At 47.4% G+C, this 263,641-nt stretch overlaps 1 protein-coding gene across 1 annotated transcript; it reads left to right on the forward strand.

Moving 5' to 3' along the window:
• Positions 1-10,981: 10,981 nt before the first annotated feature.
• Positions 10,982-169,191, forward strand: LOC147672112 (E3 ubiquitin-protein ligase TRIM39-like). The gene is made up of 6 exons (XM_086948025.1): positions 10,982-11,402; positions 54,495-54,590; positions 79,299-79,529; positions 92,799-92,821; positions 120,573-120,625; positions 158,175-169,191. The coding sequence occupies exons 1-6, from the start codon at positions 10,995-10,997 to the stop codon at positions 158,681-158,683; spliced, it is 1,320 nt and encodes a 439-aa protein (XP_086804151.1). The 5' UTR covers positions 10,982-10,994; the 3' UTR covers positions 158,684-169,191.
• Positions 169,192-263,641: the final 94,450 nt, after the last annotated feature.

Consider the following 263,641-nt stretch of genomic DNA (forward strand, 5'->3'; position numbering starts at 1 on the left):
AAATGTGGCACATGCCTATGCTGTGCTTCCACTCAGGAGGGGGATCTATTCCAGCATACAGGAATATCCTGGAAGCATGAACAGTTTACTAATTGTAAATCAAAAAATGTGGTGTACGGGATCCTATGTCCATGCGGCAAGCTGTACATAGGGAAAACATCAGGAAATAAGACAAAGGTTGTCCCAACATAAATCACTGGATAAAGAGGAAAGTGGTCACTGCCCCACTAGTCCAACATTGGATTGACCAGCTCTCACGGCGAACACGATCTAAAATGGACTGTTATTTCGAAAATTGATCCTGATCCGAGAGGCGGAGACGTAGAGGCCAAATTGCGACAACGTGAAGCCATGCTAATCTTGAAATTCAATACAACCACACAAGGCTTAAACGAAATGTCGGAATTGTATAGCTTATAAAAAGAGTTAGACTAAAATGTACTCAGGAAAGTGCCACCACTGTTTTTAACCATGGCACCCTAATCTCGTGTCTCACATACGACCGCAACGAAGAGCCGGAGGGCTCTCCGGCAGACCTAAACTACAAATCCCATGAGTCCCCCTTTTTGCAAACCGGAAATGATCTGAAGTAAATAGAGGCATTTCCGCCCCATTGGTATCGCGTTTTCAAAGTTGACCGCGACCCAGACTGGAGGAGAAAGACGCAGCCTCAGGTAAACAGCGCCCGCGATTTAGCTAGTTTCCCCGAGCGGAGTTGCACGCCATGCCGGTGCTCTCTGGCTCGCTTTGTAGGTCGCTCAAATCTTACAACGGAACAATCTCATCCGTTGTTTTTTTACCATACGTTGTTTTTTTACCATAGATTGACTTCACGAGGCGAGTCCGCCCCTGCTTTGGAACCGGAAAAAGCTAACCATTTGGATACTTATTAAAAGGGGTTGATTCACCTTATTACTCTGTAAGTACTAATACGATCTCTACGGAGTCTCTAAGAAACGTTCAATTTGTGTGCCCAATATCTGAAACATATTGTCTCACTTCCTTTCAGTATTTCTCCACGCAAAAAAACACAGTCAAAAGAGTGACAGGTAATACACTGAGAGTGGATGGATGTAGAATGTGAGCTGAGAGTCTTTCTTTGGTTTCCACTGACAGAGCTTTTATTCATTTGTTTTTCACAGATTGAGTTTGTTTGGTCCTGAAGAGAATCCTACACATCAATGTAGGATTTGAAACGCGTCGACCTATGACCTATTGAGGTGGTAGTTGAATGTTGGCGCCACTATAGTGGCTGTTTTGTACAAAATTAAGGCCAATTGTAGGCGCTAAATGATCTGAATTTTGTCAAGCTTTATTACAATATGGCTCATTTCATTGAATGACAAAAAGATAGCTATAGTTTTTCGTTTGTTTTGACAAAAAAACCCCGAAATAACTTGTATTTAGGATTAAAAAAACACTGTTGCTTTGTTGTAAATAGCTGTAAATAACGCCAGCAACCTCTACCAACCCCAACTCATGTGTACTACCTAAGGTTTTTGTTGTCTAGTGTCTAATTGTACGTCTAGTGTCTAAATGTTGTCCAAAATGTTTCATTGACCTTCCCCTGGCCCATTCACTTGTTTCTCCTCCCAACTGATTGTATATTGTTGTATATATTGTATGATCTTTTGAACAAATATATTTGATAAAACAAAAAAACAAAAAAACAAAGTCTGAATAAATAGCCAAAATTGCAAGTTAAATTTAATAAACAACCATCTTTTGGAAGTCTTCTTGTTTCTAATTTTCATTGACTGAAAAAGTGGTCAGCTTGAGAGAGCAATTGAGAGCTCTTCAAATGTAATTTGTAGCCATTCGTTTCACAGTACTGGCAAATTGTTTTGTTTATTTCTAGGCTGAATGACTGCATTTGCAACTTGAGTGGTGGGAGGAGTTAGCACCTGGGCCTGAATAGGGCTGTGCCTGCCTGCCACAATGCTGGCTCCACCTCCTGCTGGGCGGCTGATGACCCTGCCCCTCACTCTGAAAAGGAAAGGAGAACACAGGAAAACAAAGTACTCAAGAAACACCCAGAACTGGTTCAGACCGGGCTCAGCGCCCACTTGCACAAAGAGAACAAAGACTTTTAGGGGTATAAGTACAAGACCCCTGACAACAGAAAATTAGATCATCCTGGAATCAAGAAGGAACCTCTGCCAAGGAGAAAGCTGAATCTGAAGAAGGAAGGCTGTCCTGCTGTTGCTCTGCTCGACTGACCTGTTGCTTTGCTGCCAAGGAGAGGGGAAGGACTTTGCTGTGGTGCTGTGTCCCCTGTCTTGAAGGAATCTCCAAGGGCCTGAGAAGAGCTGGCTCCCTGTTCTGAAGTCCCAGGAACAAAAGGACTTCACCCCCAACTTCCCTGAACTCTGCTGAGAGAGTTCTGTCCTTCCTAGAGTGCTTGATCCAGTTGTGGGGCCTCTGGAAGTTCTACCTGTGCTGGGAAGCATGAAACTAAGCTTGAGAGACTTTTGCAATTGAAAAGTATTGCATCGCTCGCTGCGGAGCGCATCCCCGACAGTGCAAGAAGTTTCCTGCCGCTACGAAGGTGGAGATCGTCGCAGCGCCTGTAGCCGCTGTCAGAGCCGTTGCATCCTTCGTTTGCGGGACGCACCCGATCGGTGCGGGAAGCCTAACATCGCTGCGAGTGTCGTCGCAGAGCCTGTCATCGCTGGGTGAGATCGCCGCACTGCTTGCTTGCGGGCCGCATCACGTCGCTGCGAACATCGTCGCAGATCATCGCATTGAGGAGCTGCGAGAGAGAGATCGCCGCTGGATCGTGCATCGTCGCCCCGGAGATCGTCGCAGCCCCTACGAGATCGTCGCATCGTGCCTTTGCGAGAACAAACTTCCTTCGGAAACTATGCACCGGAATCCATACAAGTGACCTTCCTCCCCATACAGACCGGATTCATCGCAACACTCCCGCTGCTGCAGCGGGGCTGTCGCAAATGCCTCCCCAGGGTCTCAGGAACAACGCACGCTTGTTTTCCACCGCACCAGCTTCTGCTTTTGGAACTTTGTCGCAACTAAAAGGTACTGTGAGTAAACGTGACGCAACTGTGAACTTTTCACGCAACTGTGGATTATTTTATCGCAACCTAAAGAACTTACATTACAACCTTAAGAACTCTTTTTGAAACCATATTCTTGAACTGTGTACGTTGGATTTTTGTCGTTTTGGTCTTGTGTAGTTTAGATTAAATACCTTTATTTTTCTAAACTGTTGTGGAGTCAGTTTGTGGTGTTTTCACTGTGTTACTGTGAGTGTTGGTACAAATATTTTACCCATTGCCTCCTGAATAGCCGTGACTGCTCGTGCCAAGCTACCTAGAGGGTGAGCAGGGGTTATCTCAAAGGGTTTCCTCCTTACCCTGACTAGAAGCAAGGGTCCCTATTTGGACAGTGGTACCTACCTCTGCCAACTAGAGACCCCCAGTTCTAACACAAACAATGATGAGTTCTCAAATGTGTTTTTAGATGTTCCAAATGTTCCAAAGGTAAGCCCGTCTACGCCCGTCCGCGCCTGGCCCGCGCCCAGCGCCAGACCCCCCGCCCCTCGCGCCACCTACGATGCCGCCTCCCTCCTAGCCCTTAACCCCGGTCGCGCCCCCAACTGCGTCCAAGCCGCACCTGGACGCATTCATGGACCGTTCTCCTGCCTCTCCTGCAAATTTAGCGGCACCGACAACATCTCCGCTGCGACCACAACACAGATTACCGACCCCAACCACCTAGAATGCATCCTTCTCAACACTCGCTCGGTCCACAGGCACGCCATTGACCTTTGGAACCTACTAGACACCATCTCTCCTGACGTCGCCTTCCTAACGGAAACATGGATGAACGCTTCCTCCGCCCCTGACATCGCCATCGCTATCCCTGATGAATATAAGATCACACGCAAGGACCGCACCGACCATACAGGAGGTGGAATCGCTATCGTCCATAAGAAATCAATCCGCATCTCAACCAGCTCTGACGACAACCTCGCTAACTCCGAACACCTTCACTTCCAGATCCACATCGACCCCAAAACCACACTCAGAGGCACCCTCCTCTACAGACCACCAGGACCCCGCGCAAAATTCAGTGAAGACATCACGGACTTCATCACCCCACACGCGCTCCCCTCCAAAGACTACATCCTTCTGGGAGACCTCAACTTTCACCTTGAAAAGATCAACGACCGCAACACCGCCACCCTCTTGGACAACCTCGCCAACCTCGGACTTAAACAACTAGTCACCTCACCCACCCACATCGCAGGTCACACACTCGACCCCATTTTCACCTCTAGCAACCATGTCTCCTTCAGACACACTACGAATCTCCTCTGGACTGACCACAGCTGCGTTCACTTCACCTACAACAAGCCGAAACCCACCATCCACCTCCAACCAACTCTACAAAGAAACTGGAACAAGATCACCACCGACCAAATCTCCACATCACTCCTCCAAACCTCCCCAGCCCTCTCTTCTAACGCCAACGAAGCCGCCTCCAACCTCACCCTCTGGCTATCCAACACCGCCGACACCTTAGCACCACTGAAAAAACGTCAACACAAACCTGGCATCAAGAAGGCCTCATGGTTCAACGATGACCTCAAGAATTCCAAGAAACTGTGCCGCTCCCTTGAAAAGGCCTGGAAAAAAGACCCATCCACCAACACCAAAGACGCCTTCAAAAGCGCCATCCGTACCCACCACCAACTGATCCGAAAAGCCAAGAAAACAGCATTCAAGGATCGACTTGACAACAACGCCCACAACAGCAAGGAACTTTTCAACATCGTCAAGGAATTTTCCAACCCCTCGGCCAACTCCAACGACATCACCCCCTCTCAAACCCTCTGCGATTCCCTAGCCTCTTTTTTCCACAACAAGATTGCTGACATCCACAACAGCTTTGACAACCAACCCGGAAGCCAACCCACCCTACCATCAGCCGACCATCTTCCCCTCGTTAACACCCTTAACGCCTGGAACCCAATCTCCACTGAGGACACCATCCGCCTGATGAATTCCATCCACTCTGGATCCCCCACAGACCCATGCCCTCACCACATCTTCAACAAAGCAGACTCCGTCATAGCTCCGCACCTCCGAGACATCATCAACTGTTCCTTCAACTCCGCTACCTTCCCAGAAGACTGGAAACACGCTGAACTCACCGCCCTTCTGAAAAAACCAACAGCAGACCCCACCGAACTCAAAAACTACCGCCCCATCTCGCTTCTTCCATTCCCGGCCAAAGTCATCGAGAAAGCTGTCAACAACCAGCTCGCCGCCTTCCTCGAAGCCAACAAATCACTCGACCCCTCACAATCTGGCTTCCGAGCCAAACACAGCACTGAGACCGCCCTCATCGCAGCGACAGACGACATTCGAACCCTACTGGACAATGGAGACACAGTCGCCCTCATCCTCCTCGACCTCTCTGCAGCCTTCGACACAGTCTGCCACAGCACCCTTTTACAACGCCTCAGAAACATCGGAATACAAGGAAAAGCACTTGAATGGATCACCTCGTTCCTCACCGGAAGAACCCAGAGAGTCCGCCTCCCACCATTCAAGTCCGAAGCCTCTGAAATCATCTGCGGCGTACCACAAGGATCTTCACTCAGCCCCACCCTCTTCAACGTATACATGAGCCCCCTCGCGACCATCGCCCGCCAACACAACCTCAACATCATCTCTTACGCGGATGACACTCAACTGATCCTATCTCTCACCAAGGACCCCAGCACCGCCAAAACTAACCTACACGAAGGAATGAAAGAAGTCGCCGAATGGATGAAACAAAGCCGTCTGAAACTGAACTCAGACAAAACAGAAGTCCTCATCTTAGGTAAATCCCCCTCTGCATGGGACGACTCCTGGTGGCCGGAAGCCCTCGGAAATGCACCCATCCCGACAGACCACGCACGGAACCTTGGCGTCATCCTGGATTCTTCACTCTCTATGAACAGACAAGTCAGCGCCGTATCCTCTTCCTGCTTTAACATTCTTCGCATGCTCAGAAAAACTTTTCGCTGGATCCCCACCGAAACAAGGAAAACAGTCACCCATGCCCTGGTCACGAGCCGACTGGACTACGGAAACACCCTCTACGCAGGTACCACCGCTAAACTCCAGAAGAAACTACAACGTATCCAAAACGCCTCAGCCAGGCTCATATTAGACATCCCACGCAACGAACACATCTCTGGTCACCTCAAGGACCTCCACTGGCTACCCGTCAATAAGAGGATTACTTTCCGTCTGCTTACCCACGCACACAAATCACTCTACGACATCGGACCAGATTGCCTCAACTCTCGACTGTCCTTCTACACCCCCTCCCGCCAACTTCGCTCTTCCAGCCAAGCCCTCGCCACTGTACCTCGCATCAACAGGACCACCATGGGAGGCAGATCCTTTTCATACCTGGCTGCCAGAACATGGAACTCACTCCCCGCTTACCTTCGCCTCACCCAGAATCACCTAGCGTTCAGAAAACAGCTTAAAACGTGGATTTTTGACAAATAATCATCCTCCCCTTCCCAAGCGCCTTGAAACCCTCTGGGTATGTAGTGCGCTATATAAATTTTATGACTTGACTTGACTTGACTTTAGATAAATGTTCCAATTCTTTTAATGAATCTGGTACTCCAAGCCATGCTGGCTTGGTGAGGAATTCAAGGATCCATAGGTTACCAATCAGATTTAAAGATTTTGTGCTAGAGTAAAAATATATATATAAAAGGAGGGAGGTGTGTGGTATGATGTTATTATTTGAAGTTGGCATGGGCGCTCACTCGCACATGTCAACTTGGAATGATATGAGTGGTATTTGTTCTTGAATGAGTCGCGTGTGAGTTGAGTGTTTGCCGCGTGCGAGCTGTATGTATTTGAATGTGCCGCGTGTGTGTGTAGTGCGAGCTGTATGTATTTGAATGTGCCGCGTGTGTGTGTAGAGAGGGAGCTGGCAGCCGCGAGAGATGTATGGATTTGAATGGACAGGCAGAGATATATGGAGCGAGGGAGAACAGTTGAGGCATTCGTTGGATACCTGTATTCCTGACTTGATGTAAAATAAACGTGTCTTCGGATCAACTGCTGTTTCCTCTTCATTCCTGCATAATTATTAGAAGAAGTATCTTTTTAACACAACGAGGACAACCTGCCCAAGATCAAACGCCTGACTCATCACAAGACATCCTACTCAAAGGTTTCTGCAGAAAACAACATTCTGCACATTGGCCACTACGAGCCACGAAGAGGGAAACAGGCAGCTACTTGGTGAGAGCCCTTAATTGCATTTCAAAGAACCGTCACGTAGTTTATGATTAAGAAGTGCTGTTTCTCATAAATTAAAGCATCTGTGAGTGGTTAGGCCTGCATATTTGTCATACTAATCAGTTCAACAGTAATCAGTCATTCAGAATGAGGTGACTGCGAAGTGTTCCCTGTCATTAGTGAGGTGTTCAGATATACAAGCAAGGATTCAACCGTATGAATATAGTCAATTTCATAGTGCACGTGGGAATCATTCATGGAAACTAACTGCATTACAATGTCCTGTTTAGTTTTATTGCCACAGTGTGTCCTAATATTCTAAAAGCATTCTTGCTTTTCATCTTTCTAGTTCAGTTTCAATGGACTGAAGCAGCACAGGCACACATAAAGAAAACAAGCACTGGCATAGCCAATAGGTCTCGGCTTTGGGACCTTATACGTGCTTAGCCATGCAACAGTTGATGTTTTTGCAGCAAGGATATTGTGCGGCATAACTAAACACTTATAAGATCCCAAAGGTGAGACCTATTGGCTATGCCAATGCTTGTTAACTCAAGCTGACAGTTGGGTCAAAAGTAAGGATAGGTGTGCCAGAAACCCTGCCTGTGCAACATTCAGCACATGCACACACTTCCCATTAATACTTCAATGTCATCCAACCTCCCTTCCACAAACACATAGCGCCCCTGCGGGTCTGTCTCGACTGCTGTGCTCTGAAAAGGTACTGACTGCCGTTTCTATATTAATGTCCATCGTTTATGGAATCTAAGGGGCAGATTTACAAGCCCCTTACGACACTTTTATGGGAATGATGCATCACTTTTGTGACGCAGCAGTGGTGTAAACCATGCCTTATTTTACAGCATGACGCATCTAGGGAGATGCGTCCCGTTGTAAAGCCCTGTGCCACATGAAACCTGCGTCAGGTTTCATGTGGGCGTTCCGGCGCAGGGGGGGGTGTTCCGGCGACGGAACGCCTCGGAAAAGTGATGCAGTGAAATCTACAAGATTTAACTGAGTCACTTTTACGGTCATGTTGCGTCAAAACCCTGTGCCTGCTTGAAGCAGGCGTAAGGAGTGACACAGCATGTTAGGCATAGGCCAGGTTAGAACAGTGCTGGAGTTGCGTTGTGCCAGGGGCACAACTCCAGCATTGCGCCAACCTTACGCCGGTAGATGCGACTCGCATCTGTTTATCCTTGCACCATGATGGCGCATCTGTGGCGGCGCAAGTGTAAACTTGAGTGCCGCATCTTTCCTGGCGCATCCCTGCTGATTTGCAGGGATGCGCCCGGAAATGTAAATCTGCCCCATAGCTCGTACCCCTTACCTATGTGAGTTTCTTGCAAGAGGCCTGCTGTGCCCACATCTTTTGATGTATTGAGGGACAGAGAGCTGACTTTAAAAGTGCCCATCTCTGACAGAACAGGTTAGAATCATTATCTTGGCCGGGAGTACCGGCAGTTGTTATAGTTATTACTTTAGGTACTGCACTTCCCTACTGTGAGAAGAGTGCTGGTACACATGAAAGGTAGGCATAGCTGGCCCTTAGCCCCGCCCCTTGCCACGCCCCTATCTTGATGAGCACCTGCACTGATTGCTTCCCATGTAGCGGCCCCCCTCCCTGGAATGATGACCGGGGGCTCTACAGCCGTCAGTGACACCAAATATACTTCTATTCATCCGCCAGAGCCACTGGCGCGGCCAGTCCTCGCTGAAAAGAGAGAAGGCCAGAGCCATCAGCTCTTCTGTGTCCCCATGGAGCCGTCAGATCTGCAGCCAATCAGAACATGCCTCGCGCATCGAAAGCTTGCCCGAGCTGCGTCCAATCGGAGCAGAGAAAGGGGGATTCAGGCGTTCAGGGCGTTGTAGTAAGGCAATCCAGACTCGAGGTGGTTGTAGGATAAGTATTTATTAAAGTTAAAGTGACAACAGGTGAGGGCCAAGGGAAACGGTCTCATCTCCTCAGCAGCTCAACCTACAATGGTAAAACACTAGAACACAAGTGCACTCCACACTCTACATTCTTAACACGAGGCATGGAGAGAATACACATTAAAGAAATACACAACATAACACATCCCCCCCCCTTATACAATAGAAGGAAAGAAAGGTGAAGAGGAAGAGGAAAAAATAAAAGAAGGGAAAAACACAAAGTCAAAGGTAAAATCCTTAAGTAGGAACAACCAACTATACAACGAAGTCTTTAAGCCAACCGGGGGCAACTCTTGTTCTTTTGTCAGGCAAAACACTGACCTTATCTTGAGTACCAGATGTGCCCAGACTCGAGGAGGAAGATGCACTGGTTTCATGAGTGCAACCCACACCCACTCCCCCCTCAATATGCGGAGGAAGATTGGATAGTCTAGGCACATCAACAGAAACAAAATCATTACCAAGCTGAGATTGAACCTGACTATTTTCAAATTGATCCTCCACCCAATCAAAATTGTTGACACAGGAATCAGGAAGAATCTCAATAAAATTCTGATCAGGATTTAAAGCAATGTTCTTAAGATTCCACACTCTTCCGTCATCAAGTCTCACAGAATTCCTCAAAATCTCCGCGACTTTGCATGGTGGTTCAAAGCGACTTTCCCCCTTGGGTACCTTGAAAGGTTTCTTAACTCTTACCCAATCGCCAACCTTGACCAAGACCTCTTTGGTGTTGTGATGAGAGTCATAAAACTCTCTGCTCTTTTCATGATTAGACAGCAATTTATCCTTGACCTCAACAGGAGACCAAGAAGCTATTTTCCCATCAAAAAGCCATGCAGGATTAAATTTACATCTCGCTGTCCTGCCTCTCAACATGGTGAACGGGGAAGTGCCAGTGCTGTTTTGCACAGTGACTCTGTATGACCAGACAGCCTTTTGAACCTGTACTTTCCAGTCAAGTTTACTATGCACTGAGGCCTGAATGACACCCTTAATTACTCTGTTAAATCTTTCGACAGTGCCGTTCCCACTAGGGTTGTACAGTGCGGTAGTTTTGTGTTTGATACCACACTTGACAAAATACTCCTTAGCCTGCTTGGAAGTAAATTGGACACCATTGTCAGATAGCACACAAGCTGGCAACCCTTCCGTCATGAATATCTTATCAAGAAAATTAAGCACAGTGAGAGTGTCTACTTTGTCTACAAATTTTACAATAGGCCATTTTGAAAAAAGGTCAATGGCAACTAACCCATACTCTTTAGAATCCCCAATGGGTCCAATAATGTCAACTGCGATAGTGTCCCAAGGGAAGTCAGGAATTAGACCATCACTCATCTTGGGCTTAAGCGTTCTAAGGGTCTTGTCAGCGAGTTAAAGTGACAACAGGTGAGGGCCAAGGGAAACGGTCTCATCTCCTCAGCAGCTCAACCTACAATGGTAAAACACTAGAACACAAGTGCACTCCACACTCTACATTCTTAACACGAGGCATGGAGAGAATACACATTAAAGAAATACACAACATAACAGGCGTACTCCAGAACGTTAGAATAGCAGCCAATCAGAGCCTGCGGCCTCAATTTAATGACAGTTCAAGCTGTGTACGAATAGGAACTGAGAAAATGTGAGCCTATCAGAGCATCAGTACTACAGACCATAGAATGACTGAGGATCGTCCATTGGCAGTAGGGAAAGGATGGGCCAATAGGAGGCCACGCAGAGGGTGAACGGCAAGAGTTTGGAAGTGGGACCCGGAAGTGACTTGCCATCATGGCGTCTGGCCAAACTATGCGAAATCTGCTGGAGGAGGTGACCTGCCCGGTCTGTCTCGAGTACTTCACGGACCCGGTGATCACCGAGTGCGGCCACGTCTTCTGCCGGGCATGCATCGCCCGCTGCTCGGAGGGGGTCCGGGGGTCCCAGCTCCTCTGCCCGGAGTGCAGGAGGGCCTGCACCGAGGGCAGCCTGCGGCCCGTGCGGCGGCTGCAGAGCATCGTGCCCCTGCTGAGAGAGCTCCCCCTGCAGCCGCTGCTGGTGCGGGACGTCTGCGAGGAGCACAACGAGCGGCTGCGGCTCTTCTGCCGGGGCGAGGAGGGGCTGATCTGTCCCATATGTGCCATCTCCGCCCACAGGCCCCACGAGGTGCTGCCCCTGGCTGAGGCCTACGAGGAGTACAAGGTGAGGACTGCTGAGGGCCAGGAGGGGTCCCAGGGTCTGTGTGAGGGGTCCCATGAGATGCTCCTGTGCGAGGTGTGCAGACCCTAGGGTCCAGGGTCTGTGTGAGGGGTCCCTTGTGAGGCTGGTGTGCAGCCCCTAGGGAACAATGTGTGTGAGGGGTCTCATGAGAGGCTCCTGTGCATGGTGTGCATCCCCTGGTGCCAAGGGTCTGTGTGAGGGGTCCCACGAGAGGCTCCTGTGCGATGTGTGCAGACCCTAGGGCCCAGGGTGTGTGTGAGGGCTCCCATGGTCTGTGTGAGGGGTCCCGTGTGAGGCTGGTGTGCAGCCCCCATGGCCCAGGTCCTGTGTGAGGGGTCCCTAGAGGCTGTTGTGCAGCCCCTAGGGAACAATGTGTATGAGGGGTCTCATGAGAGGCTGCTGTGCATGGTGTGCAACCCCTGGTGCCAAGGGTCTGTGTGAGGGGTCCCACAAGAGGCGTTTGTGCATGGTGTGCAGCCCCTAGGGCACAAGGTCTGTGTGAAGGGTCCCATGAGAGGCTGCTGTGCATGGTGTGCAGCCCCTATGGCCCAGGTTCTGTGTGAGGGGTCCCAAGAGAGGGTATTGTGGACCCTAGGGTCTGTGTGAGGGGTCCCAGGGTCTGTGTGAGGGGTCCCAGGGTCTGTGTGAGGGGGCCCTTGAGAGGCTCCTGTGCGAGGTGTGCAGACCCTAGGGCCCGGGTGTGTGTGAGGGGTCTCATGAGAGGCTACTGTGCATGGTGTGCATCCCCTGGTGTCAAGGGTATGTGTGAGGGGTCCCACGAGAGGCTCCTGTGCGAGGTGTGCAGACCCTAGGGCCCAGGGTGTGTGTGAGGGGTCCTACGAAAGGCTGTTGTGCAGCCCCTAGGGCACAAGGTCTGTGTGTGGGGGTCCCAGGGTCTGTGTGTGGGGGTCCCAGGGTCTGTGTGTGGGGGTCCCAGGGTCTGTGTGTGGGGGTCCCAGGGTCTGTGTGTGGGGGGTCCCAGGGTCTGTGTGTGTGTGTGTGGGGTCCCAGGGTCTATGTGTGTGGGGTCCCAGGGTCTGTGTGTGGGGGGGTCCCAGGGTCTGGGGGGGGGGGGGGGTGGTCCCAGGGTCTGTGGGGGGGGGTCCCAGGGTCTGTGTGTGTGGGGGGGGGGGGGGGTCCCAGGGTCTCTGTGTGTGTGTGGGGGTCCCAGGGTCTGTCTGTGTGGGGGTCCCAGGGTCTGTGTGTGTGGGGGTCCCAGGGTCTGTGTGTGTGGGGGTCCCAGGGTCTGTGTGTGTGGGGGTCCCAGGGTCTGTGTGTGTGGGGGTCCCAGGGTCTGTGTGTGTGGGGGTCCCAGGGTCTGTGTGTGTGGGGGTCCCAGGGTCTGTGTGTGGGGGTCCCAGGGTCTGTGTGTGGGGGTCCCAGGGTCTGTGTGTGGGGGGGTCCCAGGGTCTGTGTGTGTGTGTGTGGGGGGGGGGGGGGGTCCCAGGGTCTGTGTGTGTGTGTGTGGGGGGGGGGGTCCCAGGGTCTCTGTGAGTGTGGGGGGGGGGGGGTCCCAGGGTCTGTGAGTGTGGGGGGGGGGGGGTCCCAGGGTCTGTGTGTGTGTGGGGGGGGGTCCCAGGGTCTGTGTGTGTGTGGGGGGGGGGGTCCCAGGGTCTGTGTGTGTGTGGGGGGGGGGGTCCCAGGGTCTGTGTGTGTGGGGTCCCAGGGTCTGTGTGTGTGGGGTCCCAGGGTCTGTGTGTGGGGGGGGGGTCCCAGGGTCTGTGTGTGTGTGGGGGGGGGTCCCAGGGTCTGTGTGTGGGGGGGGGGGGTCCCAGGGTCTGTGTGTGTGGGGGGGTCCCAGGGTCTGTGTGTGTGGGGGGGGGGGTCCCAGGGTCTGTGTGTGTGTGGGGGGGGGGGGGGGTCCCAGGGTCTGTGTGTGTGGGGGGGGGGGGGGGGGTCCCCAGGGTCTGTGTGTGGGGGGGGTCCCAGGGTCTGGGGGGGGGGGGTGGTCCCAGGGTCTGTGGGGGGGGTCCCAGGGTCTGTGTGTGTGTGGGGGGGGGGTCCCAGGGTCTGTGTGTGTGTGGGGGGTCCCAGGGTCTGTGTGTGTGTGGGGGGGGGGGGGTCCCAGGGTCTGTGTGTGGGGGGGGGGGTCCCAGGGTCTGTGTGTGGGGGGGGTCCCAGGGTCTGTGTGTGTGTGGGGGGGGGTCCCAGGGTCTGTGTGTGTGTGGGGGGTCCCAGGGTCTGTGTGTGTGGGGGGGGGTCCCAGGGTCTGTGTGTGTGTGGGGGGTCCCAGGGTCTGTGTGTGTGGGGGGGGGGGGGTCCCAGGGTCTGTGTGTGTGTGGGGGGGGGGGGTCCCAGGGTCTGTGTGTGTGTGGGGGGGGTTCCAGGGTCTGTGTGTGTGGGGGGGGGGGGGTTCCAGGGTCTGTGTGTGTGTGTGTGGGGGGGTCCAGGGTCTGTGTGTGTGGGGGGGTCCCAGGGTCTGTGTGTGTGTGTGTGGGGGGGGGGTCCCAGGGTCTCTGTGTGTGTGGGGGGGGGGGTCCCAGGGTCTGTGTGGGGGGGGGTCCCAGGGTCTGTGTGTGTGTGGGGGGGGGGGTCCCAGGGTCTGTGTGGGGGGGGTCCCAGGGTCTGTGTGTGGGGGGGGTCCCAGGGTCTGTGTGTGGGGGGGTCCCAGGGTCTGTGTGTGTGTGGGGGGGGTCCCAGGGTCTGTGTGTGTGTGGGGGGGGGGTCCCAGCGTCTGTGTGTGTGGGGGGTCCCAGGGTCTGTGTGTGTGTGGGGGGGTCCCAGGGTCTGTGTGTGTGTGGGGGGGTCCCAGGGTCTGTGTGTGTGTGTGGGGGGTCCCAGGGTCTGTGTGTGTGTGTGGGGGGTCCCAGGGTCTGTGTGTGTGTGGGGGGGTCCCAGGGTCTGTGTGTGTGGGGGGGTCCCAGGGTCTGTGTGTGTGGGGGGGGTCCCAGGGTCTGTGTGTGTGTGGGGGGTCCCAGGGTCTGTGTGTGTGGGGGGTCCCAGGGTCTGTGTGTGTGGGGGGGTCCCAGGGTCTGTGTGTGGGGGGTCCCAGGGTCTGTGTGTGTGTGTGGGGTCCCAGGGTCTGTGTGTGGTGTGGGGTCCCAGGGTCTGTGTGTGTGGGGGGGGTCCCAGGGTCTGTGTGTGTGTGGGGGGGTCCCAGGGTCTGTGTGTGTGGGGGGGTCCCAGGGTCTGTGTGTGTGGGGGGGTCCCAGGGTCTGTGTGTGGGGGGGTCCCAGGGTCTGTGTGTGTGTGGGGGGGGGGGGGTCCCAGGGTCTCTGTGTGTGTGTGTGGGGGGGGGTCCCAGGGTCTGTGTGTGTGGGGGGGGTCCCAGGGTCTGTGTGTGTGGGGGGGGTCCCAGGGTCTGTGTGTGTGGGGGGGGGTCCCAGGGTCTGTGTGTGCGTGGGGGGGTCCCAGGGTCTGTGTGTGGGGGGTCCCAGGGTCTGTGTGTGGGGGGTCCCAGGGTCTGTGTGTGGGGGGTCCCAGGGTCTGTGTGTGTGGGAGGGGGGGGCCCAGGGTCTGTGTGTGTGTGGGGGGGGGTCCCAGGGTCTCTGTGTGTGGGGTCCCAGGGTCTGTGTGTGGGGGGGGGGGGGGTCCCAGGGTCTGTGTGTGGGGGGGGGTCCCAGGGTCTGTGTGTGTGGGGGGGGGGGGTCCCAGGGTCTGTGTGTGTGTGGGGGGGGGGGGGTCCCAGGGTCTGTGTGTGTGGGGGGGGGGGGTCCCAGGGTCTGTGTGTGTGTGGGGGGGGGGGTCCCAGGGTCTGTGTGTGGGGGGGGTCCCAGGGTCTGGGGGGGGGGGTGGTCCCAGAGTCTGTGGGGGGGGTCCCAGGGTCTGTGTGTGTGTGTGGGGGGGGTCCCAGGGTCTGTGTGTGTGGGGGGGGGGGGGGTCCCAGGGTCTGTGTGTGTTGGGGGGGTCCCAGGGTCTGTGTGTGGGGGGGGGGTCCCAGGGTCTGTGTGTGGGTTGGGGGGGGTCCCAGGGTCTGTGTGTGTGTGGGGGGGGGGTCCCAGGGTCTGTGTGTGTGTGGGGGGGTCCCAGGGTCTGTGTGTGTGTGGGGGGGTCCCAGGGTCTGTGTGTGTGGGGGGTCCCAGGGTCTGTGTGTGTGTGGGGGGTCCCAGGGTCTGTGTGTGTGGGGGGTCCCAGGGTCTGTGTGTGTGTGGGGGGTCCCAGGGTCTGTGTGTGTCTGTGTGGGGGGTCCCAGGGTCTGTGTGTGTGGGGGGGGGGGGGGTCCCAGGGTCTGTGTGTGTCTGTGTGGGGGGTCCCAGGGTCTGTGTGGGGGGTCCCAGGGTCTGTGTGTGGGGTCCCAGGGTCTGTGTGGGGGGGTCCCAGGGTCTGTGTGGGGGGGTCCCAGGGTCTGTGTGTGTGTGGGGGGGTCCCAGGCTCTGTGTGGGGGGTCCCAGGCTCTGTGTGTGTGGGGGGGGGGGGGTCCCAGGCTCTGTGTGTGTGGGGGGGGGGGGGGGTCCCAGGGTCTGTGTGTGTGTGTGTGGGGGGGGGGTCCCAGGGTCTGTGTGTGTGTGTGTGGGGTCCCAGGGTCTGTGTGTGGGGGCCCCAGGGTCTGTGTGTGTGTGTGGGGGGGGGCCCCAGGGTCTGTGTGTGTGTGGGGGGGTCCCAGGGTCTGTGTGTGTGGGAGGGGGGTCCCAGGGTCTGTGTGTGTGGGGGGGGGTCCCAGGGTCTGTGTGTGTGTGTGTGTGGGGGGGGGGGGCCCAGGGTCTGTGTGTGTGTGGGGGGGGTAGGGGGGGGGGTCCCAGGGTCTGTGTGTGGGGGGTCCCAGGGTCTGTGTGTGGGGGGTCCCAGGGTCTGTGTGTGGGGGGTCCCAGGGTCTGTGTGTGGGGGGTCCCAGGGTCTGTGTGAGGGGGGTCCCAGGGTCTGTGTGAGGGGTCCCTTGAGAGGCTGATGTGCATGGTGTGCAGCCCCTATGACCCAGGTTCTGTGTGAGTGGTCCCATGAGAGGCTGTTGTGCAGCCCCTAGGGCACAAGGTCTGTGTGAGGGGTCCCACGAGAGGCTCCTGTGCGAGGTGGGCACAATCTTGACTCTCACCTGGCACGGCGAATTCCGTAGCGTCAGAAGACTCGACTGGAACCGCCTATAAGTTCCAGGTAAGAAGACACACACAAGCGGTATTGTAAAGGGGAGAAGGGAAAGCCTTGACTATTTGTCTGAACCCACGTATGTGCCGGAGTAATACAGGGGCCAGGACGGTTCTCCTGCGGCGAAATAAGGAAAGATACTGATTAATAATGTCTGCTACAGAAATGAGAGAGAGAGAGGCAGCTGCTTTGGCGATCTTTGATGACGGTGTGACTTCCTACAGTAAAGCAGTGGGGAGGCCAGGAAATGCGCCGATATCTGATGTCACAGCACGCTTAAAAAGATTAGAAAAATTGCAACGATCAAAACTATTCAAATGGTGGGAGTCAAGATCATTACAAAGATATCTGGAAGTAAAGCGTGTCCCAAGGGGTTTGAGGATCTTAGTGGCACCAACGTATGAAGATCCCAACCCAAACCTGCTCAAAGAATGGGCTGCTAATAATCATGAATCATCAAACAGAATGCTGCACATATTGATTAAATATGCGATATCGACCGTAAAATAATCCTGAAGGAGATAGAACAAATTCTGTCTGTTAGATAAGGAGGCAGACCAGGAAATGATTGGGAAATTTAAAAATGAAAGAGCACCTCAGGAAATTAGAAGAATCCATAAAAGAAAGGAAAGCACAAAAATTCTTGAGGGATAAGGTAGATTACGATCAAGGACAGATTTTCACATTCGCAAACATTTTTTAAAATCTACGACGTCGGCGCATGAATGGCCAAGGGAAAATGACACCGGAGCAGTCGGAGGCCAGCAGCATCCAAAGCTCAGAATTGGACACGGAACCAGAAGAACGATTAAGCGGGGGTAGAGGAACCCCTGTACCATCAGTGATAGATGAATTTGATTTTTTTACACGAGGAGAGGCACTTCAACCTCCGCCCGAGGGTGCCAACATCATATGCAAAGCCTCCAAGAGGAAGAGGCAGAGGAAACAGAGGCGGAAGGGGTCAAGGCAATACTGGCGTAGAATATGCTGTGAAGAGCAAGAAAATCAGGAAATGGGAGATGAAAACAAACAAGCAATAATTAATTTGACCAATGTTCAGTTATCAGAAGGAGAAATGAAAACGCTTCTATTGGGTCTATCGTATTGTCCAATGGCAGATTTTGATTATGTGGCAACTCGCATTGACATTTTTAAATTTGTCAGGCCATTGAAACTAAAGAAGTACTTTGCCGTCAAACAAAAAATCGGCAATTCAGATGCACAGAGAATTGATGAATTGCAGTCCGACAATCTTGTTGTGGACGATATGAATCTAATGATTGACATAGAGACCAGGAAGAAACAACAGAGGTGGAAGATGTACAAACCGAAATTGGTATGATAGCTGCAGCTAGATCAATTGCAGAAGAAGGAATCAAAATCTCTGGGGATGCACCTACCATGTTACGACCAGCATCCAAGTTTACTCCGATGACACCTAAGGATAATGTGGATGCTTACAATGAACTGGTAGTAAATGAACTGAAAAAATGTAAATGAAAAGTAATGTCACAAAGAGATAAATATTATTATGCTTTGGCCAATAAATTATCTGCAGATGAAAATTGCATTGTGCTTATTGCCGATAAAGGCAGCAATGTGGTGCTTTGGGGCAGACAGCAATATTTGACTGAAGCCTCTATCGCCTGAACTATACTTGAGTAAAGATTGAAGTAATGCTAGAAAGTCATCATGTCACTCACAATGCACTTGCGCTGTTCACCCGATACCTCACCCTGCAGTCACACAAGTTCACTACTCATCCTGCAGTCATTTATTTTAAGTCTATTTTTATTGAGAGTTCATAGATATTACAATCTTACAATATTATCAAATATAAATACATGTTCCAGAAATCGCTTTAAGTTAGAGTGTAAAATACTAACTACTATTAGTTATATAAACCTGTTTCTGAATATTCAACAATGGAATCAGAATAACGTAAGACGTCCATACGAAACAGAAAAAGATCACAAAAAAGGGAGATCCCTTTAAATTAAAGTGCAAGGTGCTAGATACTATCAAATATAAATACATGTTTCAGAATATTCAACAGTAAAATCAGCGTCCATATATGACCGATAAAAATCACGTTAAGTTAGTGAAGAGTGCTAAATCATAAATAATCACTTATGATCTATCATTCTATACCATGTATAGCATAGCTTAAAATTCGTAAATAATGCAAACACCTTGTTTAATCTGAAGATTATGGACAGAACCATTTCTATATCTATCTTTTACGATCATATCGATTTATTGAAATTCATGATAAAGTGAAAGTGCAGAGTGCGTGTAAGCAAATGAGCAAAAACCTCTTCTTTCTATTACAAATCCAGTTTCTGCATGTTCTCTTCATGCCTTCTCCTTAATAACTTTGAATAACCGATAGGTCTAAATCTCTATCCTGTATCTTGAATATACTCCAATATTTCTCATACTTTCTTATTGCGCCTGATCTTAATGCAATTTTGTTTTCTAATTCATGTATTTTACGCAATTTCGCTCTCCATACATGAAAGGTAGGTACCTTCTCTGTTCTCCAGTGTTGTAGGATTAAGGATCTTGCTATTAATGCTGCAATAAATAAACATTCTTTGTGTGCAGAGGTAACAGGTGAACAACCCAAAACTGCAATAGATTCATCAATTGCTATAAGGGGGTCCAATGTGGATCTAAGATATCTCGATTTCCTCCCACAGACTGCGAATGTTTGGACACTCCCAGATGATATGCATCCAAGTGCCTCCGCCCTCCTTTGCACAGCAGAAACATCTGTTTTCAATTTGTGGGTATATCTTATGGAGAAAGCCAGGTGTCCTGTGAATCAACCATTTTGTATAATATTGCATGTGTTCAAAGTTAACACCTTTAAATATAACTGCATTGCATTTATTAATTGTATTCCAGGTTGATTTAGAGACTTGTATATCTTCCCTTTTCTTCCATCTATCCCTAGCTTTTTCATATAACGAAAGATGTTTGTTCTCATCAAATATCTTAACACATGTGCTAATCTTCTGTTGTATCGAGGAGTTCAGAGCTTCACTAATAGTGGTTTTGTAGGCAAGGTTTTCCTTATCTAATTTCTCCAACATAGGTTTTAATCTAATAAATGACCATTTCAGAATTGTGTTAGTGTTGAAGCCTCCTTTCTATCTCTGCCCAAGATTTTCAGCAGTTACCTCTGGCAAAATCCTGGATCTGAACATACCCATTTTCTTCCCACAGCCTTAGAATGCTGGTCTCTAAAATGCATCTTTCCCCGGTGTATATATTTGAAAGCCTAATCGAATTAGTAACTCTTGGGATGCAGTAATATGATAGAAGTAGAGATTTTTGCTTAAGTGCCCATTTAAGGATCTTATAACATACTTTCTTGGGGTACTTGGTAACTCTTGTAGGATCAGTGATGTTATATTCCCTTAGGATCTTTTTCATAAAAAAATTATCTGCCTCTTTAGGATCTAAAAAGAAGAATCTAAAACTATAATGTGCAAATGTCGCATAATAATTTCTAATATTTGGAAGAGAGAGTCCTTCTTCTACCACAGGACAACTTAAAGGGCTGAGTGCTAATCTTTGAATCTTATTTGCCCCTAAAAAAGAGGAGAACATGCGGTCTATCTCTTTAAAAAAAAAACAGGTCTGTATTACACATGGAGCTGCGCAAAAAAGGTAGTTGAATAATGGAAGAATAGGCATTTGGATTAATGCAACTCGACCTATTATTGAAAGTAGGAGATGGTTCCATTGTGCTAGTTTAGATTTCACCTTTTTCAACAGCGGGGTATAATTTAAGGAAAAAAGATCTATACTCTCTCTGTCATGTAGATCCCTAAATATCTCTTTGGGTGAGTATTGTATACCGGTCTAAATTCTGTCAATAAAGAATTAACACCGTAATTGCATAATGATTTCTGTTTTAGACTTATTCATTTTATAGCCTCCTATCTCTTGGAAGTCTGAAAATATCCTCATGATTTCCACCTGAGAGTCTGTTTTTTTTAATCCAAAAAGAGAACAATGTCGTCTGCATAAAGCTTTGTTTGTCATCCCTTGAACAGGGACCGTATGAGCTTTTAATTGCGCTGTTCACCCGATACCTCACCCTGCAGTCACACAAGTTCACTACTCATCCTGCACTCATGTGACACTTCACTCACCTGTCCCCCTCACTGCTCAATATGCAACGTACTCAAAGAAGCCCATCCGTAATCATATGTTCATTCGTTCCATTCTGAACTTGCATCCGCACCCAAATTCATACACCACCTCACTCACCCTGCAGTCACTCCTTTTACCCTAATCTCACACTGTTGCATCGCCCACCGTGCACTCACACAGGCACTCTTGTCACCCACACAGTGCAGAGGGTTAATGTGCCTGCTACAAAGAACGTGTACCATGCAGATCACAGAACTGAGTGTGAGTAAACTATGAGTAGCGCTACTAAATAAAATGTTTCTCAGAAAGGTGCTATAGAAAGATAAGGTGCATTGTTGGTGAGTGGCAGTGAAGGAATTCATGGAGGAGAAGGAAACCGGGGTGGAGCACCAAAAAAGACTATTGCACCAGTGCGACCAGTGTTTGGACCAGCCCTGGCTGCGAGTGTTCGCTCCCCTCCAAAGTTCTGGTCTAGTGAATCCCCTGCTTCTGCCTATTATTATTATTTACATTTGTAGTGCGCTACTGTTACCAAAAGATGACCTGGGGCTAATAACCATCTGCTGCCTGAAGGTAAATAAGAAACACACAGAAGGAGAAGGAGAACCAGCCAAATGGTGTAACCTACAGAGCATAGAGAGAGGTTTTTATATCTTCCTAAAGGATAATAGATTGTTGGTGGAGCAAAGGAAGGTGCAAGTTCTATAACTGCGCGGCCTGCACCAAAACAGAGAGACAGACAACTCATGCCTTCTTGAATCAATCAATCAAAGACATTTATAGAGCGCACTACTTACCCGTAGGGTCTCAAGGCGCTGGGGGGAGGGGGGTGCCGTTACTGCTCGAACAGCCAGGTCTTCAGCTTCTTCCTGAAGGAGAGGTGGTCTTGGGTCAGGCGCAGGTCGGTCGGGAGGGAGTTCCAGGTCTTGGCGGCCAGGTAGGAGAAGGACCTTACTCCTGTTGTCGCTCTTCGGATGCGGGGGACGGCGGCGAGGGCGTGGTTGGCTGATCGGAGGTGGCGTTTGGGAGCGTAGAAGTTGATTCGGTTGTTGAGGTAGCTCGGGCCTTGGTCGTGTAGGGCTTTGTGTGCGTGGGTGAGGAGGCGGAAGGTGATTCTTTTGTTGACGGGGAGCCAATGCAGGTCTCTCAGATGTCCGGAGATGTGGCTGGTTCGTGGGATGTCGAGGATGAGTCTGGCTGAGGCGTTCTGGATCCGCTGGAGTCTCTTCTGGAGCTTGGCGGTGGTACCGGCGTAGAGGGCGTTGCCGTAGTCCAGTCGGCTGGTGACGAGGGCCTGGGTGACGGTCTTCCTGGTCTCGGTGGGGATCCACCAGAAGATCTTCCGTAGCATGCGTAGGATGTTGAAGCATGCCGAGGAGACGTTGTTGACTTGCCTGGTCATGGAGAGGGAGGAGTCCAGGATGAAGCCCAAGTTGCGTGCGTGGTCTGTCGGTTTGGGTGCGGTGCCCAGGGCTGGAGGCCACCAGGAGTCGTCCCAGGCGGAGGGGGAAGAGCCCAGGATGAGGACCTCCGTCTTGTCTGAGTTCAGTTTCAGGCGGCTGGTCGTCATCCACTCGGCTACCTCTTTCATCCCTTCGTGCAGGTTGGCTCTGGCGGCGGCGGGGTCGTTGGTCAGGGAGAGGATCAGCTGGGTGTCGTCGGCGTAGGAGATTATGTTCAGGTTGTGTTGGCGTGCGATGGCCGCGAGGGGGCTCATGTAGACGTTGAAGAGGGTGGGGCTCAGCGAGGATCCTTGAGGGACGCCGCAGATGACTTCGGTGGCCTCTGACTTGTACGGTGGTAGGCGGACTCTCTGTGTTCTTCCGTCGAGGAAGGAGATGATCCATTCCAGAGCCTTCTCCTGGATTCCGACGTTGCTGAGGCGCTGTACTAGGGTGCGGTGGCAGACAGTGTCGAATGCCGCGGAGAGGTCTAGGAGGATGAGGGCCGCTGTTTCTCCGTTGTCCATCAGGGCTCGGATGTCATCGGTGGCGGCGATGAGGGCGGTCTCGGTGCTGTGGTTGGCTCGGAAGCCAGACTGTGAGGGGTCGAGGGATCCATTCGTTTCAAGGAAGGCGGCCAGCTGCTTGTTGACGGTCTTCTCGATGACTTTGTCTGGAAACGGGAGGAGCGAGATGGGGCGGTAATTCTTGAGTTCAGTGGGGTCCGCTGTGGGTTTCTTGAGTAGAGCGCTGAGTTCGGCGTGCTTCCAGCTCTCCGGGAAGGTGGCGGTGTCGAAGGAGGTGTTGATGATGTCTCGCAGGTGGGGTGCGATGACAGCGTCGGCCTTGTTGAAGACGTGGTGCGGGCAGGGGTCGGTCGGAGATCCGGAGTGGACGGAGTTCATCGTGCGGATGGTGTCTTCGGTGCTGATCGGAGTCCAGGCGCGGAGGGTGGTGGTGGGGGGTGGTGGTACGGTCGTGGTGTGCGTTGGTTGGTTGTTGAAGCTGTTGTGTATGTCTGCGATCTTGTTGTGGAAGTATGAGGCGAGGGAGTTGCAGAGGTCTTGCGATGGGGTGATGTCGTTGGTTCCTGCGCTGGGGTTGGATAGCTCTTTCACGATGTTGAAGAGTTCCTTGCATTTGTGTGCGTTGTTGTCCAGCCGGTTCTTGAATGCAGTTTTCTTGGCGGCGCGGATCAGCTGGTGGTGCTTCAGGGTGGCAAGCTTGAGGGTGGTCATGTTGTCCGGTGTTGGTTCCCTTCTCCAGACTTTCTCGAGGGCTCGGCAGTTCTTCTTGGAGCTCTTGAGTTCGTCGGTGAACCATGGGGCTTTCTTGCTGCCGGGTCTGCTGGGCGGGGTCCTCAGCGGGGCGAGCTCGTCCGCGCAGTTGCTGATCCACTTCGTGAGGTTGTCGGCGGCCTGGCTGGGGTTCGCTGAGTTGGCAGGAGGGTGCTGGCTCAGGGAGGTGGCGAGCTGGTCGGCTGAGATTTTGTTCCAGCTCCTGCGGGCAGCCTGTTGCTGGTGGTGGTGGGTCGTCGTTCTTTTGAGGGTGAAGTGGACGCAGCTGTGGTCCGTCCATTGAAGCTCTGTGGCGTGGCTGAAGGTGATGTCTGTGCTGGATGAGAAGACTGCATCGAGTGTGTGTCCGGCGAGGTGGGTGGGGGTGTTCACCAGTTGCTTGAGTCCAAGGTTGGCGAGGTTGTCGAGCAGGGTGCTGGTGTTGCGGTCGTTGTTGTTCTCCAGGTGGAAGTTGAGGTCTCCCAGGAGGATGTAGTCAGCGGAGGGGAGGGAATGCGGGCTGACGAAGTCGGCGATGTCCTCGCTGAATTGGGTGCGTGGTCCCGGAGGTCGGTAGATCAGAGTGCCTCTGAGGGTGGTCTTCGGGTCGGTGTGGATCTGGAAGTGCAGGTGTTCGGCGGTGGTAAGGGTGTTGTCGGTGCTGGTCGTGATACGGATGGTGTTGAATTAGGGAAAAATAAGCAGAGTAGCACAGACGGAGTGTAGCATGCGGGGCGACCCGTATGCTTGGTGAGAAGAGATGAGCGAGGACAGCAAGGGAGTGAGAGAATTCGACTGAAGAGGTCAGGGATGAGGAGAAATGTGAATTGCCGAAAAGAAGTGCAGACATGCAAGAAGTGAGTGTGAGCCAAAGGTGAGGGCTTCTGTTTGAACAAAGGGGAGATGTGAAAGATTATGGTGGGACTAAAGAGGTGTAAGAGTGAGAAGTGCTGAGGGGCACGGGAGGTAACTGGGCCAGAGAGGCCATGAGATAAATGCGAGAGGAGGGCAATGAAGAGACAGAATGGCAATAGGTGATTAAAGTTGAAGTGAGAGGTTGAATGGGCAGAGTTCAGAAGTTGTAAAAAGGGGTAAAAGAAAATCGCCTGCAAAGTGAGAGGGATCCGGGGTTAGGAGAGGAGACCGGAATGGAAGGGAGGGGGTGAGAGGAAAACGGCATGGGTAAACTGCCTAACTCTGCACAAAACCACCATGTATTTTGGTTATAATGATGGGGTGAAATCTTTCCTCCGTTTTACTGTGTGTTAAAAATGTCTAAATAATGAAGCAATGCTATCCTAAAATACGCAAAAACAACAGTTGACGGACAGAATGCAGAACAATGTCATACATTCACCCCTGTACAGAGATCTGGGCCTAAATCCATAGTTTTTTTGCTCACCATGTCATTCCAGTTTGAACCCAGCCATATGCAAATCAGTCTTGACTCCGTGCCCCATGGTAACAGTCCAGCCTGAACTGCCAAGCCAGGTACTCACTGGATTGGAACCAAGCATCCTAGGACCGGTTTCGGGCTCACATAACATAATTTACATTTTCTTCCCACACAATTTAGTCAAGCCTGTTGTGTAATTGGGTCCTCACGCCTCATAATTACAGTAGACCTGTCTACAAGTTTAGAAATTTTTGTCAGGAGGGGGTCTTTATGACTCAAAATGTTGACAGGGGGGGGGTCTCTGCCTCCAAAAGTTTGAAGATCTCTCGTGTAGAGGGTGTCACACCACCTCGGACACGATGACCTGCTTATTAGCCTTCCTAAGTCGTAAAGCCTCAAATGGCTGCCTTTGAAATGTGAATCTGGCTCCCCCGTCCAGTCAAGGAATCCAACCACCTTGTCCAGAGCTCACTTTGGCACCTGGATAGGTGGGGAAAATTAGCTAGTCATTTAGGTGTGCTGCCCTCCTGCTAGTGCCACCCCTAAGGTGGGCTAAGTTGAGGTGGACACAATTTCAGAAGTAGCCATCACAGATGGTGTCCTTAGGAATTTTGAGACGGGACAATGCCACTTCCAACAGCAAGTTGTTGTATGGGGGAGCTTAGTGACCCAAAGGGTCATTAGCTCATTGGCTACTACCTTACTCTCCCCTAACACCCATAAATTCAGTATTTAGAGGATCCAGTGTACAAGAGAAGCAGATCACAATAACCTAAGAAGTGTTATGACACCAAAGAGCCGCAAAAGCAGAGAGGAGAGAAGAAGCAGCTGACTTGGTACCAACCCCCCTCCCCCGGCCTGTCTGCATCCCTTGTCGAAAACTGTTCCAACGTCGACTTGTCCTGCAGCTGTTGACTGCAGAAACTTGGGAGGACTGCCTGCCTTCGATAAAGAACCAAGACCTCATGTGGGACAGCAGACCTGTTCCCTATATCCTGCAGCAGCTTCAAATGAAAGGACTCTGAGCCCTTCGGAATTGCCAAACCCAACACCTGAAGCCACCACTGCACCCGTTACTTCAAGCCAGAGTCTAGGTGGGACAATGATGCCAACAATGTCCCCCAGTCCTCCAGAGCCATGGTCCATCGTAGTTTCACCCTTTTTGGACCTATCCAACTTTGCCTGCATTCTCTGCATGCTGGCCCCCTATACCGCGACTGCTCCAGTAAGGAAAACTCTGATGCCTATGGACACCTCTGCACCGGCCGCCCCTGGGCTGTGGGGAAGAGGACCATTGATGTCCCCCTATACCCTAGTATCGTGAGGCCCGAGTCCCCCTGTTCATTCAGCTCGACTAACTTCTAGCCAGAGCCAGCAGCCTCTTTACGCTGTGACCGATCTTCATTGAAATATATTGGGGTCCCGGTGCTGTTTTGCATCCGGCAGCTGTCGTGCTGCTGGTGGTGGACTGCTGGTGCTGTCTTGAACCTTGCCCACCACTCACCTTAACTCCTGGAGATTGGTTCCGTAAGTTGCTGTCTTGTACCGGTTTGCAGAACTTGTTCTTGCTTCCATAGGATGACACTGAAGAACTAAAAAATTGCCCTGAGTGTCCACTTTTGTAACTGAAAAGAATTTATGTTTGAAAACGTACTTCCCTGAACGATTTTTATAAATTCTTGTAGATCTTCTTGTTGTCATTTATTGATTAGTCTGTGTCATTACGGATGTCTTGCTGTCCTCTCGGTTTGGCCTATGGCTGCTACAGGACACTATACCCTAAAAGGGCACCTTGGGATTGCTTGAGTAAGCCCCTTTCCACCTCTATGTGAAGCCCTGGACTCTTTGCAAAGTCTATCAGATTATTGATATAAAGCTAGCTTCCTATAACTGATCTCACTGGAACTCAAGGTGCGTCACACTCCCATCCGCCAGTCCCTATTACAGTCACTGGCTCGTACAAAGAAAACTAGCCTCAGCACCAGTGTAATAGTGCAGGTGGGGGTTCTGTGCAGCAGCAATCCCATTTTCCAAGGGCACAAACTCACCCAGAGACCACTGTTGCCAACTACTACAGTGCTTTCACTTCGCTTTAGTGACCTAAACAACTGCAGAATAATATTGGTAATTGAGCCAAGTCTGTTTCAATGTTGGTGACCAAGTCAGTATTTTAGTGAACGCTACCTACTTAATAAGGTGGTAGCGGAACAAGATAAGGTCAAAACTGAGCGAAAGCAGCGGCAAAGGTATCCAGGAGCTTGGCATTCATTTCACTGTTGCAGACTCCTCTTGCGGCATGGGTGAGAGCAAAACTGGAGATAAAACAGTGGGACCGTGGAATTAGGGTATGACGGCTGCTGGTGCTCAAATTAATGTTGGGGGGTAGTATTGATGATTGTCCTTCCAGCACAGCAGACTCTGCTCCTCCTCCTTGGTAGTCGGGAGCCGATTGTGGCCCTCCCAAAGGCGTGTACCCTAAATATCAGTCACCATATTCATGGTACTAAATAACGAAGTCTGAATACATTAAGCACACTGATATTCAGGTATGAAATATCATTTCTAAGTATATCTCTTTTTAGTAAGTATAACAATATTTAAGTATAAACTGTCATTTGTTTTAACATATTTTATGGCTCTTTAATTTTTATGTTCAGTGTAATATTTTTTTTTTTTTAATTGCCTTTTTCCAAGTGTTATAATACACTTTTGTATATATTTTTTGTTTTATATACTATATTGGGGTGGAGGTAATATTTAAAAATGAGTTTACATTAAAATAAATAAGATTTACATATTTTTCATTTTCTTAAAATACATTTTTGGGGGGGAGTGAAATATAGGGGCTTAAGTAGGGCGTCTGGGATTTTGCCAGTGGTTCCCAAACTTTTTTGACCCGTGGCTCCCTTGACCTAATTGGCAGTTGGCCGTGGCTCCCCACCATTTTTTTTTTACCATTCTGTGAGTCTGTTGCACAGCAGCAGGGCCGACTTAAGCACTGGTGGCGCCCAGTGCGGCAATGTTTTTTGGCGCCCCCCCTCCCAATGACCACCTCCGCTGCGGATTCCCTTCCTACTACCCTTTAACAGTCTCCCTAACCACTCTCTATAAGATGCATTTAATACATTTTATAACGTCACTCATAAAAGTGAAGGCAGGGCCGGCTCTAGTGCGGTGCGACCGGTGCTACAGCAGCAGGTTATGACTTCGCACAGGGGCGTAAAAATACCTGCTGCCCCGTTCCTGGCCTCTAGCAGTGTTCAGGCAGCAATTAAAATGTCAATAAAGCTCCGGTGATTAATGTTCTCCTAGGCGAGATCAGAGTTTTGTCTATTATAGAAGTTTTGACTCTAGGAAGTTGTTATTATTGGTTAGGTAGTGCAGAGGGTTGATATGCCTGCTGCACAGAACATGAACCTTGCAAATCACAAAGTGAATGTAACGTAAACAGGTCCGTGAGTTACTGCGTTTGTCAGAGACTTCCTTTTGTTAGTTGCAGTTTACAGTGAGCTAATATCTGTCATCAAAGAACTGCTGATAGACTTCAAGGTATAGATAGCACAAGAGACTGGGGTTCTTCTCTATGCTTTTCTGTCTTTGTAAAAAATCATGTTCTTGAAACTGAAATATATCAAGTGGGAACATTCCAGGTACGCGCCTGAGAGCAAGGAACGTAAATCAAAAGCTTTGTCTATTGTCACTTTCATTATGTTAACTGTAAAAACAGAGCACGTTAGAAATCAGACATAAAACATAAGCAAAGTCAAGGCCTTCCTCTCGCTGAGAGAAGGCCTTGGCTTGGCTTATATTTTATATCTGATTTCTAACGTGCTCTGTTTTTTCGCATAATTATTTGTTTGCCCCACAATCTGCCGATTTTTAATTAAAAAAAGTTTGTAGTTCAAATGGTTCGAAGTTACTAAAAATGCAGCAAACTGTTCCTATGCATTGGAAGGCCCTTTATAAATGCTGAGTGGTCACCTTTCTGTTCCTTTTTGCTATATTTGGGTGTTAAACTTGTACTAATGAGGTGCAGGCAATTCCCACACCGTGTTAACAAGTTAGAAATGCAATAGGTCTCGCATTTTTGGGAGGTGGAACTATTGGCATTGTAAATGGCAATGCATTCTACTTATGTGTTTAGGTTTACCGGACAGGTAGAAAAAACAGTAACTGGGTTGAGAAAGTTGGTAATGCACAGGTTAATGTGCAATTACATGCAAAGAGAAGCTTGTACATAAACTTTGTAACGTGCAGTATTTCGTCATGTGTGTTAGGAATTAGGCAGTCTTTTCTCGCTCAGTTGTTTGTTTGTTTGCATGAATGCTCCAGTGTCCTCTTTCTGTGTTTACCCTTTGGTAGCCTCCGCCCCCTTCTTCTCACTCCATAACTAGGTGCCCGTGCCATTGATCGGGGCTTGGTTTCTTTCCGAGTTGGAGTTTCTTCGGTGTACAGAGAGCCAGTTGTGGGGATTAAGTATCAGTCCCGTGGGGTGCGTTCTTACCTTCCTGGCGTTTCTTCGTGGAGAGCTGAGCAGAGCGGAACGAGGCTTCGTTTCCGCGGTCCGGATACCTGGTGCCTGCATTCCCCATTCCGCGTCTGGATTGCAACGAGAGAATATCGCTGCACTTCGGAGCTTGGACTACTTGGGACGTTTCGTTTTTAAGTATTTGGGCAATTTTGGAGCTCTTCCGTTGTTTCGTGAGAGCTAAGGCGGTATGGATTTCCGGGTTCTTGAGTACCCGTTCCACATCGTTTAGCTAAAGCTGGGATTTTTTCACGAAGCATTTGCTTCTAGCGTTTTTGAGAACGCGATATAGTTTTGTGGCCACATTTAGAATTGATTTCCTGCAATATCGGCAGAAATGCTGGCATTACGTAATCTAGGAGTTTTTTAAGTCAGAGTTATGACTTTTTCCCCGAGGTTGATTTAAAAGCTCGCTACTGGGAGTTTGTTTTCATATTCCTGTGGAACTCCGCTTCACACATCTCCCTTTTGGACGTGCCGTCTATGTCACACAGGTAAGGGGAAGAAGGGGATGTGTTGGGCAGTATTAAGGGTAGTGGAGGGGGATACAGGTAGGAGGACACTGGGATTGTGAGTAACCTCATGTACTTTTTTCTGTGTCTTTTCTTGTTTATGCTGCAGGTTAGAAGACTTGTCCTAGACTCCAGTGCTGGGTGCATCTAGCTGTGACATAGAAAGAGCTTGGGCTTTTCTCTTTCTTTGTTTTGTTTTTCCTACCTTCTTCCTTTGTTCGGTCCGCTGCCTCGCTGTTTATCAAGGGCGTGTGGCGTTCCGAATAGGGGTAGAGGCGTGGGGCCATCCTCGCTTCCGTGGTGTGGGTCCAGTTGGGGAGAAATCCAACAATTTGATCTTTTGTGGGGGATAGACTGACTGCTGCTTCTCATGGACTTTCTACTGTTTGGTTTTTCCCTCTGTATGTTGTCCATTTTCTTTGTGTAGATGGGAATGTGCAGCGGTGCGGAGCCGTAAGAGACCCCTGCACATGGTACCCCTGGTGAGCTGGCATGTGCCCCAACACACTTCCAGCAATGGCGCTCCGACGCCCGCGAAATTGAGACTGTCCATCGGAAATAAATACAATTAAAACCAAGGACTCACTGTGAAAATTATGGGTTGTTAGTGACGTTCTGAGGCGCAAGGGCCACTTATGCACAAATATAATTCTTTCTGTCTTTTTTAAATATAAGACGCTAGCAAACGTAAAACAAAAGTAACATTGTAAAAGTTTGTTTCCTACTAAAACAACGGGGAAAAAAATTGATACTGACATTTATCAAAGGTACGGGTGCAGGGCAAATGTTATTGAATGTTCGTCTCATCGTGTTAGCTTCGACCTTCCGAGAGTTAATATTCCAGCAGCAAAATGAAGGCTTACAGAGCGCCAAAGTGCCAGAGTGTGGGAGCCAGTGAAAGGAACACCAGACTTTACTCACAGGAAGACATTTGCAACAAAAGTATTTTAAATGGTCGGTCTGGCTTTACAATCTATATCCGTAGGATGAGATCCACAGTTATGTAAAAAAAAAGTGTTAAATTAAATTACTCTCTCAACGGACTGCTGGCTTAGTAGGGTAGTTCTTCAGAACGTATCTATGTTTTGTTTTTTTGGGGGGGTGCGCATAAAAGGCTGACAACAAAAAAATAACACGGTTGGAAATTGCTTTTTGTGCTGGGATGAGTTCTCAAACGTCTGCTTGTTTTAAAACACCCCCCTCCCCTCCCACATGGTCAGTGACTGGCTGCTGCCCCCTCCCTATGACCACACCAACCCCCGGACACATGAACATGAAACATGGTTATCTTTGGAAGGCGGGAGGTCGCAAGACCCCCCCCGGCCGTATTTATTAAGATATAAAACAATAAATTTTTAATTGCACGATAATCGGTTTATACAAAAATCAGCAGGACATTAGATACAATATTGTCAACAGGTGTGAGAGACTATCCTTAACAAAACTCTAATGCAGATTGTTTCCTAACCGAATCTAACATCCTCATCTGAATTTTTGTATACTAACATTTCTGGCCATATGGCAAGGTCGCTAACCGGTGTCAGGTCCTACTAGCTGTGCCTCACCTAAAGATGTGCGCATGCGCAGCCGGGCCCGGTAATTACCCGGTCCACGCCGTGATCTTCATTTACCCACTAAAGGAGGGCCCTTACTCTGCGCCATCCGCTGCGTCCTGAGTATGCGCGCGCGGGGTGGCTACCAGCCTAAGGAAAGTGTGACTCCCCAACTGCGCCCCTTTGAAGTACCAGTTACCTTGCCCCTGAAGTTCTAGGAGGGGCCAATGGCCCCTCCCCCTGGGCGGGAACCTCCATAGGATGATGCCCGCCCCCTCAGACCTTAAAATAGCTGCTCACAGGTCATTACCTTACCGCATGCCCCATTCCTAATAAATACGACGACATATGGGAAAAAATTCTAAAGGACAACTACACTGACTAAGTCCTACATCACGCATAACACCGTAGAGCTACAAAGGGAAAAAAGGCCTAAACACAATTGCAACACCAATAACATATTTCAGTACCATTCACTAAAAGGGGAGAAAAGTTCTAAGAGAAAGCATCATCAGCAAAATACACAATCCAAATACAGTTTACTATGCATGGAAAATTAGGCTAACAGACATCCTAGCAAATTACACTCTAAATCGGACTAGTAAAGCATCAACCGCGTTGTTCCAGGGATGCTGGGTGGGAAAACAAGAAGCCCCGAGCGCGGGGCACGACCGGTGTGGGGGAGCGTCCAGGCAACAAGGGGGTCACCTGGGCGCTCCCCGCTTCTTTATCCTCAAGGGGCTGGGGGGGGGGGGGAGGCGGTGGCTATGCCCCCCCCAGCCCCTCCTGCTGCCCGCCCCCCTGACCTGTATGTCATTTAATGCCATCCGGGTCAGGGTGGGCGCCAACCAATCGGTGGTAGGGCGCGCCCCAGAGGACACGCCCCACCAACGAGAGGTACAGGGGAGGGGGCGGTCGCCGCACCGCCATGCGGGCGGGGGGACCAAGAGCCCCCCCATTTCACATGGTCAGTGACTGGCTGCCGCCCCCTCCCTATGACCACACCAACCCCCGGACACATGAACATGAAACATGGTTATCTTTGGAAGGCGGGAGGTCGCAAGACCCCCCCGGCCAAATTTATTAAGATATAAAACAATAAATTTTAAATTGCACGATAATCGGTTTATACAAAAATCAGCAGGACATTAGATACAATATTGTCAACAGGTGTGAGAGACTATCCTTAACAAAACTCTAATGCAGATTGTTTCCTAACCGAATCTAACATCCTCATCTGAATTTTTGTATACTAACATTTCTGGCCATATGGCAAGGTCACTAACCGGTGTCAGGTCCTACTAGCTGTGCCTCACCTAAAGATATGCGCAGCCGGGCCCGGTAATTACCCGGTCCACGCCGTGATCTTCATTTACCCACTAAAGGAGGGCCCTTACTCTGCGCCATCCGCTGCGTCCTGAGTATGCGCGCGCGGGGTGGCTACCAGCCTAAGGAAAGTGTGACTCCCCAACCGCGCCCCTTTGAAGTACCAGTTACCTTGACCCTGAAGTTCTAGGAGGGGCCAATGGCCCCTCCCCCTGGGCGGGAACCTCCATAGGATGATGCCCGCCCCCTCAGACCTTAAAATAGCTGCTCACCGGTCATGACCTTACCGCATGCCCCATTCCTAATAAATACGACGACCTATGGGAAAAAATTCTAAAGGACAACTACACTGACTAAGTCCTACATCACGCATAACACCGTAGAGCTACAAAGGGAAAAAAGGCCTAAACACAATTGCAACACCAATAACATATTTCAGTACCATTCACTAAAAGGGGAGAAAAGTTCTAAGAGAAAGCATCATCAGCAAAATACACAATCCAAATACAGTTTACTATGCATGGAAAATTAGGCTAACAGACATCCTAGCAAATTACACTCTAAATCGGACTAGTAAAGCATCAACCGCGTTGTTCCAGGGATGCTGGGTGGGAAAACAAGAAGCCCCGAGTGCGGGGCACGACCGGTGTGGGGGAGCGTCCAGGCAACAAGGGGGTCAACTGGGCGCTCCCCGCTTCTTTATCCTCAAGGGGCTTGGGGGGAGGGGGTGGCTATGCCCCCCCCCCCCAGCCCCTCCTGCAGCCCGCCCCCCTGACCTGGATGTCATTTAATGCCATCCGGGTCAGGGTGGGCGCCAACCAATCGGTGGTAGGGCGCGCCCCAGAGGACACGCCCCACCAACGAGAGGTACAGGGGAGGGGGCGGTCGCCGCACCGCCATGCGGGCGGGAGGACCAAGAGCCCCCCCTTTTCACATGGTCAGTGACTGGCTGCCGCCCCCTCCCTATGACCACACCAACCCCCGGACACATGAACATGAAACATGGTTATCTTTGGAAGGCGGGAGGTCGCAAGACCCCCCGGCCGTATTTATTAAGATATAAAACAATAAATTTTTAATTGCACGATAATCCGTTTATACAAAAATCAGCAGGACATTAGATACAATATTGTCAACAGGTGTGAGAGACTATCCTTAACAAAACTCTAATACAGATTGTTTCCTAACCGAATCTAACATCCTCATCTGAATTTTTGTATACTAACATTTCTGGCCATATGGCAAGGTCGCTAACCGGTGTCAGGTCCTACTAGCTGTGCCTCACCTAAAGATATGCGCAGCCGGGCCCGGTAATTACCCGGTCCACGCCGTGATCTTCATTTACCCACTAAAGGAGGGCCCTTACTCTGCGCCGTCCGCTGACGTCCTGAGTATGCGCGCGCGGGGTGGCTACCAGCCTAAGGAAAGCGTGACCCCCCAACCGCGCCCCTTTGAAGTACCAGTTACCTTGCCCCTGAAGTTCTAGGAGGGGCCAATGGCCCCTCCCCCTGGGCGGGAACCTCCATCGGATGATGTCCGCCCCCTCAGACCTTAAAATAGCTGCTCACCGGTCATGACCTTACCGCCACAGGCCAGCATTGTTAACCGACGATCTGGCCTCCCCCATCCTAGACCTAAACCAGGAGCGTGCTTACTTTGCAAATCCCTCCAACCAGGCCCAGAGATTATTAGACCACCGGACGTTCCCTGCCTCAGTGAAGTGTACCCCGCCCCCCAGGTAGAACTGCTCGCCCCAGATACACCCATGTGGAATCGTCTGCAACCGGGGGGCTCGAAATAGTTTGTCCAACTGTGTGTTGATCCTCTTTACCGAGTGATTCAACGCCCTGACCGAGTCCCCCCCTCGCCACTGCCACCGAGGGATAAGTTGCGACCATACTACTGTGCAACCTGGGCAAGTCCTGGCCACCCACCCTGCAGTGGAGATGATCTCCTCGATAAGGATGCGCCTCCCCAGTTTGGCCAAATCATTCTTCCCCAGGTGAAGTATCACCACTGACGGGGGGCGGGCTGCTGAGCTAAGAGTCCCTGGAAGAAGTTCCTAAACTGGCTGAGGCATAAACCCGCTCACCCGAAGAATGAGATATCAAACCCCTTTTGCGCCGCCCTTTTCTTACGGTCTCCTGAAAGAAAAACATGTTCAGCACGCCTCACATAAGAGTGGCCCACAATCCAAGTCACCAATGTCCTGTCTTCTTCATGTCGCTTGTGCTGCGATGGTGTAGATCGTTGACGCCCGGTGGCGAGTTCCACCCCTCCGTCACAGGTTTGAGAAACTGCAAAAAACCAGAAACATACCAGGCGTGAGCACCATCCTGTCACAACATGTCAATTCGTACATATCGTTTGAAACATTCAGACGACCATCTCCCAATTCTCTTCACGTTCTCAACTGAGAGACCACTTAACGCTGCTTCAGTTGCTGCCCCAATCCTAAAGGAGTGAGTGCCAAATTCCTTGGGATCAAAACCTGGCTGTCTGACCGTCAGCTCCTTGAACAGAAGTACCTCCCACTCTGAGCTACAGACATTGTGAAGTGCCACCAATAAGGCTGTCAGCCGTGCTAGCCCTATGGGCCTTCTTGTATCCGCAGAGTGACCCTGTAAACGGCGCCAACCCCTCAAAGCCTTGCGCACCATAAAGGTGTTAGTGGGATCTCGCATGCCCTTAGCCTGCGCAAAGGAGGAGACCGCCGCCCTATGACTGCTCGCAGCCGCCACTGAGCGCCCTTCCCTGTGCATCAATTCTAAGTAGGCCGCAAAGCTGTCCTCCTGTGCCCACCTAACCTCCCATTCCTACCCCAAGAAAGCATGGTAAGACAAAAACGTCCCTTCGTAAGCTGTCTTGGTCCTGTTGGCTAAGCTAGCAACCACGAGGTCCTGTAATCTGGGGCACCAATCTGCCAAAGTACTGCCGGGAAGTGTGCTGGCGAGGGGTCTGCTGTCGTAAGATGTTCCCTGAAAACCTGCATTTTAAAGTGAGAAAGGGAGTCATGCTTGGCTCTGAAAACCACATTCCATTTTAAGCACTGCAACACAATCTCCTTTATCAGGCGCAGTATGAACGGACAGCCTGCCCCCTGCTGGTTTATACATTCCACTAATGTCATGTTATCCGACCAGAACACCACTGATTGATTACGTAGGTGTTCCGGCCAGACCTTCAATGCCACCCATACTGGGAAGAGTTCCAGGAAGCCAATGTTGGCTCTCCATTCTTCCGGCCACCGCTGGGCGACCCACTTAGTCCCCAGGATGGCGCCAAAGCCCACACTACCAGCAGCGTCTGTCCATAAACCCAACTCTGCTGATGTGGCGGGAGGACAAAGTTCAGTTGCCCCACCACTTCCTGCAGCTGCTGCAAGGAAACCTTGTCTTTGCGTAGGCATTGACGTAGAGCTGCCCTAAACCTAGACACTTTGTCCTTGGGCAACCTGAAGCATCCCTCCACTGACTCAATTTCGATACCAAGGAATTCCAAGCAGGTGGACGGGCCGACCATCTTCCCCGGCGCCAGCGGGACCCAAAAGCCCGCATGAGCACGCAAAATTCCTGCAATGCCCAAGCACACTCCTGAGAGCCCGCCACACCTAAGCTAAGAAAATCGTCCAGGTAATGAATGACTGCTGGTGGCCCGTCGCCTGTCTCATGACCCATTCTAGAAATGAGCTAAACGTCTCAAAGTAAGCACATGATATGGAACAGCCCATGGGCATGCATTTATCCATGTAAAACTTGCCTTCGAAAGTGAAACCTAGGAGGTGGTGATCCAAAGGATGGACTGGGAGGAGACGGAACGCCGATTCAATATCTGATTTCGCCATCAGTGCCCCTGGCCCCCAGAGCACGCAAAAAGTCAACAGCCTTGTCAAATGAGGCATACTTTACACTACAAATCCCCTCATCAATTGCATTGTTCAAGGACGCTCCTCTTGGGGCTGACAGGTTGTGGATCAGTCTAAACTCGCCTTTCTCTTTCTTGGGTACTACTCCTAGCGGTGAACACACAAAATTGGGGACAGGCACATTCTGAAAAGGGCCAGCTATCCTGCCCAGAGACAGTTCCTTGCAATCTTAGCAGCCACCACTGCAGGATATGTTTTACTGACAATTGGTTCCTACAATGTGCGCTACCTGTGTACCCCTCCGCCGGGATCCCAAAACCCTGGGAGAAACCTTCCTGAAGTAGTGGCCGCTGTGTGGTCCGGGTATCTGTTCACCATGGGATCATTGCTAAGACGTCTATTGGTGTGGGACCACCCAAATTATGCCCACTACTCTGGTTTCCCCCTCCCCCTCTGACCGTGATTTCCGTTCTTGGACCTGCAAGTTGACTCGGGTGGGAGGGGTGACCACAGAATGTACAGGCATGTCGAAATCTGCAGGTGCCAGGCACCCTTGTGCAGGAGCGCTTATTGAAGTCCCAGCATACCCCCTTTCCCTCTGACCCCCCACCCCCCTATTCTTCCCCGGGACCTCACTCCTCTGGGCTGACCGAAAAGGCTGTTGGGGCCTGGCGGAGAACACCCTGACTGCACTGGTGGACTGGGAAGGGGCTGTGTTCCCTGAGAACTGCTTATGCCAAGATATAGAGTCAACCCTGTCCCATGCCAGTGATGTGTCAAACTCCTTGGCTTTCCTGAAGTTGACATCATACTCCTTCCATGCATCCCCAGGGTACTGTTTGCTCCATCCCACAATCCTGCTCTGGTAGCAAGCCATTGGTGCCTGCACATTAGGGGCGTGTTCGGCCGTGATAGCCGTAAGAACGGAAAAGGCCCTGACCCAATTATTTAATGTCTCCTCTACCCTGAACTTGGAGCACTGTGCCCTCCATTCACTCGGATGCATCCATTCCTTCAGTAGCTTGGTATACTCCATTTCCCTATTGTCCAGTAACAAGGAAAACATGTAGACATACTTTCCCGCCCAAATCAGCTCTTTCACTGCCTGGGACACATGTTGTGCTAAATTTTCACTCCTGGATGGCACTGAGCCGTCCCCCAAGAGAGGCAGCGCCACCTCCTTACCATTTCCGGGCACCTGGACCGGTAGACCACATTCTCTGTTCGGTTGGGCGGGACTGGAACCTGTAAGTGAAGAAGATGAGGGCACTGCAGCACTGTCGGCCACCGTTGCGGGTTTAATTTTTTCTACCAACTTTGCCGCTTCTGCAGCATGATCTGATGAAGCAGGTAACACACCCCCTTTTGCAGCTAAGGCAATAAGGCTGCTATCTGAGATACCAACTCGACAGGGACCGGGTCCAGGTTACCAGCTGGCACCACAGGCACCCCTGGGGGCCCCGGTGGCACTGGTGTGGTAGGCAAGGGAGCGGCCGGCGGCGGCAGACCCGGGACCGGTATCGGTACCACGGGCGGGGGGGGCAGTCCCCGCAGGAGGGGGCGCTGCTGGCATGGCAGGAACCGGTGCAGCGGGTGCCGGAACTACAGGCACAGGTGTAAGAGGGACCGGCACCGCAGGTACGGGTGTAAGAGGGACCGGAACTACCGGCACAGGGGCTGGGGCACTGTACCTGGGCTTCTTGGCCTTAGACCTCTTTGGTGGGGTAGCGAAATCCCCCCTTGGCAAGGGTGCAGTCCTCTGCCGGGTGGGCCTACCTGATGGGCCTGGGGGATCCACAAACCTATCATTCATGCGGGCCTCTAATTCATCAACTTTCCCCAACCTCTTATTAATGTTGCTCATCTCACGCATCATGGCCTGCATCATAACCTCCATCCTGGACCCTCCTTTACCACCCTTTGGCCCCGGCATGTTTGCAGACCACTGCCCTACACTCCTAGTGTTACAACTCAGGTGACCGTGTCCTTTGTACCTTCACCAGATGGAGGATGCACAGGGGGCTATAAGCACCATGCAACCGTAACCGCAACGCCCCGGCTTCTCCGGTTTGTCAGGGGTGAGTAAACTCTAACGTAGACCCACCCGGCGGCTACCAGAAGCAATAAAATGCAAGCCCCCCGCTTTCCTCTTACCGATCCAATCCTGCGCCTTTCCACAGCCGGTATCAGGTTTGTGACAACGTCCGCCGTTCACCACTCTGGGCTCACCGTGCACAATATGCTGAGACACTGTAGTGTATTGCCTGCAATAGATAAATTATTAATGTCTGGGAGTGGCAAGCTCAAGCAGCTCCACAAAAAACTGGAAATAAAATTCCCCCTGATAATGTGCTGGAAGGAAAACACAGTCTCAGATGCAGTAGAGGATTGGCAATAAAGCACCACACAATGCTATTTCATTTAAATTCTATCCTCCACAGACCCCCTCAGCCTCCCAGGCCCAGTGCAGAACCCCAAGAAAATCCCAGCAGCTAAACTCAGCACAACTTGCAATTAAAAACAAATTGCTAGAACAATGTATTCCCAATCAGGTCTCCCATCCAGGCCCTGCCCTAGTCGACCCTGCTTCGCCCCCCACAAGAACACCGATCCCAAGCGCTGCCTGGACCGATCGGTTAGCCCGCCCGTTTATGGAGCGGGGAAGGCGGGGATTAATCGCGCAATCCTCCTAAGGCCCAGAAAGTGCCCGATTGCCGCCTAGGACCTTCTGGGGAGCTGCTGTGCAGCGGGTCCTTATTTACTCACTATTTGCAATTTTCTGGCCTGCCGACTGGCTTAAACTCGAGCGGCAGCAGCAGGCAAATCAATTCAGTGCTGCTCGTCACCGCCCGCATCTGCCCCGATAAATACCTTGTCTCCCTCAAGAAACTCCAGCCACCGGGAAACGCACTCAGGCGGCGCTTTTAAGAAACCCCCTTCTCCTTTGGCGAATGCTCCACGTGGCAGATGCCGACTCCAGGGAAGATCGCCTAGAGGGTCCGGACATCGCCGCAGTACACCGCCTTGCTCGCGCCTGCTCCTGAACAGCACCTAGAAAATAAAACAGAAACGGTAAATTAAACAAGAAGCCCCGAGCGCGGGGCACGACCGGTGTGGGGGAGCGTCCAGGCAACAAGGGGGTCACCTGGGCGCTCCCCGCTTCTTTATCCTCGAAGGGCTGGGGAGGGGGATGGTGTTGTTGATGTTTACGTTGGTCCAGGAGAGCAGGGGATCAGTGCGGACGGTGGCCGAGGAGACGTGGGGGGGGAGGGGGTCTCAGTGGCTTTCGGGGCGGTCATGATGTTGAAGCTGTTGTGGATGTCTGCGATCTTGCAATGGAAGAAGGTGGCCAGGGAGACGCACAGGTCTTGCAAAAGTGGGATGTCGTTGGTGTTGGAGCTGGGGTTGGCGAGTTCCTTCACGATGTTGAAGAGCTCTTTGCTGTTGTGTGCATTGACTAAGCGGTCTTTGAAGGAGGTCCTTTTGGCGGATCTGATGAGGTGATGGTGTCTGCGGGTGGCATTCTTGTGGGCCGCGTAGCTGTCTGGTGTCTGTTCACGCTGCCATTTCTTCTCTAGTTTTCGGCAGGTTTGTTTGGAGGCCTGAAGGTCCTCGGTGAACCAGCTGGCTTTCTTGCTGGTGTGTCTGGAGGGTTTCTTGATCGGGGCGAGAGTGTTGGCGCAGTCATCGATCCATTGTCTGAGGTTGCGGTCCGCGGTGTCGGGGTCGGCGGGTTGACTCCGGTTGAGGGTGGTGGTTAGCTGGCCTTCGGTGACTTTGCTCCAGCAGCGGCAAGGGATCTGTTGGGTGCAGTGGTGGGTTTCTGGAAAGTGAAGTGAATGCAGCGGTGGTCGGTCCAGTTGATTTCGGTGGTGTGGCTGAAGGAGATGTGGGAGCTAAATGAAAAGATAACAGCCAGCAGCGTAAGTTAACTGTAGTTGGTTGATGCTGCTTCCTCCAGAAACAGATGAAATAGGAAGTGATGTATCGGACCATAAGCCAACAATGAGCAAGATAAAGAACAGAAATGCCAGAGTCCACCAATAGCAAGTAACAAAACAAAGACAAATACAATGGGTGGAGTTTTAGTAGTAATACTGATTACTTGATGCCTCGTAAAGGCAGCATGCGCTGCCTATGCAAGACCTAAAAATGACAAAATAATGAAGTAATACTTTCACAAAATGTTCTGCCTTATACCATAATCTGACTTTCTTGCCATATATAATTTCCTAAACCATGCTGCATAATTTGCCCCTCCCAAGCGCCAGGACACGCTTTGAGTTACAGTGTGCTTTATAAATACTCTCACATAGACATGGACATAGTTCCAGTGGCTCTGGGTTTAAGGTGGGGAAGTAGTTTAAATTAAAATCAAATTATTCTATTCTTTTTTGGCTGTAGGGAAATATAGGGGTTTTGGGTGGTTAGTAATTTTAAAATGGTAATTGTACAGCAAAGCATATTTTATATAAATGAGTAAATATTTTTGAAATGTAAATTATCTCAATAAAAATAAATTATAAAATTAGACTTTTTTTATTTAAAAGTGTTTATTTGGATGTTGTGTGGGTATTTACTTTTTGTTTTTAATTTCATTTGTTGTAATTTAGAAACTGCAAACGAATGTTTAAAAATCAATTATATGTCCAACTAATTGAAAATTAAGTTTTAAATGAAATGAAATACTGTAATTCATAAATTAAATACACCTAAATATTTACAATATATATATTTTATTTGTTTATTGATCTTTTTTTATAGATGTTTTAACAATTGTTTTTTTACTATAATTTTTCTATATTTAGTTGGATTTGTCAAGTGTAACCCCTCAATATCCAACATGTTACCTAACTTAAGTTAGGTTGGAGTGGAAATAGTAAATCTTTACCCATTAATTTCAAAGAATTTCCCCAATACTGCTTACCTTGGAGTGTGAATAGTACAATTTACCCCTTAATGTCTGACATTTTTTCAATGTAGTTAATATTCCGGCTCCAATATAAAGGTTTTATTGTCCAATATTTTCAAAAGTGTAGCTAAGGTTGCTTTTATATTTATTTCTGTGGTAATATACCGAATAAATGCAATGTATACTTTATATTTTAGTAAAGCTTTTTTGCTTGATTGCAGGTACTGTTTTAAAACAGTTTGTATGTATTATTACTTTTTTACATCTTGAAATGTTTGAGGTGTTAAACCTAGTTAATTATTGTAAATGATCTAGAAAAAAATTGTATTTTTAGTAATGGCAAATGCACATTTTTATTAAACCTAGTTTTCCATTTGCTTAAAACATTTTAAGGTTTGTATTTTTAAATGATTTAATTCCGATTTTACGTTCCTTCTTTCTGCCTGCGCACAATTTTTTTTGTCATAGAATATGAAATTGCATACATATAAACCGCAAGATCACCGGCATCCACAACAGCTTCAACTCCTACACCCCCACATCAGCCCCCGAGACCACATGCTCACAGACCCCCACACGCACCAGTCGCCTGACCTCCTGGACCAACGTCAGCATCGAAGAAACCATCAAGACCATGAGCTCGATCCATTCCGGAGCACCTTCTGACCCATGTCCTCACCACATCTTCAGCACAGCCATCGCACCCCACCTCTGGAAGACAATAAACATCTCCTTCAAGACCGCAACCTTCCCGAAGAGCTGGAAGCACGCCGAGATCAACGCCCTTCTGAAGAAACCCAAGGTGGACCCCAAGGAACTCCAAAAACTTCCGGCCCTTCTCCCTACTCCCCTTCCCGGCGAAAGTCACAGAAAAGATTGTCAACAGACAGCTGACCCGCTACCTCGAGGAGAACAACATCCTGGACCCTTACCAGTCCGGCTTCCGGAGCAACCACAGCACCGAGACCGCCTTCTTCGCTGCCACCGACGACATCAGGACCCTGATGGACAAAGGAGAAACAGCCGCCCTCATCCTCCTGGACCTATCCGCAGCCTTTGACACGGTCTGCCACCGCACCCTAGCAACACGCCTCCACGATGCCGGAATCCAGGACATGGCCCTGGCCTGGACCACATCCTTCCTCTCTGGCAGAACCCAGAGTGTCCGCCTCCCTGCCTTCCGATCCCAGACCACCGAGATCATCTGCGGCGTCCCTCAGGGTTCCTCCTTAAGCCCAACGCTGTTCAACATCTACATGGCACCGCTCGCCCGCGTCGCCCCAACAACACAGCCTCAACATCATCTCCTACTCTGACGACACCCAGTTGATCATATCCCTCACCAAAGACCCCCACACCGCCAAAGCCAACCTCCACAAAGGAATGAGGGCCGTCGCCGAATGGATGAAGGACATCAGGCTGAAGCTGAACTCAGGCAAAACGGAGGTCCTCATCCTCGGCCCAACCCCATCAGCCTGGGACAACTCCTGGTGGCCCACTTCGCTAGGAACAGCCCCAGGACCCACCAACCACGCACGCAACCTGGGGGTCATCCTCTACCCCGCCCTCTCCATGACCAAGCAAGTCAACGCCATCTCCGCATCCTGCTTCAACACCCTCAGGATGCTCAGCGAATCTTCAAATTTATCCCCACCAACATGAGAAAAACTGTCACCCCATGCCCTCGTCACCAGCAGACTGGACTACGGGAACGCCCTCTACGCAGGAACAACCAAGCTCCTGATACTGCTACAACGCATCCAGAGCACCTCGGCACGACTGATCCTCGACGTCTCCCGACGCAGCCACATCACCTCCCCACCTGAGAGGCCTGCACTGGCTCCCCGTCAGCAAGAGGATCACCTTTAAACTCCTCATCCACGCACACAAAGCCCTACACAACACCGGACCAGCATATCTCAACAACCGACTCAGCTTCTACACCCCCGCCCGCAACCTCCGCTCTGCCGACCTCGCCACAGTCCCAAGCATCCGGAAAGTCACCGCCAGAGGCAGATCCTTCTCCTACCTCGCCGCCAAGACCTGGAACACCCTCCCTACAAACCTACGTCAGACCCAGAACCTGCTAGCCTTCAGACGGCTTATCAAGACCTGGCTCTTCGACCAGTAGCAGCAGCAGCAGCACCCCCCGCCCAGCGCCTTGAAACCCTCACGGGTGTAGAGCGCTTTATAAATGTTGATTGATTGATTGTTACATTTGTATTATATTCAAAAGAACACATTTATAGGTCCCGCCTAGTGTTGCATCGCGAATGCGCTGCCATTGCTTTGCGAGGCCTGCAGTATACACTATAGTGTGGAAGCTTTGTGGGAGCTCCGCCCACTCTCCGGACCATCTTCTTCATTTGCTTAGGGTAAAAATGCTGCTTTCCGATTGGTTTTAATCTTGTTAGTCCCTCCCCATGACAGCCATGTCAGTCATTTGTATCCTTCCATGACTACTGGGCCCTTTACTGCACAGACTACTTTTTCCCGTCCCTCCCTACCCCCTCCCCTCCTCCTGCAGTCCTTGACTTCGTGGGTCCCCCCTCCTACACACTCCCAGTCATGCGCATGCCTTCTCGCCCGCTTGCACTCCTGTTTTCAATGCAATAGGTCTTGCGTAAATGCAAGTCCTATTGCATTGGTCTTGTTTCCCCCCACTTCGACCACTGGATGTATGGCGAAAGATGCATACGGGTAAAGATGAAATAATCAGTGAACGGAGCGTGAGCATGCTCTCTGACTTGTTCCACGTCTGCGGCGGTCTGGACCCCTCGCAGTCACTGGGCCCGGGAGGAGTGAAGTCACGTGGAAGCCTTCCCTGCCTGCCGCCGGTATCCTGCTGGCCCATGGAGCCTGGCGTGGCGGAGGGCTGCTGCTCTACTCTGGGATCAAACGCAGAAAGGTGTCAACTGGCTTTGCCTGCCCCATCCACCTCATTCCCTGTCCAGAGTGCAATAATTCTCCACTGGTGCTGGCTGCGTGCACCGTGATTCATTTGCAGGCAAGCAAACGAAAAAAGATCGGATGGCCAATCATCTGAGTTAAATATTGGCTAATGCTTCCAGCTACTTTGGGGGCCACCCTACGCATGTTTTGTTTTTGTGCATGCATGTACATTGCAGTTTGCGAAGGCCGGACGAGGGAGGAGGGTGCTTGCTCTTTACATGGGAGTGGATGGAGCGCTGTCCTTTCCAGAAGTCAGAAAATTGTTTGTATGTAACAGCATCGTTTATTTTTCTCTTTTGAAACCCGGTACACTGTTAGACAAAGGTCTCGGACACAGATAACTTGCTACACTGGATAACTGCCTCTTAGGCCCCCGCCCCATGGAGTTGGAGGTGACACTACTTCGCTGCACAAACCACAACTCTGCACCGCACAACACCCGAACAATGTATTATTTATTCAGTGCGAACATAGTATGCCTGCATTGTTTTAAATCTTCAGTCATGCCAGATAACTCATATGTTTCAAGTTCAGTTTATCTCTCCTTTCTCAATTTACTTTATTCGATTGTTTAAAATCATAAAAGTACAATGTACATTTTACAAAAATCTAATTCCAATAAAAACATTTGAGCGATATACATAAAACAACAGCTTATATCTGTTTCAGACGAACCAGATAACTCAGGGTTTAAGATATTCCATACAATGTTAACCAAAATATTTAAACACTGTTTAACCTAGAGCATCTTTTTTTCTTCATTCATACAGCAGCAACAAGAAAACAAGCATTGTTAAAAATATCCTAAGGGTTACTCAGCATTTGGAGATAAAGTAACGCAGGTCTGACTTGAAAAAATCCCTTTCCAGATAATATAGGGATTAAAAACTTCCTACGAATATCATTATAAAAATCGCAGAACATCATAAAATGTAAAGTGTCTTGTGCAGAATGATTATCGCATTGGCCAGCATCCACAGATTTACACCACCCCGGAAGACCACCCAGTGAGAAGTGGATGAAGTTAAAACGGAACCTGGTCAAGAAGCAGCGATGGAAATGCTTAGTCACGATTTTCACGTAGGGTTCAATTAACAAGGTAGTTGTAGTCAAAAAATTAGCCCTGGCTAAAGGTTTCTGTAGCTCCTGTTCTTCCCGTTCTCCTTTCATTTATTGAACGTCTGTCAATTTAATGAAATGCCTCTTGCATCTCTCAGTGCTTTTATTCATCCATCCACCTGTTCACCAGCCGATCCTTTATCCACCCGCCCACCCCTACCATCCATCCATGCGGTACACAGACAAAATATCGATTTTTAAATATCGATATACAAAAATATCGAAGTTTAAATATCGATGGGACTAAATATCGAAGGTAAGTAATATCGACAGTCTTAATATCGATATTGGTATGATATCAGTAATATCAAAGTTGTAAATATCGATGTCAATAATATCGAAATTAATAACTTCGATGTTACTAATATCAATTTTTAAATAAATTTAGTGTATATTATATTGTATTTATTATGTTTTATTATTTATTTTTAATGTAATTTAATTAAATATTGTCTTTTACTACTGTAGCGGGTTGTGGGTTTATAGGGGAATAGGGTGGGAAGTAATTTAATTATGTTAAATTAATTATTAATTAGTAAGAATTATTAATTAATTAATTGAGAAATAATTTTTAATTATTTTTATTAATTGATTAATTGATAAATATGTTCTGTAGCGGGTTATGGGTTTATAGGGGAATAGGGTGGGAAGTAATTTAATAATAATTAATTAATTGATATATGTTTGTGCATATTTTAATTAATAATTAATTGGTAATTAATTTCTATTAATTCGTTAATTAATTAATATAATTTTTTACATATGTATAATTATTAATTAGTTGGTAATTAATTAATATTAATTATTTAATTACATTAATTATAGTAATTTTTTATATATAATTTATTGTTATTCTTAATTAATTAATTGGGAAAAATAATATTAATTATTAAATTAAATTAATTACAGCAAATGTGCTAATATATTTACTTTATTGTTATTGTTAATTAATAATTAATTGGTAATTAAATAATATTAATTAATTTTGGGTAAAGGAGTATTTTTAGGGTTCAGGGTCAGTTTTCAGTTTTTGGGTAATGGGGTATTTTTAGGGTTCTGGGTCAGTTTTCAGTTTTTGGGTAAAGGGGTATTTTTAGGGTTCAGGGTCAGTTTTCAGTTCGTGGGTAAAGGGGTATTTTTAGGGTTCAGGGTCAGTTTTCAGTTTTTGGGTAAAGGGGTATTTTTAGGGTTCTGGGTCAGTTTTCAGTTTTTGGGTAAAGGGGTATTTTTAGGGTTCTGGGTCAGTTTTCAGTTTTTGGGTAAAGGGGTATTTTTAGGGTTCTGGGTCAGTTTTCAGTTCATGGGTAAAGGGGTATTTTTAGGGTTCAGGGTCAGTTTTCAGTTTTTGGGTAAAGGGGTATTTTTAGGGTTTAGGGTCAGTTTTCAGTTTTTGGGTAAAGGGGTATTTTTAGGGCTCAGGGTCAGTTTTCAGTTTTTGGGTAAAGGGGTATTTTTAGGGATAAGGGTCAGTTTTCAGTTTTTGGGTAAAGGGGTATTTTTAGGTTTCAGGGTCAGTTTTGGGTTTTTGGGGTACAGGCGTACAGGGTAAAAACCAAAAAATATTACATTAAATCAAATAAATTACATGAAAAAAATTAAAATTACATTAAATTATTAAGTGTTTTATTTATTTTAAATGTATATGTATTAGTTTTAATTTTGTTTTAATATTTTTATTTAATAGTTGTAAAATTATATGTATTTTAAAATTATTTTTACATTATTATTAATACATTTAAAAAAACGATATTTTTGATTCCGATATTTTTGTACTACGATATAATTTTTTCGATATTTTTGTACTTACCTTAATGAAGATAGGAGTCCGATATTTTTGCTGTCGATATTTTTGCTCCGATATTTTTGCATTTCAATATTCTGTCTGTCGATATTATGTCAGACATTCCATCCATGCATGCATCAATCCATACATCCATCTGTTCATCTATCCCTGGGATCATCCATCCATGCATCAATCTATGCATTCATCCATGTATCCATGGGACCATCAATCCATCCATCCATCGAACCCTGGGAGCAACCATCCATTGTTCCTGTCAGACACTTTTAAAACATCTTTCTCCTGCCCACCCCTCAGTCTGTCCATTGGCTTCTCTTCAATTCCACTGAGTATGCCATTCCACCTCTTCCCCCATCCTCTGTTTCTGTGCGTCCGAATTCATACTACCTTTCCTCTTCATCCTCCACTCATCCACAAACGAGCTCATTCCTCTCCCTGCTTCTCCTTCTCTGGCCCACCAAACTCGCCCATCTATCCACCAACCAGCCTCTCTCGCCTTCGTCTATCTCGGTCTCTTCCAAGTTCATGACATCCACTTCGATTCTTCCGAATTCTTTCACTCATCTGTCCTTCCTCAGTGTGTTCGGCCACCCAGGCCCATCGTCCCGTCCACCTGCTCTTACAGCCCACCCAAGCAAAGGTCTATGGAAGAATCCAGGCGTTCATCGTTTCACACCTTCCACCCACTAAGCCAAACATAACTATCCAACCACTCATCCATTCTTCCGTCTAGCCCTCCCTTGGGTCCCTCTGCATCTTCTGGTACTCTTGCGCCCTCCTCTATCACCTCATGGGTCGTATGTCACTCCACAGCACCCCAGCTCTCCTCCCTCTCTGCTGCTGAAATGATCCTCACAGGTGGCGCCATTACGGCTCCAATTGCCCAGATTATTTTGTTTAAATGACAGCTCCAAGACACTAAGGGGAAGGCATTATTGTGAACACAGCGAGTAGAGGGGGCGGATAATTCAATAAAATGTTGCTGCACGCAGGAAAGTTAAAACACATTGCTGTTGTGTGTGTATGGAGAGGCCGTTTAATGTGTGGTAGTCATGTGAGTGAGAGCATGTCTGAGTCCATGTGTGTCCCCACTGGGGCCAGTATGTTTATTTATGTGGATAAGGGAGAGCGTGTGATGGTGTCTGTCACCCCCCACAGGGCAGTATCCCCCACCAGTGACCCCCAGCATGTTGAGCCAACTTGGTACCAGCAGGTTTGTGTGTGTGGGTAAGGGGGGGAGAGTGTATGATTGAGTCTGTCCCCCTTCACATATCTGTACCTCTCACCAGTGACCCTGGCATCTTGCGTGAGCTAGGTGCCAGCATGTTTGTGTATGCGGGTAAGGGAGAGTGTGTGGGTGTGTCGGTCACCCTCCACATGGCAGTATCTCCCGCCAGTGGCCCTGGCATCTTGAGCCAGCTTGGTATAAGGAAGTTTATGTATGTGGGTAATGGAGAGTGTGTAAATGTCTGTCACCCCCACCTGCCAGTATCTCCCACCAGTGACCCTGACATCTTGAGCCAGCTTATTGCCAGTATATTTATGTGGGTAGGGGAGGCTGTGTGATTGTGGCTGTTACCCCCACTTGCCAGTATCTCTCGCCAGAGTCCCTGGCATCTTGATCCAGCTCCTTTTAAAAATGTAAGACTTGCTAACAGTCTGAATGTTTTGCATTCTGGGACTTGTAGTTCTTTTTTATACTATTAAAAAAAACAAGCAAAGAAAGCACATGAAAGAAGCATTTGCAATGCAATAGGTCTCGCATTTTCGGAAGTTTGAGCTATTGGCATTGTAAATGAGAAAGCCTTTTGTTTATGTTTTAAAAACTAAAACATAAATAAAAGTCATTTACAATGCCACTAGCTCAAACTCGCGTAAATGCGAGACCTATTGCATTGCATGCTAGAATGTGGAGAGCCGCATCAGCTTTTTATATGTATAAACCCGGCTTCCAGGTTTGCTTCCTTGAGAGAAAACGTTAAACCTTCCTCTGCTTTCAACATCACAACACAAATCCCAAATAATAAAGTATGTTCATCCTAAACAACATCATAGTTAAGAACTCTCGTGAGTACAGCGCAGACTCTTAAGGCCAAGTGCTCCAGAGTTTATATTGCCGACTTTGGAAATGAACCATGGTCTTAGGAATAATGTCCTCTGTTTATTCCTGTAACGAGTTTCCCTTTTCTGCCACATAAAAATAGATTAAATGTCACTCCCATTATTACGAACGACACACGTTTAATCAAAATAATTCAGTAGCAACTCAAGATTTAAATTGTGTGTGCCTTATTAAAGCAAACGTCCAACAATTATTTTTTTATAATGAGGCCTTGCAGTTTACAGGCCGATGAAGAGACGGTCAGGTTGCAAAACATTTTTACTCGGCTTCCTGAGAAACAGAATATGATGTCTATAATGTGGCTTAAAACGAACATGTGCCAAACGACCGGGATTTTTAGACAGCCTCTAGACCAACCCTGCCAAAGGACAAGAACTCAATAGCCTAGGGGTGATAAAAAAATGCACGCATTCAGTCTAATGTAGTAGCCCGCAGATGTCAAGGCTTCAAGAAAAGAAAAAAACAAGCATTGGCATAGCCCATAGGTTTCGCTTTTGGGACCTTATAAGTATTTAGTTATGCAGCACAATATCCTTGGTGCAACAACATCAACTGTTGCATGGCTAAACACTTATAAGGTCCCAAAGGCGAGACCTATTGGCTATGCCAATGCTTGTTTACCTTTGTGTACTACTCCCCATCCACTCTGTTGCTCTCACTCGTGTGCTGCTTTTCCTGTCCAAACTCCTTTGTTTCCCCCAACCACCACCATCATTTAGAAACATTTGCTGCAGCCCCATTTATGCCTGCACAAAGCATGCTGCCTTAAAATACGTTTTTTGTTTATATACTTTTAATTCGTTTTTTTTAATTTACCAAAATAAAAAAATGTAATCTGCGTCACTTTGTAGATGCACATGTATAATGACACGTGCGTGCCTGCGAAATAAAACATTGTCACCGTATCACTTTTCACTGTGCCATCAATCGATAGGAAGGAGCACCTTTATACAATAATTGATATTACTTGATTCTGAGATAATAACTTGCTGCAATAAAATAAAATGAATTACATTTATAAAAAATCCCTACTTGTAAGAAGGGTCCTTCAAGAAATGAATGCCGTGCTAGTCAAGGGCTACACTTCTCCCATGGGGACCATTTGTGCCTTCAATTAGCAAAATCATGGAACCTTTTTTTTTTTTATCTAAGCAATGCTGCAAATGATCTTTCCGGTGCTGCACTCCATCACCAAATGGCAATGGCAAACCAGTAGGAGCAAAAGGCGAGATCTATTGGCTTTGCTAATGCTTGTACTTAAATACCCTTGGCAAGTAGGAATTCGCTCTATAAGAACTCTGGTCCTCTCAATAAGCAAGAAATACCCCCCATATCACCGATAACAGAGAATTCATACCTTGCATTTGTGACAAGAGGAGTCACATGTCTTAAAATGACCTCTGAGGTACCTTATAAAAGAACTAAGGCAAACTGCAAAGGACCGCAGAAATTGAGATTCTTTTACTTTATAGACACAAATGGTGCCCCTCATATTAATAGCTAATATGGGTTCATGCCCTGCTGCCACCAGCCTAACTGTTTCTAATATCAAACGATCACAGAAAGAGGCAGCTTAAAAAGACACCGAAAGGCAACTACTCTTCAGTCAAATTGTGAAAATGTATTAGGGATTAATCATTCCAACAGCAGATTCGCATTGCCATCTTTGACCATAGTTCCTGTTAAAGCCCACATTAATGTTCCCGCCCAGAAAGTTTCCAGCTCACAGTGTAATGACTGGATGAGTTGTATCTTTCCAAAGCTTACTTCCACTCGCTCTAAAGCCCATGCTTATTTGAAACATAGTCACGTTTGCCCCTAGCGAACTTCAAAAAGAGTTGATTGCCATTACAAGTCGTAATTTCGCACAGCCTCAGTTATTACAACTATACACATTTTTATAAAACTAAAGTGGAACATTTTCTAGAAGAACAATTTCGGTGGCAGACTAATGCAAAATGGAACGGGCTGGCAAATGCCAATTACTTGTTCAATAGTCAAGTACTGAAAAAGAAAATACTGGAGAAAGCTATCATCTAATAATCAAAGGTTTCATTACAACTGCCTAAAAAACCTTAAACGTTTACAGCTCCATACGGTTCAATGTGCTCCTGTGCAAATCAGCAGCGGTCAGGAGAATTCCTATGGATAAAAGAGAACGGATGTAAGATAATATCTACAAAATGGGAAAGGATATCTCTGTATGAAATAAGAAGAGTACAGCAAATGTCTGTATGGAATTAGGACATCTGTACAGGTTAATACTGGAACATTTGCATGGCATAGCAAGATGTGTCTATACTGAATAACAAAGGGTGTTGCTGTAAGAATAATAGAGGGGACAGCTGTACAGACTACCAGGGCGCATGCAGAATTTAAAAGAACACACCTATATCTAAGAACATCCGTGGGGTAAAAGAAAACACCCGTGTACAAACAGTTGTGTGCATCAATACAGACTAAAGGAGAACATCCGTGCTGGGACAGATAAAGAGAATCTGAACACAATAACGCGCTTAGAGAAAATATATAGAATATGAAGGGGCAAACATTAATGAGATAACGTGCAACAACCAGGGATCCTTGAATGTACAAAAGGCAGTGCACGATTATGGGAAGTTTAAAATTATACAAGGTATATCCATAATGAAAGGGGAACAACTGTTCAGAGCACTGGCCGCTTTAGTAGAGACTGACAGCGGCCGTAAAAGCGAAAGTGATCGCGATCAAGTGAAAGTGATCGTGATCGCGGGGACGTGCTCTGTGGTGGGGGAGGGGCGGAGCGAGGCGCATGGGAGAGCAAGGAAAGGGTGCTGCGAGGAATGCGTGCAACGGCAAAAGCAGGCTGGCGAGTGGTGTGCGATGAGCGCGCATCATGACGAGAGAGGAAAGCCATATAGCACCTCTGCTTGTAATTGTGCGCGTATCACATGCTCTATGCCTGCCAAAAGCGTGTGGTAGCACTTTGAAAACCCACACACTGAGAGCCCAATTCACAGAACTAACTTAAGACAAAATCCTAAACTTACTACTTTTGGTATTCACAGAAGTTAGGATTTTGTATTAAGTTTGTCTTAAGACAGACTTAAGACAGATTTTAGTTAGGATTTTGTCTTAAGTCTGTTTTAAGACAAACTTAAGACAAAATCCCAACTTCTGTGAATACCAAAAGTAGCACGCACGTTTAGGATTTTGTCTTAAGTTAGTTCTGTGAATCGGGACCTAAATGTCTCGCCGAGCAGCGCATGCTCTGCCTCAGGCGAGACCTAAAAATCACTGAAAAATGCAAGCGTGAACAAGCTGAATGAAAAACTAATACAAAAGCTGCCAGTTGAATTGCGTTCCCTTTCCTTTGTATAATATAGTAGATGCCAGGAAATATTCAGAGTGCTACTATGAGAAACAATAGCAACTGTTGGCCCCAGCCCTACCAGCTCATTGGAGTTGCTATACAACTAAAACATCTCTATGGTGCCTTCTTTGCTAGCTGAGCTCAAACAGTTTAAAAACATCTGGGAAAGTAGAGGCAGTGGGCACTTATGTCAATCCTCTGTTATTTATTAACTCTTTCTTGACTGGGACTCTCATCCTTGTAAGTTTAAGCAGCAAAAGCTTTTGAATGTATCAGTTGCAGCGCTTATTAAAAGCTTATTGACTACTTCGATATTCGTTTAACCTGCTGCCCCATCATTACCGAGCAATCTTTCCCACCTCCCATATGTCAGACCTGTGATTATCCCAAGTATTTTATCAATGTGCCTTCCAGTTTAGTGCTTTTACACGTGCTTCTATAATCAAAAAATATATACGTATGGTCATCACCGGAAATCGTTGGGTCTTCCATGTGTTTGGTGATTACGTCACATAGGGATGTCATTGTGCTGAAAATATATGTGACCGAGGCTATGTTACAGTAGTGTATGATAATGTGTTGCATCGCTAAACACTTACAAGGTCTCGAAGGCAAGACCCATTGCATTGCAATGCTTGTTTACATTTATTTTCAACTTTTTTTTTTCTTTACACTTTTTGTATTGAACAACTTTTAAATATTTTGTATACTTTTATTATTCTACTGAGGTCTATGGCTGGTTAGTCTATTTTTTTCCCACCGTATCGATAGGAGTGGTTTTTTCATTAGTTAGAATTTGGAGCCGTCCCAGTCCGATTTTTAAGACTTTTTAAAATGCGTTTTCTTACATCTATGGGCTCTGGTTTGAAATGTATTCTACTGTAGGAAGGGTTATTTCATGTACTGTATAGAATAGTTATTTGTTTAGTGTGACGTTCTGTTAGCACACTCTTAAAACACAGCTATCACCCCTGAGGGTGTCCCGATGATGTAGCAGGTTTGAAGCTGGCTTCAGGAGGGTTTACTTTTGAATTCGAGAAGGGAGGAGGAGGCTTTGTTGTGTTGTGTTTGGTCTTTTCAGGCTTTAGGAGCAATGATGAGAAGGCCCATCCAGCAGATCTGCATTTGTGTGTGCGTGGAGTGTGTGCAAGTGAGTCCACAGAATGGGAGAGCCTGCAAGGGTGGTGGGATCGGGGGTGGCTGTTCAAGTAGGCAGTGCCTCTGTTAAGTACTGCAGATGTTGGGTGAGGCAGTTGTGTATCTGGCAGTGGTATTCCCTTAGGTGAGGTGTGATGTGGGCCAAGCATGGAAGATCGAGGATTGGTCTGGCTGGAGCGTTCTGGGCAGTCTGGAGTCTTTTAGACAGCTGCTTGGTTATTCCGGTGTATATAGTGTGTGTATTGCATGTTAGTGCGTTTTGACATAACATTGGTGGGAAGTGAGTTTGTAGCAATGAATGCAATTGCAGGGATGTATTGATACTTTACATTACTTCTATAAGGATTTAAATGACGCACAGGAGCTTTCCAGAAGGTGTAGTTCAGGCACCAGTGCTTGGGGAATCTCAGCTCTCCCACTGATCATTGAGTCAATTGATAATCATTTTTCTGCTTCTTGTCTTCAGATGTAGGAGACAGTTTATGTTCCTTAGGTGCCGTTCTGGTGCGTGTTTGGTGATGTGTGTAACGCGCTTCTTGCACACGTCTAATTCAGGTGCCTCTCTCCTTGCAGGCTGATCTCCAAGACTGGTTGGAAATTTTGAAGAAAGAGGTGGAAGACCTCCAAGAACCCAAAAAGAGAGAGGAGGAACAATTTAGGAAAATGAGGGTGAGTGGGAGCCTTTAGCGGGATTTGAAACTATGAAAGACCTCTACAGCAAAGGTACATTCAACATTGCTCATTCACCAATTAGTGGCGCATAGAAACATTTCAACATCTAAAATTAATGGCTTGATCAAAAATCGACTTCATTATAGTTATTCACTTTTCTTTCTCAAAAGTTTAGCCCTATAATTTCGATACATCGATGCATCGTTTTCTTCCCATTACTCCTGTTCCAAAAGCTGCCCCCTCCCGTTTCATGAATGTATCCAGTAGTCCCACCCATATCTCAATGTGTGCATGGGCCTTATCCTTATTGTCATGCCTGGTCTCTTCAAGTGGGCCTCCTTGGCTACAGCCCGTTCAGCCATGGCTGCCGCTCCTCATTCTGGCCACACTGAAGCATCCATGTTTTTGACAACCATAAATAACATCCAGCGCAGGAATTTAAAGGCCGTTGTTGGTCTTTGGGCCTCCAGCTGGACTCCGACAGACTGCAGGGTTTATATCCCCAGGGATCTGCACCACAGTCCTCATTTAAGTTGACCCTTTACCCCAAATATTCATTCACCTCGGGGCACTCCCAGGCCAGATGCAAAAAAAGAGGCGCCTGTGGCTTGAGGCAGTCTTACCAGGGTCTATTTTATGTAGTAACACGTGTCTGCAGTATGTATGATGAAGGAAGTGAAAGCGTAGTAGCTTAAAACATGCGATACTCGACACATTCTTCACCAAGGTACACATCTTTTCCGATTAGGCAACTCCAAATTGAGTCCCCTAACGGCTCTCACCTAAAATCTGCTGTCGTGGCCTTGTACAAGTGGGAGACCAAGTGGCGGCCCACACCCAACTCCAAGAATCCTCTAAAACTTAGGAAAGTAGCCGGGTCCCGTGGACATGTGGGCCACATGTCATGCACAATAGCTGCAATGCTAGCATGCTACAAAAAGTGACCCTGTCCTATATGGAAGCTTTCCTGGGTAGCCTCAAAAGCTAGGAAATCTTCTTTAGGACACTAAACCCTCAACCTCTGGAGCCTCTCACCGTTCAGGCAGACAGATTTACAGAGTCCCCCAGTATTCTGAGGGGTGGTAGATCCCTAAATAACATATTAATTGAACGAACGGGTCCTCCAAAACCACTTGACTGTTGGTTCCCACAGAAGGACAGTGTGCTTGGCAAGGTATGGCACACGTACCACGTCCTGACCCCCTGCCACAGGCAGCTGTGGTATGGAAGAGCGTCCTCCTGTGTCTCCCAAAAATGACATCCTCTTCTAACCTGTGCGCCACATGTTGAATTTGGGGGTCCAAATTATATCGCTCTAGATTAGCAAAGCCAGGTCCTGCCGAAGCACATATCGCCCACTCGGGGGTGATGCGGAGGTCCCCTTGGGTGAATCCAACAGCAATGATGAGAGTTCATCAGAACTCCTGAAACTAATATAGCGATTACTGGTATCGCTTTTATCGAAATTCTTATCATTGTGCATACCGCGTACATTGATATTGTCCTTTTTGGTATTAAGATGTTTATTGCACATTGACCTTGTTCTCACTGGTAATGACATTGTCAGTTGTGCATGGATTATGGAATACATGGATATCGTTACTGCCGTGTCGGCACTGCTGAGCAAACGCAGGCTATGGCATACATTGCATTTGCATAGACGGCATTGGCATTGTCATGTGCGCACAGGTTATGTTATACATTGACTTGTCATTTATTGGTATTGCTGTTCTTGGGCCCGATCATATCATGGTATTCAGTGACATCGAATTCACCCATTCCAATATTCCTTTATTGTGTTGCATACGTCTCGGTGGTGTATGGGCCACAGTCATTCCCAGGTACTGGGAGCTATCTGATTCCCAGAGGGGCACTGGGAGGCAAGTCATCCCACTCATGAGGGCATAGGCCAATGTCCGCGGACTTGATCATTCTCACCTAGGTGCCTACGCTAACCATGGGTCCCACTCTGCGACTCTGGGCAATAGCTTGCTTAATCTCCACAATGGCCCCAGCAGCGCCGGGAATGCCTGGCTTCACCTTGGGGGTGCCCTCTCTCAGGGAAAGCCAGGACGGGTTCCCCAGCGGTATACAGCGCCAGGACGCCACGTAACGAGGTAACAGTGTGCTTTACAAGTATACATACACATGAGTAGCCAGAGATTCCAGAGGAAAAACTAGAGATTTTCTATAGTTGAAGTGAAGGCTGGACAATTCCCCAAATGCAGTTAAGTACAACCGGGTGGTAGAGATCGCTGAGGGGATAAGAATTAAGAGTATTGTATGCATATATTGTCAGGTTCCCTATAGGGCCCCTTTGTAGTTTTCCCTATGTTAAACAGACTGTGCAAAATACTGGCCACGTTAGCTTTGCACATATTACTACATAATCAGGTTTGCCTTTTGTGCCACATTACATTTTCACATCGAACCTGCAGTTGTTTTCACATTTTGTTCTTTCCTGGGATTTGTTCTGAACAGCAGACACGGTCAAACAACAATGTCCCTTGTTATTATGTTCTGGTCAGGCACTCGCACCTAGACGCAACACCGAACTGCAGCTGTTTATGAACATGCGAACCTTGTCATATAGGTACCCAGAGTAATGTAACACTGAGAGAGAGTGATTTTTCCTGGGAGAAGATCACATATGGATCTGAGATGTAAAATCTATTTGTTTTGTGATCCTGTGTACAAATCAGTTCGTATTTAATACTACATTTCATAGTTCCTGCATTGTACAAACATTAAAAGGAAACTACATATGTCCCCATGCTCTACTCAACCTCACATCACGCCTTTCATACCAAGCTCCCGCATTCACACCTCACATACATCCAATGCCCAGCTTGAATTAGCGTGCACTACTGAAATCTTGGGAAGACCCCATCCTAATCAAATTTCCATGATTGTGCTGCCCGCTGGGATCCATGAAGTTCAAGTCGATGTACGTTTCAGTGGGTAACAATTGCTTTAAACCACCGTCCTCAGGACTTCCCTGTTTTTCAATATTTTTACAACGGAGAGTAATGGGGAATCTGAAAGCAAAGGGAATAGTATAATTTATACTGCACTGATTTCAATTGATTTGCTATCACGTTACACGTGGTGATCACTACTCCACTCTCAAAAGTGGGTGTTGTTCATAGTTGGTCATTATATTTATACCTTATAGACAGGTTATAAGGTATAAATATAATCACCAACTATGAACAGCATGTTCAGATACCCAGGATTTCCTGCGTCTCTAATTTTAAATTCAAACTTTTTAAAAATAAGATCCCTTTCTCTCTCCTCCTGTCAATTCACTCATGAGAAAGGTGATGGATCTTTTATTTTCCTTCCCCCTCACCCTCTTTTGAAAGTGGAGTAGAGGTCACCAGGCTTTGAAAGTGTATATATAGTAATGTGTGTAGGGCAATGTTCAGAATAGTTCCTTCTATATTACCTATTGGCAGTCGTCAGTAGATAGTTCTAGTGAGGACCAAAGTTTCCATAGGAAAGACGTTTTTTGTTTTGCTAATAACTTTAGCAACGCTTGACGAATCTTCACGAAATTCACAAAACTTCCCCTTTTCGGTTTAGCTGCAATGTTGAAAGTTTTGTGGGGATCCGTCCAGCCAGGGGTCAAGAATAAGAGGGGGTCACAAAACATGTTTCCCCCATGTTATGTCTGTGGGGATTTTCCATTTCCTAGCAATAAACATCGAGGGGGGGCCCTGTGGTGGGACTGGCAATAGGGTTTGTGGGGCACAATACAAGTCTCACCCAGTGGTCCTGGAAGGGTTCAGCGCATAATGGCTTTCCACATGCTCAGGGAAGCCCAGGAGGGATGCATTGTTGATTGGTGATATTGGTTTCAGCATTTTCAACCTTGTCCACTGCTTTGTGGAGGTCCACTCTCAGTTGGTTAACTTCAATAGATACTTTTGCTATTTTGTCCCTCGAAAGCTACCCCCTGCCATTGTATCGCCTCCATGAATCCAGCACCGGGGGGCACCTTCGGCGCGGGCTCTGGGGTGGATGGATGATCTGAACAAGAATGCCTGATTGGCCTAGTGAGATGTAATATATTGTGTAATAGTATTCCCCTGTTGACTCTGGGTCCTCTCCTTCCCCATAGTTTAATGAGAGCGGCATAACCGCATGCAACACTCACAGGGCCACTAAAGCAGAAAAAACATCCTCCCGAGCCATGCCATAAGAGGACTGGCATTATAAGATGGCTCCAGATCTGGTCGCACCAACCAGCAGAGGTAGATGGAAACATCTCAATGCTGCTAAAGTATGGACACCAGTGCCCTTCAACAGTAGCCTCACCCATTAACACAGTCTCAGCCTTCGGACAAGGGTGCAGGCTAGAACCAGATGTCCGGCACAGCAGGGGGAAGCCGCCGGGCAGAGCATGCCCAACAATGGGAATAGCCAGCAGGCTTAGGTCAGGACCCAAGATCTGTTTTATATGCACCATACTAGACTTCAGGGCCGTGAAGGGCAAACTCTGCCCCAAATAGGACCAGGTCCTCCTACCCCTCTGAGAGCCCCACGCCTGTCAAACCAGTTGAAGGACTTGCCAGGCAAAAGTCCATTAACATGCCGATGGTGGTAGGGCCTTTGCTCCAGGACCAGAGCTGCATCACCCCACACCATAGACACTTCTCATCCATGCAACACATACCCCCTGCCCACCTCTCCTCCTGGGATCAATAGCTGGTTAATTCAAATTCAAAAGAATGCAAGTTATGCGCAGCCCTCTCCCAACCTAAATTCAGGGGCGGTGATCTCCTTCGCCTGGGCCAGTTGTGCTAGTTTGGATGGCCGTCCTCCTGCACTGTGCTGAAACCCCAAGCAAAATGAACAATTGATGGATAGAATGCAGAACAATGTCATACATTCACCTCAGTACAGACATCTGGGCCTAAATCCATCGTTTGTTTGCTCACCATGCCATTCCAGTTTGGACCCAGCCATATGCAAATTAGTCTTGACCCTGCGCCCAATGGGAACAGTCCAGCCCGAACTGCCAGGATTTACATATGGCCAGGTCTAAACTGGGGTGGCATGGTGAGCGAAATAATGATGGATTAAACCCAGATCACTTGACGGTGGATGAATGTTTTGATTTGTTCTGCATTCCGTCCATCAATTGTGTGTCTTGCTTTCTCAACCTAAGTGCGCGGGCATGCCCAGACGTGGATCCCGGGCTCACTGTGCCACTGGAATCAAGCTATCCTGGCTGATATGGGGTGAAACCCCAAAATCGGTCCTAGGAGGCTTTTTCTGGTCCAGGGAGGACCTGGCTTGGCAGTTCGGGCTGGACTGTTCCCATGAGGCACAGGGTCAAGACTGATTTGCATATGGCCAGGTCTAAACTGGGGTGGCATGGTGATCAAAAGAATGATGGATTTAACCCAGATCTCTCGACTGGGGGTGAATGTTTTGATTTGTTCTGCATTCCGTCCATCAGTTGTGTCTCTTTTGAAACCCCAAGCAAAGCCTAAGCCTTCAGCACCTAGTACTTAGACCTCATACCGACAGCCGACACCTATTCGACTATCTATGCCAAGCAGACCGTCTATGTCCACCACCTCAGTGCCGGGGAGTTTTGATGCCGAGATCTAGTTCAGAGCTCAAATCTTTGGAGCCGATCCCCAAGTCCGGTTTCGACATGACACTGGAGCCAATCCTACATAGGCTCCAAGAACAGCTAGACGTCAAACAAAAGCAGATCCACCCCCACACCTGACGTATACTTGCAAAAGCTTCCTCTGAAACTCCTCTACCACCAACTAAAATGAGGATAACCTTTCAAGAGGCTGTGGACCATCCAGTTCATTCCAAACACAGAAAGAAAGTAGACCGGGCCACCAGCCCTTTTCCCCAGGCTCAGCACCACCACCAGCTCACCTTTCCCCACCACAGTCTCTGGAAGATCCACTGGACATCTCACCTTATTGGCCCTCCTCCACCCGCATGCTCCTGCATGCTCCTCATTCCTGGTGGTCCAGTCGGAGAGCCTCGATCTTCTGCTGGCAACTGTTGTCTGAGTCTGTTTTTGTGCTGTTTTTCTGTCATTCTGTGCCTGTTTTCTTTCTTCCTTCCAGCCTCCTCACTGTATCTTTATTGTGCCTGTGTTGTTTTTCTGTCTTTCTGTGCACGCTTTCTGTCTTCCTTCTAGCCTCCTTACTGTATTTCTATTGTGCCAGTAATTGTACCTATGTCCTCAGTGTTGTTTAGCTGTTTTCTGTCTCAATGCCCCTTTGCCCTCTGTGCCCTTCCCTGGCTGCTGCCCATGTGACCCCTCCCCCCTTGCCGGTTCCCGCTTCCCAGCTGCGCTTCCCTTTCCCCCGCCCCTACTTCGCTGCGCCAAAGGCAAGCATGTCTGCGCCCGTCCGCTACCTGACCACGGCCTGTGCCAGGAAGCCTGGATCTAAGACCTCTCACCGCTACAACTCCGTTAACCTTCGCACACTCAACCCTGGAAGGAACAACAGCTGCCAGCGAGTGACAGCGAACACCACCCACGGCCAGTTCTCCTGCAGACACTGCCACAAACCTTCCCCATCTACAGCCCCCGCAAGAACGCTGAACCCACGTTGGACGCCCGTACCACCGAAGCCCTGAGGTGCATTCTCCTCAGTGTGCGCTCCCTCCACAGACACGCTGTAGAGATCTGGGAGCTGCTCGACACCCTCTCACCAGACGTCGCCTTTTTCACGGAAACCTGGACCAACGCCACCTCTGCCCCAGACATCGCCACCGCCATCCCCGACAGATACAAGATCCAGAGAAAGGACCGCCCCCACCACCCAGGAGGAGGACTCGCCATCACGCGAGTGCTCCCTCCGACTCTCCACATCCAGCACAAGCGACCCCAACCCCCTCTTCTACACAGCTACTTCCAGATCCAGATACAGACCAGCTCCAGAACCATGCTGTGTGAGGCCCTTACCTACAGACCCCCTGGGCCTCGCGCCTCTCACGCCAACACCATGGCCGACCTTGTTGCACCCCACGCCATTGCCTCCACGGACTACATTCTCATGAGAGACCTGAACTTCCACTTCGACAACCGCAGCGACCCCGACTTCACCACCCTTCTGGACAACCTCGCCAACCTTGGACTAAAGCAGCTTGTCACCACCCCGACCCACACGGCGGACCCATCCTCTACCTCATTTTCACAGGAGGGACAAACCGCATTGCGGTCCGCAATCATTTGCAGACGTATAATGTCTCCTTGGAGGGCATGGCAGTTATTATGGTTGTGAGTGCTGAGATAGCGTACCCATTTGAGATTTTCCACTCATGGGTGACATTTCCGCCTGTAATATGTTCCATACAGGACGCAGCAAGTTCCTATTTCTGCATGGCAGCTCCGTGTTTGGTTTAATGCCGCCCTTCCCCACAGTTTAACGGTGATTAGATTAGGTCCTTTGTCCATTCCAGGCGCTTCTTGGCCTGTGTTGGCTGGATTTACCCTGCATCCTCGTGTGGGGGCAGTCCCCATTGCTGACTTGAGAATCCTATATACCTCCGCAATTGGGGTTATTAGGGCTTTAGTTCAATATATCACCTGCAATTTCCAGGGCGGGGCCCCAGGTGTTGCGGCACTTCCAGTTGGACCGAGCGAAATGAAGTATAGTCCTGTCATGGTTAATGCAGTTATGGGCAAGCGTCCCCAGGATAAAGATGATATGCCTTTCTGGCTTGCCGAGAAATTTGTCAAAAAGAAAGTAATCCCTTGGTTTCATCCAATGATCACACTCATTCATATACACTCCACTATATTGTCATTCATTCACACTTCACTCTATGGTCCTCAATGGTACCATACAAAAATACAATGGTTATCAATACAAACACCCCTAAATCATGAACAACCTGAAATTACTATTTATCACAATGTATGAAGGTCATGTAAAGATTCCCATGAATTAACACCCCGATGTGTTAGGTCCAACATTACGGTTTTGAGTCTCTCTCCTGTTTTTAGAATGTGTATATTCTTTTGTGTTAATGTATAACTTGAATTGTTTTTAATGTTTTTAATTGACACTGGATTCAAATAAATGTATACATTGTGCTAAATAGTAATTTCAGGTTGTTCATGATTAAGGGGTGTTTGTATTAATAACCATTGTATTTTTGTATGGTACCATTGAGGACCATAGAGTGAAGTGTATATGAATGAGTGTGATCATTGGATGAACCCAAGGGATTACTTTCTTTTTGACATTTGTTGGTACCCTTTCCCTTGGATAGTTGGGCCATTCCCTTTTCTCTTATATTTATTGCCGAGAAATTTGACAAACTGGAGGCAGTTTTTCCTAATTCGAGTCCTGTAGAAAAACACAGGATTCTTACAATTAGCTTGCCCAAGGACTTGGTACCGGAGGCCGGTGACTGCGAGTCATGGAGTAGAATCTTTGCGGCAGTGTAAACTAGGTGCTTCGGTACTCCGTCAATGGCTCTCCTTCCCTCTGTCATTAAGCGTGTTTAGGATGAACACGGACCTGAGGCAGCGGTTGAATTGGGAATGAGACTCGTCGGCACGTTTGACGTAGTTTCTGATCTGGTCCTTTCTAACAGAAAGGGAGATGCGGTAAACTTTAAAGTGTCTAATAATTTGCGCGATGTCCCCGATGCCGATGAACCCTGGTAGTTACCGAGAATTATTACGGTGGCTTATAAAACCAGAGGCCATAATAGTTTAGGTGTCAAGCCGTTTTCTACAAAAGAGAAAAAACTCCGAAGTCTGATAAAGTTGATCAGCCCAAATCTCAAAAGCAGAATTGGAGTAAGAACAAAAAACAGGGTAAACAACAACAGAAACAAGAGTCTCGTCCCGCATCACCTGTGCCTGCGTCTACAGACCGCACTTATGACTTGCGCGACTGCGCAATGATTAAATCGCTTGATCGTTTTCAGGTTCCTGATCAACGTTCTCCTCGTTCTTTACAGGACACATCGGCCTCACAGTCCGGTGGCGGGAGCGGCGGTAGAGGAAGGGGTGGCCAGCAGAGTCGCGACCAGCCCCGCCCGAAGGATGGAAAAGGCAAGCAGGACGATTCTTCACAGAAACGACCACAGTTTCAGAAAAAGAAAGTTGCTGCTTTAACAGCGAGATATGCCACAGATCGTGAGAACGCAGCTTCGGAATCTGACGTGGGCGCTGACGCTGTTGGACAGCGCGGCGGAGATTACCATTGTTCGAGAGGCCCTGCGTCCACTACTGAAGGTGACAGCGACTGACAAATTTGTTGTTGTTGAGACAGCTGACACTAGAGTAGCTCCCCCTGACAGGCATTATGAGATTGACCTTTTTATTGAAGGTGACATACAACGTACTATAAAAGGGGTATTTTGGGAAAATCTAACTACCACATATGACATTTTGTTAGCAGAAGTTGACTGGCCTCCACCTTTTGTTCTCGCTGCTCCACGAAATTGGCGATTCTGAAGGAACGCGCACTGTCGCAGGGAATACTCATGTTGGTTGTTACCCCATATCCTGCCCTGGAAGCAGTGACGAAAGCCAGTGTACCAAATTCTAAAGCTTTGCACCCACGGTGGATACATGGGCAGCATCATTGACGTCTCCTGATGTCACGTTCATTTTTGATGCCTCCTTACAGTTGCAGGAGTATTTACAGCATGAATTTGTTCATCCTGCTCCTTTGACTATGCAGCCTTTGGAGGATTTCCATTGTATCATTTACACTGACGGTTCCGCCCTCACTCTACCGCCCTTACTCTACCACCCTCACTCTCTCTATCGCCCTCACTCTCTCTATCGCCCTCACTCTCTCTATCTCCTTTACTCTCTCTATCGCCCTCACTCTCTCTATCGCCCTCACTCTCTCTATCGCCCTCACTCACTCTACCGCCCTCACTCACTCTACCGCCCTCACTCTACCGCCCTCACTCTACCGCCCTCACTCTACTGCCCTCACTCTACTGCCCTCACTCTACCGCCCTCACTCACACTCTATCTATTGCCCTCCCTCACTCTATCTATTGCCATCCCTCACTCTATCTATCGCCCTCCCTCTATCTATCGCCCTCCCTCTATCTATCGCCCTTCCTCTATCTATCACCCTCACTCTATCTAGCGCCCTCACTCTATCTATCGCCCTCCCTCACTCTATCGCCCTCCCTCTATCTATCGCCGTTCCTCTATCTATCGCCCTTCCTCTATCTATCGAGCGCCCTCACTCTATCTAGCGCCCCACTCTATCTAGCGCCCTAACTCACTCTATCACCCTCACTCACACTCACTCTATCGCCCTCACTCACTCTATCGCCCTCCCTCACTCTATCGCCCTCCCTCTATCCATCTATCTATCGCCCTCCCTCTATCCATCTATCTATCGCCCTCACTCTATCTATCGTCCTCCCTCTATCTATCGCCCTCCCTCTATCTATCTATCGCCCTCCCTCTATCGCCCTCCCTTACTCTATCTATCACCCTTCCTCACTCTATCTATCGCCTTCCCTCTCTCCATCAATCGCTCTCTATCTATCGCCCTCACTCTATCTCCCTCACTCACTCTATCGCCGTCCCGCCCTCCCTCACTCTATCTATCACCCTCCGTCTATCGCCCTCCCTCACTCTATTGCCCTCCCTCTATCTATCGCCCTCCCTCCCTCTATTGATCGCTCTTCCTCTATCTATCTATCTATCTATCGCTTGCATCACCACAGCATCACTAGGCACCACCACAGCATCACTCAGGGGCATAACAACATCAGTATGCGCTACCACAGCATTACTGAACGCCATAGCATCACTCGTCGCCACCACAGCATCAATCTGTGCAACCATTCAACAACAACTGGTTCAAATATGTTCTCTCAATGTTTGAAGCTTTATTACAAATGTCACAAAAAGATGTTAATATTTCACTTCTGTTTTGGGATTTTCGTCACAATAAAATACACTGAACATAATCTTCACAAAAGTTATTTACAAAAGTTTAAGCTATTGCCATTATAAATTGCAATAACTTTGATTTAAGTATTAATTTTTTTTAAATTAAAAGCCATTGTTATTTGTAATAGCAATACATCTAAGTCACGTAAATACAACACATATTGCATTACAAATGCTATAGGTGTCACATTTGCGAAAGTTATAACTATTGGCATTGTAAATGACAAAGCTATTAATTTTGCTATTTTCAAAACCAAGACATAAATACTAAATTTGTCATTTACAAGACCAATAGCTCAAACTTTCCTAATGCGAGACCTATTGCATTGCAAATGCTTGTTTATGCTTGACTTGATGGCAACGTTTCTTAATGTCCTCGGTGACTCTCTCATGGTAATTTTCAACAGCATCTTTTGGCATTACAGGTAAGAAGGTCGATTTAGGTTTGAAAGGACTACTTCCTGCCCCTCTTGGAGATATTTCGATACTCTAGCCTCTCTTGAGTTGAATTTAGACTGCTGGATTCCTGATTGTCATCCTTAGCCTCATTACTGAGCGCTTGCAATGTCAGCAGCTTGTTATGTCAGAGACTTGGAGTGTTTTGCATTCCCCTCTGCAGTGTGCTGCACTGATTTTGATTGTTTTAATCCAGTCTTGATAGTGAAGAATTTTTTGAGTTCAAGCTTCCTAATAAAACAAAACACATCGACCCTTGTTTTTCTATAATTGAAATTGCTTTCCGGGCAAAAATTCAATCCCAGCGACAGTATCTGTTTTTCCGCCTGGGTTTACCGTAGTGGTTGATAGATTAATAATCGTATTGTCATCTATCGCTGTTTCTTGCGCACTCCTTGGTTTTAAGTTTTGTTTTTCGCCTCTTGCGCCTTGCCCTTTTCCTTTGTCGTTTGGCCTCTTTTCATTTCTCGGCCTCGGGGTCTGCCGGCGATGTAAGTCTAAAAAATTGACCTCTTCGCCTAGGCTCAACTTGTTTTTTTCAGTTCTGCCGCCTTCTGAGCTTGTATCACTGATAAGTGATTCTGCCTCTGTGTTGGGTGTATCTTAAGCAACTATACCACCAGCTTGCTGTACTGTATTTGCTGAGCTATTTCTTATTTTGTCATTCATCCCCAGCGTTTTGGCGTTTTCAAACTTGCGTGCATATGTGAAAATTTGGCCTGGTTCGTAATCGGCCTTGTTGTGCGGCCTTGCCGCGCGGATTTTTTTTTTTCTTCTTGGTTTTTTGGCCGTTATTTGATTTCATTTCTTGCCTTATTTATGTATTCTGTTTGCTCCAATTTCATTATTTCTTCCACAATTTTTTCAATTTGCATCATTAATGCTTGACTATCTATTTCGGCATATTTTATGAGTATTTTGACTAAATTCATAGAGGCCATCAAATTACTTTCACCCCATTCCTCGAGCATACTTGAGTTAGGGTTATCGAAACCAGGTGCCAGGAGAATTCTCATCCCCCGCGGGACTCTTGCCCACTTCTTCATACTTGGTCAGTGATTTGTGCTCCCAACACTTAGTAGCATATTACCAACAACTAGCGATAATTATCGCTATGTTGGCTTAGCGGCAATATTATTATCGCCGAGCTCCGCCGATTTTTATCGCAGATAAACCTTGCTATTATCAAGGATTATCTCCTAAGCGATAAAAATCGGCTGCAATGCATGAATATCGCTGAAAAGTCAGCAATATTCACGCATTACCGAGCTAATGCTCTTAGCCATGTTATCCACCTACCATTGGATGACATGGCTAAGAACTGCTCAGGGCAGGTGTTAGCTTTTGGAGATATTCGCGCTTAGCGCGAATATCTCCAAAAGTTGGTAATAGGAGATAGCGATGTTAGCAACTGTTTCCAGTTGCTAACATCTTGGCACGCCCACTTTGCATGTCATTAGCGATAAATATCGCTGACATGCAAAGTGGGCCCCTAAATGCCCGCTATCGCCTACAAACGGTAGCTAACTGGTGTTAGCGACAGATTGGTAATAGTTGATAAAATTGTCGTCGCATTAGCGGGAAAAAGTCCCGCTAAACGGCAATAATGGCCCTTGGTAATATGCCCCTTAGTACTCAACAGTGTCTTTGCATCAGTGTTTGTATGGGAGCTCTGTGCACTGGTAGTTGCTTTTGGCAGATTGCTAAATAATTCATCTCCTGCCGTCTCCCTCTCGCAGACTGCATCCGCAGACATGCCAAGGCCCAATTATCCGTGTGCGTGCAGCGCGGTGTTACCAAGCTGCTGTTGCCGTCTACCGTGCCTCCCCACTGACGCCTTATGCTGCTCCACTCACCGCAGTGATTCTGTTACCGATAGGTCCTCCAACCCAGCCGCTTCCGTCCTCTGACCGGTGATGATTCCTCAGCTGCGGCCAAATAACTCCTTCCGAACCCTGTACAAGAACATCGGCTGCATACTCCTGGGGAGGGGGTCTGTTAACGAAAGCCACCTCTTATATATATATATATATATATATATATATATATATGTTTATAGTTACTAGAGAAATGCAGAAGTTGTAAATTGTATTTATAAATGCTTCAACATTGAAATATTGGGGAACAAATATAAAGTTAAAGAAAAATTAATAAAATAAAGAATTTACATAAACTCTTACTTTATAGAAAAAGCTTGTGACTATTTATCCTGGCATGTACATAATAGAATTTATCTAGTACTATTTTATATCTCCTGATTATTTTCCATGAGTGTTTTGTTAAAATCTCTCTGTATGCATATATCTTATATGTGGTTATTTATCTACATAATTATATGTTTTCCTCTCACTGCAAAGAAAAAGGTTTAGTAGTCTCCCCAAACCTCCGATTCCTCTTCCAAACTGTGTCTGACTCCTCACAAACCTCTTTCATTAGTATGAACTCGCAAACAACCCTTTCCAAACTCTTCCCTTCTCTGTTCGTCCTGTATCCTAAGCATCCAACTAACCACCTCCCAAGTCTCCCAGGACTTCTAGTAACAATCTACATTTCCATTTACCATTTCACCATTAATGCACCCATGCAGTTTGACTGCGAACCTCTGTTACTCAGGAGTTGGCTCTGTCCTCACCCATCAACAGATTGCGTCTGCGGTCACCACCAGTGCAGGCTTCTCGCCATGGCTTGAGGCTAGTGAACTGACTTGGAGATCCCGGAACATTAGCCCAGGTGATTGTCCCCTATAGTGGAAATTAAATCCCACTTTAAGTGAGAAGTTGCTGTGCCAGAGTATGAGCGACCGTAATCCGGGACTGTGTGTGGGGGTCTGACGTGTGAAGGGGGAGCTTGGATTGAGTTCAGTTGAATCAAAACCAGCACAGTACTATGTGAATCTTGAAAAGTAAAGGAGGAAGGCTGGGACTTCTTAAGTGGAGGCCTGACTGAATGATTTGAGAAGAAACAGGAACCTAGCATAGAAGCCGCCAATAGGACTGTGCTGAAGGTGCAGCAACCTCATATGGACAAGCCTAGAAAGGAAGAGTGGGTGGGGGTAAAGTCCTTTCCACCTCTCAGAAAGCAGTTGCTACAGGAGGGATGGAAAAGGGCACATTTAATAGGCCTGTCATGGTTCTCCCCTATCATTCCCTAAATAATGATCATTCTCTCGTCTACAGCCGGTTTGAGGGAAGGAACAGTAGAGCTATCCAAGCTGCCTTGATATATGGCAAACTGGCATTGAGGGGTTGAAACGGTGTTCTTTAATTCCAGGGGCTTTTTACAGACTGCCTCTCGGTGTGGGCACCAAATTACTGCCCCTGGAGACTCTAGTGCAAGTTGTACTGTCCCTGACCACAGGTCCCCTGAACTCATGCAGGCTACTGAGGCCCTGCCTGTCGGGGAGACACCTCAAAAAGGTAAGACTTTGTCAAATCATGACAAGCAGGAAGGGCACAGTAGCTCAGGGTCGACCCCTGGGTCTCCATCATTTGACGAAGGGAGAATGAATGTTTGTATCCATTACAGTTGCAGGGGATGCCGGCTACCGGAGGTCTTTCCAAGAAGGAGTTGAGATTTGCCCTCTTCAGCTCCGATGTAAATGAAAAAAAAATAAAAAAAATTGTCTGTGCTCCTTTTGGGCTTGCATAATAGTCCAGGTCAGTGCAGGAAAAACACTGGGTGCTGTGAAAGGTGTTTTCACTTTCGGGTCACGAGCGACACGGAACACACCACGCTTGGTTATCAGAATGCCGATGGCTGATTGGAGTAACAGGAAATTCCCCCTGACGAACGGCTAGACCCGAAATGCATCGGGTAGTCTATGCTACCTGGTACCCTATTATACAAGCTTAACGTGTAAATATCATGGATTCCTACATATGAGAATTATCATATGAAGAATGAGTATCACGAATTGAAGAATACATTCTTTATTTGATGAATAATTGGATTGGATTGGTGTCTACTTGATGAACATTTCAAACACGATTTCATGGCAATTTTGAGTGCTGCGTGAGTATGTTATTTCCCTGTATGAGGACGCTATTGAGTCAGCTACGCAGAGGACACTCATGCCAACCTTGACATAGAGAACATTTGTGTGTTGCACATGAGGGATGCATGATCTGCTCCTTATCCAGTATTAGGGTATCTTTCATAGATTCACATGCCTGAATCATTCCCCGTCGTCCGGATGGGAGTCCCCTGTATATAAATAAAGTAATGTCCCATATACATATAGAGTTATAGGCCAAAGGCCTTACATTAGTAACATATCCATGTCCTTTTGTAATAAGGTCCAAACTCTAGAGAAGAGCAAATCAGCTATCACCACCCCTTGGAACCTTCCTGGAATGAGCTCTAGTCCCTCAGATTTTCTACCGCACGTCGTTCTAAGGGAGTCTCCTCTGAGCTCTGCTCAGTTTTCCTCATTTCTGGATTTCCAGTGTTTCTTCTTGCATGATTCCACCTTTTGAGTGAAGTTCTTTAGTTCTTCATGGCAGATACACCTAAGAAAGGCCTATTTAGGCCCTGTGGTTCCTGTGGTAAAAAGAGGCTTCATGTGGATGACCAACACAAAGATAGTCTCTACTGCCTTTACCTGGATCATTCTTGAAAGGACTGCAAGGTATGTTGTACCTTTTCTTCAAAGACCCTCAAGGATCAGGAGGGGCGCCTCTTAATTTGGCTGCAGAGGCTTAAAGACATAGACCAACCAGAGTCTTTTGAGGAGAATGAGGGCTCTTCCATATCCTCCAATTCCTCTAAAAAAAAAAAAAAAGTGGCTTCTCCAGGCCCTTAGTCACAGCCACCTCAAAAGAAGACGCATAAAAAGTATTCAGAGGTACATTCCAAGGCTCTACCATCAAAGGTTTCTCCTCAGGAAGAAGCCTTCTTCCACTTCGTCGACGACAACCTTGTCGACGGTGGCTTCATCGACGAGGAAATTTACGTTTACGGCCTTGTGTGTAACCTCGTCAACGACGACTGTTTCCACTTCTGTCGCCTCTTCTTCACTATCTACGTCGACGACGACAACTCCATTGTCTACGGCCGGTAGGTCTGTTTCGTCTATGATAAAGATAAATAGGACATTGTCAACGTCCAAATAACCGTCGACGCTACGATCGCCGACGACAGTGTCGACGATGGCTTCGACGACTAAGACGGTCCTATCGACATCCACTCCATCGTCGACGAAAGCTCCGTCGACGACGACAGCACCGTCGAGATTTCCATCGACGAAGACAACATCGTCAACGACGGCTCCATCGACGGGAGCTCCATCGACCATGGTGCCCGTTGACGCTTCACCGTCGACGACCACATCGTTGACGGGTTCGTCGACGACGGCGGATTCAAATCTGCAAAGTACGTCTGTCCATTTCAAAATCACGAAACGTACATTGACATTGGCCCTGACTTCCCCTAGTAGGGTCCAGCCATTACCTCCAGCTCACCTCTTAGACGAAGAGGATTCTGACGAGGTCAGTGTGTTTAGAACAGCGGCAAGCCCATATGAATTTAACGTGAAGTATCAAGACAGTTCGGATTATGAGGACTAAGATCAGGAGGATCAGACGGTTTATACCGAAGGATACCATCCGCCTCCTTCTCCCATGGTTTGCCTACCAGCATCGTTGGTTTCCAATCTACAATTCCTCATTACAGACTATAAGCAAAGATTCCCTACTTCTGCCAAGTCTCCACCTCTAACTGTATCTCCACCGCCAAGACCACAGCTTCCACCTTTAAATCTATAGCCGGGGCCTGTCATTTCACCATGTCCGCCTTCCACAGACGATGAGGAGGAGCATCCTCACGAAGAAGGGGAACTTCATGATTCCCAGTCTACTCATGATGAGTGGGACGACTATGTCATACCCTGTCCTGCTTCTCCCATTCCTGCGTAGGCTGACTCGCCTCCTGAAGACATTGGGGAATTCACAACATAGTGGAAAGAGCGGCGCAATGCTTCCAAATTCCTATGCCATCACACCAGCAAGATGGCTCCTTATATGATTTTAAGGAACCTTTTAAGAAATCGGTCCGATCTATACCCAATATAGAATACATATGGGATCAGGGTGTGAAAATAATGCATAACCCTTCCTCTGTGCCCCCAGTATTGCCTTGTCTGGATAAGAAATACAGAGCTCCAGATACTGCACCAGCTTGCCTGACAGGAAATCCCAAACCAGACTCTCATCACACAGGCTGCTCAACGAAAATTCAAAAAACCTTCTGCCCCACTAGCCGCTCCTCCAGACTAGGAAGGCCGAAAACTTGATAGCATTGGTAAACGTTCCTCATCAATGTCTGCTTTAACAGTGCGTGCATCCAATTCCTTGGCACTGTTAGGGCGTTATACCACACAGTTGTGGGCAGACATCGGTCCATATCTGGGGGCCTTGCCAGATGATTCGAAAGAGGAAGCAAAAAAGATCTTGCTTGAAGGCGAACGTTCAGCATCCGAGATAATAAATTGCGCGATGGATATCGCCTCTACTGGATTTTGCCAACTAGCTGGCGCAGCTGTATTACGACGCCAGGGTTGGTTGAAGGCAGCTTCATTCCGACCGGAAGTGCAAACAAAAGTTTTGGACATGCCCTACGATGGCCAGCTTCTTTTTGGATCACACATTAACGAAGCTCTTCAAGGTATAAAAAAGGATACTGACACGGTCAGAGCTTTGTGTACCCTGCAATTCAAGAATCCACCTTTTCATGGCTCAAGAGGAAGAAGGCAATCCTCTACAAGAGGGGATTACCAAAACCAATCTTCCTACTCTTCTGGTCAACAGTATCGGCCACAATACCAGCAGCAGCAGCAGTCATCCTACACTAAGTCCTCCTTTCGTGGCAAAGCTGGTCAACAGAAGGGCGCTGCTCGGCGACAATGACCTTTCACTACCCCCAGTATCCATTTCATCTCCGCCCTCAACAGTTGGAGGAAGAATTTCCCATTTATTAAAAAATTGGATACAAATCACACCGGACCGTTGGGTTCTGCAATTAGTTAAATTCGGTCATTCACTGGAGTTCACTCAAATTCCTCCCCAAACCCCCTCTCCCCCCGACCTATGCTTCACAAAAATCTACGTATTCTACTCCGGGAGGTTTCACTTATGCTTCAGAAGGGAGATTTTACTCCTGCTTTGTCCTAGTACGCAAAAAGGAGAAAAAATGGAGACCGATCTGAGACCCGAGAAGCCTCAACAAATTCTTAAAAAAGCAGTTTTGTATGGTTACCATCCAGGAGGTACTACAACTTCTCAATGCGGAGGACTACATGGTATATCTGGATCTTCAGGATGCCTATTTTCACATCCCTATCCACCGGAATCAGAAGAAATGTTTAAGGTTTGCAGTAGTGGACAGACACTTTCAATTCCGTGTCCTACCATTTGGACTCACATCGGCACCACACATTTTTACAAAATGCCTCTCTCCAGTAGCCGCATATCTCAGGCAACAACACCATCAGGTCTTTCCATATCTGGACGACTGGCTAGTCAAAGCACCATCTCTAGAAGGCGCGTCCTGGTCTTCCGATGCCTGTCTACAGCTTTTCGATCGCTTGGGGCTCACTCTCAATCGTGACAAGTCTGTCCTCTATCCTTCCCAGCGTCTAACTTTCCTGGGTGCTACTCTCGACACGACCCAGAAGAAAGTATTTCCGTCACAGGAGCGAAAGGACAAGCTTCTTTCATTGGCAATTCACATACGCTCCAAGAAATCTTTAACAATGCGTCTTTTCAAATCCCTGCTCGGGATGATGTCTTCATGCATTCTACTAGTTCCACACTGTTGTCTTCACATGCGCCCTCTTCAAGAGGCGCTATCGGCTCAACGGGTCCAATGTACAGGTTCATTCAACGATGTCATCTGAGTGACTCCTCAAATGGTCAAGGCTCTAAGGTAGTGGATTTGCCCTCAGAACCTTTCTCAAGGCTTGCCTTTCTTGCTTCCAGCTTCTCCACATATCATCACAACAGATGCGTCCCTGGAAGGCTGGGGAGCTTTTCTCCAAGAACTACAGATCAGCGGAAAGTAGTCCCATTCCGAAAGACAACTCCACATAAATCTCCTCGAACTGCGAGCAGTCTATCTCGCTCTTCTGTCATTCCTACCAAGAATCAGAAATTCTCTAGTGCTCGTGCGTACGGACAATACCACGACAATGCACTATCTAAACAAGCAAGGGGGAACTCGCTCTCTAACACTCTCTCACAAATCGCAAAAGATCTGGAACTAGTTGCTCCTTCACAACATTTCTCTTCGGGCAGAGTACGTCCCAGGAACAGACAATGTTCTGGCCGATTCTCTGAGCAGACAACAGGGGGCGTGTCATGAATGGAAATTGAATCAACGAACTCTCAACCGCATATTCTCTCAATTCGGCACCCCTCTTCTAGACCTGTTCGCTACAAGGCAGAATGCCAAATGCCAACACTTCGCAAGCTGGCGTCCCCAGAATGGATCTCTAGGGAATGCATTTTCGATCGCATGGTGCAACATCTTTGCATACGCTTTTCCACCGTTTCCCCTGATTCCCCGAGTTCTCAGGAAATTGAAAGCGGAGCTTTGCACGTTCATTCTGATAGCCCCAGCTTGGCCATGCCAGCATTGGTTCACAGAGCTTCATCTTCTCTCCCTGGAACCGCCGATCCAGTTAAAACCGTTTCCCTCTCTTCTCACAATGAACCACCAACAAGTCCAGCATCCGTATCCGGCATCTCTCAGATTATCCGCTTGGCTCCTGAGTTCAGGGAATTCCAGGGCCTAGTCATTCCGCCGGAATGTAGAGCAGTTCTGGCTCGGGCTCGAGTGGACAGTACTAACAAAACATACTCCTTAAAATGGAAGAGATTCTGCATCTGGTGCAAGTCAAAGAAGATACACCCTCTTTCATCTTCTCCAGTACAAATATTGCCTTATCTTCTCCATCTGGCAAATTCAGGTTTTCCTCACGCTTCCATTAAAGTTCACTTGGCACCAATATCTTGTTTCAGAAGATTTTCTGCTGGCCCTTCTCTTTGGTCTAACAGGATGTTCAAACAGTTTCTTAAAGGCCTGTTCAGGACTTTTCCTCCTGTAAAGACTTTACCTCCCACTTGGCAACTCAACACAGTTCTTGCTCAGCTCATGAAACATCCTTTTGAGCCGATACACAGAGCTGATCTTAAGTATCTTTCCTGGAAAACGGCGTTCCTTCTGGCCCTTACCTCAGCGAGGCTACTGAGTGAACTCCATGCATTTTCAATTCAAGACCCTTTCCTTCAGTACAAACATGACAGGGTTATACTACGAACAAATCCTAAGTTTGTACCTAAGGTTCCGTCAGACTTCCATCTCAATGAACCTATAGTCTTACGTTCCTTTTTTCCAAATCCTCACACAATGGCAGAAAGAACTTTGCATTCTCTGGATCTTAAACACTTCCTGAAAGTTTACATTGACAAGCAAAGCCCTTCCGCAAGTCCAACTACTCTTTGTGGCTTTCAGTCAACCTATGAAAGGTCTTCCACTCACTAAACAAAGTATCTCTCGCTGGATCTCTGCAGCTATTATATTCTGTCACCAGCAAGCGGGGCAACCCCTGCGTTCCAAGGTCCGAATCCACTCCACTAGGGCAATGTCTACCTCCATGGCACTCTTCGCGGGTGTGCCAATCACAGACATTTGCAAAGCGGTGTTAGACTTGGGATTTCTGGTTGGCTGAGGCTTGCGTCAAAGTCAGGCAGAAACCACCACTCTAGTTAGGGCAAGGAAGTTACAATCCAAAGATATCCCCTGCTCACCCCCTTCGCAACGTGACACGAGCAGCAAGGCTGATCCCGGAGTTAATGTAAGTTAAGTATTTGCGCACCCACCCACCGAGAACAACATCCCAGGCCCCCCACAAAAGGAACTCCACACAAGGTATATATAAAAATAGCCTTTGTATTACCGAACACATTAGATAGTAAACACACACTTTACAATATGCCAGAGGCACAGGCAGAATTTACAGGGGATTATATACATGGGACAGGGCCACATGGACCACTGTCAGGAATAAGCACTTTTAGAACTAGCACTTTGTAGGAATAATGTTTAGCACATAGAACATGTGATAGCTGTAACACCAAATAACAAATGTAGCACAGAACCAGTAACCACTGGTAAAAGATAAGTACCACCTACGCAACCCTAACCACCTTAGGAAAATATCACGCAGGGAACCATGAACTCACTAGCATAACTATACTAGGAGAAACAACCACCTAAGCATAAAAATACATTTAGGGGTATAGGCACAAAGACATTACACATGATGCAGAAATCACATTAGGTAGGTAATCACAATTGGGCCAAATTATCACATGAGGCATAAACATGTACCCCTAGCAAGGGCACAACACAAACTGTCCCCAGGCCGACATGTTAGGGCAGGCTGCACAGGCAACCAAAGGAGGTGCGCAAAGCCTAAACGGAGCAGCTGCCCACTAAGTGCTGGACAGCTGGTACTCTATTCTGGGTTCTGAATCACAATGGTGCCCAAAACAACATGTGAGCCTCGTGGGCTCTAATTACAACAATGCGGCCACATGTGGGAGCCTCGTGGGCTCGAGAAACAATTGCCACCACACTGGGGGAGCGGCCCGCTGGCAACCGGGGCCGCTCTACCTCCCAAAATGCCCCCGGAATGTAGGTGGAGCCTCGAAATACTACTGTGCCTCTCTCAGGCACGAAATCAAATGCCTCCGTCGTTGGAGTCCCACTCGGGGGACTCAGGGGATAACAGAAATGCCCCCTTTGATGTTGGAGCCTTGCGGGCTCGGAATGCAACTGTCCTCTGACCGCGTGGGCTCTGAAGAAATGTGGGCCCCCGTCGGTGGAGTCCCTCTCTGGGGGACTCGGAATCACAAAATGCCCCGTGGGTGTCCCGCTCTGGGACTCTTACAAATAGTGTGCCTCCAACGTCGGAAGAACCTCGACAGGCTCTAAATAACAAATGCCCTCACAGGGAGAGAGCACACTGCCCCGTCACCCCCCTCTGCAACAAACAACACCGGGCCCCACTCACCGGCATGCTGCCGGTCTTCTTCTGGTGCCGCTTCTGGCCTCCGCGCCGCGTTGTGGAGCCCCCCCCTTCACAGGGGCTCCTCTTCCAGTGCGGCGGGCAGGGCGGCTGGGCTGACTTCTGTTGGCGGCGGGATGGGCTCTCTTCCTTGGGAGAGCCTCGCTGGGAAGAGACGCCGGCTTCCTTTCACCACACGGGAGCCCTGCGCACCACACAGTCCTCGGGCGCCCTTCCGGCCTGGATGCAGGCCCCGCTCCTGTCACGGGCTGGAGTGCCTGACTTCCGGGTCGGACGAACGGGGCCGCGGCGGTGATTCTAACATGGGGTAGGCTCCCGTTACCATTAAATAGAAAGTCCCTGGCGGGGTGGGCACCCGTCAGGGGGATAATAATCTCTGCAAAATCGCGGGTCAAATGCAGGGTGGGCACCTGCTTCTTTAAAGGGCAAGTGGCCCGTCAAACAGCGCTCCTCTGGGGGCAACAAAGTGCTTGAAATAAATAAAAGCAAAAGCGCTCCCAGGCGCTTTAGAGGCAAGGTCCCAGGTCCAAAGTTCAGCTACAAGGCCTTTAGGAAGAAAAAGGCAGGGGGGGCAAAGGCAGCGCCCAGGGGCCAGCTCACAGGGCCCTCCAGGCAGGAAGGCAGTCCCAGTGGGGTCCTCCTGGGGCCCAGCAACAGCAGGCCCCCCTCAGATTAGGATCAGGAACAGAGAACACTTTCATGGGGTCACAGCCCCTCTTTTATACACCTTTGTCTGTGTCTGCAGGGTGGGGGAAAAACCAGTCGCAGCTGGTTTTGGAGCACTCTGGTGTGCTCAGCCCCTCTTCTCATTCACTGGCCAGGCTAGGGACATTAGACGCACCACAGGGGGCGGAGCCAGCATTGTGTGGGGAAAGCCCAGCCCTATTCAGGTCCCAGGTGCACTCCTCCCTCACATCACTCATGCAGATCTCTCTACTCACCACCGGGGCAGACCCATCATGACTCATGGAGCCAGGCTCACCAGCCAGCTCTAGCCAATCACAAGCCAGCCAGCCAATTCACATCAATTACACAGACAGGCCAACTTCTAGAAGTGGCACTTCCACACTAGACACAATAACGCCGCACACATCATTGCGCATCATTTAATCATACGAGTCCGCACATACCAAACTCGCACCTGCACCCCCCACGCATCAGGAACTACCAGGGACACATACATTCCCCATGCATTCCTATGGGAGGGCAGGCCCACCTTACTACACGCACGCACTTTACCCTGGGACACCGTGGTAAAGTGCCCAGAAGCCAAAAATCACTAACACCAGGTCACCATTAAAAGCAAAAAGTGCATGGGTGAACCTGCCAGAAGGGCCAAGTCCAACAAGCGGCAACTTGGAAGACGCTGCATACATTCACCAAGCATTACTGCTTGGATACGGAACTCATGAAGGATGCTGCATTGGGACAGGCAGTACTTCGTCATCTATTTCAATAGAGGTGAGCCTTCCTTCATCCCCCCCATCCTTTCTTGTATACGCACATTTCTCTAATATGTTCCTTAATGCTTTCCCTGATTGCAATTGGATTCTTTCTTTGTTTCACATTGATATGTTATTATCTGGTGAATTTGTACATGCTGTACCATCCGAAATGTGCTTATCATTGCTTACTACTCAGATTCAGGCATGTAAATCTATGAAAGATACCCTAATACTGGATAAGGAATGCATTACTTACCTGTAACTGCAGTTATCCAGTATTGGTATCTTTCATAGATTCCCATGCAACCCTCCCACCTCCCCTGGAAGGGCTCTCCTAGTTTCTCTTAGTGATACATCCACTTAGCACTGTGCTTTCGAAATTCTGAGGGACTAGAGCTCCTTCCAGGAAGGTTCCAGAGGGTGGTGATAGCTGATTGGCTGTTCTCTAGAGTTTGGACCTTATTACAAAAGGACCTGGATATGTTACTAATGTGAGGCCCTTGCCCTATTACTCTATATGTCTATGGGACATTACTTTAGTTATGTACCGGGGACTCCCATCTCGTCGACTGGGAATGATTCAGGCATGTGAATCTATGAAAAGATACTAATACTGGGTAACTGCAGTTACAGCTAAGTAACTCATTTCTTCCTGGCTCTTCTCAACACCCTCCTGCTGTTGGAAGGCACAAGCGATGTTAGAACGTCTACTCTGTGTTCCTTAAAAACTTTGCTCTGTTCCTTAGAACCTCTAATATTCAATACTTTTTCCTTCTTAACAGATTAACTTGGAATGGGAGATGACAAAAATTGGAACTGAATTTGAAAATCTACGACAGCTCCTGGAAGAAGAAGAAAAGACACAGCTCAATAAAATAAAGGGGATGGTTGAGAAAGTTCAAAAGGCTGAAAACATGAAGATAACCAAATTATCAAAGCAAATGTCCTCTATAAGTGACTTAATGACAGAGATTGAGACAAAGTGTCAGCAGCCAGCAGAGGATCTCCTGAAGGTGAGGGTCTGCATGAGAAAGAGAAAACAGAACAGGGGGCTGCACAGTGTTCAGTGTAAGTATGTGAGAGTGTGGGGTCTGTAGATCAGATGCTCTTCGTGGCGCATGTTACAAGTGCAGTGGTAATGACCCCAAGGGATTCTTTGTCTGAAGGCCTTGGCATGGAAATTGAGGAGTGCACTTTCATTAAAACAGAAGGCCGTCCAGGCTCTACATTGTTGGGGAGGGAAGGTTCTTATTTGTTTCTGGCTCTTCCACTGCCCTTTGATAGATTTGAGAAAGGCAATCAAGGTGAACCGTACCTTGTTGTCACACGGATCATTAACTTATGTTTCCTGATCTTTCAACTCTCCTCTTGGACTTAAACGGAGCGAATATATGAGTGAAGGAATGAGATTCTTATTTAGGGACTAGTAGGTCCTCTCTACCGTAATCAGACTTATGAAATGACTGCTCCTCGGCCTGTACTTGTAAACGAAGCTTCTCCTGAAACCTAAAGAGTATGCATGCACTGGTTCTGTAGCCCAAACCCACCCAACGGGCCGCCGAGCGCTGTCCTTTGTTAAAAACCAGGATCAAGTCAACGGGTCAGAGGAGAGGAAGCCGGGTTGTGGACGGTCGATGCGTTGTAATGTAGTGTTCCTTCGAGCTGAAACTTCAAGAGCAGCATTGGGGCGGTCCTCATCGATGCAGGGATGTTGCCCCACTGGCCAGTCTGATGGGGTCCAGACTGCAGGTGAGCAAAAATCCAGCCAAGGTGATGGGATTATGGCTGCATGCTGTGGGCATTTGACTCTCACCCACACTTAGACATGCTTCATCCTCAAGTGGGAGGGAAAACCCCAAAATAATAACGTCTGAAATAAAACCCATGCAGTCCATAGTGGTCTTGTCAGTGGGCACCCTTCTTTTGACACCATCCCCCCCCCCCCCTCCTCAGTAGACCAACCTTTTCTCCAGTATGGGTGTTACTATATATCCAGTCCTATACTACCAGTCTTTTACGTAACAAAGCTGAAACAAAAAATGTTTAAGGCCAAGTCTGTCACCTTATTGCCCCATCACAAAATTAACGAGCATTGGCATAGCCAATAGGTCTCGCCTTTGGGACCTTATAGGTGTTTAGCCATGCAACACATTATCACCCACTGGGCAGAATTCTGTAATGGAACTAGTATTCATGTAAAGTGCTTTGATACCTTCATTCACGCTACATAATGCAAAAAATAAAAAGGAATGAAAGGAGAAGTGCTTTCATATTTCTGAGGTGGGGGAGCGAAAAGATGCACTCTGTTGAGTTATGCTGTGCCTACCTGCTGTAGATGTTTGGTTTTTCTCCACAACAGTTAAGTTAAAATGCTGATTGCTAACGTTCTTCTGTTTTGTAAAACCAGAAGCATGATCATCCGGTAAATAAAAGGTTACCCATCACAATGTAGCTATTTACTGAAACCCCATGAGGATCGTTCCCTTCCTCCCCAAGACATGAGTGGTCTTTAAGGAGCTTTACCTACTGTAGCAGCTGCTTGTTGCCTTTCAGGGTAGGCTTGTTGGCCAAGGCCCGCTCATTAGACGGTGCCGACGATTCCGCTGAAAAGTAAGATGTCACCGTAATTGATTTCATTTCTGCTCCTTTATGTTTTAGAGAAAATGAAATCATACTCTTGTGGAGGTGGAATGGAGGGGACTATTAAAGTGTAAACACAATAGGTGCAGGTCTTAACCTTAATTAACATTTTTGTTAGAGATATTAATTTCAGTGCTTCACTTAAGGGGACATTATTTTGGATTTATATCTGGGGAAGGGGGGACTGAAACTGCTATCACTGAAAGTCCATCACCCTGAAAGGAGTCTGGAAATTACCAGATCCAAGCATCTTCACACAAAGTACAAGAGTCCACTGACTGAGGACACTGGTGTGCAGTCCAGGGCCTTTTTTACCATGTAGATGAGTACTACACAGGTAAGTATTTGTACATTTTCCACACAGGTATGTCTTTTTTTTAAATAACATAATTATTATGTTCAATTAAAAAGAGAGGATTTAGGCGTGGTAGTGGTAAAAAGAGGTGGGGCCATTTTAGGGGTAATTATTTGTATTTATTAAAGGGAGGGGGCATTTAAGGACCCTGGTGAACCCATCTCCTAGGACTGGCTCACATCCTGTGTCCTTGGGAGCCCAGCCCCGGAATACAGTTTCCCTTCCGGCTCCGGTGCAGGCAGGGAAACTTGTGTTTGCTTCAACCTGGCAGGAGAATTTTGAAACACCTGCAATACGAGAGCAAAGACAATAGTCTGCTCCCAGTGGACGGTAGCTTTAATAATGGTCCCACCAGCTGGTAGCGAACTTGAGATCTGTTTCCCTGCTCGCACTGATATGGGCAGGGAAACAGATCAAGATATTGCTCACATCTTGAGGTAGCAGCATAAATAGCGCTCCCTACGGGCATGAGCAATACTGGCTCCCTGCTGCCTGCTTACCCGACAAAAGCCACCCTGGGTGGGGAGCATTAGGGCGCTGCTGCCTGCTTCCCCGACAGACTCCACCCTGGATTGGAAGATTTGGGCGCTGCTGCCTGCTTCTTCCCATGTACGCAGCAGCCTTCAAAGTGAACGCGGGCGGGGAGGCACCATGGGGAAAACCGCATCCTGCTGCGTGTCGTCCAGCCCCAAGCAGCGCAGCATTCCAGGCTGGAGTCTTACCGACCCGAGGCAAACCTGAGCCGAGAGGGCACAGGCTGCAACCTGCAGCACATCAACGACCGGGAGAACCAGGATGGTAAGAGGAACCGCGGGGCTGTTCTTCATGGAAAGAGCACCCATTGCCCAGCCACAGTTCCCCACTGTGCTAAACCAAGAACCCGTGTCATTGTGCCCCTGGTATGTGTGTGATAGGTTGCAGGCATGTACTCCGGCTTTAATGACGGGGGTGGACAGTATGTGCCTGGGCTCTCCTGGGCACCGCTTGAAATGCATCCCATGATGAGAGAATGGGCGATGAGGTCACGACTTACATTCACTGTAAATACCGCGTGCTCTTTGGCGGCTTGTAGGCTTGACTCTGGTCTCAGGAACAGCTGGGTACAGGGATTATGTGCCCTAGTAAGATGGGTGGCCTGCTTGGCTAGAGCTGAACCGGGGACGATGAGAGCCTTCCTCAAAAATGAATTATTGGGCAATTTTAAAGAATTTGCACAACTTGTAAGGAACTTTAGAAGAGCTGTGACTCTTCTAAAGCTAGATGAAAGCATGTTGTTCCGGCATTCTCCTACACAGTTAAAATGCTTATTAAAACAGGCTTCGTGGGAACTATGCTTTCAGTCTGATAAGAATACAATACAAGGAAAAAGGGGTGGTGATCTTCTCCTTAATTCTTACTCTATTAAGTTGCCCAACCCTATGCTACATGGAACTTGCCGCATGGTATTCGTAGATTATGGTTCCTTTTACGTTATGATTTATTACCTTTAAATCTACTTCTAGCCAAATGGTACGGATCTTCTCCCACGTGCAACTTGTGCAATCTGTGTATTCAGGACAGTATGCATGTTTTGCTGATTTGCCCTGCACTCCGTACATTGCGGCTCAGATGGCTAAAACCAATATGTCTCCGTCTTCAATGTGAACATTTTTCTCCAATCACTAGGGGCCAGATGTAGGTAAATGAGATTTACCGATTTTTAATTACCGAGTTTTACCGATTCGGTAATTAAAAATCGGTAAATCTGAGGGGTGGATATGTAGGAACATCCAGATGTTCCTTTTACTGAATCGGTAAATATCTGTATTTACCAATTCGGTAAATACCGACCGGTAATGCCCCATTCATTCCTATGGGCTTTGAAGCCCATAGGAATGAATGGGGCATTACCGGTCGGTATTTACCGAATCGGTAAATACCGATGCTGACAAGGGTGCAGGGGGTGTCACTTTGACACCCTCGAGCACCCCCAAAAAAGGTTCGGGGGCCATGTGGCAGGCATCTGCCTGTCATATGGCACAGGTGTGCATGCACACCAGAATTTTACCATCAAATAGTATTTGATGGTAAAATACCGATTCTGTAATGCTTGTGGGACTCAGAAGAGTCCCACCTACATATCAATTTTACCGAATCGGAAAAAATACCGATTCAGTATTTTACAGAATCGGTAAATTTACCGATCGGTAAATTTACCGATTCTGTAAAATACAGGGCCCTACATCTCAAATTGCATTTACCGGTCGGTAACGGCCGAATTCGTCCGTTACCGACCGGTAAATGCCTACCTACATCTGGCCCTATATCGGCCTCCTAATGAAATGTTCTTCTTTCATATTTTTAACTTTTTTAAAGGTTTTTTAGCTATTTATTAATATGTTACTGGAGAGGTCTGACATTGCTTCTTGTCGTAGATTTGACATTGTATGTTTTTTTACTTAAATGTGTCATTGCATGTTATTTCTTTTCCTTTTGATATGTACTTGCTTTTCTTACTGTTGTGAATTTTATGTGGCCCTCGTTGAGGGCCAAAAGATAACAAATAAATAAATTACATTCATTGTACTGCAGAGACCGGCGTCTTCAGTCTGTGCCCTAGGATTCTTCAATTGGCTTATTTGGGGCGTGTTTGCGATATGTTAGATAGAGTTACACATTCCCTAAATAAAGGCCTCGCTGGAAGTGTCCACCCTAGTGTTCGTTTTGTGAGTTGGGTTGTTTACTGTGACAAGTTCTGAGCTCTTTGCATGATAGGTTACAGGTATTGAACTACAGTGATGCATTGTTTGTTAATGTCGCGCTTGTTTGTTGTACGTGCAATGCGTATTTTTTACAGCGCCTCCTTGTTTGTTTTAGGTGCTGTAATGTTATGTGTAATCATGTACTCACCAGGGTTCTATGTCTACTTGTTTTTTGCTAACGTTGCGCTTGTTTGTTGTTTATGTGCACAACATATTTTTTGCAGCGCCTCCTTGTCCATTAAAGCTGCTGCAATGTTGTGTGTTTACATGCTGTTAAAAGTTATTAATTGACATCAGGAAGATTGTGTGTTCTGTGTGTAATCTTTCTGTGTACAAATGGAAGAGGTTTTTTCTGTACGGGATGGATTATTTTTGTGTATTGTTTGAATCTGTAGATTTTAGTTTTATATTGTAGTAATTTGCTTACTTTTTAAATGTTGCTGTCGCGTTCGTGTTTTTCTAATTTTGGTAAAATTTTTAAATTTGTCTGCTTTGTAGCAGGATGAAAGGTTAGATTTAATTTGTAGGTATGTTTATACAATGTTAAATGTTTTTCTTTGGCGTTGGGACAGTTGCGTGGCTTTCTATTTGATTTATTTATTTATTTATGTCACAATTCCTTCTAAACCTAGCAAAAAACACATTGTGCTGTAAATAAATAAATTAGCTACAAAGCCACACAACCTTACCGTTGCTGATGAAACACATTTAACACCGTATACACTTACCCAAAAATACAGTTTTTCATTCATCCTGCTACAAAGCTGATAAATCATTCAATGTTTAAAAAAAGAAAACAATTAAAAACCCATAAACACAATATCGCTGTTTAAAAAGCAAATGTTTTCTTTGGAAATAAAAGGATTTATTATCCCTTTTTTATATAGCTCATCAGAATACTGTTTGTCTTGCCTCCAATCACCCAGACACTACCCCGCATTCATGTAATCACCCAAGCATTAGCTGTGCTCTCCTCTAATCACCCAGACACTACCCTTGCACTCCTCTAATTACTCAGCCAGTACCCATGCACTTACAAAATCACCCAGGCACTACCTATGCACTTATGCAATAACCCAGGTACCATCCCTACACTCATGCAACCACCTAGGCACTACCTATGCACTCATACCTAGACACTACCTAAGCACTCATGCAATAACCCAGGTACCATCCCTGCACTCATGCAACCACCTAGGCACTACCTATGCACTCATGCAATAACCTAGACACTACCTATGCACTCATGCAATAACCCAGGTACCATCCCTGCACTCATGCAACCACCTAGGCACTACCTATGCACTCATGCAATAACCTAGACACTACCTATGCACTCATGCAATATCCTAGACACCACCTCCCCGGGGCTTTGAAAATGCAGGGAGGGGGGCTGTGCAGCCCCCCCCTCCTTGAGCCCTTGATGGCCCTTGGTACCGCCCTCCCCTTCCCCCCCGGGCAGGCTCCTTCAATGTTCCGTGGGGCCCACCCCGGGACATTGCTGTTTGCTATGACAGCTCCCGCCTGCCATAGCAAACTCTACTTTGCTTCATTGAAGCGAGAGCAGTGAAACCTGCTCTTGCTTCAATGAAGCAAAGCAGAATTGCCTTTGAGCAACTGGAGCTGCATGTCAGCAGCTCCCCTTGCTCAAAAGCAATGTAGGTTCCCGGGCATTGGGGCTCCCCCCAAGGTCCCAATCACAGAGGCCAGGCCCCCCAACGGATGTGGTCCCCCTCCCCTCTAATAAAAATTAAAAAAATTAATTGAAAAGGCCATCCCCGGGGGTTGTGGTCCCCGGGGCCATAATTCACCTGAGGAGGAGGGCCTTACGACCCCCATCCACATAAATAAATAAATATCTGGCATGCCCTGGGGGATGGGTCCCCGAGGCCGAAATTGGCCTCAGGAGGGGGGCCACGCTGCCCCCTTCCTATTTAAAAAAAAACAATTTTTAAATAACCACACAGCTGCCCTTGTTGAAAAAAAAACGGTATCTTGACCTAGGCCACGACCCTTTTCTCCACTACTCCGCAAACTAGCCCCCTGGCACGTTGTTAGATGAGGAATTAATTCCCCTCGAATACTGTAGGTCCCTGGGGGAAAACTAGCACACCAGGCACCTCCAATATGCACCACAGAGCTGCGATGCAGAGATGTGGTCTTTGGCCACACCCATTATTATACCATTCTGCAACGTTCAGAATTGTACATCTGCTCAAGTTAAAATGCCATGTGGTAGAGGAAGAATGAAAAATGCATCCCCAGTTGCTTATATCTTAACATATAGCATCGATGCACTTACAAACAATGGGCCATATGCATGAACACATTTTCCCATAGACACAGAAGGGGCAAAAGCCTTTGATGCATCTGGCCCAATGTTAGAACTGGCTATTTCTGGTAGGCTAAGGCTGATGCCAAAGCCAGGCAGAAACCACCAATCTAGTCAGGGCAAGGAAGTCACACGCCAAGATAACCCCTGCTCACCCCCTTGGTAGCTTGGCACGAGCAGTCTAGGCTAAACTCGGAGGCAATGTGTAAAGCATTTGCGTCAGCGCACAATAGCAACAACATACTAGGTACACCACAAAAGAGACTCCACACCAGGTTATTATAAAAATACCTTTTGTATTGTAAAAGCACATCAGATAAAATCACACATATACATGGTGCCAATTGGCACGGGCAATATTCACATGGGATTATTCACAAGACAGGGCCACAAGGGCCACTGTCACAATCAGCACTTTAGTAGTAATGAAATACTATCAGAACTTAGACTAAAAGAGTATAAAATCACTGTAGCACAAAGTAACAGTTATGAATCACATCCAGTAACTACTGGGAACAGGTAAGTACACACTACGCAACCCTAAACACCTTAGGAGCATGTCACGCAGGTAACCAGGACCTCACTAGGACCACCTGTACTAGAAAGAACAACCACCTAAGGATAAAATCCACTTAGGGGTATAAATCAGAACACATTACCCATGATGCATGAATATACATTCAGAGGAGTAGTAAAGAAAGAAAACACATGATGTATAGACCTACACATTCAGCGGTGTTAAGGACAGAGCACATGATGCAATCAAAATACATTCAGGGGTGCAGCGCAAGAAGACACATGATGACTAAAACATTCAGAGGTGCCGCGCATGAAAAGAAAGACACATAATGCATCAAACATTCAGAGGTGTCAAGAGTAAAGCAATAGCGCAAAAATCACATGAGGCCTAAAAACCTTCAGAGGTGCAGGAATAACACATGATGCAAAAGATCACATTCAGAGGTGCAATAACCATACCATTGCGCAAACTCACATAAGCCACTACCTGTGGCAGTCCCTAGGCCAACGGCCTTGTTGGGGCTCAGACGCCCTGAGTCTCAATGTCAGGGTGCCAGTCTCAAAGTTCAAAAAGCCTAAACGTAGCAGGTGCCCACTAAGTGCTGGGCACCTGGAGAACAATAAAACTGCGCCAGGGCCCTCACTGGCCCTTAGGCGCCAACTGCGCCACTGCTGGAGCCACACAGGCTCTGGGCATAGCACATGCCCCCGACGTTGGAGCCACAGGGGCTCTTAAAACAAGGGTGCCCCCATGAGCCTCGCCGGACTCTGGACACGAGCTCCTCCCAGGCAGGAGGGGGCGAGCACCGGCAATATGCCCCGATGCCCCCGCTTAACTGACGTGGCCCCCAAGAGCCTCAACAGGCTCTGAACGTAACTTAGGCAGCTGGAGTCCCTCACGGGGGACTCGAATCAAGGAAACGCCCTTCTGAGCCTCAACAGGCTCTCTAGACAACATGCGGCCACGAGCCCCTCACAGGGCTCCGAGTAATATGCCCCGCGATCGTCGGGGCGGCCCTCTGCCCAGCGGGACCGCCCAAAGCCTCCTCGCTTTGTTGGAGTCCCTCCCGGGGGACTCTGACACCAATACTGCCCCGGGTTGTGGGAGCCTCTACAGGCTCTGTGCGACGTTGGGGCGGCCCACTGCCATCTGGGGCCGCCCTAGTGCTCTCGCTCCCGGTGCCTCACCGGCACCAACAACCGCCGCGTCGAGCCCCCCCCTAGCCCTTCCAACTCACCGGGCTGTCTTCGGGGCAGGGCTCCTCCGGGCGGCGGCTGCACGCGAGGGCTCTCTGCTCCTGTCGCCGGCTTTACTGTGGCGGCGGGGGAATCTCCGGTCTCCCTCTGCACACGGGAGACCGGCAACGACCATCAGAGCTTCCCCCAGGCAGGGGGAAGCGGGAACAGCTCTCTCCTGGCCGCCATGCGTCCTTCCTCCTCCTCGGCCTCAGGGCGGCCCAGCCAATCGCGTCGCGGCTCCTGCGACGAGCCCCTCATGACGCGAGGCCGCCAACCAATGGCAGCGCGGCCTCGCCGATCCACGGGCCAATCAGAGCACGGCTCTCCTCGGGTCTCGGCCAATCCGGTCGCGGCCCCTTCGTGGTTTGTTTTCACCACGGCAGAGCGAGGTGGGCACTCGTAGATCAGTAAATCAATGCAGGCAGGCGTCCTCAGCGCATCCAGCGCTATAAACGGGCAGGAAAAGCGCTACACAGCAGGCAGAGCGCTAGAAAGTCCAGAGAAAGCGCTCTCAAGCGCTTGGGGGGAAATGAAGCGCTCCAAAGCGCCAGACAGCAGGCAGAGCGCTCCCAGGTGCTCCAGGCAAAGCACAGCGCCTCCGGGCGCTAGGAACCAACTCCAGCGCTTTCCCCAGGAGAAGGCAGCTTCTCCATGCCGCCAAGGTCCCAGAGCTTCCCCAGGGGCAAAGCCAAGTCCCCCCTTCAGCCCAGGCAGGGCAGAAGGGTCCCCCAGGAGTCCAGGAATCCAGGCACCCAGCGGCTGGGCAGCGCCCACCCCTGGTAGATCCAAGTCAGCCACAAGAGCTAGAACAAGAACAAGTTGGAGGGAGACACAGCTCCTTCTTATAGCCAGGAATGCCTTTGAAGTACTTCGTGCAAGGGACCCCGAGTGCTGGAATGTTTCTGGTTTTCGTCTTCCTGACAGCTTCAGGGCCAGAGGTGACAGTGGGCCGTCAGGAAGGAGAGCTAGCAGGGTGGGTGACAGGCACGGCCCGGCACCACCTGACGCTCTTTCCTCCCATCCCTGACAGCAGAGGGGCCTTTCATCCACGGCTGACTCAGACCCCCCTCCTCTGGGGCCTTGCAGACCCTGCAGACCCTGTCCTACTCAAACCGGACAGTCCATCCACCAGCAGGTCCAGGCACTCCTGGGCAGACTCACCAGCCAATCACACGCTAGCACCAACTTACACAATTATGCCAACTTCCAAAAGTGGTACTTCTAGACTAGACACAGTCATGCTGCATACATCATTTTGCAGCATTCATTCTCACGAGTTCACACATATCAAACTCAACCCTGCACTCCCCACGCATCAGGAATCTACCATGGGCATACATATTCCCCATTCATTCCCATGGGAGGGCAGGCCACTCACCCTTCATACAGAGAGCTCCAGCACTTTACACTGTACCACAGTGAAAAAAGTGCGCAGAGGCCTAGAATCACCAACACCAGGTTCCAGAAACAGGCTAGGAAAAAGCAAAAAGTCTAGGGGTGAACCTGCCCAAAGGGCCGGGTCCAACACCCAATATATGTGCAATTCTGTATTTATTAACACAGCCATATCAATATACCATTTTCAAATTGGTATTATTCATGTACTCGTCATTAGCACTGCGAACTTACTATGGCATGCGCCTTGACTGGTAGTTAAAGATAGCTCCCTTTTTCACAACAGCCTCAATGTCATCTAAAACGTCATATGTCCAAAAGGCTGCATTAGAGTGTGTGCCCTCAGCGGTGTCTCGCTCCTCTGGTTGCAGGGTTGGGGAGCTTTCCACGGCTGAACTCATCTGCAGAGGGAAGAAGTGAGTCCATGGAATGGAGTGCAACATCTTCCAACGCTCAATTAGTTACATTCGCAGAATCCTTATCCGGGCATTCTAGGGTTTGATTGAGCGGGAACAAAGTTTTCCATTACGTCTCATCCATCAAAAATACCATTTTAGCCGGTTGATGTGTTACTAGGAATTGCGAAGTCCTCATATTAAAACTCAGCAGCACATTGATCAAAACTCTTTTGTGCTGCTGTGAGGTGTACAGTCTGCAGAGAGCATAAAACTGTGGGCACCGGCCCAGTCTTTAACACTAAACGGTATATAACACAAAGTAAAACAAGACTCAAGTGGACTTATCAACATCATGAAATACTGTTACGTAGATATTCAGTCATAAACTCAATCATCCTTCTGAGACCAGTACATTGACAAGGAGGTATCTGTGGGAGACCCCTCTATTCAGTCGAGTTATTGCTACAAATATTGGCTGGAGACACCCCTCATTTGCTAACCCATCTTCTGAATTGATTCCATTTGACCCACACCATTCATCCCAATGCCTTAAACCCCCTTCATCCCTACTACTCTCCCCACACCCTCCGTCCGGAGATCCACCGTACTCCCTAGTTTAGCCTGTTCTTTCCATAGTCCCTGTGACCTTCTGCACTACGATCTCCCATTTCCAGATATCTCCATCACCCAAACCTCCCACCTGGGCAACCACTTCGCTAAATCATTCCCCATCTTACCGTATTTCTGCACCCATCTCCCATCCCAATCTCTCTATATAGCTTCCCGTCTGCTCCTGCCCTCTTCTAACCTCTCCACCCTCTAGCGCCAAAAGACACACCACTTAGCACATTGCGCAGTAATACCTACTGAATCTACTCGCTCACTCTCATGCGACAGAACCACTAACTCAGCAATTCAGCCACTCGCACATCCACTCACTTTCCAGTACAGCTACTCACACATCCACTCACTCTCCAGTACACACACACACAGCTACTCACTCACCCATAGATACATCCACTAACACACAGATACACGCGGTCAAACAGGCACTCAGATGAACTATGTTAAAATAGTATGTCTAATTACGAGTACAGAAAGAATAGTAATTTAACTTATGCTGTAGCTTAGTATACAAGTCTCAGACGGTTAGGAAACACACTGAAGGGAAGATGTCCTCAGTGATGCCACTTACCATGTCATGAGTGATGTAATATATGAGGTCATAAGCAGTGTATTGCAGTTAGCTCAGGTAACTAAACTGCTGAATTTCACTGGTTTTCTACGAGTGAAATCCGAGCATAACTATAACGTCTCTGTACCCTTTCGTTTTTTCTGTGAATTTCTAAGGTATTTTTAATTCTATTTCCTAACTATAGCGTCCCTGAAACCGGTGGTTTTTTAAGTGTATATAGATCTGCATTTAGATATATGCACTAAAAAACAATTAACCGTACACCATTTTAACGTCTCTGGGCTTTCAGAAGAATCAAACTAGTACCCAGTAGTCCAAATGTGGGCAAAAAGCCTGTTTCTTTACACTGTTTCTAAACCAGATTTTGGTGAAATCTAAAATTGAAAGCTGTTGTGTCAGATTCCACTTGGTACTGAAGTGTTTAATGAGGCCATATGGACCAGTTTTAATTGAAATGAAAGTGTTAAAAATTAAGCTTTCAGATTAAACACTCGATGTTAATTCATATTGCAGATTGAGCTCGGCTTGTGGAATAGTCTAATTTGAAAGAATCGACTGAGATTAAACCAAGAAAAGAACATAAAGACCAAGTCAGGTCTGTCAAAAAATAGATCCAGAGTGTCCGTGTGTGCACACACTTCTCAAGTGTTCATAGTTCCTACACATTAGGCACTCTTTAGATGGGCCCTGCATTAAAAGTGGTGTAGTCTATTTGACACTAGTAGCAGTCGGTGGTGGCTGATTATAGTAGTGGGTCCCTACTGTGTGAGTGCAGATTTCTTATTCCTGCTAAATCGATGTAGCTTTTTATGGCTGATTTTCTTGTGCCCTGATGGTAAGTGGACTGTGCTTGTGTGTGTAGTTAGGTGATGTTTAATGGTGTGACTTTATTGGGGTCACTCCTGCATCCTTATTATAAAGTTGACGAGTGCACTATAATGTCAGTCGTATCAAGAGGGTCGTCTCTACTGACTATAAAGCTGTTGTCTCTGTTTGGAACAATATCAAATAGAAATAGTTCTGTAATCGTTTTTTAAAGTTTAGTTATCCAGTATCTCAGCGGAATCTCATTTATTATGTGGACAAGACCATAGTATTCCAGCACAGATATTACATAGGGCCCGATTCACAGAACTAACTTAAGACAAAATCTTAAACTTACTACTTTTGGTATTCACAGAAGTTAGGATTTTGTCTTAAGTTTATCTTAAGTTTGTCTTAAGACAGACTTAAGTTCGGATTTTGTCTTAAGTTTGTCTTAGGACAAACTTAAGACAAAATCCTAACTTCTGTGAATACCAAAAGTAGTAAGTTTAAGATTTTGTCTTAAGTTAGTTCTGTGAATCGGGCCCATAGATTTGTGAGCCTGTTACTTGTATGGCTCTGGGATGCATCTTTTTAAGCCTGGCCGGCTGTTGTTTCTCGATTTCCGAGTGGAATCTAATTACTTTTGTATTCTGTCTTTCAGGACATCCGAAGCATCCTGACCAGGTAAGTCTCTTCTATTTTTGTGACAGTCTTTCTGCAGAGTGTATTAAAAAAACAATGTCACACACTAGATAACCATGTACTGTAGATCTTTTTAGTGTAAGAGAGAAGGAACAATATGTTCATAGTGTATGTAACGGTAGAGACATGTGGTCTGCATACTCTGCCATCTAGGTTGGACCAGAAGGTTTGAAACTTGTTTTTAGTCAGCTGTTTTCCGTCACAAGACCTGTTAAACTCCCCTCCACTCCCCCTTAGTTAAAAATTCAGAAGGACAAAGGCTCTACATTAGATTGTTTTTTCTTCCATCGTTGCTGACATTCAATTGCCAACTCAGGAGTGACTGGTGTGGTGTTTCGCAGATTCTTCAGGACAAGCATTTTAAACTTCAAGCTCCGTGACTTCAAAAACAGTTCAGAGCGTTGTTCACTGACACCCAAGGGCCTTTTTGGTGCACTGGACCGGATGACTTGCAGACGTATTGTTGCCAGACAATTCCCCCCTGCCCCACCCCCCACCCCCCGCTTTGATGGGACATCCATGAACTATAGAAAGTGGGGTGTGTGTGAGGGAAGCGGGATTGAGGGAATGTGTGTTATAGACCAGACTCCTTTCCCAGTGCGGCTTTTTGGTGACGTCGGCGGCTGCTTCCTCGGTTTGCTCTCGGCCCCGGTGCTGCTGCGATGATCTCTGGGGTCAAAAATAAATAATGAAACAGGGTGGGCACCCAAATTAAAGTATCAAAAATACCCAAAGACGCAGGGTGGGCACCTGCGCGGAATTAAAGCAAAAAGGGGGGATCCCAACGCCGGGGAATCCCTCGGGGAAAAGGGGATTGCAGCCCCGGGCTGTAGCTGGAACCACAGCTCTCTCCTAGAGGAGAAATCAAGTGCTTCAGGAACAGAGTCACACTTCCAAGCAAAGTCCTTTTTAGTAAGGTAGGCAGGGGGGCAAAGGCTGGGTCCAGGATCCAGCTCCCAGGGCCCTCCAGGCAGGGAGGCAGTCCCAGTGGCGGTATCCTCCTGGCGCCCAGCAGCAGCTGGCCCCCATCTTCAGGTCAGCAACAAGAGAACATTTTGTATGGGGTCACAGCCCCTTTTTATACTCAGAAACATTTAATCACACGAGTCTGCACATACCAAACTCGACCCTGCACTCCCCACGCATCAGGAACTACCAGGGACACATACATTCCCCATGCATTCCTATGGGAGGGCAGGCCAACCTCACTACAAACATGCACTTTACCCTGGGAAACAGTGGTAAAGTGCGCAGCAGCCAAAAATCACTAACACCAGGTCATAATTAAAAGCAAAAAGTTCAGGGGTGAACCTGCCAGAAGGGCCAAGTCCAACAAACGCCATAACACGTCAGCAGGAGGGCGCATATATACATTAGTAAAGTAATGCTTAGAGCAGAGCCCTGCGGCACTTTCGGCTGCAGTGAGAAGATCTCAGATGTACGCAGCTGTTGGATCACCTGAAATGTGCAGCCCTGAAGAAAGCTGGCCAGCCATATCTGAGGTTGATCCCGACACCTTACCACCAGAGTCGATCAAGAGAAACCCTTGAGATACGGCGTTGAAGGCTGCGCTCAGATCCAGCATTATCAGCATGGCCCTCTCACCCCAATCAGCAATGAGTCTTAACGACTTGGAGGCAAGAGGTTGCGTGGATTCAGTGCTGTATTGAGGACGGAACCCTGATTGGGTCTGGGGTAGTAGCTCTTTATCCTCAATATACCTTATCACCTGCTGATTAACTTATTTTTCCTCTATGTTAGAGAAAAGCGGGAGCAAGGAGATGGGCCTAAAGTTTACTGCTTTGGCAGGATCTAATGTAGGTTTCTTTAGAAGAGGTACAACACTGGCATGCTTCCACTTCGAGTGGATTTGACCTGTTGTAAAAGACAGGTTGAGCAGTTCACATTGGGCCGGTAGAATGGCCTCCGTTCCACGCTCCAGCATCACAGGCTTGGGCGCGGTCCATTGGAGGACTAGATTTCACGTTAGATACAAGGACATTTAGTTCTGTCACAGACACAGTGTTTATACTAAGGAGACTATCCGTCAAAACAGGTGGTAAAGGCCAAGTATCGGGATACGAGAACTCTAACTTCCTTCAAGAAGGAGACATAAATCTTTGCGACCTTCTCTGGAAAAAATTGTGAGATCTGTTTACAGTTATCTACTGAGGGAGAAATAGAGGCAGAATCCTGCTCCAAGGAGCATAAGAATGACACAATCCGAAAAAGCTCCTTTGAAGAATTCTGAGCATGTTCACTGTTCTGGGCGCGGTACTGACTCCACGTGTGCCTGATTGGTTTATGATATTCTTTTAGGGACTTAAGGTACTTAGCTCTGTCTGGTGTACTATAATTCCTGCTCTAAAGACGTTCAAGGCGTTTTCAGGATTTCTTCATAGACCTAAATTCCTCAATGAACCCTTCCGCTAAAGGCTGAGAGTGAGCAGCACTATAATTCTTCATAGGCGCAAAGTCATACCTGGCCTCACTCATACAGGATTCGACCTGGGAGTTGGCTAAATTAGCACAGTCATTAGAGAGGGGTGATTAGCACTCAAGACCGGCATAAAAGTGGCATTGGTTGCCTTGGAGCATTTCCGAAATTTATAACACCGGTCTACAGATAGTGTGTGCCGAACCAGACATGCAGACCTGAAAAGCAAGAGCAAAATGGTCTGACCATTTCAAAGGCGGGTAGAATGTCTGCTAATACAGTTTGAGAATTGTGACACTAAACCTGGTGGGCGGTAAATCCGAAATCCTGCTGTGGTAGGGTTGAGAAGGATAGCGGAAAGAAAGCAGCCTCGCAGCCTTCAATCTCTACTTTTGAGAACGTATACAGGATATGCTGTTTAAAAATGACTGCAATCCCCTCTCTTTTGGGTTGGTCTGTCCCGCCTCAGGATTGCATAACCCTGTCGAATAGCCTCAAGAACATCATGGGCTGACTATAGAATGAGCCAGGTTTCAACATGAAAAAGCGCCTCTGGCTGGTGATCTATCAGGAAGTAATGAATCTCCAACTTTTGCTTCAGTAGCGAGCTGCAGTTCAGTAAGTAGCAACGAGCTACAGGTAAAGTGGACCTGCACTGCTTCCCTCAAGTCCCTCATAAATCTGGCTCAAGAAGGCAAACCCTCAGAAATGTATGCTTGCTTATACTGTTCACTTCAAAATGTGGGTGTCTCTGCAGTTGGACACGCTTCCCTGCCCACCCGGTGATTGTATCTACTTTAGATCCCGTAGCCGGCCCCCTCCTGTTTTCTTTTCTCTCTCTTCTTTTCGTTAACATATGGAACTGTATTACGTATTTACCGTGTATATCCTGTTTTAATTTTAAAAATTGACCTCTTTTATCCTGAGCAGCTCTCCTGGGTGTGCTGTAACAGTTTGATGCTCTAATTTTGCTGCCATGCCTCTGGGAGGTTTGCCTGAATAGCTGTGTGCACCCTTTTCTAAATAAAGTTCTTCCCCAAAAAAATTTTCAAAAAAGAAGGCAAACCCACACTCACCGCAACCAGTTACATACTTGGAAGCGTCCATAGAGTGCTTACAGTCCTCAACAATAACTGGAGAAAGTTGGGCAAGCTCTTTGGCTGTTTAGCTCAAAACCGCTGACTCTGATTCGGCAGGGGTCCTGATCCCTGGCGCCGCCCAGGCGCAGATGGGCATGCCTGTGGTGTGCCAATAATGCGCGTCGGCGCAGCTTTCATGCTTCGGTAGCCCGCCTACAGGAGGGCGTGGCTAGGACTTAGGAAATAAACGACGACAGCAAATAAAACCTAACTGGACCCCATAGCTCCACACCTACCTGGCAGGCTACTCTCCCAGGTGGAAGTACTGGAAAACAGAATGGCGCAGTTAAAATAAAAACAGTAAAGAAATAAAGAAAAAAAAACATGAATGGAGGAAAACCGGCGGGAAAACATTTGCTGCTGTCTGAGGTCTCTGACATCTAGCAGGAAGAGGCAGTGCATCTTCCCCAGAAGCCCTCTTGTCTGAAGACCAGGTCCACAACTAGGACCCCATTCCTGTCACAAATGCATCTTACTATACCTATCTCGCAATCTCATTGCGTTAATCTTGCGGCACATTTTGAACATAAGATTAACAACATATACAACTCTTTTGTAAACAATCCGACACCCAAGATCAAGGCACCTCCCCCTCCAGTTCTCCACTCTGGGTTCTCTCTCCCTTGTTACAGAGGATCAAATAAAGGCCTGAATAAAGACCATAAAATCCTGGTCCCCATTAGATTTCGTCCCCTCTTATGTGATTACCTCAACGATACTGGTTCTCTTAGATCTGTCAGCAGCTTTTGACACCATCTCCCATTAACTCTTAGTCCAAATACTGTGGCAGATTGGTGTCACGGGCAAAGCTTTGGAATGGATGAAGAATTTCCTGTCTGAATGTACTCATTTGGTTCAGTTGGGTGACTATTCTTCTGCATCCATGGTCCTGGATAAAGGGGTGCCACAGGGCTGAATTCTGAGCCTCACTTTGTTTAATGTCTATGTGGCACCACTGGCAAAACGCATCCGGTCATGTGGGTTTGAAACCATCTCTTATGCTGATGACACACAATTGGTCATCACTATGGACCAAAACCTAATGCTGGCCAAAGTCAAATTTAAGAACTATTTACTAAGAATCTCCAGGTGGATCACTGATAACTTTTAGCATCTTAATACAAACAAAATGGAAATCCTCTTGGTCGGAAAAGCTCACTCAGTCTGGTCAGCCGACAGATGGACATCGGAGATGGGCCCACCACCTATCTCAAAAAAATATGCTAAGAATTTGGTAGTTCTCATAGATGATAATCTCTCCATGAATGAGCATGCCAAAGCCATCTCCGGAACCTGTTTTTTGTCAAGTACCCTCAACAGGCAAGTGCCCAAAATGTATTGTGGAGACTTCAAAATTACCTATCATAAAATGACCTTGCAGGAAGTTGGCACCTGTGTTTTTGAGCCCGGTTTCGTGGCCATCTAGGGAAACCTACCAAACCCACTTATTTCTGAAAATTAGACACCCTGGGAGTCCAGTGAGGTATGGTTTGCGTGGATCCACAATGTTTCCCTATCCAGAATTCCATGCAAACCTCAAAATTTGCTGAAACAAATCGCTTTTTCCATACATTTTTGTGGGAGATATCATGCTGGCACAAATGTCCTACCATCCAGCGTTCCCCTTGTTCTCCCGAGTAAAATGATACCTCACTTGTGTGGGTGGGCCAAAGGCCTGTGACTGGCCTGTGACTGCGAAGAGACAAAAATAGGAATAAAAGGTATAGCACATCGAATTCTTAGTGCTATATTTTTTTAGAAAAACGTTTTTAGCGGATTCTGCATTGGACAGCCACACAGGCGAGGTATCATTTTACTCAGGAGACCAAGAGTAGAACATTTGTGCCAGCACAGTGTTCCCACACAAACATGTGGAAAAATGATTTTTTTATAGCTAAATTTGAGGTTTGCAGGGGATTCTGGGTAAGAAATGTTTTGGGGATCCACGCAAGCCACACCTCACTGGACTCCCCAGGATGTCTAGTTTTCAGACATGTGTGGGTTTGGTAGGTTTACCTTGATGGCCGCGAGCCCAGAGCCAAAAAACAGGTACCCCCATGCAAAACCAGGTAGTTTTATGATAGGGAATTTTGAAGTCTCCACCGTATAATTTGGGCCATTTCCTGTTGCAGCGACTATGCCTACCCATACAAGTGAGGTATAATTTTTATTTGGAGACCTGGGGGAATGCTGGGTGGAAGGAAAATTGTGTCAGCTCAGTGATCCCACAACATTTCCACACAGAAAAGTAAATTAGATTTTTTTCAGCTAGTTTATTATTATGTTTTGGCTCTCATTGAGGGCCACATAAAAGACATACCACCAATACAAGTAATAATAAATCAAACACTATATTTCATCTATATACAATATTTCTAGTACATATGTCGATCAAGTCCAAAGAAAAAAATCATTCATTAAAGTAAGCACAAAGAGGAGCTGGCACAATAAATAAATAACATTAATAAATATCTAAAAAACTTTTGAAAAATTTAAAAATGAAGAAGCAGAACACTTCATTTGGAGGGCAATATAAAGATTGCATAAAAATATTTAGATTAGATATACCTAAGCGGAAACAGATAGGTTTTAGCCATTTAAGGCGCAAAGTACGAAGTGCTGGGCAGATCAACAGAACGTGCATACGGTCCTGTATACCAGTATTACAAAAATTGCACATATTGGATGAACCGTGCCATTTAGAGAGAAGTACATTTAATGGCAATAAATCGTACCGAAGAAGGAACCAGAATCTTCTGATGCCATGGGGTAAGTTCCATAAAACATAATTTACTGCTTTTTTGGCAACATATGAGTTAAGGAGAAGATCACAACCCCCTTTTCCTTGTAATATGTTTTTATCGGTTAGAAAGCATAGTTCCCATGATGCCTGTTTTAGCAGGATTTTTAGTTGTACTAGAGAGTACTGGAACAAAGTACCTTCCTCCAACCTCAGAATAGTCACCGCTTTTCTGAAGTTCTTTACAAGTAATGAAAACTCTTTAAAGTTGCCTAATAATTCACTCTTCAGCAGAGCCCTCATTGTCCCCGGTTCCGCTCTGGCTAGAGAGGCCACCCATCGTACCAGGGCACAGAGCCCCTGTACCCAGCTACCCCTTAGCCCAAACTCAAGTCTGCATGCTGCTAAAGAGCAGTTAGTATTTAGGGATGCGAGGGATCTCAGAAGTTTCCCTTCGATTTTATTGCAGAAATCCCATAGTTTTATATCTATGAGTTCAATGCCGTAAATGAGGGTAGCGGGAATCTTAGCCTTATATACTTCAAGCAGAGAGGCAAAGTGTCTTTTGCCAGTTGCTGAGTAGAGTGTTTTAAGGCCATTGCCATGTGCTATAGCCTTTCGTGCACAGTATTCGATGTGAGGCCTCTCGCTCATGTTAGCCGCGATGATTTTCCCCAAAAAGGTGTAAGTTTTAACGACCTCCAATTTTTGACCACCGATGTGCCAGCCGAAGTTTTCCGAGCGGCACTTCCTCCTCCCCCCTATACACATAATTTTGCTTTTGGTGATGTTAATTTTCATAGAGTGGGAGACTGCAAAAGCATTAAGGGCTTGCAACCTATTTGCCAAACCTTTCGGTGTCAAATCAAGGAGGAGGATGTCATCAGCGTACATCAAGCAAGAAACAGAAGCCCCCCCTATCACTGGAGCAATGCCCTCACAGGCCGCCACCACGGTAGGCAAATCCTGGGTGTATAGGGAGAACAAAAGGGGCGCTAGAAGACAGCCTTGCTTTAGACCATTAAGGGAAGAGATACGATCCGAAAGACCTCTTTCCCCCCCCTGCAGCACCCTACACCATGTTTCCGTATGTAATGAGCGGACAAGCTCCAGCAAGTACGGGGGTACTCCAAGAAAAGATAATTTTCTCCACAGCGTTCCACGATCTACTCTGTCGAACGCTGTGGAGAAATCAATGAAGGCTGCATAAATAAATCCCCGTCTTACTTTCGTATACTTGTCAGCTATTACGTGCAGGGCGGTTAAATTATCTAACGTGCCATGTTCCTTACGGAATCCCGTTTGTTCGCGTGGTAAGATATTGTTCTCGTCGACCCAGTCGGAAAGTAGCCTTAAGAGACATTTTGCAAAAATCTTGCCGACTGAGTCGAGGAGCGCAATCAGGCGGTAGTTACTGGGGACTTCCCTTGCACCCTTCTTGAAGATGGGTATCAGAATACTACCCCTCCAAGATGCTGGAACCCTTTTTGTCTCAAAACAGGATTTGAATAGAGGGTAAAGAATTTTACTCCAAAGTAAAGGCTCCAGCTTGAGAACAGTCATGGGGAGTTCGTCCGGTCCCATTGCACCGGACGAGCGCATATTTTTTATGGCCGATACTATTGTTTCCTCTGTGGGATAGATAATTTCACCATCAGAGGTTACATCAGGGAAGTTAGTGTCCTCTATAATACCATTCCCCCCGTAGAGCTCCCAAATATAGGAAGACCAGACATCTTCGGCAATAGGGATAGAGCAAGGGATTACTCTGTTGCCACATTCCTTCCCAATTATAGACCAGAATTCACGGATCTTGCCATGCACTACAGCTTCCCTTAGGTTAATCCATACTAGGTCTTCCTTCTCCTTTTTTATTGTCGCCTTCAATCTAACTCTCTTTCTTTTTAACCTAGATACTTCTTTTTCCCGTTCCCCGTTTCTGTTTAGAAACTGGGCGCGTACTAGTTTATTTATCTCTTTATTTAATGTTCTCAGAGCACTGGGCATATATACCCGCTTTAAAGGACACCTAGCTTTTTTAATATCTAGAATAATGTTCCGCATAAATTTTTCGAAACTGGATATTTCTAAACCATGCCAAGCATTCAGGTCTGCCATGGTTTTACACAAACTGGTATGCACCCTAGCAATTGCAGATGGATTCCAGTAGCATCTACCAGAGGAAGCATGAAAGTCCGTAACTTCACCATTAAGAGACCATGATGCCGTACTAGGTGGTTTTAAAGAAATAGCCAGGATAATTATATTATGATCACTCAGCATCGTAGGAACTAGTATAAGATCCAAGATGCGCGGGAATATATCATAATCAGATATCGCATAATCAATTATAGAGGGCTTGCCATGGGAATTATGCGTAAATTTTGCAGGTACATCGGAGGGGAATCTCCCATTTAGAATAAGCCCCTCGACTATCGATAATTCCTCGAGGAGAAGCTTCCCTCTTTTGCTAGTTGTGATTTTATCTGGGAAAACAGATTGTGGTATAAAAAACGCCTCTTCTTTTGCTCTATTTCTGAAAAGATTCATACTAGAGTTAGATATTTTGCAATTTAGGTCGCCTACTAATATGACTTGTGGGGCGGGAGTTCTATTTTTAATGAGGCCAATATATTGAAATACCTGCTTCAACACACGGTTAAAACACTCTCCGGGAGGAATATAAGCATTTATAATAACAACAGACGTCTTCATGGGAAGTGTGGGAAGATTTGCTATAGATATAGCCTGGAAGAGGTTACTAGGGTCGATGTACTGAGCAAATTTCCAATTCACTTTGTTGGATAACAGGCAAGCGATTCCTCCTTTAGCATGGCCTTTCTTGGAAGCAACAGCCGGGACTTCCAACACAAAATAGTCATTTCTGACATCAAGTTTACTAGTGCACCAGGTTTCTTGGATACAAATTACGTTTGCACCCAACGTAAATAAAAACTCCAGTTTCTCTGGGCTATTGTGTATCCCGGCTGCGTTCCATGAAATAATTTTCAATTGGTTATTAAAGATGCTGAAATAATTTAGGATTGTCTGTGGATTTAGCTGCTAGAGCACTATGCAACCAGTTCCATCGATTAGAATCCTCTAACAAAGAGGAATTCTTGGTCAGTGGGAGTGGTTTTATCTGGGAGACTAAGCGTTTCCCTTTTGCTACCCAGATCTTTAAGTCTTTAAAGGATGAACCGATCCCAGTTTGTTTATCATCTTTTTGGGTCATCCTATAAGACACATCTTTATAACCAAAATTCATTATAGGAAGGACATCAATGCCTGTACATTGGAAACACTCTGCCTGTTGCAAGACCAAATTTACAATTATTTTTGAATAAAATTTCACCCTAATACTCGACACAGTTTTCCCCCCCAACAGAGAGACTAGCTCAATATCACTTGATTGGATGAGCTGTAACTTATCTATTTCACCAAAACGTTTTAGTAACCATGATCTGTTTAAAAGTAAATCATTATCAAATAGCGGCAAAAAGTCCAACACATTAGTGTCCACATAAGATAAAGCTTCTTTTTGCTCATGGGGAGCAATTGGCGGCTCCTGTCCCCCCACTATAATAGTGAAAGGAGAAGCCAGTGGGTTAAGACCCCCGGATTTCAGTTGATTAACATTCCCTGGATTCAGTTCAAGGGGAGATTTTAAACCCACCCCAGCTTCTTGTATTGGGACCTCCCCAATCGTAGGTAGAGAGATTACAGGGGTCTCAGGAGTATGGGAACTAAGACTCATTTCCAAGGCCACCTCTGCATTTGATGTAATAATTTCAATGGCACTACTTTCCCCATCACTCAGATGTAAAGAGTCTTGAAAAATGATTCGCCTCTGTCTTTTCTTCCTATGCTTTCGCACCGGTTTCCTTTTATTTCCTTTGTATTTTTTATGTTTTCCATTTTTTTCCCTTACTTCTAGGTTAACCTCGGTAGTTGATTTTTTATTTTCCGCACAAAAGATAGGAAACAGATCTTGTGGTACCTGGCAGTCAAGTTTGGGCATACTTCCATCTTCCAACTCTAGATCCCCCTTCATAGTGCACTTAGTTGCAGTAGTTTCGGTGGTTACAGGCGGGCCTTTAACACTATTATCAGGATCTACCAAAGGTATTGGAGCTGGGACCTTCGAGTTTTCTGTACACACCTCAGTTTCCCCCTTTTTCAAGATAATGACTTGCGGGAGGAGTGGGGTGATCTTCTTCTCCGGTGCTTTTTGAACTAAATGTTCCAAAATTTGTGTAACGGAATCCAAGATGCAGTCCGAGCTACCAACAAATTTCCCCAGGAGAAACAGAATAGAGGCTAACAGGTGTTCCAAGGCAATAAGGGATTCCGATACTGGTTTATCTACTGCCCCAACTGTAGGGCAACTGCCAGAAAGATTAAGAATTGGACTCCTAGAAGTACTTAATAAGTCAGACATATCATGTTTGCCAACAGAGGGGGTACTACTGTAGAGATGGAGCCCAGATGGAGTCGCCCTTCCCGGGAGTTTATTAATTTTCGGAACATCCGGGCTGTCAGGTTTCACATAGCGGCCACAAAGTTCAAAGTCAATGGAAAGTGGTAATGAAACCTGCCCATCCATACTGTTCAAAGAGGGCTCCAAGAGAGGGACGGGGTCATTAACTAAATCGCCTTTAGGCAAAGTTGCAGGAGGATCAATAGCCCCGCCCTCCTCAAAGTGTACAATACTAGGAGAATCAGTGGGTATCGTCTGTACTGGTTCAGAAGTTATAGGCAGAGCGTTGCTATGTACAACATTAGTATAAGCCTCTTGGTTTGTTTGGGCAATGTTATCATTTCCACCGGTCATTAGGAGTTTGTCCCCCGGTTTTTCCCATAGTTCAAAGAGCTGACATTGACCCTTTAGCAGCGGGTTACTCACTGATTTATTTCTCAAGGGATTAGATTTTGTTTTGGCACAGGTTCTTCCACCCACCATTCTGCCAGAACGGAGCTTTTTAGTCATCTTTTTAGATCAAAGCTTCCCACACCTACGACGTATGTAGGAATGAATATTCCAAATATGAGAGTGAAAAATAACTTGGATACACACAGATATGAATTAAAAATTACAATAATACGGCCAGCGTTCTTGTACAAACGTAGGAATTCACTTCTTTTGGACCAACAACGAGATAGAATTGGAGTACAGAGGAAACTTTAAAATGACGGGGCCCAGCCCAGCCTACCTCGGCCACTGAGGGCCACAGAGGGCCCGCCCTTTGCCCGGGCTTAGCCCGGCGTCCCGCTCGCGTCCCGCGAGGCGGGGGTGTCTCCGTATTTCTGCGCCTCCTGGCGCGAAACTGACGCGGCCGGTGCCGCTGGGGTTGCTGGGAAACGTAGTTTCCTGCCTCAGCGCCGCGCTCCACCGCCAGTGAGTGTGTCTGAAAGCGGGAGGCGGGCGGGCAAAGTCGTAGACAAAACGGAGCCCAACAGCAGCGTTCACGGAGCAGAAAGCAGTCCAGGTAATTCTGCAACAACACCCCCTCGGCCGGGGTGTCTCCGTATTTCTGCGCCTCCTGGCGCGAAACTGACGCGGCCGGTGCCGCTGGGGTTGCTGGGAAACGTAGTTTCCTGCCTCAGCGCCGCGCTCCACCGCCAGTGAGTGTGTCTGAAAGCGGGAGGCGGGCGGGCAAAGTCGTAGACAAAACGGAGCCCAACAGCAGCGTTCACGGAGCAGAAAGCAGTCCAGGTAATTCTGCAAAAACACATTTTTCAGCTAAATTTGAGGTTTGCAGGGTATTTTGGGTAGGGAAAAGTTGGGGATCCACGCAAGCCATACCTCACTGGACTCCCCAGGGTGTCTACTTTTCAGAAATGTGTGGGTATGGTAAGTTTCACTATAAGGCTGCTGAGCCCAGGCCAAAAACCCATGTGCCCCCCCTTGCAAAACCAGGTATTTTTGTGATAAGTGATTTTGATGTCTCCACAAGACGTTTGGGGCCTCGCCTGTCGCGGGTACTTGACCCACAAGTGAGGTATCATTTTATCATTTTTATCGGAAGCAATTATGGAATGAGGGGTGGGTGCAATTTTGTGCATTCACGCAGACACCAGAACTTTCCATCACAGGAATGTGAGGAAAATGTGTTTTTTTTATTTACAAAGTTTGAGGTTTGCAAGGGATTCTTGGTAAGAGAACCTGAGAATTCCCCACAAGTCACCCCATCCTGGAGCCCTCTGGGTGTCTACCTTTTAGAAATATATAGGTTTGCTTGGTTTCCCTAGGTGCTGGCAGAGCTAGGGTTCAAAATATACAGCTAGGCATTTTGCCAAGAACCAAGAAAGGGTCAGTTCTCACTGTAAGAATGTGGTGCGTCCACGTTGCATTTTGGGTAGTTTCCTGTCGCTGGCAATAGGCCTACCCACACAAATGAAGTATAATTTTTATCGGAAGACTTTGGGGAATTCGGGGTGGGTGGAATTTTGTGGAAACTTGCAGATTCCAGAACTTTCCATCACAGAAATTGTGGAAAATGTTGATTTTTTTCCCTAAGTTTGAGGTTTGCAAGGAATTCTGGATAACAGAACCTAGTGTACCCCCAATCCTGGGTTTCCTTGGGTGTCTAGTTTCCAAAAATGTATAGGTTTGCTATGTTTCCCTAGGTGCCGGCAGAGCTGTGGTCCCAAAAATCTACAGCTAGGCACTTTGGAAAAAAGGGTACGTTTTCACTGTAAAAATGTGTTATGTCTATGTTGCGTTTTGAGCAGTTTCCTTTCGCAGGCACTAGACCTACCCACACAAGTGAGGTACCATTTTTATCGGGAGACTAGGGGAAACACAGAATTGTAGAGCAACTGTTATTACCTATTGACTTTCGATGCATTTCTGCCTTCCAAATGTACGACACTGTGTTAAAAAAAGAAATCATGTTGAAAAATGTCATCTAATTCACATGCTATTATGGGTACCCAGAATTTCGGAGATTTATTGTTTCTAAACTCTATCTTTTGTTCCCATTCCAGAAATACACAGGTGTCTTTCATACTGATTTTTCACTGTTTATATTTTCCCAAATGAATTGCTATATACCCGGTACAAAATAAACCATTGTAAGACGTTGCTCTGTTATAGGCTCTGGGTTCGTTGGGTTCTTGGTGAACCTACGAGTCCTATATATCTCCACAACCAGAAGAGCCAGCGGATGTAACAGTACATTGCTTTAAAAAAATCTGTGATAGGGAGTTGCGCGCATCGCGACCCAAGATGACCGCCTGATATCGGAGCGCCGCATTGCGTCGGAAATCGCGATCGAGTTTGAACGGTTCCAGCGCTCCTATGACCACCATGTCGACATATTCCTAAATCGGAACACCTCCGCTACAGGAATTTACCTGCATCATCCATTACCTGGTGGATTTGTCACAGAAATTATGCAGGTGACTTTCTTACTGTTTTCTGGCCGCCATTTTGTTTTTCTCTCTCCAGTATTTCCCCTCAACTGGCTCTTCATGGCACGCTGAAGTATTCTTTTTTCGAAATTTCTTTCACTTTTGTCACCTTTTTCTCCACTGGAGTTTCTGTCAGCAATGGACACTTTGATTCTTACTGGATCTGCTGTGCCTATGAGGTAATTTTTCTTCTTACTTTTACGACGCCTCTCTCACTTCCATTTTCCTGGATGTTTTGTGCTTTATTTAATGGGTAGAAGCATATATTTACTATATTCCACTAAGAAGCAGGCGTCCAACGTTACAACAGCTGGTTGTGTTACCTCCTCTGCTCCCACTTCTTCCTCAGTTTCCACGTTTTTGGACGGCGTTCCCTCCTCCTCCACAACTTTATTGACTATGGCAGCTAAATCTCAACCTTCCTCAGGCACTGCCAAGAGACTTAAACTGGACCAGCCTTCTCCGCCTAAAGCGGTTTCTCCAGTCTCTCTGGACACTGTTTTGGAGGAAATTCGCCCCCCTCAGTCCTTTCATTGAGGAAACAAACTCTCGCCTACTGACCATGGATAATAAATGGTCCTCAATGGAATCCCGCCTCATGGTAGTGGAACAGCACCTTGATGTGGTGCAAGAATCCTCCTCCAGAATGTCCTCTTTGGAGAAAGAGGTTTTTCAACTGAGAAGAGCAGCGGAGGACCTTGAAAATAGGAATCGTCGCAACAATCTCTGTATTTATGGTCTTCCTGAAGGCCTCGAAGGAGATGACTCTCTTGCGTATTTTACTTCCTTTTTCCACAGTTCTTGGGTCTCCCCTCTTCGTCCAAACTGAATATACAATGTGTTCATAGACTGGGTCCTCATTTATGTTCTGCTACTGCTCCTTCCAAACCCCGTGGAGTAATCATTTTGTTCTTACAATTCACGGATCTTCTACAAGTTCTAAATGGCACCAAGGTATTACTTTCTCAGGACGTCTCTTCAGTTACCGCCAAACGACGTAAGGAATTCCTGGCTCTTCGTCCAGCTCTTCGATCCCTTGGTGCACGCTACGGCCTATTTCACCCATGCCTCTTTGAAGGCACCTTTCTCAACATGACTTCTACTTTTGACGATTCGGTCGACCCTTGAAGATTCATCCAGTCCCACTCCACCTCCTCCATGGAGATTGCTGCACTTCTGCCAATAGCTTGACTTTACCGTTTCTTTTGTGATGTTACTTATTATATAATATTGTAGTGGTATACTCTTTATATTCTGGATTTTCATTGCTCTTCTTGTTCTCATTTGCATAATTAATTTTTCTTTTACAGGTTCGTCTAACCGTACTGTGTCCCCAATATTGTTTCGGTTCCTGTACATGTCTCGTTGATGTCCGGATGTGATGTGTTGCTCATTGTTGGGTGTGCTATTTTTGTTGTCCATGCCACCTCTCACCCTTCCGTGTGCTCCCCGTAAGGTACGTACCACAGTCGTCAATTTTTTACATGTACTGTCTTCTCTCATCTGTACTCTCTTCCCTCTTTTTTCTCCCTCCTTATTGTATCCCTTTTCCTCTTCCCTCTGGTGCTCTTGCTTCCTTGCTCTTATATGCCTTCTACTTCATCTGTTCTCTTCTCTTCCCTATTTTATGCATTCCCTTTTCCCCTTTTGGTATCTCGCTGGTTTCTCTATCTTCTTCTCCTTCTTTCTCTTTATCTCTTACTTCACTTTTTTATTACTGCATATTTTGTTCTTCGTGTATTTTTGATGGTTTTACATTCAGAGTTATTTCCTGGAATGTGAAAGGTTTTATTAACTTAATTAAAAGACAGAGGATATGATACCATCTTGCGTCTTATAACCCTGATTTGGTTCTTTTACAAGAGACCCACCTTACAGAAGCTGAGGTGTTAAAATTGAAAAAAGGTTGGGTGGGTTCAGTTTTATTTTTGCCTACTTCCAATAAGAATAACGGTGTTATAATTTTATGTCACAAGAAATTGACTTGTAAAGTTATATCGCAAGAAATTGACACAAAGGGAAGATTATCGTTAGCGAAGTTGTTAGTTAATAACATTTCTTTGACTGTTTTTAATGTTTATGGCCCTACTCATCCTGATTGTTCCTTTTGGCCTCTTATTACTCAGAAATGTATTCAGTTTAGGGATTATCTCTTTATATTAGGAGGTGATTGCAATCAAGTTGTTGACCCCTTTCTCGACTGTCAATCTCAGGTACGCTTCACTCCTCACAAAACTCATCAACATTTTCTTGACACTATTTCTCAAACACACCTCGTTGATTCTTGGAGACTCTCTCACCCCGATACTCGTGACTTTTCTCTCTTCTCTCCTCCACACAACTACCTCTCCCATTTAGACTATATTTTTCTTTCTCAATCTTTATCTCAAAATCTGTTATCCTCCTCTATTGAACCTATCGTCATCTCTGACCATGCTCCAATTGTGACCGATCTTGACTTGCTCCCTCCACATCCCAGGTCCTCCCATTGGCGTTTTAATAATTCTCTTCTTCTTGACCCTCTTGTCTCTTCCTCTTTCAGCACTTTTGCGAATTAATTTTTAGACCTAAATAGTGGTCCCACTTCCTCCCCCCATATATTATGGGACTCCTTTAAAGCTACTGCGAGAGGTTTCATTATAGACTTTGTCTAAAAAAAAGAAACGCTTCAATCAATCAATCAATCAATCACGGCATTTATAAAGCGCGCTACTCACCCGGGAGGGTCTCAAGGCGCTAGGGGAGAGGGGTGTGTTACTGCTCGAACAGCCAGGTCTTGAGTTGCTTCCTGAAGGAGAGATGGTCTTGGGTACGTCGAAGGTGAGTGGGGAGGGAGTTCCAGGTCTTGGCTGCCAGGTAGGAGAAGGATCTTCCTCCGGCGGTGGTTCTGCGGATGCGAGGTACGGTGGCGAGTGCGTGGCTGGTAGATCGTAGCTGGCGCGTGGGCGTGTAGAAGGTCTTTCGGTCGTTGAGGTACTTGGGTCCCAGGTCGTGTAGGGCCTTGTGTGCGTGGGTGAGGAGTCTGAACGTGATTCTCTTGCTGACGGGGAGCCAGTGTAGTTCTCTCAGGTGTCCGGTGATGTGGCTGTGTCGGGGGATGTCCAGGATGAGTCGTGCGGAGGTGTTCTGGATTCGTTGGAGTCTTCTCTGGAGTTTGGCTGTAGTTCCGGTGTAGAGGGCATTCCCGTAGTCCAGTCGGCTGGTGACGAGTGCCTGGGTGACGGTCTTCCTGGTTTCAGTGGGGATCCATCTGAAGATCTTACGGAGCATGCGCAGGGTGTTGAAGCACGAGGAAGAAACGGCGTTGACTTGTCTGGTCATTGACAGGGAGGAGTCCAGGATGAAGCCCAGGTTGCGTGCGTGGTCTGTAGGTTTGGGGGCGGTGCCCAGGGCCGGGGGCCACCAGGAGTTTTCCCAGGCGGAGGGTGATGATCCCAGGATGAGGACTTCCGTCTTGTCTGAGTTCAGTTTAAGACGGCTGTTTCTCATCCAGTCGGCGACGTCTTTCATCCCTTCGTGTAGGTTGGCTCTGGCGGTGGTGGGATCGTTGGTGAGGGAGAGGATCAGCTGGGTGTCGTCGGCGTAGGAGATGATGTTGAGGTTGTGTTGGCGTGCGATGGCTGCGAGGGGGCTCATGTAGACGTTGAAGAGGGTCGGGCTGAGAGAGGATCCTTGTGGTACGCCGCAGATGACTTCGGTGGCCTCGGATCTGAACGGATGGAGGCGGACTCTCTGGGTTCTTCCGGTGAGGAACGAGGTGATCCATTCCAGCGCTTTCTCTCGGATTCCGATGTTCCTGAGGCGCTTCACTAGGGTTCGGTGGCAGACTGTGTCGAACGCTGCAGAGAGGTCCAGAAGGATGAGGGCCGCTGTTTCCCCGTTGTCGATCAGGGTTCTGATGTCGTCAGTGGCTGCGATCAGGGCGGTCTCGGTGCTGTGGTTGGCCCGAAATCCGGACTGCGAGTGGTCGAGGGATCCGTTCGTCTCGAGGAAGGCGGCAAGCTGTATGTTGACTGTCTTCTCGATGACTTTGGCCGGGAAAGGAAGGAGCGAGATGGGACGGTAGTTCTTGAGGTCGGTGGGGTCCGCTGTTGGTTTCTTCAGGAGGGCGGTCAGCTCGGCGTGCTTCCAGCTCTCCGGGAAGGTGGCGGTGTGGAAGGAGGAGTTGATGGTTTCTCGGAGATGGGGTGCGATTGTGGCGGCGGCTTTGTTGAAGACGTGTGGGCAGGGGTCAGTTGGTGATCCGGAGTGGATGGAGTTCATCGTGCGAGTGGTGTCTTTGGTGCTGATCGGGGTCCGGTTGCAGAGGCTGGTGGTGGCGGGCGTTGGTTCGGTGGTAGAGTGCGTGGTCTGTGAGTCGAAGCTGTTGTGTATGTCGGCGATCTTGCGGTGGAAGAACGAGGCGAGGGAGTCGCAGAGGTCTTGCGTGGGAGTGATGTTGTTGGTTCCAGCGCTGGGGTTGGAAAACTCTTTGACGATGCTGAAGAGTTCTTTGCTGTCATGGGCGTTGTTGTCCAGTCGTTCTTTGAGTGCCGTCTTCTTGGTGGCGCGGATCAGTTGATGGTGTTTGCGGGTGGCGTGCTTGAGGGCAGTCCAGTTGTCTGTGGTGCGGTTGAGCCGCCAGGCTTTCTCGAGGGTGCGGCAGTTCTTCTTGGATTCCTTGAGTTCGTCGGTGAACCAGGGGGTTTTCTTGCTTCCGGGTCTGCTGGGAGGGTTCTTGAGTGGTGCGAGGTCATCGGCGCAGGCGGTCAGCCACTTGGTGAGGTTGCTGGCTGCTACGTTGGGGTCCGTTGTGCTGGTGGGAGTGTTTTGGCTGAAGAAGGTGGTGAGTTGCTCGGCGTTGATCTTGTTCCAGCTGCGGCGGGGGGCCCGTTGCGGATGGAGGTGGGTCGTAGTTCTACTGAAGCTGAAGTGGAAGCAGCTGTGGTCTGTCCAGTGGAGTCCGGTGGCGTGGCTGAAGGAGACGTGCTTGCTGGATATGAAGACAGGGTCAAGCGTGTGTCCGGCGTAGTGGGTGGGGGTGTCCACCAGTTGCTTGAGTCCGAGGTTGGCGAGGTTGTCCAGCAGGGCGGTGGTGCTTCTGTCGTTGTTGTTCTCCAGCTGGAAGTTGAGGTCCGCTAGGAGAATGTAGTCGGCGGAGGGAAGGGCGTGCGGGTTGATGAAGTCTGCAATGTCTTTGCTGAACTGCGTGCGTGGTCCCGGTGGTCTGTAGATGAGGGTGCCTCGGAGGGTGGTTTTGGGGTCGGTGTGTATCTGGAAGTGCAGGTGCTCAGCGGCGGAGAAGGTTTTGTCGGAGTTAGTCGAGATGCGGATGGTGTTCTTGTGTACGATGGCGATGCCTCCTCCGGTCTGGTTGACGCGGTCCTTCCGGGTGATCTTGTATCCGTCCGGGAGGGCTGTGGCGATGTCGGGCGCTGAGGAGGCGTTCATCCAGGTTTCGGTGAGGAAGGCGATGTCCGGTGTAGTTGCGTCGAGCAGGTCCCAGAGTTCCACGGCGTGCCTGTGGACGGATCGGGTATTCAGCAGAATGCACTTCAAGTGGTTGCTGTTAGTGTTGGAGTCGGCGGGGCGGTGCATGTCCGGTGGCAGGTGAAGCGGCAGGTTTTGCAGGCGAAGGGTCCGTTGGTGCGTCTCGGGGTGGCTCGGTAGCAGGCAGGGTTCCGGCCGGCATTGAGTGCGTTGAGAGTGGTGGCGTCATAGGTCTGTCGTGGAGTCTTGCATCGGGGGTGGGGACCAGGGGTTCTGGCGCTGGGCGTGGTCCAGGCGCGGACGGGTGCAAACAGGCTTACCTTTGGCGCACCTTCGGCGCTCATTCGGTGCTCCCGCTGCGCGCGGTCGTTCTGGGGGCATCATAAGAAGGGAGCCGGGAGGGAGGGTCCCCTGGGAGGCGGGAGCGTGGGAGCCTATCGGCTGGCGGGGGGTCGGGGCCGCAGGCAGGCAGCGGCGGGTAAAACGAGTGCGGGCTGGCGGGCGGCCCTGCGGCGGCTGGGGCGCTTGTGGAAGAAGCAATCGACGTAGGCGAGCAGGAAGGCACAGGAGAAGGCGTAGTCAGCAGGAAGGCACAGGCAGCAGGAGGCAGGTAGGGCACGGGAAGTAGGAGGCACGAGGAGCGTGGGAGCGACCAGGCCGATGAAGGCGCAGTGGTCGCTTCCTTCAACAACATAAAGCCACCCTGGCGCATAATAAGGCTGTAGAACATAAATTCTATACTTCGTCAACGGACTCGGTCTCACCTGCTCTGATACGTGCCAAATTAGCATTTAATAAAACTACGACTGACCATACGTCTTCCATACTTCTCCCTAGTAGTGCTCGCTACTATGGAGGTCGAAATAAAGTAGGTAAACGTTTAGCGAACTACCTCAAAACCCCTAAAGACCGTATTTTGATTGACTCTATTTATTCTTCAGATGGCTCTCTGTCATAAAGATCAGGACATTCTCAATGAATTTAAACTTTTTTACAAAGATCTTTACACCCCAGAATCTCCTCCTTCCAGTTACCTTATTCAATCTTATCTTAATAAACTCCCAACCCCGTCTAATTCTTACCTTAATCTCTCTGATCCTGAAACAGACCTGTACCGTAGTGAATTATCCTCTGCTTTAAACGCTTTAAAGAAAGGGAAAAATCCCGGCCCGGGTGGTTTTTCAGTTGAATTTTATTCGCAATTTTTTAACTTATTACGTCCTAAACTCTTAAATCTTTTCCATTCATTTTTCTATCCGGTAAGACAGAGGGTACTTTTCAGGAAGCCTCAATTTTACTCAAGCATAAAGAAGACAGAGATCCTATGTTTTGTAAAAACTACCGCCTGATTTCCCTTGTCAATGTAGATTATAAGCTATTTGCCAAAACTCTTGCTTCACGTTTAGACGCCCTCATGCCTCATTTGGTTGGTAGGGAGAAATGTGGCTTTGTCAAAGGTAGATTGACTTCAGATAACTCTCTTCTCTTTATTAACGTTTTAAACTAAATTCCTTCCCTTTCCACATCCTTAGCAGCCATTTCTGACAATGCTGAAAAAGCATTTAATAGAGTGGACTGGTCTTTTTTATTTGCATCTTTGAAGTGGCATGGTTTTGGTCCCAAATTGATCTCACTTATTTCTTTATCATACTCTGCCCCCAGAGCCTCGGTACTAGTCAATGGCTGTGTCTCATCCTATTTCCCTCTTCAGCGCGGAGTCCATCAAGGCTGCCCTCTTTCTCCTCTCCTCTTTATCTTAGCTTTTGTACCCTTCTTATCCTCAATCCGCAATAATGATTCTATATCTGTTTTTTCCCTCTGGTGACCAACATTTAAAACTTTCCACTAACGTGGATGACATCCTACTTTTTATTTCTTTTCCCGAAATCTCTATTCCCCCTTTATTACATAAATTCACTTCCTTCTCCCTTGTCTCTGGTTTTAAAATCAATTCAGACAAAACAGATTCTCCCTCACTATACATTTTGTTTTCCACATTCCTTTTCTTCCACTGGGTTTGCATTGAATGGTTCTAAAATCAAATATTTAGGTATGTGGGTTGCTAACTGCAGTGCCTCTTCTGTTAAATTAAATATGACTGCGGTCCTATCTCGCGTTGACAAACTACTTTCCTCTTTGAATCCTCTTTCTTTCGTGGTGAAGTCGGTTAGACTCAATTAAGATGATGATTACCCCTATTTTGATTTATGCTCTTCCCATGCTTCCCGTCCATATTCCGGCCTGTTATTTTGAACAAATTGATTCTTGCTGTAAGAAGTTGACCCGGAATGTGCTGTCCACTATTCTAGTGGGCACTTTGCACCCGTCCAAACAACCCTTATTGATGATAGGTTTAAGACAACCTTTATAGAAAGCTATCCTAGTGGTAGCAATGGAGAGCAGCCTTCAGGCTAAGACTTGAAGCAGTGTGAAGCAGCTTGGTTTACCAGATTATAATTTCCAGATTATAACCTCTTGAATGTCTAAATGAAAAGAGATCCACACAAGGTATACATAAAAAATATATGTATTTATTTCTAAACACTCTCTAGTAATCTCTTTGAGATTACAGAGCAAAGTATTCAATTTCAATGCAATACAACTTCAGTAAATAGCACAATATACACTGGGCCCCAGGGGGGAACCAAACCATATATTAAGAAAGTTGTATATGAACCGCGACTAGACTAGACACAAGGCCTTGAGCCTGTAGAATCGCTGAGACGACAAAGATCCACCCAAGGTAGTGACACAGGGGACCCACCGGGGACACGTGCAGTGTAAGAACACAGCTGCGAGACGCCGTTAGCTTCTATGAGGGAAGTCGTGGTTGGAAATTTAAAGATTAAGGACACTTAGGAGAGAACCTTGAGCAAACCCCTTTAGACTTAAGGGGTTCTAGGGCCAACACCCAAGGGAGTACCGGAGTACTCTAGTTACCTCACCCAGGAAAGCCGGATGCATAGGTGCCTTTTGGTGTCAGGAATCGTTGATGATTTCAATGGCGATCTGCTGCAAAGTTCTGCTGCCGTTAAAGTGGAAAGTGTGCGGTGTGATCCAAGCCTGGATCGAAGATGTGAGGAACCTGAAAGCAGAGGGGACAGTCTGGGTCACCAGCCAGTGACCGGGGGCACGATAGACGAATGCTCGCCTATGTCGGGTAATTCAGGTGTGAAGAGGTGAAGCTTGACTCTGCAGCCACGAGGACCAGTAGGTGTAGACGGCCAGCTGGATTCGAGCTGTCCAAGAAGGATGTTGAGTGCTGAGGTGTCGGTGCCTGGATTGGACCCAACAAGCCTTGGCAACAGCAACCCACGCAGGAAGAGAAAATATGCTTCGGTGCAGACCAGCGCGGTCCGGGGGACTCACCAAGTGGTGGAGAGTCAGGGCACGTCTAGAGCAACCAGGGAAGCCCAAGGAAAGTCAAAGTTGCCTTCTCAGTGACCCACCAGCCAACGGAACAAGGATTGCGAAGGTACCTCGAGCGAAACCGCAAAGGGCCAGCTCACTGAACACTTGTGGAGTGTGGGCCAGAAATCTTTGTTGGAAAAGGTGCTCGGGTCTGGGCTACAAGTAACCTAATGCACAGCCTCAAGGGATGTCGAGAAGCTGATGCACTTGCAAATGTGCACGGTGTCCAGGGGTTCTGGTTCCACGGTACTCACGAGGGCTGCTGGTCTCAGCTTTGATGGGGACTCAGGTCAGCCTCGGAGAAGTCTGAAAATCTACCTCCTGGGCTGCAATTACTTCGGAGTCCGTTGGGAGCTTCGGAGATGAAGACCGGTCAGATGTGTCTTTGATGCCTGCCAAGCAGGGGAGTAACTCCTTTACTCCAAGGGAGATTCTTCAGTCATCCAACGTCATGCAGATCGTTGAAGTTCCAGGATTCAGTATCAGAGTTTCGTCCAGGTGTGATCTAAAGTCCTGTAGTCAGGGGTTCCTTTCTTATACCCAAGGAAGGGGTTGTACATACTCTGGGGACCCACCTAAGGGAGGGTTTGGAAAGAGGGGTGGCTACACCCATTTCCTTTGTCCAGTTTTACACCAGAGATGGGGCTGGTAGCCACTGCAACCAGTTTGAACTGGGCTATGCACAGGGACACCAAATGTGCCCCAGTGCAGACTTTCAAGGCACTCTTGGAGTGCCCCACCCAGCCCCAATACACTAAAGCCTGTGTGGGAGGTGGTTACACCTCCCTGTGAGAGGAAACCTATTGTCCAGGCCTCCCCTGCCGGGGTTTCGTCCAGCAGCAGGAGGCCAGACTTGTGTCTGTAGCATCCATTTTGTGATGCCAGGGCTCTTTTAAACTGGTTCCGGGTATACCGGTGTGTACATGTCTCTCTCTAGAAGGGTTGAATTCTACCCCCGCCGCCAGAACTCCCTGGGGGGTATTATTCCAAAGCGTTTGACCCCAAACACATGTTTCCTTGGGCCATTTCAAAGTTTAAAGTCGAAAAACAGTGAGACACCAGCAAAAAGTAGGGGTAACTATAAGAACCATGTCATACTCTCCTACACTTGCCTCTATAAATTTCTTTGGAAGAACAAAAAAGCCAGGATTTCCTTATCTTTTCTTCGTAAGACAAAATCTAACAGGTGTGTCAACTTTCCTGATTTTCGCCTATATCATAAATCATTCTGCCTTCTGCAGGCCTCGAAATGGCTTCTTTCCGAACCTTCCCCTTTCACTCCCCTCTGGCTTTCCATTGAACAAGTCGGATTGTTACCCTTCTTTTTAAAAGAAGTTCTGGCCTTTCTGCCAAAACCCCTCATACCTTCCTTCCCCTGTTTAAACACACTTGTTTCTTATTGAAGCCTTTGACGCAACCAAAATCTATTTCTAGAGAATTATTTTTAGAGTTTCCAATTTGGCATAATTCCCTTATTACTATCAATACCAGAACTAACTTTTGGAAATCCTGGAGATTAAAGGGTATCATTTGGGTTAAGAACCTTTTTGATGGCTTGTCTCCATGTTCCTCCCCCAATTTCAAACCTCATTTCATTGTCCCCGATCCTTCCTACAGAAATTCACTATTCTAATGGCGGTCATTCTTGATACTTACTACTCTCCTCCCTCTTCCAATCTTCCCTCTGTTCAAAATTCCATTGTCAAGATTCTTCTCTCTCTACCCAAAGCTTCCCTCATCTATAAATACTTCTCAGCTCCTAATCCAGAGTATACTAAAACTATATTCGAACTTTCATGGGAATCTGACCTGAGATGTGAATTGACCAACATCTTCTGGGACAAACTTTGGTCCCGTTCTCTGAAAATCTCTTGTTCTGCTTCTCTCACCCAATCTGTTTTTCCTCTACCATAGACTTTATCGTACCCCTACCTCTATAACTAGATTTTCTCATTCTATTGATACCAAATTTTAGACCCGTGGCTCTTCTAATGCTGTTCTTCTACACCTTCTCTTCCTTTGCCCTTCGGTTTCTATCTTTTGGGGGAAAATCTGGTCCTATATCTCTCGCCTGTTTAATATTTCCATTCCTTATTCCATTCCTCTTCTTTTCTCTGGGAGTTTGTCCAATTCCTTTGATCTTTCCTCCCACAAACATGGTCTCTTTGACCTTATGCTTGCTTTAGCCTTTCAACACATCACTCTCAATTGGAAATCGCTTACAAAACTCTCTATCCAACGCTGGTGGAAAAGTCTTTGCCATTTTCATCGACTTGATATTGCTTTTGCCTCCTCCTGCAGGCCAATGGTTAATAGAGATCTCTTTTGGTTGCCTCTTACTACTTATTTAGACAAACTAGCGTCCCCAGATAACTCTTGTTTAAATTCTGAAAATGTTAAACCTCCTTGAATGTTTATCTTGTCTGTTCCTTGCTTTTCCCCTTTGATAGCTTATTGTATTTATTAATTATATTAGGATTATATTCACATTCATTTGTAAATATGCTTTATCCCATCAATTTGTAAGAGTTCCCCTCTTTTTTCTCCCCTCCCTTCCCTCCCCTTATTCCTTATAAAATTTAAACAGCTTTCACTATTGTTTCTGTACCAGCCATTTTTTGTCATGTTTCTATTCTAATATGCTTTATTCTGTATTGCTGCTCTTCTGTATTTCTTGTTATTATTCAAATAAAGCTTTTAAACACAAAACAATTCTGTCATACTTCGAAGAAGTTACAGGTGAAAACGTTGGCACAAATGGCTGAATTTTTCAACTCATTTTCAATTTTTCCTATTTTCAACTGTTAGTTTCTATAAAAAAAAAAAAACCTTGATGGATCTACACAAATGACCACACGCTGAATTCAGAAGGTTGTCTACCTTTTAAATGTATAGCTTTCCAGGATCCACAAGGAGGTTCAAAGCACAAAAAATAGCAAAAATAGGCTATGTCCCAGTAAAATGCCAAAACTGTGTAAAATGTTTTGATTTTCTAACCGAAGTCAGTCTGTATGTGAAAGCTGGGAAGATGGTGATTTCAGCAGCACAAACCCTTTGTTGATACCATTTGCAGGGAAAACCCCAGACGCTTTTATTTGCAGCACTTTTTTCCAATTTTTCCCCTGAAAAACTAAATTAAGCTGTATTTTGGCTAATTTCTGGGTCTCCTCATGGGGAATCAACTAACCCTGAGTACCGTTATCCCCTTCGGTGCACATGGCGGACCCCGGCTATCATGCGTCATGGTGGACGTGTGCGGAGGACGGCCGGGGGCGGTCCTAATCCCGCCCACTATTTAAATCGTCCGCACAGCGCGAAAATGTGCACAGCGCCAAAGGGGTTAAAATCCCTGTGATGTTGGAAGAAAAAGACACAAATTTAGCAGGGATAACTCATGTGGTCGAAAAGTTACAGGGGCATATGAGCAAACTACCCCAGATTGCCAAAAAAAGGATTAGGACAGGGGGCAAAAGGCCCAGCAGTGGAGGGGTTAATAAAAGCACGTTGTCATTCTGGAGGTCTAAGGAGTTCCCCACCGCTCCTGATAGTTGTTGTTCAGGATTGTAAGTGGGCCGGGTCGTGCTGGTGCTCAGTACCGGCAGTTCGTAAAAGCAGGTCCGGAGATGGGTCCCTATCAGGGTCTCCATTTTTGCCCTCACCCTCGGGGTGAAAAAGAAAACTTTAGCTACAGCAGTGCTACCCTTCTCTGCCTTCGAGGTAACTTCAAAGAGCCTCATTCTAGTTCCTTCACAGCCTCATCATTTCAGAAGAGAAGCATTTCAATATTATATACAATGAAGCTATAGCTGTTGCTTATTTATCTGATGCAACTAAGAACCATTGACAATTCCAATAGCCATGGCTTGTTGTGGGTGCCATGTTACTTGTATTATATATCTGGATGCAATGAGATAAACAGAAAAATACAAGTCCCGCGGCACACTATGCTAAGTACAGCTTTTGTAGCTTCTGTGTTTTTACGCCACGCCCTAAATTACATCGGCCACGCCCATTTGAGAGCCTCTCCCCGTGTTTTCATCCCACTTAAAGCCCTGGTTGTTCTACACCTCATCGCATGTGCCTGACTCGGTGCATGAAACCGAAGTAACCCCTGACGGCATCTGCTTTCAAGCTCCATGAAAAGCATGTTGGCTCACAGCCAACCGTCCATCCATGGTGGCCTTGCAGGGGCCGCCACTCTGTGTTTGACCACACTACACAACGAGCTTCTTCCAGTATTTATTCAAAGAGCATGTGTAAAGGAAGGCAGGTCTTACACCTCCTCCGCCAGTAGCCTTCTGCGCTTACACCTTAGAGCCCAAAGCGTCAACCCAAGCCCATGACACTCGTGTGAATGGAGCTGCAGCTTGTTGATTGGCAGGTACATTGTCCAATCAAGGAATTATAGGCTTCAGTCATCTTAAGGTGATTTATGGTTATACTGTTCATAGCGAATCCATTCTAGAATAAAGAGCAAAGTCTGTCTTGCGTCTTCAAGAATGTGTCTTCCAGATCTGAGCCCCTACAGTTCCGGGCTCCTTCACCCAGCCTGGCAGTGTCTCTTGTGACTCATGTTTCTCTTGTGGTACCATTCGATTCTGTGACTAGCACCCACACACTTATGGTGAACTAGCCTCCTCATCTGCACCCCATTTAACCAAACCCTTCCTTTCCTGGTCTCTTTTCTATCCAGTTTCATTGCTCACCCCTTTGACGCTCTCTTTTGAATTATGATGTTGGACCACTTGGTAAATACTTTAATAATCTCCCACGTTCTCTCCCTGTCCGTCTCCCCCCCCCCCCGGCCCCCCCCCCTTCCAAAAATATCATAGTTGGCTAAACGACTCAATTTCATGCTGTCATTTCTGAACCAAGCATACACTGTTACAACTTCAAGCTCCAGCTGGTAGTTAAAAGCCAGGACTTGCCAGCGAATGCGTAGATTTTAATCTTTCTTAAAGGCCTTGGTCTTTGAAATGCTGGCAGCGCCGGGACACCCCCGACGGGGGTAGCTGTGCGCTCTACAAGATTCATAAATAAATAAATTAAGTTGTAATTGTGTGTTGTCCCCTCAGCTCCTCTCGGAATGGCTTATAATAACGGGGATTCTGTTTGTTTTAGATGTGGACATTTGACGAGTCGAGTAACACAGAGGTTCGCCCGGAAGTACAAAGGTAAAGTGACGTTTTTGTGATATGTGACCATTTTCTGCCAATTGATTCCCATATAATGTAGTTGAGCAGTTTGCGTTGTAAGCAGGTTGGTATTCAGGAACTCTGCACTCACATCTGTTTCATGTGGCTGCGTCTGTGCTCTAACGCCTACTTCCTGTTGTAGAGGCTAAATGACCGCGGCGAGTACCTTGCACTCAGAGATGAGTACCTTGCATTCTGTACTAAATGTAGTAAGATGGGATCAGCTGTTAGCAGCACCTCCACACCCTGGTTATCACGGAGCACTTACTGGGGGCATCTGCTCCGTCATCTAAACTCTTGTTGTTGAACTCTGGTTCTGTGTCGATCCTGCAGTAAGTCAAGTCAAGTAAACTTAAAATTTGTATAGCGCACTACTCACCCAGAGGGTCTCAAGACGCTTGAGGGAGGGGGGTACGTTATTTATCAAATATCCAAGTTTTGAGTTGTTTTCTGAAGGATAGGTGGTTCTGTGTAAGGCGGAGGTGGGTGGGGAGAAAATTCCACGTATTGGCCGCTAAGTAGGAGAAAGATCTTCCTCCCATGATGGATCTTTAGATGCGTGGAATCGCGTCGAGGGCTTGATTGCACGATCATAGTTGGCGGGTGGGGGTGTAGAAGGTCAGGCGCGTGTTGAGGTATTTGGGTCCTAGGTCGTAGAGGGCTTTGTGTGCGTGGGTGAGGAGACGGAACATTATTCTCTTGTTGACGGGGAGCCAGTGGACGTCTCTTAGGTGACCGGATATGTGATTGTGGCGGGGGATGTCAAGGATGAGTCTGGCGGAGGCGTTCTGAATGCGTTGGAGTTTTTTCTATAATTTGGCTGTAGTTCCGGCGTAGAGGGTGTTTCCGTAGTCCAGTCGGCTTGTGACGAGTGCATGGGTGACCGTCTTTCTTGTTTCCGTTGGGATCCAACGGAAGATCTTTTTGAGCATACGTAGAATGTTAAAGCATGATGATGAGACGGCGTTGACTTGTCTGGTCATCGAGAGGGAGGAGTGCAGGATGAAGCCCAGGTTGTGTGCCTGGTCTGTTGGTTTGGGTGCGCTGGGGGAGTGTGTGACATTGATCCACATTCAGTCCATCACTTGTTGTTTTTGCAATTGCCGCCCTAAGTGCGCTGGGGATGCCCAGACGTGGGTCCCAGGCACTCCACACCACTTGGAGTCAAGCTAGCCGGGCTGATGAGAGGTGTTATCTCGAAACCGGTCCGGTCCTCGGATGCTTGATTCCGTTCTGGGAAGGACATGGCTTTTGTAGTTCGGACTGGACTGTTCCCATGGGGCAACAGGGTCAGAGCTGATTTGCATATCGCCATTGTCTAACCCAGGGTGGTGTGGAGTGCAAAAAAACGATGGATTTGGGCCCAGATCTTTTGACTGGGGGAGTGTGTGACATTGATCCACATTCAGTCCATCACTTGTTGTTTTTGCAATTGCCGCCCTAAGTGCGCTGGGGATGCCCAGACGTGGGTCCCAGGCACTCCACACCACTTGGAGTCAAGCTAGCCGGGCTGATGAAAGGTGTTACCTCGAAACCGGTCCGGTCCTCGGATGCTTGATTCCGTTCTGGGAAGGACATGGCTTTTGTAGTTCGGACTGGACTGTTCCCATGGGGCAACAGGGTCAGAGCTGATTTGCATATCGCCATTGTCTAACCCAGGGTGGTGTGGAGTGCAAAAAAACGATGGATTTGGGCCCAGATCTTTTGACTGGGGGAGTGTGTGACATTGATCCACATTCAGTCCATCACTTGTTGTTTTTGCAATTGCCGCCCTAAGTGCGCTGGGGATGCCCAGACGTGGGTCCCAGGCACTCCACACCACTTGGAGTCAAGCCAGCCGGGCTGATGAGAGGTGTTACCTCGAAACCGGTCCGGTCCTCGGATGCTTGATTCCGTTCTGGGAAGGACATGGCTTTTGTAGTTCGGACTGGACTGTTCCCATGGGGCAACAGGGTCAGAGCTGATTTACATATCGCCATTGTCTAACCCAGGGTGGTGTGGAGTGCAAAAAAACGATGGATTTGGGCCCAGATCTTTTGACTGGGGGAGTGTGTGACATTGATCCACATTCAGTCCATCACTTGTTGTTTTTGCAATTGCCGCCCTAAGTGCGCTGGGGATGCCCAGACGTGGGTCCCAGGCACTCCACACCACTTGGAGTCAAGCTAGCCGGGCTGATGAGAGGTGTTACCTCGAAACCGGTCCGGTCCTCGGATGCTTGATTCCGTTCTGGGAAGGACATGGCTTTTGTAGTTCGGACTGGACTGTTCCCATGGGGCAACAGGGTCAGAGCTGATTTGCATATCGCCATTGTCTAACCCAGGGTGGTGTGGAGTGCAAAATAACGATGGATTTGGGCCCAGATCTTTTGACTGGGGGAGTGTGTGACATTGATCCACATTCAGTCCATCACTTGTTGTTTTTGCAATTGCCGCCCTAAGTGCGCTGGGGATGCCCAGACGTGGGTCCCAGGCACTCCACACCACTTGGAGTCAAGCTAGCCGGGCTGATGAGAGGTGTTACCTCGAAACCGGTCCGGTCCTCGGATGCTTGATTCCGTTCTGGGAAGGACATGGCTTTTGTAGTTCGGACTGGACTGTTCCCATGGGGCAACAGGGTCAGAGCTGATTTGCATATCGCCATTGTCTAACCCAGGGTGGTGTGGAGTGCAAAAAAACGATGGATTTGGGCCCAGATCTTTTGACTGGGGGAGTGTGTGACATTGATCCACATTCAGTCCATCACTTGTTGTTTTTGCAATTGCCGCCCTAAGTGCGCTGGGGATGCCCAGACGTGGGTCCCAGGCACTCCACACCACTTGGAGTCAAGCTAGCCGGGCTGATGAGAGGTGTTACCTCGAAACCGGTCCGGTCCTCGGATACTTGATTCCGTTCTGGGAAGGACATGGCTTTTGTAGTTCGGACTGGACTGTTCCCATGGGGCAACAGGGTCAGAGCTGATTTGCATATCGCCATTGTCTAACCCAGGGTGGTGTGGAGTGCAAAAAAACGATGGATTTGGGCCCAGATCTTTTGACTGGGGGAGTGTGTGACATTGATCCACATTCAGTCCATCACTTGTTGTTTTTGCAATTGCCGCCCTAAGTGCGCTGGGGATGCCCAGACGTGGGTCCCAGGCACTCCACACCACTTGGAGTCAAGCTAGCCGGGCTGATGAGAGGTGTTACCTCGAAACCGGTCCGGTCCTCGGATGCTTGATTCCGTTCTGGGAAGGACATGGCTTTTGTAGTTCGGACTGGACTGTTCCCATGGGGCAACAGGGTCAGAGCTGATTTGCATATCGCCATTGTCTAACCCAGGGTGGTGTGGAGTGCAAAAAAACGATGGATTTGGGCCCAGATCTTTTGACTGGGGGAGTGTGTGACATTGATCCACATTCAGTCCATCACTTGTTGTTTTTGCAATTGCCGCCCTAAGTGCGCTGGGGATGCCCAGACGTGGGTCCCAGGCACTCCACACCACTTGGAGTCAAGCTAGCCGGGGTGATGAGAGGTGTTACCTCGAAACCGGTCCGGTCCTCGGATGCTTGATTCCGTTCTGGGAAGGACATGGCTTTTGTAGTTCGGACTGGACTGTTCCCATGGGGCAACAGGGTCAGAGCTGATTTGCATATCGCCATTGTCTAACCCAGGGTGGTGTGGAGTGCAAAAAAACGATGGATTTGGGCCCAGATCTTTTGACTGGGGGAGTGTGTGACATTGATCCACATTCAGTCCATCACTTGTTGTTTTTGGTTTGGGTGCGCTGCCCAGGGCCGGTGGCCACCATGAGTCGTCCCAGGAAGAGGGGGATGATCCTAGGATGAGGATTTCCGTCTTGTCTGAATTTAGTTTTAAACGGCTGTTCTTCATCCACTCGGCTACGTCTTTCATCCCTTCGTGTAGGTTGGTTTTGGTGGTGTTTTGGTCTTTGGTGAGGGAGAGGATCAGCTGTGTCGTCAGCGTAGGAGATGATGTTGAGGTTGTGTTGGCGCGCGATGGATGCGAGGGGGCTCATGTAGCCGCTGAAGAGGGTGGGGCTGAGCGATGATCCTTGTGGTACGCCGCAGATGACTTCAGTGGCCTCTGATCTGAAAGGGGGGAGGCGGACTCTCTGGGTTCTTCCGGTGAGGAACGAGATGATCCAGTCCAATGCTTTTCCTTGTATCCCAACGTTGCTGAGGCATTTTATGAAGGTGCTGTGACAGACCGTGTCGAACGCTGTGGAGAGGTCCAGTAGGATGAGGGCAACTGTTTCCCCGTTGTCGAGTAGTGTTCGAATGTCGTCTGTGGCTGCGATGAGGGCGGTCTCGGTGCTGTGTTTGGCTCGGAAGCCGGACTGTGATGGGTCGAGGGAGTTGTTAGACTCGAGGAAGGCGGCGAGCTGATTGTTGACGGTCTTCTCTATGACCTTGGCAGGGAAAGGGAGGAGCGAGATGGGGCGGTAGTTCTTAAGTTCAGTCGGGTCTGCTGTGGGTTTCTTCAGTAGAGCACTGAGTTCGGCATGTTTCCAGCTTTCTGGGAAGATAGCGGTGTTGAGGGAGCAGTTGATGATATCCTGGAGATGGGGTGCGATGATGGAGTCAGCCTTGTTGAAGATGTGGTGGGGGCATGGGTCGGTTGGTGATCCAGAGTGAATGGAGTTCATCAAGCGGATGGTGTCTTCGGTGCTGATTGGGTCCAAGGCGTCAAGGGTGGTGGTGAGGGGCTTCAGTTCGGTGGTGGTGAGGGGGGTGGACTAGTCGCCAAAGCTATTATGTATGTCAGCGATTTTGCTGTGGAAGAATGAGGCTAGAGAGTCGCAGAGGTCTTGAGAGGGAGTGATGTCATTGGTGCCGGCGCTGGGATTGGTAAAGTCTTTGACGATGTTGAAGAGTACCTTCTTCCTTTTGTGGGCGTTGTTGTAGAGTCGATCCTTGAATGCAGATTTTTGGGTGGATCGGATCAGCTGATGGTGTTTGCGGATGGCGTTCTTGAGGGCGGTCATGTTGTCTGTGGTTGGGTTTTTTCGCCAGGCTTTCTCGAGGGAGCGGCAGATCTTTTTGGATTTCTTAAGTTCGTCATTGGCTTTTTTGATACCTGGCTTGTTTTGATCGTTTTTCAAGGGTGCTAATTTGTTAGCGCTATGTGTGATCCATTGTGTGAGGTTGATGGCTGCTTTATTTGGGTCCAGTGATTTGGCGGGAGGGTTTTGGTAAAGCGATGTGGTGAGCTGGTCGGTGGTAATTTTGTTCCAGTTCTACGGGGGATTTGTTGTGGGTGCTGGTGGGTCGTGGTCTTTCTGTAATTGAAGTGGACGCAGCAGTGGTCCGTCCAATGGAGTTCTGTGGCGTGATTGAAGAAGATGTGCTTGCTGGAGGAGAAGATTGGGTCGAGCGTGTGACCGGCGTAGTGGGTGGGGGTGTTTACCAGTTGTTTGAGTCCGAGATTGGCGAGGTTGTCCAGAAGGGTGGTGGTGTTGCTGTTGTTGTTCTTTTCCAGGTGGAAGTTGAGGTCTCCTAGTAGAATGTAGTCCTCGGAGGGGAGGGCGTGTGGGCTGATGAAGTCGGTGATGTCTTCGCTGAATTGTGTGTGGGGTCCTGGTGGTCTGTAGATGAGGGTGCCTCTGAGTGTGATCTTAGGGTCTGTCTGAATCTGGAAGTGAAGGTGTTTGGCGGCTGCGAGGTTGTCGTCGGAACTGGTTGTGATGCGGATGTTGTTCTTATGGACGATGGCTATGCCTCCTCCTGTTTGGTTGATGCCGTCTTTTCGAATGATCTTGTAACCGTCCAGGATGGCTATGGCGATGTTGGGCGCTGATGAGGCGTTCATCCAAGTTTCTGTAAGAAAGGCGACGTCCGGCGTATTGGTGTCTAGTAGGTTCCATGGTTCAGTGGCGTGTTTGTGGACAGATCGGGTGTTGAGCAGGATGCACTTCAGGTGGTTAGTGTCGGAGCTCTGTTTGGCGTTTGTGGATTTAGTGTGGGTCCTGATACAGTCAAACTTGCAGGAGTGGCAGACGAAGGGTCCATGGGTGTGTCCTGGGGCGGCTTGGTAGCAGTCTGGGAGACGGCCGGAGTTGAGTGCAGAGAGGGTTGCGGCGTCGTACGTTATGCGGGTGGAGTGGACTATTATTTATCAAAAATATTTTAGTTGCATGAGAAGTGAAGAGACACACATTTTTCAAATTAACATACAAAACATGAAAAGTACTTATGACAATTCACAATAGACAGTGCATGAAACACTTATATACAAACAAATTTATATACAGCAACGTTGGACTTTTGCATCATAACATCAGAAACTAGAATGCTCTTATCGCTATCTTGCTTTTGGGGCCAAACATGTGCCAAACACTGGAAAATGTTTAGAGTGTGTACGTGGGGCATATGATTCAATACAAAACCCTCACGTCACAACAAGTTTATTCAAATTCCTCCGTGTTGAAAAAAGTGCTGACGCATTTCAAGACCCAGTCCTCCGGTACCGGGACTCTCATCAGAGCTTCATGTTAATGGTCAGCCATTTCTAAAAAACATAAATGAATGATGCAAACTCCGCATTCTCGGACAGAGCTGCTGCTCTGACTCCTATTTGCATGGTAACCAGAATCTACAGTGCGCTTCGTAGTTTAAGCCAGGTGAAATTTCTACAAAACATTAAAATGATTGTGTTTATTTTAATATATTTAAATACATGGACATTGGGCAACTCGACGGGACAAGGTCAAAAAGTACCTTTCAAACGTTCCTGGGTCGCGCAGAGGCAGGCGTCTTTTTCTGTAATCATTGCATCTCTACAAACAAATGGAGGACATATTACTGAAGCCATCAACTTGTAAACAATATTATAAATGTGCTAGATTCTAGCATGAAGCACACGTACTGTTTAAAAGTCTGAGTACATCCATATTCTATATCTGATATAAACCGCAACTTCACTGTCAGCAGGGCATTTACCGTGTAAACACTTCCTCTATTTTTACCCTATGAATCATGGGAAAATGTTTTGGACCAATCACATTGACGTTCAGGTCCCATTGTGGTTAAGACCGGGCTAGTGCATTCTGGGACATGCAGTTCCGATCTATACTCTTGAGAGTTCTGTATCCCATTCAACCCAGTTACTGCACTATTAAACTTCAGAATTTGGTACGCTTCTTTTTGTAGCAACGCAGTGTCGATGTCTATCAGACGTTTGGTTGTATCCAGACCTGACAAGACTGTCCACTTGAAGTCTCTTTCACTGTGCAAGTTATCCATGAAGTGTTGCACCATTGGTGCAGTAACCACCTTCTTTATGATCCTGGAACGATGTTGCGTGATGCGCTGGTTGATCTGCTGATTTCTCTTGCCAATATATAATTTCTCACAAGGGCAAAGTATTGCATAAATATTGTTCTTAGATTTGCAATTTGTAAATTCAGAATTACGCCATTGAATGTCTTTATGTGAGAACTCAATCCCCTCTATTGTGGAGTCACATGCAGCACAAGTTCCACATTTGTGATGCCCCTCAGCTAGTTTTAATTGCCATTGTGTCCTTAGATTTTGTTTACTGTGCGATGGAAAAATGTCATTGCATGATGTTTGGTTGTTGTTGAAGATGAATCTATCTTCATATTTTACCAAAAAGAGTACTGCCATCTCTGGAGTGAAGGGACAGCCCATGGCCGTACCCTTCACTTGGATGAAGAATGAACATTCCAACTTAAAATAGTACTTCCTTAAAGCCACCTCCGCAAGTTGTAGAATAAATGCTGTTGGTACTTGATGGGGACGTGGTATTTCATCCATAAATGTCTCTATTACATGGAGTGCCTAATTTTGGGGTATCTATGTATACAAGAAGGTTACATCAAAGGATACCATCAATTGTGAAGAATCATCAACTCTTGGCCTTCAACCTTGTTGATGAAATCAGCGGTGTCTCGCTAGTAGGATGGCACATCCACCAAAAAGGGCTTGAGGAAAAAATCAGTATATATGTATATATATTTTTCGAATTTGATTCTAAAAGGGAATCACGGGGGCGTGGCCAAGATGGCGGAGTGAGAGGTCCGTGATCCCGGGTTCTCCTCAGCTTCTGCCCGTCCCAGACTGTTTACACCGCACTTTTACCCCCCATGGAGCAGCACCGGGGGTAGGAGAGAGAGGAGGCTCGCCCTTGCGGCCGGGGGGGCAAGAGCTGCCGATTTTGGGTCCACGCTGCCGAGAGAGATCTGCGGCCGACGGCGGCAACTGGCACCACAGTAGTGACGGGAGTCATGTGTGCCCGAGGCGAGCACCGAGGAGACCTTGTGGCTGCTGCACCCAGGGGGTGCAGAGAGGTAGCGGCGGCCCCCACAAATCCCGAAGTTGACCCCTGCGGCCCTGCTACTACCTCCAGGTGAGCCGCGACCAGCAACAGGCGCCACGGGCGGCCCGGCGGTGGGGACGCGCCCTGCGTGGAACGGCGCCAAAATTGAGGCCAGGGACGTGGCCTACAGCGGGATTTCCCGGAACTGCCCGAGCCGTCCTGTCTCGCGAGCTGGCCCCAATGGACCTTTGCAGGGGGCCATAGAAGCGGCCAAGGAGTGGCGGAGCGACCCCTCGAGACCGCAGGCCTCCCTAGCGGCCCGAGGTGAGTGCAACAACTGAAGCCGGGGATGTGGCCTAAGACCCGGGGTTCCCGGGCCTACTTGCACCATCCGGCTCCAAGAGCAGGCTCCACTGGACAGCTGCGGGGGCCTACAGCAGCAACTAAAGAGGGGTGAGGTGACCCTCTCGCGGCTGTGGGCGGTCCTAGCGGCCCGAGGGGTAGCATTGAAATAGAGGCCGGGGACGCGGCCGGGGGCTGGGCCTGTGAGCGAGTGGGGCCTGGGCACGCTGTCCTGTGCGTGGCGGGGCCCCATTGGACATCTAAAGGGGGCCACAGCAAGAACCAAGAGAGGGCGGAATGACAACCCCCCGGCCGCTGGCGCGCTGAACGGCTGGAGGGTGAGCGCCGACAAAGAGGCCCGGGACGCGGCCTACGACTAGGGGTGCCTGGGCCTGCACACGCTCTCCTGTCCCACAGACTAGCCCCACCAGACAGCGGGAGGGGGCCACAGAAGCAGCCGAGGAGTGGCAGAGTGACCCCCTCACATCAGCCTGCATTCTCAGCGGCTCTAGGGGAGCAGCGGGCCCAAGCGAACAGAGACGAGGGGCCGGTGGCCGGTGGGGGTACCGGGCTCCCCCAGTAGCCACGTTGAGCACGACCGGCAGATCCCCGCAGGAGTAGCTGGGGGTCCCCACGGCCCCGAACACAGAGCGGCAAGACGAATTGAGGAGAGGCGGGGTGGCCCTTGATGGGTTAGCGGCCCCGCACCTGCGATACAAGCCGTCACCGAACGAGAGGCGCAACACCCAAGGTCCCCGGAGCAGGGGTGATACCCACAGCGAACTTGACGTGAGGGGCGCCAGGAGTAGCCAGGAAGAGAGGCCCACATTCGACCCCTTCACGTGTGGTAGCAAACACCCAGGGAAAAGGGACCCGGCGGGGGACCCGTTCGGAGAGGAGGGAGCTGAGGCGCAGTAAACCCCAACGGGAGACGCACCATGGCAGGCCGGAGAAATAAAGAGGATCGCACCCTCCCAGAAATGCTCGGTAAGGGACAGGCGAAGGGAGACAAAGGTCAGTCGTCCCCGGGGGCATCAAGACAGCAAAATGACTCCAATGAAGGTGAGATGCACATCACCAAATCCTTCCTAGAGACTTTATTAAACTCCCTCCGAGATGACTTCCACACCCTGAAGCAGGAGGTCGCAGGGGAGGTCCGAGAGATCAGGAGGAGGTGGATGGGCTCGGAGAAAGGGTGGCCACCATCGAGGACGCGGACCGTGCAAGAGACGAGGAAGTGGAACAGCTGCAGCAGGACATACTGCGATTGAAGGAACAACAAGTGGACCTGCAAGCCCACGCGGAAGATTTGGAAAACAGATCCCGGCGGAATAATATTCGGGTCCGGGGTGTTCCAACTAAAGAGGAGGGAGCGGTCGTCACTGGTTACCTGCAAGCCCTCTTCCGAGACATCCTGGGGGAACCGGCGGACTTTGAGATCAGGATTGACAGAGCACACAGGGTTGGGTTGGCGAGGCGTGCACCCGCCCCGCCACCAGACATTCTAGCCTTTTTACCTGACTTTCCTCTCAAGGAACGCATTCTCAGGGAAGATCGGCGGAAAGAGATGGACAACGCCATCCAAGAGGTGGCCAAAGAAACCCCATCCTCAGATTGAATGTTCTCCGGGGAGAGTACGTACTAGCATTTGCCATTAAGCACAGTCCTGGGGGCGGTGGGGCCACGGGGAGTGACATGGCTGCACGTCCACACAGGTAACTCACCACAGCCCTGCGCTACACGAGGGCAGGACTGGTACTATGTTCAGGTTTTGGGGTATGACCCATGCTCGGTAGTTCCTTGTTGGTTTGCAGGAAGGGGGTGGGGGAGGAGGGGACGAATGCGGGGGATTGGTCTGGTTGGGGTTAGGGAAGGGACGAGGGGGGAGGAGGGCCTGGGGATTGCTCAGGGGTTTGGGGGCGTTTTTTTGGGGGGTGGCACTCCTCTGTCCACCTTTTTCTTTTTGTTCTGGTTCCCACACGCTACACAAGACGGCTGCATCACTGATTGTGAGACGATGACCCACTCAAAACTTACGATTCTCTCCCTTAATGTGCGGGGTCTGAACAACCCCATCAAACGACGAGCGGTCCTATCCCTGTTGGAGCACTCCACAGCAGACCTCTGCCTCCTACAGGAGACTCACCTGCTATCTAAGGACCAACATCGTCTTAAGTCCTGTGCCTTCCCCATGCAATTATTCTCATCCTCCTCCAAGAAAACAGCAGGGGTGGCGATACTGGTGTCTAGATCATTCCCGGGCAAGGCAGAGATGAAGGGGCGACTGCTGGAGTACCGGCTCCTTTTAGCGGGTCAGATGCTGGTAGTAGGCTCTATATACGCACCTAATAAGGGACAAGAGGGCTTTCTTCAGACAGCCTTAGAAGCAGCCACAGCCAACACGGAACAACACTTACTGCTGGGGGGCGACCTCAATCTAGTTTTCCATAACATGACGGACCGTTCCTGCCAAAGATCGGGTCAGGTGAGGGCCCTTTCTAAGTCCGGACATGCACAGCTCAGGGATCTTGGCCTTATAGATCTATGGAGACACTAACACCCGCGCAGTACTGCCTACACCTATTACTCGGGGCCCATAAGACTTATGCCAGGCTCGATTACTTCCTCTGCTCTTCCCCGCTGGTGCTGCGAGAGCAGGAAGTAGACATTATGCCAGCATCACTTTCAGACCACTCCCCGGTGGTGACAACCTTCTCGATTTCGGCTGCATCGCCACCGCAGCGACTTTGGCGCCTTAGGGAGTCCCTCCTGCATTATCCGTCAACAGTAGACCGGATCAAATCCGCCATCACACACTTCTTATCCCACAACGACAACAATGAGACCTCGCGTTCGACGCAGTGGGCCGCCTTAAGGCTGTTCTACGGGGCGATATTATCTCTATTGCCATGGCTAATAACAAAGAACGCGCGCAGAAACCGGCAGAGATCGCACAGAGAGTAGCGGAGCTGGAGCATATGCACCAGCGTACAGGAGCGGCGCGGGCTTGGCGCCAACTGTGCACAGAGAGGAAAATGTTAGCAGCCTTGGACCAAGACAAGGCGGAGTATGCGGCCCTCTGCCTTCGTCTAGCTTACTACGCGGGGGGGACAGATGCGGAAGCCTATTGGCGAACAAATTGCGGGAACAGCGCCAGAGACAAGGAGTGCAGGCCATACATACCGCGCAAGGGGATTTGGTCTCGGACGACCGGGCAATTGCGGAGGCCTTTGGGACATTCTATGAGACACTTTATGCGGGTGATTCCCTGGACCCATGGCGGGCCAGGGATGCCTGAGGAGTGCACACCTCTCTTCCCTGAACCCAGCTCAGGCGGAGTTCCTGGACAGACCCATCGGTCTAGAGGAGGTGGTGTCAGCAATCTTGCGGCTGAAACTTGGGAAATCCCCCGGTGGTGTTCTACAAAAGATTCTGTCACCAGGTGGCCCCCATTCTGCGAGATTTGTTTAACTCTTTTGCCCAATCTGGCGCGATACCGGCGGATCTCTTGGAAGCCTCGATCTCGGTCATACCGAAACCCGAAAGGGATGCCTACCGCTGTAGCTCGTACAGACCGATTTCGCTCTTGAACATTGACTTCAAGCTATACACGAGCATCCTGGCGGGTCGGTTGGCACCATACATGCCACAACTGGTGGAGCCAGATCAGGCCGGCTTCATACCCCAGCTCCAAACCAGCGACAACACTAGACGAGTACTCCACCTAATTGAAGCAGGGTCGCGCACGCGATGCGACTGCATGCTGTTGACAATAGATGCCGAAAAGGCCTTCGATAGGGTTCACTGGCTCTATCTTGAACAGGTCTTGCACCTCTTTGGTTTGGAGGATTTTCTATGTACCCGTATCCGGAATTACTACAGGATGCCTAATGCGGTGGTACATGTCAATGGGCATACGTCCCCCCGCTTCCCGATTGGCAGAGGGAATATACAGGGTTGCCCCTTTTCCCTATCTTGTTCGCGCTATATTGGGAGCCACTAGCACAAAGGATCCGGCTAAACGCACTCATCACAGGAATCAAATTTGGGGGGGACACACACAAGATTAGGCTGCACGCAGATGATATATTACTTTCCCTCACCAACCCCGTCCAATCTCTCCGAGCTCTCTTTATTGAACTGCACAATTTCGCACTAGCGTCCGGGTTCAAGATAAACACAGACAAGTCCATTGCCCTCAATATCTCCCTCTCGGCCGAGACGTTAGCAATGGTTCAGAAGGAGCACTTTATACAGTGGTCCGACTCTACGGTCCCTTACCTGGGGGTCCTGCTGGGCCCCTCCATCCCAGCCACAGTCGAAGCTAACTATGCCAGACTCCGCACACAGCTCTGCAGAGAACTCCGGAGATGGAAATGTCACTCACTCTCCTGGCTAGGGAGGATAGCAGCCACCAAAATGACGCTCCTACCACAGATACTATATATATATATATCAGACACTTCCCCTGCGTCTTCCTGCTGGCTGGATCCAGCAGACGCAGTCCGAACCGGCGCGTTTCATATGGCAGGGCCGCCGTCCACGTTTCAAACAGGCTATTCCGGTACTTCCACCTGAGCACAGGGGAGTGGGCGCACCTCAACTTTTATGCGGTACAGCTCCGTAGCCTAGTGGAATGGCACCAATTGGAGTCCGGCAAAAATTGGCTCTTCCAAGACCAGGCAGTGGCGAGAATGCCCCTACAAGGGATTCCTTACCTCCCAAAGCACCACCGGCTGCCTAATGTATATGCAGCCCACATCACCGGCTCGGTCATGGAAGCATGGGACAGAGTCGCTACCAAACACGAGTTGACATCCTTTCCCTCCCCTTTGACACCACTATTTGCTAACCCTGACTTTACCCCCGGCCTCGACCCCAAAGCCTTCACAGCGTGGCGACACTCCCCTTGCAGGTCTCTAAGGCACCTTTTTAATCTGGATGGTATACTTTCATTCCAGCAAATGAGAGAGGACTATGGCATCCCGGAGAGTGATAGGCTGCCTTATATGCAAATTCGCCATTGGGCGCTTCACCCACAGGTGAAGCCAGGTGCGTAACGTCATCTCACTCTGTATGAGAAGTGGCTAGTCACTCGCAAATCCGACAAAAAACTAATTTACAACTTGTACCAACACCTCCTTGTCACCAACCATTATACATACAACGCTGGCAGGTGCCGATGGGAGCGGGAGCTGGGGAGGGCCCTTACACCCAAAGAATGGCGAGGCATTTATCATAGAGCCAGACACTGCGTATATCATGCATGCCTTACTGAAACTCTAACAAAAGTGACCACTTACTGGTACCATACACCTGAGCGCCTCCATCGCTTTGACCCCCGCATTAGCGACTGCTGTTGGAGAGGATGTGGGGAACTAGGTACGTTAGAACATTTGCTTTGGAGTTGTGATCGCCTACAGGAGTACTGGAGCACTATCCTGGACGACATAGATTCACACCTAAATACCCAACTTCCCCGATTCCCAGCATATATCCTTCTAGGGCTGCCCAACGCCTTGATGTACCCTTTGAAATCACGGAGAGGCCGCCTCATCGCTATTGCAATACAAAACATCTAGGCACACTGGAGGACCACACAGGCCCCCCACACTCAGGCTGGCTGCATAAGCTGTGGATGGCGAAGTGAAGTGGTGTGGCTCACTGGTTAGACGCGGCAGACCCGTAAGCAGAGGAAAGCCCGGGACCAGGGTTCGATTCCCGACGCGGCAGGGTCGTGGACCATAGTCAGCGGGCTTGATAAATCATGCCTCGGTGCCTACTCCAGTCAGGGACCACACTCGGCAACTCTGGGCATTAGCTTGCCTCATCTTCACAACGGCCCCCCAGACTGCCGGGGATGCTTGGTCGCACCTTAGAGATACCCATTAGGGACCATCTCTCAGGGTGAGCCAGGACGGGTTCCCCAGCGGTCGAAGCGTGGAGATACTCCTCCGGGAGTCGATTCCTAGCGCTATATAAACATGCAATGGTGCTCGGCATGGAGAAACTGTCGCTTGTGCTGGTGGGTAGGGGGGAGGAATTCCCAGAGCTATGGCGGCCCTTCCTGACACTACTCATAGGGGAGTTTTGAGAACTGAGCTGCCCACGATATCTGCGCATTCTGCGGCTGGCTGATACCCCAATCCCAGAACTCAGGGAACGTACACGCCTGCGAAGGGCCACGACTTGTTGATCCTTATCTCTACTCCCCCCCTTTTTTTCCTCCTCGTGGGGTCCTTCTTTTGATTTGTGGACAGAGGGGGGTGGGTGGGGGGAGGGCATGTTGTTTTGTGTTTGAGTACTTTACAGGACTTATACAGCTGACCAGCTCCTAGAATGTATTGAGTAGGATTGTCTTAACAGATGTGGAGTCTGTATTGCGATGCCGGAAGAAAGATTGAGGTCTTGTTGTTTTTTTTTCTCTGAAATTTCAATAAGCCGATTTAAACCATAAAAGGGAATCACTTCCTGAGATGATGGGTCGCCCGGTTGGGTCATCAAGTCGCTTGTCCATATTAGTTAGAAAGTAAATTACTGGGCTGCGAGCTTTGACGAAAGTGTGACTAGCAGCCGGGCCCCATTGCTGGAAACTCATGACGCGCAGCTCTGACATTTTCTGGGTATCTATCACAAGAGGAAATCCTCCTCTTACCCATAGCACACCTTAGAGAGTGCGTCGCATACTTGATCATATAAGAACTGTCTGACCCTGTTTTATTCACTCTTCACATTATCACATGTAAGGTCCTGATGAAAACCAGATTAATATGTGGCCTGGCTGAAACATGTTGTCCCCAGTGGATGAGGGAGACCATCGCATTCTCCAAGCACATCCGCATTGCTTTTAACACTGCCAAATGCCCACCAATAAAATCACCCTCCCATAACTGCTGTAGTCTATTCTAAAGCATAAGACTACAGCTCATATGCTGCGAATGGAAAATGCTACTCACCCAGTATGGATCTGTTCTTGGCCAATAGAGCTGTAGAGTCATATGCACCCACCCGCCTCCCACTTAGATACATACACATGGACATCTCTTACTACTCTTACTAACTCCATCATCACCCTCTGCAGGAAAACAATCTAACAATGGAGTCGATGCCCATGCGCACTAGCACCGAAAGGAGGGGTCACCTACCTCTTGACTGGAAAGACTTATTCAAAGGAAAACAAAGTGCAAACATCCGGACCCAACACTAGATGACGATCTATGCACAGCATGTGACTCTACAGCCCTATTTGCCAAGAACAGATGCATACTGGGTAAGTAGCCTTTTCCTTATGCTGTTTAGTAAGGCCCAACAGCTATGGTCTCCTGAAGGTGGCTCCTGGAGCTAGGCCAAGCACCAGTCTCAGGCAGTCAGTTAAGAACCTTGGTGTCAAACTGGATCAGTCTCTGAATCATCAATGAAAGAACATGTTGCATCCACTTGTGGCAAATTGTTTCAATACGATGTGTCAGTAGAGAAAAACGCTTCTATTCCTTCCCTCCTCTGCCAGGAAAACGTTAGTCCAAGCGTTAAACATTAGTAGATTGGACTATGGGAGCACTCTACTTGCATCAGCAGATGAGACTTTGATGTCTAAGATGCAATTAGTTCAAAATGCTGCAGCTCGGCTTGTTGGCAATCTTACCTCAGGCTCTGCATCTGCCCCTTTACTGCGAGCCTTACGCTGGCTGCCAGTCAGGAAGAGAGCAGTCTTCCCTGCTGCTGCCTTACGCATGCGTCCCTAATGGCTAGGGGCCCGAGCTACTTACAGAAGAAGTTTTGTTGCTATTGTCTTACCTTCCCCCATATCCATTTGGTTAGATACGAATCCAGATCTTTCTCCTACATTGCCCCCTCCTACTGGAGCAATCTACCATACCACATCTGTTCCTCTGCAGATGATGCTGAATTTAATAAATTTCCCAAGTCAGCGCTTTTTAATATCCAAGCTCACTGATGCTCCAGTGTTAGGTGAAGTGCTGAGATGCACCTTCGAGTGTGATACGTGCACTATAGCAAGTTAACTTACCATGAGGCTGACTAGGCACTGGAGTAGTTCAAAGAAAGCGTCTCCACACATGGCTCCTTTGGTCTCTCTGCCCCTGCCAGGCAGTTGTGCCCAGCCATTTAGCCCATTTCTGTGATAATCCAGCAGTTTTCAATATTGTCCATGTCAAACTCTGCCACTGGGGCAGCAAACGTCTAAACCCTTTCTATGCCCAGGCTGTTGCTTTTGGAGACAATGCCCAGCTCATCAGACAATGTGCAGCTCAGTTCCCTGCCCCTCCTGCAACCTCAACACCTCTGTGATGTGTCCTTGACTCCCAGTAGGAGGCAGGATCCAATACACTCTCCAGGGATGATGGACATTACTTTAGACAGATGGCTTCTCCAAATTCTCCAATCATTTCTTTTTACCCCACCGCACCTTCCACTTGCATCAGGGCATCTGACAGAGGCGCATGTGTCTGTTTTGAAGCAGGAAATGCAGGTTGTTTTGGCCAAAGAGTCTATCCAGAAGATTGCAGCCTCGGAAGCAGGATCTCGGTGTTCACCCTTCAGAACAAGAAAGTAGCAGGAGTGAGGCCGCTGTCCTATTTGAGATCTCTGCCCTCTCAATGCTTTTCAGTAAAAGTACAAATCTAAAATGCTCACTTCGTCCCAAGCTCTGTCTGCTGTGGATCCCGGAGACTGGATGAACGCGTTGGACCTGTATCACGCTTATTTGTGCATCCCTGTTCTGCAGACACCGACATAACCAGCTGGTATTCACAATGGGTATGGGGCATGTCCAGTCTGCTATGCTCCCCTTTGTCCTCACCAGTGCCCCTCAAGTGTTCACAAAGGTGATGGCGGTACTTGCGGCTTCTTTTCAGAGGCTGGAAGGTCGCGAGTTAGTCTTCTTCTGCCATCACTATTGGCTGTTAAAATGGGGCTCGCACCAGGCAGTTGTACACCATTTACAGAGAACGGCAAACCTGCTACCCTCTTTATGGTTCACAACTAACATGCTGTACTCACACTGGAGCTCTTCACAGATGCTCCCTTTAACCTGGAGCCCTCCTGGATAAGGTGCAATGCTGTGTCTTCCCACCAGAACAGAGAGCCCGGGACTCCAGGTCAGCCTCTGACCTGGAGTCCACTGAGGCTGACTCTCAGGCTGCTGGGACTCTTGGCTTCCTGTGTCCTGCTGGCCAAACATGGCACATGTGGGCTTTGCAGCGGGTTCTGAAGTCTCAGTGGGCACAGCGCCAGGGAAACCTATCCAATCCCATCTAGAATTTAAACGAGACTGCAAAAGATCTGCACCAGCGGCGGCTTGACAACGATTGGGTCAACGGCAGACCCTTCTCTCTACCCCACCCTTATCTGGCATCAGAGATGGACGCATTGCTGCTGGGTTGGGGAGGCCACTTGGAAAAAGGGTAGATCAGAGGCCTCTGGTCTCCAGGAGAAACACTGCTCCACATCAACCTGCTGGAGTTATAGGCGATCCTCTCAACGCTGAAGGCCTCTCGCCATCCTCCGAAGGGAGGCTAGTACAGGTTCTTGGGGACAGCACCACCGCCATGAGGTAGTGCAAGGAGAAAGGTGGGTAGGGTCTTGGGTCTTGTGCCAGGAGGTTCTGTGTCTCTGGAAACTGCTGAATCGTAAGGGCATCTGGCTGATCATCAACCACCTGGTGGCATCTTTAAAAACCATGGCGAACTCACTCTGCCCCTGACGCTTAGTAGGTCACGAATGGCAGTTGTTGTCTTGGAGACCCATTCTGTCTTGAGTGTAGCTCAAGACTCGTGTATGACTTTCTGCCTCTTCTGGCGGGAGGTTCTTTTTTCTGGTTTAGCAATACTTTATTATAAAGAGAGTCATCACACATACCATCTAAAGTTAGTTGTGATATGTCTAAATGATGGATGTAAAACATCCTATATATCCCTTTATGTTATATGTATATTCCCTTTAGATTCAACTTAACCACTCTCTTCCTGTTTCCCGTTCCCACCCCCCTCACATCCTTCCCCTCCCCTGCAGCTTCCAGCCTCCATCACACTGTTTCTCAGAGTATTTCACCTCTAAGAGTGAGTGGACTCCGGAGCCTTGTAGGTACTCACGCAAGTTTATTTCAGAGCATAACACCCACAACCAGGAGTTTCCGGCATCTGCAAGGACCCTCACCAACTGACTAACTTTGCCATCGACCTCGCAATTCGCATTTCACCCCACAACATAGAATGCAGATTGAGCATCCACGTGATAACCTCGTGCACAAGGGCATCCCGCCCTCCGCCTCACGAGGACGCTCAATACTACAATGAATTAGGAGTGAGAAGCCCTTTACTCCAACAAGTTAACCAAAAAGAGAGCCCTAATTTGACCAATCTGTTCTGGCCATTTAGGGCAAACAATTGTTCACTTTTTGCTGTGAAATATATGCTTGCCGGGTAAGTTCCCAAAGTCTCAGTACTAGAATAAAAGTGGTCCTCACGCTCTCCTCCCCATACCACCCTCACCACCTGCAGATACAGGTCACAGGCCACATACATTCAACTCTTCGAACTTGTCACCGTGACAGAAAGTTACCCCAACTCTTTGCAAAGTTCTGCAACTGATTGTTTTATTGATAGATTCTTTTCATATGAAGCAACGTGGAACACTTCTTGCATCCTCTTTTTTTATTTTATAAACCGCATTCATCATCACTGTTTATTCGATGCCCATTATGGAGCCAAGCTATCCTGGCTGATGATGGCTGATAGCCAGAAACCGGTCCTTGGATGCTTGTTTCCGGTCCAGGGAAGACCTGGCTTGGCAGATCGTACTGGGCTGTTCCCATGAGGCACAGGGTCAAGGCTGATTTGCATATGGCCTTGTCTGAATTGGAAAGGCATGGTGAGCAAAAAAAAAGGAAACGATGGATTTAGGCCCAGATCTCTGTACTGGGGTGAACGTATGACATTGTTCTGCATTCTCCCCATCAACTGTGGTTTTTGCATTATGTAGTAACAGAACCATCTCACAAGGTTCTTTCTGTCTCAATCTGTGATGTCACATCGATAGCCAGCTCACCCCCAGACTGCAGACAAGGCACCAATGACGGACCACAAATTCACAGGGGGGACAATTATTATAATGCTTGGGCCCATTTGTTTACTTCCAATCTATCTGATGCCAGAACTGTGTTCGCCTGCTCTGAACCACATGACTGCTAAGCTGATTCCTCTCCTGTGCTGGAATTTGTTATATTCCATGGTTCATGACGAGCTCAGCTCGTCATGAGCACACAACCAGTGTACTGCATGACGAGCTGAGCTCGTCATGAGCAGCGAAGGGGTCCAGCATGCTTGCACTGAAGACTGCTTGTATTCAGCCATTTACCCCAGGGAGAGTTTGCTCAATCCATTTTTTTACAGATGACATGCCTTTGTTTTGAGATAAATGGTTTCTATTTTTGTTATCCACTCCGAAAAATATTGCAGTTGAGCTTACCCCTATATTCCGACCAAAGGCCGCTGATATGAGTGTACTCACTGCTTCTCAGAGTGTAAACATTTGTTCATCAACTTGAAGAGCACCACATTTGTTAGAAAAAGCGAGCACAGCCTTCGGGCAATAACCACGCCCGAGACCAAAGTGGGGTAAAAGGCCGCTTTATTAGACAGGTACGATTCAGAAAAGGGGGTGGTGATGAACAGAGTGTCTGAATTAAGCAGACCACTCTTACCCAGTCCAAAGATCAGGGCTTGATCCATCACCGTTATTTATCTCACTGCACCATCCCAGCTCAGAACCTGGCTATATGCAAATCAGTCTGTCCCTGGCCCAGTGCATCATGGGAACAGGGCAGACTAAACTACCAAGCCAATTCTTCACCAGAAAGGAGACTAGCTACCGGGGACCGGTTTCTGGCATTTCAGCCGTCTTCGGCCCGGCTTGCTTGAATCCTGATGGTGCAGTGAGAAAGGGACTCATGTCTGAGTATACCCTGCCACACCTATAGTGGCCAAAATCGATTCAGAAAAGGGGGTGGTGATGAACAGAGTGTCTGAATTAAGCAGACCACTCTTACCCAGTCCAAAGATCAGGGCTTGATCCATCACCGTTATTTATCTCACTGCACCATCCCAGCTCAGAACCTGGCTATATGCAAATCAGTCTGTCCCTGGCCCAGTGCATCATGGGAACAGGGCAGACTAAACTACCAAGCCAATTCTTCACCAGAAAGGAGACAAGTTACCGGGGACCGGTTTCTGGCATTTCAGCCGTCTTCGGCCCGGCTTGCTTGAATCCTGATGGTGCAGTGAGAAAGGGACTCATGTCTGAGTATACCCTGCCACACCTATAGTGGCCAAAATCGATTCAGAAAAGGGGGTGGTGATGAACAGAGTGTCTGAATTAAGCAGACCACTCTTACCAAGTCCAAAGATCAGGGCTTGATCCATCACCGTTATTTATCTCACTGCACCATCCCAGCTCAGAACCTGGCTATATGCAAATCAGTCTGTCCCTGGCCCAGTGCATCATGGGAACAGGGCAGACTAAACTACCAAGCCAATTCTTCACCAGAAAGGAGACAAGCTACCGGGGACCGGTTTCTGGCATTTCAGCCGTCTTCGGCCCGGCTTGCTTGAATCCTGATGGTGCAGTGAGAAAGGGACTCATGTCTGAGTATACCCTGCCACACCTATAGTGGCCAAAATCGATTCAGAAAAGGGGGTGGTGATGAACAGAGTGTCTGAATTAAGCAGACCACTCTTACCCAGTCCAAAGATCAGGGCTTGATCCATCACCGTTATTTATCTCACTGCACCATCCCAGCTCAGAACCTGGCTATATGCAAATCAGTCTGTCCCTGGCCCAGTGCATCATGGGAACAGGGCAGACTAAACTACCAAGCCAATTCTTCACCAGAAAGGAGACAAGCTACCGGGGACCGGTTTCTGGCATTTCAGCCGTCTTCGGCCCGGCTTGCTTGAATCCTGATGGTGCAGTGAGAAAGGGACTCATGTCTGAGTATACCCTGCCACACCTATAGTGGCCAAAATCGTTTCAGAAAAGGGGGTGGTGATGAACAGAGTGTCTGAATTAAGCAGACCACTCTTACCCAGTCCAAAGATCAGGGCTTGATCCATCACCGTTATTTATCTCACTGCACCATCCCAGCTCAGAACCTGGCTATATGCAAATCAGTCTGTCCCTGGCCCAGTGCATCATGGGAACAGGGCAGACTAAACTACCAAGCCAATTCTTCACCAGAAAGGAGACAAGCTACCGGGGACCGGTTTCTGGCATTTCAGCCGTCTTCGGCCCGGCCTGCTTGAATCCTGATGGTGCAGTGAGAAAGGGACTCATGTCTGAGTATACCCTGCCACACCTATAGTGGCCAAAATCGATTCAGAAAAGGGGGTGGTGATGAACAGAGTGTCTGAATTAAGCAGACCACTCTTACCCAGTCCAAAGATCAGGGCTTGATCCATCACCGTTATTTATCTCACTGCACCATCCCAGCTCAGAACCTGGCTATATGCAAATCAGTCTGTCCCTGGCCCAGTGCATCATGGGAACAGGGCAGACTAAACTACAAGCCAATTCTTCACCAGAAAGGAGACAAGCTACCGGGGACCGGTTTCTGGCATTTCAGCCGTCTTCGGCCCGGCTTGCTTGAATCCTGATGGTGCAGTGAGAAAGGGACTCATGTCTGAGTATACCCTGCCACACCTATAGTGGCCAAAATCGATTCAGAAAAGGGGGTGGTGATGAACAGAGTGTCTGAATTAAGCAGACCACTCTTACCCAGTCCAAAGATCAGGGCTTGATCCATCACCGTTATTTATCTCACTGCACCATCCCAGCTCAGAACCTGGCTATATGCAAATCAGTCTGTCCCTGGCCCAGTGCATCATGGGAACAGGGCAGACTAAACTACCAAGCCAATTCTTCACCAGAAAGGAGACAAGCTACCGGGGACCGGTTTCTGGCATTTCAGCCGTCTTCGGCCCGGCTTGCTTGAATCCTGATGGTGCAGTGAGAAAGGGACTCATGTCTGAGTATACCCTGCCACACCTATAGTGGCCAAAATCGATTCAGAAAAGGGGGTGGTGATGAACAGAGTGTCTGAATTAAGCAGACCACTCTTACCCAGTCCAAAGATCAGGGCTTGATCCATCACCGTTATTTATCTCACTGCACCATCCCAGCTCAGAACCTGGCTATATGCAAATCAGTCTGTCCCTGGCCCAGTGCATCATGGGAACAGGGCAGACTAAACTACCAAGCCAATTCTTCACCAGAAAGGAGACAAGCTACCGGGGACCGGTTTCTGGCATTTCAGCCGTCTTCGGCCTGGCTTGCTTGAATCCTGATGGTGCAGTGAGAAAGGGACTCATGTCTGAGTATACCCTGCCACACCTATAGTGGCCAAAATCGATTCAGAAAAGACCCAGTGTAAGAATTGGCTTTTGTAGTTTGGTTTGCCCTGTTCCCATCATGCACTGGGACAGGAACAGACTAATTTGCATACAGCCAGGTTCTGAAACTGGGATGGTGCAGTGAGCTAAAAAACGGTGTTGGATCTAGCCCTGATCTCTTGACTGGGTGAGAGCTTTCTGCTTAATTCAGAGACTCTGTCCCTCACCACCCCTTGTTGTAAATATTATTAGACAGGTAGGCAATATACAATATAAATACATAACAGATCATAATATGAAACATTTCCCTAACTAACACCCCCATCCTCTAAGCCTTATTCCCCTGTCAACTATTTCCCCACCTTGTTCGGCCTAAACCTCCTCCCCAAACGCCTATCTCCATCCCTGCCTACCTCTTGACTACAACTTCTTTCCCCTGCTTCCCTCTGTCCGAACCTATTCCTAATGCCTCCCTTCCTGCCTGTCTTGCTTTCCTACAGATCTGCCACTTGTCCAAGCGACAACCACCAGTAACGAACTTTAAAGCATATGAGAAAAAAAAAACGAAAAAAAACAATCATTGGCAAAGTCATACAGAAAGTTATACAGAAATTATACAAAAAAGGGGGTGGGAGGGCGGGCCAAATTTCGCCAGCCCTACCTCTCCTCTCCTCCCAAAGTGCGCAATAGAACGCTGGGAATGCCCGCGCTCGCGCTATCGCCACCAACCATCCCTGCGTTCCCCACCCGCGTAACAGTCTAGGGCGTGCCACCGCCCGAAATAGCCTGGGGGCGAACACTCTGCGAGTGTCACCCCCGGGACCCCATCGGGCAATCAATCAATGAATCAATCATGGACATTTGTATAGCGCGCTACTCACCCGGTACGGTCTCAAGGCGATGGGGGGGAGGGGTCCGCTACTGCTCGAAGAGCCAGGTCTTGAGGAGTTTCCTGAATGAAAGGTGATCCTGGGTCAGTCGAAGGTGGATGGGGAGGGAGTTCCAAGTCTTGGCCACCAGGTAGGAGAAGGATCTTCCCCCGGCGGTGGCTTTGCGGATGCGTGGTATGGCGGCGAGGGCGAGGCTGGTCGATCGTAGCTGGCGGGTGGGTGTGTAGAAGGTCAGGCGGTTGTTGAGGTACTTGGGGCCCAGGTCGTGGAGGGCCTTGTGTGCGTGGGTGAGGAGCCTGAACGTGATCCTCTTGCTGACGGGGAGCCAGTGCAGGTCTCTCAGGTGGCCGGAGATGTGGCTGTGTCGGGGGATGTCCAGGACGAGTCGTGCGGAGGCATTCTGGATGCGCTGGAGTCTTTTCTGAATTTTGCCTGTGGTTCCGGCCTAGTGGGTGTTTCCGTAGTCCAGTCGGCTGGTGACGAGTGCCTGGATAACCGTCTTCCTGGTTTCGGTGGGGATCCATCGGAAGATCTTACGGAGCATGCGCAGGGTGTTGAAGCATGATGATGATACGGCGTTGACTTGTCTGGCCATCGAGAGGGAGGAGTCCAAGATGAAGCCCAGGTTGCATGCATGGTCTGTTGGTTTGGGAGTGGTGCCCAGGGCAGGGGGCCACCAAGAGTCGTCCCAGGCGGAGGGCGATGATCCCAGGATGAGGACTTCTGTCTTGTCTGAGTTCAGTTTCAGGCGGCTGTGCTTCATCTACTCGGCGACGTCTTTCATCCCTTCGTGTAGGATGGTTCTGGCGGTGGCGGGGTCGTTGGTGAGGGATAGGATCAGATGGGTGTCGTCGGCATAGGAGATGATGTTGAGGTTGTGTTTGCGTGAGATGGCTGTGAGAGGGCTCATGTAGACGTTGAAGAGGGTTGGGCTGAGTGATGATCCTTGTGGTACGCCGCAGATGACTTCGGTGGCCTTGGATCTGAACGGGGGGAGGCGGACTCTCTGGGTTCTTCTGGCGAGGAACGAGATGATCCAATCTAGTGCTTTCTCTTGGACTCCGATGTTGCTGAGGCGCTGCACTAGGGTGCGGTGGCAGACAGTGTCGAAAGCTGCAGAGGCGTCTAGGAACATGATGGCCGCTGTTTCCCTGTTGTCGAGCAGGGATCTGATGTCGTCAGTGGCTGCGATGAGGGCGGTCTCGGTGCTGTGGTTGACTTGAAAACCGGACTGCAAGGGGTCGAGGGATCCGTTCGTCTTGAGGATGGTGGCAAGCTGTCTGTTGATGGTCTTCTCGATGACTTTGGCAGGAAAATGGAGGAGCGAGATGGGGCGGTAGTTCTTGAGGTCGGTGGGGTCTGCAGTTGGTTTCTTCAGGAGGGCGCTGAGCTTGGCGTGCTTCCAGGTCTCCGGGAAGGTGGCGGTGTTGAAGGAGGTCTTGATGACGTCCCGGAGTTGGGGTGCGATGATGGAGTCGGCCTTGTTAAAGGCGTGGTGGGGGCAGGGGTCGGTTGGTGATCCGGAGTGGATGGTGTTCATCGTGCGGGTGGTGTCTTCGGTGCTGATCGGGGTCCAGGCGCAGAGGGTGGTGGTGGGGGCGTTGGTTCGGTGGTTGGGTGCGTGGTAGATGCGCTGAAGCTGTTGTATATATCGGTGATCTTGCGGTGGAAGAACGAGGCGAGTGAGTCTCAGAGGTCTTGCGAGGGGGTGATGTTGTTGTTTCCGGCGCTGGGGTTGGAGAACTCTTTGACAATGCTGAAGAGTTCCTTGCTGTGTGGGCGTTGTGACCACGCCCGAGACCAAAGTGGGGTAAAAGGCCGCTTTATTGGACAGGTAGACAATATACAATATAAATACATAACAGATCATAATATGAAACATTTCCCAAACTAACAACCCCATCCCCTAAGCCATATCCCCCTGTCAACTATTTCCCCACCTTGTTCGGCCTAAACCTCCTCCCCAAACGCCTATCTCCATCCCTGCCTACCTCTTGACTCCAACTCCTCTCCCCTGCTTCCCTCTGTCCGGACCTATTCCTAATGTCCCACCCCTTCCTGCCTGTATTGCTTTCCTCCAAATCTGCCACCAGGACAAACCCCATCACGGGTGTTTTTCCAGTCCCCCCACCCTGTCTGTTAGATGTGAGGAGAGAAAAGTTTGTTTTGTAAAAACCACTGTCACCAAACAGGATAAATCTCTATTCCAATCCAAACCATGTGCCAAACAATATAAAAGACACATGCTGTTGCCATAACAGCAAAGATACACCTTCCAAAGATTGATGTACTTAGCAAAGAAACTACAACCCCCCCCAATAAAATCTGAAAGCTAACTAGACATAAAACTAATAGATCAGTAAGTATAAAACTTTTGGAGAAAGAAGTGGGAGGGGGAGAAAAGAAAGTAAACAGAAAGGATGAGGTGGGAGGAAAACAGGGGAAGGAGGGAGTGGGGGCGGGAGGGTGGAGAAATAAAGATACAAAAAAAGATGTACAGTTAGACTAAAGGGCCCATTCACTGAAAACTAAAATGTATAAATATGCTGTCGCTAAAACAGCTCAATCTTAACACCATGGATTGACATTTAGAATCCCAGCAATCATTTCCCGTATATTCAACAGATATATTCTATTGCCAATGAAAGACAGATGAACTCCGTCATGTCGGAAAAACTGCCCTATTAACTTTGTCATGCACCAACCAAGAAATACGATTTATATAGCAAAAACATTGGAGATCCCGATATACTTTCCAGCATGCCCGTTCTATTGCCGTGAAATTATCTGCCTCTTTCCACTCTCTTCGGGGCAGAAGAGCTGTCAGGATGAGACAATATCCGGGCCATGTCTTTAAGAAAAGTTCGAGATCAGTCTTCATTTCTATTAACAGCCCCAAACCTAACAACTGGACCAGGTCATTCTCTCCCATATGTATCAAAAGGAAATCTGGCATTCTTTTAGATGAAAATTCACTGACCAGTGGCAAAAACTGGCCCCATTTCATCCCGCTCTTTCCTCACCATGATAAAGAAACTGCATCTGAAGAAAGACCCAATTCCTGCCAAAATGTCTTGTGTCCGCCTGTATAGCTGCGCACTTGATGAACGAATGGCCAATTAGCCACACTTGCTTGTGCGCAATCTGAACACCTAAAAAGAAATTACAACTAGTGTTGGACTTGGCCCTTCTGGCAGGTTCACCCCTGAAGTTTTTTCTTGTTATATTTAACCTGGGGATGGTGATTCCCACTCTGAGTGAGTGTGGTGAGAGAGGCCTACCCTCCCATAAGAATGCATGGGGAATGTATGTGTCCCTGGTAGTTCCTGATGCGTGGGGTGTGCAGGGTCGAGTCTGGTATGTGCGAACTCGTGAGATTGAATGCTGCGCAATGGTATATGCGGTATGATTGTGTCTAGTGTAGAAGCGCCACTTTTAGAAGTTGGCATGTTTGTGTAATTTGTGTCTGGCGTTTGATTGGCTGAGGCTGGCTGGTGAGCCTGGCTCCAAGAGTCTGGGAGGGTCTGCCCCGGTGGTGAATGGAGTGTTTAGCATGCTGATGTGAGGGGAGGAGTGAGCCTGGGCCTGCTTGTGGATTGACTGTCTGGTTTGAGGGTCCTGAATGAGGCTGGGTTTTCCCCACACAATGCTGGCTCCACCCCCTGGGGTGTGTCTGATGTCCCTAGCCTGGCCAGTGAAAAGAATCCCCCATAACCAGTTCTAGCTGGTTCTCCCCCTGCCTGCCCCTTTAGACAAAGGATGTTGTGTATAAAGAGGGTGCTGTGACACTCTGAAAATGTTCTTGTTTCTGACTTGAATCCTGCCAGGGGCGTGCTGCTGCTTGGGCTCAGGGGAAGGCTTGCCTGCTGTCCTGGACTCTACCAAGACTCTGCTGCTTTTCTGAGACCCTAGCGCCTGGAAACGCTTTACTTTCTGCCTAGCGCTTGGGAAGCGCTGTACTTTCTGCCTAGCGCTTGGGAAGCGCTTTCTTTCCCCTCTCGCGGCTGCCCTCGCCGCTGCTTGCCGATCGTAACATCCCCTGACAGGTGCCTACCCTACCCAGGGACCCTGCTCTGTTTCGGATCCCCATCGAGTGCCCACCTCGATTTATGGACACTTTTAACCGCGACCGGTGCCCACCCGGCATTGCCCTGAGATTGTCCTCGTCACCGCCGCAGCCCGGAGTCAGCCGGAGAGGCGCTGCGCCCGCATCCCTATCGAGGGCCGCGCTGCCATTGGCGGCCCCGGAGAAAGCATTGCTGCACGTTCATTGGCTCCGGCCGCCGAAACTCCTGCCGCGTCATTGCTGGGCCGCGCAGGGATTGGCCCGACCCTGAGGGCTTCCCCACGCGCACCCGGAAGTCCCGGGAGCTCTGCCGTCTGGCCGGAGCCCTGCACTGCCTGCCGAGAAGTGAGAGCTGGCCTCCGGCGAGGTTCCCCTGAGGAGCCCCGCAGAAAGGAGCTGATGCCCCGAGGAGCTGCCACCTCCGACGACCGGTGAGTGTGGGCGGGCTCCGGATCGCTCATCTGCCCAGGGAAGTGCCGGGTGCCTGCGAGGTCCCCCAGGGCCCCTCCCTCTGTTCTCGAGTCCGGGAAGGACTCCAACGATGCCCCCCGCATAGTGAGTGAGCCCAAAAGGCTCAACAGGGCCACAATTAGTTGAAGAGCCGTGAGGGGCTCGAGGCCCTAATTGTCCACAGAGCCCCGGAGCTCCAGGTGGTCCCCTAGTAAAATCGAGTCTACAGGAAGGACTCCAACGTTGGCCGCATCATCTACAGCTGCCCAGCACTTCGTGGGCAGCTGCCACGTGTAGGTTTATTCACGGCTGCCTGCAGCCTGTCCTGACATTGTGACATTGGGCGTCCTAGCCCCAGAAAGGCCAGTTGGCCTGTTGAAAGTTATTGGCTAATGTTAAATTTGATTCTTGAGAGTTATTCTGTGTTGCCCCCCTGCAGGGGCTTCAAATGCGTTATGTGCCTTATCATTTTTCCCTCTTGAATATCCTATGCCTCATGTATGTTGCTGCTGGTTAGAGTGAGTTCTAATGCTAGTTCTATGAAGCTTCCAGTTGTTATATGTTCGAAATGCAAATTCCACCAAGTGCATATTCCTGGCAGTGGTCCTCTGACCCTGTCCTGTACATAGTCCCCTGTAAACTCTGCCCGTGCCCCTGGCACATTGTAAAGTGTGTTCCTATCTAATGTGTCTTTTTCTAATACAAAAGCTATTTTCATGTATACCTTGTGTGGATTTCCTTTTGTGGGGGGCCCTGGATGTTGTTGCTGGTGGGTGCGCGCGCAAATACTTAACCTACATAGCCTCCGAGTTTAGCCTTGCTGTTCGCGCCACGTTATCTAGAGGGTGAGCAGGGGTTATCTTGGCGTGTAACCCCCTTGCCCTGACTTGGGAGTGGTGATCTCTGACTGACCTTGGCAAGGTTGCTAGAAATGTCTGTTCTGTGGAAAATGTGTTTCTTGTACACTGTGAGTTAGGTGGCCCTAGCTCAGGAGGTCAGATCATCTCCCTAAGTGCAATGTGTTTTCTGGATTCACCAGAAGGGTGGGATCCAGTGGTGGCAGCGTAATTGTGTTCAATGTGCGTGGTCCCTGTCCCTTCCCTGGAGTAATGGTACCTGTGCCACATGGGGTCAGGTTGAGAAACCAGGGGCGGTAGAAACTGTCTTACCAGTCTGGGAGGGGGTGTGTGGATGAATATTGAGTTGTGCTGAATAATGGAGTGTAAGTTCTCTGGAATGGGGAGCTTGCTGAATCAACGATAAGTGTGTCCTTCCTTACCCCGCTGAATGTGTTTGATGCATCATGTGTTCTGTACACCGCTGAATGTGTTTTATGCATCATGTGTCCTTCTTTACCCCGCTGAATGTGTTTGATGCATCATGTGTTCCGTACACCGCTGAATGTGTTTTATGCGTCATGTGTCCTTCCTTACACCGCTGAATGTGTTTGATGCATCATGTGTTCTGTACACCGCTGAATATGTTTTAAGCGTCATATGTCCTTCCTTACCCCGCTGAATGCGTTTGATGCATCATGTGTTCCGTACACCGCTGAATGTGTTTTATGCGTCATGTGTCTCCCTTACCCTGCCGAATGAATGTTAAGTTGTATCCCGGGTATGGAAGCCCTGCTGTTTGGATTGCGGCTTGCCTTGGGGGGAGCTGAACACTGAGCCCTGCTGACGTTGTCGCGGCTCATCTTGCTGAAATGAACGTTAAGTTGTATCCCGGACAAGGAAGCCCTGCTGATTGGATCGCGGCTTGCCTTGGGGAGAGCTGAACTCTGAGCCCTGCTGACGTGGTCGCGGCTCATCCTAGTACAAGAGGGAACTCCTGCCTGAAGAGGAGGAACCGGGTAAGCTGTATGGGGTATTGACCTACAGTGGTTGCCTGCCTGCTGAAGGAGGAGAGAAAGTCTTAGATTTTATTTTCATCTTGTTGAAGTCCTGGTGCGCCAGGCATCTGGCCAAAGGGTACTGCCCGCGGTTGGGGAGCCAGTAGTCTGTGTTTCCGGATCTGGACGGCAGGGCGACTGTAGCCAGTGTCCTGGCCGGTGTGTCTCCTAGGCGTACTCCTGTGGACACAGGTGGGGCTTATTCCAAAGGAAGAGACCCTGTGTTTCCCAGAAGGGGTGGTACGGGCCTAGCGGGGATCCTTAGGGTTCTTGGCTGAGTGTCGTGGTACTGCCCTGAGAGCATGTGGGGCCCACCTTAAGTGGAAGGACCCTGTTCTACATGGGAGGGTGCGTAACTGGAAGGGGGTCAGAGGGAGTCTGACCCCTAGGCATCCGGTGACATTAGTTCCCAGGTGGTACACCAGTGGAGGGAGTAAAGTCCAAGACTGGTAGGGGAGTGTGTTCTGAGGGTGCTTCTCCTGGGAGAGCGCGGAACCTCAGAAGTAGAGGTAGGGTGGGGCATTCTTGCCCGTGACCTCTGGCCAGCCTGAGGGTGCGGACCCTAGGTGGAAGGAGCAGTGGTAGTTGGAGCTACACTGAGAAAGGGAGTGGAGAATGGCTATTGTGGGCCAGGGGTTTCCACCCCCCACTCCGGATTGGCAGGGACCAGTGGTATCTGGGTGGCCTAGGGCCTGGTCCTAGTCGTGGACAACTCGAGAGTACCAGTGGGGTAGCCTGGTTGGGCCTGTGTTTTTTTTAAAGTCTGTGCATGTCTTATGGATCAAAGTGGCGTAGAACCAGTGGGTGTCCCTGCAGTGCGGGCCGCATCCGTGTTCTATCGCCCAAAGCAGGGAAGTCCATCATGGTGGTGATTGGTCTGCCCTGCGTTTTGGCTGGATGGGGGTTGTGTTGGACTTGGCCCTTCTGGCAGGTTCACCCCTGAAGTTTTTTCTGGTTATATGTAACCTGGGGATGGTGATTCCCACTCTGAGTGCGTTTGGTGAGAGAGGCCTACCCTCCCATAGGAATGCATGGGGAATGTATGTGTTCCTGGTAGTTCCTGATGCGTGGGGTGTGCAGGGTCGAGTCTGGTATGTGCGAACTCGTGAGATTGAATGCTGCGCAATGGTATATGCGGTATGATTGTGTCTAGTGTAGAAGCGCCACTTTTAGAAGTTGGCATGTTTGTGTAATTTGTGTCTGGCGTGTGATTGGCTGAGGCTGGCTGGTGAGCCTGGCTCCAAGAGTCTGGGAGGGTCTGCCCCGGTGGTGAATGGAGTGTTTAGCATGCTGATGTGAGGGGAGGAGTGAGCCTGGGCCTGCTTGTGGATTGACTGTCTGGTTTGAGGGTCCTGAATGAGGCTGGGTTTTCCCCACACAATGCTGACTCCACCCCCTGGGGTGCGTCTGATGTCCCTAGCCTGGCCAGTGAAAAGAATCCCCCATAACCAGTTCTAGCTGGTTCTCCCCCTGCCTGCCCCTTTAGACAAAGGATGTTGTGTATAAAAAGGGTGCTGTGACACTCTGAAAATGTTCTTGTTTCTGACTTGAATCCTGCCAGGGGCGTGCTGCTGCTTGGGCTCAGGCGAAGGCTTGCCTCCCTGAGCCCTGCCCAGCCCCTGAACTACTGCTGTCCTGGACTCTACCAAGACTCTGCTGCTTTTCTGAGACCCTAGCGCCTGGAAGAGCTTTACTTTCTGCCTAGCGCTTGGGAAGCGCTCTACTTTCTGCCTAGCGCTTGGGAAGCGCTCTACTTTCTGCCTGCGCTTGGGAAGCGCTTTATTTCCCCTCTCGCGGCTGCCCTCGCCGCTGCTTGCCGATCGTAGCATCCCCTGACAGGTGCCTACCCTACCCAGGGACCCTGCTCTGTTTCGGATCCCCATCGAGTGCCCACCTCGATTTATGGACACTTTTAACCGCGCCGGTGCCCACCCGGCATTGCCCTGAGATTGTCCTCGTCACCGCCGCAGCCCGGAGTCAGCCGGAGAGGCACTGCGCCCGCCTCCCTATCCAGGGCCGCATTGCCATTGGCGGCCCCGGAGAAAGCATTGCTGCACGTTCATTGGCTCCAGCCGCCGGGACTCCTGCCGCGTCATTGCTGGGCCGCGCAGAGATTGGCCCAACCCTGAGGGCTTCCCCACGTGCACTTGGAAGTCCCGGGAACTCTGCTGTCTGGCCGAAGCCCCTCACTGCCTGCCGAGAAGTGAGAGCTGGCTCCGGCGAGGCTCCCCAGAGGAGAGGGCCCCGCCACCGCCACACTGAGGAGCCCCGCAGAAAGGACCTGAGGCTCCGAGGAGCCGCCGCCTCTGACGACCGGTGAGTGCGGGCGGACTCCGGGTCGCTCATCTGCCCAGGGAAGTGCCGGGTGCCTGCGAGGTCCCCGGGGGCCCCTTTCTCTGTTCTCGAGCCCGGGAAGGACTCCAACGATGCCCCCTGCATAGTGAGTGAGCCCAAAAGGCTCAACAGGGCCACAATTAGTTGAAGAGCCGCGAGGGGCTCAAGGCCCTAATTGTCCACAGAGCCCCGGAGCTCCAGGAGGTCCCCTAGTAACCCCTTCCGTGCGGCCGCGATTTTTCCCGTGTGCGGCCGCCGGACGAACACAGGCGGGCCATGACGAACCCCAGCCGTCATCAGCACACGAGCACCGTAGTGCATGACGGTTGGGGTTCGTCACCAGCATGGAAGGGGGTAAAATCGAGTCCCACAGGAAGGACTCCAACGTTGGCCGCATCATCTACAGCTGCCCAGCACTTCGTGGGCAGCTGCCACGTGTAGGTTTATTCACGGCTCCCTGCAGACTGTCCTGACATTGCGACATTGGGCGTCCTAGCCCCAGAAATGCCAGTTGGCCTGTTGAAAGTTATTGGATAATGTTAAATTTGATTCTTGCGAGTTATTCTGTGTTGCCCCCCTGCAGGGGCTTCGAATGCGTTATGTGCCTTATCATTTTTCCCTCTTGAATATCCTATGCCTCATGTATGTTGCTGCTGGTTAGAGTGAGTTCTAATGCTAGTTCTATGAAGCTCCCAGTTGTTATATGTTCTAATGCCAATTCCACCAAGTGCATATTCCTAGCAGTGGTCCCTTGGCCCGGTCCTGTACATAGTCCCTTGTAAATCCTGCCCGTGCCTCTGGCACCTTGTAAAGTGTGTGTTCCTATCTAACGTGTTCTTTTTAATACAAAGGCTATTTTCATATATACCTTGTGTGGAGTTTTTTTGGGGGGCCCTGGAGGTTGTTGCTGGTGGGGGTCGTGCGCAAATACTTAACCTACATAGCCTTGCTGCTCGCGCCACGTTACCTAGAGGGTGAGCAGGGGTTATCTTGGCGTGTAACCCCCTTGCCCTGACTTGGGAGTGGTGATCTCTGACTGACTTTGGCGCAAGCCCTGGCCAGCATTATTATAGAATGCTCCTGTGGCCCTCCGTCATCTGTTGTATTACGGAATGCTCCTGTGGCCCTCCGTCATCTGTTGTATTACGGAATGCTCCTGTGGCCCTCCGTCATCTGTTGTATTACGGAATGCTTGCAGTTCTGTAGTAAACAAAGGCTCTTCACCCTCTGTTTCTGAGGAACAAGTCTCTGTCTCTTCTGTTTGGAACTCTTCAGAGTAAGGATTTAACCATGACTCACAGATGGAGACTCCACGCTAGGCAATGCAGGATTTGAGAAGCAGGGGCTATTAACAACCTCCCAGAATCGGAGTCCTTTACCCACCATGCTTCTATTGAATCTTCCCATCCTTACCGCCTTATCTTCTTCCTACATACTTCCAGTGTGTGCTTATATATGCTGTGTGCATTCTTTGTCCTGAGGGGATCTTGGGTACAAATGAAGGGCTTTTTTTTAACTGTTCATGAACTGCGGAACCAGTGCGTCAAGCCATTTATAAAATCTTGCCTCAAAGGGAACTTGAATAAACAATAGGATTTGCGAAATAGCAGCGCATACATTTTAGAAAATTTCTTGTAAAACAACACGGGCCAGGCTCATAAGGCAAACATGTTGAAAAAGCATCCTTATTCTCAGTAATAGGTTTGCATCTGGGTCTGCTGGGTCCCGTTTTATTCTTACACCTTTGAACATAGAGTAATCACAGGTGGGAAGCCTTATTCACAGTGAGTGGGATATGGTTGCTGCTACAATCTGAAAGAGATCATTAGTTACAGATTCCTTACCTTAGAATCACCCCCAGGGGTCAGACTGGAGAAGTGTGGCTCAGGGGTGGAGAAGTGTGGCTCAGGGGTTAGAGGCGGCAGACCCGGAAGCTGAGATCGGTCCTGGACCAGGGTTCAATTCCCTGCCTCGGCGGGTCTTGGGCTCAAAAAATTCCACGGACTCGATAATTCTCGTTCTGGTGCCTACTCGACTCACGGGTTCACACTCTGCGACTCTGGGCAATAGCTTGCTTAATCTCCACTACGGCCCCTCGCGGCGGGATGCCTGGCTTTCACCTTGTGGATACTCTGCTGGGGTTATCTCACAGGGGAATACCAGGACGGGTTCCCAAGGCAAGCGCCTTGATGCCTTCGGGTGATACGTGCGCTATATAAATCGCAATACATTTACATTTACATTTACTGGAGCTAGAGAACTTTTCTGTAGCAGTACCCCTGCACGTCGGTAGGTGATGTCGGTCGACTCCGTGCCCGGCGTCATGGTCGCCGGGAGGACATCGCAGGGGTACTGCTACAGAGAAAATTCTCCAGATCCAATATGACGCCTGGGGGTCATTCTAAGGTAAGGAATCTATAACTAATATGTGTCTTACCAAAGGTAAGAACTTGTTAGTTACAGATTCTTTCAAACCCAAAACGAACAGTGATCAGGTGAAGCCAACATACAATCAATTGCTCTCCCTTTCATATTCCTATTAAAGTTGCGATTTGCCAAATGGTCTGAGGGAAAGCTGGTTGGACTTCCCTAGGAGGGGGCGGAATACACACAAACTCTCATCTCTGCAGTGCTCCTGCCTGTAAGTTAGAAAAGGTTTGCTGAGGTCACACAACTAGCAATTTACTCTCCTCTCTGCAGTGCTGGGGTCTCTGGGCGGGACAGTGACTTGTCTAAGGTCACACAGTGCCTCATTAACTCTCTCTGCAGTGCTAGGGTCACTCAGTGGGACAGTGACTTGTCTGAAGTCACACAGTGTGTCATTAACTCCCTCCCATCTCTCTGCAGTGCTGGGGTCTTTGGTGGGACAGTGACTTGTCTGAGGTTACACAGTGTGTCATTAACTCTCTCCTCTCTCTCTGCAGGCTAGGGTCTCTGGGTGGGACAGTGGCTTGTCTAAGGTCACACAGTCTGTCATTAACCCTCTCCTCTCTGCAGTGCTGGGGTCTCTGGGTGGGACAGTGACTTGTCTGAGGTCACACAGTGTGTCATTAACTCCCTCCCATCTCTCTGCAGTGCTGGGGTCTCTGGGTGGGACAGTGACTTGTCTGAGGTCACACAGTGTGTCATTAACTCTCTCCCATCTCTCTGCAGTGCTGGGGTCTCTAGGTGGAACAGTGACTTGTCAGGGGTCTCCGGGTGGGACGGTGACTTGTCTGAGGTCACACAGTGTGTCATTAACTCTCTCTCCTCTCTCGGCAGTGCCGGGGTCTCCGGGTGGGACGGTGACTTGTCTGAGGTCACACAGTGTGTCATTAATTCTCTCTTCTCTCTCTGCTGTGCCCAGGTCTCTGGGTGGGATGGTCACTTGTCTGAGTTCACACAGTGTGTCAGTAACTCTCTCCTCTCTGCAGTGCTGGGGTCTCTGGGTGGGACAGTGGCTTGTCTAAGGTCACACAGTCTGTCATTAACCCTCTCTCCTCTCTCTGCAGAGCTGTGGTCTCTAGGCGGGGCAGTGACTTGGCTGATGTCACACAGTGTGTCATTAACTCTCTCTTCTCTCTCTGCAGTGCTGGGGTCTGAGGGTGGGACAGTGACGTGTCCGAGGTCACACAGTGTGTCATTAACTCCTCTCTCTGCAGTGCTGGGGTCTCTGGGTGGGACAGTGACTTGTCTGAGGTCACACGGTGTGACATTACCTCTCCCTCCTCTCTCTGCAGTGCTGGGGTCTCTGGGTGGGACAGTGACTTGTCTGAGGTCACACAGTGTGTCATTAACTCTCTACTCTCTGCAGTGCTGGGGTCTCTGAAAACAGTGACTTGTCTGAGTTCACACACTGTCTCATTAACTCTCTCTGTAGTGCTAGGGTCACTCAGTGGGACAGTGGCTTGTCTAAGGTCACACAGTCTGTCATTAACTCTCTCCTCTCTGCAGTGCTGGGGTCTCTAGGTGGAACAGTGACTTGTCAGGGGTCTCCGGGTGGGACGGTGACTTGTCTGAGGTCACACAGTGTGTCATTAACTCTCTCTCCTCTCTCGGCAGTGCCGGGGTCTCCGGGTGGGACGGTGACTTGTCTGAGGTCACACAGTGTGACATTAATTCTCTCTTCTCTCTCTGCTGTGCCCAGGTCTCTGGGTGGGATGGTCACTTGTCTGAGTTCACACAGTGTGTCAGTAACTCTCTCCTCTCTGCAGTGCCGGGGTCTCCGGGTGGGACGGTGACTTGTCTGAGGTCACACAGTGTGTCATTAACTCTCTCTCCTCTCTCTGCAGTGCTGGGGTCTCTGGGTGGGACGGTGACTTGCCTGAGGTCACACAGTGTGTCATTAACTCTCTCCTTTCTCTGCAGTGCTGGGGTCTCTGGTGGGACAGTGACTTGGCTGATGTCACACAGTGTGTCATTAACTCTCTCTCCTCTCTCTGCAGTGCTGGGGTCTGAGGGTGGGACAGTGACGTGTCCGAGGTCACACAGTGTGTCATTAACTCCTCTCTCTGCAGTGCTGGGGTCTCTGGGTGGGACAGTGACTTGTCTGAGGTCACACGGTGTGACATTACCTCTCCCTCCTCTCTCTGCAGTGCTGGGGTCTCTGGGTGGGACAGTGACTTGTCTGAGGTCACACAGTGTGTCATTATCTCTCTACTCTCTGCAGTGCTGGGGTCTCTGGAAACAGTGACTTGTCTGAGTTCACACACTGTCTCATTAACTCTCTCTGTAGTGCTAGGGTCACTCAGTGGGACAGTGACTTGTCTGAGGTCACACAGTGTGTCATTAACTCTCTCCCCTCTCTCTGCAGCACTGGGGTCTCTCGTGGGACTGTGACTTGTCTGAGGTCACACAGTGTCATTAACTCTCTCTCTCTCTCTCTCTCTGCAGCGCTGGTGACTCTGGATCCAGACACGGCTCATGAAGACCTGACCCTGTCGGAGGACGGGAGACGTGTGACATATGCAGCGAGACCGCAGCCCCGGCCAGACAATCCCAGGAGATTCACTCTCTGCCCCTCTGTGCTGGGGCGGGAGGGGTTCACCTCGGGGAGGCATTACTGGGAGGTGCAGCAGCTGCAGGAGGAGGAGTGGGGGGATGTGGGGGTCGCAGGAGAGACTCTTGGAGGAGGGTTTACCAGAGAGTCCCTTGAGGGCGGGGTCTGGGATGTGCAGAGGTGGGATGAAGATCTGTACGAGACTCTCGCCTTCTCTCCCACTGACCTGTACCCCCGTCCGCTCCCCCGGAGGCTGGGCTTCTACCTGGACTATGAGGGTGGGCAGCTGTCCTTGTACAACGCAGACACCTGGGAGCACCTCCGCACCATCAATGGCACCTTCACTGGGGGCGTGCACTCCTTCTTCCTACTCTGGCCATGTACAGACCTCCGCCTGGTGTAACAATAGAGCCCCACCTCTTCCCACTCCTTTAAGTGACAACTTCCGGCTGAGGCGAGGGGCAGACCTGTCCTGGTGTGAGACCGGAGCTCCACCTTACACCAAACTTGTGTGAAGTGAAAGTCGTGTCCGCCCCTCTTTATTTATTTTTATTTTATTTATTTATTTAATGCATTTTTATAAAGCGCAGACTTTTCCCGAAGGTGCCAGAGCGCTGTACAATAGAACCAGTAACGTTACATTAGATAAATGTTACAAAAGAGAACGTTACAAAAATAAACAGGAGACTAGAATAGGTAGGCTAAACCATAGAAAGCAAGAGCACAATATCAAACACAGCAAGCAAGCGTGAGGAATGTACAAGAAAATATTACAAATTTACAATGATGAACACATTTCCTAAAGGGGTCTGAGAATGAAGGTATTAGTTCTGAAAGTGTCTTTGGAAGAGAAGAGATTTGAGTTCAGCTTGGAAGATCCGGATCGAGGTGGTGGCACGGAGCAGAAGAGGAAGCGAGTACCAGATTCTCACCGCATTACCTGAGAACGATTGAGCTATCGGTCTTTCCCTTTTGAAGGAGGGGGGCTCAAGCAGAAACTTTTCCGCATTCCGAGAAGGTCTCGAGCCTCCATACATTTTCAGTTTATTCACCAGGTAATCACCAGGGAGGAAGTTTGCAAGGCTTTATGGGTGATGCAGGAAGTTTTGTAAATAGATCTTTCCTTGATGGGAAGCCATCGAAGAGAAGACAGGATAGGAGTGATGTGGTCACTTCGTTTGGACCCTGAAATTAGGCGAGCTGCTGAATGGAGGACAGATTTGAGGGGAGAGAGGTGGGATTTGGGTAGGCCAGTCAGAAGATAATTGCAGTAATCCGGTCTAGAGAGAACCAGCGATTGGACCAAGGGTTTTAGGTCTTTCTCTGGGCAGAATCGACAAATCCCCCATAGAAGGTGCCGCTGGTAACGTGCGTTCTTAGCAGTGGAGTTGATGTGGGAGATTAGGTTGAGTCTTTTGTTAAGTGTAACACCTAGGGATTTAGCGCAGTCCACAATGATGGGTTTATTGTTGAGTAAATTCAGCTGATCCATCCAGGACTGAACAGGAGGAGGGGAGAGAGAGGTAGATAGGAGAGGAATTCAGTTTTGGAGGGTTTGAGAATGAGTTGTGAACTCTCATCCAACTGTGAATAGAGTAAAGTTGAGTAGTGATAGATTGTGTGCGGAAGACACCTTGAGGTAGATTTGGGTGTCATCCGCATAGAGATGGTAGAGGATTCCAGATTTGCTTAGAAGGTTCCCTTATGGTTCCAGATAAAGATTGGACAGAGTGGGAGCGAGGAAAGAACCTTGAGGGTCGCCATGACCAACCACCAATGGAGACGAGAGACTGTTTGCAATCTTGATCATTTGGGATCTGTCTGGGAGGAAAGAGGCAAAACCATTTGAGTACTGTGCCTTCCACACCCATTCTCTGTTGAAGAGTGTTAAGGAGAGTGTTGTGATTAACAGTGTCAAAGGCTGCAGAGAGGTCAAGAAGAATCAGAAGGCAGGATCCCACAGAATCTGTTATATGCAGCGCATCATCGATCACTCGCAGCAGGGCTGTTTCAGTGCTGCAAGGAGATTATTGTCCATAATATGTAGGGAAAGTTGTTTCGCCACATATGTTTGTGTGATTTTCGAAACAAAAGGGAGGTTGGTCATGGGGCGGAAGTTGTTGAGGTCCTTTGCATTGCAGAGATAACCTGTCCTGTTTTGAGGGCAGCAGGGAGGGAGCCTTGACGACTAGCCTGGTCGAGTAAGAGAGAGTATTGGTGTAGAAATCACTGGCGATGACACTAGGGATGGGGTAAGAAGAATGGTTGGAGGGTTTTGTTTCGAGGATGCATTTGAGGAGATCATCCTTGAGATGGCAGCAAAGTTCTGCCAGGTAACTAAGGATTTTCGCTCCTCAATGGGGGTGGAGCCGGTGACCTGATCCACTAGTGATTTGACCTTTTCATCAAGGAATATAGCGAATTCTGCTGCTTTCTTTGATGAATCCTCAGGCTTGATAGTTTGGGGAGAGCAGTGTGGGTTTCTGATAAGGGCTAAAAGTTTTTTGGGTCTGTTTTTGGCTTAGTCGAGCAGGTATCTGAAATGTGATGCTTTTTCATGGAATATGTGCTTATGGTATTTGGATCTTGCCGAACCTAAATGAGAGAGATTGGAGGTGGATGGAGATTGTCTCCAATGTTTCTCCAAGCTTCTAAGGTTCTTCCTTTAATCATAGAGAGCTTTATTGAACCAAGGTGCTGAGGGGGTGGGTCTTTTTCTTTTGCTTTGGAACGACATTATCGATTTCGACTGCTAGGACTGAGAGGCAATGGGAGGTGAGATCGTTGACATCCACGTCAGGGTCTAGTCTAGGAAGTGAATGCATAGCAGAATCACACAGTGTCAAGATCAATGTTTCTAGTGTTGCGGAACCAGGTAGAAGTCCTTTTAGCTTGGCCTTGAGTTATAACTTGCAAAAGGTGAAAATGGAAGGGAATGAGGAAGTGGTCTGACCAGTCTACATGGATAGGGGGAGCAATAGTAAGCAGGGCTGCTTTAGGTATAACAAAGGCCAGAATTGAGCCCTTAGGGTGTTTAATTTCCGAGCAGTGTTGGTAAAGATCATTGGCTGAGAGAAAGGTGGCCAGCTTGTTGGCAGCCAAGTCTTCCTAGGAGCCCCAGTGGAGATTAAAGTCACCAAAGAAGATCTGTCTGTCACTTTGAGAATATTGGTCACTGATGAAGTTGTGAGTTCCTCCAAAAAGGAAGAGCAGTAGATGGCATGGAACCTGAAGCGTAAGCCACGATGTACTTGAAGTTCTAGGGGTAGGCATTCGAATGTACGGAAGAAGATGATAGGAGAGGCTTTCATTTTAAGGGAGTTTCTGAAGATGATAGCGACACCTCCCCCAATTTTGTCCGTTCGGTCGTTTCTGAGGATAGAGTAGTCGGTAGCTATCAGAAGATCAAACAAAGTATGAGAGGAGTCATTAAACCAGGTCTCAGTGAGGAAGAGCATGTCAAGTTTGAATTGTAGTGGTTGATAGTGTCAGAAATTTCCAGTTTGTGTTTGGTTGCAGATCTGCAGTTGTGGAGCAAGCAATGCAGGTCCGACGCAACTGTTTTGGTGATGGGGGTGTTTGGGCTGTTAAGGGAGATAGGGATAAGATTCTTGTATGAGGGTGCCAGGTAAGAAGAAAAAGGCCGGTTAGTTCTGACAGAAAGGATGGTCTGAATAGTGACTTGAGTAGAATTATTAGGAGAGGAAAGTGGAGGGGGATTGACGTTGATGGTCTTGTAGCTAGCTAGTAAGTTGGCGATGTCTGTGGAGGACAGACTGTGGTTGGCTTTATTGGGGCGCAGGAGCAAGGAACTTCTCGGGAGGTTGTTAGGGCAATGGGATAACTTAGTACTTAAAAGTGAGATGGACGATTCAAGCTGGGAAATGGAAGAGATGAGAGAATCATCAATTTTATTTTCCAGGGAGAGGAGGGCTGAGCATGGAGGGTTGGGTGGCTCGATGGTTAAGGGAGTGACTGCCGTAGGCGAGGGAGGACAGGGAGAGGTGGGGAAACGGGGGGTTTTGGGGTGCAAGGGTAGAAGGTGGGGAAAGATGGTGGTAGAAAGGAGTGGATGGTGTTACATTGATATTTTTACTGGTGTTGAGCAGAAGGGAAGAGAAGAGATCATAAGTAGGAGGAGACAGTTGAGGAGTAGAGAGGGAGGGCGGGAGGTGGAGGGGGGAGGGAGGAGATTCAAAGGAAGGCCGGACATACCAGAAGATGGGAGGAGAGGGAGCTGTATAGGGAGGGGAGCAAGGAGGCTCAAAGGAAGGCCAGAGGTATGAGGAGATGAGAGGAGAAGGAGCTGTACAGGGAGGAGAGGGACAACTGCGCCCCCCCCCCCTCACTTTAACCGACCTCTCTGCCAGACCTGTACAGACCTACCCGCAGTTTTTTGGCTTCAGTTCTCTGTTCTCTTTACGCGAATTGTTTGCAAATTAAACAAGAGGATCGATCTCAGTGACTCCCCTCTGAGGGCTTTAATCCTCAGCAGAAACCTACTGAGGCTGACCGGGTCTCAGCCAATAACCAGCTCTCGCATGACACCTCAGCCAATCACCGGCTCCCGTTTGACAGCTCAGCCAATCACCGGCATTCGTGTGATAGTTCACCCAATCACCAGCTCTCGTATCCTAGTTCTGCATATCACCAGCTCTGAGAATGACAGCTCAGCCAATCACCGGCTCCTGTATGACAGTTCAGCCAATCACTGTCTCTCGTATCATAGCTCACCCAATCACAGCTCTCTATTATTATAGAAAAACTCTTCTCTTAATAACTTTTGTCTGCTTTGTGTGCTGAGTCAAAACTCAATCAAACAAACAAATACATTCTATAGCTAAATTAAATCACAAAGTCACCATACACCTACTTACAGCAGTACCTGTGCTCTATTCATCTCTGTGCTCTCCCCCTGCCTGTGCTCTACCCCTTCCTGTGACCTACTACTGCCTGTGCCCTACGCCCACCTGTGACCTACTTTTACCTGTGACCTACTACTGCCTGTGCTCTACCCCTCCCTGTGCTCTACGCCTCCCTGTGCTCTCCTACCTGTGCTCTCCTACCTGTGCTCTCCTCCTACCTGTGCTATACCCCTCCGTGTACCCTACCCCTGCCAGTGCTCTACCCCTGCCTGTTCTCTACCCCTCCCCTCCCTGTGCTTTACTCCTCCATGTGCTCTCCTCCTCCCTGTGCTTTCCTCCTCCCTGTGCTCTACCCCTGCTTGTGACCTTCTACTGCCTGTGCCCTACACCTACCTGTGACCTACTACTGCCTGTGCTCTACTCCTCCCTGTGCTCTACGCCTCCCTGTGCTCCCCTCCTGCCTGTTCTCTACCCCTCCCTGTGCTCAACGCCTCCCTGTGCTCTACCCCTCCCTGTGCTCTACCCCTCCCTGTGCTCTACCCCTGTCTGTGCTCTCCTCCTCTCTGTGCTCTCCTCCTGCCTATGCTCCCCCCTGCTTGTGCACTACCCCTACTGTGCTCTACCCCTCGTGGGCTTTCCCCCTCCGTGGGCTCTCCCCCTCTGTGTGCTCTCCCTCTCCGTGTGCTCTCCCCCTCCCTGTGCTCTACCCTTCTCTGTGCTCTCCCCCTGCCTGTGCTCCCCTTGCCTGTGCTCAACTCCTGCCTATGCTCAAACCCTCTGTGCGCTCTACCCCTCCGTACACTGTACCCTCTGTGCTCTCTACCCCTCTGTGCGCTCTACCCCTTTGTGCGCTCTACCCCTCTTTGCGCTCTACCCTCCTGTGCGCTCTACCCCTCCGTGTGCTGTACCCCTCCGTGCGCTCTACCCCTCGTATGCTCTCCACCTGCCTGTGCTCTCCCCCTCCCTGTGCTCTACCCCTGCCTATGCTCTACCCCTGCCTATGCTCTACCCCTGCCTATGCTCTTCCCTTTTGTGCGCTCTACCCCTCCATGTGCTCTACCCCTGCCCAGGGGCGGCTTGTGGAATTTGAAACTGGTAGGGCATATGCAGAACGAATAAACATATGCGAGGCAATAATGAGGGTTCGCAGGTACTCTCCGTGAAGAATTGTTTTTTTTAAATTGGCATCTTTTTGGTGCGATTTTCAGCACTATTCCTGTGATAAATAGACTAAAAATCCAGTTCTTCGAGGCATTCATAAAAGAAAACTCATACATTATTTCTGAGAATTTCTGGGTTGCCAAGCAAGTCTGACTTCTGAAGAGGGCTAGGGTACTACGCAAGACTGCTTTGGCTCTACCCTTTCCAATAGAAAACACTAGTTAGCGATGTGAATAAGTTCAATGGACAAACCTGGGGTCTACGGAGAGATCCTCTCCTGAGAAAGAAATTAAAAAAAGATTGGCAAATGGTGCATTTTAAATCAAATGAATGCAGCGATAAAGGAAGGCTTATTAAGCAGTGGGAATGTATAGTCCTGAAATTTTAAACACAATAAAAACTGCCCCGTATCTACTTGCATTTATTTGTTCAACAGTTACTGTGAGGCCCTCATGAAGGGTGTGATGGCATGGACAGCAACAAGATTGTTAAACAAAACATACTTAAAGCTCTTCACAATCATCACCTTTTTCTAAGCATTTTATAAAAGGACTCAAAACGTGTTTTAATGCATCGTATTTATTCACCGTTAATTTTACAAATGTCTCTTATCTCTCAGAGGCCTTCCATTCATGTCTGCCCCTGATACAATCAGGGCACACCCATACATGTTTGCTTCAGTATAACATATTAACAACCTAGGCGATTAAAAAATGCACACACCTAACAAGACTATTTGACAGTTTAACAATGTATTTCTGAAATTGCAGTGCTCGAGCAAGAAGATAATACTAAGAGACCGGTGTTCTTATTTTATGTTTATTTTATTTATTTTATTTTGTTCTTATTTTATGTTTATTTTATTTATTTTATTTTTGTGTTTTATAGAGCGCGAACATGACCCGTGAGGGTATCCGAGCGCTTTACACGGTATACATTGTTGAGCAAATAAAAGATTAAGGTGCAGGGACAAACAGATCAAACGTTACACGGTATACATTGTTGAGCAAAAAGATTAAGGTGCAGGGACAAACAGATCCACACGAATGGTTGCACTTATTGTCATAGACAGAAACAAAAGCAAGGTTCCAAATGTATTCGTCGTGGGTAGCTTTTGATATGTGAGGCGGTAGTCTTAGATTAGTCCCACTCAATGAGGAGGTTCTGGGCAGACCTTAGGCGAAGAATTTACCCATGAGGAAGGTTTTCGTCTCCGTTTTGAAGCGTGCTAAAAGAGGGATTTTTCTGATGGAGGGTGGAAGAGAGTTCCAGATTCGTGGTGCTGCTCCGGTGAACCCCCTGCTATAAGTTCTATTTTTTTTTTAAGGAGGCAGGTTGAAGCAGTAGGTTTCCGGCAGACCTGAAGTTTCTGCTTTCTCCGGATATCACTAATTTCTGTGCCAGATAAGCAGGGGAGTTTGCGTAAAGCGCCTTTTGTACAGTGCAAGTCAATTTCAACTGGATTCTGGCCTCCAGGGGGAGCCAGTTCAGCGCTTTCATGTGTGGAGAGATGTTGTCAAACTTCCTGGTACCTGTGAGTAGTCTGGCAGCCGCGTTGAGGCAGGCTTTTAGAGGCGCTAAGGAGGTCTTAGGTAATCCTGTGAGGGTGGAACAGCCGTATTCCAGTCTGGAGATGACAAGTGCTTGAACTGCAGTTTTTAAGTCTGGTGCATCGATGAAAGGTTTCAGCTTCCAGAGGTAGCTCAGGTGGAATCTGGCTGCTTTGGCCATCGAGTTAATGTGGTCTCTCATATTGAGGTTACTGTCGAGGATTATGCCCAGGGATTTGTCAGAGTCCACAATGGTCGTGGGCAATTCAGGGCTGTGATGGCCTTAATCCACATCTGGATCTCCGGGTTGGTTTTAGATGGGGAGATTAGGAGAAATTCAGTTTTCTTTGCATTTAGTTTGAGTTGGTTATTGGCTAGCCAGTGGACAGTTAATTTCAGAATCTCGTTCAGGGAGAGGATCTCATTGAGCGAGGAGATGTTGATGTATAATTGGATGTCGTCCGCATACATATGGTAGGAGATGTTGGCGGAGCGGAGAACTTCGGTGAGTGGCTCAAGGTAAAGGTTGAAGAGGGTAGGGGAGAGGGTTGAACCTTGGGGGACTCCGACTGTGACCGGGGTGGGAGCTGATAGATTGCCGTTGATGAGAAATCTCTGGAAACGATTGTGGAGGAAGGATCTGCACCATTCTAGTACCACGCCATCCAGGCTTATCCTGAGTTTGAGGCGTTCAAGTAGTTTTTCATGGTTGACCGTATCGAAGGCAGAGGATAGATCAAGAAGGATTAGAAGGCAGGTTTTGCCTTGGTCTAGGGCTTGGAGGGCATCGTCCACGATGTGCAGCATAGCAGTTTCGGTGCTGTGCCCAGGTCTAAATCCAGATTGGAAGTCATCTAGTAGGTGGAAGTTGTTAATATGCTGGCTTAGTTGCTGTTGAACACACTTCTCTAATACTTTGGCTAACAGCGGGATATTGGAGATAGGTCTAAAATTGTCAGGAGAGGCTGGGTCAAGTGAAGGTTTTTTTAAGATGGGGAGAACTTGGCCAGCTTTCAAAGGGTCCGGGATCAAGCCCTGCTGGAGAGAGGCTTTGATAATTGCAGTCCAACAGGGGACGATGGACTGGGAGGCGGTGGTGAGGCAGTTGGAAGGAAGCGGATCTTTGAAGTGATTGTTTGGTTTTAAGCTGGAGAGAATTTTTCAGATGGAGTCTTCATTATAGTATTTGAAGTCCGTCCAGCGGGCTTTGTTTTTAGGGGAGGCCATAGAGGTAGGAGTGGAAGGGTGTGGCAGAGCAGGAGGGGGTTTGGCGCAGGTGGTAGTTCTAAGTTCAATTCCTAATGCCGTGATTTTATCAGCTAAGAAGGAGGAGAATTTGTCTGCAGATATTAGCGATTTGGGGGATTCTTTCGTTGTTTTAGCCAGTTTGTTAGATTGGAATTTGACCAGTTCAAAAAGCTTTTGGGGTCTATTCTTGGCATTCCCTAATTCCGATCTGAAGTACTCTTTTTTTCAGTTGATGATGTGCTTGTTGTATGCATTTCTCGCCTTGCGCAGCAGTTTTATCAGTTCACACATTAATTGACAGACACACATTTGTGAAGAAGCTTGCTTTTCTCAGGGCTCAGTTCAAGATGCACACAGACTAGACAAATTCCATGCAAAAATGTTTCCCTCTCTGGAGCACTCACAGTGTCAGCGTTTACTGCAATGCCAGCAGCCCTTTATATGTACAAAAATGAAGGTTCCATTTATTACGTTATCGCAGAAAAATGTAATAATCTGGTATTCATATAGGGCCATATGTAGGAAACTTTGATTTTGCAATTCTCAAATAGCGATTTTTAGAGAATCGCTGTTTGAGAATCGCAAAACGCTGTGTATGTAGGATTTGCAAATAATCCTGCGAATCCTACATATTCCTTAATTGCGAATCGCAAATTGCTATTCGCAATTAAGGAATACCTCCACATTCAATCCTATGGACCTATTTATTCATTTTCAGAATATCCTCTGCCATTAAAAACGTTGATAAATTAATGCTTTCGCGAGAAGCTCTGTTGGCCCGGATTTCAGAAACGGAGGCACAAATCTACATACAATTCTTGCATAGAATCCTTTTCAGTAGCTTAGATGATTATTTTATTTTTTATCGACTGGATCGTCAAGGGTACTGTGAGATGCTTTACAAAGCACCATAAATAAATCAATGCACACATCTTACTTATGGTTCCTGTTTTTTGTAGAAACTGTTGCTGTCAAAGCGTGGCAGTGCTTTTATGCACATATTTTACTGAACTCTTCTATCTGTAGGAAAGAAATAAACTTTAGCTTCATGTTCCACTCTCATGACGGGAAGATAGCTCAGTTGCTCCATGCACCTGCTGCCGGTCAGAACATTGAATGCCTGCAAGGTGGGCTCAGAGGTTCATCTTTCAGCAGTAGTTACTAGTCCACCTAAGGGTGCAGCCTGGCTGTCTGCATCGCCCTCCACTGGCCTCTGCAGAGAGGCCACAGATGGGAGTACTGGTTTCTGGCCAAGGTTTGATGGTTCAACGGTTTGTTCATGTGGGGGCTGAGATGCCCAGTCCGGCTTGATACTGTATCAGTAGTGGGGTGTACTGTACGTGAGGCAGGACTGCTCTGCACTGGCAGTTTCAAGTACCAACAGCCCACAGGGGTGGGGGGCGCTGCCTGCTTTGGTCTCCCGTCTCGGCTCGGTGTAGTAAGTGGAGGCTGCCATGGGCCACATGCTGGCCACCCAGAGACACAGGAGTAGGCAACAGCTAGCCACACCTGCCATGTCCTCTGAGGCCTGTGCTTATGTGGAGGGTTATGATTGGTTTTGAACTGATGACCACAGGTTCGCCACATGAAACTGCTTCGTTCTAGTCCAGCGACTCGACCTAAAAACAAGGAGACATAAAGATATAAAGACTCACATTGAGAGGCGTAAGATTTTGGAGTGTTCCCAGGTTTACAAGTCCTTGCAAATCTGAGAATGCATCAAAAAGCATAGAGGCCCTCGTAAATATGCCCCCCCCCCCCCTCCCTGAATTTGGAGAATTTTTACAGAAAACACTTGACTCAAAGAGAATAATGTCAACCAATGCAAATAGAATGAGAGATGCGACCAGAGAAGCAGCTGCATGTGCAAAGGAAGTCCATAACAAGCTGGAGGAATTAGCTGATGAATGTGAGGTGAATTTAAGCAGGATGAGAAATTTACAGAGAAATTATCAAATGGATTGGAGTGAAAACAGAGATACATGAAATGGGCTTAGTGACTTTGCGAGCTTATGTTAGAGATTTAGTTGAGAAAACTAAAGATTGGAGAAACAAAGAAATACAGAGAAAAGTGTAAAAAGAAATTTACTACTAAAAAGAAAAATAGAGTCAAGAAATTAGTGTGCAGAACCAGAGATGTCAGAATTTAATTTAACAGAAGTGCAGGAGGGCATTATGTGCCTAAGACTAGAGGTGATCTGTTGGAATTGGGGGTCTCTAGTTGGCAGAAGTAGGTACGTTTGACCAAATAGGGACCCTTGCTTGTAGTCAGGGTAAGGGGCTACACTTCTAAAATAACCCCAGCTCACCCCCTTGGTAGCTTGGCACGAGCAGACAGGATTATTGCAGAGGCAGTGTGTGAAGCATTTGTGACCACATACAGTAATACAGAGAAAGCACTACAAATGGACACCACACCAGTTTAGAAAAATAAGTAATCTTTACTAGACTTAACACAAAACCAAACGACAAAAATCCACAATACTGTAATCTAAAATAGACTTTGAAATGATAGAAATAGCTTGGTTCAATGTAGATGGTAAATACGACACTTTACTCTCAAAGTACCTTAGATGAGTCACGCAAAACAAGCAAAAAATTTGCAGGGAAGTTGATGCATCGTTCCTTAAACTCAAGGGATTAGATGCGTTGGGTCCTTACTGCTGTGCAGGGGAGTTGAGGCTCGCTTCCTTACTGTGTGGGGAGTTGATGCAGCATTTCTTAATACGCCCAGGGGAGGATACGAGAAGATGGCGCCTCGATGCGATGCGACGAGATGGGGCAATTCGACAAAATTGTGTCCTTGATGACAACATGGATGCGATGCATGCACGTCCGGCGGCCATGCGACGACCTCTGTAACTTCTGAGCCGCGACAGGCCCTGCGACACGCTTCTCCCGTGATGCGACGGCGACCTCTGCGGCGGTGACACGCTTCTCTGATGATACGACACGCTTCGTCAATGATGCGACGGCAAACAGCTGTGGCGGCGTCACACTTCTTCAGCAATGCGACGGCAACTGCTGCGGCGGTGACACGCTTCTCCTTGTTGCATCACGTTTCCAGCGATACGCAGTCTTCTCAGAGGGCTCAAACAACAGTAGGCATCTCTCCGCAAGTAGAATTCCCAGCAAGGAAATTCAGGGGGAGCTGGTGGGGAAGTATTTGTGTCCCTGAGACTTCAGGACAGGAGGCAAGCTCAGCTTCAAGCCACTGGAGATCTTCCTCAAGGTAGTAAAAGTACACACAAAGGTCCTTTTCTCCTTTCCTTGGCAATAAAGTAACCACTGCAGGCCAACCGCAACAGCACAGCATGGGCAGTCTCCTTCTTCAGCTTCCTTGGTTCTTCTCCTTGGCAAAGGTTCATCTTGATTCCCAGTAGTGATCTAAAGTTCTGGGGTCTGGGCCCCAATATTTATACTACAAAATCCTTTGTCCTCTGAAGGCAGAGGGTGCCTGTGTCCAGCCAAAACCAGTTCTGGGTGCATTCTGCCAGTGCACAATTTCTTCCTTTGTCACTGTGGGCCAGGGCCATCAGACACACCATAGGAGGTGGAGCCAGCATTGTAGAAGGCAGGCACAGCCCTATTCAGGCCCAGATGCTACTCCTCCCACCACTCCCAATGCTGACTCACCTGGCCTCCTGGTGCCAACCCAGCCCCTGTCACTCACAAACCAGACATGGAATGCACAAGCTAGCAGAGACAGGCTGGATGGTCAGGCATGAAAATACCTACTTTCTAAAATTGTATTTTCCAACACAGAATGATGAAACCCATACTAAACTTGAATTTCTACCTAGTTCCCTGGGTCAGTTAGGATTTTAAGATGTTATAATCAAACTACCCATTCTGGCCTATGGGAGCAGGTCGCCTTGCAAAAATAAAAAACGAAATTGGCTGTAATTCACTATCAGGACATGCCTCACACATCAGGGCATGTCCTACCTTTCACATATAATGCACCCTGCCCATGGGGGTGACTAATATGTAGAAAAGGGAAGGTTTAGGGACTGGTAAGTGTGTGCACTTGCCAAGCGGACATGGCAGTTCCAGACTGTACACAGGCTCTGCAATGGTAGGCCTGAGACATATTTTACAAGCTGCTTCTGTGGGTGGCACAACCAGTGCTGCAAGCCCAGCAGCAGCATTTGATTTACAGGCCCTGGGCTCATATGATGGACTGTACTAGGGTCTGACAAGTAAGTCAAATAAGCCAATCATGGAGTCACTGATCCATTGCAACAATTTACAATAGGGAACAATTGCACTTTGGCACTGAATAGCAGTGGCAAAGTGCCCAAAGCATCTAAATCAGCAAAAACGGAGGAGACAACAGTGAAATCTTAATGTATTGACTACAAATTTTCCGAAATTGAGAGGAGCATGACAAGTAGTAGGAGTTAATAGATTGGTGATGATTTCAAACTTTACTTTATTGTTGTCTATCTATACTAATATAATAAAAAGAGAGCCCAAACCTTTGAGGCGGGTAATCTCAGGAACCACAGCACCAATCACAACACCCAATACAGCGTTGGAAAGGGCAGTTGCAGCAGAAGGACATAGGCTATGCAGACGCCCACATATACATTTAAAAGGTAAAAGAACCGTACCAGCAAAGTAGTCCCTTGTGTGCGTGTCTGCATTGTGCTGGGGGCATGACAAACGCTGGGGGTATGTGGTATGTTCCGTCCTTCATGCCATGTCTCATATCGTGTGCTGGGTGCGGGATTACGGGATAAAAAGCGAGCGTTGTGCCCAATATTTCATAGTTTTTTCTTCCCAGGTTCTGTACATTCCAGCTCCGGGTGTGCTTGCCCCACGCTCCCAGTGACGTGCACCTGCTTTACTGTATGGAGGTCAGGCATGGTGCTATTCACAAGGGCCGGAAGGAGCGCAAACAGGGGCCATTGTGCAGGAAATGTAATCTCGCCTTAACTTCCGGTGAAGCCTGAAGCCTGAAGCGCACACTGGAGATTTTCCACTTCAGTTGCGCACAGGCCTCGCGCCACGCACATCTGGACACAAGGCCCGTCTCCACGGAAATAGCAAGAAAGGGACTATCCCTCCCCCGGGAATATGTGATGATATTCCGCAAACCAACATCCCGCATACCATCACTCCGCAATTTTTATAACGCGGGACTATTACTCCGCAAAGACATAATTTCTAAAACTTTTACAACACATATAACTTTATCACGCATGCCATTATAACGCAAATGCATATGTGGTAAAGTCATATACATTGTAAAAGTACATTATTCAAACATCAAATATATGTTTGTATATATGTGTATATATATATATATATATATATATATATATTTCTTGGATTCTCCTTGCTTTGACCCTCCCAGCTGATGTAGTGAGCAAGGCGGACCTGTCCACCGCAACGCGTCTGATCGTTTTTCTTGTTAATAAAGACCCTTTGGAATCCCACGGAGTCGGTGCCTGTTTTTCGAAGGAGTATGAACACAGGATTGAGTTTATATATATATATATATATATTACCTACTGGCGATAGCCAGTAGGTATATATAGTTAGGATTTTTTGTCTATGGAACTTTTGAAAATTCTATGTCTAATAACTTTGGCGTTTGTGGACGGAATCGGCTGAAATTTTCAGGAAAATGGCACATTATGTTTCTGAGCAGCCCCTGAAAATTTGGGGGGGTTTCGTCAAGGGGGGGCCGAGAAAAAAGGGGGGTCCCAAAACGCGTTTTTCCCATGTTAATTTCCATAGGGCCTTTGGCCTCACTTTTAGCTCGAACGGCTGAATGGATTTGCACGAAACTTGGCAAAATTGTAGGGACTGTTAGCCCGATGTGCCTTTGCTAGGTCTCAATATATGTGCTCCAGTGGATTTTGAGAAATTAACGTTCAAAACAAGATATATATCTGTAACAGCGCTCCGGGCTGCGCTCCGGTCCGCTCACTTTTCGCGAAACGGAACTTTGCGATGCGAAGCTGAGTGGCTCCCCGGTGTCTGTCAACATTCTAAACAGTCCGGAGCGGCCGCCATCTTATCTCTCGGTAGGATCGAGAGAGAAGAAGAGGTGAAAAACGAAGGGGGAATTTAATGAAAGGGGGCAAGGTATACCCCTCTTGACCCCCTAGGAATGTTGTTGGGGTTATTAAAGGGTCCCGTGGGGAAAATAAAAAAAAAATTATTTTTCACGGTAGAAGCGCTTCCCGGGCCGCGAACTGGGCCGCAAACTGGTAGCGAAACGGGAATTCGCCATTTTGTGCTTCGTTTTAATTAAATTACTAGGTATAAGGGGGTGCGGGAGACGTATCCTAATCCCTTATGTTTTCTGAGGGTGGCTGAGGAGGCTCATATATGTTGATATATGTCTTCCAGCAGCTGTGCGTGAGCTTTTTTTTTTTTTTGCTGCGTGACGTCTGTTAACGTTCGATTCGATGGAAATCAGGAAGTGTTGACCGCCAATTTGTCAGTGCGATAAAATATTTTGTTATAAATGAATCCTTATTGATAAACATTGTCTGCGCCATCTTGCCTTTTTTCCAATGCCACAATTTTGTCGTGCACGGCAGCCATTTTAGTTGCCAGGCCGGTCCCAGGCTATCACCTAGCCCTGCGGATGTAGTTTATGGCCCCAGCTGTAGAGAATCCAGACATGCCAACCCTCCCGATTCAGGCGTGAGACTACTGATTTCAGTGCTGGTCTCCCGCCTCCCGATTTCTGCAAGCAAAAACCCGGGGGCATATTACCAACAACTAGCGATAATTTTTGTCTCTAACTTGTTTAGAGACAAAAATTATCGCCGCACATCGGCGATTTTTATCGCAGATAAACCTTGCTATTAGCAAGGTTTATCGCAAATGCGAAAAAAAACGGCCCCAATGCATGAATATCGCTGAAAAGTCAGCGATATTCATGCATTATCGAGCAAATGCTCTTAGCCATGTTATCCACCTCCCATTGGATAACATGGCTAAGAACTGCTCAGGTCAGGTGTTAGCTTTTGGAGATATTCGCGCTTAGCGTGAATATCTCCAAAAGTTGGTAATAGGAGATAGCGATGTTAGGGACTGTTTTCAGTCGCTAACATCTTGGCACGCCCACTTTGCATGTCATTAGTGATAAATATCACTGACATGCAAAGCGGGGCCCAAGATGGTCGCTATCTCCTTTTAGCTGTCACTAACTGGTGTTAGCGACATCTTGGTAATAGGGAGATAATTTTATCTCCGCTTTCTTGGCTTTTAAAGCCAAAAAAGCGGAGATAAACCCCCTTGATAATATGCCCCACGATTCCTCGGGGGTTTCAGCTGACAAGGCTTGGTATTGTGTTACGTGGTAATTTTTCCAGGAAACGTCAGAGGGTCGATGCAGGGGTTCTAGAAGGGGTGATAAACCATTTAAGCCTCATGAACAAGCGCATGGTCTTTTAAAGATCTGTGAAGTACTCGGGGCGGCGGTGTGTGTGTGTCCTCTTTCAGGAGCAGGCGGGGGGGGGGGGGCACTGCCAGCAACTTGCCAGGCCAGGCAGTGTTCAACACTTGCATCACCCTTTCTCTGCCTGCTATTGCGCTCCATGCTTCGGAAAGGTAAGAAAAAGAACGTGCATTTGAGTTTGAAATGTCCGATCCTGTAGCAGTACACTTGCAAAGCCCACACATGACAATAACCCGATTCAAGGCCCCATTCACCCGATTTTTTAAAAATATATAACACTCCAACAAAGTAGGATTATAAAACTTTATTAACTTTTAAATATAACGAACGGAACAAAAACTGTAAAAACATTTAAACATTTTTGACAAAAAAAAGCAACAATGGTCAGAAGCTGTCTTTTGTGCGAATAGTCCCAAGGCAGCACAACGTGCTGAGTTCTGGACGGCACCCAGGTGATGTCACCTGGGTGCCGCACTGGTTTTTGGGATCCTACAATGCAGCTCAGAAAAACAGCGTGGGGCGTCCCGGGTGGTGCGGAGGGAGGCCTTGTCAGTAGCGGTCTGTTGTGCGAATAGTCCCAAGGCAGCAGAACGCGCTGAGATGTGGATGGCACCCAGGTGATGTCCAGTAAACTGCCGCACTGGTTTTGGTATCCTACAATGCTGCTCCGAAAATTGGCGTGGGGCGGCTCGGGGGGGGCGTGGGGGAGGCGGCGTGAACGGGCCGCCCCAGGTGGCGGCCATCCAGCTGAGTTGCGCCCGCTCTTGCGGCTACAGCGTCTCGCTCACCATGTTGTTGAGTTGCTCCCACTCTTGCAGTGCAGCGATAGGCGGGTGCCACAGGACTCTTAAAATGGCGGACGGCTCTTCGGTTTTGGGCCTGGTCCACTAAAATGGCCCTGGGACACCTTGGAACTCGGACGCTTGCCTGCTAGGGCTTGGGCTCCATTCTCGAAAGCGTCCCCTCAGCCGTGAAGATTCTACAAAAGTCTTGGGGGCCCTCGACTCCTGCAGGCTTCCGGTGGGGAGCGGCTGCCATGATTGCTCGCGGAATGACCACGACCTAGCCACGAGATGGTGGTGCTCTCATGCTGACGCCAGCTTCAGTCTGAATCATCCAGAAACAAGGTGGGGCTTTCATCGTTTGGGAAAAAAAAATGTTCTAAACCAATGAAAAGTGTTATTTTTAGGTCATATGACCAAGCCTTCCATCTTTAGGAAACCAAAAGTAAAATGAACCAATGAAAAGTTTTATAAACAAGTCACATGACCTGTTATGCGGCATAGGGCTACAAAAAGCGTAGAAAATCCGTTGGCACGTGAGGCGGCGTCAGTAGCGGACCGATGTGCGAATAGGCCGAAGGCAGCACAACGCGCCGAGATCCGGATGGCACCGAGTTAGTGTCCAGTAAGTTGCTGCACTGATGTGGCTATCCTACAATGCTGCGCCGAAAGTCGGCGTGGGGCGCCCCATTGGCCTGTGAGGTCGCGCCAGTCAGAGGGGGCTGTGCGTCTCCCCCAAGATGGAGGCTCCTCGGCTGCAGTGCGGCGCCCCTTATCTTTTCACTCGCCATCCAACTGAGTTGCGTCCGCACTTGCGGCTACAGTAGGCCGAAGGCAGCACAACGCGCCGAGATCCGGATGGCACCGAGGTGGTGTCCAGCAAATTGCCGTACTGGTGTGGCCATCCTACAATGCTGCGCCGAAAGACGGCGTGTCCAGCTGAGTTTCGGTCACTCTTGCGGTACAGTGACTCGAACGCGCCGAGATCCGGATGGCACCGAGGTTGTGTCCAGCAAGTTGCCGCACTGGTGTGGCCATCCTACAATGCTGCGCCGAAAGTCGGCGTGGGGTGCCCCGTTGGCTTATGAGGTGATGTCAGTAGTGGACCGATGTGTGAATAGGTCGGAACCAGCACAAGGCGCCAAGATCCGAATGGCAATTCCTGGATGTTGAGTGCCATAGTTGAGAGTTCTGAGCAGTGCTTGTAAGACTATCTGAAGCTTATTTGCACCTGCTGCAGCTTCACTATTGCCCGAGGTGGTGTCCAGCAAATTGCCGCACTGGTGTGGCCATCCTACAATGCTGCGCCGAAAGACGGCGTGTTCAGCTGAGTTCCGGTCACTCTTGCGGTACAGTGACTCGAACGCGCCGAGATCCGGATGGCACCGAGGTTGTGTCCAGCAAGTTGCCGCACTGGTGTGGCCATCCTACAATGCTGCGCCGAAAGTCGGTGTGGGGTGCCCCGTTGGCTTATGAGGTGATGTCAGTAGTGAACCGATGTGTGAATAGGTCGGAACCAGCACAAGGCGCCAAGATCCGGATGGCAAGTCCTGGATGTTGAGTGCCATCGTTGAGAGTTCTGAGCAGTGCTTGTAAGACTGTCTGAAGCTTATTTGCACCTGCTGCAGCTTCACTATTGCCCTGGTGTGGCCAAAGATCGCCCATGACATAGGCGGCCGGCTCCCGAGGTCCGGCGGAACTTTTTTCCTTTTCCTTTCTGCTTCTTGTCCCACAATCCATTTCACCTGAAGACACGACCAGGTCCCTGAATGTGTGCAGGGGGACGCTATTGATTGAATGAAAATGGCGGCTTGACACAAAGCTGACTCAAGCGTTGCTGTTGATGCTATACAGACAAAAATTGGTTTTCAGTTTGTACATTCTTCAGGATTTCTTTTCCCATCCAAGGCTGATTGAGAGTTTGTAGAAAAATGGCTTCAGATTTTCCACATATTACTCTTCAACATTCTTCCTAAATGTAACAATGTGAGACTCACTAGGAGAACGGCTGTTTATCTTTCCTTTCAAAATGCTGTCAACAATATTTTCTGAATGGGAGACACCATCTTGTAGCATAAAGGGCCGAAAGGGGTTCTGGTCTGGCCAATGGTTGGTGGAGACATTTTGACTATATCTTGGACCTGCCCGGCCTCGCCCAAAATGGCGCCAGTATAAATGGGACTCGTAACTCCTTGTTGTGTACTGGTTGAACAACCTTGATATCACGAGATATGAATGCAGTTTTGATGCTCATGGCGGGCGGGGACGAGAATTGATTGAATATTTCGACATCCCTATTGATATTAAGTTCTGATGTGTTATTGATTACTGTACTATTGAAAGTTCGAATTAACGTCACCCATGGTACTTGCACGCAAATGTATATCTAGATAACTTTTTTGTAAGTGGCCCTGTCGTATTTTAATTACAAAATGTACGTCCACCGATTCCGCAACTGTTAGACACCTTAGTTCTTGCAACCTAATGGCTCGTTCGTTACGTTCCTCTATAATGTAAATGTCTCCTCATCATATACGATTTCAGTTTGCTCCGTGGCCGGCCCACGTGGTTATAGGCCCGTATTTGTATACTGACATTTTCACAATAAAGGTTTTTAAAACAAAACATGGTAGTAGTATTTACATTGGTAAAGTTTTTACTTTTAGTCACTGTTTTCGAATCAGTAAAAGGCAAGTGAAATAAAGCAGTCCAATTACATGACGGATAAAAGGTATAATATGTAGGAACGCAGTAAAGATAAATGGTCAAGGGCAGTTGTGTTTTCCACTCCTGCAACATAAAGTGATCGATAAGAATCTGATAATCAGGCGTATCGGCGAGTAAGACAGCAGGCCGAGTCTCTTTTACTCAACGGCTCCGTCATGGAACGAAGAAACGCCCTTTTTCTCGAAAAAGGAATATATTTTACTTGCAGGACAGTTGTAAATTTTCCGGGAAAGTACATTAGCCTGGAATATTATAACATATATGTTATAAAAAAAAAAGTTCGAAATCAATAAAAAGCGTATTTTTTAGGTCATATGACCAAGCTTTTCATTATTAAAATAACAAAAGTAAAATGAACCAATAAAAAGTTTTATTAACAAGTCACATGACCTGTTATGCTTACGTTACGCGCTGCGCGCCGCGCCCCGGATCACTTCCGGGTGCGCTAACGCGGCGTGTCATATAACGCATTACGCGACAACGTAGGTCAAGAATATAGTCAAAATGTCTCCACCAACCAGCGTTCGGAACACAACCCCTTTCAGCAGTCCAAAAAGTTCTGTAAAATGACAACAGAGGGGACAGGCAACAAGAACCATCAGTCAAAGAGGGGAGGGCAAGTTCTTCTCTACCGGGTCATGTTGGGGCGCTACCGGAACTGATCGAATTGGTAGTCTACAGTGTTTCTGGATGTTTCAGACTAAAGCTGGGGTCAGCATGAGAGCACTACCATCTCGTAGCTCCGTCGTGGCCATTCCACGAGCAGACATGGCAGCCGCTCCCCACCAGAAGCCTGCGGGAGTCGGGGGCCCCCAAGACTTTTGTAGAATCTTCACGGCTGAGGGGACGCTTTCGAGAATGGGACCCAAGCCCTATCAGGGAAGCGTTCGAGTTCCAAGGTGTCCCAGGGCCATTTTAGTGGACCACGCCCAAATCTGAAGAGCCGGCCGCCATTTTGAGAGTCCTGTGGCAGTCGCCTATCGTTGCATCGCAAGAGCGGGAGCAACTCAACTACATGGTGAGCGAGACGCTGTAGTCGCAAGAGCGGGCGGTAAACAGCTGAATGGCGGAAGAGGCACAGTGTAGCAAAAGCGGGCGGAATGGCAACTAAAACGGTAAAGGGGCGCCCCACTACAGCGTGTCTTCAGGTCAAACGGATTGTGGGACAAGGTCCAGAATAGAAGAATCATCAAAAGGCAAAAAGTTCCGCCGGACCCCGGGAGCCGGCCGCCTATGTCGGGGGCGATCTCAGGCTAAACCGGTGCTATAAGACTTGGGGAGGGGGTCGGAGCCAAGCATCTTCTCCGAGTCCGTGCCATCACACCGCCCCTCGGGGGCCTCCGTCAAGCGGTTTAGGGAGGTACCATATCACATTGTTTTCAAATGCAGTCAGGTCCACAAACGACACTCCCTTACTTTGAGAATAGTGAAGCTGCAGTAGGTGGAAATAAGCTTCAGACGGTGTTACAAGCGCTGCTCAGAACTCTGAACTATGGCACCCAACATCCAGAACTTATGCCATTTGAGAATGGCAGTGACATTGAAGCAACTCAGGGACCAAAACCATTAACGTACTTTCACGTATGAAAATCTTACTTGGGGAGGGGGCAGGAGCGAAGCGCCCCCTCCCAGTCCGCGCCACCACACCGTATGTTGAAAATCTGAAGCCATCGTTCTACAAACTCAACCAAACTGAAAACCAGTTTTGGTCTGCATAGCATCAGTAGCAACGCTTGCTATCAGAGTGCATGAGTTTCATGCTCGATCGATTGAGCTAGCCGGATCGGGCAATAAAAAGTATAAAATAGTTATGTAAATAGTTATTTAATAAAATGTTTTACCCTGTTTCTTTGCTGGTGTGTTGTCTATATTTTTAATATTTGCATAGGGTTTGTCGTTATTTTGGGCGGGGTGGGTGACGGAGCCGAGCTGTCTTGCAGCCCTCATGGTGTGGAGCTCAGTTCATCTCACTATTTTCGTATTTCTCATGAAGGGTTGTTCCTAATATTTCTATTTTAGCGAGGTCAAAAAGAGATCCAATTAGTGGCCTACTGATTTTGCTCAAAGAGAATCAATTGTAAAACAGTAAATGCTTGGATAACAATCAATCAAATGGGGAGACAAGCAGGCACGACGGATTACAACGGGGGTAAAGGCCTGCGTTAACTACTCTTCACTATCTGCAAAGAGAGAGTACTACTAAGAGAAAAGAGGGGAGGGGGGCAGCGTTCAAAGCACATCAGCGTGCATAAACACGAAAAAGTTTTTACCTATCACGTACTTGACATTTTACAGCTTTTGATATTTGCTATTAAAAAACCAATGAAATTCACTGAAAAAACCATAGGTTATAGGCCATATATAGTTAGGAATTTGCATTTACAAAACCTTGAAAATTCACTGAAAAAACCATTGGTTATAGACCATATATAGTTAGGGATTAGCCTTTTCAAAACCTTATTTTACTCACACAAAACCATTGAAATTTCATATATAGTTAGTTCCACTAACTATATATCGCGCATCCGCAATCCACTGCTGATGATGTCACATATTACATCATTCATGACATGGTTAGTGACATCACTGATGACATCACTGATGACATCTCAAATGACATCACTGATGACATCTCAAATGACATCACTGATGACATCTCAAATGACATCACTGATAAAATCACTGATAACATCTCATTTGACATGACTGATCACATCACTGATGATATCATTCATGTGATAATACCATGAACCTCTTCAGACTCTAATATAACCTTAGATACAATCAGTGTAAACAGACACTCACAGACTGTCACTCATCCATGGAGTTACTCACACACCTAGTCAGTTATGCAAAAAATCAATCACACCTCCATTTTCTCAACTATACAGTTATACACACCTTACTTATTCAAACATATACTAACACATATTTACTTTATTCTCTTATACAATCCCTGATACATGTTCACAATGATCCATACAGCCACTCACACATTCACTGGCTCTTATGCACAGTTATTTATATATGTCAACTCTCACATGTACTGTGTTTTACATATGTACTTACTTTGACATGTAGCACTGAGATATCCATTCACTCACTAATACACTCATGCACAGTCAACCGCCCATACAGCTGTTTCCACATGCACTTTTGAACCCATACATATAGTGAATCAACTACTCACACATCTATGTACAGAGTCACACACCTCCCAGCCACCCATACACACACACTCAGTTTCCCATACAAATACTTGGACAACCAATGAATAACCCATACAGCTACTGATCAACATATGCAGCAGTTTGTAGAACAACAGATATAATGATGCACAAATTAAGACAGTTTAGTCACTAACCCATGCACTCAGTGAGACACATTTAATCACTCACTCATACAGTCAGTCATGCACCTACTAAATCCTTCATCCAGACACTTATACATCCACTCATTCTTCAATATGTAAGACATATTTTAACTTTACAGAAACATACAGTCACTGGATGTTGTCATCAGTGATGTCATCAGTGATGTCATCAGTGATGTCATCAGTGATGTCACTAACCATGTCATGAATGATGTAATATGTGACATCATCAGCAGTGGATTGCGGGTGCGCGATATATAGTTAGTGGAACTAACTATATATGAAATTTCAATGGTTTTGTGTGAGTAAAATAAGGTTTTGAAAAGGCTAATCCCTAACTATATATGCTCTATAACCAATGGTTTTTTCAGTGAATATACATATGTATATATATATATATATATATATCCAGCCTCAAAGTTTGCCTGCTGTAGAACCCCTGATGCAGTTCCTGCACCCCTGCTGAACCGTCACCCGGCGGTTTAGCTCAAGGACACTGGTGCCGTTTTTTCATGCGAAGCAGGCAGTGGCATTTGAAAGTAACTGCTGCCACAGTCCACTTGGATTTTATTTGTGACTTAATATCGAGCTGGCGGCAGCTCAACTCACTGAAGGAGAAAAGTGTGGACTCCAAGTACCAGCAAGCCGCGGGGTGCAATGAATTGAGGAGTCCCCGCCAAAATGATTCTGCCTCCAGACTCAAGTCAAAAGCCCCCGAGGAAGCGAATGCAAAACGCGTCGGGCATGACTCTACTTCAGAATGGACAGAGTTGCTGACATGCTGTTGCCTTCCTGAATAAACCAATTTTGGCAATACCAACCGGTGATGTGGGTTCTTCCTTAACAGGCAACTCTTTTGTTGGATATATATATATATACACACATTTTTTTAATTTAATTAAAACACTTCTTATTTTAAATTGCATTATTTATATTATTTGTATTTATTATTTTATTACCCTTTACACCCTAAAAACGAATCCAACCCTGCTCCCTTTAAATACCCCTGCACCCCATAATCATAACCCACCCTTACTCCTTAAAACACTAACCCATCTTAACCCTATAAATATACCCTGTACCCCAAAACCCAAATCTATCCCTAAACCCTAAAAATACCCCTGTACACCAAAACCCAAACATACCCCTGAACCCTAAAAATACTCCTGTACCCCAAAACCCAAACCTAGCCCTGAACCCAAAAAATACCCCTGTACCCCAAAACCCAAACCTACCCCTGAACCCTAAAATAACCCAAACCTAGCCCTGAACCCTAAAAATACCCCTGTACCCCAAAACCCAAACCTAGCCCTGAACCCTAAAAATAACCCTGTACCCCAAAAGCCAAACCTACCACTGAACCCTAAAATACCCCTGTACCCCAAAACCCAAACCTAGCCCTGAACCCTAAAAATACCCCTGTACCCCAAAACCCAAACCTAGCCCTGAACCCTTAAAGTACCCCAAAACCCAAACCTGCGCCTGAACCCTAAAAATACCCCCATACCCCTAAACCCATACCTAGGCCTGAACCCTAAAAGTAACCCTGTACCCCAAAACCCATACCTATCCCCAAACTCTAAAACTACCCCTGTAACCCATAACCCAAAACTATATCTGAACCTTTAAAATACCCAAACACCCCAAAACATATACCTCAGTACCCAAAAACATATACCCCTATACCCATACTTACCTTATCCAAACATTTAAAAAAACATGCTTTTACCATTCATGCATTTACAACGAATTTCGTGATAAAAGCATATAAAATGTAATGCCATGCTTTATAATGGCATTGCGGAGTCATGGTACTTTCTTAATGAAAGTATGCGGAGTTATGGTATGCGGAAAGAAAGTTGCGGAATATTGGGTGTTTACCCTCCCCTGGTAAGTACATTGGTGGCACGGCGGCCCACATCTCCAGCAACATACTCATATTTTTCCACCACCCATTTGAAAAATGCACAGGTCTCTCTCATTGATGGCCAACACCGACATACACTTTTAGACACACCTCCCGCCACAAGTTCTAGAATTGCAAACTTTAGAGCTGGGGAGCTGGGAATCTCGGCATCAGCTCAACATCCTGTGATTCCAGGCAAATTGCTTTGTCTCCCCGTGCCTACCACAAATGAATGTGTTCTTCTGTAATGTAAATTGTGCTCATGCCATGTTGTTGAGTTCGCGCTATATAATATTGCAAGGAAAAATAAAGTAGGGAAACTCGAGTTCACACACTACTGAACATGCACTCTTAAGTGCATCAGCAGTGCACTGTGAATCGAGGCGTTTCACAGGCCTGTCACAGATTAGAAATGATATCAAAACGAAATCCTACAAAACAATATACTACTGGCCAGCAGCAATTCATACCCGGACAACGTTGGGACGGGCTGCTAGTAGTTAATAAAACCATAACAATTTAATCCTAAATATGTAAAAATAAAAGATCTAGATAACTCCTATCCAAAGACATAAATACATAAGTAAAAGAGAAGTCATTGATTGCCCTTTATAAAAAAGGGTTTGGGTGAACCCACCATTTTAAAAGGATTAAGGAAGGTCAACAGTCGAACATTGAGGCTCAGCATGCACACTTTGTGGACCCTGTAATGTATGCGAAAGTTTAAAAAGTCATTAAGATCAACGTTCGAGCATTAAAGTGCAGAGTAAAAAGCCCAATGTTTGTAAGCTCCCAGATGTATAAGAGCAGTTATCAAGGGCACAGTGCATTAAAACAGAGGTGTAGGCACTCTTGCTCCAGCCACATGCACTTTTCAGGTTCTTGCCTGATTCATATTTCAGGGGTTCTTCATAGAGTAGTCTGTTATTAATTTTTGAGGGAAGGTGGTGAGCTGCAAGTCTGCAGGATGGAGCCGATGAAGATGATTAAGTGATTTGGTAAATGTAATACATCTCGTGTGAGTCCTGTCATCAGTTTTGGAGAATCACAGTGACAAGGCCTCCAAACAAGAGTGGACTGCTTTCGTCAAATACATTGGTTTCAAAAGGAGCTGTGAGAAGTTGGCCTGGAATATGCTGTCCACTAATTAAAGAGGGCACCCTGTACCAGTACAAACGACCCTTATGGTGATTAGGTTAAAGATAACCTTTATGAAAGCTATCCTAGTGGTAGCTATGGAGAGCGGCCTTCAGGCTAAGTCTCGAAGGAATCTAATGCAACTTGTTTTACCAGATCAGAACCTCCTGAATAATCAAATGAAAGTAGAACCACGCATGGGTTATTTAAAATATATGTATTTATTAATAAACACTCTCTCCTTACCTCTTTATGAGATTAGAGCACAAGGCACACAATACTTGCATTAGAACAACAATAAATAGCACAATACACAGCGGGCTCCAGGGGGGAAATGGTTTAACAACAACAACTTCACTGGACACAGTGCCTAAAGCACGTAGAATCACTGGGACCCCAAGGAACTGGGACTTACATTCTCATGTCTGATAGTGGTATACCGTCCTCCCCGGCTAACTCAGCTTTTCAATGATTTGTTTTATGAAGTTATGAGCGATCTGTGTTCAAGATATCAACAGATCCTGGTCCTTGGGGATTTTAATTATCACTGGGATCAGATACCAAGAGATTGCACATCCAGCAGGTTTGATGAAGAAATGACTACGCTGGGGTTGCGTCAAATAGTGGCGCTTCCCACACATGAGAAGGGCCATATTCTGAACCTTATCTGAACCGCGTCACCGGCTATAATCAATACTGACTACAGACCATGTAGTTGGTCTGATCACTCCTTGGTCAGTCTTCTACTTTCTGAAGACAGCTGCCCCCAACATGTATCCGTAGGATGGAGGGTGGTATGGAATTGGCATAAGATTGAAGACACTAAGCTGAGGGAAGTACTGAACCAGACAATACATCTCGGATCTCAGTCTGGGGACCCGGATTTGAAGTATGAGGAACTTGTACATCAGCTGAGGCTAGTCTTTGGTGAGGTAGCCCCTTCCTGTGGGCAAAGAATAATGAATAATATGAAGGGGGCCCCATGATGCACGGAAGAACTGATAGGGGAAAAACAAGTCCTCCATCAATGTGATCGACTATGGCGGAAATTTTCCGATCCTGAGTCGATGGACGTGTACAAAGAAAAATTGGCCCTCTATAAGGCTTCAATTATCAGAACCAAATCTATATATTATAAAGCTAGGATCAGCGAAACAACAGATACTCAGAAAAAGACTTTCAACTTACTTAGGGAGCCGAGTTGTTTGAAAGAGCCAAGGACAGTCACCAATCAGGCTGATTGTGACAAGATGCAGGAATTCTTTCTAACTAAGGTTGCAGACATTATTACAGATATAGGTAATGCATGTATTACTCCCAGCCCCTTGTCAGTGGAGGATATGCCTGACTTTCAAAGTACTGCGCTCGTGGTGTTCCCTTTGCTTGAATTACCTCATTTAGCCCACTTTCTGGCTAAAGTAAAATCGGGGTCACCTGAGAACCCTTGCCCGCCAAAGTTGTTCAAAACCATCTTTTCAGTGATCGAGACTGAGGTGTTGTCCTTATTAAACCTGTCTTTGGCGACAGGTAGGGTACCACAGAAGTTTAAGGAAGCCTTGGTGATCCTGAGTCTGAAAAGGCAGGCACAGTCACCAAGATCCTTAAAAACTTTAGACCTAATTCCAGACTCCCCTTCCTGGCTAGTTCTTGAACAACACGTACTCAGAGTCCTCTCGTCTTTTATTGAACAACATCAGTTGCTACACACTCGGCAAGCCGGTTTCAGGGCACACAACGGCACTGAGTTGGTGATGCTCTCAGTGCTGGATGACCTGTGGCTTGCAGCTGACAAAAAGATGCCCTCAGTTCTAATCCTATTGGACCTCTCAGCCGCATTTGGCACGGTGAACCACGTGCAGCTGTTAGCCCGTGTCCGGCAGCTGGGAGTTACTGTGAGGGTCCTGTAATGGATTACCTCCTTTCTGGAGGACCGGTCCCAAAGAGTCCAAGTGGGAGATTGTACATCTAGGCAGGGCATTCTACAATGGGGGGTCCCACAGGGCTGCGCGCTGTCCCCTCTACTTTTTAATATTTACCTTCAGCCTCTGATCGATGCACTAGCTAAAACAGACTGTCAGGTGTTTAACTAAGCTGATGACACCGTTAATTGTGTGTATTGACAACTCTCTCGCCTCACCTTGCAACATCCAGAACATACTACGGTTCACTATGAACTGGATGACCTCCAACTCACTGAAGGTAAATCCAGATAAAACAGAAGTACTTGCTCTTACTTCATGGGTCTCGCCCTGGTCTAGTCATTTTTGGCCCAAAGAGCTGGGCACCACCCCAATACCGGTACCAGCAGTGAAGAGCGTTGGTATAAAGTTGGACACTGGATTAACCCTAAAAAGCCAGGTATCTGCTGTGGTGGAGAGTTGTATCGGCCTTATGAGGCAACTTCGGAAACTGGTGACTTTGCTGTCCTTCTCAACCATGCAGACGGTTGTGACGGCATTAATCTTGTCACACTTAGATTATGGCAACGCAGTCTACACAGGGCTACCCGATACACTTCTTTGGAAGCTCAAAGTGGTTATGAATGTTGCGGTAAGGCTGATTTATAAGTTGCCAAGAAGAACCCATGCCACCTCTCTGCTGCAGCAGTTACATTAGCTTCCTATCAAGCAAAGGGTTACGTTTAAGGCGTTGTTCATTACACATAAGTCTCAGTTTGGTAAGGCACCCAAATATATCAAAGATTGCCTGAGGCCCTATGTGCCCGGACGCTCTCTTATGTCATCAGGGTCCTGTCTGTTAGCCTGCCCACTCTTTAAGAGAACGACTTTAGGGGATCGGGCATTTCCAGTCACCATCCCCCAAATCTGAAATAAATTACCTGACTGTATGTGTAAGGAAGCCAGGTTATTACCGTTTCGGAGGAGACTTAGAACCTTTCTGTTTACAGAGGCGTTTGGATAGGTTCACCCCGCTGTGTGTTGTGTACAGTTGTGCGAAAGAATTCTGGACTTCTGATTTATGTTACAGAGCTTAGAAACCTTCAGGTGATTGGCGCTCCATAAATATAAGTTAACATAACATAACAACCCAAAAGAGTGACACTGGGAACCCACAGAGGAAGGGTGCAATGTGAGAACACAGAAGCGAGCTCCGTACAACTCTATCAATCAATCAGAACATTTATGAGCCGCTCCTCACCCGTGAGGGTCTCAAGGCGCTGGGGGGAGTTGGGGGGGGGGGGCTGAAGTAGCTACTGAACAGCCAGGTCTTAAGAAGTCATACCTGAAGTTCAGCAGGTCTTGGGTCCGTGGCAGGGGGATGGGGAGGGTGTTCCAGGTCTTGGCGGCGAGGTGGGAGGATAAGCTGCCAATGGTGGTCATTCGGCAGATGCGTGGGATGGTGGCATCGGTGAGGTCTGCGGAGAGAAGCTGGCGGTTCAGGGTGTAGAAGGTGAGTCGTTCGTTGGGGTATGCCAGTCCGGCATTGTGGAGTGCTTTGTGGGCATGGGTGGGAAAGTCACGGTTGGAAAATTACAGTTTAACACCTTCGCTGCGGCGGCTATTCCGCCTCAGCGCTAACGGTCGCAGGGGCGCGGGGCTCACCTGCGCGGGTGACAGAACCGTTCCGTTACGGCTCGCGGGTGAGCTGTGCTTGTGACGGAACAGTTCCGTCACGGCCCGCCCGCTTAATGAAACGCGCCGCGCAGGCGCGGGGAGTGGGCCATGACGGAACCGTTCCGTCATATGCACAGCTCACCCGCGAGCCGTGACGGAACGGTTCTGTCAATAGCGTCGAACCGGTTAAGGACACTTTGGAGAGGACTTCAAGCAAACCCTTTGGAACATAGAAGGTTCTAAGGCCAGCACCCTTGTGAGTATCGAGGTACCCATGTTACCTATCCCAAGGGAGCCGATGCATAGGGGTCAAGTGCTGTCAGAAACTTTCGTCATTTTCAATGGCGTGATGCAAAGAATGCTGCAGCCTGGAAGATGAAAAGTGTACTGTGGAATCCAAGCCTGGGTCTGAGGTGAAAAGAACCTGAAAGCAGAGGGACAGAGTCTGAGTCACTTCAGGGTGACCAGGGGCTCGGTAGACGGATGCCCATCGATGTTGGGTGCTTCAGGTGTGAAGATAGATAGGATGCTTGACTCTGCAGGCACAGGGACCAGGAAACGTCGACGATGACCAAAGTCCGGAGGTGAGCTGTCCCACGAAGGATGTCGAGTGCTGATGGTTCAGTGTCCGGATTGAACACCAACAAGGCTTTGCAAATGCAACCCACACGGGCAAAGGAAACAAGTTATGGTGAGGACCAGCAAGATCCAGGAGACTCTCAAAGCTATGGGGAGTCAGGGCACATCTGGAGCAACCAGTGAAGCCCCCGGGAAATCAAAGTTACCCTCGCAAGGACCCACAGGCCAACGGACCAGGGATCATGAAGGGACCTCGAGCTGAAATACCAGCCCATGGAACACTTGGAGTATAGGCCGGAAATCTTCGGTGAAAATACTGCCTGGGGTCAGGACTACACGTAGCCCAAAGCACAGCCTCAGGGATTGCCAAAAAGCATATGCTGCTGCAAAAGTACATCGTGCTCAGGGGTTCGGGTTGCACGGTCCCCACAAGGGATACTGGTCTCAAGGGATTGCTGAGAAAGCAGATGAACCTAAAAGACGCTTGAGAACCCACCTCCTGTGTTGCAGAAATCTTCGGAGTCCTCAGGAGCTCGGGAGATTCAAACTGGTCAGATGCGCTAAGGTGCCTGCTGCTGCAGGCGAGTAACTCCTTTACTCCAAGGGAAATTCTTCTGTCATCCAGGGAAGTGTAGACCGTGAAAGTACTTGGTGTCTGCTTGCAGAGTTTAGTCCAGGTAAAATCTAAAGTCCTGTTGTCAGGTTTCCTACTTTATACCCAAGGAAGGGGTTGGACTAACTCTGGGGACCCACCTAGGGGAGGGTCGGGACAAAGGGGTGGCTACACTCATGCCCTTTGTCCAGTTTCACGCCAGAGCAGGAGCAAATGGCTCCTGCAATCGGTTTGAGCTGGACTATGCACAGGGACACCAAATGTGCCCCCAGTGCAGACTTTCTGGCACTCTCAAAGTGTACCCACCCAGCCCCAATACATTAAAGCCTATCTGGGAGGTGGTCGCACCTCCCTGTGACAGGAAACCTATTGTCAGGCCTTCCTCTGCTCGAGCTTGGCTCAGCAGCAGGAGGGCAGACTCATGTCTGTGGCTGGCAGAATCCATTTTGTGATGCCCAGGTTGAGAAAGCTGGTACCATGTGTACCGTGTTTCACATAAGTCCCTCTAGAAGGGTGGAATCATACCTTCCCCGCCAGTTACTGGCGGGAAGTTATGATTCCAAGTTGTTTGACACCAAACACAACATGTTTCTAAGCATCCGTTTTAAAGTTAGATTTTAAAGCAAGGTTATAATGCACCTAAATATATATGGTTGGCTGCATCACAGACAACCCCGGAAAATAGGTTCCGAAGGCTGCAGAGGGGCTCTGTCATGCACGGGCACCCTTTCACATAAAACCCAGCACCCTGCCTTCCGGATTGATAAGGCCTGCTATAGGGGTGACTGATAGGTTTATATGTGCAGTGATTTCGAATAGATATAGGTAACATATCTAAATAAGGGGTATATGTACCACCTAATACAGGCTGCAGTAGCAGACCTTTGGTGTAATTTTGAATGGCCTCTCAGGGCAGGCAGAATACAGGCTTCAGCCCATGGGAGGTCTCTGGGGTACCTTTGCCCTGGGTACACGTGTACCATATACTAGGGACTCAGAAGGGTACCCCAGTATCCAATCTGCAGTGTACCTAAAGTACATACAATCAATTTAGAGGAGAACGCAGATAGGCTGGGGTCTGATTAGCAGGATTCCAGTCAGTCTAAGTCAAAAACAGTGAAACATCAGCAAAAAGTGGGAGTAACTATAAGAAGCAGATCCTAATCTCCTACAGGAGCCGCCTGTCGGCGTCAAGTGATGTGCAACAGCACAAAAGATGAAGCCAAGTTTCTCGCCTATAGTTACAGATTCTGCTGGTCCCCTCCTTTTCCAGACCAACCCATGGCTTGCACTCCACCACATGTCTCTGTGAGCTAGTCTATTGATAGTCTCTGTGAGGGAGGGTTGTGGCCTCCCGGGTATATAGCACTTATTCAGAGGGGCTAAGATGCTGGTGGATTTTAGAAAGTGGAAGTCCTGTGTTTAAGAAGAAATTTGAAGCCGTTTGTTTATGGCCTTTCTCCAATCTGTGCAGGGATTAGTGTCCAACTCTAAAACTGCTCCTTCTATTTGTTGAGAGGTGATTGAGTTTTGGAATTGCTGTTGCCATGGACACTAGAATCTCTCTTACAGACGGGCTTTCAGTGAGTTGGCTTGGACTCTCAGACCCGGATATAAAATAGTAATATGTCGGACTCACAGGTTAATGATTGCCGAGCTAAGCCAAGTTCCTGGCAGTTCCAGAGTTTGGTCCTCCGGATCTATCTAGGGAGGTGCAATCCTTTCCTGTAGGCCCTGCACCGTATATACTCACGGCTGGGTGCACAATCCCATGGGAAGGCTTGGTGGCCACAGTGCATTGCCTGGAGAAGGGAAGACTTCATAACCTTCAGGATGGATTCGGCTGAGAGACTGTTCGGCTTCTTGTTAAGACAGGTGAGGCTGTATATGATTGCTCCAGCTATCTTTTTAGGTCTCGTCTAGCATTGCAGCGCATGCGCTACTCACTTTGTGAGGCATGCTGTATTAGGTTTTTTCATAGAAGTGGTGTGCTGCCTTCCGATTGAAAATGAGACTTCTTAGTCCCTCCTTGTTACCGCACTGTCTCCTTCTGGGACTGCCAATCCGGGCTGGCTCGTTTACTTGCTGTGGTATATTGTCTCCTTCAATTAGTTGGTAGGCACTTTATTTTTTTCATTCGGCCGTGAAGCCCGATAGAAGCAGCTGCCTTTGCGCAATGCTGACAGCTTGTTATTCTTATCTGTCTCCTGCCAAACCTGGAGACTCTACGTGTCCTCTACAGACTAAAGCTGCTTTCCACGTGGCCTCTGGCGGCGGGCCAGGGATCGGGGTAGTTGGTGCGAGGGCGGGGCGGGGGGGCTGCTGAGAGGAATCAGTGTTTGTCAGCATAATAGAAGTTAAGCACCAGGACTGAGGTGTGCACTGTGAGAACCGGCATAATGAATGAAAATCAATAAACATGAGAGCCGAGGAGTAGGGTGGGGTGGGAGCGGGCAGCCTGCCCCGCCATCACACTCCACTCGGTAGCCTGACATGGCAGGAAGAAGCCTGGGCCGGGGTGGACTTGCGCACTTAAGATCAGGCAGTCTGGTTAATATGTAAGCGTAGCCCAAACCTAGGCTTCATAATGGCTGAAAAGGTTGTTTGTGACGGGTTTTAGATTTACTGGAGTGTTTGGACTTGTCCCTTCTGGAAGGTTCACCCCTGAACTTTTTCCTTTTAATGTTACATCATTATAGTGATTTCTGGTCTTTGTGCACTTTAGCACTGTGGCGCAGTGTAAAGTGCGTGCGCTCTCAGAGTGTGTGTGAGAGTTTGGCCTGCCCTCCCACAAGAATGCATGGGGGATAGGTGTGTCCATGGTAGTTCCTGGTGCATGGGGAGTGCAGGGTCGAGTTTGGTATGTGACAACTCGTGAGAGTAAATGCTGCGCAATGATGTGTGCAGCTTTACTGTGTCTAGTGTGGAAGTGCCACTTCTAAAAGTTGGCATGTCTGTGCAGTTAATGTGATTTGACTGTCTGGCTTGTGATTGGCTGGAGCTGGCTGGTGTGCCTGGCTCCAGTAGTCAGGATGGGTCTGCCCGGGTGGTGAATGGGGAGATCTGCATGTTGATGGCAGAGAGGGGTGCACCTGAGACCTGAATAGGGCTGGGCTTTCCCTACACAATGCTGGCTCCGCCCTCTGTGGTGCAACTGATGACCCTGGCCTGGCCAGTGAAAGTCCATGAAGTGGGGCGTCATCACGTCCCAAGCAAAATGCACAGCGCATTGTTGCCACTTGGCAAAATGTATCTGTTTTTTTAAACCTTCAGTAATCTCATTCTATTCTCCTCGTTCACCACATATGATTTTCCATGTTCTATGCTTGTAATAGAGTCCACACGCTTAGTGTACATGCTGTTTTTCAAGTTTCTACTGTCCCAGCTGGTCTATCCCGACCTTGTACAAGAACATGAGTTGAAGCATGAATTCATTTCAGGCAGCGTTTATTCAGTTAACATAACCCAATGCATTTCGGGCTCAACGCCCTTCTTCGGGGGTCACTGTAAATAATCATATAGGCACAATTACAAACAATAATTTACATGAGTTTCAACATTATTTTTAGCTAAAGCACCTTTAAAAACTGTTATAGTATCTATTCAAAAGATACGTTATTTTCATTATGAAATTAATACCATCCATTGGACCGCGCAAATACTTCAATTACGCTAAGCCAATCCACTCAACCAAATAGTCTCTATCCCTGTGCATCATTTCCCTAACGTTAGTATGAGACCGGATCCCAAAACTATGTGCTTAATGAATTATTTACTCATACAACCATCTTTTTTCTTTAGTCTTGATAGTGTACATCTAATGTTCTCTACATCATTCTGGTATCCTTAACACATAGTCTTACTCCCCTGAACTTGATAACTGGTCTTCGCTCCCTCGCTTTTAGCCTCTGTGCGTGATCTCGTATTTACTACCCACTTCCAGATTTAATACCCTCCCGTGTACTATGTACCAACCGCATATCACCATTCTTTTATATGAAACTGTTTAACTCCGATTTAAATCATATGTAGAGCTCCAACCCTTACCTACCAGTCTGTCCCCCTATCTAACACGTACCTGTCATATTGCTGTATGAAGACCATACGTCCTCACTCTTCCTTCCGCTGTAACGGTATGCCTCCCACTATTCCTTGCGCTTTTTAACCCCGCGCTACAACCTCTCTATTGGCTCACTAGTTTGAAATTTCCCGCTGTCTCAATGTCACACCTGGTGCTCCGATAAAAAAAAACTCAATTCCCCACAATTCACTTCTCTAAAATTCGGCCGACCGATTCAAACACATTTCATTTCGGCCGGAAGGAATCACATTTTATAAAACAGTCTGGCACGTCTGTGCTTGAAAAAGTGCATTTACATGATCATTTTGCTTTTAATAGAAGTCCATTCCCGTTCGTTATCCGCTCCATCTGTAATGAACCACATTGTTATTCCAGCGCATGGACTCGTGCTGTATTTTAAGTTTCTCATCTTTTATCTGAGGGTGATTCCTGAGGTAAGGCATCAGTTAAGAATTTAATTTTTCAAAGGGACAGGATGCACACCATTACTTTTCTTTATCTCAAGTTAAGTCCGTCTTTATTCCGTTCTTTTTCTCTGATTGCGTGCAAATTACTTATAGTGCCATGCCTTATGGCTCTGAAGTACTAATGTCCATGACATGTCCTCGGATGCTTGATTCCGTTCTGGGAAGGTCATGGCTTTTGTAGTTCGGACTGGACTGTTCCCATGGGGCACAGGGTCAGAGCTGATTTGCATATCGCCATTGTCTAACCCAGGGTGGTGTGGAGTGCAAAAAACGATGGATTTAGGCCCAGATCATTGTACTGGGGTGAATGTAAGACATTGATCTACATTCTGTCCATCAAATTGTTTTTTGTAATTTTCTCCCTGAGTGTACTGGGGATGCTCAGACGTGGGTCCCAGGCACTCCACACCACTGGAGTCAAGCTAGCCGGGCTGATGAGAGGTGTTACCTCGAAACCGTTCCGGTCCTCGGATGCTTGATTCCGTTCTGGGAAGGACATGGCTTTTGTAGTTCGGACTGGACTGTTCCCATGGGGCACAGGGTCAGAGCTGATTTGCATATCGCCATTGTCTAACCCAGGGTGGTGTGGAGTGCAAAAAACGATGGATTTAGGCCCAGATCATTGTACTGGGGTGAATGTAAGACATTGATCTACATTCTGTCCATCAAATTGTTTTTTGTAATTTTCTCCCTGAGTGTACTGGGGATGCTCAGACGTGGGTCCCAGGCACTCCACACCACTGGAGTCAAGCTAGCCGGGCTGATGAGAGGTGTTACCTCGAAACCGGTCCGGTCCTCGGATGCTTGATTCCGTTCTGGGAAGGACATGGCTTTGGTAGTTCGGACTGGACTGTTCCCATGGGGCACAGGGTCAGAGCTGATTTGCATATCGCCATTGTCTAACCCAGGGTGGTGTGGAGTGCAAAAAACGATGGATTTAGGCCCAGATCATTGTACTGGGGTGAATGTAAGACATTGATCTACATTCTGTCCATCAAATTGTTTTTTGTAATTTTCTCCCTGAGTGTACTGGGGATGCTCAGACGTGGGTCCCAGGCACTCCACACCACTGGAGTCAAGCTAGCCGGGCTGATGAGAGGTGTTACCTCGAAACCGGTCCGGTCCTCGGATGCTTGATTCCGTTCTGGGAAGGACATGGCTTTTGTAGTTCGGACTGAACTGTTCCCATGGGGCACAGGGTCAGAGCTGATTTGCATATCGCCATTGTCTAACCCAGGGTGGTGTGGAGTGCAAAAAATGATGGATTTAGGCCCAGATCATTGTACTGGGGTGAATGTAAGACATTGATCTACATTCTGTCCATCAAATTGTTTTTTGTAATTTTCTCCCTGAGTGTACTGGGGATGCTCAGGCGTGGGTCCCAGGCACTCCTCACCACTGGAGTCAAGCTAGCCGGGACGATGAGAGGTGTTACCTCGAAACCGGTCCGGTCCTCGGATGCTTGATTCCGTTCTGGGAAGGACATGGCTTTTGTAGTTCGGACTGGACTGTTCCCATGGGGCACAGGGTCAGAGCTGATTTGCATATCGCCATTGTCTAACCCAGGGTGGTGTGGAGTGCAAAAAACGATGGATTTAGGCCCAGATCATTGTACTGGGGTGAATGCAAGACATTGATCTACATTCTGTCCATCAAATTGTTTTTGTAATTTTCTCCCTGAGTGTACTAGGGATGCTCAGACGTGGGTCCCAGGCACTCCACACCACTGGAGTCAAGCTAGCCGGGCTGATGAGAGGTGTTACCTCGAAACCGGTCCGGTCCTCGGATGCTTGATTCCGTTCTGGGAAGGACATGGCTTTTGTAGTTCGGACTGGACTGTTCCCATGGGGCACAGGGTCAGAGCTGATTTGCAAATCGCCATTGTCTAACCCAGGGTGGTGTGGAGTGCAAAAAACGATGGATTTAGGCCCAGATCATTGTACTGGGGTGAATGTAAGACATTGATCTACATTCTGTCCATCAAATTGTTTTTTGTAATTTTCTCCCAAAGATAGAAGCGGCAGGAACTTCCTCAGCATCTTTAATATGGCAAAGCATTTGCCAACTAATCCCGACACCTGGGCCCCTAAGGAGAGACAGTTGTCAACCTGAATGCCCAGGTTTTTTGCGGCTCCTGAGTCACCAGTGGGAGGGAACATGGCTGCCGGCCACCAATCTTTCCATTTGGGGTCAGCGGGGCAGCCGAAGAAAAGAACCTCGGATTTATCGGAGTTGCACTTGAGGCTGTGGTGACTAAACCAGTCAAACACAGCCCCAAGGCAGCCTCAGATAGATGCCCCGTCGAAGTCCTGTCCCCTGTCACAAGTGAACAGGTGTTGAGTGTCATCAGCGTACGACACAATCTGAGCCCCAAAATCCTCCGCAAGTGCCGCCAGAGGGGTCATATAGATATTAAAGAGTGAGGGGCTCAGAATTGAGCCCTGCGGCACTCCGACCTCCAGAGGCGGCATTGCGGCAGAAAAAGGTGGAGCCCAGATCGTTTGCTGACGGCCAGTGAGGAAAGACCTGAACCATCTGAACACCGTCCCCCTTATGTATTATGTAAAGGACCCGGTTCTTGCCCACAGTCTTTGCCTCATGATTTCCAGAGCCTAGAGGGCCCCACCGTTTTTGCGCCTGATTTGTTTCAGAGCCCCGTGTGGCTCCACCGTTTTGGCACAATGTTTCTGATGGCAAGTGAGGGCCCCTGTCGCAGTTTTGATCCACAGCTGCGCAGCACTTAGTGCCAGCTGCAGTGTTTAGGCCTGTTCTTGTCCTCAGCTGCCCAGCAAGTAGTGGGCAGCTGGTACGTTTAGGTTTTGGCGCAGTGGCGCAACCTGGACCCTAATGTGATTTATGTGCTATGCTGATTTATGTGCTGATGCTTTTGGGTGATAGGAAATGTACTGTGTGTAGTATGTTTTGAGTACTTTGTCTTGATGCCTCTAGATTTGGTTTATGCCTAGGAGGTTGTTTTACCTAGTACAGTTATGCTAGTGAGTTCCCGGTTCCCTGCTTGATATATGCCTACGGTGTTTAGGATTGTGTAGGGTGTACTTACCTTTTACCAATGGTTACTGGTTGTGTGCTACATTAGCTATTTGGTGCTACATTTGCTATTTGGTGCTACAATTATTCTATGTTCTAAGTGATATTTCTACAAAGTACTAGCTCTACCAAGTGCTTATTCCTGACAGTGGTTCCATGTGGCCCTGGCCCATGTGGCATGTATATAATCCCCTGTAAATTCCGCCTGTGCTGGTGGCACAGTGTAAATTGTGTGTTTATTATCTAATGTGTTTGGTATAATACATAGGCTATTTTTATATATAACTTTGTGTGGAGTTTCCTTTGTGTTGGGCCTTGGGTGTTGTTGCTGGGTGCGTGCACAAACGCTTTACACATTGCCTCCGGGATAAGCCTGACTGCTCGTGCCAAGCTACCAAGGGGGTGTGAGGTTCTGTAATTCTCGAGTCTGACTCCATTTTGTTCTGTGCCACCATTTTGTGTTGCCCTCACGTAGGCCTGTGAAGGTAGCCTGGCGAATAAAGTGGCCTTGCCTTCTTTGTTCATGTATACATTAACTAAGGTTTCTTTTTGACTCTGAAATGAACTGTAAGGAACTGACCTCTTCACCTGAAGCTGACCTCGCAAAGCCAATTTCCCTGATCGATCTTTGTCTGAGATTGCCAATCAATGTTCAAGACAACGTTAACTTTTAGTTTCCTTGCACATGCCTTATCTTGTTTATCATCTTTTACTGTTTCTTTTTATGTTTCTTCAGTACATGGGTAATGCTTTCAATTATAGGTTTGTCCGGCTTTTGGAGGTTGAATTTGGGACATTCTTAATGATTAACTTTTGGGTTGGGATACTGTACATGTAATCATGCCATGCCCTGCAGTGCCATCTAAATCAGATTAACCCTTGTGAACTATGTAATAATAATGTTTTGCCGATATCCTGCTAAAACCCCAAAGCCTACTCACCTGCTGACCCTCCAGATTTTCCATTTGTTTAGGAATGTAATTGGTACAACTCCCTTACATGCCTGGGGCAGGATAAAGAGTATATAAGATGTGAAGTAAGACCATTCTAGGAGACTGCCTCATTCAGTTGCTAAAAGCTTCTGTGTGACATAGTCTCACTCATTTGAGTTTAATAAAGTTGTTATTTTATATTCCAGCTTCTGTGTCAACTTCTTTGTATTAGTGGAACCCCTGAGAAGTGGATTTTTGATTTCTACAAATGGCGCGGCCAAAGCGGGCCTCATCAGAGAAGTGGCTATCTGAGGGAGTGATCTTGTCAGAAGACAGAAATCTACTGAGGAGGACAGGACAGTACTCTACTAAGTAGGTACTGTGTGCACTGAGGTTCAGGGGATTCTTTGTCTCTGCAGCCCAGTATATTTCTGATCTTCCTGATTTTGATCCTCCACATGATGTCACTCCTGACTGAGAACCTTTTTGGCGTGAGTATTTTTAAAAAAGACCGTTAGGTCATTTAAAACTTGGCAGTTAGATTTTGGACAACCATTTGATTGGTATAGCTTTGGAATTTTGGAATTTGTGTTGGCTAACTTTGAATTTGTATAGGTTTGTATTTGCGAATTGCAATGTGTGTAGGCAGGTAATAAGGAGATTTTTCTCTATCTGATTTTGTTGAACGGTGCACGTACGAAGAGTACTTTAAGCACTACTTTGGGTATAATATTGTATATTCTGCAATAGTTTTGGCATGCCTGTTTTCAAGCGCACATCAAAGAATGTGTTGCTTTTTGGAAGGTACCATAGTGAGATGTGAATTAAAATTAGCTAGCTCCCCTAGAAGGAATACTTAAATAGGTTTGGGTATAAAAACACATTTCTTCCTTGGTGATTTTGTATCCCCAAGGAATTAAAATATGGACATAATACATATAAGGATCCTTTGTTCTGTGCTATTTTATGAATGGAGATATGCAGAGCGATTTCTGGTGCTCTGCCAGCCAAAACTAATGAATTGAGTGTATTTTGGCTTCTTGGACATACAGCAGTCTGTTGGACTGTTTTGTTTTGCAGTCTTTTGGAACACTATTGAGAAGCGTTTCTTGTAAATATGACTTACAACTAGTATTTACAAATGGTTTGGTTTAAGTACAGTCTGTGGCCTGTCCTTTGTTTCAGTCCTATATGTTGATCTGTGGGTTAAATGTGTGTTTAAATGTCTATGTGGTTTTTCCCATTAGTGTCACTTCTGTAAGTGAATAGCGATGGCGCAATGTATGAAACAAATGGCTAAAGCGCTGTAGTGTGTGTCCTGAGTGTTTAAACCCTTTCTCTTTATGTCTGAAATGAGCTCAATGTGTGTTTGTGGGTTTTTTGATGTTTTCAGTCTGTTAAGTAAAATGTCAGATTAATTAATATTAAGTAGAAATTAAATAAAAATCCAGCAATTTATCATGTGATATGCTAAAATAGCTATATGCTGCTATTTAATTTATAGACTAAGTAAAAACGCATATGTACAAACTGTTAAATGCTTAAAAAAAGATAAAATTAAAATTCACATTCACTAGGAATATAAAAGGCCTCAAAAACAAATTGTGTGTTTTGTAGAAAAATAAACTTATAGCATTTCTTTACTTACATACATTGTATTACATGTAAACAGGCAAACACTTCAGCTAAAGTGAATTTTTGCTAAATTCAAATGCATATTATTGCACACGCATTTTTAAACTTGAAATGTCTGTTTTAAGTAAGACTGCCACCGTGCTCAGGTTTCAACACTGTGAAGGGCTCTTACTACCGTTAAGGAAGCAGATGTTGTTTTTTGAAGGCCACGAATAACATCGGAATGTTTATTTAGCCAGGACTTAGCCGTTAGTTAATCACGGTTTGAACTTTGCATTTCAGAATAGTATTTTACAGGGTTACAAAAATAAGGTTCATTATTTTGTATCACAGGAAGACATTTCAATTGTGGTTTTCCTCTCTTTAAGCATTTTTTGTAAGCATATTCTTGGTTCTGCTGCTAAATAATGCTTGTCCTTTTAAAAAAAAAAGTGCCGCGAAAATCCGTCATGTTTTAAGTTAGGCTTCTGTGCTTAGGCTCATAAATGAATGCGTCTAAAAATGATAGGCAATGGATGCAGTTTGCTTTTATATGTGGAATTATCAAAAATGATTGGGTTTAGTAAAAATAATTATTAATTATGAAAAATAATTATTAAAAATAAGTGCTTCTTTAAATTTGTTTTTTAATATTTATAAAGCTTAATACTCATACTATGACCTCCTAGCATTAAAATTTAATTTAAGTTGTGTTTTACTGCATAATCAGGACATTTGCATGTTGATTTTCACTTGGCGCAGGCGTAAAAACTCATTTTTCTAAGGAATTACATGAGATATGTCTAATGTTCAATCTTTGCAATCTGTAAAGAACATCCTGAGGATGATTAATAAGTAATGTAATTGTAGGATCTTTATTTTTAAGTGCCCCAGATATCAAAGTCGAAATTGAGTTAAGTAGACTTTTAAACAGCATTCTTGCCATTTGCAATAGCTTTAAAGTGTCTCAGGCTTCAGTAAATGCATACATTTGTGTATAATACAAACTTGCAGGTTGTTACCATTTGAGGTTGCTTTTCATAGCTCAGTGAGCCAATGTGCGCGGTGCAGAGGTTTGTGTTTAATATCAGGGTTGAAGGTTCTAACTTTAGCTGGACCTACTGAGACATTCATCCATTTGAGGTTGATGAAATGAGTACCATTGCATGGGTGGTAGCAAACATTTGTTCTAAAGCTGGTATGTTATGTTATTATGTTCTGCGAATTATTCACAGTAAATATTTTAATAATCTAAGAATAAATAATTTTTAGCCCCTAAAAGAAGTCATTTATATAACATGTGTCTTTCAATAGGGTTGATTATTGCAGGTTAGAAAGAGTTAGGAAGGCTTTTTGTCTTTGTCAGCGTCGGAGTGAGGGAAAAGAGAGGGGGGCTGAGGAGCGCGGAGCGCGCGAGGCAGATTTCGACCTTAAGGTCAGTGAGATGGGGGTTTAGAAGTAAGTGAAAACAGATGGCGAAATCACTGCTTGGAAAAGCTTCTCTGACAAACAGAAATTAAAGCTTGCACATTGCGAGGCTTTCACGTCGACATCTGCAGCCCATTACATTAGGGCTTTGTCTCCGAGAAGTGCATTTCTAGCCAGCCTTGCAAAAATAGCAGGGCCTTAAAGGGGGTGGCACACGGGACACGCAGAGTGTCTGTGAAAGAGTTTTATTGTTGGACAGTCAAAATTAAGGTGGTTTATCATGTTTACAAAAGATGGTTGGTTACAGTTGATATTTTGTGTGTTATTTACAGTGACAGCAGTATGTTGAAAATAAGATGTGTTTTTCATTATGACTTCTTTGAAAAGAAATGTTCGTGCATTTTTTCATGATTTCGCATTTTATCCTTTTATGAATTGTTCCTGCTGGTCCGGTGTGTCAGAAGCGACACAGTAAGTTGTAGTTGACAGCTGATCTCCACTGACTGGGGATCTGCTGTCAAAAGTGAGGAAAGTAAAAAAGTAATTTTGGTGTAATTTCGATTTTAAGCCTGACAAATTAAGCAGGCATAAAGTGTATGCAATGGTGTTGTGTGTCAACGCTTATTTACATATGCTATTGTACTTTGTCTATGCTTTTGTGCTTGATATGCAGCGCATATATCTGATGGCTTGACATGTGTGGTTTTTTTTATCTTATGCATGTTTTTGTTTTATGTTGCTGCTTTTGATACTATTACAAGTTCCTTTATGTTGTGAAGAGATTTTTCATGACGATGCATATCTGTCAGAAGTGTACCTGAATTCCTGCGGTTCTCCGTGGAAGCAGACAACTTGAAGGGAGGTCCCAGCAGATTAATTCCCAACTCCCTCACCTCCCTGAGCCCGGATCACTCCGAGACCAAGAACGAAAGGGAAAGGGGAAGTGGATAGACAAACAAGAGAGACGTCCACACAGGTGTCTTCTGGTTCTTCAGCACAGCATGTACACCTAGAACATTAAGGACAACATTAATATCGTTCCAATCACTACTGGCCTATTCTAGCACTAACTCCCTTGGGACTGGTCTCCTACCTTGTGCTTGTGTGGAATTAGCTGCTCTCTTAGATTGCCCAGTATTACTCTCAATTGCTGAAGATATTTTAGAACAACAGTTCGGTGTCAGGGGGCTACTCCTCTGGTTGATGAAGATGATAAGGTGGTACACAGCAGTATTAATTATATGCATACAATTGAATACCCCTATCTACTAGAGCGCATGAACGCACTCTCCAGAATTGGGAATAGGCGCAGGAGCACCTCAGAATATAATATCCGTCATGGAATTCAGTGAGAATGGAGGTCTCAAAGACGGAAATGGAGGGGGGAAGAATGGGTCAAAAACCCCGAACCAATGGTAGGGTCAAAACTCAGTATATTACAGAAATTGGACGAGCCTCGGGAAGAAGCGACCGTCCGTCAGAAAATGACAGTTGAAGTGCGCAGTACTGATAGAGCGAGCGCACGAAATGGCCGACAGTCAGCTGGAAGCTAGAACGCTGACCGCCGTAACATAACGGCTCACCCGGAACCTACCAATCTAGACTGCCCACAGTTGCGCTACTCGCTGACGCCAACTCCTCAAGGATAGAGTAGGTATCGGACCTGAAAGTTTAGGGTATCGTGATCTCCTAGACCGATTTTGGCTTTCTGCAGTTCGGGACCTGACAGTACCCCCCACCAAAGCCCCCTCTCTAGGCTTCTGCGGATGGGTCTTGTGAAATTCTGCCACCAATCGGGGAGCGTGAACATTAGAGCTAGGCTCCCAAGAGCGGTCCTCTGGGCCATAACCCTTCCAATCAACTAAGTAGTACAGTCTGTTCCGTCTCAATTTGGAATCCAGTATTCTTTTCACCTCGAACTCTTCTGCTGACTCTACTTGAACTGCCGAGGGAGGTGACTCACATCTCAAGTCTGGTGGGTGTTGTTTGATCAAGGACACATGGAAGGTAGGATGAATTCTCATGGACTTAGGAAGTGCTATTCTCACACTAACTGGATTTACCATGCGCTCAACTGGGAATGGGTCCACATATCTAGGTTGAAACTTTCGATTCCCCACTAACTTCATGTGACGGGTGGAAATCCAAACCAAATCCCCAGCCTTAAAAATTGGACTTTCCCTCTGCTTTTTGTCAGCTTGTTTCTTATATCCAGATTTGGCCTTGGAGAGATTGAGAGAAGCAGACTGATAGATTTTCTGCAAATTCTGAATCACCTCCTCAGCGGCTGGGACCTCAAGGTCTTCTTTGCCAACCCACATGTTTGGATGTCTGCCTGAGTTCAGATAGAATGGAGTGTAACCTGTTGCGGAATGCACTGAATTGTTATAAGCAAACTCAGCGGTGCTTAAGTAAGAAGGCCACTCTCCCTCCTGATCCATCAAATACAAACGAAGATACTGCTCCAGGTCCTGGTTCACCCTCTCCGTCTGCCCATCTGTCTCAGGATGGAAACTGGTGGACAAACGGGAGTCCACCCCCAGACCTTTCAGAAATGACCTCCAGAATCTAGAAATGAACTGGGAGCCCCGATCTGAAATCACCACCTTAGGAATTCCATATAACCTGACTATATGCTGTACAAACAAGGTGGCCAATTGTGGAGCAGTGGGCAAAGACTTTAAACGGACAAAGTGACTCATTTTTGAGAATTGATCTACCACCACCCAAATCACTGAATAACCTTGACTAGATGGCAATTCTACTATGAAATCCATGGAAATGGTGTGCCAAGGGGACGGGGCCAAGGGCAAAGGCATGAGGAGGCCCTGTGGAGACTGCCTAGAACTTTTCCCCTTAACACACTGCTCACAAGTGGCTACGTGCTGTCTCACCTGAGTTTCCAATCCAGGCCAAGAATAATTTCTCTTCACCAATTCCAAGGTCTTAAGGCTTCCTTTGTGTCCAGCCATAGGATGATCATGACAGAGCTGAATAACTTCCTTCTGCAATTCGTCACCAGGCACAAATATCTTTCCTTGATGATACGGCATCTGATCTCTAACTTCACGATTCTGGCCTTCTTCTGCCCAATTGCTGTATTGTTCACCACGAAATTCCTCTCGGATCCGATGTCCCAGTTTGTCTTCGACAACCGTCGCCGCAACCTTTTCTTGTGGAATGATATATTTTTTTAGAATCTCCTCAACCTCTCCTTCTGAGCTAAGCCGAGACAAGGCGTCAGCTTTCCCATTTGCAGAACCTGGTTTATAGGTCAATACAAAATCATAATCTGCGAAGAAGAGAGACCACCGCAACTGGCGAGGTGTGAGGGTGCGGGCGGACTTCAAAAATTGCAGATTTTGATGGTCGGTAAAAACGGTAATCACATGTCTAGCACCCAATAAATAATGCCTCCAAACCTGAAAGGCATCCTTTACCGCCAGCAATTCCTTGTCTGCAATGGAATAATTGATTTCAGCCGAAGACAATTTCCGAGAATGATAAGCCACGGGGTGCAACTGGCCAGTCTGCTTATGGCGTTGAGAAAGAATTCCCCCTATGGCTAAATTGGATGCATCTGCTTCGAGGAAGAAGGGTTCTTTCAAATCCGGGTGTTGAAGAACTGGTGCTGATACAAAGGCTTCTTTTAAAGTTTGGAAAGCATCTTCCGATTCTTGACTCCAAACAAACCGCTCATTTTTCTTCAAAAGCCGAGTGATGGGACTAACCTTCTCCGAGAAATTCTGGATGAACCTTCGATAAAAATTGGCAAATCCCCAAAAACTTTGCACTTCCTTCACCGATCTAGGAGCAGGCCAAGATCTAATTGCTTGTAATTTGGAATCATCCATGTAAACTCCCTTTGGAGACAAAATAAATCCCAAAAATTCCACTTTGGAAGAATGGAATACGCATTTCTCCAATTTGACGAACAGCTGATGTTCCAGCAAGCGCTCCAAAATCACTCGAACATGTCCAACATGCTCCTCCAGACTGTTCAAAAAAAGGAGAATATCATCAATATAGACCACCGCGAAGCGGTCCAAAAATTCTCGGAGGACATCATTGACAAAATGCTGAAAGGCGGCTGGGGCGTTGTATAGGCCAAATGGCATGACTTGATATTCAAATAACCCCAGCCGCGTTCGGAAGGCCGTCTTCCATTCCTCACCCTCAGCCATGCGCACAAGATGATATGCACCTCTGAGATCAAGTTTGGTGTAAATGCACGCATCTTTCACTTGATCTAACAATTCTGAGATTAATGGTAACGGATAACGGTTTTTCTTGGTCACCAAATTTAAAGCCCTATAATCTATACAAGTCCGCAAAGATCCGTCCTTCTTTGGGATGAAAAAAAGAGGGGAAGACACCGGTGACTGGGATGGTCGAATGAAACCACTGGCCAAGTTTTGCTCAATGTACTCTTTCAGGTGTTGATTTTCTGGTTCCGATAGGGCATAAATTCGACTACAAGGCAAGGTTGCTCCTGGCTCCAATTCAATTCGGCAGTCATAATCCCTGTGGGGAGGTAGTTTCTTAGCTTCTTGTTCACTAAACACTTCGGCTAAATCTTGATATTCAAGTGGAACCTCGGGGTCTTCTACTGCGTAAATCATCTGAACTTGCTCTGCCAAACTGGAAGACAAGGTGGCCTGTGCTTCTTCTTTCCGCTCATGAAAGCAATGCTCCTTACAAAAGGTTGAATTCATCTCCACAGTGCGTTTTGTCCAATCAATTTGAGGATTGTGATCTGTTAACCAGGGCAGACCCAATATCATCTGGAATTGAGGAGCATCAATTAAATTGAAACTCATATAGCTCCGATGTTCTCCAGGACCTAGCACCAACATGGACTCAGTGTCAAAAACGATAGGACCAGAAGATAAATTGGTGCCATCCACTGCTCGAACAGACTCCGGTCTGGGTTTCTTCTCGAATTGGATTCCCAAAGATTTCGCAAATCGAATATCACAGAAATTTCCTGTGGCACCTGAATCCAACATAATGGCAACCTTTTTTTCCAAATCTTTTCCAAAGAAGATTTTACAGGAGATTATCAAATGCGGTGCTGCAACCTGGAGAGTGTTCACTAAGTGTAGAGGTTTGGGAGTTGACTCAGAAGGCGCTCCCATCAGAGCAACTCCGTCTACTGGTGGAGCCTGTCTTTTACCCATTGCCGTGATTTTGATCTTTTAGTACAATCTTTCATGAAATGACCAGCCTGAACACAATACATGCAAAGTTTTCCCGCTTGACGCTTTTCTCTTTCTTCCTTGGAAAGAGGTCCTCGAACGGTGCCAATCTGCATGGGTTCTTCACTAGCGCTCCCTTCGACACTTTTCGCAGGCTCAGCTTTCGCCCGATCAAAACGAGGCACAAATGGTTTAAAATCTTTTCTCTTTTCACTTCTTCTTTCGGATAGACGCTGATCTATTTGGAGCACAAGGTCTATGAGTTCAGATAATTCTGTAGGTCGTCTTGGAATTTGTGAGAGCCCATCTTTCAGTTCATCCTTCAATCCTCTATAGAAGATGGCGGCTCTTTTTTCAGCTGGCCAACTGGTCTCCACAATCAGTTTATTGAACTGGGCTAGATAAGCCACTAATTCTCGATTTCCCTGTTTCAAATCCAATAATTCATTATCGGTGGCTTGTGAAATGGTTCTTCGGTCAAAGATTCTGAGAAATTCTGCCTTGAAGCCTTCAAATTTATACAGGACTGGATCATTTGCTGTTACCAAAGGCATGGACCAGGCTGCGGCATCACCACTCAGGTAAGAGAGCACGAAAGCCACCTTGGACTGATCCTCCTTACACAAAATGGGCTTGCAAAGGAAATGCAGAGAACACTGCGTCATGAAAATTTGGGCCTTATTTGGATCCCCCTGAAATCTTTCCGGAGCCGCCAAAGGAATGGTGGGAGACATGGCATGCACTACTTGGGTAGTAAGGGAAGAGGAAGTGGTTGGGGAAGAATCAAAGACAGGTGTTTTTTGACCCCCAAAGTTAGGACTGGGACTCTCAGACAATTGATCTAACCTTTGTCGCAAATAACTGGCCTCTTGGTTGGACTTCCTAACCTCTTCTCTGGTCTCGCTAAGCTGTTTCTGTAACCCTTCTAAAATTGACGCTAGCGCCTTCAAATCTAACCCTTCAGCCATCTTGCTCAGACGGAGGAATTTTAGGGCACTTCAATCTGTCAGAAGTGTACCTGAATTCCTGCGGTTCTCCGTGGAAGCAGACAACTTGAAGGGAGGTCCCAGCAGATTAATTCCCAACTCCCTCACCTCCCTGAGCCCGGATCACTCCGAGACCAAGAACGAAAGGGAAAGGGGAAGTGGATAGACAAACAAGAGAGACGTCCACACAGGTGTCTTCTGGTTCTTCAGCACAGCATGTACACCTAGAACATTAAGGACAACATTAATACCGTTCCAATCACTACTGGCCTATTCTAGCACTAACTCCCTTGGGACTGGTCTCCTACCTTGTGCTTGTGTGGAATTAGCTGCTCTCTTAGATTGCCCAGTATTACTCTCAATTGCTGAAGATATTTTAGAACAACAGTTCGGTGTCAGGGGGCTACTCCTCTGGTTGATGAAGATGATAAGGTGGTACACAGCAGTATTAATTATATGCATACAATTGAATACCCCTATCTACTAGAGCGCATGAACGCACTCTCCAGTGATGATTGAGGAGATGAGAATTCCCTCGACTACCAATTCATCCAAAAGTAGACTTTTCTTAGGTTTACAAAGTTCCAGAACAGTGCAGGAGTTGCCAACACCAGTAACTAGTTTCTCAGGAATACACAGTAATCGCTTGGTGCGATACGCAAATAAAGTCTTTGCAATAGTCTCTCAAGATGACATTACAGTCTTTAACTCTTAACTCGAAACACAATGGAAACCTCCTACTTGTGGTTCCGACGGGGTTCTGGATTCTCTCAGCAAAGCCGACCCACAGGATTCCGCTCAAAAACCTGTAGCAGGAAGATCTTCTGACCGGAATAACAGGATACCGGAATCTGTAGAGACGGGAATTGGGAATAGGCGCAGGAGCACCTCAGAATATAATATCCGTCACGGAATTCAGTGAGAACGGAGGTCTCAAAAGACGGAAATGGAGGGGGGAAGGATGGGTCAAAAACCCCGAACCAATGGTAGGGTCAAAACTCAGTATATTACAGAAATTGGACGAGCCTCGGGAAGAAGCGACCGTCCATCAGAAAATGACAGTTGAAGTGGGCAGTACTGATAGAGCGAGCGCACGAAATGGCCGACAGTCAGCTTGAAGCTAGAACGCTGACCGCCGTAACATAACGGCTCACCCGGAACCTACCAATCTAGACTGCCCACAGTTGCGCTACTCGCTGATGCCAACTCCACAAGGATAGAGTAAGTATCGGACCTGAAAGTTTAGGGTATCGTGATCTTTTAGACCGATTTTGGCTTGCTGCAGTTCGGGACCTGACAAATAATATCGCTGCACAACAGTTGGGTAAATTTGCGCTGATATTAAATTTCACAGATATGATTTTTCATGCTGTGAACAAGACAGACAACACTTCACCAGTGTATGTCAAATTTGGCTATATAATATTGAAGAAAAATGAAAGAGATATACAGGATAAAATTGTGTCACCTGCAGTTAGTCAAGTTACTGCCTTTTCCCCTAAGGAACAGGCAGCCCTAGATTTATGTTTCCTTGATTGGACCTAAGGATGAAATTATAGATTTGTGGCTCTTGCTAAAGGTGACCGAAGGTGGCCAGCGGTAGAGTTAACATTTGTGTACTACTGTGACTTTTGTGTATCACCCATACTCTTGGTATTATATCACAAACTTGACTATCACTCGAGTAATTTCTTGTTCTTCCTATACATTTTTCTTTTGCCGCTTCTCCCCTGACTGATGTTGCATTGTGCCTAGTTATTGGGGATTTTAGCTGTGTCCTACTTTTATTTTCCCTTTTCCTTATTCCTTTCACCAGTCAGCCCATTTATTATAATTGGTGTATTGTTCAGGTTCAGGTTCACACTTCCAGACTGCAGTGATGTACCAGGGGCCCCCATATTATGTATAATTCTCTTTTGTATGACCAGACTGGTTTTCAAGAGTTTTCTTTAGGCCTACTTCGATGTTTTCCAGTTTGACTGTCAGGGCAGTGATAGACTGGTTAACTGACTTAATATTATAGTAAGACAAGTTTTCCACCTCAATAGGAGATACCTTATGTTCATCATTTTTTGAATATGACAAATTCAATGCCTTTTCTAATTTGGTTTTCAGTCTCTCCTTTTTTCTGCTGCTTTAATTTTTGATAGACCAGATGTGTTTTAATAATGGAAACACCAGGACTCTCTAGTTCTTGTCTTTTTGTTTCCACATTTTGATCATTAGCCTTTGTATTGCATAGTACACATGATGCACAATTATTAAAAGGGAGGTATCTACATGTCCCTGATAATCTGTATTATGTGATTTTTCTTTTGAGATATTCTAGATAAGGAATTTAGGAACACTTAGACTTAATCATTGAGAAAAAATGTTTACCCCATTAGACGATGTCACTATGTGTGAGGACATCCATTCATATAGAATTCTCATGTAGTTATCTACCTTTTGATGGTAGAGGATATGCTCTCATATGGAAACCCAATTGAAGAGGCTAGTGTCGCTGTTGTGCCTACTGCCTTTGTCTTTGTATTCTATGAGAATGATAGTGTATTTTAGATCACAATAGTCCCATGGAGTGAATCACTGACAAAATATCGATTTTACAAAAATCGACCTACACTAACATCGAGTCTGAAACATCGATAACAATTACATCGACTCCCTATACATATTTAAATGTTTACTAAAATATCGACCACACATTATCGACGCACAAAAATATTGACTACACTATTATCGATAACATATTTATCCAAAATCAAAATATCGACATTTATAATTAAATATAGGACACAACTATTATATCGATTACACTAATATCGACAGCACTTATTTCGACTTTCTCAAAATATCAATAACTCAAAATAATTATATAATTATGATATAACCACTACACTTCAACACTATTACTAATACACCCATAAAAATAAATTTAAAATTATACTATTGGTTTACAAACTTATATATCACAATTAATTTTATTATTAATTACTATATTAATACAATATTTATAATAATACACATTTAATATATAAAATATATTTTACTATTATTATTCTATTTTTACTACCAACACAAATTGAATACATTATTATTAAAATACTTACAAATACACTACTCCTCTGTATAAACCTTTAACAAACATATAACTTCATTCTTTTACTAAAATAAATTCAAACTAACCAATTAAAACTCTTCTCAACGTATTTGACCAATCAGAAAGAAACACTAATTAAGCATACCCTATATAAAGAATTCACAATTCTACCCTAAAACCTGCAGAAAATATTCAGCTTGAAGACATACTGCCAATTTTTGGAGCTCCTTCAATATTCTTCTGTGCATGAAAATACTACTAAATACAACAAGTAAGTAATCTTATAGCTCTCAAAGAAAATGTTGATCTATTGTAACCTACTACTCATATTCTATATTTTATAATTAATTATTTCTTTCTTTATCTCCTTTTTTCCACAACAGACTCTATTATTAAAAACAGATGAACATTTTCTTCAAGAAATACTACAAACTATTTATAAAGTAGGTATATACCTAATTGTTGGTTTTAACTTCAAACCATTAGACAAATAGTTAAAAGAAAAAAACTTTTTAAACTTGTGTCTTCTGTTTTAAATTATTAAAAATTAGTAAACCCAGGTTTATAAGATGAAAAAAGTAAAAATGCTTTTGTAAAAATGTCACTTACATTTTAATTAGATAACTAACTTTTTACACATACTATATTTTTTCTCACAACAGATAACAGAACAACGAAAAGCAGCTATCATCCAAGAACAGACATTCAACAACTAACCATAAACACTTGGTAAGTACAGAATGCCAACACATATACTAATTATTTGCTCTCAAACATGGACAATGTTAATACTTGCCTTTATTACTATTTTTGTGTGTATTTTCTTAAACTGTTAGCTTTTTTTATCCCCAAAAAATTACCTTTCTCATTATGAAAGGTTACACACTAGCAAATTTCTAACCAAAATACACAAATATAAATTTCCTATAATATGGTTTACTTTCTTTCTACAGACCTATAAAAACTAGAACAGCATCTAACTGAAAATACATCTACTTTCTAAAGCTACTACTTGACTGTTGGTAAGTAAAAAGCTACAAATGGTACATATTTAATTTAAAATGCTTGTAAAGTTAAAAATGTTCCTAATATTTTGAATACAACTTTTCTAGATTTAAGAAACCAACAATGACAGAAGATGCAAGATTTATTACATCTCAGAAAGGAACATTTTTATTATGCTATATGGGGTATACTTATACTCAGGAAAAACAAAAAGACCTTAAAGTTAACTGGAAATGTACTAAATATTACTCTAACAAATGCTATGGGCGGGCAACAACCAGAGAAACAAGTGTCATTAATACTACTGAACATAACCATCCACCTAACATCTCAGAAAAGGAGGTTAGATCGACTCTAGAAAATATAAAAGAATTAAGTAGCACATCTGACCTACCAACAAGCGTAATTCTAAAAGAATTACTACCTAGAGTACCTAGAGAAGCAAGAGGTCAGTTACCATCAATTGCTTCAATAAAAAGAACCATAGCTAGGACCAAAAAATCCAGTAGACCCACAATAACAATACCTAAAACTTTTGAGATCATTATTCCACCTGAACTTACCATCACACATAATGATGAACCTTTTGTCTTCTACGATAATAATAACAAAGATAAAAGGATAATAATGTTTGCTACAAATAACAACCTGAAAAAATTTAAAGAAAGTCAAACGTGGATGATGGATGGCACTTTTACCATATGCCCTAAACCATTCTATCAATTATATACTATACATGGGCAATACCATAATACCTGTATCCCATTTATCTACGGTTTGTTACCAAACAAACTAACAGCAACCTACACAGAAATATTGCACAAAATCAAAGAACAAACATCAGACTTCTTTCCACTAAAAATAATAATAGACTTCGATCAAGCTATGATTAATTCCATTCTTAAAACATATCCACACACATCCATACAAGGATGTTACTTTCATTTTAACTAATGTCTATGGAGACATTTGCAAAAATCAACACTTAGTGTTGAGTATGCAACCAATATTACCTTTGCATACCAAATCAAAAGCCTAATAGCTCTAGCATACGTGCCAATAACTGACATGGCTGAACACTATAATCTTTTAATTGAAAGTCCTTTCTACACACAAAATGAACAAAAACTTGCTCCACTTTTGGATTACTTTGAGGACACCTGGGTGGGGAGACTACACAGGTCAGGCCACAGACGCCAACCTAAATTCCTAATACCTTGGTGGAATGTATATCTACCAACCCTAAACCAAGAGGCCAAGACAAACAACGCAGTTGAGGGTTGGCATAATGCCTTCCTATCTTCAACTGGACGAACAACTCCCACACTACACAAACTCCTCACAGCAATCCAAAAAGAGCAAAGTTTTCAAGAATTACGACTGGAGCAATCTGTCTTACAACTAAAACCCAAACTATCAAGACAAACTGCCCAAATGTATCAATATTTACAACAACAAGTACAACTTTACCCTACAACAAGAGGACTGGAATACTTAAAAATGATAGCCAAAACATTAAACTAACAATACTAAGTAAATCAAAGGGTCAAAATCCAAATAAATCCTGAAATATTACACCACACATATTAATATAAAATCATTTTTTCATTATTTTGTCTAATATATTTATTTATTAATTATATATAGACAAAATATGTATCTAAGTATATTAAAAACATTTCATAACAACACATTTCCCACCCAACATAAATATTAATATTAAATCACTTACCTTTCACAGCAACGTCATAGGCAAATCCAATAATCCATAACAATCCATGTAGTGGTAAATTCACAAAATTTAAAATAAAAAAGCCCAATAAAATGTAAAAATACAACTGTGCAAAATCCATCCAGCATCCAAAGAAATCGATTGTTCAAAATCCATGAAAAACCCGAAAATAATGTAAAATTGTAATAAACGCTCCTGGAAACCCGAAAAATAAAGGAAGTATTCTAGACACCTCAGTTCAAACTACTGAAACACACTTCCTTTGATAAAAAAAACGTCACAGCTCGGAAACGGAAATAGCTTTTTCCAAACACCTAGAAGAAAAAATTAAACAATCCCACCCACATAACACTTAGAAAAAAGCATTAAAAATAAACATTAAATACTTGCTTTTTAACAAAATAGACAAATCCTGCCACAAACTCACTAACTCCAACCACTGCAAACCACAAAAAGCCTCGATAACGGAAATATGTACCTACTCAACTCCATAATATCTAAATAGTCATATAGTAACCCACAACCACTAAATAACAAACTAATACCTTCAAAAGTTAGATAAAATCTTTAAAATATACCTAAATAAACTCTTACCTGCTCAGACGTGAAGTAGGTTCCAACCGCGACCTTCAATCTTCCAAAACGACCCAAAAAAGCTTATGAGCGGTTACAAAATAAAAGACCCAAATAATACAGTAATGAAAGAAATAGTGCAATAAATGCCCTAAACATTTATTTAACTGTGAAAAAGAATGGAAACATGTTACAATATACTTACCAACATGTTAAAATTTATATGTTGTTTTTTTAACTTACAAGTGTATTATATTCATACTTTTAATATTTATTACATTAAATATTAATAATAATTAATATTTCATGCAATATTTATTAAAATAAATTCTGATAAAAATGTCAAAATTACTGTCTATTTTTTCTGTATGTATTTATAACAATATCACTAACATTAAAAAAATTATTATTATTAATAAATATATTTTAATCATAATAATTTTAAAATATATAAATAATATTATAATTTACAAATATTCTGAAAATGATGTTAATGGTATGATGTACAATATTATTAATATCAATATTTCTTTACAAATATGTGAATTCTTTTATAACATCATTTGTACAGCACAGTATTAGGTTTACAAATAAAAAATATTTATTTTATTATCAATGTATAAATATTTAATTTTGTATCAAAATATTTGTACTCTATGTATAGTATTCCTCATTGCATAATAATGTACTACATTTTTTAAATCTACCTAAAATGTACTTTACAAAACAACTATTCAAAAATGTTATTTTTCTAATTACATTGTACTTATATTTTTTGGATATTATATTATACATTGATTTGTAATACATATATAATGTACTTTATTTACTATGTAAAAAAATAAATGAAGATTTTTTTGAAAAACCACTGTGGTTTTTTTTTTACTGTTCCAACTCCCAATCTACATTTAATTAGGGTAGGTGCTGGACACTGAACCTAAATAATTAACTATTCCAACTCCAATCTACATTTAATTAGGGTAGGTGCTGGACACTGAACCTAAATAATTAACTATTCCAACTCCAATCTACATTTAATTAGGGTAGGTGCTGGACACTGAACCTATTTAATTTACTATTCCAACTCTGATCAACATTTAATCAGGGTAGGTTCTGGACACTGAACCTATTTAATTTACTATTCTAACTCCAATCTACTATTAATTAGAGTAGGTGCTGGACACTGAACCTATTTAATTTACTATTCCAACTCCAATCACCATTTAATTAGGGTAGGTGCTGGACACTGAACCTATTTAATTTACTATTCCAACTCCAATCAACATTTAATTAGGGTAGGTGCTGGACACTGAACCTATTTAATTTACTATTCTAACTCCAATCTACTATTAATTAGAGTAGGTGCTGGACACTGAACCTATTTAATTTAATATTCCACCTCCTATCAACATTTAATTAGGGTAGGTGCTGGACACTGAACCTATTTAATGTACTATTCCACCTCAAATCAACATTTAATTAGGGTAGGTGCTGGACACTGAACCTATTTAATTTACTATTCCAACTCCAATCAACATTTAATTAGGGTAGGTGCTGGACACTGAACCTATTTAATTTACTATTCTAACTCCAATCTATTATTAATTAGAGTAGGTGCCAGACACTGAACCAATTTAATTGACTATTCCATCCCCAATCAACATTTAATTAGGGTAGGTGCTGGACACTGAACTTATTTAATTTACTATTCTAACTCCAATCTACTATTAATTAGAGTAGGTGCCAGTCACTGAACCTATTTCATTGACTATTCCAACTCCAATCAACATTTAATTAGGGTAGGTGCTGGACACTGAACCTATTTAATTAACTATTCCAACTCCAATCAACATTTAATTAGGGTAGGTGCTGGACACTGAACCTATTTAATTTACTATTCTAACTCCAATCTACTATTAATTAGAGTAGGTGCTGGACACTGAACCTATCTAATTTTCTATTCCAACTCCAATCAACATTTAATTATGGTAGGTACTGGACACTGAACCTATTTAATTTACTATTCCAACTCAAATCAACATTTAATTAGGGTAGCTGCTGGACACTGAACCTATTTAATTTACTATTCTAACTTCAATCTACTATTAATTAGAGTAGGTGCTGGACACTGAACCTATTTTATTTACTATTCCAACTCCAATCAACATTTAATTAGGGTAGGTGCTGGACACTGAACCTAAATAATTAACTATTCCAACTCCAATCAACATTTAATTAGGGTAGGTGCTGGACACAACCTATTTAATTTACTATTCCAACTCCAATCAACATTTAATTAGGGTAGGTGCTGGACACTGAACCTATTTAATTTACTATTCTAACTCCTATCTAATAATAATTAAAGTAGGTGCAGGACACTGATCCTATTTAATTTACTATTCCACCTCCAATGAACATTTAATTAGGGTAGGTGCTGGACACTGAACCTATTTAATTTACTATTCCAACTCCAATCAACATTTAATTAGGGTAGATGCTGGACACTGAACCTATTTAATGTACTATTCTAACTCCAATCTACTATTAATTAGAGTAGGTGCTAGACACTGAACCTATTTAATTTACTATTCCAACTCCAATCAACATTTAATTAGGGTAGGTGCTGGACACTGAACCTATGTAATTTACTATTCCAACTCCAATCTACATTTAATTAGGGTAGATGCTGGACACTGAATGCCCTAAAATATCCCTTATAAACCCTAGATCCCACTACTAAACATAAAATTACAATTTTATATTACATTTCAAATATTATTTCAAAATAGTAACATAAATCCTATTTGGAATTTTTGCATATAATTTCGAATTAATTAAGTGACAAATAAATGTTTTTATTACATTTATATTTTTCAAGCACTCCCCAACCTTATCCCCTATAAACCCAAGATCCCCCTACTAAACATTACATACAAAATTGAAATTATAATTTAAATTTAAATATCAATTTTCTAAATATTGTTAATTTTTTTCGGAATTTTAAATTTCATAAATTGATTTTTTTTGTAAACATTTTGGGGTATACTTTTAAAAACACTACCCACCCTTACCCCCTATAAACCCAAAAATCCACTAATAAATATTAAATGTCAATTTAAATTTCACAAAAATAATGAAAACATTATTTCAAAGTATTTGCTATGTATTTTTTTTAAAATTCTATTTTTATTTTTTTAATTTTTTATTTTTTTTAAAATACTTTTTAAAACACTACCTACCCTTATCCCCTATAAACCCTGGAACCCGCTACTAAACATTAATTTACAATTTTGAATTTAATTTTTAAAATTTATAAATATTTTCAAATTATTTTCTAAATTTGAAATTTTAATTCAAATTTCTAATTTAAATTTTTAAAATAAGAAATTTTTGGTAAATACTGTTTAAAACACTACCCACCCTTATCCCCTATAAACCCTATAACCCGCTACCAAACAATAAATTACAATTTAAATTTAAAATTTTAATTGTAAAAATTGTTAGCACATTATTTTCAAATTTGTAAATTTAATTTTAAATTGCAAATTATTTTTTTTAATTTAGAAATTTTTGGTATATACTTTTTAAAACACTACCCACCCATAACCCCTATAAACCCTATAACCCGCTACTAAACTTTTAATTACAATTTTTATTAACATTATAATTTGTAATAATATTTTCAATTTAATTTCTATATTTTAAATTTTTTTGAAATGTTCAATTTTTTTAATAAAATTATTAATTTTTGGAATATACATTTTAAAACACTACCCATCCTTATCCCCTATAAACCTTACATCCCGCTCCTAAAAATGTATCATACTTTATTACACTATTTATTAGTACTATAAATTAATATAGCAAACATTTTACACTATTAATACTTTACATTAAAAAAACACTATTTAACATGTCGATATTTTGTCTTCTCGATATTTTTACCATCGATATTTTCTATCTCAACTTTACTGACCTCGATATTATTATACACACATAAATCGATATTTTTAATATCGATATTTTTATCATCGATATTACTTACCATCGATTTTACAAACTCGATATTATAGCTAGTCGACATTAACAACTCGATATTTTGACTGTGTACCCCATGGCATATGGCCACTCCTTTGAAGATTGCAGGCCACCTGTTTGCAGTCCCCTTGTTAAATATATTGAACTGTTTTTGTACTAAATTGAAGGAAACTAACAACTGTGTCACATTTCCTACATCACTAGGTTCTGCGGGATCTTCCAGAGTCAAAGGAAGAATGATACCCTGCAGAACAGTGATCAAGACGAATCCTAACTCCTATCAATGATAGCTAAGATGAGAGGCGGACACAGTTCCAGCACCCAGAAAGTACAAAGGCGCCAGCACACCATCAATGGCATCTTCAAAGCATTGTGCTTGCTTCATCAGAAGGTGTTGAACATCAGAGAAGAAGGAGGATCTGGTTTTGCCACAGAACCAGAGTTTCAGTGCAAAAGAGCAAAAGCTACTTGTCATGTGCTGGTAACCTCTGACAGTGTGCAGTCCCTTGAGCCCCTTGGCCTGAGTTTTGGCCACACACTTTCTCTTTTTTTCCTTTGCTCCAACGGAAGGGCAGTGCACTGGAGGAGCCAAGATTGGCAAAAGGCACTACATTATGGTGCCCATGAAAGAGCAGCCTGAGCGTCCTCTGACACTGAATAATGAGTGTTGGAACTTGAGAACGTAGACCCAGGTCTGCACGAGATGATCTGTGCCCATGATCAATGAAGAGCACACTATCTGTAGTGTCTGCCGCAGAGGAGAGACACTGGTGCACTGCTTTGAGACATTGAGACTTTCGAGTGAGCTGTGAGTGTTTGCCAGGAGGGCACTCCAACGGATACTGAGAAGAACTATTTTCATGGAAGAGGCCTGAATCGAGAGGCCCAATGCGGAAGAAGACAATGGAAGCAGATTTGATGGACGATAGAAGCCTGCCAGAGAGGCTTTGAACGGACTTTGGGCACAGTTGCACAAGCGATTCCAGTGCAATTGTATAAAGTAAATGTTAATTAAGTTCTCATTTGACTGAATTGCCATGGAAGAGGAAGTGGCTCCGCCTCTAGCATCCAAAAATGGTCCACCAGTAGTGAGTCTTTGTGCTACTATGTGTGTTAGGAGACCTGTCCCGAGAGAAGTAGAGAATAATAAGATGTTACAGCAACACCTTGACGACCTAATGAATATCGATATAGACCTAGATTCAGATTAACATGAGTCTTAGGTTATTGCCTACGTAATGGCAAAAGGAGGGTCTGAGGTTCTATAATTCTCGAGTCTGACTCCATTTTGTTCTGTGCCACCATTTTGTGTTGCCCTCACGTAGGCCTTTGAAGGTAGCCTGGCGAATAAAGTGGCCTGGCCTTCTTTGTTCATGTATACATTAACTAAGGTGTCTTTTTGACTCTGAAATGAACTGTAAGAAACTGACCTCGTCACCTGAAACTGACCTCGCAAAGCCAATTTCCCTGATCGATCTTTGTCTGAGATTGCCAATCAATGTTCAGGACATCTTTAACTTTTAGTTTCCTTGCACATGCCTTATCTTGTTCATCATCTGTTACTGTTTCTTTTTATGTTTCTTCAGTACATGGGTAATGCTTTCAATTATAGGTTTGTCTGGCTTTTGGAGGTTGAATTTGGGACATTCTTAATGATTAACTTTTGGGTTGGGATACTGTACATGTAATCATGCCATGCCCTGCAGTGCCATCTAAATCAGATGAACCTTTGTGAACTATGTCATTATAATGTTTTGCCGTTCTCCTGCTAAAACCCCAAAGGCTACTCACCTGCTGACCCTCCAGATTTTCCATTTGTTTAGGAATGTAATTGGTACAACTCCCTTACATGCCTGGGGCAGGATAAAGAGTATATAAGATGTGAAGTAAGACCATTTTAGGAGACTTCCTCATTCAGTTGCTAAGGCTTCTGTGTGACGTAGTCTCACTCATTTGAGTTTAATAAAGATGTTATTTTATATTCCAACTTCTGTGTCAACTTCTTTGTATTAGTGGAACTGAGAGTTGGATTTTTGATTTCTACAGGTGAGCAGGGGTTATCTTGGCGGGTGACTACCTTGCCCTGACTAGAGTGGTGGTTTTTGCCTGGCTTTGGCGCAAGCCCTGGCCAGCCAGAAATCCCCATTTCTAACATGGAGCAAGGAAAAAAAACAGATTCCAGTGTACGTCTGCTTTCCAGGCCACACAGGTATGTCAAAGTAGCACATCTGTCGAAGCTACTACCTGTGTGGTCCTATAAGTTACCCTACAGCCCCCATTCTGTTTTAATCCATTAAATGCTTTTCTAACCTAATATCTTATGGGCTTATAAAAAGTGGGCTTGTATCTCAGAAAAATAGAGCCTCTGCAGCCTTAAATTTCTAGCAGGAATACTCAGCCTCTCATTCTTCCAAGCTGGATACATTGCATATTACATTATGTCAATGACAAAATAAACGATGTTGGTGCTATATGAAAGATCTTTAGATATTCAAGAACACCCTTCCTGCAAAGTAGGTGAATGCTTTAACATGTCGTGTCCCAGCGCTGCATACATGTCGAGACCAACTGGATTTTTTGACTAACAACAAGTGTAACAAGCACTGGCAAAGCTAATGGGTTTCACTTTTGTAACCTCTGTGTTCTAGTTCTTTCCCTGTTGCAGTGTGTCGCTCCTCTCCCAGTGTTCTGTGTTTCCCTGTCCAGTATATCCCAGCTCCTGTGTGTCCACCTTGTTGTGTTCCAGTAGCTGCCTTTTCTATATAATAAGAGAATTATGCAGAAAGGGAATGTGTCCGGACTACTTGAGAGGTGTTGGACTTGTTAGTGCACACAGCAAAAGATAGCAGGAGACTGGCCCTAGTATAACAACAACAAAAACAGCAAAATATGTGTTCCAAAGATGGACAAAAAAGCCACGGCCAGGTAATAAGATTAAATATGCATAGCCTTATTATCCGCAGATACAGCGGAAAAGTCAGAACCCTGGAAAGCCTGGTAACCCAGATAGACCTATCAGATGTCTACGGTTGTGTGTGGGTGAATCAGTGGAATCCCATAGCATGGTGTGCAGACTAAACCAGTAATAACAGTCAAGGTAAGCAACACAAGTAATTTGTGAGGAGGAACTGTATCAAAAAAGATGGGAATAAATATAAAATTACTTCTTCCCTCCGCCCCCCTTGTTATTTACTTATTTCACTAAAGGTTTATCGGCCAAATTGACATACACACAGCAATACCGCCATCAAGTAAGAGAAAGGTGGATATTAAAGTGCTGAAACACAATAATAGGCGGTGAATCGCATTATTATCGAGTCCGGAGGTAAGGGACATAGGGGAGTAGTGAAATATGATAAACCACCCCCATTTGATTGAAATACAAAGATTGAATATGAGTACCACTGACCCATCCTTTCTCCGTGATTGAAAGAGGCAGGTTGCCTCGCTTTCAGAGGAAGTTGTCTACACAAGACAAGATGTACATAGATGGTGCAATATAACCCCTCACGTGCTATGGTTAGTATAACGAGGTGGAAAATGGAACTACTTTAAATCTGGATTTTGAGTAATGTATGGTATGTAAGAACTTGTAGTTGGGATAAAAAATGCAAAATATGTTGGATAAGGTAGTGGCACCCTTTTGGTCTTGCATGTAGAGATAATACCCTTTTTGTGGGAAAATGCAAAACAATGTACCTGTCTACATAATACACAATGAATAAGGAAATGTATCTAAAAGCGATTATAGATGTGATGTGAAAAAATATTTATGGTCTAGAACATGGCTGACACCTGTTTTTTTCTTATGTAGATAAAATATCTCTTAAGTTAAGAATTTTGACCCTCTAAAAAAATCTTGTCCTGAAGAAGGTGTTTTTTTTACCAAGCTCAGATACCACTGAAATGCGTTGACGCACTTGTCTGCAAAGAATCCAAAAAACAAGGGGTGTTTCGATAAGAATAATATGTTTTTTACCAAAAGATCTCTGTATAATGTATGATATTTGGATCACTGTTTGACTGTATTAGAATATGATAATTGTAATGTTTGGGTCTTTGTTCCTTTCAAAGAAATGTGTTTTTAATGTACAAGATAAATATCTGTATTACAAGGACTGTATTGGTTTTAAAGTGGATGTATTATTCTGTGTTTATCTTTTGAGATATGGACTAAATGATTTTTAATTTATGTATGGATTGAGATATATTCTTGAGTCTTTTTTTATAAATAAAATTGTGTTAGCACTACATTTCACTTTTATGCCACAGTCTATGGGTTTACCAAGAGGAAACATTGAGGATTGTACAAATTGTTGTTATAGTCTTCTGAGTGTATGGTATGGAAGAGGTGTTTGAGTGCATGTGAGCTTATCTCCAGGGGACATTTTCTCTGCTTACAGGTCATAAGTGCTCAGTTCCCTGGAACTGGTTGGGCCACCTCTCTTTTTGTTTACTCATATGCAAATCAGTCTGACCCTTTGCCTCATGGGGACAGTCCAACCCAAACTACCAAGCCATGTCTTACCTCGACCGGACACAAGCATCCTGGGACCGGTTTCTTGATAACCAGCCGTCATCAGCCAGGCTAGCTTGAATCCAGTGGCAAAGGGAGCAACGGACCCACGCCTGGGCATACCCTGCCAACTTAGGGCGAACAAAGCAAAACCAAAGGGGATGATGGGCAGAGTGTTGAACATTGCAAGCACTCACCCCAGTCAACTGATCTGGGTTTAATCCATCATCATTCTTTAGCCCACTCCGCCACCCCAGTTTAGACATGGCCATATGCAAATCAGTCTGACCCTGTGCCTCATGGGAACAGTCCAGCCCGAACTGTCAAGCCATGTCTTCCCAGGTCCGGAAACAAGCATACTGGGACCGGTTTCTGGCTTTTCAGCCGTTATCAGCCAGGATGGCTTGAATCCAGTGGCAAGGTGAGCTAGGGACCCACGCATGGGCATACCATGCCAATTTAGGGCGGACAAAGCAAAACCAAAGGGGATGCAGATGTAGTAGGGTTAACCCTGGTTTCTGAGATGGACTTTGGCCTAGTCGGAGTTCCAACTCAGGCTGTCCTGATCTGTGATGGAGGCATGGATATGTCCTCCTTTGTGAGTCCCAGTAATTTGGGCAAATACAGACAGCAGCCTTTGATAAATGGAAAAGAGGCTTTGGCATACAGGGACACGGGGGCAAGTGTCACAATGGCGACACAAGACCTTGTGGCTCCTGAGCAACTCATACTTGGTGAAACTTACCAAGTGACCAATGCTAGCAATGTCGGGACCAACAATGCCCTGGTAGTTGTTAATTTCTCTTGGGGAGGGGTAAATGGCCTTAAGAAAGTTGTGGTAAGTACAGACCTCCCTGTTGAATGCTTGCTTGGCAATGATTTGGAAACTTCAGCCTGGGCTGAAGTGGAGCTCAGGACCCATGTAGAAATGTTAGGGATCTCTGCACATGTGTATGCTGTGACTAGGTCACAGGCCTAAAAGTCTAACACTGAGCAGGCCCTGGAATCTGGAATAATGGACCAGGTGCCTTCCAAGAAAAGGAGCAGTAGGGTTAAGGCAGTGCCTTCCCCCCTGACTCCGCTCAGAAGGAAGAGCAGTCTCCTGAAGGAGATGATCTCAGTCCTGAAGAAGGAACTGTCCCAGAGGAGCTTGAGCCTGATCAGGTTGAGTTCTTGGGGACAGGGGGCTCTTCCAAGGCAGATCTGAGCCAGGAGCAGCTGAGCTGCCCTTCTCTTGAACCCTCAGACAGCAAGCTGCTGCTGAGGCTGCTGGGAATGCTAGTGGAACCCATAAGATATAGTGGGATGATGGACTCCTGTACTCAGAGAGTAGAGACCCCAAGCCTTATGCAGGGAGGATGTTGGTTATACCTCTGAAGTTCAGGGGCTTCCTATTGACACTAGTCCATGATATTCCCTTGCATATTCCCTTGGGATGCTGAGACCCGGTGGCAGTGGGTTCGCGTCTGCTGCTGCTGTGTGCGAAGGCTTTCTTTACTTTTTAGCTTTGCCACTTTGAATACTAAGGTGGCATTTTAAACCTGCTATGTTTTAAAATTGCATCATTGCACTGACCTTCATTTTGCCGGTTCCTGCTCCCCGAGTCCCGATCCGCTTGAACCGGCGGGCTGACGAGGTAGCGGGCGCCATTTTGGATCGGGGCACAGACGCTGCCCAGGTCAGCGCTGCAGTCCTCACGCTCCTCCTCTATTTAGGAGCTTCCTTTGCACTCGCATAGCGGATGCTGAGACCCGGGGGCAGTGGGTTCGCGTCTGCTGCTGCTGTGTGCGAAGGCTTTCTTTACTTTTTAGCTTTGCCACTTTGAATACTAAGGCGGCATTTCAAACCTGCTATGTTTTAAAATTGCATCTTTGCACTGACCTTCATTTTGCCGGTCCCTGCTCCCCGAGTCCCGATCCGGCACGACTGAGTGCCACTTGAACCGGCGGGCTGACGGAGCAGCGGGCGCCATTTTGGATCGGGGCACAGACGCTGCCCAGGTCAGCGCTGCAGTCCTCGCGCTCCTCCTCTATTTAAAGACATCCCCATGCGCACGCGCAGGGGACGCGTGCAGCGGGCGCGCCGGCGGTGCGCCAAAGGCAAGCCCGTCTGCGCCCGTCCGCGGCCGGCCGGGGCTAGGGGCACCCCATTATGCCCATTTTTTAACGTACTCCTCAGCCCACCTCCGATCCTTGCAGAGTTTGTGGCCTCTGGCAGATTCTACCATTGCTAATATTTCCAAACTCGGCCTTATGCCGACTTCTCCCACTCCCTGCACTTTGGCTCCGCCCCCTTCCCCCCTTACTCCACCAGAGCCCCCTCCTTTACCTGGTGCGGCCCCTGTAGTCTCTGTTTTTCTTTTGAACACTAGATCCATGGTCAAGCACTATCATGAGCTATTTGTTCTCCTTGACACGCATGAGCCTGATCTTTTGTTTCTCACAGAGACTTGGTTTTGTCTGGACTCCCTCCCAATCCTTTTAGCTGCCCTTCCCTCCTCCTATTATGCTCTCCGCACCGACCGACCAGCGGGGAAGGCTGGCGGCGGCGTTGCCCTGATTGTCCGCTCTGGTCTTCTTTTTCAGATTTTATCTGCCCCCCATCACAACGGTCGACTACTTAGTCGTCCGCTCTGCCTCCTTCCTAACACCTTTTACCTGTTTGCTCATGTATCGCCCCCCGCAACAAACCCCGCACTTTCTTCCTGCTGTCCATGACCTGTTGGCCACCCTGGCGGTGAACAATTCCTCTATCCTTGTGCTAGGGGATTTCAATTTTTGACCTTCCGACCCTGCTGAGGATCTTTTATCTAAAGAGTTCTCGGACTCCCTTAGCTCTCTTAATTTTCTGTCCTATGTTCACACCCCTACTCATATTCACGGTCACATCCTGGACCAGGTGTGGTCGCTTAACTGTCCTGTTTCCCTCCCTGTTGTTTCCCCGCGTGCCTGGTCTGATCATCTCCTTATTTCTTTTTTTTTGCACCCCTGTCTCGCCAAGAAACCACCCCTTCCCAGGAATACCTGGACACGCAATTGGAACCACGTTGACATGCCATTTCTCTGTTCCTCTCTTTCTGCCTCTAGTCCCAACCTTCAAGACCTTCCTTCCTCTTCCCAAGTGGACATTTTAAATAAATGGCTCGCCAGAGGTTGTGATCAGGTGGCCCCCCTCAGACGAGTTACTGCCAGGAGCGCCAACGACGCTAATAGATGGTTTAATGCTGAACTCAAGGACAAGCTGAGTGAGCTTGGAGACGTGCCTATTGTCCCACTCTCAAACTCCAATATACCACACTTCTCAATCAATACAAGAAGTCTATCCTCTCTGCTAAGACCGATTATTTCTCTTCTAAAATCTTGTCTGCTGAAAATCAATCGAGAGAAATCTTCACTATTGTACAGGACCTGGCTTTCTCGGACAGAGCCACCCTTAAACCTTCTCCGTCTCAGGCCCTCTGTGATTCACTTAATAGCTATTTCATGGAGAAAATTATAGCCATTAAGTCCAACATTCCTCCTCCCTCCTCCTCTTTTTTGGATCCTCAGCCCTTGCCTGCCCGGTCGCACCTTGACCACTTTCCCCCTCTGACCAAAGAGACATTTCTATCTCTTCTCTCAACGGTAAAGCCAGGCTCCCCCTCCGACATTTGCCCTGCACATATCCTGAGACAAATCTATTTGGCTTGCCCTTCCCCCCTCTTACCTTCCTCAATAACTCTCTCGCTCAAGGCATTGTCCCACAATCTCACAAATCCGCGACAATAATTCACATTTTAAAAAAGCCCGGTGCAGATCCATCCTCACTTGCAAACTATCGCCCTATCTCTCTCCTACCATTTTTAGGCAAAATATTGGAACGTCACGTCACCAGAATACTCAGCGCCTTTGCTGAGGATAACGGCTGTTTAGCCTCCCGCCAGGCTAGTTTCCGCCCAGCACACTCCACGGAGTCCGTAGTACTCTCTGTTATGGACAACCTCAGAGAGGGCATGGACACCAACCAACCTCAAGCCTTGGTTCTTCTTGATTTATCCGCCGCATTCGACACGGTTGATCATGCCATCTTACTTTCCCGTATCGGGGCGGCTGGCATCAGGGGAACTGCCCTGGTCTGGCTTTCCTCCTTCCTGAGGGATTGCACTCAGGCCGTCCATCTGGCTGATTTTTCTGCACCCTCTTGTAAGGTTCAGTGCGGAGTCCCACAAGGATCTTCTTTGTCCCCTCTTTTGTTTAATCTGTATATCTCCCCTCTTATTTTGGCACTACAGCAGATGGAGGTCACAATTTACAACTATGCTGATGACCTCCAGCTTATTTTTAATTTATCCTCCTCTTCAGAGTCCATTCTCAATTTCCAATCTGTTATGTTTTTCATCAGGGACTGGATGAACTACAACCATCTGAAGCTCAATTCTGATAAAACCGAGCTGGTTTTGACAGGTGGTTCATCCAGTCCCTGGAATTCTTTGTTTTGGCCTTCCTCTCTGGGTTCTCTACCTGCCCCTTCCTCTTCTGTCAAGACCCTAGGGATAAAATGAAATGCTCACCTCACCTTGCACTCTCAGATTAGTTCAGTGGTCTCTTCCTGTTTTCTCACTCTCCGCACTATTCAAAAGGTTTCCTGTTTCTTTTCCTTTTCTGCTCTTAAACGTATTCTTTCTGCTATGGTCATCTCCCGCCTGGACTACGGCAATGCTTTGTATACCGGTGTCCCTGCATACAATCTTCGGAGACTTGAACTGGTTCAGAACCAGGCCGCCCGACTTGTTTACAATCTTCCGAAGTCTCACCATGTCACCTCTCTGCTCAAAGCCTTGCACTGGTTGTCCATCCGGGAGCGTGCCCTGTTCAAGATGGCCTGCATCACCTTCCAGGCCAGGGCAGGGACTGCTCCTGGCTTTATCACCTCTGAAATTAAGGCCTACCTTCCTAGCAGAGAGTTGCGCTCCTCTTCGAAATCTCTTTTGGTTGTCCCTCGCTTTAGGAAGAAGAAGTCAGGAAGCGTTACATTTTCCATTCTAGCCCCCGCCTTCTGGAACTCCGTTCCTTTACCCCTCAGGTCCTGCCCCCATTATCTGGAGTTTCTTAAAGCATTGAAAACATTTCTGTTCGCCCAAGCCTTTCCACACTAGCGGCTCACTCCTATCTCTGTCCACTGGCTCACATCCTTAGCGCCAAGAAACCGCCTGGTAGTCTTGTGCTTTCTAAATATTTTAATTCCAATTTCAATTTCATGATATTCCCTTGCAGGTCATCTGGTCCAAAACAAGACTTGGGACAGAATTGTCCTCAATTTCATTGGCCCCACATGTCTAAAGACACCAAGGCGTTTTGTCGCTCCTGTGTCACAGGTCAAGCCAGTGGTAAGGCAGGTGGTACTACAAAGGCCCCCCTGATACTACTACCTGTGGTGGGGGTTCCCTTTGAGAGGGTTGAGATTGACATTGTTGGTCCCATGGATCCTCAGACAGCATCTGGGCACAGGTTTATCCTGTTGATGGGGGACCATACCACTAGGTACCCAGAAGCCATTCCCCTTAGGACCACTACAGCCCCTGTGGTGGCAAGAGCCCTCTTGGGAGTGTTCTCACAAGTGTGTTCCTCTAAGGAGGTAGTCTCTGACAGAGATACAAACTTTATGTCTAGTTACTTGACTGCAATATGGAAGGAGTGTGGAGTGAATTACAAATTAACCACACCCTATCACCCACAATGCAATGGTTTAGTTGAAAGGTTTAACAAAACCTTAAAAGGTATGATCAAAGGTCTCCCTGAAAAGCTTAGGCGTAGATTGGACATCCTACTACCTTGCCTTTTAGTTGGATACAGGGAGGTTCCGCAGAAGGGGGTTGGCTACAGTCCTTTTGAACTTCTGTTAGGGCATCCTGTAAGAGGTCCTTTGTGTCTGGTGAAGGAGGGATGGGAGTTACCTCTCAAACCCCCTAAACAGGACATAGTGAACTATGTACTTGGTCTCCGCTCCAGGATGGCTGAGTATATGAAAAAGGCAACCAAAAACCTTGAGGCTAGCCAGGAATAGCAAAAGGCCTGGCATGACCAAAAGGCTGTGCCGACTGTATACCAGCCAGGACAGAAAGTGTGGGTGCTGGAGCCTGTGGCCCCAGCAGCTCTCCAAGACAAGTGAAGTGGCCCCCCATAAAATTGTTGAACAGAAGGGAGAGGTTACCTATCTGGTGGACCTTGGAACTCCCAGGGGCCCCCATAGGGTGCTTCATGTCAACAGACTGAAACCGTATGTTGACAGGGTAGACATGGGCTTGCTCATGGCTACTGATGAGGGACAGGAGGAAGAGAGTGATCGACTCCCTGACCTGCTCTCTCAGAACCCTGATGATGGGTCAGTTGATGGTGTAGCCTTGGCATGCAGCCTCACTGCTCAGCAACAAGCTGATTGTAGGCAGGTGCTCAATCAGTATAGGAGCATGTTCTCACTGACTTCAAGTCAGACTACCTGGTGCACTCATGTAGTGGACACTTGGGACAGTCTGCCTGTTAAAAATAAGATTTACAGACAATCTGACCACGTCAGGGACTGTATCAGGACTGAAGTCCAGAAAATGTTGGATTTGGGAGTTATTGAACCCTTGGGCTAGTCCAGTGGTCTTGGCACCAAAACCTCACACCCACGGTGGTAAGAGAGAGATTACGTTTTGTGTAGACCACAGGGGTGTCAATGCAGTCACTAGGACTTATGCCCATCCAATCCCAAGAGCAGATGAGCTTATAGATACTTTGGCCTCAGCCAAGTTTCTAAGCACATTTTATCTTACAGCTGGCTACTGTCAGATCAGGTTAGCTGATGATGCAAAGCCCAAGACAGCATTCTCTACCCCTAGTGGGCACTACAAATTTGTGGTGATGCCCTTTGGTATGAAAAATGCACCTGCCACTTTTCAAAGGTTGGTGAATAAAGACCTAACAGGCATGGAAGACTATAGTGCACCATATCTAGATGATATTGCTGTCTTTAGCTCCACCTCGGAGGATCACCTGGTTAACCTGAGAAATGATTTGGAGGCCCTGCATAAAGAAAAGTCTAACTATCAAGGCTACTAAGTGCCAGATAGGGCAAAGTCAGGTTGTGTACCTGGGCCACCTTGTGGGTGGAGGCCATGGTCAACCATTTGTAACGACCGGATTTTCAGACCAGATATCACCAGCTCACCAAGACACCACCAATCCAGCCGAAACGTAACTATCTCCCTCCCCAGAGCCTACTTACCACATACCTAGGTACCTTCCTGGGGATGGGGAATTAGCAATATACAAGCTCATATCATCAAAAACCCCACTAAATCTATAGGATTACTAGGAATACTCACTAATTACTAAGGAATTCCATGTCACATCCTATGATCTCACCTTATAGTCTCACGGCAATCTGGCCCAGACGAGGCTACTCTCTTCCTCATGGTGGAGAGCAGTTCTAATGCATCTACCATTACACACCGACCACAATCGGTGCTCACGCAAGCCACAATCCGGTGGGTATACACATTGACCACAGTCAATGCTCTCACTAATGCCACTCTCTCTAGCGGCAATCTCTCACAAGCCGCAATCCAGCGGGTATACACATTGATCACAATCAATGCTCTCACTAATGCCACTCTCTCTAGCGGCAATCTCTGTCCTATGAATACCTTCAGCTCTCTCTCTCTCTCTCTCTATTGGGAAGTTTCTCTATATGTCTAATATCTACTGAGGGTGTATCATACACAATTGTTATCCCTTATGTGGCCAATAGGAGATCCAATCCTCTCACACAAGAATGGTCAAATTGTAGCATTCAGAGGTTATCTCCTGACCTGATCTACACACAATCTTCCAGGCTCAATTATCTGCAGGGAAGGGAATGTCACATCCTTCTCCTGTCAGCATTTGGGTAAAAAGAAGGGTTAGCTCTGTCCTAGAAGATAACAACCAAATGTAATTACTATATGCAAAGGTTATTCCCTGATTTAGGCCCTCCTTGCTCCCTTGATCAGTTACCACTTACCTGGACGGGAAACACATCCGTCTACATAACAGCATCTGGCTAGAAGAAAGGTTAGTCTTATCATGAAGAAATAACACCTGCACAGCTGTTCACTAAGAACTGGGGTCCCTTCATTACACAATAGCAAATTATAACATCACAATAACTAGCAAACTAGGCATAGCCTGAAAGGTAAAGGGAAATAGACACATCTAAGGAATACACAGATCTGCGGGGTCTCTTTATTAGAATGAAAACAAAAAAGATCAGATTACTAACACATCCACATATAGCTGACAGGAACTGTAGATAGCTGAAAAGGGAAATAATGAATTATAACAGGACTGCACACCGCTGAAAGAAAAGGGATTAATCAGTGCAACAATACAGTAGGGAATAAAGCCTAGGAAATAAAGGAAAGTGAATGATTAAGTGTAAAGCAAACTAGTTTAGAATACCTCACCCTACAAGAAAGGAATGTTTCTCTCTCTCTGGTAGAATCAGGGCTCTCTCCCTCTGTCACCACGGCTTCATTCCACTGGCTCCAACTGCTCCAAAAGCTCCAACTGGCAGCTCCAACTCTTCCATCTGACTGGCAACTGCTTCAATACATTCTGACAAACTGGCAGCTCCAGCTGACAGTTCCAACTCCAAAGATTATCTCTGACTGCTCTCTTCAGCTCCAAAAACCATCTGACTTCTACCATTCCAAGATCCATCTGACCACTCTGCATCTCTGCACTTCTATAATATGTAATGCTCTCCCCTAGTGGAAAGTTCCAGCCGGTAGCCTCCTCCCACCAAATCCATGTACCAGGCTCTCTGCTCCAGAAGCTCTTACAGTGATCAGCTGCTTGTTTCGTCTAGAGACTTGAGCCCCAGGGACATTTCTGGATAAGATTCTGCTCCGGCCGGTTCTCCCTAGTTTGCATGAGCGAACAACACCTCATAACTAAAATATCACACTTGACCTACAAACATCTCAGTCTGCAGAGGCAGAAAGCAAAATGGAGTCTCTCTGGTTCTGGGCCTTGTAGGCCCGAAAAGGATGAAATAGACACATAGCTCTATCAAAGTACATACACAAACCCTACCAATAGGTAATATAAAGTCAGAACTACAGAATCCACCCTCTACTATAGGTCTTCAGGCCTGAGAATGATGAAAGGACACATAATTATGCCAAAGCCAATAGGTAATAGATGGATTAGAGTCAGAAATAAGGGATCTATCATCATATAAAGCGGCTATTCTCTAGTTTATGCTTCTAGGTCTGAAAAGAGGCCTAAAAGGACCAAAACAAGCTAAGAATAGGGATCTAGGATGGTAGCAAGCTAAAGTCACCATCACTCAGAAATAGAACCAAAAACCCGGTCCGACACCATTGCAGAGCAAAATCAATTCAATTCATAAACTTTATTCGACAATTTAAGTCATAAAAGTATACATAGAAAAACCAGTATTTTAAAATCCATTAAAATTCATACAATAAATATTAAAAAGGAAATAAACTATAGTAGACTATTGACAAATATCAACTTACATATTTAAAATCAATCTGATCAATATACAATTCTTTCAGGGGAAAATTACACAGGAGCTCACAGCTAAGACTAGATCATCATATGTCTGTCGCTATTTGTTTGCACAAATTACCCAAGCCCACTTTAGGAACTTAGCCACAGCAACAGCAATTGTAGGGGTTGGGTCAGTACATAAAATTCTAAGAGCCTCCTCGTGCCTATGTATCCCAAGCAATTTACATATAGGTTTAATCCACATCATTCTGGGGGCAGTGTACATGGGACAGAAGAAGAGGAAATGGCTTATAGCCTCTTGTTCCTCCCCACACTTTGGACATCTGTTGTTACCATTTTTTCCTGCCCAATTTGCTGTAAAAGACCTTACTGGGAGGGTGCCCACTCTTCAGCTGAAAATAGAGCTTACGATCCAGCTGTTTCCCAATTATATCCCAACTAGCAGCCCGTCCCGACCTTGTCCGGAAGCAATCAGGCTTCCCCGACATTGGCCATCAGCCCGGGCCCCCGTCCGCCCCGTCCCCCGGCTGCCCCGACCCCTGCCTGCCCTGACATTGTCCTCCGGAGGCTTACCTCACACAATTATGCCAGAGCCCCAGTGTTGCAGTGGTGGCCAGCAGCAGCGCCTGAGGCACTGGGGAGCTTTCTGGGTAAGTGGGGCTCTGGCGCTCTGTTTGCAGGGAGGCGAGGATGAGCAGAGGTTGCAGGGATAAGAGTAGGAGTTCACAGAGTATGGCGCGGCCGGCGGAAGTCGGGAGCTTGAGCACAATTATGCCAGAGGGTTCCCCGCCTGTCCCGACCCCCGCCTACCCTGACAATGTCCCCCGGAGCCTTTTTGTTGTAACTCCCCGTCCCCCGCGTGCCCCGACCCCCGCCTGCCCCGACATTGTCCCCCAGAGCCTTACCTCAGCCGCCGCTCCTCAGTTCAGTGCTCCTCGCCGCTCCGCCGGTCCGCTGCTGCTCACCACCTGTGTGCCGCTCATCAGTGCTCCTCCTCCGCGCCATGTCCGCCTCTCAGCCGCTGCTCCTCAGTTCAGTGCTCCTCGCCGCTCCGCCGGTCTGCTGCTGCTCACTGCCTGTGTGCCGCTCGTCAGTGCTCCTCCCCCGTGCCATGTCCGCCGCTCCTCCTCGCGTTCCTCGCACTCCTGGACGACGTCAGCATGCAGGTCGCAGCCGGCGCTACTTCGAGGGGATTACTTTTTTAATGTACATTTTTTAAATATAACGTATTTTTAAAATTTATATAGCCTATGTCCATCTGCACACCCTGAGGATTCCAACGATGTATCGGGTATGTGGATTGGTGCTGTGGTTCCAGAGTTTACCGGTCTCAAAGCCTCAAAGTTCTTCCTTTATAATAGTAGTATAGATAGGGCTCCAGGATCGGGTGGGCATTAATATCCATGAAAAGACCTGTCAGGTGCCGGGAGAGACCCTCTACCCTCTCTTCTGTAATCACCATGTCCCAGTACTTTTTTTTAAGAAGAGTTTTGGAGGGGAAAAGAGCGTTTTCCGGATCTTCCCACAATTCCCTTATTCCCAATTTAAAAAGTAGAGACTGAATGGCCTTTAACCATTGTATTTTTCGGGAGGAGTCCTTGTTAATTATCTCCCTCAGGCCTTGAGGGTAGTGGCTTAGTTCTTCTGTGGTCCATAGGCGGCGCCAATAAAGTAGGGGCCGCAAAAGGGCGAGGTCCTGCACCCCTTTTTTTCCAAGGTCCCACATTAATGGTGTTAGCGGGGTACTTACAGGAACGCTAGTGGCTTTTCGTAGAAATTCATTTTCTGCTAGCGTCAATTTCCCTAGATCTTCAAAACCCCAAAGTTCGGCACTGTAAAGGGCCGAACTTAGGACCTTCATCCCATATACTTCTAATAGAGGGCTAATGGGCTTTGTCAATGAAGAAGAGAATTTTTTCAAAAGAATGCCTGCCTGCTGTCGGTGTTTTAAAACTACAATGTCTATTTGTCTAGACCACCCCAGATCTTTCTGGAGAGTGACCCCCAGATAAGTGAAGACATCTACACGCTCCAATGGGGAGCCATTCATATTTATCGTCCCTTTATAGGGCCTGGTAGTCCCATGTGCTTTACGGCCCGTAAGGACCATGAACTTAGTTTTTGCCGTGTTTATTTCCAGGCCCGTATCGAGCCAAAAGTCTTCATAGCGCCGCAGCGCTTGTTGAAGCCCACTGGGTGTTTTTGAGATGATGAGGGTATCGTCCGCAAACATGAGGATCAGGACCCGCTCTCCACACAATGCAGGGGCATCGGTCGGGACCAGGGAGAGAAAATCTGCAACCCCGTTTACGAAGAGCGAGAACAGGGTCGGTGCCATGATGCACCCCTGCCTCACTCCCCGCTCTACAGGGAAGGATTCCGTAACTTCCCCCTGGCGACCCCACCGGACCCGGGCGAACGTACCCTCATGTAAGTGGACGATCAGACTCAACAATTCAGGTGGCATCCCCTGCCCGCAAGAACTTCCCATAATGTATTTCGTGGGACCAGGTCGAAGGCCGCTTTTGAATCAACAAAGACGGCAAACAAAGTACCCTTTTCCAGGACCACGGTATGCCAGTATAACATTATAAACCGGAAGACCTGGTCTATGGTACTTGTTTTTGGGCGGAAGCCAGCCTGGAGGTGACTCAAAATATTGTCATTATCCATCCAGGTCTGTATTTTGCCCAAAACCAGCCGTCCCATGATTTTTTGTATGCAGTCAATTAGACTTATTGGTCTATAATTGGCTGCGAGCGACTTGTCCCCCTTCTTAAACACCGGCACTATTTCGGCCCCTTTCCAGGATTTAGGTACATCCATACCTTGGGCTACGGCATTAGCCACATACAAGATGTAGACCCGCCATCGCCCTCTGTTACTTAGAAATAAATCTGCGGGAACACAATCCATGCCAGTAGCACGACCCTCTGTAACTTGGTCCAAAGCGACCGCCGAGCCTGTAACCAGGCGAGGTCGCCCCCACTCACCACTGCTTTGACTCGTTCTGCTGCCTGCATTGTGCTCTGACCTTCGTGAATATTTGCTTTTTGCCCCCGTATTTCCCGTTTTTGCTTGCCTGCATTGTGTGTTGCCCTCGTGTTTATTTTCTCTTTGCCTCTGTTTTGCCGTTTTGCTTGCCTGCATTGTGCCTTGCCCTCTGTTGTATATTCCTTTTTCCTCCGTTTTTAGTAGGTCCCCGGACGACCCAGCCGCCGCTGAGCCGCCCTCTGTCCTCCTTTTCCCGCCGTTGACTCCCTGCTGCCCCGCCCCCCTCCTGCCCATTCGCGCCCCGCTCCCGCCACCCAGCTGCTCCTCCCTCCCGGCTCCTCTCTTATGATGCCCACGCGAACGCGCAGCGGTCACACGCAGTGGGAGAGCCGATTGTGCGCCGAAGGCGTGCCAAAGGCAAGCCCCTCTGCGCCCGTCCGCGCCTGGACCGCGCCCAGTGCCAGGACCCCTAGCCCCCGAGGCTGCCAACCCTTCCGCCGGTCCTACGACGCCGCTACACTCAACGCACTCAACCCCGGCCGAACCTCCGGATGCTACAGAGCCACCCCGAACCGCTCCCACGGACCCTTCTGCTGCCGAGCCTGCAACTTCTCCTGCATCCGGACCTGCACCGCACCCGCCAAGACGAGCACCAGCAGTAACCACCTGAAGTGCATCCTGCTCAGCACCCGCTCCGTCCACAGACACGCCGTGGAACTCTGGAACCTCCTCGACACCACTTCTCCAGACGTCGCCTTCCTGACAGAAACCTGGATGAACGCCTCCTCAGCGCCCGACATCGCCATTCCGGACGGATACAAGATCACCCAGAAGGACCGCGTCAACCAGACTGGAGAAGGCATCGCCATCGTCCACAAGAACACCATCCGCATCACAACCAACTCCGACGACACCCTCTCGCCGGCCGAACACCTTCACTTCCAGATCCACACCGACCCCAAGACCACCCTCAGAGGCACCCTCATCTACAGACCCCCAGGACTCCGCACACAATTCAGCGAAGACATCGCCGACTTCATCAGCCCACACGCCCTCCCCTCCGCCGACTACATCCTCCTCGGGGACTTCAACTTCCACCTGGAGAACAACAATGACCGCAACACCACCACCCTGCTGGACAACCTCGCCAACCTCGGACTCAAGCAACTGGTCAACACCCCCACCCACTACGCCAGTCACACGCTTGATCCAGTCTTCTCCTCCAGCAAGCACATCACCTTCAGCCACTCCACAGGACTTCACTGGACCGACCACAGCTGCGTCCACTTCAGCTTCCAAAGAACCAGGACCCACCACCACCCGCAACAGGTTCCCCAGAGGAGCTGGAGCAAGATCACCGCCGAACAGCTCACCACCTCCCTCAGTCAGAACCCACCCGCCAGCACAACGGACCCCACCGAAGCAGCACGCAATCTCACGTAGTGGCTGTCCGACTGCGCTGACGACCTCGCGCCACTTAAGAACCCTACCAGCAGACCCAAAAGCAAGAAAGCCTCCTGGTTCACCGACGAACTCAAGGACTCCAAGAAGAACTGCTGCACCCTCGAGAAAGCCTGGCTCCTGGCTCCTAGACCAGACCACAGACAACATGACCGCCCTCAAACACGCCACCCGCAAGCACCACCAGCTTATTCGCACTACCAAGAAGAAATCACTGAAGGAACGACTGGACAACAACACCCACGACAGCAAGGAACTCTTCAACATCGTCAAGGAGTTCTCCAACCCCAGCACCAGCAACAACGACATCACTCCTTCACAAGACCTCTGCGACTCTCTCGCCTCGTTCTTCAACCGCAAGATCGCCGACATCCACAACAGCTTCGGCGCACCATCAACGCACCCAACCGTGGAACCAACGCCCTCCACCACCACCCTTCGCACCTGGACCACGGTGACCACCGAAGACACAGCCCGCACGATGAACACCATCCACTCCGGATCTCCGACCGACCCCTGACCCCACCACGTCTTGAACAAGGCCGACGCCATCATCGCACCCCAACTGCGGGACATCATCAACGCCTCCTTCAGCACCGCCACCTTCCCGGAGAGCTGGAAGCACGCCGAGCTCAGCGCCCTACTGAAGAAACCAACAGCGGACCCCACCGACCTCAAGAACTTTCGCCCCATCTCGCTCCTCCCCTTCCCTGCCAAAGTCATCGAGAAGACCGTCAACAGACAGCTTGCAGCCTTCCTCGAGACAAACGGATCCCTCAACCCCTCGCAGTCTGGTTTTCGAGCCAACCACAGCACCGAGACCGCCATCATCGCAGCCACCGACGACATCAGAACCCTGCTGGACAACGGGGAAACAGCGGCCCTCATCCTCCTGGACCTCTCTGCAGCGTTCAACACCGTCTGCCACCGCACCCTAGTTCAACGCCTCAGCAACATCGGTATCCAAGAGAAGGCACTGGAGTGGATCATCTCATTCCTCACCGGCAGAACTCAGAGAGTGCACCTCCCCCCGTTCCGTTCCGAGGCCACCGAAGTCATCTGCGGCGTACCGCAAGCATCTTCACTCAGCCCCACCCTCTTCAACGTCTACATGAGACCTCTCGCAGCCATCGCACGCCAGCACAACCTCAACATCATCTCCTACGCCGACGACACCCAGCTGATCCTCTCCCTCACCAACAACTCTGCCACAGCCAGAACCAACCTACACGAAGGGATGAAAGAAGTAGCCGAGTGGATGAAGAACAGCCGCCTGAAACTGAACTCAGACAAGACGGAAGTCCTCATCCTTGGATCATCACCCTCTGACTGGGACGACTCCTGGTGGCCCCCGGCCCTGGGCAGGGCACCCAAACCAAAGGACCACGCACGCAACCTGGGCTTCATCCTGGACTCCTCCCTCTCGATGACCAGACAAGTCAACGCTGTCTCCTCATCGTGCTTCAACACCCTACGCATGCTCCGCAAGATCTTCCGATGGATCCCGACCGAGACCAGGAAGATGGTCACCCAGGCTCTCGTCACCAGCCGACTGGACTACGGAAACGCCCTCTACGCTGGAACCACAGCCAAGATACAGAAAAGACTCCAACGCATCCAGAACACCTCCGCCCATCTCATCCTGAACATCCCCCGACGCAGCCACATCTCCGGCCACCTGAGGGACCTGCACTGGCTCCCCGTCAGCAAGAGGATCCCGTTCAGGCTCCTCGCCCACGCACACAAATCCCTCCACAACCTGGGACCCAAGTACCTCAACGACACACCCACCCGCCAGCTACGTTCGACAAGCCTCGCCTTCGCCGCCATACCACGCATCCGAAGAGCCACCGCTGGTGGCAGATCCTTCTCCTACCTGGCGGCCAAGACATGGAACTCCCTCCCCATCCATCTTCGACTGACCCAGGACCATCTCGCCTTCAGGAGACAACTCAAGACCTGGCTGTTCGAGCAGTAGCGGACCCCTTCCCCCAAGCGCCTTGAGACCCTGCCGGGTGAGTAGCGCGCTATACAAGTGTTATGATTGATTGATTGATTGATTGATTGAAAGCCCTATTGACTTCCCCTAAATTAAAAGCAGGCTCCTCATAAAAGGTATGAACAAAAGAACCTCCACTATTTTCAGAAGTGCTATTGGCGTATTGGGGCTTAAAATAGTCAACCCATGAATATCAGTCGACATTATTTTGGGGGTTTTCACTGTGCCCTCCCTTGTCCCATTTAAAAATGTCCCAAAAAAGTTTGCCGTTCTTTGCATTACACGCCACTTTTAGATCCTGCCACATGCCCTCCTCCCATTCCCTTTAAGCTTTATATCGCTTAGACCTATAGTTTGCTCGGGCCTGTTTTATAGTACACATATCTTTGGATTTTAAGGCTTGACCCAGCTCAAGCCTGGCTTGACGGCAAGAACCGTCATACCATCTCTCAGGTTTTTTAGTTTGTGCACCTCTTTTTACTGAGCTAGGTTTGCAAAAATATGTTTTTAGTTTGGTAAAGAACCCAAAATCCAGACCATCATAGACTGGGTTGCTCCAACCACCCAGACTCCGGTCAGAGCTTTCTTGGGCCTGGCTGGGTACTACAGAAGATTTGTCAAGGGGTATGGATCGATTGTGACACCCCTGAATGACTAAACTTCAAAAAGAATGCCAAAGAAAGTTCAGTGGACAGTCAGCTGTCAAAAGGCATTTGATGACCTGAAGCAGGCTATATGCACTGCACCAATTCTGCAAAGTCCTAACTACTCCAAGGAATTCATTGTCCAAACAGATGCATCTGAGTTGGGGGTACGGGCTGTGCTGTCGCAATTGAATGATGAAGGTCAGGACCAGCCAGTAGCTTTTATTAGCAGAAGGCTGACCCCTGGAGAGAAACGATGGTCAGCTATTAAGAGGGAGGCCTTTGCTATGGTTTGGGCTCTGAAGAAGCTGAGGCCATACTTATTTGGCACTCACTTCACTGTTCAGACAGACCATAAGCCCCTCTTATGGCTAAAACAGATGAAGGGTGAAAATCCCAAACTTTTGAGGTGGTCCATTTCCCCACAGTGGATGGACTATACAGTGGAACATAGACCTGGGAGTAACCATGCCAATGCAGATGGACTTTCCGGTGTATGCACCCCTTACTAAGATATAGGTTACCTATATCTACCTTAATTCACTGCACATAGAAACCTATCAGTCACCCCTATGGCAGGCCTTATTAATCCTGAAGGCAGGGTGCTTGGTTTCGTGTGAGAGGGTGCCCATGCAAAAGCAGTGCCCCTCTGCAGCCTTCGGAATCTATTCTCTGGGGCTGCTCTGTGATACAGCCAGACCATATACTCTGCTGCATGGCAACATGTCATGTTTGGTGTCAAGCTCTTTGGAATACTACTCCCGCCAGTCCTGGTGGTGGGAGTAGAATTCCACCCTTCTAGAGCGAGAGACATGTACACACCGGTACACCCGGTACCAGTTTAAAAGATCCCTGGCATCACAAAAGAGGCTGGCCTCTTGCTGCTGACCGAAACTCCGGCAGTGGAGGCCTGGACAATGGGTTTCCTGTCACAGGGAGGTGTAACCACCTCCCAGACAGGCTTTAGTGTATTGGGGCTGGGTGGGTGCAATCTGAGAGTGCTTTGATGTCTGCACTGGGGGCACATTTGGTGTCTCTGTGCTTAGTCCTATTCATAACGGTTGCAGGGACACTCAGACCCTGCTCTGGTGCGAAACTGGACAAAAGAAATGGGTGTAGCCACCCCTCTTTCTAGACCCTCCCCTAGGTTGGTCTCCAGAGTATGTCCAACCCCTTTCTTTATTATAAGTATTGGACCCTTGGCAACAGGACGTTAGATTACACCTGGAAGAAACCCTGAAACTGAATCCTGGAACTTCAACGCTCTACTAAAGACTAGAGGACTGAAGAATCTCCCTTGGGGTTAACGAGTTGTGGTGGTGGGCCTCAGCAAGGCCTACCAGTGCTAGGTGTTCGCCCTTCTCTGCACAAGTCCTCAGACCAATAGAATAGAAGTTGGCACAGACTCTGGAATATCAAACAAAGTATTTATTAAACTCATGAGGTGGAACTACATTTACAGAACACCCTTCGGTAGTGTATGAAGTAGCACACTAAACAGAAGGAGCATGGTCCTTTTATACCCACACAGGGGCTCAAAAGAAGGTGGTACAAGTACAGAAGAGAAGGGTTACATACAAGAAAAGGTCATACAGAAATGCACAGTCAACAGTAGGGTGGAGCTAGCAGCATGCTGACCCCGGTAAGAATAACCTGACATTTGCAGACTAGAACAGGTGTATGGACAGTCACAGTCTCCTCTGCGCATGTGCAGAGTAGCAGAGCCTAAATATAGTCTGTCTATAAGCAGAGTGTAAGGGTAAACGACAGCAAGGTAGGACAGAGCACTTGGTGACGACATGGCAGACATGATGGCTGCCGAATACAAGATGGCTTCAGCTAAGGGCTAACGCCCGGACGAAGCCCGGGCAAAGGGCGGGCCCTCTGTGGCCCTCCGAGGCTGCCAAATTACAACAGACAACCCTTTTAGCATTAGCTGAAGACATTCGTTCATTTGGGGTAATCTAGGTTCATATCCTGTACATTGATATTCATCATTTCAGTGACTTCTTTATTTAGCATAAGCTGGGCTCTAATTTCTGCAACATTTCGCTTGGCAGGTGTACAGGCAGAAATACAGATGGAGCAGAGCATTGGATCACATTGTATACATACACAACATGCAAATAGTATCATGAGTATTACATATAGGATGGTCAGTGGCTTCCAGCCCCAAGTGGTAAAAAGTGTCCAAATCCAGCTAGTAAAAGTCCAGTTACCAGTCTCTGGGTGAATCTCTGCAGCAATTTTATGCAGTTTTGATTTTGCATCATATACTGAAGGTGAGTGATCTGGAATATAAACACAACAACTGCTGCCGATGATGCGACATGCACCACCTCGATCAGCTAGAACCACTTCAAGAACCATACGATTTTGGAATGCTACAATCCTTGCAATTTGCAGTTCTTCTGTAATGTTCCCAAGTGCCATAGCTGTTTGATTAGTAACAGCTTCGCCGCTCGCAGCCGTTAATCACTGGGTGTTACTGGATGTGCTATTGTCCTTTGCTGGAGACGCTGATTTGGGAGTGACTCGGAGCTGAGGGGCACGTTAAACTCGGTGGGACTGCGAAGACCAGAAGGCCAGGTAGCGAGGTAACCCGACGCACCTGGACCTACCCACGCCCTCTTCCCGCCCACCACCTCCCTGAAGGCTATTTACGGCTCGCGGCCCCCGCTTCACGGGCGCGGCTCGCAGCCGTTAATCACTCTGTGTTACTGGATGTGCTATTGTCCTTTGCTGGAGACGCTGATTTGGGAGTGACTCGGAGCTGAGAGGCACGTTAAACTCGGCGGGACTGCGAGGACCAGAACGTCAGGTAGCGAGGTAACCGGACGCACCTGGACCTACCCACGCCCTCTTCCCGCCAACTACCTCCTCCATATAGTCAGATCTTCATCACCGGCCCGCGGGACGCGCCCGGACGAAGCCCGGGCAAAGGGCGGGCCCTCTGTGGCCCTCCGAGGCCTGCAGAGACTGGACTGGGCCAGGCCCTTTGACTAACCTTTCCAAAGTCACCGACACAGCAAGTATTCCCTTATTGCTGTGGTTATTATTGTGTCGCTATCGACCCCTTTATTCTCTTCCTGTTGTATGCATGCTCTTTTGCACTTATTGAGGGGCCTTGAAACGTTAAGTACTCAGTTTAATTTGTATTCCTCTTGCTAGCAGCTTGTGCCCTCACCCTATTGTTAGTTTGTCACTACTTTGGCTCTGCCGATGTCTACTCGTGAGACTCGTAGCAAGGCTGCGGCGGGAGCCAAAAAACTGACCGGGACATTGGATAACTTCATTCTTCGTACTAATTCCCTAATAGATCAAGGCATAGTACTTATGGATAGAAGAGTCTCTCAGGATTTAGCGCATGCCAAAAGGTCGTCATTAGGCAACATAGCCTCTGCACGTACTCCTGTTAAAGTCCCAATTATCCCTGAAACTCACTCTACGGAGGCCGATTATGTGACCCATTCTATCCCTTATATCAACACTGTCACCTTAGATCCTCCTGTCCCGTCCTCTGATATACTGACCTCTCAGGATAACAACTCATTGTCCCCACTTGTTGTCGATCCTCCTGAGAACATCTGTAACCAAAGAGGTATACTTGAGGGAGCAATTCCTAAATCGAAAAGTGTTACCATCAATACAGGTTACCAAGTTATGCCAGGACAATTGAGTGATAAGGCTAGTGACAGTGGTAGCACTGAGGAGGGGAGGGATAACATGGGACCCAGTACTAGAAGAGAAGAGGTACAGCAGGCACACGGCCTTCAATCACTAGGTACTCCAGATGATATAACTTTGAATAGTAGTTTGGGTAGTGTACCTGGTGATAGTAGTCTAGAAGAAACGTCAGAAGATCTGGAGGATGAGTATGGCCCGCTCATAAGTACTCTATCTGATCTTATGAAGTCTCTCCTCTCGCCACTGGAGAGTAGACTCCAAGGCATAGAGCAACAGCTTAAGTCTCTTCACCACGAACTAAAATCTCGGAATAGCAACAATATTCAAAGTGCACCTATTGCATCGGTCCCTGCTCGTAATCCTCCTCCCATTACTAAGAATCAACCTATAGGGAAAATCTCCACCCCCAAGACCTGCCTCTCTAAAACTCCTTCTACTATAAATCCTACCCCCAAGGGGAACAAAGTCAGTTTTACCAAGCCAGCAACCACCGTGATCAATACACCCCAGATTGTAGCTGGCCCAACCACCTCCATTCCCAATCCCATCACTTCCCATCCTGAGGAACCAAAGTCACGTAGGAACATTAACCTACCACCCGACGCCTGTCCCTATGTGATAGTTCTAACTGGTGTTCCCGAGCTTGCACCTGCAACACATGAATCGTTCTGGGCTCCCAAAAACAAAGTTTGCCATTGGCTAAATAGCAATTCCCCCCCCCCCCTCCTAACATTAATAGTAAAATTATAATGGTAGAGAGAGCACCTTGGGTGGGCGAGAATAAGAAAAGTCTACATGGTGACTGTGTTGTTGTCACATTTGAGGACCCACGCTTGGTGGACCATATCCGTTTTGGGCCCCCAAGTAACAACTTCTCCACGATTAGGGTTAAACCCTTGTCATACTTTTACACACGTGCGGAACATCAAGATAATAGGTGGAGTTGGTTGAGAGTTCCTAACCTCACGAGGAGGGGGATGAGGGGTGAGCCATCGAGAGCCTGGAACGCAACTAATTGGGCAGGGGGTGACGATGGAGGCTGGAACACAGTAGGGAGAAGAGCAGGGAGATTTGTCCCAGGTGAAAGTCAGTTTAATGGGGATTGGCATGGCCCACAGCTTAACTACCCTCTAATCCCCTGCTATAATCGTTTCAGTGGATTGGAAGCAGTCGACTGACTTCTAACCCAGTCTGCTGGACAAATGGAAAATAGTGTGGTGAGAGCTGTCCCTTGGGATGAACCCAAAAGCTGTAGAGAGAACATAACCAGCCTGGGGACCACTAGATCTAGTTTGGGAGTGATAGAACCTAGTATCCCAGTTATAATTAAGGAACTACCTGATACCCCCTCTTCTATCAAGATTCTATCTTGGAATATAGCTGGGCTAAAAAGAAATCTTGCTAACCCAGACTGGAACAATTTTATTAATAATTTCCACATATGTATGTTCCAGGAAACCTGGTCATTGACCCCACTATACAAAAATGGATACTCTACTCATTTTACGCCAGCAGTCACGGAGGGGAAAGGCCGCCCTGTAGGTGGCCTGCATATTTGGGTTAAGGTGAATTTGAACTGCGTAGTTACCTCCCATAAAGTCCTTTCAAACGACCTCTTGCATATTTCCTTAAAAAGTCCATCTGGGGCACAATTTTCGAACTCTTTTGTGTCTATGCAAGAGGCATAGAGGGAGGCCTAATCTCGCCCACAATAGAGTTGTTGGATGAAAGACTGTCTGACCTTCCAACTACATCCAAAATACTGGTGGGTGTGGATTTTAATTGCACATTCGAACCCCTAGACGACGAAGAGAAACTAGGTTTCAGCCCAGAGGACTGGAGGCAGCTTATACCTGCCTTAACCCTCATCCCCATTAAGAAATGGACAGCCAGAGCTATCCAGTTGAATGCTTTAGCTCTCGAACATAATCTACGGGCCTTAAAAGGGAGAACCATCTCAGACCGGGACGGGGCAATGACCTATAATAGGTTAGGTTGCCCCTCTAGAATTGATTACATCCTCCTGGACACTCAATCCTGGACTGATTTAGTAGATATGGAGGTTATACAGTCCTCTGATAGTGATCATAATCCTTTATGTATGGAAATCTATTGGGCATATAGGATTGGTAAGAGTGGTGGCCCCGTGAGGATCACAAAAGAGGTCTTGCCCTCAAATTGCAATCGGAAGCTAAAATGGAACACGGTCAAGTGTGAAGAGGGGAAACTCAGTAGCATAAAAGAGTTAGTTTTAACGGAAACCCATAGCCTTGCAGCCGTTGCTTCAGCAGCACCCCACGCTCTTGTTACGGACGTAAAAGCATCGTACAAGAAGCTAACAGATAAAATAGGAGAGTTCTTCATGAAGACACCTCAGGGGAATTCCAAACAGAAAGAAAAACTCTCCACAGGTAATCTCTGGTACACGAAAAGCTGCAGGGTCAAGAGGAGGGCCATAACGCAAGCCATAAGAAACAAAGACCCTGTAGCAGTGAGACTAGCAAGAAAAGAGTATCATAAAAGCATTAACTTAGCTAAAAAGGATTGGGAGTAGGTACACTGGCAACAGCTTAAGGATGCAGCTTGGGGAAAAAATGCTATTGAGTTCTGGAAGCTGATCAATGTCCTTGATAGAAGGGGGGCTGATCCGATTCCAAATCATATAAATGAACATCAATGGCACTCTCATTTTTTAAAACTATACTGTGAGGATAGCCAGCAAGACCACACAATACCCTCAGTAATGGAAATACTAAGCACACCTGGCTTGGAGATAGGATGTAAGAAAGAGTCCTTGTCTTCACGGGAGGTTTTTGACGCAATCTTGAAAATAATACCAGGGAAGGCAGCCGGCCCAGATGGCCTCCCAGAGGATTTACTGCGGCATGACCCCAAAATATGGGCAGATTTTATAGCCTGTCTAATGAACTTAATCCAGTATGGCCATCCTGTCCCCGAATCCTGGAAGGGTGCGGAGGTCATCACCATATATAAGAAAGGTGATAGAGATGAGCCTGCCAACTATAGACCAATAAGTTTAATTGACACCATTCAAAAGGTCCTTGGCAGGGTCATCATAAATCGAATTGAGACGTGGCTAATAGACAATGGCATTCTGTCCCATTTTCAGGCGGGGTTCAGACGTAATGTTGGTGCTATGGACCAGGTATTCCGGTTCTGTGCAGTCTATTGGAAAACAGTGTCTGTCTACTAGGGAAGCTTGTATCTGGCTTTCATAGACTTGAAAACAGCATTTGATGTCATTCCCTGCGCCAAACTTTGGGAGGTTTTATTGGGTATGGGCTTCCCTGTTTATTTGTTGCAATATATCATCAAGCTCCATGAAGACGACTACGCTAGGATTCGGTGGGGGAGTCAAGGCCAATTGACAGAGAGGGTACCAGTCAATAGAGGGGTGCGGCAGGGTTGTGTGATGGCGCCGACATTTTTCTCCCTTTTCATAAATGGGGTGGTGGACCACTTACGGGAGGAACCCGCGGATGCCCCTGTCCTAGCTGGAGAGAAAACTCCCACACTTCTCTTTGCGGATGATACCCTCTTGATGTCCAAAATCCCCAAGGGTCTACAAAAATTGCTTGACCGTTTCAGTATCTTTTGTAAAGAACGTGGGCTAACGGTCAATACTACAAAAACGAAACTGATGGTACTATCTGCTAAAAGGAACGCGAAGAAAGTCCATCTTTCCCTGAATGGTACCCCCCTAGAAGTGGTGGATGAATTTGATTACCTTGGGGTCAGGCTTTGCAATAATATGAGATGGGACTCCCATATATCTAAAATGGTCCTAAATCTTAAAAGGGTCTCCGGAGCAATCTTAAAGAACCAGCGACTTTCAATCAGTAGACCGGTAGCCCCCGCCCTGGCAGTTTACGAGGGGAAAGCTTTAGCCTCTGCAGTTTATGGATCTGAACTATGGGGCGCGGAGAATAGTAAGACGCTGGCTATTGCGGAGAACAAGTTCTTGAGAGACCTAGTTTCCCTTCCTCCCTCGACCCCCTTGAAACCACTATTTTATGATATGGGCAAAAGACCAATTGCAGAAATAGTTCAAATACGCCCAGTGCTATTGCACCTTCTAAGAAGCATAAGAGCAAGCAATATATAAGTGTGTAGACCAGTGTTTCATTTGGGAAAGAGAGTGTCAGGGCCTGAAACTCTGCTCAGAAGCCCGCGGCCGGTGCAGTGAAACATGGGCGCGAGGAATACCAACGCTGGTAGTTTTAATGCCACCTCATACCTCTTTAATCCATTACTAGACACTCCCCTCCCCTTTATCTCACTCCTTGAGATTCCTGAATTTTAATTTTGTGACGGTTTTGCTGTCTTCCACCGTCTTTCTGCCATGTGTAATAGGTACATAAATGATGTGGAAAAATAAGTGTGGGTTCCCCAAGAGTAAGTGTCCCCACTGGCAACCACCAGCTATTTCTCCCTCTGTCTCACTCCCTCTCACTCCCTCTCTCTCCCTCTATCGCACTCTCTCTCTCCCTGACTCCCTCTGTCTCACTCACTCTGACTGTCTCACTCCCTCTCTCTCTCTGTGTCTCCCTCCCTCTCCGTCTCCCTCTCTCTCCTTCCCTATCCCTCTGTCTCCCTCCTCACTCTCCCTCCCTCCTCACTCTGTCTCCCTCCTCACTCTGTCACCCTCCTCCCTCCCTCTGTCTGTCGCTCTCCCTCTGCCTCCCTTTCCCTCCCTCGCTCTGCCTCCCTATCCCTCCCTACCTCTGTCTGCCTTCCTTTCCCTCCCTCGCTCTCCCTCTGTCTGTTGTTCTATCCATCTCTGTAATACATGTGGACAGACAGAAGGGCAACACCTAGCCATGCAGTGAGAACTCCCACTGAAGGTAAACACCTTGCCATGTAGTGAGAACTCTACAAGAAGATGACCACACACTGCCTCAGGAATATTAAAAAGCAAGACAGAAACTGATGTACGTTTTAGATTCCACACAGACCTTCTCTTCCTACAGCAAAGACCATTCACAGACAAGATAATACAATAACAATATCAGGAAGAAACAGGTCTAAGAGAGGCTTCAGAAATGACATTCCACTGTAGGGCAGCTTCGGACAGAAGAAGCACTTGTGAGTTGTATCTCTGGTTGGAAATCTCTGACGCCAGAACACCCTTACGTGAGCCAGGCAGGGGGCCTAGTGTTGCTCTGGCCCTTTGGCCTTTCACACCTCGGCACCCCATTCTCTTGTCTGTCTTCCCCCCCTGCACTCTGGCGCTCATGTAAAGCGCTCTGATACCTCCGGGGTTTTGTGCGCTATATAAAACCCTCCTCCCTAAAAATGCATAATAATCTGCCTCTGATTTGTTAGACACAGAAAGCGTTCAGCAGTAAATCAAACCTCTTTAGAGCATCCCCGCAGCCAGCAATCATACCGTCCCGTTAATAAATGCACACCAGTCTCCAAATGCAGGCAATCACAGAATCGCTATAAATGCACCCTGTTGGACCCGGCCCTTTTGGCAGGTTCACCCCGAGACTTTTTGCTTTTTCCAAGCCTGTTTCTGTGACCTGGTGTTGGTGATTTTAGGCCTCTGCGCACTTTTTCACTGTGGTACAGTGTAGAGTGCTTGAGCTCTCTGTGTTTGTGTGGTGAGTGACCTGCCCTCCCATAGGAATGAATGGGGAATATGTATGCCCATGGTAGTTCCTGATGTGTGGGGAGTGCAGGGTTGAGTTTGATATGTACGAACTTGTGAGATTGAATGCTGCGTAATGACATATGCGGCATGATTGTGTCTAGTCTAGAAGTACCACTTTTAGAAGTTGGCATATTTGTGTAAGTTGTTGCTGGCGTGTGATTGGCTGGTGAGCCTGGCCCAGAGTGCCTGGGCCTGCTTGTGGATTGACTGTCTGGTTTGAGGGTGACAGGGGCTGCAGAGCCCCCAGGAGGTTGTCTGAGTCAGCCCGTGGATGAAAGGCTGCATCTGCTGCCAAGGAAGTGGGAGGAGATGGCACCTGGGAGTGACTAGGGATGTGCCTGCCTGACCACAATGCTGGCTCCACCTCCCGCTGGGCGACTAGTGAAGTAGTGTGGCTCACTGGTTAGAGGCGGCAGACCCGAGAGCAGAGGACGGCCCGGGACCAGGGTTCGATTCCTGGCGCGGCAGGTTTCTGGACCAGGGTCAGCGGACTCGATAATTCTCTCGCCTCGGTGCCCACTCTGATCAGCGATCACACTCGGCAACTCTGGGCATTAGCTTGCCTCATCTTCACTAACGGCCCCACCAGACCGCCGGGGATGCCTGGTCTCACCCTGGAGATACCCATTAAGGGACCATCTCTCAGGGAAGCCAGGAAGGGTTTCGCAGAGGTCGAAGCGCCTTGGGACCCTGCGGGTAAGTAGTGCGCTATATAAATGCCTATACATTACATTACATTACTGTCACCTCTGTCCCTGATACTGAAAGAAAGAAGGAAGCCAGGAAACCCCCAGTGCCCCAGCAACACCCAGAACTGGTTTGGACCGGGCTCAGGGCCCATTGCACAAAGACTTCAAAGGACTTCACAGACTTTTTGGGGTATAAGAGAAGGACCCCTGACAACAGAAGATTAGATTCTACAATCAAGAGGAACCTCTGCTGGAAGAAGGACTGCTGGAGAAGTGAAGGAAGATTGCCTTGCTGTGTGCTCTAAGGGCTGACCTATTCTGCTGTTTCAACTGAAAGCTGAGGAGGAGAAATGGACTTTGCTGTGTGCTGTGCCCCCTACCTGCTTGAACTACCAAGACTTTGCTGTGTGCTGTGTCTTCACTGAATCTCCAAGTGCCTGAGGATAGCTGGCCTCCTGTCCCTGGAACCCAGGGTTAAAAGGTTCCTAAAGAAGCCCAAGACGCTGTGCAGATCGTGCTGTTTTGACCTGGAGCGTGCTTGGTGATCAACTGCTGAGCGTGAGTAGAGGTCGGTGTGCTCATCGGCACATTCCCAGCGAGGGTCGGAGGCCTGCGGTGCCACCCCTCGTGAATTTGGCTCTAGAGCGGTATTGAGGCCAAGAGGGCGGTCTTCCCGTGACCTGCGCCCTCAAAACTCATCTGCCGCCTGTTCACCGCCGCTGCCCGGGGCCAGGAATATCCCCAGAAGTTGCAGTTCGTAAACGGAGGCTGCCGCGGCGAAGATCGGAGTCGCCGCGCTCCCATTGGCTGGAGGAGCCGAGCCCCCTCACCAACACCGAGACGGGATAGGCCCGTGCGCCGCAGCGTCATCGGCTTTGCCGAGTGGTGATTTGCTGCCCCGAAGCACGTCATTGCGAGCCTGTCCCGGGAGCCGCACTGCCATTGGCTGACTCCCGGGCGTGTGTGGGGGCTCGTCATCAGTGCCGCAACGGGATGGGCTGGTCGAGGGAAGCCCGTGGAAGAGAGGAGCCACACCCGCAGCGAGAAGGAGACCCGTCCTCGCCGCGGGAGCAGCGCGAGTGCCGACCGTCCCTGGCCTGTGTCCCGAGGAGCTGTGCTAGCTCCCCGCCGCTCCCTGGAAGTACTGAGAGCGGGCGGAGAGCAGCAGGGACCGGCCGGGGCTGAAGCAAGCCAGTTTTGATCAGCGCGGTGCACCCGCAGCCCCTGATGAGAGGCGCTCGCATCGTATGAGCGCAATAGAAGGGAAAGTGTGATTTATGGAGTAAGTCACACGCGGGCATTATTGGAGCAGAGCATTTTTTGGGGACTATTAGAGATAAGCAATTGGCATTATTTTTAATACCAATTTCAGAGACTTGAGACTATAGGAACTTCCTAAATGCAAGTGCAGATGAACCAGGGAGGTTCATGGGGGTATATTGGTTCAAGAGCCTGTGGGGCTCCTGCCGTTTGGCGCAGTACTGTTCAAGGGCTAGTGAGAGCCCATGCCCTAGTTTGCTTGTTGTCCCAGCTGCCCAGCAATTAGTGGGCAGCTGCACCGTTTAGGCCCTGACATTTGGACTACAGGGCGTCTTAGCCCCAACAAGGCCAGTTGGCCTAGGGACTGCCACAGAGGGTGGCTTATGTAAGTTTTGCGCAATTGTATGGTTATTGCACCTCTGAATGTGTTTTCTTGCATCATGTGTTATTCCTGCACCTCTGAATGTTTTTAGGCATCATGTGATTTTTGCGCTATTGTATTGTTCTGGCACCTCTGAATGTTTTTAGGCATCATGTGTCTTCCTTTTCCCTGCGCTGCACCTCTGAATGTTTTAGGCATCATGTGTCTTCTTGCTTGTGCAGGGTGGTCACTCCTTGACCACAAGGGAGATTCTTCAGTCTTCTATCTTCAGGTAGAATGTCGAAGGTCCAGAGTTTCGTTTCAAGTTTCAGTCAGGATAAATCTAAAGTCTTGGGACTCAGCTCCTACCTATATACCAAATCTAGGGGCCGATATGGCAAAAGGGGGGGTCAGTCCTGCATAGTGACACCCGTCTTGACCCTCGGTGAAGAAATCAACGGCTGCCCAGGGCAAAGAGCTCCAACGATTGTTTCAACGACGAAGTGATCATGTCTGCAGAGAGATCAACTGCTGCTAAGATCTGTAATAAGAAGTCCTTTTGTGCTGTACGATTTTTTGTTGCTATTGTGGCTATAGCAGCAATAACTTGGTTCATGGAGAAAGTGGCTCTTGCTCGACAATTGCTGATTGCCACTACTCCTGTACCAGTTGAGCATCATTACTTTACGCTTCCCTACCATGAGCAGATGCATCGACAATCCTACCTAAATAACATATTTATTCAGATGTTACATCATATGCTTAATGCCAAAAATACCACTGACTGTTGGGTGTGTGGGATGATACCTGCTCATCAGAAGAAAGGGGGAACACCTTTTATTCCTCTTCCTTTCTTGCACAATGGTTCTTGTCAAGCTTGGTTTGCGCTTTTGATTGCTTCAAAGAAAGATTAACTATCATCTTAATAAAGTTTGTTACCCTGATGAAGATGGTTACCCTCAAGCTAAAGGAACTAAATGGGAATGGGAAGAGTATCAACCGGACAATATTTCTATACCATATGTTTTTATGAACACAAGCACTATAAAGAACACTGGACCATTTGTAATTTCTGTGACCAGAGCTGATACAAACCAAGGCAATGAAACATGCCGGCTGTGAGTAGGTTGTGAATCGATTGGTAGTATTCACAACCTCCCTTTTTTAATTCTATATATGTTTTGTATGCAACAAATAGGAACAAAATTAAAGGAACTAGTCCTAGTTGCAGAATAGAATATGTGTTATGTGTTAAATGTTGTACGTTGAGTCACATATAATTTTTGTTCACTGCATCACGCACGTTCTTTTCTTTGGGTTTAGGACACGTTTCCGTTATAGCTTGATGGCACCAATGATGATAACAGGGCCATCCTGGTGAGTACCAGCCAGGGGTCCCATTGGTGTTGCGCCCGTGAGGTCCCATCTCGCTTATTCACCTTTTTTCTATGTTACACTAGGTGAATGTGGGCTTTGTAAATGTTTGTTAAGTCTATCAGAGTTGGGCTATTTTAGTAGTGGCAGCAGACTGAGGCATCCCCTACCCCAAATTCATTGCAAGAGGGGAGGTATGTTGTAATTTTGGTGCAACTTGTGATGCCGCAGATCTTTTGACAATATTGTTTCTGCCTTGAGCACTAGGACATCATTATTGTTGTGGGGTACATAAGCTCCCAGGGGCAAGAGGACAGAGGAGGAGGCTGCTGTGGAACTGGATGCAGGCCAGGATCGGTCAGGCGAGGGCTCCTTTGCTGGCCCCAGTAAGTTTTCATTTAAATATAGAGTACCTATTTTTTCCTAGCGTTCCTCATTTGATTTTTTCAAAATCGTTTTTGATCTTCTTGTAGACTTATCTAAATTCTTATCCTGCCTCTACTATGACTCCCTGTGGTATTACTAGATTATTCTTATTAGTCTGTCTGTGTAGCTAACTAAGATTGCACAGTTGGCAAAAGGTGTTAACCGAAACTCCCATTCTAGTCAGCAACAGCTCTATGCACTGAGTGCAGTCCTCTGGGATTGTCCATAATGTCTTTTCAAGTCTTCTAAATGTTTATGCTTTGACAATTCCCCACAATAAAATGTGAATAACCACCAAGAAAGAATAAGATACTACTTTACTTTTGGTTTGAATAGGAGGACAATCCATACTACTACTGTTGCAGGGACAAATCTGCACAAACAGAACTATGGACACTAAATAGTGCATTGTTTATCAATTATAATAGGCGCAGCTAGACTTTCCACATACCTCAGTGATATCAGACTTTGAAGAACCCCCAATCTCCTTACTGACTAGATAGTGTGGCAGAGTCATTTAGCTCCCGAATTCATCGATGATTGATCCCCAATGATGATCATCCAACGCAGGACAAGAGTACAGAGTCAGAGTCCAGAAGTGTCAGAGGCACGGACTCATGCTTGCAAATTGCAAAACCTTTTGCTCATTCACTCTTGACCAAAAACCACAGAGTCTATTTAAGTTTTTTAAAGCTTTATTAAAAGTAAAAATATTTATTAAAATCAAGCTTCTCATAAAACATAAACAGTTGATTAAAAATGGAAAAGTGCTTAGTGATGATTTATTTCACACATTTATTGTGGGCGAGCCAAACCCTCATCTGGTTTGAACTTTAATTTTTCTTTTTGGTGCTGAATCGTTGGTCACTCCGTCCTAGTGATGATGATTTGTTCTTAGAAGTGAAGCTTCTGTCTGTTATGAGAAAAAATTTGCGTGTTAAAAAGCAAGCATTCATCAGTTGTGCCAAAAAGTGGCGCAAGACAACACCCTTCCCTGGAAAAAGGGACATTTTTACTTTAGAGTAGACAGTCACAAATTATTAGATTGGTTTCTGTATTCACATTTCTTCATTCCTAGCCAAAATACTAGTGAGTGGTGTATGTCTATGACATCTAACATTCTTAAATGTACTTTGTAGGTGGAACATCTGTTGCTGGGCCCAGCGCGGAGGTGGAGGAGGAGACTTCAGGGGAGGAGGCGGTGCAAGTGCCTGACAAAACTGCTGTGCGGATTGCCACGGTAGTGGCGGGCAGTGGTAAGCTCTTATATTCCTTACTTATTTAGATTGCAGACTGCATAGTGTGCTCCCCGTGAGAAAACGTAAGGTTTGTCCAGATGAGAGACATGAAGAAGAATGATTGACATATAGTTTGAATGGATGGATGCCTGGATCATGGTACTACCTGACTCTTAGATAGCATATGTGTATCTAGAGAGAGTAGACGGTCACTGGATGAACTAAGTGTTACTTTGAAGAGCACGTAACACCGCACCCGCACGTCCGTCCCAGTGTCGGAAATGCAAGGAAAAGAAGTTTTAATTTTGTCCGAATACTACCATGAATAGTAGCAGTAGTTTGTATTGCAAGCACAGCATATATCCGGCTATTACGATGGCCACTCACTACCTCTGTTAATAAGTTTAGTAGAACTCGGTCATTCATGTGTGGATGTATCACTGTTCACTCAATAAAAACCAAAGCACCTAAAGTCATCCCATATGTAAGCGAATACATACCATGTGCAGTGATAGATAATCAGATTATTTATCTTCTTCATTTTCCTTTTCTAGTATTCATTGGCACTGTAGGGTGAAAGTTAAATTAATTAAGCAGTAGCCCTTGTAACAGAGTATTCTCAGTGCCACCCATAATAGAAAAGTAAGAGCATCATCACTTGCATGTACTGGACTGGTATAGTAACGCAAGTCTGTCTCACTCATCATGGCGGGCGTCTGTTTTCCTCGGGTGCGAGTTGACTGCGCTGGCATTATATCGGCTTGCAGAAGTTAACGTACCAATTTTGCTAAACAAGAGAGAAGAAGAAGAATAAGACTGCTGTACTGTCATAGTCGACTCTAATGGAGTGAGTCCATAGTGCTCGTAGAATTGAATCCTTAAACTCCCACTAATGTTAGAGCAAGGATGAAGAAGTGGGAGGCTAGATAGATACTGGCCACAATAGTTATGTACTGCGCTTGCAAGTTGCTAGTTCTACTGTGACACAACTTTCTGCTGAATCATTTTGTGTTAATCTTAAAGAGCATTGGTTACAGACTATGTCTTTCTTTCTTCATATAGATGCTCCTTCCAAACCAACACGGAAGGAGCTGGCTAAAAGGGCCCTGCAACGGAGGCTGGAGCCACTGTCGCCGAATATCGGCGGCTGGTGGCCCAGGAGGAGGAGGACATGCAGAGTACGTCAACAACATCCACGGCGACACCTGCATCCTCCTCCGCGCTCCCTGGGTCAGCCAGTCAGCGCAGCAGCAGGTCTCCAGTGGTACGGAGCCGGGGTACCGCAGCCACCCGCCACCGCCGAGCAGCAAAGAAATCAGCTGCCCCCCACAGCAGTTGCAAAAAAAGGATGCACCGCCTTTCCCTGAGGGTTTCCTACCTCGAGCAGGAGCTCCTCAACACCAAAACCCTGCTCGAGACCCTCCGCAAGGAGCATGCCGACCTGGCCCGAAAAGTCAACAGCAGCCAGCAGTAGGAGGAGACTGTCCCTTGCCCCTTTTTTAAAGGCTTCTGGGGGGTGGGAATTGGGAGTTGGGTTTTCTACTTTTTTGGACTTCGTTTTCAGGGACATTCGTTGGGGTTCAGGAGGGGGGTGGGTTGGGTCTTGTTATGTTATGTTATGTTATGTTATTATATTTTATTGAGCGCGAACAGCTGCCCCAGCAACGAGGCGTCCCGGCGCTAAACCATAACAGAGACCTGAAGGGAGGGGGAGGAAGGAGAAGGACTGCAGGAGATTATTTATGTTAGGGATATATAAATATACTTTAAACTTTATCTTAGCATACATGTTTTTTACTGCTTTTGAGGCTGGTGGGTGGGGGTTTAACAGTCCTGAAACTTAAGTGGCATCTTGATTCAAGTTGTGTAAGTACTAATGGCCCAAATGTTTTCAAAACTAAGTGCCTCTCACAGAGTAAGAGAGTTCAATAGTCCTAGGACCGTCAGTCTCTCGTCTCTCCTAATACTCCATTATACTGCATCCCCCCAAACGCTTATCTTACCTGTAATTTGTGTTTGGAAATAGGGCTAGGCACAGGGCTGGCTGCACGCGAAATGGTGATTAAGGTTGGCAATCCTGGGCGGATGAAATGTCATCATTGCGGTGGTACTTGTGGTGTTACACAGTGGCAGTTGCAGCATCTGAAAAAAAAGAAAATGAAACCTTGTTTGTCCTTACCGTAGCATTACGGTACAATAGAGAATATAGCAGGTGACAGTACACTAGAACAGTGCCACAATGTAGCCTAACAAATGGTAAAGTATTGAAAGTATAACTAGTACTTGCGTTGAATTTCTTTGACATTGGCTACTACTACAAGAAATAGTACTGAAGGTGAAGGACACAGCAGCGTAATAATTTGCCACGTCTAGGAGGAGGATGTTCTTGATGACCAATCAAGTTGATGGCGCACATGAAAATCTGCTTTCATTTGCCAATAGTGACTCAGTTTCAAGCTGAGTAAGAATATATCCTCAGATTCCGTCACCAGCCTGTTGCTATGACCTTATCCTTGTGAGAAGGTGGCCTGATATGCAGTGCTCACTATTCTAGTGAACACTATGTATCAGTCCAGCAACCCTTATTGATGATTGGTTGTAAGTCAACCTTATAGACCAGCTATCCTAGTAGCGTGGATACGAGCAGTCTAAGGCTAAAGACTCGAGAGGGCGTGTTAAGCCAGCTGTTATACCACATATACCCCTTGAACACCCAGTGAAAGGACACCACACAAGTGTTATGAAAATAAACAGTTATTTATTAAAGATCACAACAGCCCTGTACTCTTTATGAGGACAGGGTACTAAGCACAAACCAAAACTCTTACAAAAATACTTAAGTTAGCACAGTATATACAAATGCCCGAGGGGCACGGAAAACCATATACTAGAAAAGTGGAATGCGAAATTACTAGCAGGTAAGTACAGTACTAATAGCCTTTGGAATCGCTAGGACTTGACTATAGAATCGTTAGATTACTTCTAGGAGACCCAGGGGACTCGGGTGCAGTGTGTGCACTCTCACGCGAGATGCGGGACAAAGTCTATGGTAGCTAGAATTTGCAAAGTTAGTGTTCTCGGGCGAACCCGACCTGGTAGGGAGAAAACGAAAGTAGATTCTGACCCTTGGATAGTGAGGCTATGCTGGGGCACCGAAATGCCGAAGTTACCTAGCCCAGGGGCTGCAGCTGCATAGGACTCAAAAGACGTCGGGAATCCTCGTTGACGGACCAGGAGCCTTGAAGAAAGAAGTTGCTGGCAGGCGACCAGTGAAGAAAGTTCGGTGGATCCAAGCCTGGATCGATGGAAGATGACACCTGAAAGCAGAGGGGACCAAGTTCGAGACTACTAGCCAGTAGTCAGTGGGCACCAGGAGGGCACCGGATGGTAGCCACCTCGACAAGGCGTGTGGGTGACGCTGGGCTCGGAGATCTCACGGACCAGGAGGCGTTGTCGGCGACCAGGAAGGAGGATCGAGCTGTCCCACGAAGATAGAAGCTGTCGGCGTCGCTGGACCCAGGATTGGGCAACAAAGCCTTGGCAAATTCAAGCCCACGCGGTGGACCTAAAATGGCGTCTGGAGTGGACCAGGAGGGTCCGGGGTGCCTCTCTTCAAGAAGGAAGCAAGGGCCAGTCTGGAGCAACCAGACCAGCAGCAGTGATGTCGTCGGGCGTCGTTCAGAAGGCCACAAGCCAGCCGGCTAGTAGCCAAACAACGCGGTGCACAGCAAACAGCAGAAGGGCCCCACGCCGATCGTGGAGATGCAGGGAGGCTGATCTTGGGTGCTGGAGCTGCGCAGGGTTGGGGCTTCTCGGACCCCAAAGCACTCACCCGTGGAGGACACGGTGGGCTTGCAGTAAAGATGTCGTGCAGTCTTGGCGATCGTCGGTCCCTCGAGGTCTCGTCGCACTCACGGTTCTCAGCTTGGCTGTAGAGGTGAGTAGAGGTCAGAGGTGCCAGGGAAGCCGGGTCTCGTCGAGCTGGGTCGTCGGATTCGTGATGAAGGACTTGCAGCAGACCGCAGTGTTCTTTAGGATGGTGCCTGCGGATGCAGGGTGACTACTCCTTAGCCACAAGGGAGAATCTTGATGAAGAAATCGTGAAGTCCTTTCGCAGAAAGTCGTGTCTTGATTCCAAAGATGATCTAACTTGAACAGGGGGCCCGCTCCCATCTTTATACTAAAAAAGGGGGCTGACCCGGTGACTAGGTCCTGCCTATGGGTGGGACTAGGTGGGGGGTGGTTACACCCCTCAGCCATGCCGGACTTCCCCAGGCCAGGGGCTGGTGTGCCCCTGGAACTGGTTCAGACCGGCCTATGCGTAGTGAGCACCGGGGTGCCACTCAGCAGTCACCTTCCTACAAAAGCCCTGCCTACCCAGGATACACAAAACCATGTCTGGGACGGTGCTAGCACCGCCCCTGACAGGAAACCCTTTGTCCAGGCTCCCCTCGCTGGAAGGACTCCCAGCTGCAGGGGGTCAGACTCGTGTCTGTGGTGGCAGCATCCATTTTGTGGAGCTGAGGCTTCGTTTAACTTTAACCGGGGTTCACAGTTACATACATGTCGTGTCCCTCTAGAAGGGTGGAATGCTAACCCCGTCGCCAGAATTGGCGAGGGGTTAGTATTCCAATTCGTATGACACCTTACTCGACATGTTTTGATAAAGCAATACCAAAGTTAGCATTTAACCGCGAGGATTATAATGCACTTAAGAGTATATGGTATGCGTTATCATGGAACAGCTATTAGGACTTGGTTCCGCAAGCTGCAGACAGGCTCAGCTCATGCCAGAGCACCATCTCACACGATTCCAAGCACTCTGCCTTCAGGATTGTCAAGGCCTGCCATAGGAGTGACTGATAGGAATTCGTGTGTCCATTTTAGGGTTAGGTATAGGTATACTACACCTACAGCAAAGGGTGGTTACACGCCTTTGCCCCAGCTGTCATGCAGCCAGTTGTGTCAAATTTAGGAGGCCAGCCAGGGGTGGCATAATACATGCTGCAGCCCTGGGTACACCTATGCCCTGAGTTACAGGGTCTGATAAGGTGGCCCAGTACCAATTGGAAATGTACCTAAGGTACATGGAATCCATTTTAAAGAGAGAGCAGTAGGCCTGGGGTCCTGATTGGCAGGATCCCAGGTCGACTATGTCAAAAACCAGCTAAAACACAGGGCAAAAAGTTGGGGGCAACCATAGTCAGGATGTACCTTCCTACACAACCCCCCCCCAAACGAAAGGAGATAAGGCTATCCTTGTCCAGGTAAGCCTCTATTACCTAAGTGGCCATATAAGGAAGGACCAGCTCTGGCTTGGTTTCCCCCTGTGTCATGGTCCACTAGGCAACCCCTCACCCTAAGGGTATCTGAGGGTCTCCACCATAGGGAATCTCTGTCTCTGGTGTGTCTTGGGAAAGAAGAAGGCTGATGCTGGGATGGAGTACTGAAGTGAGGCTCCTCTACCTTTGGGCTCAACTTCCTCCAATCACCATTCATCATGTGTGCCTTTCTTTCTTTAGCTGAGATGCACTGAGCTCTCAGGGTCAGCCTCTGGCTACCTAAAGCTGGAGGCTGAGTCCCTCTGTTTGGCTTACTGGAGGGACAGGTCAGGTCTGGGGTTTTTAGGCCCCATGTTTGGCTGTGCCCAACAGTGTCCAGCTGGGGGAGTTCCCTAACTACTTTTAAGGGGGATCCCTCAGGAGTCTGTTCTATTTTCACTTGGCTAGGTTTACCAGCTTCAGTGATCCTAATCGGCTGATTAAGGGGTTCTTTTGGACAGGGGGCCCTTTGGGGTCCACCACTGGCCTCCCTGACCTCCACAGCCCTGGGCTGACTGAGGCAGGGTAGAGAGGTGCAGGTTACCTGCTCCAGACTGGGTCCCACCTGGGAAGGGTCCCCTGCCATCAGGGGCTCTGCCAGGCTAGGCCTGACTACCTCTGGGGCAGTTCCTTCAACAGGGGTAGAGTCAGTTCCCTGAGGAGGCTGGCTCTCACCTAGTGTCTGGGAGGGGGAAGACTCTTCTTCCTCCTCAATGCTCTCTGTTTGAGTGGAGTGATCCATTGTTTCAGGCTTCACAACCTCACTATCTGTTTGAGTAGAGGCTGAGACCATTTCAACCTTGCCAACCTTTTCAGGAGGGCACTCAGTTTGTGTTTGGGCTGTGACTGTCACAGCCCTCCTATCCTGTTCTGGAAAGTCTGTCTGAGCCTGGGCAGTGGCTACCACTGCCCTTCCAACCTTTTCAGGGAGGAATGGTTCTTGGACTGGGGCTGTAGCTATTACTGCCCCACTAACCTGTCTGGATAGGCCTATCATTCTGGAATGAGTTTCTTGTTCCACCTCAGCCCATGCTGAGAGTTCCAGGTCATTCCCCAGTAAGCAATCTACAGGTAGGTTATCTGTCACTGCCACTCTCATGGGCCCTGTGACATTACCCCAGCTGAGCTTGACTACTGCCATGGGATGCCTTCTCTTCACTCCATGAATGTCTGTCACCTGATAAGTAAAACCAGGGGTCAGTTGAGCAGAGGGGACCAGATGGTCACTCACCATGGTGAGGCTGGCCCCTGTGTCTCTGAATGCCTCAACTTTCTGACCATTCAATAAAACTCCTTGTCTATACTTTCCCAAAATGTGGGGTCCAGTAGTGAAGTTGGCAAACCCCATGCCAGTCTCACAGACAAGAGTGTGGTCAGGGAACCTGGCTAGGCCATAGTCCTCCTGATTGCCCAAAGTAATGCCCACCACATTCTTGGGGGCACTCCCACCACCTGGGGGATTACCACTAGTGGTAACAGGAGGTTTAGGAGTATTACCTGGGGGTATATTTCCCTTATTACCATTTTTAGGGCAACTGGCATCACTTTTGTAATGACCCACCTGTTTGCAGGTATGGCAATAAGGTTTCTTCTGTTCTGAAGGAGTGTTCTGGGACCCACCACCCTTGTTGGAGTTTTGGGGCCCTTGGGAAGTCTTCTCTGTGGATTTATCCCCACCCTTCTCTTGAGGCTTGGTTGATTCCTTTTTCTGGTCACCACCCTGGTTTTTAGGCCTGACCCTGGTTCTGACCCATTTGTCTGCCCTCTTACCCAATTCCTGTGGAGAGGTCAGATCAGAGTCTACCAGGTGCTGATGTAATAACTGGTTCTGACAATTATTTAAGATTTGCTCCCTCATAATTAGATTATACAATCCTTTAAAATCAGTAACCTTACTACCCAGTAGCCAGCCTTCAAAAGCCTTAGTGGCACAATCAACAAAGTCAGTCCAATCTTGAGACTGAGTTTTCTGGGTGTCTCTGAACAGCATCCTGTATTGTTCAGTGGTTAAACCAAACCCATCAACCAGTGTATTCTTCAAGATTTTGTAATTGTTAGCATCCTCCACCCTTGTGGTGAGGAGCTTATCTCTACCTTTACCATCAAAGGAGAGCCACAAGATAGCTGCCCACTGACTTTGGGGAACACCCTGCACAGTGCAGGCTCTCTCCAAAGCAGTAATCCATTTGTGGATGTCATCCCCTTCTTTAAAGGGGGGCACTATCTTATTCAGGTGCTTTGTATCAAAACTCCTTTCCCTATTGCTAGGTTTATTGCTGCCACCAGTGGGCTGTAGCCCACATAATTCTTGCTCTCTAGCAAGGGCAAGTCTCTCTTTGGCCAGGGCAAGTTCTTCCCTTTCAATCCTCAGTTTGATTGCCCTTTCTTCAGCTTCATACACTCTCCTCTTAGGGGAAGACATCCCTCTGTGAGAAGAGTTCAGAGAGCCATTGGTTCGAAAGGATCTGTTAGAGCCTCTTGATAGAGACCTAACTCGTCCATTCCCAATGTTAAGCTGACCTGAGAGTGGGCCCAGGGGTCCCCTGGTACCAATCTCATGTCTGCTTAAGTTGGACCTGGTTAGTCTGCTGACTTCTACCTGTCCCTTATCTGCCTCATCCCCTGACAACTGGTCATCATCCTCATCCTCAGCATCATCTGCTTCCTGGAGGGGATGTTCCTGGCTATCAAAGGGTCCCTGTAAGGAGGGCAAACTTCCTTCTGGATTAGAAGGGTCTGGGTTACCAGCCCTACTGGCATCATAAGCCTCTAAGAGACCAATCAGAAAGGAAGTGGTGGGGTTAGACCCCTGTTTTAGTTTCCTGAGAGTACACACTTGTCTCATCTCATGGAAGCTAAGAGCAGCATATTTTGAAGTAAGGACCTGTGGAGGGTCCACTGACACAAGGGGATACTCAGAGTTTCCTCCTTTGTCTGACATGCTGATTCTAGTGTGGTGTAAGTGATGCACCTACCTACACTATGTGTTTACCTACTGATCCCTTGCTAAGAGTTGCAGCCAAGGTGTGCTAAGCCTTGAGGAGCTGCAACAGCTGGTTCAGTAGAACTCAGAGTATTCTAAGCTTAGTTATATGTACTAACAGTACTTATGTGATCTTTCAACAAGATATTCTTAGGATACGTGTGGTAAAACAACAGCAAGCTCAAATCCCAACCGCTGCCCACCAATGTGAGAAGGTGGCCTGATATGCAGTGCTCACTATTCTAGTGAACACTATGTATCAGTCCAGCAACCCTTATTGATGATTGGTTGTAAGTCAACCTTATAGACCAGCAATCCTAGTAGCGTGGATACGAGCAGTCTAAGGCTAAAGACTCGAGAGGGCGTGTTAAGCCAGCTGTTATACCACATATACCCCTTGAACACCCAGTGAAAGGACACCACACAAGTGTTATGAAAATAAACAGTTATTTATTAAAGATCACAACAGCCCTGTACTCTTTATGAGGACAGGGTACTAAGCACAAACCAAAACTCTTACAAAAATACTTAAGTTAGCACAGTATATACAAATGCCCGAGGGGCACGGAAAACCATATACTAGAAAAGTGGAATGCGAAATTACTAGCAGGTAAGTACAGTACTAATAGCCTTTGGAATCGCTAGGACTTGACTATAGAATTGTTAGATTACTTCTAGGAGACCCAGGGGACTCGGGTGCAGTGTGTGCACTCTCACGCGAGATGCGGGACAAAGTCTATGGTAGCTAGAATTTGCAAAGTTAGTGTTCTCGGGCGAACCCGACCTGGTAGGGAGAAAACGAAAGTAGATTCTGACCCTTGGATAGTGAGGCTATGCTGGGGCACCGAAATGCCGAAGTTACCTAGCCCAGGGGCTGCAGCTGCATAGGACTCAAAAGACGTCGGGAATCCTCGTTGACGGACCAGGAGCCTGGAAGAAAGAAGTTGCTGGCAGGCGACCAGTGAAGAAAGTTCGGTGGATCCAAGCCTGGATCGATGGAAGATGACACCTGAAAGCAGAGGGGACCAAGTTCGAGACTACTAGCCAGTAGTCAGTGGGCACCAGGAGGGCCCCGGATGGTAGCCACCTCGACAAGGCGTGTGGGTGATGCTGGGTTCGGAGATCTCACGGACCAGGAGGCGTTGTCGGCGACCAGGAAGGAGGATCGAGCTGTCCCACGAAGATAGAAGCTGTCGGCGTCGCTGGACCCAGGATTGGGCAACAAAGCCTTGGCAAATTCAAGCCCACGCGGTGGACCTAAAATGGCGTCTGGAGTGGACCAGGAGGGTCCGGGGTGCCTCTCTTCAAGAAGGAAGCAAGGGCCAGTCTGGAGCAACCAGACCAGCAGCAGTGATGTCGTCGGGCGTCGTTCAGAAGGCCACAAGCCAGCCGGCTAGTAGCCAAACAACGCGGTGCACAGCAAACAGCAGAAGGGCCCCACGCCGATCGTGGAGATGCAGGGAGGCTGATCTTGGGTGCTGGAGCTGCGCAGGGTTGGGGCTTCTCGGACCCCAAAGCACTCACCCGTGGAGGACACGGTGGGCTTGCAGTAAAGATGTCGTGCAGTCTTGGCGATCGTCGGTCCCTCGAGGTCTCGTCGCACTCACGGTTCTCAGCTTGGCTGTAGAGGTGAGTAGAGGTCAGAGGTGCCAGGGAAGCCGGGTCTCGTCGAGCTGGGTCGTCGGATTCATGATGAAGGACTTGCAGCAGACCGCAGTGTTCTTTAGGATGGTGCCTGCGGATGCAGGGTGACTACTCCTTAGCCACAAGGGAGAATCTTGATGAAGAAATCGTGAAGTCCTTTCGCAGAAAGTCGTGTCTTGATTCCAAAGATGATCTAACTTGAACAGGGGGCCCGCTCCCATCTTTATACTAAAAAAGGGGGCTGACCCGGTGACTAGGTCCTGCCTATGGGTGGGACTAGGTGGGGGGTGGTTACACCCCTCAGCCATGCCGGACTTCCCCAGGCCAGGGGCTGGTGTGCCCCTGGAACTGGTTCAGACCGGCCTATGCGTAGTGAGCACCGGGGTGCCACTCAGCAGTCACCT

This window comes from Lissotriton vulgaris, unplaced genomic scaffold (genome assembly GCF_964263255.1).
Source record: "Lissotriton vulgaris unplaced genomic scaffold, aLisVul1.2 SCAFFOLD_996, whole genome shotgun sequence".
NCBI lineage: Eukaryota > Metazoa > Chordata > Amphibia > Caudata > Salamandridae > Lissotriton > Lissotriton vulgaris.

Bases quoted from the DNA above. Each gene is read 5' to 3' on its own strand.
- LOC147672112 (XM_086948025.1), top strand. From the start codon at position 10,995: ATGGCGTCTGGCCAAACTATGCGAAATCTGCTGGAGGAGGTGACCTGC. The intron at 11,403-54,494 runs GTGAGGACTGCT...CTCTCCTTGCAG, and splicing joins AGGCCTACGAGGAGTACAAG to GCTGATCTCCAAGACTGGTT. The intron at 120,626-158,174 runs GTAAAGTGACGT...CTCTCTCTGCAG, and splicing joins GTTCGCCCGGAAGTACAAAG to CGCTGGTGACTCTGGATCCA.